General features: G+C 47.4%; 6 protein-coding genes across 12 annotated transcripts; 3 read left to right on the top strand and 3 right to left on the bottom strand.

Annotated features, from left to right (window-relative positions):
* The first annotated feature begins 17,182 nt into the window (after positions 1-17,182).
* Positions 17,183-30,016, top strand: THEMIS2 (thymocyte selection associated family member 2). 3 transcript variants are annotated; one of them, XM_012931653.2, is made up of 7 exons: positions 17,183-17,311; positions 19,912-20,052; positions 24,232-24,642; positions 27,314-27,468; positions 27,856-28,359; positions 28,851-29,004; positions 29,228-30,016. In XM_012931653.2, exons 1-7 carry the CDS (start codon positions 17,218-17,220, stop codon positions 29,281-29,283), a joined length of 1,515 nt encoding a protein of 504 aa, XP_012787107.1. In that variant the 5' UTR covers positions 17,183-17,217; the 3' UTR covers positions 29,284-30,016. The 3 variants fall into 3 exon arrangements, with proteins under 3 accessions (XP_012787107.1, XP_012787108.1, XP_004603560.1); XM_012931654.2 differs by lacking the exon at positions 27,314-27,468 and having other exon boundaries at positions 24,232-24,551; positions 27,811-28,359; XM_004603503.2 differs by having other exon boundaries at positions 27,314-28,359.
* A 4,845-nt stretch (positions 30,017-34,861) lies between these two features.
* Positions 34,862-46,272, bottom strand: RPA2 (replication protein A2). The gene is made up of 9 exons (XM_004603504.2): positions 45,997-46,272; positions 45,663-45,766; positions 42,712-42,813; positions 42,283-42,396; positions 41,060-41,134; positions 40,128-40,244; positions 38,464-38,580; positions 37,747-37,841; positions 34,862-35,532 (listed from the first exon to the last, which is right to left on the bottom strand). The coding sequence occupies exons 1-9, from the start codon at positions 46,004-46,006 to the stop codon at positions 35,448-35,450; spliced, it is 819 nt and encodes a 272-aa protein (XP_004603561.1). The 5' UTR covers positions 46,007-46,272; the 3' UTR covers positions 34,862-35,447.
* Positions 46,273-62,109: 15,837 nt separating this feature from the next.
* SMPDL3B (sphingomyelin phosphodiesterase acid like 3B) lies at positions 62,110-80,827 on the top strand. The gene is made up of 8 exons (XM_004603716.2): positions 62,110-62,260; positions 71,425-71,638; positions 73,871-73,968; positions 75,163-75,306; positions 77,091-77,257; positions 78,478-78,658; positions 78,741-78,874; positions 80,465-80,827. Exons 1-8 carry the CDS (start codon positions 62,200-62,202, stop codon positions 80,825-80,827), a joined length of 1,362 nt encoding a protein of 453 aa, XP_004603773.2. The 5' UTR covers positions 62,110-62,199.
* A 588-nt stretch (positions 80,828-81,415) lies between these two features.
* On the top strand, positions 81,416-89,881 carry XKR8 (XK related 8). Its single transcript, XM_004603717.2, has 3 exons — positions 81,416-81,756; positions 84,815-85,011; positions 87,056-89,881. Exons 1-3 carry the CDS (start codon positions 81,464-81,466, stop codon positions 87,763-87,765), a joined length of 1,200 nt encoding a protein of 399 aa, XP_004603774.2. The 5' UTR covers positions 81,416-81,463; the 3' UTR covers positions 87,766-89,881.
* A 1,127-nt stretch (positions 89,882-91,008) lies between these two features.
* Positions 91,009-185,177, bottom strand: EYA3 (EYA transcriptional coactivator and phosphatase 3). Of its 4 annotated transcripts, XM_055138395.1 has the most exons (20): positions 185,042-185,059; positions 182,482-182,536; positions 164,444-164,480; positions 163,592-163,692; positions 153,984-154,027; positions 150,078-150,157; positions 142,461-142,527; positions 137,838-137,974; positions 128,621-128,758; positions 118,901-118,986; positions 114,642-114,825; positions 110,680-110,819; positions 109,447-109,530; positions 107,021-107,110; positions 104,687-104,745; positions 101,884-102,044; positions 98,398-98,512; positions 97,229-97,350; positions 95,849-95,949; positions 91,009-94,506 (listed from the first exon to the last, which is right to left on the bottom strand). In XM_055138395.1, exons 4-20 carry the CDS (start codon positions 163,622-163,624, stop codon positions 94,426-94,428), a joined length of 1,722 nt encoding a protein of 573 aa, XP_054994370.1. In that variant the 5' UTR covers positions 163,625-163,692; positions 164,444-164,480; positions 182,482-182,536; positions 185,042-185,059; the 3' UTR covers positions 91,009-94,425. The 4 variants fall into 4 exon arrangements, with proteins under 4 accessions (XP_054994370.1, XP_054994369.1, XP_004603562.2 ...); XM_055138394.1 differs by lacking the exon at positions 182,482-182,536 and having other exon boundaries at positions 185,042-185,159; XM_004603505.2 differs by lacking the exons at positions 164,444-164,480; positions 182,482-182,536 and having other exon boundaries at positions 185,042-185,177.
* Positions 185,178-240,890: 55,713 nt separating this feature from the next.
* PTAFR (platelet activating factor receptor) lies at positions 240,891-271,751 on the bottom strand. 2 transcript variants are annotated; one of them, XM_055140343.1, is made up of 2 exons: positions 271,739-271,751; positions 240,891-241,967 (listed from the first exon to the last, which is right to left on the bottom strand). In XM_055140343.1, exon 2 carries the CDS (start codon positions 241,959-241,961, stop codon positions 240,891-240,893), a length of 1,071 nt encoding a protein of 356 aa, XP_054996318.1. In that variant the 5' UTR covers positions 241,962-241,967; positions 271,739-271,751. The 2 variants fall into 2 exon arrangements, with proteins under 2 accessions (XP_054996318.1, XP_004603565.2); XM_004603508.2 differs by lacking the exon at positions 271,739-271,751 and adding an exon at positions 270,985-271,235.
* Between the last annotated feature and the right edge of the window lie 15,209 nt (positions 271,752-286,960).

Genomic DNA, 286,960 nt, shown 5'->3' with positions numbered 1-286,960 from the left:
AACCATGAAGAGACTTCTGATTTGGAAGCAGATTGGTTGGTTTCTTCCCTGGGCGTGTGGTGAAGTGAGAATCTTCCTTGTATGTAATCACTGCTCTTGCATTGAAGACCATCTGCTTATGGGATAGCAAGGTTGTTCCAAAAGCAGAAAATGTGACTGCAGAGACCAGCTTTCCAGGCCACGCAGCCAGGGCTGTGTCCTGGCTTCTCCCCATGGGTCTCTGTTGGGTCAGCTGCTGCTGAAACTTGGGATCTTGGATACTCATCAAACATGCTTCCAACACGCTTCCTTGATGTTTGCACTGCAGACAATGAACAGCCTCTCTTTCCATCCTTGTGGTGAATTCATTCTTGCCACTGGATCAGCTGACAAGGATTGTCTTTGGGAGCAAAGAAAGCAGAAACTATGCAGCTTTTAGGAGAAATGAAGTCATGAAATTTGCTTATAAGTGGATGGACCTGGAGAGTATAGTGCTAAGTGAAATGAGTCAGAAAGAGAGGGATAGACACAGAAGGACTGCACTCATTTGTGGAATATAAAATAACATAATATGAGACTGACACCCAAGGACAGTAGACACAAGGGCCAGGAATATTGCTCCATAGTTGGAAGCCTGTCTCATGAGCTAGGGAAGAAGGCAGCGGGAATAGAGAAAGGATCACTAAGACAATGATGGTTGGAGAAATCGTTCGGGATGAGAGATGTGTGCTGAAAGTAGATAAAAGACCAAATGTGATAACCTCTCAGTATTTGTATTGCAAACCAAAATGCCCAAAAGTAGAGAGTATGGGGGAAATTGTCTGCCATGGAGGCAGGGGAAGGGTAGGAAATGGGAGAGGGGACATTGGTGGTGGAGAATGTGCACTGGTGGAGGGATGGGTGTTTGATCATTTATGACTGATATTCAAACATGGGGCTGGAGCAATAGCACAGCGGGTAGGGCGCTTGCCTTGCACGCAGCCGACCCGGGTTTGATTCCTCCGCCCCTCTCGGAGAGCCCAGCAAGCTACAGAGAGTATCCAGCCCTTACGGCAGAGCCTGGCAAGCTCCCCGTGGCATATTCGATATGCCAAAACCAGTAACAAGTCTCACAATGGAGACGTTACTGGTGCCTGCTTGAGCAAATTGATGAGCAACGGGAGGACAGTGACAGTGACAGTGACTAAAACATGAAAACTTATAACTGTATCGCATGGTGATTCAATTAAAAAATAATAATAATTGGGGGCTGGAGCAATAGCACAGCGGGTAGGGCATTTGCCTTGCACATGGTCGACCCGGGTTCGATTCCCAGCATCCCATATGGTCCCCTGAGCACCGCCAGGAGTAATTCCTGAGTGCAGAGCCAGGAGTAACCCCTATGCTTCACCGGGTGTGACCCAAAAAGAAAAAAAGTAATTAAAAAATAATAATTAAAAAAAAAGGAAAGGCAAGCAGAAACTGAAGCTGTGTCCCTAAGAACCGCATCAGGAAGCACTAGCCCAGGCCCAGGGCTGCCTTGCCATGGGCTATTCTGAGTTCAGTGGTCTGACCGCGGTAGAATGTCTGGGATTTTAGTGAAACTGAAGAGGAAACATCCCTCAATGGAAAAAAAAAAAAAATCCAAAGAAGCAGAGGCAGGGCCCCACAGTTCTTGCTCATTTATTCCTGTTTCACAATTCTTCACACCAACTTCTGCAGACACACACTGACCTATGTGGGCCACTCTCAGCTTCTTCTGTCATGCCAGCCCTGCCATGTCTCCCTTCCGATAGTTTTGCTTGCTAGTATATGTTTTGAGCTATTTTCATATTATTTCTTTACTCTCTGTAAAAATTTTGGGGGTTTGGTTCTTTAATTTTTAGGCCACACCTGGAGTGCTCAGGGCTTACTCCTGGCTCTGGGGTCAGACATCACTCTTGACAGGCTCAGGGTACCATATGGCATGCCAGGGATTGAACCCAGGGTAGCTGTGTGCTAACACAGCAAATGTCTTACCCACTTTACTATCACTCCGGCTCCTGGTTTGTGTTTTTCTCCATTTTGGGGGGGGAGGGGAGGCAGAGAGCATTCTGAGCCAAACCTGGAAGTGGTCAGGGATCACTTCTGGTGGGACTCAGGGCACTGGGGACTGAGTCCAGGCTGACTGCATGCAAGGAACGCAGTTTATCCTCTGTACTATCGTCTCAGCTTTGCTTTTTATTTAAAAAAACAAAAACAAAAAACTTGAGATTGTCAAGTTGTAAAGATGTATTGGCACCCACCACAAAGGGTGTCAGGGGTTGAAACCTGGATTGGCTGCAGGCAAGTCCAGTACCCTGACTGCTGTACTATCACTCCAGTCCAGATACATGTTTTCACATGACCGTCTTTCCACAGGTAAACTTTCTTAAGAAGTGAATCTTGCCTGAGATAGTACAGAGGGGCAAGGCGCTTGCTGAGCTGGGTTTGATCCTCAGCACCAAGTATGATCCCCTGAGAACAGGGCCAGGAAGAGTCCCTGAGTACCAGGGGAGTGGTACAAATGTCCCTGCAACAGCAGGCACAGAAGAAGGAAAAGGAGAAAAACAAGGAAGAGGAGGAGGAGGGAGTGGAGGAGGAGGATATTGAGTTGGAGAGAAAGCACATTGGGTAGGGCGCTTGCTTTGCATGCAGCTGATCTAGGTTTGAACTCTGGCATCTCATATGGTCCTGCAAGCCTTCCAGGAGCGATCCCTGAGCATCACAGGGTGTGGTCCAAAATCAAACAAACAATAAAACAAAGAAGAAATAGGAGGAAGAGGAGGAGGAGGAGGGGGAGGAGAAGGAGGGGGAGGGGAGGAGGAGGAGGAGAAGCAACTTGTATTTGTTCTTTAAATTATTCATTTATTTTTTTTGTGTGTTTATTTTATTGTAAGGTTTTTCTTTTCTTTTTTTTTTGGCTTATTTTTGCTTTTTGGATCACACCCGGCGATGCACAGGGGTTACTCCTGGCTCATGCACTCAGGAATCACTCCTGGCGGTGCTCAGGGAACCATATGGGATGCTGGGAATTGAACCCGGGTTGGCCACATGCAAAGCTAATGCCCTCCCCGCTGTGCTATCGCTCCAGCCAGCCCCTCTTTAAATTCATTTAGCACTGTTCACCAACTTGCTTGAGCAGACACCAGTAATGTCTCCATTGTGAGACTTGTTGTTACTGTTTTTGCCATATCGAATATGCCACAGGTAGCTTGCCAGGCTCTGCTGTGCGGGCGGGATACTCTCGGTAGCTTGCCGGGCTCTCTGAGAGGGACAGAGGAATCGAACCCAGGTCGGCTGCATGCAAGGCAAACGTCCTACCCGCTGTGCTATCACTCCAGCCCCTCACTCAATATAGAGATGGTATTATAAGTGGTCAAGAGTGATATTGGCCTGGAGCGATAAATTCACTTAATCCTGAATAAATAAAAGTTGCTTTTTTTCATAGAAGTTAATTCTTGACCACTTATGATACCATCTCTGTACCGAGTGAGAACTTCCACCAGAAGTCATTTGTATTCCATGACAACTGTGTAACTGCTTATAATGAAATAAACTGCTTTTCTACACACAAAAAAGAAGAAGTTGCATTTCCTGGCTGTGGTGCTCACGCAAACTTTCAGTTGTGATGTTCGTCAGCATTGAAACCCTTTCAAATTCCACAAATAGGCCTTCGATGACTTTTGGTTTTCTTTCTTTCTTCTTTTATGGGGGGAGGGTGATTGGGAGCCCCACAATACTTGGGCCCTATTCCTGTCTCTGTGCTCAGAGATCACTTTTTTTTTTTCATTTTGGGTCACATCCAGCGATGCACAGGGGTGACTCCTGTCTCATACACTCAGGAATTACTCTTGACAGTGTTCGGGGGACCATATGGGATGCTGGGAATCAAACCCAGGTCAGCCGTGTGTTAGGCAAACGCCCTACCCGCTGCTATCGCTGCAGCCCCAGAGATCACTCTTGTGGTGCTTAGGGAACCATATGTAGTGCCAGGCATCAACCTGGGGCTAGCCACAAGCAAGGCAAGAGCGGTTCTGGTACTATCTCTCCAGCCCTAAAAGTAGGGTTTTTAAAAAACTTTGAAAATATAAAACCAGAGCTCTTTAGAGGAGGTGGAGAGGTAGTACAGTGGGTAGGATGTTTGCCTTGCATGCAGTCAATCTGGGTTCAATCTGGCATCTGATATGGTTTCCTGAGTACACCCAGGAGTGATTCCTGAGTACAAAGCCAGGAGTAACCCCTGAGCACTTCCAGGTGTAGCCACCCTCACCCCATGCCCCCCCCTAAAAAGAGCAGAACTTTTTAAAAATGAAGAATGCTTAGGACCAGAGAGATGGAGCAACAGGTTAAGGCTCTTACCTTGCACACAGTCGACCCAGGTTTGATTCCTAGCACCATATATGGTCCCCCTAAGCCTGCCAGGAGTGATCCCTGCATTCAGAGGCAGGAGTAAGCGCTGAGCGCTGCTGGGTGTGGCCCAAAATCCAAAAAACAAAACCCTTGTGTATGTGTGAGCATCACTGTGAGTTCTTGCAAGCACCACAACTGGAATGCGCGGCAGAGCATGTCCCCCGGGAGCACCATGTCTAGACAGTATTTTGCTGTTGTTATTGTTCTCTTGGCTATGCTCAGGGGAGCGTATGTGGTGCCGGGGATCAAACCCCAGTCAGCCATCTGCAGGCAAATGCATTCGCCCTGTGCTCTCTCCAGCCTCCGCACTATTGGAGTGAAGTAAGCCCGTGCTGCTGGGCAACGAGCTGCCAGGATTTTCATCTTGTGAAACTAAATTTAGTCTCCACAGAACAACTTCTGTTTCCTCCTCCTCTTTCGTCACCCTGGCACTCCACTTTACTCTGTCTCTGTTTTGACCATTTAGATACGTCCCTAAGTGTATCTAAAAGTATTTGTCTTTTTTTTTGCTTTTTGGGTCACACCCAGCGATGCATAGGGGTCACTCCTGTCTCATGCGCTCAGGAATTACCCCTGGCAGTGCTCAGGGGACCATATGGGATGCTGGGATTCGAACCCGGGTCAGCCGTGTGCAAGGCAAATGCCCTACCCGCTGTGCTATTACTCCAGCCCCAAAGTATTTGTCTTTTTGTGATAGGATTTTTGCTTGTTTGTTTTGGGGCCATGGTCAATGGGACTGAGGGCTTATTCCTGACTGTGCTCAGGGTAGTGCTCTCCGACTGTGCTCTCGGGAGTGCTCCAAGGGACCATATACCATGCTGGGGATCAAACTAGGTTCGGTTTGGCTGCATGCAAAAAAAGCACCTTCCTCCCTCTACTATCTCTTGGGCAGGATTAGTTCCTGGAGTATGATTCCTCTGGTTTCACCAAGAAGTGCTCCGATGTCCTCCCTTTTAAAAAATTTATTTATTTGTTTGTTTTGGGAGCCACACCTGGCGATGTTCAGGGGTTACTCCTGGCTCTGCACTCAGAAATTCTTTCTGGCAGTGCTCAGAGGCCCATATGGCATACCAGGGATTGAACCTGGATTGGCCGTGCGCAAAGCAAGCACCCTGTCCGCTGTACTCTGGCTCTGGCGCGCTGTCCTCCCTTGTAAAGGCTGAATAATCATCATCTTCTGTACAAATACAGACTGGGTTCTGTACATGTGTCCCCCAGACAGAGGCTGTTCCTGCCTCTAGCTACTGTGCACGGGTGTGTGCATCCCAGAGATGGTCTGGATTGGGTGGTAAGTGCTACTTTTAATATTTTTTACAGTGATATTGAAGTTTAATGCTCTTGTTTAAAATTACTCACTTCTACCATCAAGGTGCTGAAATCCCTCCCCCACTGTCCTTATGTCACTTCTGGGACTGGCCCATTTCTCCCCATGCCCTGTTACCCCTTTCCTTGGTAACCTCAGTTTTGCTGTCAGAGTCCAAGAGTCTGTTTCACTTGCCATCGTCCATTCCCTTTCCGTTGCACATATGTGTGTTTATTTATTTGTGAAATTTATTCTGGGACCACACCCAGCAATGTTCGGGGCTTATTCCTGGCTCTGTGCTCAAGAATCACCCCTGGAGGGGCTCAAGGGACCATCAGGGGTGCCTGGGACGGAGCCTGAATTTGCTGTGTGCAAGATAAGACCCCTACTCGCCATTGGCTGACCTGCAGCACTGTGACTGTTGGTAGCATTGTGGCTCCAGCCTGACCCCTGCTCCCACTTCCTTCCCTGTGGTCGCCGCCACTATGCAGCCTCAGACAGCAGCCTCTGGCCCAGCGGCTGCTTAGCTCCTCTCGCTCCCTGGTTGGATGGAGCTTCTGGACCTGAACCCACTTCCCCAGGAGCCCAAGTCAGCAGTTTCACTTTTGAGGTTTAGTTGGCCTCCCATTTGCAAGCTTAATGGCTGCTGGTTGCAACTGTCGCCCAAATACATCCTGTCCGTGCAGGAGACTCAGGGAACCCCCAAACCCAAACCATCACCCAGGAACCTTCCAGGAACTCTGTGATTGGCTTGGGGGAGCTTCTGGGATAACCCTGGGCCTCCCCAAATGCTTTTTTCATCCTCTTCCTGCCACAGCCCACCTTAGCCCCTCCTTCTCTCTGCCCTTGACCCCTCGTGCCCCTGCCCTGACTCCTTCTTATCTGTGTCCCTGGGCCTCCCCAAATGCTTTTTCATCCTCTTCCTGCCACAGCCCACCTTAGCCCCTCCTTCTCTCTGCCCTTGACCCCTCGTGCCCCTGCCCTGACTCCTTCTTATCTGTGTCCCTGGGCCTCCCCAAATGCTTTTTTCATCCTCTTCCTGCCACAGCCCACCTTAGCCCCTCCTTCTCTCTGCCCTTGACCCCTCGTGCCCCTGCCCTGACTCCTTCTTATCTGTGTCCCCACAGAGAGATTATTGGGTTCCTCCAGCCTCTCAGAGTAAGTCTGTGGGGGATGGGGGTGGCTGGAGCCTCCTTTTCGTACACACCCACACCCCGGCCAGGCTGTACCTTTGCACCAGGCGCCCTCTTGTCTGGGGCGGCAAGGATGGGGCAGGGTCCTCCCCAGTAGTTCTCACAGGGCCCAGGGCCACTCCCAGATGATTCCTTGTTATAGCGTGTGGCATTTGGTCAGTGGTGCCTGGGGGGACCCTGTGGTGTTGGGGTTCCAACTATCATCCCAGCATATGTAAGGTAAGCACCTCTGCCCCCCCCATACACACAGAGGTACAATAATGCAGGAGAAGGTGCTTCCTCCCAGGAAGGACCCCAGCACTGCCTAGGCTGGCACCATCTTTATAACTGGCAGGTGGGGGCACCTAGGAACAGCAGCAGCTGAGTCCCTTTGCCCATGAGGCCCCAGCACTGGAGCTCTTTTGTCTTGTCCTCTGAGGCTATACACTTGGTTCAACAGGAAAGGGTCTTCCTCTGGTGGGGGACCCCAACGTGCAGAGTGGCCAAACTGCCATGGGGCCCCTACTCCTCACTCTTGATGTTGCCTGAATATATGGGACCACAGGCCACAGCACAGCCCCTGCAGCTGGGAGACCCACTCCTGGGAGGCCTGGATCACCAGCAGATTCAGAAAGCCAGGCTGACTGGAGGTAAGCACCCATCCCAGGCTGCCCACTCCACCCCCGGGCCCCACCAAGAAGTCACACTTCCCTGTCTGAACCCCAGCAGCTGCAGGGGAGTCCCATGCCCAGCTCCAGCCTGGGGAAGTAGAAGAGGCAACAGTTAGCACAAATCTGGCTCGGAATTCCAGTTCCTACCTCTGTGCCTTATGAAACAACCAGAGGGCCCTCCCCACTCACCCTGGCTCCCCAACATACAGTTGGGTAGAGGCAGAGTCCGGGGCTCTGGAGGCCTCATCCAGGGAAGTTGGGGGTGACACAGGGCCACTCACACGTGCCCGATGCTGTATGCCAGTAACTCTCCCTGAGCTCCCATTGCCAGAGGCTCAGAGAGGTTAAAGGACTGGTTGAAGGTCTCACAAGCTTACTCCCAACACATTCCTTGGAGGTTACTCCCAGGGGACTAGGGACCATGCAGTGTTAGTGATTAACCTGCATGGCTCCAGTCTTTTGAGCCATTTCTCTGGTCCCTAAGCCTGTCTTTAGAACCCAAGAAATAGTGCAGGGGTAAAACATTCACTTTGCATGTGGCCAACCCTGGTTCAATCACTGGCACCAAAGATGGTTCCCCCAAATCCCTCCAGGATCGAACCCTGAGCACAAAGCCAGGAGTAACCCCTGAGTACTGCCAGGTGTGTCTCATAAAAAAGGATCCTGTTTTTAATTTCTTCTTCACCCTCCACTGAAATTCTAAGCAAAATTGGACCAAACAATTAAACTTAATGTGAATTTAATTGTTAGTTAAGTTGACAGAATAGACTAAAACTCATGGAACAGAGATGAATTGTCATTTCCCCTATCTGTGGGGAAGCCCAGGAGATCAGGGTACAAATCTAAGTCTCTTCAGGCTGGGACCATAGGTCGAATGGTAAAACACACCCCCAGTCAGTGTAAGGCCCTGAGATCAGTCCCAGGACCACAGGACACCCCCACCCCCACCCCACACCCAAGCACAGCCAGGGGTGGCTGCTAGAAAAAAAAATAACTGAGGCCGGAGTGATAGTACTGTGGGTTGCATGCAGCTGACATGGGTTTGATCCCTGAATTAGCTCCCCTGAATAATTTTTTGAGCACCAAGAGTAATTTTTGAGCACAGAGCCAGGAGTCAGTCCTAAGTGCTGCTGGGTATTGCCCAAACAACAACAACAACAACAAAAAGAAACAAAGGGAAAAAGGAAGGAAGAAAGAAAGAAAGAGAGAGAGAGAGAAAGAAAGAAACAAAGAAAGAAGAAAGAAAAAGAAACAAAGAAACAAAGAAAGAAAGAAAGAAAGAAAGAAAAAAAGAAAGAAAGAAAGAAAGAAAAAAAGAAAGAAAGAAAGAAAGAAAGAAAGAAAGAAAGAAAGAGAGAAAGAGAAAAAGAATGAAAGAAAGAGGGAGAAAGAAAGAAAAAAAGAAAGAAAGAAGGAAAGAGGGCCGGAGTGATAGCACAGCAGGTGGGGCGTTTGCCTTACACGCGGCCGACCCAGGTTCGATTCCCAGCATCCCATATGGTCCCCCGAGCACTGCCAGGAGTGATTCCTGAGTGCAGAGCCAGGAGTAACCCCTGTGCATTGCTGGGTGTGACCCAAAAAGCAAAAAAAAAAAAAAAAAAAAAAAAAGGAAGGAAGGAAGGAAGAAAAGAAAGAGAAAGAGAGAACAGAAAAGGACGTGAAAATTAGCACTACCAATTTCCTGTCCTCATCTAGAAAGTGGAAGCAATAATGCGTATTGGAGCTGCCTGGGAAGGCCTGGCCTGAGGGGCTGTGACAGGGACTGTCACGGAAGTGCCTCACACTTGCCATGTTTCACTCTGTCCCTCTCCTGCTGAACCAGCCTTTTCCTGGGCACGGGGCCCATGGCCGAGCTGCGTGCTGCTCCACTGCTCTGGTTTTGGCTCTTGCTCCTTGTTCCACAGAGACAAGGAACTCAGCTTTCCCCAGGAAGGGAATGTGCCTGCAAAGCAAGCAAATTATTATTATTATTATTTTATTTATTTATTTATTTTTGCTTTTTGGGTCACACCTGACTATGCACAGGGGTTACTCCTGGCTCTGCACTCAGGAATTACTCCTGGCAGTGCTCAGGGGACCATATGGGATGCTGGGATTTGAACCCGGGTCGGCCGCATGCAAGGCAAACGCCCTACCCGCTGTGCTATCACTCCAGCCCCTATTATTATTATTATTTTAAACCATACCTGGCAGGGGCTGGAGCGATAGCACAGCGGGTAGGGCGTTTGCCTTGCACGCGGCCGACCCGGGTTCTAATCCCAGCACCCCATATGGTCCCCTGAGCACCGCCAGGGGTAATTCCTGAGTGAAGAGCCAGGAGTAACCCCTGTGCATCGCCGGGTGTGACCCAAAAACAAAAAACAAAAAAAAAAAAAAAAAATAAACCATACCTGGCAGTACTCAGGGCTTACTCCCGGCTCTGTGTTCAGGTTTGAGGGACCATATGTGTTGCTGGGGATTGAACCTGGGTCAGCTGCGTGCAAGGCAAGAACCCCACCCTCTGTGCTGTTGCTCTGGCCCAGGCCCGTCTTTAGCCCAGAGTTCTCCTGGCAGCTCTCAGACTCTGTCCAGAGGAAGAATTCCCAGTCCCACCTGCAGTCAGTCATTTATGCTGGTTTATTTGGCACCTGCGTGTGGTATGGGGGTGGAGGGGTACACAGGGAACAAAGCAGCCTGAGTACCCCAATTTTATCTCTGTCCGTCCGCCCCCCACCCCGGAAGTCAACAGTCTGGGGAAGGACAAGAAGCAGAAAGTTACAGTTTAGCAGTTAAGCAGACAGTTACAAACCAGCAAAGGGTGAAAGTGGGAGGGCTGTCAGGGGTCACGGCTGTGCAGGCCTCTTCTACCCTCTGGGACCTCAGGAAATGCCCAGTGAAAGGCGGGGATTTGAAATGTTCAGGGGAAAGTCTCCACCCAGGAGCCTCCCTGGTGTCTTTGAAGGTGTAAGCAGGGAAAGGAAGGGCAGCCAGAGAGAGCAAGCAGGCAGGGGCACTTTCCAAAGCCAGAGAGAGGGGAGAAGGCAGGGCAAAACGGGAGCCAGCCACCCAGAGGCACTGCTCACAGACCAGGGACCAAGAGCCAACTGGAGGAAGTGGCAGCTGAGACAATCAGAATAACAAAACTGATGTTGCAGGGGCAGGGTGGGTACAAGTGGTAGGGTGTTTTTGCCTTGCATGCAGCCAACTGGGGTTCAAACCCCAGCATCCCATAGGGTTCCCCGGAGCACAGCCAGGAGTGATTCCTGTGTGCAGAGCCAGGAGTAACCCCTGAGCCTTGCAGGGTGTGAACTTAAAAGCCAAAAAATTAAAAGTCCCAAACTGATGTTGGAGTAGAGATCAGTGAGGCTACAGGAGTCTATTTTGATAAAAAGCAGCAACTGAATAAACTCATGGGCGAGGAGATGCATCTTTTTGGGGAATTATTATTTTAAATTGAAATCACTGTGAGATATACAGTTACAAAGTTGTTTGTGATTGGGTTTCAGTCATACAATGTCCCAAACACCTATTCCTTCATCACATTTGCTGCCACAAATGTCCCCGGTTTCCTGCCTCCCTCACAGCCTGCCTCCAAGGAAGACACTTTTCTATTCTCATCTCTTTCATTTCCTTTTTAGGCACCGTGGTTTGCAATACTGTTACTGAAAGGGTATCACGCATAGTCACATTATGTCAAGAGACATCATTTTCCACAATCACTGTTATGGTTTGCAATACTGTTACTGAAAGGGTATCACACATAGTCACATTATGTCAAGAGACATATGTCATTTTCCACAATCACGGTCATCCGGGGCCCCTCCTCTGTCCTAACTGCGCTTCCCCTCCCCCTCTGTGCATGCTTCCAACCATGGATCAGTCCTCCTGGCCCTTGTTTCTATGTCTTTGGGTATTATTCACATACTCAGATATAGCTTTCTGAGAGACTGGAGTGATAGCACAGCGGGTAGGGCGTTTGCCTTGCACGCAGCCGACCCAGGTTTGATTCCTCTGTCCCTCTCGGAGAGCCAGGCAAGCTACCAAGAGTATCCCGCCCACACAGCAGAACCTGGCAAGCACCCTGTGGCATATTCGATATACCAAAAACAGTAACAAGTCTCACAATGGAGATGTTACTGGAGCCCGCTTGAGCAAATCGATGAACTACGGGACAACAGTGCGACAGTGCGATTTTTTTTTTTTTGTATGATTCCCTTTGTGGGAAATGGGCTTAGTTCCCCTAGATGGTTCTTTCCAAAGCTTGGAGCATAGAGAGGGGAAGAGCAGCTTTCTGGCTAGAAACCACCAAAGAATCAAGGTTCCCATCACAGGGAGAAGTGGGGTCGAGGTGGCCCTGTCAAATGTCTCCTGAGGGGATGTGAGAGGGTCACCTTATCTGGTTTTTCACTTCCCTGAAACTGTTACCTCCACCCAAGGACAGTGCAAACAAGGGCTGGGAGGAGTGGTCCATGGTTGTAGATCTGCCTCAAGTGGTGGGGGAGAAGGCAATTGGGGTAGAGAAGGGGCCACTATAACAAAGCTAGTTTGAAATGATCACTCTGGATAAGAGTCGAGTGCTGAAAATAGGTAAAGGAACGAACATGATGACCTCTCGGTATCTGTATTGCAAACCAAGACGCCTAAGAGACAGGCTGGGGGAGTGGCGGGAGGGAAACTGGGGATGCTGGTGGAGGGGTGGGTGTGGGAACATTTGTACGCTCTGGAGCAATTGTGACACTGATCATAATTGGAAATGTCAAAACACATACATCAGCTTCCAGTATCCTGGCTTCAGCTCCCTAACTTCCAGGACTGGCTCTGACATCAGGTTTGTGGCCTGACCTCTAGGCTGTCCCTCTCCTGGTCTTCCGGAACTCCTGTCTCTCCTCCCAGAGCCTCCTTGAAATGAGCAGTCCTGTGAACTCACCTGAAGACTTCCTTTGGGTTTACCTGTTTTCCCACTAAGGGGCTTATTCTATTCTAAAGTCCCATCTGGCACGAGAGCAAAACTATAGCAGGAAGTGTGCCTGCCTTGCATGGAAACAACCGAAGTTCTATCCTCAGCATCCCAAACGGTCCTCAAGCACCGCCAGGAGTAATTCCTGAGCACAGAGCCAGAAGTAACCCCTGAGCATTGCTGTTTGTGGCAAAATAACTAACTAAATAACTGAAGTCCCACCCAGCCTCATATCCAGTCATTCAATCTCCTGTCTGTGAGTGCCCCAGACTTTCTCTATCTCTCCTGGACTTGCACAGGCTTGAGGTTTTCTTGTCAGCTTTTGTTCCTCTATTTCACAATAAGAGATAGAGATGAGGAAACTGAGATGGGGTACAGGGAAATGCCTTTCCCAACAGCAGCAGGGTGATGACCCCAGTCTAGTTGCAGCGTGGCTCCACCCCACCCCCAGTCCCACTTGTTTCTGATGTTTTCTATCTCACTAGAATGAGGTAATGATTTTTTTTTTTTTTTGCTTTTTGGGTCACACCCGGCGATGCACAGGGGTTACCCCTGGCTTTGCACTCAGGAATTACCCCTGGCCGTGCTCAGGGGACCCTATGGGATGCTGGGAATCGAACCCGGGTCGGCTGCGTGCAAGGCAAACGCCCTACCCGCTGTGCTATTGCTCCAGCCCTCTTTCTTTTCTTTTCTTTTCTTTCTTACTTTCTCTCTCCTTCCCTCCCTCTCTTTCTTTTTCTTTCTTTCTTTCTTTCTTTCTTTCTTTCTTTCTTTCTTTCTTTCTTTCTTTCTTTCTTTCTTTCTTTCTTTCTTTCTTTCTTTCTTTCTTTCTTTCTCTTTCTTTCTTTCTTCTTCTTTCTTTCTTTCTTTCTTTCTTTCTTTCTTTCTTTCTTTCTTTCTTTCTTTCTTTCTTTCTTTCTTTCTTTCTTTCTTTCTTTCTTTCTTTCTCTCTCTCTCTCTCTTTTCTTTCTTTCTTTCTTTCTTTCTTTCTTTCTTTCTTTCTTTCTTTCTTTCTTTCTTTCTTTCTTTCTTTCTTTCTTTTTTTCTTCCTTTCTTTCTTTTCTTTCTCTCTCTCCTTTCCTCCCTCCCTCCCTCCTTCCCTCCCTCCCTTCCTCCCTCCCTCCCTCCTTTCTTTCTTTCTTTCTTTCTTTCTTTCTTTCTTTCTTTCTTTCTTTCTTTCTTTCTTTCTTTCTTTCTTTCTTCCTTTCTTTCTTTCTCTTTCTTTCTTTCTTTCTTTCTTTCTTTCTTTCTTTCTTTCTTTCTTTCTTTCTTTCTTTCTTTCTCTCTCTCTCTCTTTCTTTCTTCCTTTCTTTCTTTCTTCCTTCCTTTCTTTTCTTTCTCTCTCTCCTTTCCTCCCTCCCTCCTCCCCTCCCTCCCTCCTTTCTTTCTTTCCTTTCTTTCTTTCTTTCTTTCTTTCTTTCTTTCTTTCTTTCTTTCTTTCTTTCTTTCTTTCTTTCTTTCTTTCTTTCTTTCTTTCTTTCTTTCTTTCTTTCTTTCTTTCTTTCTGTTGAATCACCATGAGATGCACAGTTACAAAACCATTTACAGTCTGTTTTCAGTGGCAGTGCTTTAAGGAAGGGAAGCTGCTGTCCATCCTTGCAGGAGGAATTGCTTTATTCTAAGCAGAACAGTATAAATTAAAAAGATAAGTATTGACTGTGATCCTGAGGTCTCCTAACCCATTTTGGCACCAGAGCGGATGCTTGAGCCATGCATTTTGACTGTGAACTGAGCTACAACCTTGTGCAGCCCGGGGAGGGATTTTTTTCCCTCTCCACCCCATTTTTCTGAGCGAAAATGGCGGCAGCGGCAGCAGCCACGCGGTGAGAGCCACCCTCTAAGACCTCTCCACCAGGAGGTAGGACTTTCTTTAGTGACGTAGCCTGTAGGTGGTCCTGGGAGGGGGGGTGTTCCCGGCGCGCCTTCCACCCAGAGATGAACCGAGAGCCGCGGCACGAGAAGCAGAGCCTCCCCGCCTATTGACTGTGATCCTGAGGTCTCCTAACCCATTTTGGCACCAGAGCGGATTCTTGCAGCCATCCATTTTGACTGTGAACTGAGCTATCGCGGCCGCGCGGACTCAAAGTCTTCACTCTTAGCAATGAAGAGAAATTATTAGATGATGCCTATTCGGCAGGCCTGATTGTTGGGGAAAATTTCCAATCAATAATAGTGAGTTCTGTATGGAAATATGAAATGTACTCAATATATATAGAGAATAATGGGAATATCATTAGCTACTTAGATGGGGGGTGGGGTGGGAGGGGGGGTGTATTGGGGTTCTTGGTGGTGGAACGGGTGCACTGGTGAAGGGATGGTGGTTTAATCAGTATTTGACTGTGACTTAAACCTGAAAGCTTTGTATTTTTTTCTTGTTTTCACGGTGGTTCAATAAAATATTTCTTTAAAAAAAAAAAAAGATAAGTATTGGGGGCCAGAGAGATGGTCAGGGTGACTGCTGTGCATGCAGCTGATCCACGTTCAATGGTCAACACCCCAGAGGGTCTCCCAAGCCTCACCACAAGTGATCCCTGAGCACAGAGCCAGGAGCAAATCTGAGTACTGCTGGCTGTGGCCCTAAAATCCAAAAGAAAAAATAAAAAAGAAAAGAAAGAGAGAGAGAGAATCATCTGGAAATAATTGCAATATAACTTAATCTGTATAATAAAAGTTATGTTGATTTCTTAGTTCTAACAGGTGAAAAGAGTGATTAAGGTGATTTGAAACTATCTGAGGGATATCTGGGGAAATTCCTTTTAAAAAATATTTTTATTTTGGGTCACAGTGGCAGTGCTCAGGGTTTACTCCTACTTCTGCCCTCAGGGATCACTTCTGTCTGGGTTCAGGCTACCATATGTGGTTCTGAGATCAAATCTGGGTTAGCTGTGTGCAAGGCTAGCACCTGACTTGCTATACTATCTATCTAGCTCCATAAACTCTTCTGGCTTTTAACCATCCAACGCAGGGGATCAAACAAGGGCTTCCTGTTTTGCAAAGCATGTGCTCATCCCGTTGAGTACTCTGTCCAGCCCAAAACTCTACTAATTTCATTTTGTTTTGTTTTGGGATGCCACAGCGACAGTGCTTAGGGTTTACTACTGGCTCTGTGCTCAGGGCAGGGGCTCAGGGGACCACAAGGGGTGCCAGAGATGAACCTGGGTTGGCTGCATACAAGGCAAGTGCCCTTCCAACTATACTATTGCTCAACCACACTACTAAGTATTTTTGCAGCTTACAATTGCAGTTGTTGGCTGGAGAGATAGTATAGGAGTTAGGCATTTGCTTTGCATTCAGTTGGCTCAGGTTTGATCCCCAGCACCTTGTATGGTCCCCTGAACACCACCAGGAGTGACCCCTGAGCACAGAGTCCAGATTTAGCCCTAAGTGCTAGCTATCAAAATAAAAGCTAGAAAGAAAAACAGCAAAAAGTGGGGTCTTTTCATTTGTTAAAGACCTTTAATCAGTGTTTATTCCTCCTATATTAAAGTTTCATTACTTGTAATTAGAAGATTTATTATGGACTGGAGCGATAGCACAGCAGGTAGGGCGTTTGCCTTGCACGCGGCCGACCCAGTTCGATTCTTCTGTCCCTCCTGGAGCCCGGCAAGCTACCAAGAGTATCCTGCCCACACAGCAGAGCCTGGCAAGTTCCCTGTGGGGTATTTGATATGCCAAAAAACAGTAACAAGGGGCTGGAGCAATAGTACAGTGGGTAGGGCGTTTGCCCTGAACTCGACTGACCTGGGTTCGATTCCCAGCATCCCATATAGTCCCCTGAGCACCGTCAGGAGTGATTTCTGAGTGCATGAGCCAGGAATAACCCCTGTGCATCTCCGGGTGTGACCCAACACCCCCCCCCCAAAAAAAAAAGCAGTAACAAGTCTCACAATGGAGACGTTACTGGTGCTCACTCGAGCAAATCGATGAGCAATGGGATGACAGTGCTACAGAAGATTTATATACCAAAATAAAATGAAACAAACATTTTACATAATACCTACATCCTGTATTTAATCCTCACAAGGTAAGACTCTTACCCCTGTTACAGGTCAGGAAACCAAAATTTTAAAAATCAGGGATTTGCCTAAAGTTATGAAGAAACAAGAGGAGCGGAGGCCTCCCCCTGAGCCCTGACTCCTGAGACTTGGAAACGGAGCCGCTCCAGCCACGGGGGCCGGGCCTTGCTCATATGCAGGATTCTCTTGTGCTCAAGCGAGACTTTTTAATTAAAATTGTCCGCTGGGCACCGCCCCCTGGAAGGCGTTGAGAAGAGGCCATGGAGCAACCGGAATGGGGTGCAGGACCCCTGAACCTCTTCTGCAGGCCCCAAGCACAAGGTGTGTCTCTCCCAGGAACCCTAGAACTTCAAGAACTGTATGGCGTGTGGGGAGAGAAATGCTCTGGTCCATCACATTGCTCATCCTATCCTCTGCACCCGGCTCATCACAGACTACTGAGGACATGGGGTCGGTGGGCACCCTCAGACAGCGCGTGGGTCCGGGTTTCTGGCATGGGACGGGCAGGACCGCCGAGCAGGGTGGGCGTGTCCTTTGGGTGGGGTGGGTAATGGGGCGGGGCGGGCGGGGCCTTGGGCGGGGCGGGCGGGGTCTGGAGGGTGGGCGGGGCCCCGGGGAGGGGCGGGCGGGGTCTTGGGGGAGGCGGGCGGGGCCGCGGGGCTCGGCGGGGCGCGCGTGCGGGGGCGCGAGGCAGTCTCAGGGCGCCCCGCGAGCCGCGCGGACCCCAGCCATGGAGCCCACGTCGCTGCAGGACTTCGTGAGCACCCTGGACCCCGCCTCCCTCCCACGCGTGTTGCGGGTCTGCTCCGGGGTTTACTTCCAGAGTGAGTGACTTTTGTGACTTTTGCTTTTGGTGGAACGGGGCTCTGTGTGTGTGCTTGCGTGTGCGTGTGCGTGTGCGTGCGTGTGTGTGTGTGTGTGTGTGTGTGTGTGTGTGTGTGTGTGTGTGTGTGTTAGGGCGGGGGCTAGGGACGGGTCGTATGGTTGATTGCCCCCAAGGTGGTTTGTAGAGCGTGGGTAGAACTGAGCTCGCCGGGGTGGAAGGTGGGGTGAAAGCCTGAGTGCATTGACGGAACCGCTCTGAGGCGGGTAATGGTACGCGAGAAGCCCGCGATGGTTTGATTCTTTAGTTTTTGAAAGTAAGGTGCTGGGGTGGGAGGGATGCAAGGCTGTGCTCTGCCACTTGAGCCACATCTCTGCCCCCTGTTTTTTGAGGGCGGATTGGGGAGGTTCCCAAGCCCTTCTCATGGGCTTTGGGGGTTACCTGCCTGCACACGTAGGGCCTAAGGCATACTGAGGCTACACCCCTGTGATGCTCAGGAGCCACAGAGGGGTCATGGGGCCACAACGGGGTGTAAAGGCTGTGAAGGTCGGCGATCATGTAGTGAGCTCAACCCTGCCCTGAGACGCCCACCTCGTCCCTGCCTCCCACCATCTCCCTTTGCTCTTAGGACTGGGCAGGGATACTTGGTTTTGTTTTGATTTGCATTTTTGGGTCATTTTTGCATTTTTGATTTGCATTTTGGCAGTGCTCAGGGGTTACTCCTGGCTCTGCACTCAGTAACTACTCCAGGAGGTGCTCAGGGGACTGTATTGGGATGCCTGGGATGGAACCTGGGTCATCCCTGTTGCAAGGCAAACGCCCTCTCCTGGCTGGACTATTGCTGTAGCCAGGAGGACTAGGCAGTTGACCTAATCGGCTTTATGGTTGTTTTATTAAGTAGTTTTACTAAATAGCTCTCCCTCCAAGAAGCCTTCCCAGCTCCTTGCTCCATATAACTAGTCACTCGTGTGCACCCGGCTTCAGCCACCCTAGTTCCAGGCCATGGGAAGACAGGAGGGGCTCAGTCTGCAGCCGAGAGTGGGTGGGAAGGCCAGCCGGGCTGCTCAGCGCAGGAGGTGGAGGTAGGGATGAGAGAAACTCAGAGGACTGGACCCAGCCTTGGCATGTTGGGAGCCTGGTTACCTCCCCAGCACCCTGTGGTCCCTGAGCACTACTGGAAATGACCCCTGAGAACCTCTGATGTGCACCCCTTTTGAAGTCAGAGATGAAGAGATGAAGAGAGATAGAGGTGTGGAGGGCTACCCCTACCCCCTCCCCCTGACATCCTCTTGCTCTGTCACAAGTGTTTAGTTCACTGGGGTCCAGTGGGGGTCCTGGGCCACCCCAGGGTGGGTCTGGCAGGGATCTGGGTTCAAATCCTGACTCTAGATCAGGAGGCTTCCTGCGGGCACCTGGGGGCACTCTCCTCCAGCTCGCCTTAGGTGCTCCCTGCCCAGCTCTGCTCCCTCCTCGCCAGTGTGCCAGATGGGGGAGTGCGGGAAGCCACCCGCACTCGGAGGCTGGGCTGGGCTGCAGGCTTGGGGCTCCAGCACACTTCCTGCAGATGCTGAGTCCCGAGCTCCTGGACTGAGTTGCCTCAGATGGTCTGGTCACCTTGGGCCACCCCCTCAGCCTCATGAGCATGGGTGTTCCAGTTCAGGAGAGGGAATGCTCTGGGTCCAAGACACAGTGGGGGCGAGGGCGGAGGGGTGCGTTTGCACTCACAGCTGCCCCCCCTCTTCCCGAGCCAGGCTACACATAGAATGAGCTGAGTGTGGTCCTGCCTGCACTCTCCTGGGGGTCAGGGATGGAATTGTTTTGATTGGGGGCCACTCCCAGCAGTGCTCAGGGCTTACTCCTGGCTCTGGACTCAGGGTTCACTCCTGATGGGCTCAGGGGACCGTATGGAGTGCTGGGATTGAACCTGGGTCTGCTGTGTGCAAGGCAAGCGCTGCAGGAAATGAGGTTTGGTTTGGTTTTTTGACCAGTTTCTCAGAGCTATTGTGCAGGGCCCTGCTGCAGCTGCCCTGGGTGGGTGCGGTGCCACATGACCTCCCCCACACACCTGCACTTTCTGATCCCCCCTCAGCAGGATGGGGGGCCTGGGTCCTGGCCCGCCCTGTGAGAGAGAGCTTCACTGGCACCCTCTGTATTCCAGATAAGCTGTAGGTGTGTTACACCAGAGCAGCAGTGGGGCTGTGTGTACCCCAGATGCTGCCCATGGGGTCTCCTCTGAAGAAGTGTGTGTGTGTGTGTGTGTGTGTGCGCGCGGGGGGGGGATGCCCTGTGACCTGGGAGGGCATTACTGCCCCTCTCCAGGCCAGCATCCTAGAGGTGTGGGGACACATGGATCTCTTCTTGTTCTGCCTTGAGCATGGCCACAGTCTCGCTCAGGTGGTGGGTCCTGCCCTGTGGGCTCAGAAGCCTACGGGGAACTCTCTTGGAAGGAAGCGCAGCGGGGGTTTAGGCTGCCTGGGGCCTGCTGAGTCCACGCTCGGGGCAGGCAGCAGAGTGGCAGCCTATGCAAAGATGTGGCAGGGCAGAGCTTGCTGGGGGACAGAGCCCTGGCAGAACAGGGAGACTGAGTGTGTGTCTCTGCAGGCTCCATCTATGAGATCTCTGGGAACGAGTGCTGCCTGTCCACAGGGGACCTGATCAAGGTCATCAAGGTTCACCTGGAGAAAGTGATCTGTCAGAACCCCGAGACTGGCCAGACCATGGAACTCGCCCTCAACTTCCAGGGTAAGGCCTCCAGCCCTGACTCGTAAGAACCCTCGCCTCTTCTGGGGCCCTGCTGGCCTGCCCACCCCAGCAGCAGTACGCACCCCAACACTTTGGGGAGTGCACACACAGCCCTTGTGTCCGTCACACAGCCAGATGTCCTGGGCCTGCGAGCTGCGCCCTCCCCCGATCTGCCTCTGAGCACCTCCTCCTGTGCTGCGTCTCCATTCACTGCCCGTGTGCTCATTCACCTGTCGCCTGCTGACCCCAGCTGTGCACTAGGCCCTGTGTTGCTTGGGGTGGAGCTGTGGGGTGCAGCTGGTTGAGGGGCAGCTCTTTCACTGGATGACGGACGCAGAGGGTGTCAGTACAGCAGGCACATGATTAGATGGGGCCTGAGCAGCCGGCGTCAAGGACAGAGCAGGCAGGGTAGGAGGTGGCCCTGAGTGGAGAGAGTAGCAGATGCAGAGCTGGGGGCTCCAGAAATCCCCTATGGCTCAGTGATTGCAGGAGGCATGCAGCACGGTGGGCCATGGGCCTTGATGCTGAGGCTAGCAGCCCTGGGTGGGTATCCCAGCTCTGCCAGCTGCCAGCTATGGCCTTGGGCCCTGTGTCTGCTCTGTGCCTTGATCTCCTCTATCAAGAAGACTCGGGGTTCATGTGGGGGATCAGGGACTTGCTAGACTGGAAACCCTGGTGTGAGCAGGTGTAGCCGAGAACCTCTCTTGCTTGGGACTGACTGGTCTCCTGGATGGCACGTGAGAGCTTGGTTCCAGGGAGGGCCGTGGCACGTGGCATGTGGCCACTTTGTTTTGACGCTATTAAGGGGGCCAGTGGGATTTTAAGTATGTAAGTGGTGTGTTATATTATTTCTTTTTTATTATTTATTTGTTTTGGTTCCCACCTGGCAATGCTCAGAGGTTTTTCCCAGCTCTGTACTCAAGGACCCTGGTGGTACTCAGGGGACCATATCGTGTTCCAGGGATAGAACCTGAGTGAGTTGTATGCAAGGCAAGGGACCTACCTGCTATACTGTTCTCTGGCTCCATGTTCACCCTTCTTGAGGCTCACTCTTGGATTTCGGTGCTCTGTGGGTCACTGTGGTATCGATGGGTGGGGTCACTATGTGGGTCACTATAGCACTATGTGGGGTCACTATAGCACTATGTGGGGTCACTTTGGTGCTCTGTAGTGTCACTGTGGTGGTGCATGGGCTCATTCTGGTGCTCTTTGGGGTCACTCTGGTGCTCTCTGGTGTCACTCTGGTGTTCTGTGAAGTCAATCTGATGCTTCAGGGGGTCACTCTGTGTGGTCACTCTGGTGCTCATGGGGTCACTGTGGTGCTCATGGGGTCACTGTGGTGCTCTGTGGGGTCATTCTGGTGTTCTGTTGGGGTCACTGTAGTGTGCCATGGGGTCACTGTGGTGCTCAACCAGTGCTCACAGGGCTCTTCCTGGTCATGGCTTGTCACACATCTTTTGTAGTTGGGGTACCCTCTGGGGCTGCACCCCATTGTTGTGATACTTAGACACACCTGTGGTGTAGCATCAGTGCAACAGACAGCCGTGCTGCCTGAATATAGTTGGCTGAGGTGGGCCCCAGGAATGAGCTCATGAAGGAGCCAGAGCTTCTAGAACTTTCTCTACTTGCATCTCTTACTCACCCAAGGAAATTTTATGTGACACTGGGCATATAGGTAGATATAATAGTTATAGCGATACATTTACTAATAATAAACCACAAAAACCTTTATTTTAAAGCAAATTGTAAAGTTTTTTTTTCAACTCCTACATATATACAATCACACCCTCCACATTTGTACTTTTGTTGTTGTGGGGACCCACATGGCAGTGCTGGGGGCCCGGTAGAACCCCAGAGATGTTTATTGCAGGGGGGTAGTCTTTTTCTTTTAAAACACTTTTTTTTTGTTTTTTATTTTTGTTTTTTTTGTTTGTTTGTTTTTTGCTTTTTGGGTCACACCCAGCAATGCACAGGAGTTACTCCTGGCTCTGCACTCAGGAATTACTCCTGGCGGTGCTCAGGGGACCATATGGGATGCTGGGAATTGAACCCAGGTCGGCCACGTGCAAGGCAAACACCTTACCTGCTGTGCTATTGCTCCAGCCCCTGTTTTTTATTTTTGGATCACACCTGGTGATGTTTAGGTGTTACTCTTGGCACTGAACTCAGGTATCACTCCCGGTGGTGCTCAGGGGATGTATGGGATGCTGGGGATTCAAACCCAAGTCAGCCACATGCAAGGCAAGCACCCTCCCTGCTGTTCTATCTCTCTGACCCTCTTTTACAACAATAATTTTTGTTTTTGTTTTTTTGTTTTTGGGTCAGACCCGGCAATGCACAGGAGTTACTCTGGCTCATGCACTCAGGAATTACTCCTGGCAGTGCTCAGGGGACCATATGTGATGCTGGGAATCGAACCCGGGTTGGCTGCGTGCAAGGCAAATGCCCTACCCGCTGTGCTATTGTTCCAGCCCCTTGCAACAATTTTTAATGTATAGAAGATTTGCTGGAACTCTGATGTAGCTGATAATCTGCATTCACCACTGCCCACCGTCTCTGGTACATTCATCTAAGAATCTGTCACTACCCCATGACCAGGAATACATGAGGTGTCTTCTGAGATTATACGAGAGTGAACCTAGACATTCTCACATTCTTCTGCTGTGTCTCCTAAAAAGCTGTGGTCAAGCAAAGTCGGCAGTGGCACAGTGCTGCTGTGTGGCCCACTGTCTGCACGTCTGTGGGAGCAGTGTCCCTCAGCCCGAGTCCTCTCCAGCTCACTCAGCACCTCCAGCCGCAGCCTCAGTTCCAGGTCCATTTAGTTCTGCGCCATTTCTTTGTCTCAGCATTCACCTTTTTACCATGCAGGGCTTTGGGGCACATTTTAATTGATGTATTTACTGTTTGGAGCGATAGCACAGCAGGTAGGGCATTTGTGTTGCATGCGGCCGACCTGGGTTTGATTCCCCCATCTCTCTCAGAGAGCCTGAGAATATCCCACCTGCACGGCAGAGCCTGGCAAGCTCCCCATGGTGTATTCGAGATGCCAAAAACAGTAACAACAAGTCTCACAATGGAGATGTTACTGTTGCCCGCTCGAGCAAATCGATGAACAACAGGACAACAGTGCTACAGTGCTACTGTTTTGATCTCCCCTTGGCTAAGGTGTTTGCAGTTACAGGGCTTGCACATGTGAGTGCATCTCCCCTGGGGGTCCTGGACTTTCTTGGTCATGCGGTTCACACAAACTTAATAGTGACGGCTCAATCTGCACTCAGTGTGGCTTAGGGGTCCCAAATGCAGTGCCACCTGGATCCCACTCAGCATGGGACTGTGCCAGGGATGAAAGGTGTGGCCTCAGCGCTGACATTTTTTGTTTGTTTCTGGGCCACTCCCCAGAGCCAGCTTCCTCCTGGGATCACTCCTGGAGGGGCTCTGGGGATAATATGGGATGCCAGGGATCAAACCCAGGTTGGCCACATGCAAGACAAGTGCCCTCCCTCCTGTACTATTAACTCCAACCTCATGAATTAATTTTGCTCTTATTTGTGTGTGTGTGAGGGGGTGATGAGGGTTGGGGATCAAACTCAGGGCCTTGCACCTGTTAGGCACATGTGTGTGCATGTTTGAACAGTCCAAATAGCATTTTCTTAGAGGGGCATTGGTTCTGGCTCACGTGAGGGTTTCTTGATTCCATTTGTGTTCCATGTTTGGGGCAGGAAAGCTCCAGAAGTGAAGTCATGTTGGATTGAGCTGGTGTGGGCCAGCCCCATGAGGAGAAGGACAGAGGGGGCAGGGGACGGAGGTGGGCGAGCACTGAGGGCCGGCGTGTAGAGTTGGGCAGGGAGGTCATTGGGCCTGTCACCCCCGGGGGTTCAGCTTGGGGCTGGCTCGGAGGATGAGACATGGGGGAATCTGGAGGCAGAACTACGTGGCAGTGGGGTGTACCGGGGGTACAGGAGGGGAGGATGTGGGAACCTGGGGGGTCTAGGAGCCTGCTGGTGACTCTCCGTCCTGCTCTCTATCCAGCGACTATCCCTCTGTGGCCCTGCCCATCTGAGAGTCCCATCTGCACCACTCCCTGTCATTGAGGCACCCCCATGCACCTGTCCTGGAATTCTGGGGGTCCTGTGTAACTGCCTGGGCCGCCTTAGTTACCCTTTGCTGTTACACCCACAGGCCCCTTCATCGCCCTCGCTGGTCCCCAGAGCTACAGAAGCCTGGAGGAGTTGGTCACGGCGGCCACTCAGAACTCCAAGAAGCTGCCCGTGTATTTCATGTCGAGCTGCAGCATCAAAGTGAAGGCTGGGACGGTGCCTGCGGGCCAGGTGCTCATGCTGGAGGCAGTGGACACAAGCTCCACAGCCCGCTACGCGCGCTGCGTGCAGGTTATGGGGACAGAGCAGGAGGTGCTGTACCTGCCCCTGCCCCAGAGGGGGCCTTTCTGGGAGTGCATGCCCGGGACCCCGCAGACCTTGCTCCAAGCCCTGCAGGGCTCGGTGTCCAGAGACCGTCTCTTCAGCTGCCCCCGTCTCCCCTGGAACCCGCTGGTCCTGCTGCCCCAGTTCGAGGTGCAGGCGATCATGCACAGTGAGTGACACGGGGCCCTGTGAGCTGTGCTGTGGAAAGCCTCCCCACACGCTTCTGCCGAGGGCTGCAGGCAGCTTAACCCATACACCCGTTGGTGTGTCTGCTTCCCAAAGAGTGGGAGTTGGATAGGGGAAAACCGAATGAACTCCCACACTTCTTGTTCATTTGTTCTTGGGCCACACCCAGCGGTGCTTGGGGTTTACTCCTGGCTCTGCACTCACTCCTGGCGGGCTTGGGCGACCATAGAGTGTGCCAGGGATTTGAGCCTGGGTTGGCTGAGTGCAAGGCAAGTGCCTTACCCGATGGACCATTGCTCCAGCCTCAGCAGGAAGTAGTGGTGTGTGTGTGTGTGTGTGTGTGTGTGTGTGTGTGTGTGTGTTTGTATGTGTGTGTGTTTGTATGTGTGTGTTTAATCACCCTGAGCTCCCAGATGCAATGATGCAAGTGTCCCACCCGTGGACTCAGCCTACCCACGGCCCCACTTTGCTGCCTTGACTCCTGAGTCTCTTTCTGGTGCTTGCATGGCCTGGAGGAGATTTTTCTCACTTTCTGGGAGCTTTCCAGGCTCCCGAGTTGCAGTCACCCTTAGCAGGGACCCCTAGACTCTTGTGGGGGAATGGCAGGGAGAGAGCAGGCTGGGGAGCCAGGGATCTCTGCACAGGGGCTGTGGGGGCCATCTATAAAGTGTTCTGAAGTAAAATCAGGGTAGTGCCATGAACCCCCATTTGCCCCCACCTTTCAGCTTCACCCCCCAGGAGCCCAGGTTTCAGTCCCTTGCATCACCAGGAACTGACCCTCCCCCAGTACCTTTGGGTGTGGCCCCCCAAAAAACTCCAAAGAAGGTTACCTGAGCCAGTCATCACCACTCCCCTGAACCTCAGTGTGCTCATCTGCAAAGTGGGGTGAGCAGCCCCTGCTGCGGCTTCTATGTGTGCTGACAGGAGTACCGTGGCGGCTGTTTCCCTCCCTGACAGATTCCGTCCCCTGGGACCCCTCAGCCCTCAGAGAGGGAGAGAGCAAGCCCGGCCCACTTCGTGCTTTCTCAGTCTCCCTTTATCTGTGTAAATCTAGAAAGGGTTTGAAAGGCAGCTTGTAGAATCACGTTCCAAATCCAATTAAACTTGAAGAGCCCAGGAGCTCGGAGTGATAGGACAGTGGGTAGGGCGCTTGCCCTGCACGTGGCCCACCTGGGTTCAATCCCTGGTAACCCATGTGGTCCTTAAGGAGTGCTCCCTGAGTGCAGAGCCGGAGTAAGCCTTGAGCACCGCCAGGTACAATGCCCAAATCCCGTGCCCCCCCATAAAAAAAAAAAATCCCAAAGTTTAAGCACTCAACTGGTAGAGCACATATGTAACTAGTGTGTGCAGGGCTCTGGCACATCTCTGCCACATACCCCAACCCCAGCACCACATAGAGCCAGAGAGAGAGAGAGAAAGAGGGAGAGAGAGAGAGAGGGAGGGGGGAGAGGGAAGGAGGGAGGGAGAGAGGGAGGGAGGGAGGGAGAGGGAGAGAGGTAGAGGGAGAGAGGGAGGGAGGGTGACAACGTGTTCTGGAGCCCATGTTTCCCAGCACCCAGGGGTCCCCCAGCACCACTGGGAATAGCCCCCAAATAAAACTAATAATAATAACAGGGTCAAGAGCAGAGAGATAGTACAGAGGGTAAATGTGGTACAACGTGGTTTTTTTTTTTAGGTTTTTAGGTGTTGGTTGGCTGACACCCAGTGGTGCTCACTCATGGCTCTTGCTCAGAATTTACTCCTGGCAACCTCAGGGGACCATAGGGGATATCATGGATCAAACTAAGGTCTGCTACGTGCAAGGCAGCACCCTCCTGCTGTACTGTCTCTCTGGCTCCAAACACGATTATTTTTGGAAAGTCTCCTGAGGGTGCTCAAGAGGCCGAGACCTTCCTGCCATTCTTGGCCATCTGGTTGGTGGTTCAGTCTTAGGCCTGAGAACGTGGTGCTAGGAGGGCCCTGACGCGTGGGCAATAGCTGGGTGCTCTGAGGTGCCTAGGGGCCTCTAAAGGCTGCATTAGCAATGCTTGGGCCTCCCTGTGTGGGACAGTTGCCTACAAGACATGTACCTGAGTCCTTTGGCTCTCCAGCCCTTGATTGTTATTTTTAAGTTTTCCCTCCCTTTAAAGGCACACTGAACCAGTCACTCATGGCAAGATGTAATGATTCTGATTCAAAATAATCCAGCGAGGGGGGCCGGAGCGATAGCACAGCAGGTAGGGCGTTCGCCTTGCACACGGCCGACCCGGGTTCGATCCCCAGCATCCCATATGGTCCCCCAAGCACCACCAGGAGTAATTCCTGAGTGCAAAAGCCAGGAGTAACCCCTGAGCATTGCTGGGTATGACCCAAAAAGCAAATAATAATAATAATAATAATAATAATCCAGCGATGGGGACTAGAGAGATGGTGGTGAAAAGAAAAGAAAAGGGCCATAAGCTGACTGCCGACACTTGGTGATCAGGACACGGGGTTCACTCTACTGTTCTGCTCTCATAAGTGCTAACAAGTTTCCATGGGAACTTGGGGGAAAGGTTGAAGGAGAAGCTTGGGCATGGGGAAGTGCTGGCAGAAGGAGCCCGTAGGCAGGTTCCTCTGCTGAGGATGGTGGGGACCCCCCACCCAGTGCCCCTGAACTAACCTTCCCTCCACAGTGCGCAGGACTGTGGTCAGGATCCCCTCCACCCTGGAGATCGACGTGGAAGATGTCACAAGTTCCTCCCAGCACGTCCACTTCATCAAACCTCTAATGCTGAGCGAGGTCCTGGCCCAGGGAGGCCCCTTCCCCCTGCCCGTGGAGATCCTGGAGGTTCCTCAGGGGCCCCCCATCTTCCTCAGTCCCTGGCTGAGCTCCTTGCAGAAAGGCCAGCGGCTCTGCATCTACGGACCGGCCTCACCCCCATGGCGGGTCCTGGCCTCCACCAAGGGCCGGAAGCTGCCCCGACACTTCCTGCTGTCTGGGGCCTACCGGGGCAAGCTGCGGCGGCGGCCCCGTGAGTTCCCCACCGTCTATGACATCCTGGGTGCCATCCAGCCAGGCCAGCCGCTCCGGGTGGTGGCCATGAAGGACTATGAGGACGAGAGCTTGGAGAACCCCGAGTTCCCGTCCCTGTCTATGGGCGACAGGCTGGAGGTGTTGGAGTCCGGTGAGGCCTATGGGGCTCAGGACGGGGCCACGGATGTTTTGGTGTGCCAGCGACTGAGTGAGCAGGCGGAGGAGGAAGAGGAGGAAGAGCACGAGCAGGTCCTGCTACCGCTCTACTTCCCAGGGCCTTTCGTGGAGGAGATGAATGACAGCCGGCGCTACAGCCTGGCCGAGCTCACTGCCCAGTTCCCACTGCCCAGTGAAGTCAAGGTTGTGGCCAAGGATGCCGGCCACCCTGCTGACCCTCTGCTCTCCTTCCTGGGCCTGCGGCTGGAGGAGAAGATCATGGAGCCCTTCCTGGTGGTCAGCCTGGACGCTGAGCCTGGGGTGTGTTTTGAGATCCCTCCCAGGTGGCTGGACCTGACCGTGGTGGTGGCCGAGGAACAGCCCGCCCCGCCAGCAAGGCCTGTGCCGGTGGCCTCCGTAGAGGAACTGACCGAGGCCTTCTATTACCACCTGCGGAAGCTGCCCACTCACCAGAGTCACGCCCCTCCACCCCGGCCGCCCAAGCGGGGCCTGAGCCAGAAGAGCCAGAGCAAGGGGACCGACGAGAAGGTATTGAAGTGCAGGGGCCTGCCCACTCCCGAGCGCCAGTCTCTGCCTCTGTCCTTTTCCACCTTCACTGTTCCGGCTCCCTGAAAGGCCTCCCAGATCCTTCCCTGGCTGCAGAGGGGCCCCATTTCCTGAATGTGCTGTGGTTTCCCCTACCTGGGGGCCACCTCAAGTGCCCCACCCTGTAAGACTGTAGGTCTTACAGTCCAGCTCTAAGCCCAACTGGAAGGATCTCGCCTTCCCCTCCCCAACACTCACACCCATCACAGTCACACTCCAGCCCCTGGGAAACTCCTGAAGCTCCCTGCCAAAGCTGATGGCACTTTAGCCAAGACCCCTGGGGCCCCATCTGTGCTGCAGCCAGGGTGTGGTGTCCTGGGAGGCTTCCCCTGAAAAGGAAGTGGAGAGGGGGTGGAGTAGAGGCGGAAGTGACCAATCCCGGGAGGAAAGTATGTTTCGGGAGCCTGCTGACTTCTGCTGCTTTTCCCACTTAGTCTCAAGACATCCAATCCCAGCCACTTGCTCTGCTGCCCAAACCCAAGATGGACACCTGGCCCAAGGCCACCAAGGATAGATCCGACCTGTACAATCAGATTCCCGGCTCCAAGAAGGGCCTCAAGCCCACTAAACCCAAGATCTTGGACCCAGGTGAGTCCCTGCCGGCCCTCCCCATCCACCAGCTGACCTGCCTCTGTGGGGGGGCCTCACGGGGGGGGGGGGGCTCAGTTAGATGAACAGGGTGATAAGAGTGGACAGTAAGGGGTCCCACTGTCCCTGGCCCCAGGGTATTTGTCTGGCCAGGACGGCCGTGGCTTCCAGAGTAGCTCAGCTCAGAGACAACCCCCACCCCCTTGCCTTGGCTTTTTGGCAGACGCAGATGAACATGATTATGAAGAGATCACCGAGCAATTTCAGAAAACCCTCTAGGGGCCGGAGGAACCATGCTTCTTGCCCGCCGGACTCCAGGACACCAGCTCACTCTCACAAGCCTGGAGCAGTCCTAGATAAAGCCTCCGGGACACCAGACTGGTTTTGTGAGGACTGGGGTGAACTGGGGCCAGCTCCCCACAGGATCCACTTCCTGCCGCAGACAGCTGCTTGTGCGGCCCCAGCACCTCAGACCTGGCTCCCTGAGCTTTGCGTGTGGGTAGTCAGAGGGGAAGACGGGCTCCCTCGAACACCAGCATCCCCTCCAAAGGGTCCCGAGAGAACTCAGCCCTCCACAGCTCCTCCAGGAGAAGGGACTCCATCCTGAGCTCAGCCAGCTGAGAACTGTTCTTGTTTGCCTCTCTTGCCCTCTTTCCCTTCTAATCTTGCCCTCCCAGGCTCTGAGATTAGAACTGTCTCCTTGCTCCCTGCCAGCCCTCGGCCCCGAGAGCCATAGCGACACTCAGATTTCACTCAGAAATGATAGAATAGACACGACAGTTGAGCTCCTGGGGGAAGATGTCGTGTCACCAAGTCCTGTCTGTGCCAGACCCTCTGTCCACCCCCGTCATGAAACGCCCTACTCTGAGGTGACAGAGCCTCCTGCTAAAGCTCAGGAGACAAGCAGGAGAGGACAGGCGCTTAGCAGCACTGTGAGAGGCTCCCAGCTCACCTTCTGCTCAAGCTTCTGTTTCTTTTCATGTCCTTGAAGCCAAATTAACTACCTCACATGTTTAAGGATCAAGTGAGACCATCTTTGTAAAGCACTTAACACAGTGCCCAGCACATAATAAACATTTTAGGTTTTTTTTTGTGTGTGTCTTTTTTCTTTTTGGGTCACACTCGGCGATGCACAGGGGTTCCTCCTGGCTCTGCACTCAGGAATTACTCCTGGCGGTGCTCAGGGGACCATATGAGATGCTGGGAATCGAACCCAGGTCGGCTGTGTGCAAGGCAAATGCCCTACCTGCTGTGCTATTGCTCCAGCCCCATGTATACAAAGCTTTGTGCTTGTGTGCATGCTTTGTAGATGACTTCGAGCTGTCTCCTCTGGCCCCAGAACTGCTGTCTGAAGTCTGAAGTCAAATGGAGTCCTGTTGGTGCCAAGCCAGGGCATGATGATGAGGCTCTGGATGCTGCCCTGCAAGCAGGAAGCAGAACCGAGGCCCCATTTTGAGTTAAGTGGACAAGCTAAAACTTGTGTCTAGATTATCTGGGAAAGTATAGCATGTTTCATATGCCTGCCTGGTCATACATTATCTTGATATACAAAGCAGCAGTTTCCCTCTCTCACACATCCTTAATCTGGATTGACCTTCTAGTATCAGTATGAGGCTTCTCTGTATTTTGTGTAACGGACCACAAGAACGTGGGGGACGTGATCTGTAGAGCCTACGTGTCCAGCTCCATATCTTCCTCTGACATTTTATTTATTTTTATTATTATTATTTTTTTGCTTTTTGGGTCACACCCAACAATGCTCAGAGCTTACTCCTGGCTCTGCACTCAGGAGTTATTCCTGTTGGTGCTTGGGGGACCACACGGGATGCTGGGAATCAAACCCTGGTCAGACCGAGTGCAAGGCAAACGCCCTAGCTGCTGTGCTATCACTCCAGCCCCATTCCTCTGACGTTTTAATCAATACAACATAGCTTTGGCTATATCAATCATATAGCCAAATATCATCAATATATAGTCATATAGTCATATATTATCAATATCCTGATGTTCTTTTGACGAATGCTTATCCTTTAACTGTTTGTACTCTCATTAGTGATTCTCTGTGATGAAGTCATTAGGATGTAACTGATAAAAAAAAAAATAGAATAAAAGGATGCCTCTGGCAGTTGCTCTTGGTCATGAGCCAGATCGATGCCTTGACCCTCCATGCTCTCTACACTCCTTTCACGTGTCTTATCTCTGCGCCTTGGACTGACTGACTGATATCACTTCATGCAACAGAGTCCAATGAAACAGACCACACAGCAGGCTAGGGATTAGTTCAGGGCTCGCTCTTGGCTTTGTGCTTGGGCCCTGGTGGGTCTTGGGGGCCATATGTGGTGGTGCCCAGAATTGACTGGCATCAGCAGCATGAGGGGCGAGGATCTCAACCTCTGTTCTATCTCTCTGGCCGTTTTAAAGTTGTTTTTTTTTTATATATAAAAATAAAATCATAGAATATTTGTTGTTTTGGTTCTAGTTTATTTTATTTAGCATGTTTTCAATATTTATTCATGTTGCGGCATGAGGCATGTGACTTTCTAGACATGTAGATCTTAGTTGGCTGCGTCTCTGTGCCACACTGTGTACCATTCTGTTGAAAGGACTTGGACTGATTGTCTCTTGCATCTACTGTGAATCGCCTCATGAAACCTGCTGGACTCAGACGGGTGGGCCAATAAGCAAAACAGTACAAAGACTTCTCAAAAATTGAAAACTATGGAACAGAGAGACAGATCAATGGGCTGAGAGTATGCTTTTTGCATGTAGGAAGCCTGGGTTCAATCAATAGCACCCATATGGTCCTCCAAGCACTTCCAGAAACACTCGGACACAGAATTACTAACACATCCCTTCATACATACTAATATAATAATAGGTAACTGCTAAATAAATGCATTTAAACTGGGGGTGCCTGCTCAAAAATGTTTTGAATTTTTCTCAACTGCCCTGAAAAAGAAAAGCCTCATTAATGCACAGCCAGTTTCACGTGTGTGAGGGGGAGGGATTGATACCACACTTGATCATGCTGGGGAGTGAACCTGGGCTTCCTCCAGCCCACTGGGCTCCCATCTAATATTGGGTCTTTTTATTGGCCAGGGGTTAAACCCAGGGCCTCACACATAAGACGCAAGTGCTTTATTGCTGAGCTAGCAGGTATATAACCAATGATTCTAAATGGTCTTTCTCTAGTTAATAAAATTTACCTATTCCCAAAGACACTTCTTTCCATCTGCATAACTAGAGATTTTCCAGAAGTGGGGTGGAGTAGGGGTTGAGAAAGTCCTGGAAACTTGCTCTTATTATCTCATTGTATCAAGAAAACACTTTAGGGGCTGGAGCACAGCGGGTAGGGCGTTTGCTTTGCACGCGGTCGACCCGGGTTCGATTCCCAGCATCCCATATGGTCCCCTGCGCACCGCCAGGGATAATTCCTGAGTGCAGAGCCAGGAGTAACCCCTGTGTAGAGCCAGGTGTGACCCAAAAAGCAAAAAAACAAAAAAAATACAAAAAAAACCCAAAAACACTTTAACCCTGACATCCCAGAGGACCATAAGTATCGCACATGTAAACATCTCCCACCCCAATAGTTCAAAAGCCTAGAGGTTGCAGTTTCATTGAGTGGTGACTCGGTAGGAACTCAAACCACCTAACCCCCTGTAAATGCCAGAGGGCAGAAAATTCAGTGCTACCGACCTGTGCTACTGGGAACGCAAAACCACCAAGTTCTGAGACACCAGTTTCTTGTTTGTTCCCCTACCCTCTGACTTTACCTTTAATTTTTGAGGCGCCAAGGACCAGCCCCTTTGTTTTGCTTTATATTCCTGACTTATGGACTCACACAGTATTTGACGGTTTTCTCTCCCCTCTGTTGTTGCTGGGGTTGTGCACATGTGCACACATACAAACCTGGCTGCTTGGGTACTGCTTGTTTGTTGGTGGGGGGTCCATTATTCTTGTAGTTGTGTGCCTGCATACACTGGCTGTATTGCTCACCAGGGGTCACACTCTTTGCTGAGATGCTCCTATGTCCCTTGCTATAGTATGGCATAGCTCAGACAGCACAGCTGTTGGACTCTGCATGTGACATTATTGGGCAGTGAAACCATGACCTTATGATTGCAAGGCAGGTGGACTTTATACCACTGTATATCCCTTAAGTCCAGAAGTAGGTTTGTTGAGGTGATGGTGTAGCCTCCCAAACAGTGCTCAGGAGTCCTAGGGATCTCTCCAGGCCATTCTTAGCTCACTGGGACAGTGACAGTTTGTGTGTGGGGGGTGATGGGGGTCTAAGGATGTAGCATTGCTCCAGCCCTGGAATACCAGGGATTATTCGGGCCATCCCAGCTGTGTTTGGGGGCTTCTAGGGTCACACCCATGTTGTTTGAGGGATCATACCGGGGATGATATGGGGCCTTGGACTGGGGCCAGCCACTTTTTTGTTTTGTTTTTTGAAGTAAATAGATTTTATTTAGAGGTTTCTGAGGGAAGGAGGAAGAGATAAGTGGGAGAGAGAATAGTGAAAATAACGCGCTCAAGAGAGAATGCGGGCTTCTCCAAGGGTGGAGGAAGCCCCTACACATAACCGAGCTTTAGACACAAAAGTATGAAAGCATGAAAGTACACATCTCCAGAGGGGAGATGTGGGCGACACATGTGCTCGGCCACGTGGGCACAAGCAGCACATGGGCTCAGGCAGCCTATGTGCTGGGGCCAGCCACTTGTGAGGCATGTCCTTTAACTGCTGTACTAGCTCCGGCCGCAGTCCAGAATTCACTTTTCTTTGCCAAGTTTTATCTTATTCAAAATCAAAGATAAAGTGATTCCCCCAGAACCAAAATACTCCTATCTACTTAAGGGCACTAGGCTGACTCCTAGAAAGAGAAGTCTACCACATATAATAGTATCCTATCATGCATTCTAGATTTAACTAATTAAAAAAAAATTTTTTTTAAGCCATAGTCTTTTAGGAAACAACCAAGAATGGGTGTACTTGCAAGTAAACATCCTGCTTGACTCACTCTTAAACATCTGCAAAGCTCCCCACAGGAACTAACCAATAATAGCCAGGTTGTTGTTCACTGTCAGATACCAGAAGGGTGAAGCTTTTCCACACAGCTGCTACAACTCATTTAGAAACAGTTTAAAGCAGTCCCAGAGTTTTTATTTGCATGTCACACCTCATTATCAGAATTTTTTTTTTTCTTTTTAGATCAGACCCGGGCAATGCACAGGAATTAGTCCTGGTGGTGCTCAGGGGACCATATGGGATGCTGGGAATCAAACCCGGGTTGGCTGCGTGCAAGGCAAACGCCCTACCCAATGTGCTACCGCTCCAGCCTCCATCAGAAAATTTTTATTCAAGAGGTAGCTTAGTTTCTTTATTTTGAGCACACCCAGTAATACTCAAACTACTCCAGTATGCTAGGAATCAAACCTGGGTCAGCTAAGTGCAAGACAACACCCTACCCACAGTACTATCACTCCAGCCCTAATTTATTTCTCAACCTGACAAAAATTGCCACCAAAGCTTAAGCTGAGAAGAGCTGGCAAAAAAACTATCAGTATTTTGAGCTCAGGGAACAGCATGGGGCCTGAGAGGGCAGGAGAGGTAGACGGGTTAATACACCTGCCTTGCACATAGCCAACCCAGGTTTAATCCCATGGCTGTCTATGGGCCTTCAAATGCTGCCAGGAGAGAACCCTCGAGCAGTGCTGGATGTGGCACACTGACCCCAGCCAAGAAAAAAGAAAATTAAAAAGCTAGAGTCAAAAATTCAAACCCAAGTCAAGATGCAGATAATGTAGGTAGGTGACAAATAATACCAGTTAAAAAGTAAAGAACACGTCCATGAGATACTGTCATTCAACTACTTTATTAAACACCGGATGGTCTGATTTCATGCAAGAGTTGATTCTTTCTCTTCACTGCCCACCAGGACCCCTTCAGATCCTGTTTATGGAAACACATGTCAGCAAACCTAACATAAGGGTGGAAAGTACCATCTCCAAGAACCACAGAACCCAAATGGGGAACAACTGCCAGAGCTTACTGGGGTTCACAGCAAGCCCCAGTCCTGCTCATCTGTTCCAGCAGGAAACGGGAATAAGACTCCTGAGAATCATTTCAGTTCCAATGCCCAGTTCCAATGTCTCTGAGGAGCAGCTTTCCAATTCCACGTGTCCTGTTGCAAGCAGCTAATCAGTAACTTCGTTAAGGAAGTCTGCCCCGGTTTCATCCCTGTTAGTTGCCTATCTCCCTTTGAACTTCAAAAAACAGAAGAGCAGGAATTGTCAAAAGGGACCTCAATTGTCAACTGGCACCTTTCATAGGTCACACCTACTTCCTAGAAGTAAACTGGCCAAACATAGCATAGCTGGAAACAAAAGGTTGTGAAAATATGTCCAGCCAGAAAATATCTCAGGCGCCCCATTAGATTCAGTTAATCTGCATCCGTGGATTTAAAATGATCGTCATCCACAGTGGAATAGATGTGTCCCTCGTTGCTTAGAAAATCCACTGCTTGCCTGGAAAGAAAGAAAAAGGCTCATTTTCACACCAATACAGAAAGGAGCCCAAGTATTCTGGGTGTAGGCAAATATGTAAGTTTCCCCGAGCTCCCCCTTCAGTTTTCTGTTAGGGTCACACCCAGTGGTGCTCAGGGGTTACTCTCACCCCAGAGCCTGGGAAACCATGCTGTACTGCCGATCGAAACTTGGGCTCCTTCATGCAAAGCATGTGCTCAGTCTGCCGCAACATCTCTTTGTGCCAGCCCCCTTTCAATCTTAGTTAAGAATTTCAATTTTTGGCACAGAAAGATCCTGCATGGAGAAGTGCCAGTATAACTGTGAACACAGGTGACCCACAGAATGACAATTAGGGACCGTCCTAAGACCCTTCTCTCCAATTACCTAAGAAACAGAAAGTAGCACCAAATCCAAATATCCGCCTAAGCAAAGCAAAACAAGGATCTAAAGCTGAGATTTTTGCTTGCACATGAAATCTAGCATATGAGACTGGGGAAATAGCAGAGTGGCAAGATGCATGTCTTGCACGCGGCAACCTGGGTTCAATTTCTAGCCTTAAGCCCTAATCACCACTGGGTATAGTTGCAAAAACAAAACCAAAACCAAAACCAAACAAACAAAATCTTCTAGTATAGGAAATGATTTTATAAAATTTCCCTGCACCAACTCTCCAGCTTCTCTGAAGTTGCATAAAGGAAAGGTCTTCTCAGAAATGGTCTGACACCCTCACATGATTCACAGCCGTTGGGCTGAGTGTGAGTAACATAGTTAATAAGAGTACTGAGTTCCATAGAACCTACTATGTGAGTAATTCTGTACCTTAGGAACTGAAAAGTATTATGATTATTCTGTACGACAGCAAATGGAGTTTGACCCGAGCATTCCTTTTTCTATCTAAATCTACATTATTTATTCTCTCTCTCTCTCTCTCTCTTTCTTTCTCTCTCTCTCTCTCTCTCTCTCTCTCTCTTTCTTTCATTTATTTATACCCGGTGATGCACAGGGGTTACTCCTGGCTCATGCACTCAGGAATTACCCCTGGCGCTGCTCAGGGGACCATATGGGATGCTGGGAATCGAACTCAGGTCAGCCGCGTGCAAGGCAAACGCCCTACCCGATGTGCTATCACTCCAGCCCCTAAAGCAAACAATTTATAACAAAAACTATCCAAAGCACCACAACAGAACAACTGATTACTTCCCAGACTAGGAAGCTCCTTATCTAGTAGGTTCTAAGGAAGGAGATTAGCACTGGCTAAGGGTAAGGGTAAAAGCAGCACATGTACTTCCCGCCCATAGGGGGCGCCATGCGCATGGAGTATACACTCTAAGACCAGCAAGCTGGAGACCTTTCCTCTAGATTAAAACCCTACAAGAGTTATCAGGTCATGTTCTGTTCAAAATTTTCCCAGAGGGCTGGAGAGATAGTATAGGGAGTCATGCATATGACAGACCCAGAATGGTTCCCTGAGTTACCTCTGAGCATAAGCCAGGAATAAGTCCTAAGCACTGCCAGGTATGGTCCCAAACCAAAACACAAAAAACAAAAGATCACTCCACATTTACACCAGGACCCTATGTCAACACTCTTATTATTCCTGATTAACACTTCTTAACTAATAAATTAAAGGGGGAAAAATTTCCCCAGACATAATGGGACTTAGTGTCTGTAGAGTGAACAAATAATTACAGAATGGGTTAGGACCATCTTTGCCAGTCCTTTCAGTATTTTTGTTTTCTTTCCTTTTTTGGCTTTTTGGGTCACATCCAGTGATGCTCAGGGATTATTCCTGGCTCTGCACTCAGATGTTACTCCTGACAGTGCCTGGGGGCCATATGGGATTCCAGGGATCCAACCCAGGCTGGCAGCATGCAAGGCAAACACCCTACCCACCTATTGCTCCAGTCCCATTTTTGTTGTTTTGTTCTGTGTCCCTAATAGGCCTCAGGGCACATGGGGCTACTCCTGGCTATACTCAGCCAATCTGGACGGCTGTTCAATGCTCGGGTGCCATGGTGCTAGGGATGCAAGGCACGCCCCGACTTCTGAACTACCTCCCCGCTTTCCTTTCTGTAACTTTCCAAATCAAACAACTTCATTTCTGTCAACAGGCTATAGTCAATAGTCTGTGTTTAGAACTACTCCTTACCAGGAAATCCGGTGTAGTGAAATGAGTATGACTGAGAGCCCTGTCTTATGAAGATGAATACTCACTTGACTGCGCTTACACTCATGTGTTGGAGCTGGCTTTTCAGATCCTGAAAGTTCAGGCCTTCAGGTCTTGGGCAAGCCTTAATCAAATTGAGCACCTGAGATGCAAAGCAGAAAGATTTTTTTTTTTTCCCCCAGCAGATTTATTATATGCACGTAGGTTCCTGTATTAAGGTATGTTTTGTTTGCTAAACAGGACAAGTTTCCTCTTCATGAAAGCCAGATTACATGAGCTATCTCACACCTTGTTTCACATGAAGATTACCTATCAACTGAAAATGATAATTCAACAAAAATTTCTACCAAATGCAGAGAGGTTTTTTTTTCTTTTTAATTAGTGAATCACCGTGAGGGTACAGTTACAGATTTATACACTTTTGTGCTTATGCTTCCCTCATACAAAGTTCGGGAACCCATCCCTTCACCAGTGCCCATTTTCCACCACCAGTAACCCCAGCATCTCTCCCACCCTCCCCAGTCCCATCTCCCCCCACCCCACCCTGCCACTGTGGCAGGGCATTCCCTTCTGTTCTCTCTCTCTAATTAGCTGTTGTGGTTAAATGCAGAGAGATTTTTAACAGCTACTCTCCCCCACAGAAACCTGAGTTTCTCTGTAATAAATAAATAAGCCGGGCTCTTAGTGTAAGAAGCATTAAGGAAGTAACAAAATGTAAGATTGTCTGTGTCTTGCATTTCTGTAGACATGCAAGCAGAATTTACCTGGTTTTGGATAGCAGTGAGGCCATTTATTGGCATGAAGTTATTTCCACCGAAGTTCCCGGCATCACTCATTCCTGTCATTCCTGGATAGCCTATAGGTGCTCTCCCTCCTGAGGGCTAAATTCAGAAATATGTTCACATTAAAAATTTCACCATTTCAGAGGCTGGAGAGATAATACAGCAGGTAGAACCCCAGTGCTTGCCTTGCAAAGAGCCAACCCAGGTTTCAATCCCCGGGACCCCAAACGGTCCTCCTAGAACCCTCTAGGAGTGATCCCTGAGCACAGAGGGAGGAGTAAGCCTTGAGCATGGGCAGGTGTGGCCCAACCCCCCCCCACCTCCCCCGGAATAAAAAAAGGGATTAAATTTGAAAGCAGTTTATCCACTTCTTTCATGGGGGGTAGGGCTTTTTGGGTCACACCCAGTGAACGCTCATGGGTTACTCTTGGCTCTGCACTCAGGAATCACTTCTGGGGGCACTCGGGGAACCATGTGCAAGATAAACACACCCTACCCACTGTACCACTGCTCCGTCCCCACTTTATCCACTTGTTAATGCTGTATCACAAGGTTATAGAACAATGATTAGTATGTTATGAGGCTCAGAAAATGGTTCTGAAATGTAGGAATAAGTTTCTCTTTGCTTCCCGATTACTCAAGTGTTCCTACAGAACAGGGTATGATACCGTCCTTAATGACCCGTGAGTTCTCTAGTCTCTCCTACTGTAACCAATTCTCCCTTTCGTTATCAAAACCATCAGGATTTTAGTACTAGATTCAACAAAACCTTTCCATGGGCCTATACGAACTTTCCAAACGGAATTCATACAATCAAAATAGTCTTGAAAACTTTTAACATAAAGCAAAAGACACACACACAAAACATCCAGTGTATAAGCAGTACTAAGGGGGCTGGGGCCACTCCTGGTGACAATGGCCAAGCAGGCTGGGTGACTCAATGATCAGGTTCAAGGATACAGAGCCGCTATGGCTCTGCCGAACTGAGGGCCTCCCGGGCTACCCCAGAAGTACTTGGAAGCCATGTCAGGGGCCAGAGTCTGAACGTGGGTCTTGGTGCATGGAAAGTTTGTGCCCCTAAACGCTAAGCTATCTCCATAGGCCAACAGTGCATAATGTTTCCTCATTACCCAACAGGCTGGCAATTAAAGCAGCAGCATGCTGTTCGACTTGGGGATTCTCTCTGCATAGGTCTGGAGCCAAAAGCTCATCGTATCATGGTGGTTCTACATTGGTAGGTTGTCTAAGGACTCAGCCATCCATGTCAATGGGGCCAGAAGCACTCATAGGTCTGAGGAACCTGAAAGATGCTTATCTCCTAGCTCTACCTTTCAAAATGCCAGTGTTAACACTATTGTAAACAAGTTGCCTGAACTATTGTGACAAACAAAAGAATATGCGAAATAGACAAGGAAGGGCCCAGAAAGACAGTTCAAAGAGCTAGAGTTCTTGTTTTGCATGCAGGTATCCCATGTTCAATCCCAGGCATCATATGGTCCCCAAAGCATGGAATCGGAAGCCCCCGAGCACTGCCGGATGTGAGCCAAAAATGAAATCAAACAAAATGTCAAGGAAACCAAAGCCAGAGCTCAGAAACTGCCTGCGATCTTCCAAGAAAGAGTCACAGACTAGACAAAGTTGCTCACCTGGCTGTGAGCCTTGTTCAGAATCATGTGCGCATTGACCACTTCCAGAATATGTGTGGTGAATTCATTCATATCCTCCAGGGGAATGACCTTAAAGGCGACAAGGCTTTTTTTGTTCTAGTAAAGAGAAAAATGCAAATGAAAGATTAGCGCATTCAAGTCAACTACAAGTGAAAACACTCGGCTCTCCTTGGTTTATGAGTTGCCAAAGCAAGCACTAGAGGTCTTTTTCTGGTTACAGTATTTTGCCAGTTGGAATAGATGTGTTATACTCAATTAACATCAGCACAACCAGCATCACTGAGGGGTAAATCCATTCTCCTCTGCGGCCACTCTCTGTATGGGTATCCTTAGGTCCACTGCCACATCCCAAATATGCGCGTCAGGTTAGGTAGCACACTTAAGTGTGTGAGCATGTCTGTGAGTGCACCCCAGGCAGAAGGGGGTCCTATCCAGGGCTGCCGCCCACCGTGCCCAGAGCTTCAGGGAGAGGCGCTAGTGAGCTTGCCCCCAACACAGAACAGAAAAAGTGGGCTGGGGGCTCTCTCCACCTTTAATGAAGCCTGTATTCTCTCTAGAGCCAATTACTCTTTCCCTCCCTCCCTCTGCTTACTCAAAATTTCCAAATAAAACCTGTTTTTACTTGGAAAAAAAAAAAAAGACTGGAAAATGTAAATATGAATGACTGTGTACTACTAGGGTTACTTCTGACCTTTATTCAGAAATCCAGTGCTCTTCTGGTGACCGGACATAAGCCATAGACACTTAGCTTTATGCCAATCAGCCTACGGTACAACTGGCTTCATTACATATCATTTAGTTTCAAGTTACAGTTCTGAGGACAAAAATGTTAAGTGCTATCTAAACTCAGGCACAAACCCAAAACTTGATTCATGCAAATAAATACTGGCATTTTAATTCCTAGGCTTTACCTGGAATGCTCTCAGATGACCGGCCACTTTCACGTATGTTTCTGGAGGAACCACAGTGTTTTCCCCACTAGGGTCCTAACAGATACAAGATAAACTGATTAAAATTTTAGTAGTTTTAGTGTCTTAAAATTTCTGAAAATTCTGAATCATGTACAGAAAAACAAAAGTTAAAGAGAGAACTAAAGGAACCTAACACAGCACTAACTCGTCTGAGTCTGCCCAACTTTTCTGTATTTACTTTCTCTCAAACGGGGGCCTTGGAGCTGGAGCGATAGTACAGCGGGTAGAGCGTTTGCCTTGCACTCGGCCAACCCAGGTTCTATTCCCAGCATCCCATATGGTTCCCTGAGCACTGCCAGGGGAATTCCTGAGTGCAGAGCCAGGAGTAACCCCTGTGCATCGCTGGGTGTGACCCAAAAAGCAAAAACAAAACAAAACAAAACAAAACACCAAACAGGGGCCTCCCTGAGGTGTGCTGGGGAACCCGAGGCCTTTTCCAGGGATATTTGACATAGAGGTCTGGTGAAGATTTTGGTGCTCAGTCTCAATTGAGCCAAATGCACTGCTATCCCAGTGGCACTGCTGCTTGTGATCCCCAGGCCCACAGCTAAGCGTGCAAACTGAGAGCACAATGAGGTATGTGACCCAAGTGAGCACCAAGGCACGAAAGCACCGCCAAGTGCATGCACCCAAGTCACCACCACCAAGGGGAAATGACCTAAAGCAAGTAAAACTTGAAAAATAAAATAGGGGTGGGGGTGCAGAGACAGTATAGCAGGTAGGGCACCTGCCCTGCACACAGCTGTTTTCAGTTCCATCCTTAGCACCCTATATAGTACCCCAGCATCGCCAGGTATGATCCCCAAGCACAGAACCAGGAGCAAGTACTGAGCATAGCTGGTATGGTGTATCTCCCCGCCCCACCCTCCCCAATAAATAAAGACAGGAGGCTGGGACATAGCTCCATAGGCTGGAACATGTATTTCATATGTAGGAGCCTTGCGTTTGATTCCCAGTACCACATGGACCTTTGAGCTAAAAGTGACCCCTGGGACCTTAGGGTATGCCCCCTCCAAACAAAAATGTTTTAAACTTTTATGAGAACAAATGTACTAACCTTTATGGGATTGAGTGCATTTATATTAGTTTGTACCTTTGATCTTATTTATCCAAAATGCCATGTAATCCCAACCCGATTAAAAAAAACAAACACCGCTTCTTACGTCTGTGTCAACCCACTGGCGAACATCCATGGGTGCAGCTGTCATGTCATCTATTTTGTACACGATGTTGGTTGGAGCTTTCTCTGCATGTCTGATTATCCCCACAACACAAACCTATGTAAAATGAAAAAGTTTGGTCTTGGGAACCAAAGCCACACTCCTGTATTAAATGTTGTTCATTTTATTTCATTTTTTCCTAAGATGAAATTACAGTTTAATAAATGCATGAGGATGGAGCAATAATACAATGGGTAGGGTGTTTGCCTTGCACATGGCTGACCGGGATTTGATCCCCAGCATCCCACACGGTCCTGCAAGCACCGCCAGGAGTGATTCCTGACTTCAGGGTCAAGAATAACCCCTGAGCATCGCCAAAACCAAAAAATAAATAATAACAATAACAACAACAATAATAATAATGCACGATACCTGTGAAATCTCAACATGGCCGATTTTGAATGCGTCATCAATTGCAGAGGCAGAGAGGAGCTGAGAGATAGTACAGGGTACAATGTGGTGTGCTCGGGATCTCTGTAAAGAAAGTTGGCATAAACCCAACCATGAAAACAGCAGCTATCATGCATTTAACACACACTATGGCAAGCACTTCATAATGAGTATCGAGAGGCCAGGGAGATGACTCAAAGGGGTGCAGCATATGCTCTACATGTGGGAGCTCCAGGTTTGACCCCAGGTTTCCACTACGTGGTCCCCCAAGCAAGGAGCTGAGAACAGCCCCAAGCACTACCAAGCATGCCCCTGTCCACACAGAAGTTGAAATATGATCCTGTGAATGGTCAAGGTCATAAAGTTAAGAAATGCAACACTTTAGGGTATGGACAGATAACTGAACAGGGCCTCTGAGATGCAAAGCTCGCCTGGCACATGGGAGGACCAGGGTCAGGAACCAGCATGACAGTCTTCTAGGCCCACTGGCAGCACCCCCCTAATTTTTTTTTTTTTTTAAAGTAAGGAGAGTGAAGGGAGCAGAATATGGGTTAAGCCACTTGCCTAGTAAGATCCCGAGTCCAGGTGTGGCACAAACCTTCCCCTCCCTGCCAAAACAGAGGCAAGTCCAGCCTTAGTATAATGGCAAGCTGGAGCTGGCTATACCTCACCAAAGAGATGACATTTTTTTCTTTTTGAGGGGGGTGGGAGAGGAAGGTGGTTTTTGCTGCATCTTGAAGTGCTCAGGGTTTACTCCTGGCTTTGAGTTCAGGGATCAATCCTGGTGGTGCTAGTGAGATAATACGGGGTGCCAGGGACTGAACTCAAAGTCAGCCACATGCAGGGCAAGAGTCCTATCCTCTGCTGGCCCCAAATTGACATAATTATTTAAAAAGGGCTGGAGAAATGGCGAGTAGAGACAGAGCTTTATAGTTGTTCTATTTCATGGTAAAATAATATTGAGTTAAGTATAGCTGCCTCTAGGACATGTGTTCTAATCATTAGAAATTCTGAGGGGCTAAAGCGATAGCATAGTGGGTAGGGCGTTTGCTTTGCATGCAGCTGACCTGGGTTCAATTCCCAGCATCCCATATGGTACCCTGAGCACCGCCAGGAGTAACTCCCGAGTGTAAAGCCAGGAGTAACCCCTGTGCATCGCCAGGTGTCACCCAAAAAGAAAAAAAAAATTTTGAGGAAAATGGGTAAATGCTTAGTCCCACTGGATGGCTTCTGATCTTGATACCCTGTAGAATGAAATGTGCTGAACGGGATCTCAGAATTTATTGGCAATTTCAAGAAGAGGGAACATTTAGGTTGGATCCCGAAGCATGAAAAAATGACAGTTTATAAAAATTAAAAAGTAGGGGCTGGTGAGATAGTACAGCACTTGCCTTGCATATGATTGAGCCAGGTTAATTCCATCGCCCCACCTATGGTCATCTGAGCCCTTCAAGGAGTGATCCCTGAGCTCAGAGCCAGGAGTAAGCCCTGGAGCGCTGCTGGGTATATAAAAAAAATTAAAAAATAATAATAAAAAGTGGCTACGGAGCCAGTGAGTAGAAGTAAGAAGACTGTTTTCACAACTGACTGTGGCTTGATGCTAGCTAGGCACTGCATATGGTCATCCAAATGCTGTCAGGAGTGATCACTAAGCAGAGCCAGGAGTAGTTTCTGAGAATAGGTTGTGGCTCCCAATCGCCCCCATTCTCCGAAACCTTCATCAAAACCCTGAATGACAGGCTTGAGGCTCTTCCTGTTCCTGGAGCGAGCAGATATCATTGGGCTACACTAGCACTCGACAGGGACAAATGGAGATGTTACTGGCACCCGCTCGAGCAAATCGAAGATCAACGGGATGACAAGTGATACAAGTGAATCTTTAAAAAACAAGTGGCTGGGCTGGAGCGATAGCACAGCGGGTAGGGCGTTTGCCTTGCATGCGGCCGACCCGGGTTCTAATCCCAGCATCCCATATGGTCCCCTGAGCACTGCCAGGGATAATTCCTGAGTGAAGAGCCAGGAGTAACCCCTGTGCATCGCCAGGTGTGACCCAAAAACAAAAAACAAACAAACAAAACAAAACAAAACAAAAAAAAAAAAAACAAGTGGCTGTGGGCTGGAGACAACACAGGTTCATTTCTGGAACAGGAGCAGGCTCTGAGCATTGAGCCAAGAAAAATACCTGAGCACCACCAGATGTGGCCCAAATCCCCCATCCCTACCCTAAAATAAGCAGCTAAAGAGGAGGGGCTGGAGCAACAGTACAGTGAATAAGGCACCTGCCCTGCATGCAACATGATCAAATGAAAAAGTCCAGAGGCCATAGGATTCACACTGCTCTGCTAAACTAACACTACCCACCAAAAAAGCAGAAAAGGATCGCAAAAACTGAATTGTGGCTTCTAGGCTCAGGTTCTTCTATTTAATCTACAGAACTCTGGGGCAGCCATTTTATACATGGCACTGTCTCACCTCAACCTTGCAGTATGGTTTGTAATTCTGCATCTCCTATAGCAGGTGCAAACCAAGACTGCCAAGAAAGCTAAGCAATTGCTGCAAAAGTTCTCTGGCAAGTAGTGGCAGAGCCATGATGGGGCAAAGACCCCCGTGCCCCACTGAGACCATCATCTCCTGCATTATAGGCTTTACTGCACTTCATTTAAAATAGACTTCGAGTACATAAAGAACGCAAACTCGATTTTTCACCAAGTTTGTTTTTTTCCCATAAAGCTGATTCATTAGCTAGACCAAATTCATTAGCTAGGCAAAATTCAAACTGAAGGCAAAAGACAACAGAGGATGCAAAATTAAGGGCGAATTCCTCTAAACAACTGATGAGCGGATCGCACATCATCAATTGATTTGAATTCCTATCGCGGCTGCAATGAGAGTGGCGAGCCTGGCGGGAGGGGGCAGGCTACAAGACCACCTACCGATTTCTTCTCGGGCTGGGTGGACGTCGGCGATCCGAAGCCCCCAGTGGACTGTGTGAAGCCGCCGCCTCCCCCGTAGGAGCTGCCGTAGCTTTCAAACCCACCTGGTTTCAAGCAAGCACCGTGTTAGGACCCGCGGGGGCGCCCACGGCCATTCCGCGGCCAGGACCGCCCCAGGGTCCCCCTGCTCCTCACCGCCACCTCGCCCAGCCCCAGACGCCCCCGACCCCCCGACCCTGCCTCCCGCCCTCCCCTGCCCCCACCGCCACGCCGACCCCCGCCCTCCCACTAGCTCTCCCCGGCGAGTCTCCTTCTCCGTCCCGCCCGTCATTACTGTTCCACATCTCCGTCACGACTCCCCGGTGAAAAACGTTCGGAAGGTGCCGGTCCGGTGGGTTCGCCCAGTACCTCCAAGCCCGGTTGCCGCCGCCGCGGTCGGGACTTTTCGCGGGCGCCACAAACTACTTCCCGCGAAAGACGGAGCCAATCGGCGCCAAGAACGTTTCTCTCTCAGCCAATCAGTGCGCGTAAACACGACGCCCTTCCCGTCCCCGTCGTCCCTAAAGCACGGGAAAACGTGGGCTCAGCCACCAATGGAAACGGAGGTCTCTGCGGCCATATTTACGAGGGTCAAAACACACCGTGGGAAGGGAACCGGAAGCCGCGGGGAGCCGAGGGGGGGGCGGGTTCTCGCCAAAACAACCAATCAAAACTATATTTCCATTTCTAAGTGCGTGCCGCCCCGCCCCGTAGCGCGCTGCGTACGCCACTTCCTTTGGCGTGTTCCTGTTCCCGCCAAATTCTCGCCAATCCACCAAAGCTGCTTTTTTCCCGCTAAACCAAGGCGCGGGGCTTCGCGGTAAAGAGCAGTCGAATTAAAGAGCGTGGACCGAGCCGGAAAAGTAGTACAGGGGGTTAGGCGCCGGCCTTGCAAGCTGCCGACCCCAGTTGACCCCTGACACCGTCCGTGTATGTTCCCCCGCGCTTCGGGAGTTAAGCCCTGAGCTCAGCAGGGTGTGGCCCCAAGCCAAAACAGCAACAGAGAGTATGGACCCAGTACAATTTCGTTAAAAGCTAATGCCCGGAAGTTTGGATTTTTACGTGAAAATGGTCTGATTTTGAGCAAATTAAAATATTTTAAAACACTAGACTATATTATAAAAACAAAAATCCAACCATCTGTTGGCCGTAAGACTTTTTTGTGTCACCTTTTGCAGTGTGAATTCTTTAAACTTGGAGCACAGGTGGGAATAGTCCCGAGCACTACAGGGTATGCACCCCAGCTCAGTCCCTTTTTGTTGTTTTGTTTTGTTCTTGGGCTGCACCAGGAGATGCCCGGGTAGTTCCTGGCCTTGCATTCAAGAATCACTCCCGGCAGTGCTTCGGAGACCACCAGATGGCATGCCAAGACTTAAAGCCAGGTCTCCCCTATCCACTCTTTCCAGCCTATAAACTCCGTTTTAAAAAACCAGAGGCACTAAGATGAAAATCGATTAAATTATTAAGTCTTCTTCATGGTGGCTGGACATAGTATATAACAAATGGTGTATGAGATATGTAATAAAATATTTAAAAATAAAACTGGGTGGGGGGGCAGGGAGATAGCTTAAGAGCTAGTGCTCATAGGCTAGTGTTCAGTCCCTTACTGCCAGGGGCCTCCCCTACCAGGAGAACCCATTTGCTGTGTACCACCTGGTGTGGCTCCCAAACCAAAGTTGGTAAGAAAGTACTGTTAAGCCCAGGACTATGGGTTCGCAAGCATCGAGGTGGACAGAGACACGAATACGATAATACAAAAGGAGAAGGAGTTTTATTCCAGTTAACTGGGGTCAACTATCTTGCCCACAGAGTGGTCTCTGCATAGTGACCCCGACCTTTAAGTGCAAGCAGGTTATGTATGATTTGATTACATAAGCAATATGTGCCTTATTGGTTCAGAAAAATCTTACTTAGGTTACTAAACAAAGATTTTGGCAAGTGTTTAGGGTAACAGTGGTCAGGCAATAGTTTAGCAGTAGTTTTCAGTAAAGTTTATGGTTACATAAGCTACTAGTTCCTTAGGTTAACAAAAGATAATTTTGGAGGCATTTTAACTGAGGCATAGTGATTGATTGAGCCCATTTATTGGGTCCAGGAACTTTCCAGGTGGGTTCAGGTTGGCTAGTTATGCATTGTTTCATTGCTGGGAAACCGAAGCTATTTCAGTTCCCGGCCTACTTGATTTTACTAATTTCTGTCGCCTGTCAATAGTATTGTAATGGCATCAGTTTCACCCTTACAATACTATTTTCATTACTATAAGACGTGATTTATTTAGGCTAATTTCCTTCCTTCCTTCTTTCTTTTTTTTCCTTTTTGTTTTTTGGGCCACACTCAGTGATGCTCATGGCTCACTCCTGGCTCTGTACTCAGGGATCACTCTTGTGTTTGTTTTTTTTTTCTTTTTGGGTCACACCCAATGCGGTAGGAAATTCCTGAGTGACTCCTGGCTCTGCACTCAGGAATTACTCCTGGTGGTGCTCAGGGGACCATATGGGATGCTGGAAATCTAACCCTGGTTGGCCACGTGCAAGACAAACACCCTACCCACTGTCCTATCACTCCAGCCCCAGGGATCACTCTTGATGGGCTGGAGAAACCATTTCGTGTTCTGGGGGGTCAAACCCTGGTCAACCATGTGCAAGGAAGGCAAGTACCCTGCCAGCTGTACTATCACTCTGGCCCCTAAGTAGCCTCTTGTCAACTAGTAATAAATTCAGTTGGAAAGAATATACACCTAAGGATATATATCAAGTTTAAAATGTTAATTTAGAGTTAAATAAGATTTTCCCACATCTATTTGAGTGTTTAATAATGATAAATTGAGCAGAGTGCACAGTCAAAAGGAAGATATTTACTATTTACTCAAAGTGCGGTAGGAAATTCATCACAAAGTGTAGCTGTGACAAGTTAATCTTCCTGTGATTCTAGAAATCAGACCCAGAGTTCATACAAGGACTTTGCCACTGAGCTACACCCCCAGCCTATATGCTCTTTAATGGTTTTAGGGCCTGGGAGAGGAGGCAAAGAACTGGAATGCATTTTTTGTGCAGGAGATCCACTTTCAATCCCCAGAATTCAGGTGGTTTTCCCAGAGCACTGCTAGGAGTGACCTCTGTCAGATATGGCCCTAAACCCCCCAAATAAAATAAACTAAGACTTTTTTTTCTTTTTGGGTCATACCTGGCAATGCACAGGGGTTACTCCTGCCTCATGCACTCAGGAATTACTTCTGGAGGTGCTCGGGGGACCATATGGGATGTTGGGAATCGGACCCTGGTGAGCCACGTACAAGGCAAACGTCCTACCCGCTGTGCTATCGCTCCAGCCCCTAAATTAAGAATTTTGAAGGCCTATTTTTTTATATGGACTGGAGCGATAGCACAGCGGGTGGGACATTTGCCTTGCTTGCAACCGACCCAGGTTCGATTCCTTCATCCCTCTTGGAGAGCCCGGCAAGCTACCGAGAGTATCCCACCCGCACAGCAGACCCTGGCAAGCTACCTGAGGTGTATTTGATATGCCAAAAACAGTAACAACAAGTCTCACAATGAAGACGTTACTTGGCGCCTGCTCGAGCAAATCGATAAACAACGGGACGAACGGGATGAACAATTGTACCCGGCGATGCACACGGGTTACTCCTGGCTCTGCACTCAGGAATTACCCCTGGCAATGCTCAGGGTTCCATATGGGAAGCTGGGAATGGAACCCGGGTCAGCTTCGTGCAAGGCAAACGCCCTACCCGCTGTGCTATTGCTCCAGCCCCCTGCTTTAGGTTTTTTGCAACCTGCGGAGTAGGATTTGCTTGGGGCAGATTATATTACCTATTGTTCTGTTCGATACATGGAGGGGTGTGAGTTTCAAGGAAAAGGCTTGGGCACGAAGGACTCTATTATTTGGTGGCCGAGAACCATTCTCCTGGCTGGCCCATGGCAATGGACATACAAAGGACCAGGGGACAAACCAGGGAAACAGAGAAACAGGGACCCAGGCTGGTTGGTAGACAGTTTATTTCTCTTCTCCTCAGCATACTTGGATCTCTCCCTTTACTGCACAGTTGTAGTCATAGTTTTGGTCATAGTCCCAGTCATCTAGTCCCCTCATCCTCGTCCCAATCATAGTCCTTATCTAGTCCTTGTCTAATTCCCTCTTACCCCTTATAGCATAGTTATATAGAAATCATAAAGTGTGGGAGTACACATGGGTGGAATTGAACATTGTCATAACAACAGATGTAAAGTCACTCCTCAAGGGAAGTACTAGGAGATTAACTCATGGACAAAAATCTCATCTGAGGGTTCAGCACTTTAGATTACTAGGAGATTCGCTCAAGGACAGGATTCCATCTAGGGTGTATTGCTTTCTTCTTTCCTCAGCTAATAATCCGTTTAGACAATCAGAGTAAATTTATTTCTTATAATATTTCTAGTCATTTTGTATGAACTCAGTAAGGAATATATTAAGCTTAAAGATTGGCTCTTCCTGGGGACATCTCGCCATATATCCCAGACTATACTCCTCAAGCCAGGTCACTCTTTCTTTTTTTTTTTTTTTTTTTTTTGCTTTTTGGGGTCACACCTGGCGATGCACAGGGGTTACTCCTGGCTCATGCACTGAGGAATCACTTGGCGTGCTCAGGGGACCATATGGGATGCTGGGAATCGAACCCGGGTCAACCACGTGCAAGGCAAACGCCCTACCCGTTGTGCTATTGCTCCAGCCCCAAGGTCACTCTTTCTTAACCCTAGCAGGGTACTTATTCAGTTACTTCTTTTTGGGTCATGACAAAGTTTTTTCATGACCATGCTCCTATTATACTTACAATGCTTAGCTTGTCCCCCTCCAATGCCAGGGGAGCTTGCCCTGGGTCCATCCAGTCCCCTCGTCAGGACCCTCCTTTGGGGGGTGTTAGGAAGTAAAGGCAACTGAGGCTTAAGTCAGGTAAATATGATGGATGCCCAGGAGTAAATATTATTTGGAGGTAATTAACTCCCATCTTACAAAAGCAAAGCATCAACTGTCTTCCTGTGTCTATAGAAAAAGAACATTGCTAAACCATGCAAGTGACATAAAGGAAAGAGAAAAGCAATATAGGATTATTAGAGCTTGACGGAATTGGGTGTGCCTCAGGGGCACTGTTGTGGGAGTATCTCAATAAACCTAAGCTCCCTCAAGAGGAGGAAGGAAAACCCAATATTATCCAACAGGTGAGGACTGTTAGAATTTCAAAAACTTCTAACAGTCTGCATTATTTTACTCTGTTCACTGGGCTACCTGAAGGTTTCACTTCCTACAAGGGGGATGTTTGAAGATTTCACTTCTGCAAGGATTTGGTCTGGAGTGAGCAGGATTCAGGTAGTTGGCCTGTTACTCAGTCCTTGTCTATTTGGGTTTGCGAGCTGTCAGACTCATCAGCCCTTCTTGTTCCCCTTTTGTTGTTACAGTGGCTAGAACTCAAACACTTGGCTGTGGCACTCACACACATTTGGTTGCCGTGAATTAGAGATCACATGTCTTCTTGTGGCACTGGGGATCCCATGGTGCTATCTGGATTGTTCTTGGCACACAAGGCATGGCTGGATATTGAAATCCTGGTCTTATGCCTACAAGGCAGGTTCTCTGTCACTAAGAAATCCCCAGGCTCCTCATCAGCCCTTCTTGTTCTGCCCACACTTCCCATTGTCTGGGATGATTTGACTTTTCACAGATCACTTTTCTCAGGTGGGAACTGTAGGGTAACATTGGTTTGTCCTTTCTGCCTTGCTACAGGGAGCTTAGGTTTATTGGTTTACTCCCATCAAAGTGCTCCCACTCCTCTGTGTTTATTTGTAACTACTTTCTTTGTGCTCTGTTAACTTGTAAATATTGCTTTTCTCTTCTCCTTAACTCCTTTGCGTAGTTAGTTCAGAGCAATATCCTTTTTGTGTAGACACAGGAAAACAGTTAATGCTATGCTTTTGTAACTCAGGAGTTAATTGACTTCAAATGAGATAGTTCAGTCCTGGGCATTTGCTCTCTTGACTTAAGCCTCAGTTGCCCTTACTTCCTAGCACCCCAAAGGCAGGGTCCCGATGAGGGACTGGATGGACCCAGGGCAAACTGTGAGCTATGTGCTACTCTGGTATCTAAATGGGCCTGGCCAAAAGTACCATAATGCTTAACTATAAGTTGAGAGTGGTAAGTTAAGGGCTGCAGCGATAGCACAGCAGGTAGGCCATTTGCCTTGCACATGGCCAACCTGGGTTCGATTACTCCGTCCCTCTCGGAGAGCCCGGCAAGCTACCGGGAATATCTCACCCGCACAGCAGAGCCTGGAAAGCTCCTCGTGGTGCATTCAATATGCCAAAAACAGTAACAACAAGTCTCACAATGGAGACGTTACTGGTGCCCGCTTGAGCAAGTCGATGAGCAATGGGATGACAGTGATACAGTGATACAGTGATAATTTAAGAGCATGGTCATGGAAAAATTCTGTCATGATCCAAGAGATAACAGGGGCCGGAGCGATAGCACAGCGGGTAGGGCGTTTGCCTTGCACGCAGCCGACCCGGGTTCGATCCCCAGCATCCCATATGGTCCCCCAAGCACTGCCAGGAGCAATTCCTGAGTGCAAAGCCAGGAGTAACCCCTGAGCATCGCTGGGTGTGACCCAAAAAGCAAAAAAAAAAAAAAAAAGATAACAACTAGATTCAGACCCTGGCCTGAGCACTGTAGTCTGAGTCTGTGGCCAGATGTCCCTAGGAGAGTCACCCTACAAGCTCAATGTATCTCTTACTGTGTCTATGCCAAAAGGACAGAACTCTGAATTAACTATTCAAAGGACTTTAGGAGAAGAGAAAAGCAATATTTCCAAGTTAACAGAGCACAAAGAAAGAAGTTACAAATAAATGCAGAGGAATGGGAGCACTGTGATGGGAGTAAACCAATAAACCTAAGCTCCCTGCAGCAAGGCAGAAAGGACAAACCAATATTATTCTACAACAACAACAGAATCAGATATCTAAATAGGGCCCAATGGATAGGAGAGATGGCACAGGGGTTAGGTGATTTTGCCTTCCAGGCAGCCAATGCTAGTCAGTCACTGACACCACCACAATGTCCCAGAGTACTGGAAGTAGTCCCTGAGCATCACCGGGAGTGACCCAACACCTTCCCCCCCCCCCCGCCCCGAACACAATAAGTCCTGAGAAATAGCTCATCAGGCCAGAGCATTTTCATACTGGAGGCCTGGGTTTGGCCTTTAGCGCCTCACGGTCCCCTGAGTACCACCAGAGTAGCACTCAAGCAATGCCAGGAATGGTTCAGCTTCCCCCCTCCTCCCAAATCAACCAGACACCTAAACAAAAGAAGCAGAGAACCCTGTGTTTGTTTTATTTTGTTTTTTGGCGACACTCAACTGTGCTCAGGTATTCCTTCTGGCTCTGTTCAGGGATCACTCCTGGGCTGCTTTGGGGAGATGCAGGGGATGGACCTGGGTTGGTGCAAGGTAAGCACTGCAACCCTTATTCTATCCATTCATCCCTAGAAGCTGTGTGTTAGTATTTCTTATTAAAATTTAAGAATCAACGTGCCTGGGGGCTGGAGCAATAGTACAACAGGTAAGGTGTTTGCCTTGCCGCTGTCAATTTGGGTTCAATCCCCAGCATCCTATATGGTCCCCAGAGCTCTACCAGGAGTGATCCTTGAGTGTGGAGCCAGGAGTAAAGCTTGAGCATTGCCAGGTGTGGTCCAGAAACCAAAATAAATAAATAAACAGTAAAAATTAACATGCATTGTAGCCGCACTCATGTATTTCAATCACTTCCTTATTTGGAACTTTTATATTGTCTTCATGAACATGACCTTTTATAGCTTTAACTTGTTGCAATAACATGATAACAATAAAATAATAAAATAATTAAAAAATCATTACCTTGTGATAACTAACATTTGTTTCATTTTTGTTTGTTTGCTTTTGGGGTCACACCAGTGATGCTCAGGGGATACCTGTAGTTCCATGCTCCGGGGTTGCTCCTACCAGTGTTTGAGACACTGTGAAGTGCCCCGGGTGAAACCAGGATATCTGTATGCCAAGCATACATTCAGCTTGTTGAGCTACCTACCCAATCCCAGCTGTCACATCCTGACTAGTGAGAGGCTAGCCCTTTTGTCTTAGCATGGATTTTTTTTTTTTTTTTGCTTTTTGGGTCACATACAACGATGCACAGAGGTTACTCCTGGCTCATGCACTCAGGAATTACTCCTGGTGGTGCTGGGGTACCATATGGGATGCTGGGACTCAAACCCAGGTGGGCCACATGCAAGGCAAATGCCCTACCCGCAGTGCTATCGCTCAAGCCCCAGCATGGCTAATTTTTTTTCTTTTTGGGTCACACCCGGCGATGCACAGGGGTTACTCCTGGCTCTGCACTCAGGAATTACCCCTGGCGGTGCTCAGGGGACCATATGGGATGCTGGGAATCGAACCCGGGTTGGCCGCGTACAAGGCAAACGCCCTACCCACTGTGCTATCGCTCCAGCCCCCAGCATGGATAATTTTTCAACATCTGCACCTGTATGTTATTTCAGCACTGTTCACAATAGCCAGAATCTGGAAACAACCTGAGTGCCTGAGAACAGACAACTGGTTAATGAAGCTTCATACATCTACACAATGGAGTACTATGCAACTGTTAGGAAAGATGAAATCATGAAATTTGCTTATAAGTGGATGGTCATAGAGAGTATTATGCTAAGTGAAATGAGTCAGAAAGAGAGGGACAGACATAGAATGACTGTACTCATTTGTGGGATATAAAATAACATGAGACTGACACCCAAGGACGGTAGACACAAGGGCCAGGAATATTGCTCCGTGGTTGGAAGCCTGTCTTGTGGAGCATGGTGACAGGTATTAGAGCAGATAAGACTCGACCTTGCAAAGCATCCTAGAAGCGAAGCCTCGCAAGAGGGAGTATCTGGGCAAAGTTGGCAAGAACAGGCTGCCAGCCAGCACCAGATGTTCGGCCTTGAGCCTCACTCACCGTCCTAATCACATGAGCACTGGACACAGAAACTGTCACCTATGCTTAGCAAGTCATCCTGACTGCAGCATCTAACCGTGATTGGGATTGAACCAGGGCAAAGCAGAGTTGGAGAGGTGATACGCCAATAATGTTGAACTTTATGTGATTGGATTTTCTTGTAAGCCAAGACCTCTATAAGATATGTGTGTATCTGGCAATGAAGTGAACAACCATCAGCTGCTCCTGGAGGGTGTTTATCTGCACACCCATCATCCTTCATCCCATGTCTGCGTGGATCTGGTGCACAACATGTCCAGGCACCATTGGAGGGAAAATTGTTCCCCAACACTGTCTTATGAGCTGGGGGAGAAGGCAGCTGGAATAGAGAAGGGATCAATCACCAAGTCAATGATGGTTGGAGAGATCGTTTGGGATGGGAGATGTGCTAAAAGTAGATAAAGGACCGAATGTGATAGCCTCTCAGTATCTATATTGTAAATTAGATAGAGAGAGTATGGGGGAAATTGTTTGCCATAGAGGCAGAGGGAGGGCTGAGATGAGAGAGGGATACTGGGGATACTGGTGGTGGAAAATGTGCACTGGTGGAGGAATGGGTGTTCTATCATTGTATGACTGAAACTCAACATGAAAGCTTTGCAACTGTATCCCAAGGTGATTAAAACTAACTAAATAAATAAATAAATAAATAAATTTTAAAACACCTTCAGGGGCCGAGGAGATAGGACAGTGGATAGGGCACTTATCTTATATGCAGCCGACCTGGATTCAATCCTTAGTACTGTATATGGTCCCCTAAGCCTTGCCAAGAGTGATGCCTGAGCACAGAACCAGAGTAATCGCTGAGCACTGCTGGATGTGATCCCCAAACCATGTGCACACACACAGAAATACACACATACACACATACTAAACCACACACACAAGTACATATACAACCTTCAGGGTCTCTGGCACCAGGAGAATGTTCCAGTGCCATCCAGTGTAATATCATGTTTCTGTTTCCAAGATGTGGTCTCAGCACTCCTCCCCTTCGTGGAAATCATTATTCACATGAGCCTCATGAGATTTGTCAGAGGACAGTTGCTCTGAGACCCTCTTAGTAGCCACTCAGGAAGGAAAATATTTACTGACGTTAGCAATGTATATTTATTTTTCCAGTGTTACACAGCATGTTGCTGCACCTTATGTTTGTTACACTGAAGAATAGTTCTGTTGTCCTTGTTATAGAGCAAAGGTCATTAGCCTGGCAAAGACATCGGATGTGGGTGCAAAGGACAGGAACAAAAGATCTTGCTTTTGGGGCTGGAGCGATAGCACAGCGGGTAGGGTGTTTGCCTTGCACACGGCCGACCTGAGTTCGATTCCCAGCATCCCATATGGTCCCCTGAGCACCGCCAGGAGTAATTTCTGAGTGCAGAGCCAGGAATAATCCCTGTGCATCGCTGGGTATGACCTAAAAAGGAAAAAAAAAAAAAGGTCTTGGTTTAATCACTTAATCTTTTTTTTTTTCTTTTTGGGTCACACCAGTGGTGCACAAGGCTTACTCCTAGCTCTGCACTCAGGAATTACTCCTGGCAGTGCTCAGGGGACCATATAGGATGCTGAGATTAGAACCTGGGTCGGCCGTGTGCAAGGCAAACGCCCTACCCGCTGCGCTATCACTCCAGCCCCAAATCGCTTAATCTTAAAACAACCAAATGTTCATTGTCGTGACTCACTATCATCATCCCATTTTACAGATGAGGGAAACCTATCTACATCTCAGAGGAACACATAAGGAGGAATAAGGCTGTTGACCACACAAGATTAAATACCAATATGAGGACCCAAGGAGGTAGTACAGTGGACAGGGTCTTGCCTTGCACGCGTCTGACTTGGTTTCAATCCCCAGCACCCATATGGTACCCCAAGCCCATCTAGGAGTGGTCCCTGAGCACAGAACCAGGAGTAATCCCTGAGCATCACTGGGGTGTGGCTCACAAAAAAAAAAAAAAAACACCAACCACTAATACTGGAGGTTGGCAAAAGGCAAAGTCAGTTTTCAGCTGAAGTTTGCCCGGGACTTTCCCACTTTTAAAACTCAAAGTCTCGGGGCTGGAGTGATAGCATAGTGGGTGGGGCATTGCCGTGCACGATTCCCAGCATTCCATATGGTGCCCCGAGCACCGCCAGGAATAATTCCTGAGTGCATGAGCCAGGAGTAACCCCTGTGCATTGCCGGGTGTGACCCAAAAAGCAAAAAAACAAAACAAAACAAAACTCAAAGTCTTGGGGCCAAAGTGAATGTACAGAGGGTAGGATGTTTGCCTTGCACACGACTGACCCAGGTTCAATTCCCGGCACCCCATATGGTTCCCCGAGCACCACCTGGAGTAATTCCTGAGTGTAAAGCCAGGAGTAATTCCTGAACATCGCTGGGTGTGACCTCCTCTCCCCAAAAAAACACCAATAAACAAATAAAACTGAAAGTGTGAAGCAGAGGAAGGACCAGCACAAAAGTGGTCGGCAGCCAACCTAGACAGGGAAGGAATCAGAGAGCTTTGCCTCTTATAAAAAAACATTCCAGGGGCTGGAGTGATAGCCCAGAGGGTAGGGCGTTTGCCTTGCATGCCGCTGACCTGGGTTCGATTCCCAGCATCCCATATGGTCCCCTGAGCACTGCCAGGAGTAATTCCTGAGTGCAGAGCCAGGAGTAACCCCTGTGCATTGCCAGGTGTGATCCAAAAAGAAAAAAAAAAATCCAGGGGCCAGAGAGCGAGTACAGGGGTCAAGGCAGTAGCTTTGCACCCGCTGAACCTGGTGTGAATCCCCAGCAACACATGATTCCCAGGGCACCACATGATACCCTGAGCAAGGCCAGGAATAGCTTCTGAGCGATGCTGGGTATGGTCCAACCCCACACCTCCTCAATAAAGAGCAAATCCTGGAAAGAGAAAGAAAAATATTTTTATGCACATGCTACAAAGCTTAGCAACTACAAATTCTTAACATTGACTGAAATAGCCACCTATACTTTAATAAGGAACAGTGACTTTTGTACTCTGTCCCTTACCAACATCAGTCACCTTCCCTTTCCATTTTTTCGTTAGTTCTCTTTGATCAGGTTTTTCTCTTTTTTCTCTCAGTATGCAGGATCAAACCCAGAGAGTCACACACAAAGGGAAGTGTTCTAGTGCTGGGCCCAGCCCCTGGATCAAGTTCTTCTTGCAAACCCTCGCAAGCTTGGAAAACCCGGGATGCTTCTGCCAACAGAGTTAATGGTTACAAGTGCTGGGCACCAAAGGGCGAGGCGATAAATCCTAAGATCAGTTAGAACCAGATGAAAGGGTAAAGGAAGAAAGGGACTGATTGAAAACCCCAACCTCATCAAATGCTCATTGTAATGCATTCACATAATACAAGCACAGCAGTCCTTTCATGACAGTTTACAGTTGCCACCTCAACTCCCAAAACAGTGACGTGGTCCAAATCCAGGTGGTGCTTCCAACCTGCAAAAACCTGCATCCTGGGCTAGGGCTACCAGCGTAAGCCCTGAGTGGGCTTGTCTTACAATGCTGGGAGCCACTCAGGGTGTCCTCCGAGATGGTTCGTCATCCATCAGAGGAGTAATCTGGCTGGGGCTCTGCCTGCCCAAGCCCAGCCGGCCTGCTTGTAACTTTTTAGTGGGATGCTCTTGTGACAGGCCATTTTGGGCCAGCCTGAGGTCACAGAGCTGCTGGAGACCCCAAAGATAGTTCTGGGGTCAGGACACCTACCTGCCTTCGATCCTGGTACTGCATGGCCCCCTAAGTACTGCCTAGGTAAGTCCTAGGGGCACCCAGCACCTGTTGGGGTGGAGGAAATTTTCACTGCCAGGCCCTAGCACTGAGTTGCTCTGCCTGGTTGGCTGAGTTTCACCGAGAGTGACCCCAGAACCCTATGCATGACTTGGAAGCTCCCCCCACCCACCCTGACCGCAAACAAAAGTGATGGATTTTCTGGACATTATTGTCTAAGGGCAAGAAGGAGAAAGGTAGCATTGTACTTAAGACTAAATGTGAACAATGTGGATTTTCCCTACCTCACCTCTTCTAGTAAACCCAGCAGACACACTAAGCAGGTCAGGCTGACCCAGGAAGTCACTAATCTTTAGGGGATAAGGTCCTGATAGGCTGAGGGGATTGTAATTCTCCCTGAGTCACAGCACTATCTGGATTGAAGGTTAGTCCTGGCTCTGCACTCAGGAATTTCTCCTGGCAGTTCTGGGGGACCATATGGGATGCTGGGAATCAAACCCAGGTCGGCTGCATGCAAGGCAAACGCCCTACCCGCTGTGCTATCGCTCCAGCTCCGAAGGTGTCCTTCCGATTCACTCACAGGCCCAGAAGTGCATCCCTGGTGGGTTAGTGGTAGCGATGGGGGCCTTCCAGGGACATTGACTAAAAAGCTGAGACCCTGTAAGATATCTCAGCATCTAGCCGTGGCTGAGAGGATTCTGTCAGCCCAAGATGGAAGGGGGCCACCCATGCCCCTTATTCCTGTTTCTAGCCTAGTTGCTGTGTCCCAGCTCAGCCTTCCGGCAGCCTCCTGCCCTAAACTCCCTCCCTGCTCTCCCTCCCACCAGTCCCCTGGGTTACCGTGAGTGTATTTCCATGTGCCCCAGATCCTTCTGGGGTTCTGAACCAGGCCACAGGCTCAGAAGCAAGGAGAATCTTACTGCCTTCTTTTGTTTGTTTTGTTTGGGGGAGACTCACTTGGCAGTGCTCGGGGCCTGTATCTGCTGCTGGGGTTGGGTTCACTACAGGACTGGGGATCAAACCAGGGGCTCTCACAAGCAGAGCTTGCTAGTTGGCCCTTAAGCTAACTTCTCAGCTGTCAGTGCTTGATTTCTCTTAAATCAACATCTGAGAACCCATTTCCCACTGGATGGGCAGAAAATTCCAAAAATTGGTGGCTATTTACTGTTTTCCTCTTCTTTGGAGTGGCCCAGAACACTGTACAGGTTGTTTGTGTGTGTATGTGTGTGTGTGCAAGAACGCATGCCCAGGCCTCATAATGCAAGGGAAGTGCTGCCTTGATCATTTTGGGGTGGGTGTTCGGTTTTTTATGCCACACCCAGTGAGGCTCAAGGATTGCTCCTACCTCTGTACTCTGGAATCACTCGGTGGCCCTTGGGGGACCATATGGAATGCCAGGGAGCAAACCTGGGTTGGCTGCATGCAAGGCAAATGCTCTCTTTCCTGTACCTGCTCCAGACCCTGCATGGGTCTTGCGTTGCTTGTAGGTCCTGCTGATATACTCCCGGGTATTCATGGTCAGGGGCTGTGGGTCTGTCTGCTCTGCCCCAGGAGAGGCAGGCTAGGAACCCTGTTGGTTTATTGGGCTCTGTCCCTCCGCTGCGGGGAGTGGATAAGCTCCCCCAGGGCAGAAACTGCATTCTAGGTGCTAGTAACTACCCTATATTTCATGAATGTCTCTGACCTCTGGAGATGCCTGGACACCTTTGAACCCAGCACACTGTCCGCTGTGCTGGCTGGACTAATCCGATCTTTAATAGGTGTTTTCCCCCTCTCCTTCCTCCTTCCTTCTCCATCTCCCTCTCGGAGGTCAGAGGGCAAAGCTTGCACCAGGTGGCAGTCTGTAGATGCTTTACCCCGACACAGTCTCCTCCAAGGGAAATGAGCTTTTGCTTCCTGCCTGGAACAGGGAGTAAAAAAACATCACCATGTGGATCAGAGAGATGGCACAATGGGTAGGACACTTGCCTTGCACGTGGCAAGTTGGGTTTGATCCCCAGCACCAGATATGATCCCCTAAGCTCTGCAGGAGTGATCCCTGAACAGAGCCAGGGATAGTCCCTGAGCACCACTGAGGGTACCTCCCCTCAAAAGCCAAATAAATACATTGGGTCTGGGAATGTGGTCCAGCAGGAGTACAGAAAAAAAATTAAGAATCAGGAGAGGGGGGGAAATTCAGTGTGGTTGTGGGTGGGAGCAAACGGAACTCACTGTCCACAGAGGGAGGGTGGTTTCTGGGGATTCACTGTAAAGGGGAGACTGAAAGGGAGGAACCAAAACTTCTAGGTTTTTTTTTTTTGGTCACACCCAGCGATGCACAAGGGTCACTCCTGGTTCTGCACTCAGGAATCACCCCTGGCAGTGCTCAGGGGACCATATGGGATGCTGGGACTCAAACCCGGGTCGGCCGCGTGCAAGGCAAATGCCCTACCCACTGTGCTATCACTCCAGCCCCAAAACTTCTAGTTTTTTAGAAGTTTATTTTTTGAACTTTCCCAAAGGGTGGGAAAGCCGGTCACAGATTGCAAGCAGGAATGATGGGCTGGGGTCCGAAAGGGAGATGCTAAAGATGACTGGTAATTTGCTTCGGGTCTTCCTGCCACAGCCACTTGTTCTCGCTGCTGTTACAATGCTGCACTTGCGTGAATTTACCAGGCACCAGGACTCGGATGGACTCTGGTGGGCAACACAAGTTTTGTAGGAGGTTACAAAAGTGCTCAGGACACCAGGATGAGGCTTTTTCTAAGAAAAGGCCAGTGCTCCTGCCTAGCAGGACAGCCCTCGGGCTGGTGCCAATGAAGACTCCTCCAAGTTCTATTGTTTGGTCTCGTGGGTTTTTTTTTTTTTTTTTTGGGTCACAGCCAGCGATGCTCAGGGGTTACTCCTGGCTTTGCACTCAGGAATTACTCCTGGTGGTGCTTGGGGGACCATATGGGATGCCGGGGATTGAACCCGGGTTGGCTGCGTGCAAGGCAAACACCCTACCCGCTGTGCTATCACTCCGGCCCCTGGTCTCGTGGTTTTTTTAATGGCAACCCCAGAGCACCATCACTGTGCTCTCTGCTGCTGTTCATGTCTGGCAGGAAGAGATCATCACCTCCCCCTCGTTTCCCTCTCCTGGCTGGCAGCACTCCTTCCTTTTCCTCCCTGTGGGGGGTGGGAGTGGGTGGTCCACCAGCGGGGAGTGGGCAGGAGCAGCTTGATCTCCTCTGGACCCCGGGATCGTGGTTCTCCTGCACAAGTGTTTGGCTCTTCTGGTCTTCCTGTGTGGCCAGGCTGCCTCATCTCTGACCAGCAGGTCAGTAAGTGCCGTGGTGGGCAAGGGCCAACTTCTCATCCAGGCTGGCTGGGCCTGGGGCATCTCCAGGGCACGGCAGTGGAGGCAGGAGGGCTCTGGGCCAATGGGCGGGTATGTTCCTGGATGCAGCTGCTGGCTGGCAGGACTCTGAGGAACTGGCTGGACAAGTCCTGCTTTCAGTTTCACAGTTCAAAGACCTGAGCACATAGGTCTGGTGTCTATCCCTGAGCACAGCCAGCTCCCACCTGCTGGACAGAGGAGGAAGCGCCAAGGGAGCCACATGCATGCAGAGACTGGTGAAAAGTGGGAACCAACAACGTGCTCAGCTCCGACTCAGAGGACACTGGTGGCACCGCCCGTGGGGAAGCCTGGACTCCTGCAGGGGAGCCCCGAGGATGAGTCTGCGCAGGTTGATGCTTCTCCTGGCCCACCTGGGGGCTGTGGCGGCTGAACCAGGTAGGCGCTGAAGAGCCTGCGCTGCCTCTGTGTGGGGCTGCAGTACGGGCTCACAGCTGCTCACAGGAAACTGCAAGTGTGGTGCCAGGCAGGGAGTATGCACTCAGACACACAGACACACAGACACACTGATAGTCACACACAGCAAGCACTTATACAGCCACACACAGTCACACACAGACAGCCACACACAGACAGTCACACACAGCAGGCACATATACAGTCACACACATACATAGTCACACACAGTCACACGCAGACACAGTCACACACAGCACACATACAGTCACACATAGACACATAGTCACACACAGACACATGGACACACATACAGTCACAGACACAGTCACACACAGACACACATAGACAGACAGACATATCCACAGACACAGACACACACATATACACACAGAAACAGACACATCTACATCCACACACTCACATACATCTACACACATCCACAAATCATCATTACACATATCCACACACACATGCATTCCACGTTGTCACACACATCCACATTCTCACACACACATTTACACACATGCATCCACACACATACACTCACACTCATGCTCACACTAAGGAAAAGAGCCAACATTCGCTCCCTGGGTTCTGTTGGATATCTGGTCTCCTTCTAAGCCCCTTTTACAGAATGTTGGAATGAAATTAATCGGAAGTTTATAGTTCCTGAAAAGTAGCTTTAGTACCTTTATACCCATTTCCTCAATAAGGAAATGGAGGCTCAGAGGGGACACAACACTTGCTCAAGGCCACAGCAACGAAACAGCAGGAGCGTCTGTACTCAGCTGCCTCTCCAGGGGTCCTGGATTTTAGGGATACTTTCTTTCCTCTTCCTCCGAATTTACTGGAAATTCTATAATTTTAGTTCTTTATTTACACAGTTTTTGTTTAGTTTTGAGGCCACACCTGGCAGTGCTCTGGGGTCACTCCCAGCTCCATGCTCAGCATGTGCTCCTGGCCGTGTTCTGGGACCATGCAGTGCCACGGATCAAACCTGGGGCTCTCACAGGCAAAACACGCACCCCAGTCCTTTGAGCTGTCTTCTGGGCCAATCTATCATTTTTGAAGCAAAATTAAATTGAAAAATATTTTCAAAGCATCTGTATTTTTTCCGAATCGAGTTCCTCCAGACCAGAACTTTGAGACACCCAGTTAAATCACAGTCCCCCTGGCGGCCCAGAGCTGCGGTGTCCCCGCCCAGACTCTGCCTCCCGTTGGCTCCGCCCATCCAGACCTTGAGCCCCAGGGCAGGCGCCTCCTAGAACTGTTGAGAAATTGCTGAGAATCTTTTCCCGGCCAGGAAAGCACTTCCCTCGGAATGGAGTCTCTCCCCGAGGCTGCGGCAGAGGCAATTCTTGTGGTGGACACCAGGGGTCGGCAAATGCTGCTTTTAACCAACAGGGCTTAGGTGGTGTTTTGTTTTTTTTTGTTTTTTGAATCACCGTGAGATAGTTACAAAGCTTTCATGATTGAGTTTCAGTCTTACAAAGATCGAGCACCCATCCCTCCACCAGTGCACATTTCCCACCATCAATGTCCCCAGTATCCCTCCCGCCATCCCCACCCCACCCGCTGCCTCTATGGCAGGCACTTTCCTTCTTACTCTTTCCTTTTGAGCACTATGGTTTGCAATACAGATATTGAAAGGCCATCATGTTTGGTCCTTTGTCTATTTTCGGCACACATATCCCTTCCTGAGCGATCCCTCCAGCCATCACTGACTTAGTGATCCCTTCTCTATCCCAACAGCCTTCTCTCCCAGCACTTGAGACAGGGCCTCTTTTTTTGGGGGGTGGGAGGGATCACACCCGGCGATGCACAGGGGTAAGTTACTCCTGGCTTTGCACTCAGGAATTATTCCTGGTGGTGCTTGGGGAAGCCATATGGGATGCTGGGAATCGAACCTGGGTTGGCCGCGTGTGAGGCAAACGCCCTACCCTCTGTGCTATCGCTCTAGCCGAGACAGGGCCTCTTTTTGGAGAAGAAACAAGTGAAGGAAGTTTTTGCTTTGGGACAAAAACAAAGGACAGAAGAGGGACTGAGATGATTTTGTGGCTTGGGTTCTAGAGAATAAAAGACAGGGGCTGGAGCGATAGCACAGCTGTTGGGCGTCCGCCTTTCACGCGGCCGACCCAAGTTCGACTCCTCTGCCCCTCTCGGATAGCCTGGCAAGCTACCGAGAGTATCTAGCCTTCTCGGTAGAGCCTGGCAAGCTACCCGTGCGTATTGGATATGCCAAAAACAGTAACAATAAGTCTCTCAATGAGAGACGTTACTGGTGCCTGCTCAAACAAATTGATGAGGGGCCGGAGCGATAGCACAGCGGGTAGGGCGTTTGCCTTGCACGCGGCCGACCCGGGTTCGATCCCCGGCATCCCATATGGTCCCCCAAGCATTGCCAGGAGCAATTCTTGAGTGCAAAGCCAGGAGTAACCCCTGAGCATCGCTGGGTGTGACCCAAAAAGCAAAAACAAAAACAAAAACAAAAACAAATCAATGAGCAACTGGATGACAGTGACAGGGCACTTGCTGAGTTCAAACTCCAGCATCCCATTTGGTTCCCCAGGCACCGCCAGGAGTGAGACCCGAGTGTGGGCCAGAAGTAACCCCTGAACACATCCACATGTGGCCCCAAATAAACAAACATACAAATAAAATCCCTCCATCTTTCAAACTGGGCCTTGGAGTTTATCAAGGCCTGGGGGAATAAGGTAGCAGAGGCAGAGAAGGGTAGTGGGCTGGAAGAAGGGGCCCAGACCCCTCACAGCTTCCTGCAGCCCCTGGGCACTGGGCTAAGTTCTTTGTGAAACTTTAGCTGATACTACCTCTCAGTGTTCAGGACAACACATCTATTGCTTGGATTTGTCCCTCATTTATGAGTGACCCCTAGTCTAACCCTAAATAAACCTTTGTAAAAACTTTTATTTCCATCGGGTGCATACCTGGCTGTGTTCAGGAGATATTCCCAGCATTAGGGTTATTCCTGGCAGTGCTTAGGGGACAAGGAGGTGCCAGGATCCAGGCCTCTGGCATGTAAAACATGTGCTTGGCTTGTTGAGCTATCTCTGGCTCTAGAAATGATCTCTTCCCTTCTCTTTCCTTCTTTGAATTTTTGGGCCACATCCAGCAGTGCTCAGGTGCTTGGTATGTGTGTGGGGGTCACTCCTGGTGGTGCTCAGGAGACCACATATGGAGCTGGAGATTGAAGGGGGCGAGTGGCTTAACCCCTCTGAGATCTCTCCAAGTCCTAGAAGCATATCTTAACATCAGGGAAAAGGCAGAAGCGAAGATTGAGCAAAAGATCTTAAAATTCTGTGGAGACCAAGATAGAATTTCCAGTGCTCAACTCACATTTTTTCCCCTTTTTTTCTTTGGTTTATGCTGGGGATTGAAGCCAGGTCTTCTATGTGCAAGGGTTACACTTTACTATTGAGTTACTCAGATTATTTGAATTCTCACAGTAACCCTAGGTGAGAGGGGTGCCATTATCTCCGTTTTATATACAAGAGAACTGAATCAGGAAATAAATTTCCTGTGATAACATAGCTAGTGGGTAGTAGGGCTGGAATTCCAGCCTTGCTCTTCTAACTCACTGTACCTGATTTCAAATGTAATCATATTCTTAGTAATTAACAAGCAATAATGGCAGTTGGCAGTTAGGATTGGTGTAAGTTCTTTTTTTTTGGGGGGGGGTGTCTCACCCGGCAGCTCAGAGGTTACTCTTGGCTCTGCACTCAGGAATTACTCCTGGCGGTGCTCGAGGGACCATATAGCATGCCAGGGGTTGGACCTGGGTTGACCGCATGTAAGGCAAGTGTCCTACCTGCTGTACTATGACTCCGGCCCCAGTATAATTTCTTTTATTTTTTTAATTGTAAGTCTTTGCTTTAAGGCTGGAATGATAGCACACAGTGGGTAGGGCATTTGCCTTGTACTCAGCCGACCCGGGTTCTATCCACGGAATCCCATATGGTCCCCAGAGTACCACCAGAAGTAACTCCTGAGTGCAGAGCCAGGAGGAACCCTTGAGTATCACTGGGTGTAACCCAAAAAAAACAAAAAAAAGAAAAAAAGTGTTCTTTCTTTGTTTTTTTTTTTTTGGTCCTACGTGGCAATGCTTAGGGGTTGGTCCTGGCCTGCACTCAGGAATTACTCCTGGTGGTGCTGGGGAAACAAATGGGATGCTGGGAATCAAACCCAGGTTGTCTGCGTTCGAGATAAATGCCCTGCCAACTGTACCATCTCTCCGGTCCCCGATTGATATCGCTTCTTATAAAACTCATGAATCTTTGAGTAATTTTGAGTAAAACTCATGAATCCTTTCTTTTTTTTTTCTTTCTTTTTGGATCACACCCGGTGATGCACAGGGGTTACTCCTGGCTCATGCCCTCAGGAATTACCCCTGGTGGTGCTCAGGGGACCGTATGGGATGCTGGGAATCGAACCCGGGTCGGCCGTGTGCAAGCCAAACGCCCTACCCGCTGTGCTATTGCTCCAGCCCCTCATGAATCCTTTCTTACCGTGGGAGATTCCAGCAGTATGGGTGTTTACAGCCTCTTCACTGTAACTTGAGGTCCCCAGGTGAGACATTGCCACAGTCAAGTGTGAGAAGCTCTGGTCGTCAGAGCCAAGAGCTGGACTGACAAGGCAAGTGCAGCAGCTGAGCACAGGCACTGCCATGCTGGAGGCGGGTTCTGATCCACAGCACCGCATGGACCATTGAGCACTGCTGGGAGTAGCCCCTGAGCACCTCCAGGTGTGACCTCAAAACTGTATCATTGTATCACTGTCATCTTGTTGCTCATTGATTTGTTCTAGCAGGCACCAGTAACGTCTCCATTGTGAGACTTGTTGTTACTGGTTTTGGCATATTGAATATGCCACGGGTAGCTTGCCAGGCTCTGCTGCGTGGGCGAGATACTCTCGGTAGCTTGCTGGGCTCTCCGAGAGGGGTGGAGGAATCGAACCTGGGTCGGCCGCATGCAAGGTGAATGTCCAACCCGCTGCACTATCGCTTCAGCACCTATGGCCCCATTCTTTTATAGGTAATGTGTGTATTATAAAAACCACTTTCTGGGGACTGGAGCGATAGCACAGAGGGTAGGGTGTTTGCCTTGCACGCGACCAACCTTTTTCGATTCCCAGCACTCCATATGGTCCCCTGAGCACCGCCAGGGGTAATTCCTGAGTGCAGAGCCAGGAGTAACCCCTGTGCATCACTGGGTGTGACCAAAAAAGCAAAAATATAAAAAATATATAAAATAAAAACCACTTTCTGTGGGCCTTGAGTTCACATTGTTATGTGTTTTTTTTTTGTTTTTTTTTTTTTGCGGGAGGGGGTTGGGGAGTGGCTGCGGGGCTCACACCTAGCTGTGCTCAAGATAGTTCCTATGGGAGAATCCTCAGAGGAACTTAAAATTGGGGGCAACAGCTAGTGACCACCTAGGCAGAGAGAAGAGAGAAAAGGTAACCAGGGAAGGCTTCTCTGAGGAGGTGACCTTCGGGCCAAGGTCTGAATGGAGAAAGCAGCCATGTGATATCCTGGGAAAACTGTGCAGGAAACCCCTGGAAGAAGGCTGAGCCTTCTCAGAGAGTCAGGAGCAGGGGTTGGCCAAGGGGAAGATTAGGTCATTGGGAGAAGACTGGAGTCCACGGGAATGGAGCCCTCACTGGGCCTGGGGCTCTCTGTGCAGCCTGTCCACTCTGAACCACTTTTGGAATCTCGCCGAGGACGATGCACACACAAATCCACACACACAGATGCACACATGCACACACAATACACATGCATGCAAATACACATACGTGAATATGCAGACATGCATACACACACGGGCACATACAGACATGCACATGCATGCATGAAAACACATATACACACATGCATGAACACATATGAAAGCACACAACTGCACACACACATACACACCTCTCTGGGCAGTGCCAGGGGGTTGGAAGGTGTTTCAGTTTCACATGCTGACCCTGTGGAGGATGTAGGAGACACATCAACAACTGACACTTGGCCTCGTGGTCTGAGGAGAGTTTCTGAAATGGAGAGATGTTGGTTGTATACATGGAGAAATGTTTATTGATGTCAGAGGGGCAGAACTGGATGTTTGTGGTTGAGGAGGAGCCTGCTTGAGGCCAGCACATGGCGCCTGTGCCCTTGGAGAGCACAGGGGCCACACCAGGAAGGACAGAGGCTGCCAGGCCTGCCCCACTCACTGTGTCATTTGGCAAAGTCACTCACCCACCCAGTTACTGGATGACATGAGCTACCCTGCTTCTCCCTCTGTTCAGAGGTTTTGTCTCTGTAGGAGTAATTTTCTCCCTCTCTCCCTGCTTTTCTCCCTCCCCCCTCCCTTCTTCCCTCCCTCCCTCCCTCCCTCCCCCTCTCCTTCCCTCCCTCCCTCCTTCCCTCCCTTCTTTCCTTCTTTTTTATTTTTTATTCAACTTATTTATTTATTTTGACCATTTGGAATGCTGGGGATCAAACCTGGGTTGCCTGTGTGCGAGGCAAACACCCTACCCACTGTACTATTGTTGTAGGAGTAACTTCAAACGTACTAATAATCATAGTACATTTCCCAATTTCCTGCTGAAAATCAGTAATGAAAAACTTTTTTTTTTTGCTTTTTTGGGTCACACCCAGCAATGCATAGGGGTTACTCTTGGCTCTGCACTCAGGAATTACTCCTGGTGGTGCTCAGGGGACCATATGGGATGCTGGGAATCAAACCCGGGTCGGCCGCGTGCAAGGCAAACGCCCTACCCGCTGTGCTATCGCTCCAGCCCCAGTAATGGAAAACTTTTAAAAAGAGAGAAAGAGGTGAAGGAGATAGTACAGTGAGTGGACACTTGCCTTGCCTGGTTTGACCCAGTACCATATATGGCCCCCTAGGCACTGCCACGAGCGATCCCTCAGCACTGCCAGGTATGGCCACGCAAAAAAACGTTTTTAAGAGAGAGAGACAAACAGACTTTCCTTTCATTATAAACAGAGTCTCAGTATGAGTAAGAAGTAGAAATGCAGGCACCCACTGTTCACTCTTCTGAAGTGAAAGGCTCTGGTTTAACCTCCTTAGGAGTCTCACCTGCCAGGGAGAGAATCAGAAGCCATCAGGCTCCCCACAATCTCAGGCATGCAAGCCTCTGAACCTCACTTTCCTTCTCTGTAAAGTGGGGATAATGAGTAATACTCCAGGGCTGTGGTGAGGAAGAGGTAGGTACAATGCCCCAGGGTGGGGGCTGGAGCAATAGCACAGCAGGTAGGGCATTTGCCTTGCATGCGGCCGACCCGGGTTCGATTCCCAGCATCCCATATGGTCCCCTGAGCACTGCCAGGAGTAATTCCTGAGTGCAAAGCCAGGAGGTAACCCCTGTGCATCACCGGGTGTGACCCAAATAGCAAAAAAAACCCAAAAAAACAAAAACAAAAACAAAACCACAATGCCCCAGGGAGATGAGTGCTTGATTAAATCAGTTATTTGCACCTTAGCATGAACAAGTTTCAGATCCTTTCCTGGGACCAGATTATTTATTATTTTCTTATTTATTGGGGGGTGGGGTTGGACCACACCTGGGGACCATAGGTGTTATGGGAGATTCTAACAGGGTAGCCATTGATGTGGCTACCCACAGGGCAGGACTTTGCCTCCTGTACTCTCTCCAGTGCCTTGAGGCCAGATTTCAGACACAGAGAGTTAGAAACCCACTTGGGAGTCCAAGTCCAGGAGTTTGAACTATACTGTGCCTCTGGGCCTGTCCCAGAGCTGTCTGGGCGGCTCAATGGCTCCCCAGCTTGCTACCCCAGAAGCCAAGCGACCCCATGCCTGATTTCCTGAGCTGGGACTGGGGGTGAAGCAGGAAACACAGGAGGAAGTGACAGCAGCCGTGGAGGATGAGGAAATCCCAGCCTCTGGCCTGCCCTAGCCAGGAACACGGGATTTAGGGCACAGGCTGAACCTGTCGGCTTCCTTCAGTGACCGATGTGGAAACTAAAGCCCTGCCTTGTGCCGTGGGTCCCCGAGCCTGTTTCTCTGGGGTTCCCCCTCTGGATCTCACCACAAGATTGCTTCTGGCATTTCAGCCTCCCTTGCTTTGGAGCTGTGTATAGACTTGGGTAAGCCACGTTGGCAGGCAGGAGCGCTCCCTAACCCTGCCCGGGATCACCGGCACCCGGAATTGGGCCTCCTTGGAGAGGAGAGGAGAGTTCGTCCCTTCTCTGGCCCGCGCTCGCAGTTCCACCTCCACTCACAAAGCCCGGGGTCCTGCCGGCACGAATTAGCAAGTTCTGACAACTCACTCAGCCCGGCAGCCTTCTCCTCCCTGCTCTGGCCTTTGTGTTTTCCTGGACATGGTGAGATGGCTCCAGTTCCAGCTCCACAGAATTCCGGGAAGGAAAGCCCCAGAGAACAAAGAGCTGCTTTTGGAAACCTCAATTCTGGCCATTTCCCAACTTTGTTTATTTATTTTTATTTATTTTAATTTTGGGTTTAGTTTTTGAAGGGTGGCCACACCCAGCTGTGCTCAGGGTTTGCCCGTAGCCTTGCACTCAGAAATTACTCCTGGGGGGACTCAGGGGACGATCTGAGATGCCCAGGATCAAGCCCAAATCAGCCTTGGGCAAGGCAAGTGCCCTATTCGCTGTACTATCACTCCGGCTTCCCAGCCTTTGCTTTAAACAAAAGCAGGGCTGGGGCGTGGGGAGAGAGCACTCGGGCTACAGCACATACCTAACAGTGGGGGGCCTGAGTTTGATCCCTGGCATTGTAGTGGGGGGAGGGCAAGAACAGCTGGCTGTCGCCCTAGGTCCCCAGCACCACAAGGCCTGAGTGCTGTACCTCCTGGCCCATACCTCCAGGTGGAGAGGCCCCAGACCCTACAAAAACAAAGGAAAGCAAGCATCTTCTTAGAGCTCCCGGAGGATTCTTGGGGTCACCAGCCTGCTCACCCATGCCGTTGCCAGGGACACCTGTGGTGTGTCCCCATCATAGGTGTGGGGCAGAGCTGTGGTCATTCTTTGCTCAGTGCTCTTCTGGACAAAGCCAGAGCAGAGCCCCTGCGCAACCTCCCTCCCCGCAGACCGGGGTCCCCAGCCCACCTCCTGGCACTGAGGGAGGGTCTCGCTTCCCCTGCAGGGAAGTTCTGGCACATCTCTGACCTGCACCTGGACCCCAACTACACGCTGTCTGAAGACCCCCTCCAGGTGTGCCCGTCAGCCGGCAACCAGCCCGTGCCCAGCGCGGGCCCCTGGGGCGACTACCTCTGCGACGCCCCCTGGAGGCTCCTCAACTCCTCCATCCACGCCATTAAGGAGATCGAGCCGCAGCCTGACTTCATCCTCTGGACTGGGTGAGCCTCGGGGTGAGCCTGCTGGGGGCCCCCCGCGGCCCTGCACCCTCCCCACACTGTCTCCTGGGGGTCACCCCGGCTTTTGTTTCTGCGATTTGTTTGTTTGTGGCCAGGGCTCAAACAGGCAGTGCTCAGGGCTTACTCCTGGCTCTGTGCTCAGGGGTCACCCCTGATGGGGCTGAGAGGACCATCTACGTTACCAGGGATGGAACCAGGGTCAGGTGCCTGCAAGGCAAGCGCCTTACCCCTGAGAGGACTCTCCCAAAGCTCCTGTGGGCTTCGACAACTTTCCCAGAGGACCTGGGCCCCACCCATCCAGAGTCTGTGCCCTGGTCTCCAGGCCTCTCGGTGGCAGCCGCTGTCACTGAGGCGGGGCATGGCATGTGTGGGCAAGCTGGACTCGAACCTTGGCGTTTACACTGCAGCTGCTCCACTGGGGCTTGGGGGTGCCAGGTCCAAGGCCCTTGGGCAGGGAGCTGCCGAGAGGTTAGGAATTACGAGGATTAAAGCACCCGGCCTCAGGCCACATGGCCTGGTCAGCGGCTGCTGTTCCGTGTGGAGAGAGCCCGAGGGCTGGTCCACTCAGCCACTGTGAGACTCCGCTACTGTTTCTCACCCATGGGTGCCCCAAGGGCCCAGCTCTCTTCAGCCCTGTCATCCTTGTCATTCTGGGTCTCCCTCCTTCCCTCCCTCCCCCTGGAGAGACCCTGAGGAGCCCCGATGATGGGGCCCTGGGCTTGCCTCTGAGGAGTTCACAGTTTTGTGGAAGAAGCTGATGAACCCCCTGGCCAGAGCGTCCAGTGAGGAGAGGGGCATTTGGGGGTGGGGGCCTGACTCCCCGCAGAGCCGGGGAGGGAGGCAGGCACCGCCCTGCACTTTGTGCCCTCTCCTCCGACCTCAGACCTCAGTGGGTCTCAGCTGTCACTTGGTGTGACAGGGACGTGGGTGGCACTCGGGGGGGCAGGGCATGGCTGACAGTTAAGAGATGTGATGGCATCTGGAGGGTGTCCCCCAGCTTAGGGATATTCAAAGAAGAGGCGCTTAGGGCAGGACCCCGGACTCCTGCTCTGGGGGTTGGTGTGGGGTGGTCTTGTACAGGGAGGCCAGGAGGGGCCTTGGGGAAACTGGGCTGCTCTGAAAAGTCCCTACTCTGGGACTGGCTTGGGAGCTGTAGGGTCCTTTGGCAGAAACACTATTTAGTTTGTCTTTAATGGGGGGCCTCCTGGGGGGCTCAGGGGCTCTTTCCAGCTCTGTGCTTGGAGGCCAGTCCTGGGGTGCTCGGAGAACCATGCGGTGCTGAGGGGTGAACCCAGGCCTCCTGCCTGCAAAGCGTGACCTCAGCCCCAGGTTCTCTGGGACCCCACAGTATGGCATTGGGCAGGACCTCACAGACCCTTTGTAATCCTGCAGCTCCTAAGACGTTTAATTTCTGAGGGGGAGTAGAAACTGGATGTGTTTTCTCAGCTAGACCTTCCGACACAGAAGAGAGAAAAAGGACTTTGTTCAGTTGTCTGCAGGTTCCTGACCCCCACCCCAGGACAGGGCACTGGAACTCCCAGCTTCCCTCTGGCAAGAGTAAATATCGTCATAACAAGCCAGCAGTCACTAGTTTACATTTGATTCTATTCATTAACCAGCTTCTCTGCTTTCTACCCAGTGATACTCAGGGTCTACTCCCAGAGGTGCTTACGGACGCATGGGGTGTTAGGGTTCACACCTGGGCCTCCTGTAGGCAAAGCATGAACTCAGCCCATGGAGCTCTCTTGGGCCCCTAACTACATTTTTTTTTTTTTTTGCTTTTTTGGTCACACCCAGCGATGCTCAGGGGTTACTCCTGACTTTGCACTCAGGAATTACTCCTGGCGGTGCTTGGGGGACCATATGGGATGCTGGGGATCGAACCCGGGTTGGCCGCGTGCAAGGCAAACGCCCTACCCGCTGTGCTATCGCTCCGGCCCCCTAACTACATTTTAAATATATCCTTTCCTCACTTTATTAAAGCCTCAAACACATTCTGTGAGCAGGTGCCATTATGGTTTGCATTTTACTGAAGGCTCGGAGAGGTTCAGCCACCAGCCCAGGTATGCAGAGCGGGCCCACGGCAGAGCCTGGGTTTGGCACTGTCAGGAGTGACCACTAGCTGCAGCCGGCCTGCTCCCCACCAGTGGCCAATGGAGGCCCGTTCCCCACCCCTTGGTCTGGGTCGCTGGAGCTGACTGGTGCTGTTTGCAGAGATGACACGCCTCACGTGCCCAACGAGCAGCTGGGGGAGGAGGCCGTGCTGGCCATCGTGGAGCGCCTGACCAACCTCATCAGAGAAGTGTTTCCAGGTAAGAGCCTGCCATCGGTGGCCCCTGAGCCCCTAGGGGTCCCACTGGGCTGTGCTGCACAGTAGGACCACACCACAGCGTCAAGATCCAGATGAGCCACTTTCCTCCCTGGACCCCAGCCAGGTCCCTCCTGTCATCATTCCTGCCCTCCACACCTCAGCAGCGTGTCCCTCACTGACTCGCCTGTCCCTGTCCTGTCTGGCCCTGAGTTGCCACCCACTGCTCTCACTGCATCGCTCCTGGCTCTCACTTCATCTCCCCGCTCTCACCCTACCCCCCCTGCTCTCACCCCATCCCCCCTGCTCTCACCCCATCCCCCCTGCGCTCTCACTCTCCCATTACTCTCACCTACCCATTACTCTCACCCCATCACCCCGCTCTCACCCATGCCCCCTGCTCTCCCCACCCCCCTCAGCTCACTGCATCCCCCACTGCTCTCACCCATCCCCTCTGCTCTCACTCCATCCCTCACTGCTCTCAAAAGATTCCAAGAGGCTGCAGGTTGTCAAGGTGCTAACTCCTGGTGATGCTTAGGTCTCAGGAACTGGGGTAGTGGTGACCGTAATGCAAAGAGGATGGTGGCAGCCTGGGGCATGCCAGGGCACAGGGTCTCTGGCTGCAGTCAGTGGCCCTTGGAAAGGTTTTTCAGCAGCTGGAGCAGACACTAGGTCCTGGGGAATGAATCAGGCTCCCAGGGGCCTACCCCAAGTCCCCCCAGCCCACCTCCTCTTAAGATCTTGGTCATGGCCAGGTACGGAATCACACAATAAGAGCAATAACTGGACTGTGAGAATAAACTCCTCAGGTCTCCGGGTGGGCAGATCCTGTGCCCATGGCAAGATGGCGCTGGGACTGACCAAGAGCACTGGATTCTGTGTGGCTGACAACCGATCTCAGCGTGATTTAGATGATTTAATGCTAGTGGTCTCCTTCTTACCTGATGTTTCCTTTCTGACCGGAAAACTTTCTGCTGAGAATGGGGTAAGGACTGGGGTCAGCGAGCTTACCAAACTTCCTTCTTCCGCTGGAGGAACATTCTGCCAGATTCTATCAACTGCGGTTCTCCGCGTATCTCTGTATCTCTTTATTTGTATTATCGCTCTTCCCTCTTAGCTTCGACAGGTCATGACCTCCTGAAAATAATGAACTCCACCCAGACTTTTATAGATGCGTAGTTTCTCCTTTTCCTCCTAGGTATGAAAGTCTTCGCTGCTCTGGGAAATCATGATTTTCATCCCAAAAACCAGTTCCCAGCAGAAAGCAACAATATCTACAATCGGGTAGCAGAACTGTGGAGGCCCTGGCTTCAGAACAAATCTGTCGCTCTCTTCAAAGAAGGTACCGACTCTGTTTGCTTCTATGCACAGCACATCTGTGTGCCAAGGTCTGGTCTACTGTCATCCCCACAACATTCTCAGGAACAATACTGATTCCACCTCGTTCTGTAGATGAGGACACGGAGGCTTGAGGCTAAGGCCACCCATCCTGGCAGAGTTTGGCGCAGGCTCTGGAAAGGATTCCCATGACTATGCTTTTAAACCATAAGGTCCTAATGAGATCACAAGTGAACATGTAAGGGGCTGGAGCAATAGAACAGCAGGTTTGCCTTGCACACGGCTGACCCAGGTTCGATTCCCAGAGGCTCGATTCCCAGCATCCCATATGGTCCCCTGAGCACCACCAGGAGTAATTCCTGAGTGCAGAGCCAGGAGTAACCCTTGTACATCGCTGCATGTGATCCAAAATGCAAAAGAAAACCCCAAAAAAACCAAAAACAAAACAAACAACTCCCCCCAAAAAAAACAACCCCGCCAAAAAACCCCCAAAAAAACAAAAAAACAAAACCAAACCAAGTGAACATTTAAAAATGTGCCCCTTTTCCTTTTCTAATTAATCTATTTTGGTTTTTTGGGCCATACACAGTGATACTCAGAAGTAACTCCTGGCTCTGCACTCAGGAATTACTTCTTCTGGTGCTTGGGGACCATATGGGATGCCGGGGATCGAATCTAGGTTGGCTGAATGCAAAGCAAATTACTATAGCTCCAGACCCTTTATTTATTTATGTATGTATGTATGTATGTATGTATGTATGTATGTATGTATGTAGCACCAGTGATCAAATCCAGGGCCTCATGCAAGTCAAGCATGTGCTGTTTGCCACGACATCCCTGACTCCTGGGAATATTTATTGAGCATTTACTAGGAGCCAGGAACTGCCTTCCACATAATACTGCTCTTGAAATGTCATAGAAAGTATCAGTGCCCTCAGTTCAAGCAAGGCCATCAACCACACCTCACACCTCTGTTGACACTGGGGGCCAGAGTTCTTTGTTATCAGGGATCTTTCATGCATTCTATACTTAAGCAGCATTTGACCTCCACCCACTCCAGGCCAGTAACACCTCAGTTGCAGTGGCCAAAATATGTCTTTGGGGGCTGGAGCAATAGCACAGCGGGTAGGGTGTTTGCCTTGCACGTGGCCAACCTGGGTTGATGTTTGCCTTGCATGCGGCCAACCTGGGTTCAATTCCCAGCATCCTATATGGTTCCCTGAGCACCACCAGGGGTGATTCTGAGTGCAGAGCCAGGAAGAACCCCTGTGCATCGTCAGGTGTGACCCAAAAAAGCAAAGATATATATATATATATATATATATATATATATATATATATATATATATATCTTGGACATTGTCAGAAATTCACTGGGAGGCAAATCACAGTGAGAAGCACCAGTCTGGAGACAGAGACATCCTAACCCACTTTTCCTTTTCATGCTGCTGGGGTCCAAACAGAAGCCTGCAATCTGCAGAGATCAGGGCAGACAGCTGAGTGGGAAGAGGTAGATAGTGGATCTGAAGGGGTAAACATACCTGGTTATTCCCATTATACAGGTGAGAAAACTTGAGGCATCGAGAGGTTAAATAACTTTCCTTCAGTGCACAAATCCTAAGTGATAGAGCTGAGACTTGAACCCAGACAGCCTGATCCCAGAGGCTTTGATCATGCTCATGAAGCCCCTCCTGGGGGAGAGACCGGGAAGAGGGTGGGAGAACGAAGCGAAGTGGGGGGGCTGGAGGCAGGAGAGCCCTCTGATTCGGCCTGGCTATGATGTCCCAGGTGCCTTCTATTCGGAGAAGCTGCCAGGCAGCGCTGGGCGAATCGTGGTCCTCAACACCAACCTGTACTACAGCAGCAACACCCAGACAGAAGGCATGACTGACCCTGGCCGCCAGTTCCAGTGGCTGGAAGCTGTGTTGACCAATGCGTCCCAAGCTGGGGAGATGGTAAGAGCTCCTGTCTCTGCCTGTTTTGTCGGGGGTCACCTGCTGAACACTCACTCTGCAGCCAGCACACTGCTAAGCGCTTCCTAAGGATATCTCATTTAACTCTCAGAACTCCACCAGTGAAGGGCTCAAAGGACTGAGACATGCCTGACATGCAAGAGGCTCCAGGTTTGATCTCCAGCATGGCTTAGTACTTCAAGCACTGCCGCCTTGGGGTACTTAGTACTCAGTACCTACCAAGCACAGGGCCCTGGTGGCCCTGGCACTGCGGGGCATGAGCAGCACTGTGTCACCAGCTCTAAGCACCAAACCATCAGGCCCAGCATTGCTCAGCCAAGTATTAAATAATTTAAACCTGGGCCATAGCAATGATACAGTGGGCAAGGTGCTTACCTTGCATGCAGCTGACTGAGGTTTGATCCCTAGCATCCCATATGGTCCTCCAAGCACCACCAGTATTTCTTGAGTGTAAAGCCAGGAGTAACCCCTGAGCATCTCCAGGAGTGACCCAAAAAAGCTTAAAAAAAAGTTTAAACCCTTTGGATCTGGAGTGACAGTACAGTGGGCCGGGCTCTTGGCCTCGCATGTGGCCAACCTGGGCTCAATCCCCAGAATTCCATAGAGTCCCCTGAGCACTGCCATGAGTAATTCCTCAGTCCTGAGCACAGAGCTAGGAATAACCCCTGAGCATCGCTGGATGTGGCCCCAAAAAAAACAAAAACAAACCAAGAAAAGTTTCAACCCTTCACCAATTAGATGCTATTCTTGATGAGACAAACGAAGATGAGTGGGTGGCAGAAGTGTTCTCCAGAGTCGATGGGGCGAGCTGGGAGACGGCTCCAAGGGCTGGGTGCATGCTTCCTTGGAATGTGGGTGCAACTCCCCCAAGCTTGGCAGGCAGTGACTCCTGAGTACCATGGAGTGTAGCCCCCGAATCCTTCTCCTCAAATAAAACAAGAGTATAATTAAATGTTCAAGAATTACTACACTCAGGAAATACTCCTGGTGGTGCTTGGGGAACCATATGGATGCTGGGGATCGACCACGTGTCTGTGGGTCTCAGGAGGATGCCAGGAATGGCCTGCAAGAGGAGGGAAATAGGACTTTGGGGAGCACAGACATTTACATCCATCTGTTTGCTTCGGGGAGAGGGGCAGGTGAGGGATGGCAATGAGGGGCTGAGGAATCTCCAAGCCCCTCCTAAACACCTCTCCTTGTAGGTATATATCATCGGGCACGTGCCCCCAGGCTTCTTCGAGAAGACCCGGGACAAAGCGTGGTTCCGGGAGAGCTTCAACGAGGAGTACCTGAAGGTGGTCCGCAAGCATCACCGTGTCATCGCTGGCCAGTTCTTTGGACACCACCACACGGATAGCTTTCGAATGTTCTATGATGACGCAGGTACTCAGCGGGCTGGAGGGCTTTGGCTGGTCCCCCTCCTTTCTGCCGGCCTTCCTCAGTCCTGCTGTCTTTCTCCTGGAAGGTGCCCCCATAAGCGTCATGTTCCTTGCACCCGGGGTCTCCCCGTGGAAAACCACATTACCTGGCGTCGTCAACGGAGCCAACAATCCCGGCATCCGGCTGTTTGAATATGACCGAGCCACACTGAGCCTGAAGGTAGGAAGTTGGGATAGAGGGTGGGTGCCAGGGAGCCGCTTTCTCCCTTCCCTCCCCACCTCTGCGCCGCTCCCCCCCCCCCCCCCGCCCTCTCCAGACCTGACCTGCTATAAACCAGGAGCCTCAGAAGGTCAAGCAAGCTTCTGGGGCACAGCTGCCAAGCCCTGGGGCCAGCTATAAATCCTGCCAAGTCAGGCCAACTTTTCTTGTTTTATTTTTGTGCTCAGGGCTGACTTCGGGTGGGCTTGGGTGGGCAACCCGATGAAGTGCTGGGAATAAAAGTTGGGTGGGCCGCCTGCAAGGCAAGTGCCCCCCCACCTCCCACTGTACTATCGCTCTGGGCCTGAGGTCAATTCTTTTTTTTTTTTTTTTTGCTTTTTGGGTCACACCTGGCGATGCACAGGGGTTACTCCTGGCTCTGCACTCAGGAATTACCCCTGGCCGTGCTCAGGGGACCATATGGGATGCTGGAATTTGAACCCGGGTCGGCCGCGTGCAAGGCAAACGCCCTACCCGCCGTGCTATCTCTCCAGCCCCCTGAGGTCAATTCTTAACCACCAGGGATGTGGCTTTCGGCAGAATGCCTGCAATGCCTGCTCAGGTCCCCAGGTCTAATCCCCGGCACTGCAGTGGTTCCAGAGCATTATGCTGGAATGAAACTCCCTTGACCCACCACCTGTCCCCCCAATCTCCCTCTGCCTTGGATCACAGCTTCCTCCCTGCTCCCGCTGCCTGCAGTAGTGCCCTGCTCCACCTCACCTGCTGCATGTTGCAGAAGGGACCAGGGCTTGTCAACTCTCCTGTGCTAGGACCTCTAAGGGCGCCTTCAGTGTGTCTCCAGCCCACCCCCTAGCTTTCTGACCTCGCCACGCCTCACTGCTTCCTCTGTAAAGGGGGATTACACCTCACAAAATCTGGGGCAGGATTAGATGGAGAAAAAGAAAAGGTGCCCAGCGCAATGTTGTTATCTGGCAGGGTCGTTCCAGTGACCTCACCTCTAGGGACCTACCTACAGCTCCATATGTTTACCTGAAACATGTTGATGGACAGCAAATCCTTCCTCGATGTGAGCCCCAAAGGGGTAGTAGGGTTCTGGAGTGCAACCTCAGGGCCCAGCTGTCATAATTCAGACACTCCATATCTGCCCTCGTTTTTTATTTTTATTTTTTGGGTCACACCCAGCGATGCACAGGAGTTACTCCTGGCTCATGCACTCAGGAACTATCCCTAGCGGTGCTCGGGAAACCATATGGGATGCTGGGACTTGAACCCGGGTCGGCCACGTGCAAGGCAAATGCCCTACCAGCTGTGCTATCGCTCCAGCCCCTGCCCTCGTTTTTAATCCATTCATTCTGTAAACGTTTACGGGGCCTCTTCTGTTACTTGGAAGCTTGCTGGGCCTGAAAATACAACCCCACCTCGGCGCACCTTGTAGGACGCTGGGTCAAATGCAGACCTCAGTCTCCTCACTTGTGAGGTGGGACTTAGAAGCACAGTTACCTCATGATGCACCTGTACAGAATCCGGGGGCACATACAGGGTGCAGTGCTGCAGGTGGCAGCTCACGGCGGGCCTCTCGCCCTTCTCCAGGATATAGCGACCTACTACGCGAACCTGAGCCAGGCGAACGCGCAAGGGGCGCCGCACTGGAAACTCGAGTACCGGCTGACGGAAGCCTACGGGGTGCCCGACGCAGGCGCCCGCTCCATGCAGCAGGCGCTGCAGCGAATCGCCAGCGACCAGCACGTGCTGCAGCGCTACTACGTGTACAACTCGGTCAGCTACGACGTGCGGGCGTGCGGGGAGGCGTGTCGCACGGAGCACGTGTGCGCGCTGCGCGAGGTGTCCTTCGGCGCGTACGCGGCCTGCCTGCGCGACTCCGCGCCCTCGCCCCTGCTGGCCGCGCCCCTGCTGGTCGCGCTGCTGGGGCTGCGCGCGCTGCTGGCGCCCTGACCGCCCCGCGCCCCGCCCCGGCGGCCTGGCCCACCGGGAAACGGAGCCCCAGGACGTTTCTTTCCGGTTGGGAAACTGGACTTGCACCCTCAAACCGCTGTAAACCCGCCTCACTCCTTTTAATATGGAAACCAGGTTTATTGGTACTTCGTGCATTGATTGAACGTCCTCCTCTCCTCCACTGCGCCCGTCGGGGGTTAAATGAGTCAGGACATGCAGGTCCTTGCTGGACCTGTGCTCGGGGGTCCTCCCGGCACCTGCCCTGGCTCGGCACGGTTCTGCCGTCGGGGGTCGTGGGACGTCGTGTTCTTGTTTCGCACCTAAGCGCTCGCCTGGCGCTTCCAGGCGCCTCAAATGCCAATTCGAAGCCCACGAGGCCCAGGTCGGTCGGTCGGTTTCCCACGCTCCGGTTCCTCGCCTCCAGGTGGGGGAAGAAGTCTGGGCGGGCGTCGGGGGCGGAGCCTGCAGAGGGGCCGCAGAGGGGCTCCCGGAGCCGCCACGGGGGCCGCCGGCCGCGCTCCTCCCCGGACGGGGCGGGACGGGGAAGTCCGGCCCCCGGACCCGCCCGCCCGCTTCCTGCCGCGGAGACCCCGGCCCGGAGGCGGGTTCCAGTGCCCGGGGAGAGGCGGGCGGGCCATGCCCTGCCCTCCCCGCGCCCCGCTCCTCTGGGACCTGATCCTGGGCGGCCTGGGCACCGCCGCCTTCCTGGTGGACCTGGGCGCGGACCTGTGGGCCGCCAGCCGGTATGTGCTCAGCGGCAGCTACGTGTGCGCCGCGCTGGTGCTGGCGCTCGCGGGCCTGGCGTCGGGGACGCTGCAGCTCTTCAGCTGGGTGTGGCTGCGCGCCGACCCCGCCGGCCTGCACGTGTGGCGGCCCCCGCGCGCCGGCCTGGCGCTGCTGCACCTGCTGCAGCTCGGGTACCTGTACAGGTGAGCGCCCGTCCGCGGGAGGAGGGGGCGGGCACCCCGGGAGCAAAGCGCCCCAGCGGACGCCTCCCCCTGCTGGGGAGTCCCAGCCCCGCGGGGAGAGGGAACGCCAGGCCCCTCTACCCCAGCCCTCCTAGCTCGCCTCCCCCCCGCCCCCCCTCCTGGCCCAGAGATGGGGACGCGTCAGGACAGAGCCTTTCTGGGACTCAGTCCCGGCTTTACCTTTTTTTTTTTTTTCTTGCCACACCTGGCTGTGCTTCCGGCTACTCCAGGCTCTGCATTCTGATCACTTCTGGCAGGGCTTGGAGGACCCAGTGGGGTGGCCAGGGTCGAACCCAGGTCGATCACGTGCAAGGCAAGCACCCTACCCACTGTATGGTCTCTCGTGCTCCACTTTTCCACCTCTTTTCCACCTCTCTCTCTCGGGCCTCCCTCTGTGCCTCAGTTTCCTGCATGAAAAGGAGCGGTGCGAGTGGCTGCGGGTAGTTCTGAGGTCGGGAGTGCTGGTCTCATGCCTCAGGCCCTGGGTTTAGTCCCCAGAGCCCAGCGGATCTAAGCACCGTGTTGTTGGGCAGAGCAAAAGACCGGGTGTGATGGGGGACTGAGAGTTGGCTGAGGGCCCCCAGCTCCAGCACTGCTGCGGAGACAACCCCTCCCCCCAAACCAAGGAAGGAGGTCATTGCGGAGGAGAGGTGCAGCGAGGCATTGAGGGGGCGGGGATAAGCTCCTGGCCCCATTCGGCACGTGGTGGCCTGGGGTTTAAGGGGAAACTGTCCCTTCACAGGGGCCAGGCCTTGGGCAAGTGGCCTGACCCCTCCAAGGGTCAGTTTCTTCATTGTTCCGGGGCATGGCCAGCGGCCTGCTTCAGTTGGAAGAAGAGTAAGTTGAGACTAAGACTGGCCCGTTTCCCTGGTGCTGGGTGAGCGCAGAACAGGCTTTATAGTGCCCGGGGCCCAGAGGGTGTCAGCAGCACAACTCCAGAAGAACTTAATCCCTCCATGCCCAGTGCCTCACCTCTTTCCCACTGTGTTGGCCCCACTCCCGTCTCCACACCCACAGACTGAGCACCCGGGCACAGATGGGACAGGCCTTGCCCCAGAAAACCCCAGAGGCGCGTGGGAAGATGGTGGAATCAAGGTCCGGAATCAGCTGTGCCGAAATCTGATGTGCTGTGGGCTGGCCAGGGGTCACTCCTGGCTCTGCACTCAGGAATTACCCCTGGCGGTGCTCAGGGGACCATATGGGATGCTGGGAATAAAAACCCGGGTCAGCCTCGTGCAAGGCAAATACCCTACCCGCTGTGCTATCGCTCCAGCCCCCGCAATGCATTCTTGCTTGAATTCGTCTGTATATTCTCTTTAGATCTCGTCCTGGGAGAGGAGACGAGGCCCAGGTCTCACCACCCATCATGCACCTCTTCGTGCAGAAGTCAGACAGATGTGCTTGTTTTAGGGAGCAGGGCGTTCCGGGGCCGGGGTTGGGGCCCAGTGTAGCCCACTTGTCTCTCTTGTCTTGCATGCGGAGGCCCTGGGTTCCATCCATGGTACTTCAAAGAAGAAAAGAAAATGGAGGGGCCGGAGAGATAGTCCAGTGGGTAGGGTAAGGAGCATAGCCAGGAGTTAGCCCTGAGCATCACCAGGTGTGGCCCCAAAACAAAAACAAAAAAAAAAAAAAAGAAAAGAAAATGGAGGGCGGGGGTTGTGTGCGGGGTGTTGGCTCAAAGGCCTGGAGTGCAGGCTCTGGGCCTCACCCACAGCACTGTGTGGTTCCCCCAACCCGGAGCGTAGAGCTGGGAGTAGTCCCTGAGCACCACCAAGCCTGGCCCAATGATCAAAGAGGACAAAAAGAAAGTGGGGTCTGTTCCTGCCTGTCCCTATTTGAGGGGGAGCCAGAACAGAGGCTTTTTGGGGTGCCTCTGTTTCCTTACCTAGGCCGGTGGGATGGTGATGTCAGCATCTACAGCATGATCTGTGGGAGTGGCTCTCCCCAGCTGCTCCCCAAGATGTGTTTCTAGGGGACACCTTGGTACCTGCTGTATCAATCCTGCCTCATGCCATGTCCCTGGGCCTGTCCCTGCCATCTCGGGGCTCAGGGTCCCCACACCCTGGCCAGGCTCTGGCCCTTGCTCCCTGGACTCTTGCAGCAGCCTCTGAACTGGCTTCCTGTTCCTGCTCCCTGCAGCCTCCTTCCTCTCACAGTGGGGACCCCGTTTCCAGCTTAACATCTGACAACTCGGTGACTTCCTTACAGGATCACAAGGAACATCCACAAGCTCAAATTTGAAAGTTGCCCCTTGGGCACTTTCAGACAGCTTTGAAGTCAAAGTCTGATTTCCAGACCAGAGAAAGAACACAGGGGCTAAGGCACTTGCCTTGCACACAGCCTAATTCAGCCCTCCTGCACCATGTATGTTCCTTTCAGTACAGAGCTAGGAATAGCCTCTGAGTACTGCTGGGTGTGGCCCAAGCATGTGCGTGCACACTCGAGCACACACACAATACATGCACGCTGGGTGTGGCCCAAACACACACACACACACCTAAACACACACCCAAACACACACACACACACACAGATTTCATGGCTTATTAGCCCTTTGGGCCTCTTCCTCCTTCTGTAAAAAGGGGGTCATGAGGAATAAATGGGACAAGGTTTGTGATGAATTTAGGATAGTTCTGGCCTGTAGGAGCAATGGTTGTTGCAGTTTTTTTTTGTTAGCTCCTGGGTTACATCCAGTGTGCTCAGGGTTTATTCCCCGCTTGGTGTTTGGGAATCACTCCTGGCTGTATTCAGGGGACCAGGAGGCATTGCTGGGATGAGCCAGGCCTTCTGCATGCAGGGCAGCCACTGTGGCCTGTTCATCTCTCCCTGGCCCTGGGAGTTCCTGGTCATTGTAGTTTGACCCATTTTACAGAGAAACAGATATGCAAGCTCCCATAGCTTGCCCCCGGCCCGGCAGTGTGTAAGGATGAGCTTGGGTTGGAGCCTGTCTGTGCCCGATGATTGGGAGGGGGCAGGGCTGCCACTGGCCCTAACCAGCCCCTCGGGCATCTGTACACAGGTGCCTGCAAGGACTGCGGCAGGGCTTCCTGGTGTGGCGGCAGGAGGTGCCCTCAGAGTTTGACTTGGCCTACGCGGACTTCCTGGCGCTGGACATCAGCATGCTGCGGCTCTTTGAGACGTTCCTGGAGACAACGCCGCAGCTCACGCTGGTGCTGGCCATCATGCTGAGGAGTGGCCGTGCCGAGAACTTCCAGTGTGAGTGCGGGGCCAGTGACCAGCTCCTTTTTTGCTGGGAAGGGATTCCCTCCAACGTCCAGAGTCTTTTCTTTCTCTAGAAGAGTGACTTTTGGGACTAGAACACCCTTTCACTAGGCAGGTCTGGGTTCAAGTTCAAATTCTTGCGGAGCCGGAGAGGTCAGCTGGCCGAGCACAGGCTTTGTAAGCAGGAGGCCTGGCTCCATCTCTGCCACTGTGTGGGCCTCAAGCAGCCCCAGAGCATCGTGGCGTGTGGCCCCAAAGTGAAACAAAAATCGAATTCTCTAGCCATCATTTGGACAAAGGGCGTAACTGCTCTTGGGTGTCAGTTGTCTGTAAAATGGACAAAATAACGACCCTCAGAGAAGAGCTCAGAGGATTCAGTGAGGTAACAAGTCTAGTGCCTGGAGCACAGTATGTCTTAATTGAAATTTTTTCTATTTTGAGGCTAATGTGAAATGTGCAGGGTCCCTGGCACATACTAGGCTATAGTAACAACTCATGCTTCATGCGCTATACCTGTCATACCTCTTCATATTCTTCACACCCGAGTGGTAGTACAGGGGGAAGGTGCTTGCCTAGAACAAGGCTGACCTGGGTTTGAGCCATATGGCTCCCTGAGCCCCACCAGGAGTGATACCTGAGCACAGAACCAAGAGTCAGCCCTGAGCACTGCTGGGTGAGGCAAAAAAAGACAAAAAAACCAAAACGGCCTCCAAACCAGGGCTACAGTCACAAAAATGTTTTTGTCTTTTGCCTGTTTGCGGGCACTGGGGGTGGTGGACAGGGGCTAAGTGGAGGGTCTCTGTGTGTGGGGGGGAGGGGTGCACACGCGTGCGTGTGTATGAGATAGATTCCAGCCTGAGAATGCGTCCCTCCTGGTTCAATTAGTGGGAAGTGTGCCTGGGAAGTGGCATTCTAGAATATTCAGTGCTGCCTCCATCCCTCCCTGAAAGCTCCAGTGCTGTTAGTCCGGGGCAGGCAGCCCGGGCTTGGGGATAGGGGAAGGTTCCCCTCATACACTTGAGGTCTGGCATGGGGATGGGGTAAGAGTGGCGGACATTCCCGCTGTACAGTGGGGAGGGCAGCTACGGCCATAGCCTGTTATTAGCCCATGGGGATTTCCTGTTTTCCTTTCTTTTTCTTTTTTTTTTTTTTTGCTTTTTGGGTCACACCCAGCGCTGCTCAGGGGTTACTCCCGGCTTTGCACTCAGGAATTACTCCTGGCAGTGCTTGGGGGACCATATGGGATGCCGGGGATCGAACCCGGGTCAGCAGCGTGCAAGGTAAACGCCCTACCCGCTGTGCTATCGCTCCGGCCCCCCTGTTTTCCTTTCTGAGACTGAAGGGGAACAGGGGGTCAGAGAGATAGTACAGTAAGTAGTTGCTTTGCATGCAGCTGACTGGGTTTGATTTCCGGCATTGCATATGCCCCCCACTAAGCTGCTAGGAAATGATCCCTGAGCACAGCTAGTATAGCTCCTGCTGGGGGGGGAGGGGAGAGGGGAGAAGGCAGGGCAGAACTGGGTATGCTGATTTTCAGACCCAAGAAAGGCTCAAGTCTCCCAGAAAGCTGGGGATGGGGGGCAGTTACAATGCTCTAGACAATGCTGAGGGCCCCGCATGGGGCGCAGACAAGGAAGGTCCATGTCAGAGCCCCTGCTCCCAGGACACTGGCCGCCGGCAGCCTCTAAGCCGGAAGTGCTGGAGAGATTATCTGAACCCCAGCTCCCTTCCTGGTCCTGTGAACTCCTTGTCTCCAGCTATTGTTTTCCCTTCCACAAATCTGGGGTTTCAGGTCATGTGTTTTTAGTACTTTTAAGTCACACCCAGTGGTGCTCCGGGGCTGCTCTCAGTGTTTGGGGGCCTACATATGCTGCGGGGGTCAAACCAGGTTTGTGGTATACAAGGCAGGTGCCTTAACCCCTGCACCATCTCTCCAGCCCCCAAATAGGGTTTCCAGTGCCCACTTTGGGGAACCCAGGACCTCTGGGAAGCTCCTGGCGCGCTGACCCCCAGGCTTACCGTCTCCTCCTGCCTGTAGGGTTTGGCATCTGCTCGTCCTTCGTGGGCATCTCATGGGCGCTGCTGGACTACCACCGCGCCTTGCGCACCTGCCTGCCTTCTAAGCCCCGCCTGGGACCGGCCGCCTCTGTGATCTACTTCCTGTGGAACCTGCTGCTGCTGTGGCCCCGAGTCCTGGCTGTGGCCCTCTTTGCGGCTCTCTTCCCCTGCTACGTGGCCCTGCACTTCCTGGGCCTGTGGCTGGTGCTGCTCGGCTGGGTCTGGCTGCAGGGCACGGCCTTCATGCCCGATCCCCGCTCCGAGTGGCTGTACCGGGCCACAGTGGCCACCATCCTCTACTTCTCCTGGTTCAACGTGGCGGACGGCCGCACGCGAGGCCGGGCCACCATCCATGGGGCATTCCTGCTGGGCGACAGCGTACTCCTGGTGCTCACCTGGGGGTCCCAGAGGACCTGGCTGCCCAGTGAGACGCCCCTACAGACGGTGCTGCCGGTGGGCGCGGGCTGCTTCCTGCTGGGCCAGGCCCTGCGGCTGGTCTACTACCGCTGGCTGCATCCCAGCCTCCACTGGGAGGCCGACCAAGTGGACGGGAGCCTGTGGTCCCGCTCCCTCGAGCCGCAGCCGCTGCCTCAGAACCAGCGCATGGCCCAGCTGGCTCAGAGCTTCTTCCCCAAGGTCAGGGGGCAGGCTGCCTTCTTGGAGAGCAGAGAGGACAGTGGGGTGCTTTGAGGCAGGGTGAGCTCCTGCCAGGAAGCACAGGACACAGCTCAGACCTGCAGGAGAGATGAGCTGATTGAATGCTGCTAGCAGTGCTGGAGGCCAGCCCTGAGGGTGCCCGCTAACGGCCCTTCAGGCTCGGAGGCCCGAAGGGCTGCAGTGAGGCTGGAGACTGGAGGAAGAGCCTTTCTCACGCCACCGCATGGCTGGGGTAAAGCACCTCAGGGTTCGGGTTCTCGGCTCCCTGGGATCAGCGACTTGGTGGTAGAGCATTTGCCTCGTGTATGTGAGGCCCTGGGTTCCATCCCTTGTACCGCAAAGTACATAACAACCTAGGGGAGGTGCCCGCACACCCTTGTGCTCCTGTCCTGGGCTTAGAATGTCCCAGGAATCCAGGATGTGCTCTGGGATTCTTTGTCCCCTGCCTCCGTCTTGTCATGTAGCTTACTGAGAGGACATCTGCTAGGACAGGACCATCATGCAGTGGCCACTTGGCTGCCTCTGGGGCCTTTGCTCGCTGCTTCTGGCTGCTGCCTGCCAGCTCCAGAACCTCAGGGACTGACTCAGCCCGGCCCCCGCTCAGGGATGCAGCCAAGGCCCTGATGAACTTGGGTGGCGGGCCAGGACCCAGGCTGCTGTTTCCTGTGCTTGAGGCTGTGCTTTCTACCTCAGTCCAGGTGAGAGGAAGTGGATCTGTGCCTGTGTGTCTCCGCCAAGTGTTTTTGTTTAACAGTATTACTAGGTTATTATTAAAACCCCATGAAGCTCTCCCATTGAGTTAATTTTATTATTGGAGGGGGCACACCTGCAGTGTGGGGCAGTGACTATTTCCTTTGTGTGGGGAGGTTGGGACACACCAAGTGGTGCAAAGCATGCACTCGGCTCGGTGAGATTGCTCTCTGGCCTGATGTGAAGGAATCTATTGCCTTTTTTTTTTTTTACGAGGCTTTTTATGTTTCTTGCACTTAGCTTTTTATAGGAGGCCACTCAGTGTTCCTTGAAGAGCTGGTTTATGGTCAGCAAAGGCCAACAGCTGTTTGAGGATATTTTCATCACTCCCTTAAAACTGAGGTATAGCCTTGCAGGTTAGACAATTCTTATTTGGGGGTTCTTTTCATCTAGTGTTTTTATTTACTTTTTTTTTTTTGGGGATGACATCCAGTGATGCTCAGGGCCTTACCTCAGGAGTTACTCCTGGCTCTGCACCCAGGAATTCCTTGTGGTACTTGGGGGGGGCCATATAGGATGCTGGGGATTAATCAGATCCAGGTCAGCCAGAGGCAAAGCAAATGCCCTATCAGCTGTACTTTTTAAAATTAAAAAAAAATTGTTTTCTTTATGGGTCACACCCAGTGATGCTCGGGGGTTATTCCTGGCTTTGCAATCAGGAATTACTCCTGGCGGTGCTTGAGGGACCATATGGGATGCCAGGGATCGAACCCGGGTCAGCCGCATGCAAGGCAAATGCCCTACCCGCTGTACTATTGCTCTGGCCCCTTTAGTATTTTAAATATATCATTCTAGTCTTTTTTTGTTGTTTTAGGGCCACATCTGGTGGTGCTCAGAGATCACTCCTGGTGGGCTTGGGAGACCATATAGGGTACTGGGGATCAAACCTAGGTTAGCTGCTTGCAGAGCAGATGCCTTACCACTGTACTACCTCTTGGCCCTTCATTCTCTTCCTGCTTACAGACTTTTGGGAAATTTGACTCCCTTTGGCTACATCCAGTGGTGCTCAGAAGTAACTCCTGGTGGTACTTAGCGGACCTTATATGGTGCTGGGGATCAAACCTGGGTCGGCCACACACAAAGCAAGTGCCCTGCTCACTGTCCTATCACTCCAGCCCAGTTCTATCGTTTTTGGGCCACACAGCAGTGCTCAGAGCTTACTCCTGGCTCTGTGCTCTGGGATCACTCCTGGTGGGGTTTGGGGGACTATATGGAGTGCTGGGGATTGAACATGGGTCAGCTGTGTGTCTTATCTGCCGTACTAGCTCCCTGCCCCTCCCCCCAAAGGGTTTTGGGTTTGGGGCCTTATCCACAGGTGCTTGGTGTGGGGGACTGTGTGGTGCTGGGGATCAAACCTGGGCTCCTACAGGCCAAGCATGAGTACCAGCCCTATAAGGAAACACAGGTGAAAAACCACATAAATGGGGGCGGGGGGCAATAGCATGAAACTAGGAGCCCAATTGGTATGGTGGGTGGGTGCGGAGCGGGGGAGATTGGAAGGGGACCATGGTTGGGAAAAGGTAAAAAACAAATTCTTCTGGGGAAACAAATATTTAGATTGACTTGGCTAAGCACTCATCAATGCTCTCTAGAAGAAACAGTGAAATCATGGCAATATGTAATTGCATTTGTGCCACAGCCATCCCACAGCATGGGGTTTGCCCCTCGAGGTGTTGAGGGGACCAGGTAGCATCCAGAGCTCATGCAAAATGTGCTCCAGCCCCTTCAGTCTCTCTTTAGCCCTATTTGCTTTGTTTCTGCGCTACAAAGTTCAAATAAGAATTTAAAAATGAGTGACATTATTTACAAATAGAAACTTTCTTCAAAGATTCTCATCAAGGGCAAGAGATAGAGTACATGGGTTAAGGCACTTGCCTTATTGAATGGGTAACACTGGTTTGATCCCTGGCACCGCTTATGGTCCCCTGAGTACTTCCAGGGGGTGACCCTTGAGCAGAGATCCAGGAATAGCCCTTAAGTACTGGCGTGAAGGCAAAGCTATGTCTTTTGGTCTTAATATGTTTGGTACCTGGAAGCTCAGGCCCAAATTGAATATCTAGGAATACCGAGGAAAGGATGAACTATTCTCCTGGCCACTGAGGCAGTTAATCCAAATCTGAAGACAAATGAGAAAAGTTAGTTAATATAACATGAAATCAAGTCAAACAAAGTTTGATACCAGTTTGTTAGTTTTATTGCTTTTGCACTATAAGTTCAGCACAGCAAGGTATTGATGTTAATTTCAGCACATTTGACAGCAAATGAACTCTTAATTCCAGTTCTAAGCTTTAAAAAGCATGATTTTAGAAACAAAATACGTTCCCTTGCAAATTATTTAAAAATATCACTTTCCCAAGTACATTTACTTATACCAAATGGTCGGTTCATTTTTGCCTTTTTTGGTGAAATGAATGGCTCAGTATTGGAAGGGGTGTCTTTCAAATGAGTGCTAGAAACCCAACCTGGAAACCTGCTCAGCGGGGCCCTTGGGTTGGTCCTATCCAGAAAAGACGCAGGAGCAAACTGTATAGAAAATAAAAACTTTATTTTTCAAGTTTATAAGATAGTTCCCATTACATATAACATTATGGTCAAGGACTCTACAGCCATGAATGCCCGCAGTCACATAAATAGATCCAGTCCTACCAATGCCTTCCTGCTACACTGGAGACGCCTGGAGTCCGGGGTTCGTGTTAGGAGCGGATGTTGCCGTAGGAACTCGCTTCTCAGTGCCCAGGAGCGCTCGAAGGAGCCTTGCATGTCAGAACTTCCTAACTCGGGGAAGAAGGGACAAAAGGCCTGCTGATGAGGAACAGGAGAGAGCTAGGTTTTTTCATGATTAAAAAAAGGATCTCAGATGGGGCTGGAGCAATAGCACAGCGGGTAGGGTGTTTGCCTTGTATGTGGCCAACCCGGGTTTGATTCCCAGCATCCCATACGGTCCCCTGAGCACCGCCAGGAGTAACCCCTGTGCATTGCCGGGTGTGACCCAAAAGCAAAAAAAAAAAAAAAGAATCAGAATGCAGATTTGGCTTCCACGGTAAGAAACCAGGGGAGTGCGAACTTTTAGATGAACGGGGAAACTGGTGTGAGAAACAGAAGCCAGTGGAAGGAGACCCTCACTACCCTCTGCAGGGACCCGGAGAGGCTGCCCTCCCGCCCTCCCCATCTGCTGCTAGTGCTCTCCCAGAAGGAGAATGGGGCTCAGCAGCACTGACACCTGCTCTAGGCAGTAGCATCTAGAAATTCCATGTGCGGTGGCTGGAGTTGGCCAATCTGATTCTACTTGGAGTTCTAAAGCTGCATTTGTATCAGCGGTGAATGAGCTGCAGCCTAAACGCTTCAGGACACTAGTGCTTTTGCCCCCAACTTGCCAAGCAGGAAATGGGAATGTCCCAAACCCAGTCAAAGGCCCAATAGGCACCTAAGCAGGCGCCTGGTCTCCTGGACACCCCCGGTGGCCCAGCCATGCTGGACAGGGTGATGCTAAGGCACAGTCAGTTTTACATTCTTAAGTCAAGCCACCTCTTAAGCCTGGGGCACACCCAACAGTGCCACGCCCTGCAGAGTGAGGGCGCAGCCTAGGGACCCTGCAGGGAATGGCTCTCCACGGGGCAAGAGGGAAGGCTTCCCCCTCGGCAAAGGACCCGCAACAGTTCCCAAGAGCGCTGGCACAGGTGAGCGAAGAGCACTGTGTTCCTGGTTCAGGTGCATCTCGGCAGTGGGCGTCAGGGCAGCTCTGGCTCCAGCCGGCCCCTCCCTGTGGTAGGTGGCACGACCAGAAGGGCTGAGACTGCCCCGTGCGGAGCGTTCTCACCTCATGACTCACTCCACGTTCCTTTGAAAGGCCCGCACTGGGCAGGAGGATGCGGTCATCGAAGGAGGAGTCCCGGCTCCTGTGCTAAGAATAAAACGCTTTTCCCGGAGGGTGGGCAGGGGGAACTATTTGCATGATGGGGGCGCCAATCCACACCCCGCCAGCCTGAAGCCTAGCACCAAACCCACAGGCTGCCTGAGTCCAGGGCAAGAAACAGCTAGCCTGCAGGGCCGGAAGGGCCCTCCTAGCCTTCTAGAAGGTAGAGCCGTCCTTGGGCAGTCTGCTGAGCACTGCTCAGGGAAGCCTGGCCCCAGCCTCTGCAAACAAGGCCAAGGAGGCAGCTAATGAGTCCTGACTCGAGGCCTCCAGAACCTGGTCCAGTCAGAGCAGCCCTGGGTGGAAGCAATGTGGACACCTGGCTGACCCCAGGACTGGACTGATCCTTCTGCTGCCCCATCTCTGGAAACGGAGATGCAGAATTGCTAGAAACAAGCCACTGGGGGTGGGGGTGGGAGTGGGGGGCCAAGGATGCCTCCTCTGGGCACTCACTTTGGTCCCGCGGCCTCTGTGCAGCTCTGGGATGTTTCCTGGCTGGGCAATGCCCTGTTGGCAGGAACGGGTGGGGCAGCCACAAACAGTTGGGGTGGGGGCTGGGTCTGGTACCAAGCACTGAGATGGGGCTGAGATGTTCCTGCATTTGGCCTAAAATGACACTTTCAGGCATCGAGTAGGGAGTCCAGCCCCCTCCTTTAAACCAGGAAAGTCTTTCTGCCTTCTGCTTTTCCACTCAAGAACGAGGGCAGGGAGAGAGCCCGATGGGTTCGTGCACACACTTTGTACACTGGACACCTGGGCATTGCACGGTCCCCGAGCACCGCAGGGAGCAGCCCCTGAGCACTGCTGGGTGTGTCCCAAAAACCAAAACCAACCCAGAATAACATGAGAGCAATCTGCTCTTGCTTCAGGCAGACTGGGCTGAGTCAATGTTCAGAATACCTTTTCCGAGACTTCATGGACCCCCATGGAAGTCGAATGCACTGGTAGTTTTGACTAAACTGCTATGAGTCTGGTATTAGACATGATTTAACTTCTTGGGTCTAAGGTCCAGGACGGGCTTGCATTGCATGGGGGAGGATGTGTGTGGCAGAGGCGGCGAAACGGGCAAGTGGGGGGGAGTATTGATGCCACAGAAGGGATGAGAAGGCTGTGGGGTGAGTGCCTGCTGGGAAAAGGTGCTTCTCGGAAGGAGGGAAAAATAACATCTTCCTGTCTCAAGAGCCAAAGAAGCCTTGGTCCCTTTGCAGCTTGCAGTGCGCCTCCAACAGTCTGTGAAGAAAAGAGCCCAGAGAAGGAGCCCCTTGGGCTGTGCCATTTGTTTAAGGGGAAAAAGGGGTTCGAAAGGGGACTAAGGCTTTCAGGACGGGAAATATCAAAGTGTAAAGTGAACCGGTGTCCAGTGCCCCACAGTGCAGTGACCCAGGAGATGGAGGAACAGGAAACCGTCCCAGAGGTGCCGCTGTCAGAGGTATTTCAGATGTTTCAGTGACCGTTTCTCCAGGGAACTTTACACACCACCTTCTTGCCAAGGAAAAGAAAGGGAGGGAAACCTGCCTCAGAGACCAGACCCTTACCTATAAAAGTAACACATACATTCACTGAGAATATGTCCTAGAGCTAAGGAGATTCTACAGACTGCAAGAGACGTCCTGCTGCGTGGACCCTTTCCCCGCAGTCACGAGCAGGTCTCAGTGTGGCCCCGGACTAAGAGAAGCATCTCTGTTCCCAACAATGTCCTTTGCTTTTTCGTCATTGTTTTTTTTAAAGTATAATACAAAACAAACAAACAAACAAAACCCCCCCAAGAATTAAAAGCACGGTGGCTGTGGGGAATCTGTTCCCTCCATCCAGCCGTCTCCTGCTCAGAGGAGGGTGAACGCAGGGCTACAGCTTCCTCCGCAAAAAGAAGCTTCATCCCTTGCAGCTGTTGGTTCTGATTGTGTTCTCGCCGGCATTCCGTGGAGAAAGGGGAAAGGGGGTAGGGGGGGGGGGGAGAGTTCCCAGGCGGTTCCGGTCTCTAGCCCCTTCGGGAGAGAGAAGCTCATGGGGAAGGTTCTTCATTCCAGTTCTTAGAGAAAGTCAAGCTCCAAAGCCTGGTGCAGGGATACGAGGTCGCCGTGGTTTGTGATCCTCCAGAAAGGCATGTTGTGCTGGGGGAGAGGGGGACAGTGGGTTAACGCCATTTGGGTGCTTCTGTTTTCCCACAGGCCTTCCTCCACACTTGGCTGTTACTCCTGCCCACCACCTACTGCTGTCCAAAAGGTCAGGGAAACTGCACACAGATGGACTCTGTACATGTCATGACACTTTATGAGGATTTTAAAGCAGGTTTCAGGAGCTGCATTACACTTTCTTGTAGGCGGTCAATTTCATCTATACATTTCAGAGCTACCTCATAACTGAGATGTACGTGCAGAGCTGGGGAAGAATCACTGTACTGTGTGGTGAATGTTATATCCAGAATACTATGCGATGCTCTGAAAGCCACATTTCATCCTGTATTTTGGTTTGTGGGGTGGAGGCTACTGCTGACTGTGCTTGGTGGGGTCAACTCCTAGTAGGATTCAGGGCACCACGCGGTGCAGGGGATCAACCTGGCCTCCTGCAGGCAAGGCACACACTCAGTGACCCAAAACCACTTTCAAAGGAACACTCTAAAAAATGCCAAATGTTACAACCATGAAGTTTGATGGTGACCAGCTCTGTTGATTGTCTTGTTCTCCCTGGTTTCGAGTTACCTGAAATATGTAAGTCCTAGAACATAGCTTGTTTGCTTTGGAGCTAAGTCCTCACAGTGCGGGTGGTTGAACTCAACTTTGTGCGTGCAAAACAAGGACTTCTGCATGCTCTCAGCCTGTCGACCCATCTCCCTGCCCAGAATGTTTTTGTTTGTTTGTTTCTGGGTCATACCCGGTGGTCCTCAGGACTATATGCATTGCCAAGATCAAATCAGCCACAAGCAAGACTGATCCCCTGAGCACTGACTGGAAAGTTTTTGAGCAGTAGGAGGAAGATGAGGAGAGGACTTAATACCTTGTAGAGGAAATGCCATTTTGGGGAAAAGTAACCCTCTCTTCTTTTTCTTCTCCCCTTGCCCCCCATGTATGGGACTGAAGCTAGGGCTTCAAATTAAGAGTCACTGAGCTGTATCTCTAGTCCTGTCCCCTTTTCTTTATGGGGACAAAGCCCAGGCCTTCATATATGCAAAGGAAGTACTCTACCCTTGGCTGCTTCACCCTTTTTTTTTTTTTACACCTTGGCCTTTGGAGCTTTCTTTTGTACCACTTTCCTAATTGCTTGATGCTCTCCCATATAAAATACTCCTTTTTTTAATTGGGGGGGGAGCCCAGTGGTACTCAGGGCTTATTCCCGGTGCAGCTGGGGGACCATACGTGGTGTGAGGTTTGAACCATGGTTGCCTATGTGCAAGGCAAGTGCTCTACCTGCTGTACTATCGCTTGGGCCCCAAGATACTCTTCTTTACCATGTTACCTGTTTGGCTGCAATTTCTTCATCTCGCCCATCTCCAATCACTACATACGTGACTTTCTTTCCAAACCGGGAAACAATTCTCTCAAAGCAGCTCTCCTTACCTAATGAGGGGGAAAAAAAAATTCCCTATTAGGATAGTTCTCCCTATCTTATTTTCAAAACCAAAGGAAAGGGTTTTGCTGACTTCATCCTTCTGTAAATCTAAAGAAAATTAGTGACAGCCCATGTACTTTGCTTGGTGAGAAATAGGGTCAGTAGCTAAAGATTCAGCACTTTAAAGCTCTAAGGCCCGTAAGCACTCTTTGGGAATCCCAAAGCTACCTGTGCCAAAACAAAATGCTTTTTAAATTTGTTTCTGGTCCATACTTGGCAGGGCTTGGGGCTTACTCCCAGTTTAGTGACGGGGTTTATGGCCAGGGTTCCTGCATGCAAAGCTGCCTTTGAGCTCTCTTCATCCCTTAGATTCTTTTTTCTTGTGGGGGCCACACCCAGCAATGCTCAGGGGTTACTCCTAGTCCTATCCTCAGAGATCGCTTCTGTTGGGGCTCAGAGGATCATATGTGGGACTAGGGATTAAACCCAGATCAGCTGCATGCAAGGCAAATGTGCTACCTGTTGTATGTCTCTACCCCTCTACTTTATAGCTTACAAAGTTGCCTTCAAGTTACTTTACATTTTATTAAAATAATGCAGTGTACTGTTCCTTATTTTACATATAAAATAGGACCCAAAAGACCAATAACTGACCCAGATCGCAAACAAGTTATAGCTAGATTTTGGGATCTTGAATCCAGGCTAGGCTTTTATCGCCATGATAAAATGAAAAAATTTTTTAGGGGATGCTCTTTTTTTTCAGAGGGAGGGTCACATCCAGTGATATTCAGGGCTTATTCCTGGCTTTGCTCAGGGATCACTCGACGACCCAGGTTCAATTCCCAGCATCCCATATGGTCTCCAAGCACCACCAGGGGTAATTCCTGAGTGCAGAGCCAGGAGTAACCCCTATGCATCACCAGGTGTGACCCAAAAAGCAAAACAAACAAACAAAAAAACCAAACACATAATAAATTTCAAGACCAGGATTTGTATTTTGTTTATGTAATTTTCTGTCTATGAAACCCTGATCCAGCTATGTTAACTATGAAGCTGGAACTGCCTTATTGATGATAAACATGTATATATAAATGTTATTAACCTTAGATATTATAATTGCTAAGCATTATTTATAATTTAAAGTGCTATTTTATATCTAATAGTATATGTAAATGTTATTTTATCTAATACATTGGATCTAACAGAGGGTCTGGTAAATGATAAATGTGCTGTAAGTAGGAAGTATTGATAGAAGGCCAGAGAGAAGAGATAGCATGGAAACCATACCAATTTTGGTAGCACTATAGATGTTTTCAATAGGAAATATTTCCCCTAGTCCGTATAGGAGAACCTTGGCCAGGGCTGGAACCAACTGAGTGGTAGTAATCAGAACATTCACACAATTCTTTCTAGAAGGGGGAAAGAAAAGAAAAGGTAAAGACCAACCTGGGAGAAAAAATTAAGTAGGTTAACTCTTTAACAGATATTAAAAAATACCCTCCAAGGACCTGGCTATGGTATTCACCCAGGGGCAGTGCTGCCGCTGCTCTGATCACCTCAGGCTTATTTTAAAGACAGAGACCCTGCGGGTACAGGGACTTGATTCTGGCCTCAGCGTCCCTTATAACCATTTTAGCTCACTGTACCTTGGAGCAAACACTACCAACCCATGCCACTGATATCACTTAGAGAAAATGGAGGTTTTCTGCTACAGTGCTATATATATATATACACATATACATATATATATACACATATGTATATATATATTTACAGTGCTATTTTATCTATATAAAATTTAGTCCATATTTCAGATACAATTTATTTATTTATTTATTTAGTATTTAGGCCACTACCAGCATTGCTCAGGGCTTACTCTGGGCTCTGTGCTCAGAAGACCCGAAGGTGTCAGTTTTACTGTTTAACAGGTCAAGGATCAGGAAGTTCAGATCCTGATGGAGGCAGCAGTCGGGTTATTGGTGTAACTACGACTGCATTTATTTCCTGGGCTAAGTTTTAAGCTGCAATTTGTTTAATCTACTTAGGGCACCCTTTTCTTTTTCTTTGGGCTATCCCTGGCAGTGCTTGGGGGTTACTGCTAGCTGTGTGCAGGGAACCCAGGTACAAGGGATGGAACCGGAACATCCCGCCTACTCTGCAATATCCTGGGTACATTTCTCTGAGAAGTTCTACACTTAGGACATTTGTGGTCTGTCTCCTATACATAGTCTTTGATGTTACTGATCTGTATTTTGGGCTGGAGGATATTATGGGTCACCAAATTTTAATTTTATGCATAAACAATCTTCTAAAACTTTTAGTTGTGACTTTTCTGTTAATCTTCCCCTGCCCTGAAAACACCCTTTATCATTTAAACGCCTTTCACCCCTATTATTACATTAGCGTATGCAGATCCTGCACGGAGGTCGAGAGTCCTAACCGAGTCATTTCCGTACCTGGACTGGATGAGAAGTAAGGACTTTAATGCGGTTCCTAACCAGGAATCGGTCAGAACTTCGATTTCTGCCCTTAGCCTTTGCAGAGCCTCCTTTCTCTGTGGACTAAGAAGACCTTCGGGAATAAAAGCAGATTCATTCATCAGTTCACAATACACTCTTGTTGATATGGAAGAAACAATTTCTAAGTTCAATTTTGAAACAGTGTGAGTCTTTGAAATATTATACTGAGCTAATCTGTTTCTCTTCTGGGTAAAACCAAGAGCAGCATTGTTCTACTTGAAACGGTTCCCCCTCCCCTCCCCTTCTTCCGTGTCTGCAGTGGTGCTGGGGTTCATGACAGCACAGCCCGGGGCCTGCGCTCCAAGATGCCGGGGAATGAACACGGGCCACACACGTACAGGGGAGATGATTCGACTTTCTTCGTCAGAATATTTTGCTAGGGTGTCACAACCTTAACTAAATCCGATTAAATAATGTGACTAGATTCAAGCTTGAGCCCTTTGGGGGAGTGAGGGTGAGGGTTGTGGTGTTCGGGGGTAGCTACTCTTGGCTCCGTGTTTTAGGGTCGTTCCTGGCAGTGCTGGGGGAGCAGGTCAAACTGGGACTCTCATGCCAAGCGCACGCACTGGCCCTCTGAGCTGCCTCTCTGGCCTTCACGTCTTTCCCTGACTGGTAACAATCTACAGAGGGGCCGGCACCCCTGTGAGTAGTCCTGTCTTAGAACCTGACATCGAGAACTGAAGGGGCCAAAACTGAGCAGTAGAGGTGGAAGTTCTCAGCCTTTCTTTCTTCTTTCCCGTACTGGTAATTGTGAAATCCTGGGTTCCATCCCTGGAGCCCCACCCCTATAGCCCCTCCACCAGATGAAAAGTATTCAAGTATTCTTCCAATCTTTCTGGAAAACAAAAGCCCACGGAGGGCAGGAGGCCTGCCTGGGGCCACACAGCCATTGGTGGCTCTTCCCTGGGGGGTCTCCTCATTCCCAAAGACGGTGCTGTGCTGCTACCCCCACTTAGAAGACATCAACCCAATTATTGCTCTTATAACGGCAAAGAATGCTAAGGGAAGTTCATGAAAAATGCAATTTCCTCCCAGAGGGTTTCAATTAACCATATTTTAAAAGTTAAAATGTTACTGTACTGATGACAATTCCACTTGCTAAGAAGACCAAAGCAGAAACAAGCAAATGGGGCCACATCAAACTAAGGAAGTTTCTGGGGGGGGTGAAGGTGGAGGGGGGAATAAGGCCTGAAGTAAAAATAAACTTAATTCGTTTGGTTTGGGGGCCACATCCGGCTGTGTTTAGGGCTTAATCCTGGCAGGGCTCAGGGGACCATATAGGGTGCTGACGATAACCTGGGTTAGCTGCGTACAGGACAAGTGGCCTGCCCACTATACCTTCTCCTGCTCCTACAGATACTCTTCTGAAAGGGAGAAAGTATTCACACATCTAAAACGGAACAAAGGGGCGAATAGCTAAGATATATAAAGCGCTCACAAAGCTCAATGACAGTAAGGAACCCCCATCGAAAATGGGGAGGGAGTGCCAGGAGGGGCAAAAAACAAAACAGGGAGAGAAGCTGAACAAATCCTTTCTCAAGACAAAAGATGCCCGATAGGCATATAAAAAATTGCTCACCATCAATGTACCATGAAAATTTGCATCTTCATGCAAATCAAAATGAGAATGAGGTATCTCACTCCAGTAAGAATAGTCTGTGTCAACAAACCTGCACACTGTGCAGGCGAGAACAAGGTGAAAAAGAAATTAATCACTATTGGTAGGACTGTGGTTTGCTTCAGCTTCTCTGAAAAACGATCTGGAGACTTCTCAAAAAAGGTAAGAATGGGATGGAGGGGCCGGAGCGATAGCACAGCGGGTAGGGCGTTTGCCTTGCACGCGGCCGACCCAGGTTCGATCCCCGGCATCCCATATGGTCCCCCAAGTACTGCCAGGAGCAATTCCTGAGTGCAAAGCCAGGAGTAACCCCTGAGCATCGCTGGGTGTGACCCAAAAAGAAAAAAAAAAAAAGAATGGGATGTAGAGATAGCACAGCGAGTGAGGCAGTTGCCTTGCATGCAGCTGGCTTGGATTCAATCCCCAGCATTCTATGTGGTCCCCCATGTCCACCAGAAGTGATCCCTAAGTATAGTCGGGAGTAAAGCTCTGAATACCACTGGGTGTGGCCCTCCTCCCAAAAATTATAAACAGAATTTCCTTATGACCCAGCATTCTACTCCTTGGCACCAATCCTGAGAACACTAAAACATTTGCTTGCAGGGACAAATGCACACTTGGTTCGCTGCAGAATTATTTACAGTAAGTAGGCAGGATCTGGAAACAATCCGAGTGCGCAACAACTGATGAGTGGATAATGAAACTGGTACATACGCAATGTGGAGTATTACTCAACTTTGAGAAAATATAAAATCTTGCAGTTAGCTGCTACTTGGATGAAATTGGTGGGTGTCCACCCTTGGCGCCATCTTGCCACATTTAACAGAGAAGCGGCCAGGCATTCTGGTGAGCAACGCGGCCCGGAAAATGCTCCGGACCCGAATTGGGGCCAGCAACACCGGGGAGCCGGACGGAGGAGGTGCAGCCAGCACACCTTCTCCAGATGGAGCCCTGGCGACACTAAGCAGCAACTAACAGGGCTCTGGGATTCGGGACTGGGACACATCTGAGCCGCGCGGCCGCGTTAGCAGCTGCACGACCTTTTCTAAAACCTGAAAACATACAGCCTTTTAATGGAAAACTAATTATCAAATGCTTCCTTTGTAGTAGGGCTCTTTCTTGGGGGGAAACTCCAACAACAATAGTGAGTTTTATGGAATGTAATCAAGGTAAAGAGAAAATGAAGTGAAATTCATCAGTTATACAGTTGGGGTGGGGGGCGGGGGGTATACTGGGGATTTTGGTGGTGGAATATGGGCACTGGTGAAGGGATGGTGTTTGAATATGGTATAACGGAGACATAAACCTGAGAACTTTGTAACTTTCCACATGGTGATAAAATAAAAAAAATTAAAAAAAAAAGAAATCGGTGGGTGTCATGCTAAGTGTCATGTCCATGTGCAACGTGGATAAAACTGACGTGAGTCAGAAGGAAAAAGACAAATACTGTAGGACTGAGCTCTTATGTGGTCTACAAAGAGAGCATGCAAGGGGGTAGGCGATCCTCAGTGGAAGAAACCCCGATACTGCCTGTGGAACTGTGAACTGCAGAAGCACAGCGGGTGGGAGAAGAGCCCTGAGGACAGTAGGGACACTCCGGTGATGGGCTGGGGTGGCAGTACCATTTACACTCACACAAAACTATCTGCCTACGGAACAACAATGCTGACACTGCTGCAAACTACAACAGCTCAATAACAAAGAACTAATTACAAGAAAGTTATCATGTCACAGCCTCAGGAGCAACTGCCAGGGCTGCCGAAGGAATTCCTGGAAAACAGAACACGGCTGCACGCGCCACTCACCACCCACGTTGCTTTTATGCTTATCGTAGATTTCTCGAACTTTTCGGTAGCGGAAAGCCAGTTTCCTCATCCAGTCCACACCTCCCTGGACGCCTACAGAGGAGCCATGGCTGCCGCTGCCTCCTGAGCCACTGAAGCCGTCGGTTGAGAAACTGTAGTTGCTGCAACAAGAGTGAAGAATGGGATGAAAACGTCAGGCCACGTGGCAGATGACAGTCACCTGGGACTCAGCCCCACTCCCGGCACCTGACACCAGGGTTAATGGCTCCGAGACTCTCCTCTCTCACTCTCTTGTCAGAGACTATCTCTAGAGTCTTTACTCTCACCTTTACTACATTCCTCCTCCAAAAAAAAAAGGGGGGGGGGAGGGAGAAAGAAGCACTTGGAACCATTCTAACCAGCATTTCCTGAAGGAGGTTCCGGAGACAATTATCTATGTGTCACAGAGCATTCTACAGTGGAAAAAAAATAACGTGTATGAACTTTCTGTGTCTGGACAATAATACACATGATAACTGCACCTATGCAAAAATAGAGCAAATATGTGAAAAAATAATGGATTCAACTCAAAACATGAATAATAGCAAGGTAACTGGAATGTTCCTCGGAGATCCGTTTTCTTAGGTTCAGGGTCACCAAGAAAGCAATAAATTCCATCCTATTCCTCTCCGATGACTGGCTCTTTGGTCAGATACCGTTGGAGGATACCCTTGGATGTGGTGGATGTGGTGCCTTAGAGACTAGGTTTCTCCAGCCTCCTTGTGAACTTGCCCTGAAAGAAGTCACCAAGCACCTCAGGACACTCAGGCACAAGTAGTGAGGCTCGGGGCTCCTGCCTCTCACACGTGATGTTTGGGAGTGTCAATCAACCCTTCGGATGATCACTTGTGTGGGGCAAGACTGTTTTCGAGGTTATAGACTCAAAGCCACCCTAGCTAAGCCACTCAAGTTCCTGACCTATAGGAACTTAGAATGTTAAATATTTGAGATTAGAAATATTTACTGTTTTAAGCTAAATTTGGGGGATTTGTTATACAAAAATTAATAACTATGTAACGGCTATGTAGGCTACAAGGAATCAATACTTCCTAAGTCAAGATGTCACTTAAAAATGACTTCCCAGGGGCTGGAGCAGTAGCACAGCGGGTAGGGCGTTTGCCTTGCACACGGCCGACTCAGGTTCGATCCCCAGCATCCCATATGGTCCCCTGAGCACCGCCAGGAGTAATTCCTGAGTGCAGAGCCTGGAGTAACCCCTGTGCATCGCCAGGTGTGACCCAAAAAGCAAAAAAAAAAAAAAAAAAAAAAAAAAAAAAAGACTGCCTGTCGTGCTCAGAGCAGACTACAGACTGAACACATTGGCCACCCAAGACCTCCATTACTAACCACAACGCCTAAAGGGAGGGAGGAAACAGAGGGGAATGCCCTGCCAAAGAGGCAGGGTGGGGAGGGGGGGTGGGGGAGATGGGGTGGGAGTGGGTGGGAGGGATGATGGGTCACTGGTGGAGGGATAGATACTCAAGCTGTATATGACTGAAACACAAGCATGAGAATATGCAAACCTGAAAAAAAAAATGACTGGAGCGATAGCACAGCGGATAGGGCATTTTCCTTGCATGTGGCCGATCCGGGTTCGATTCCCAGCATCCCTTATTGTCCCCCAGCACCACCAGGAGTAATTCCTGAATGCATGAGCCAGGAGTAACCCCTGTGCATCGCCAGGGGTGACCCAAAAAGCAAAAAAAGCAAAAAAAGACTAAATACTGCCCAAATAGTGGGGATGGAAGATGCATGCTGAAAGTAGACCAAGGACCAAACATGATGGCCTCTCAGTACCTGTATTGCAAACCATAATGCCCCAAAGTAGAGAGTGAGTAAGAAGGAAGGTACGGGTGGGATGGGGTGGGGGTGGCGGGAGGGACACTGGGAACATTGGTGGTGGAAAATGTGCACTGGTGGAGGGATGGGTGCTCGATCACTGTATGACTGAAATTCAATCATGAAAGTTTGTAATTGTATCTCCTGGTGATTCAATTGAAAAAAAAAAAAAAGACTGCCCAAGGGCCAGGGATATAAATCAGGGGTTTTGCCCCGTAGGCAAGAGGCCCTCAATCCCCAGCACTGCCAAAACAAAATAAACTGGTTCATTGTGGGGGACAGCAGCCAGGGCATTTACCTTGCACAGAGCCAACCCAGGCTGAATTGCTGGCACCCCATATTGTCTCCCAAGACCTGGCAAGAATGAATCCTGATCACAGAGCCAGGAGTAAGCCTCGAGCACTGAATGTATGGCCCAAAACAAAACAAAAAATGCTTCCAGAATTAGAAAGAACCTAGTTCAGTCAAAAGTTAAAACAGATGGGGCTGGAGCAATAGCACAGTGGGTAGGGCGTTTCCCTTGCACGCGGCCGACCCAGGTTCGATTCCCAGCATCCTATATGGTCCCCTGAGCACTGCCAGGAGTAATTCCTGAGTGCAGAGCCAGGAGTAACCCCTGTGCATCGCCGGGTGTGACCCAAAAAAAAAAAAAAAGTTAAAACAGTTTGTAAAGTCTGAAGTTGCTTTTTTGGTGCCACACCTGGTGCTTGGGGTTGCTTCTGGCGGGGGCAGCATGTACTCTAGCACGCTGAGCTATCTCCCTGGTCTTCTCAGACTGCATTTCCTCGTTAACTATGTTTGACCCTTGTCTCTCCTCTTTAACAGACTATCTGCTCTCTTAGGGCTTAGTAATCGGAACTGAATGAGTGTCTTGCACATAACAGGTGCATGGATGTTTAAGCCATCATTTTTTTTTTTTAATCACCTCAAGTCTTGGCCATTGTCATCAGAAGCCACATCTTCCACATGTACCTGGTCACACTCCTGTTGAAAGAGAAAACCACACATGGTTTCAGTTCAGGGAGCTGAGTGCTATCGACCACGACCAACCAGAAGTACTGCGGGAACCGCGGGCTGACGGAACACTGTGGGCTTGTTCACGTGTGGAGGGGCGCGCTCAGCCCTTGTCCTCCAGATGTTTTAGAGGAGCTCAGTCTCACCCCACCATATTCGGGAAAGTTCCCTTAGCCAGCCTGGTCCTCACTTACGCTCCATCTCAACAGTTCACTCTTCCGACAGCTCATGGTTACTCTGAACTCACAGATAACGTCCTGGTGTCTTCGTCCTACGCTAGAACGTAAGTCCCGGTACACTGTAGGCCTCTACGGTGAGGAGCCCTATCCGACACACCCCCGTTGGATCCCCGTAGTCTAGTCTGCTGCGGTATGTATCCAAGACATTTTTGCAGACGAAAGGGGCTGCTAAGAGCGCAGTGCCAAAACTGAGAGTGGCTGGGACAGAAACTTAAAAATCAGAAGTCTTTCTTCTGGAAGAGATCTTGGTCAGTTTTCTGGGGTCCTAAATGTCCAAGAGCATACGGTAAGCAGACAGTAGAAAGGGAAGACTGAGGCTGGGGCCAGCACATTCAAACCCAAGAACCTTTCACCAAGCCACGCTATTATGAAAATCCACCCGGTGCCTGGCTTGAGAGTCACTTGTGTGGCAGGACTAAGGCACTGCTGTGATGTCCAGCAGAATCCTCTGGGGAAGCTTTAAAAAAAAAAAATTCTATTCTTGGGTCTATTCTATCCCAGAACTCATTGATTCAGTTTGCCTGAGAGTGAAGTCCCAGAATTTTCATTTTTAACAAGGTGACCAGGTGATTCTTAGGCCCCCTGACATTGAGAACCACTAACCTGGGGGCGGGGAGGGGGGACAGGAACACATTCAGGTCAAATTCTTCACAGAACTTTCAGTCCTGAGTGAGGACTCTATCTAGAAAATCATTACAAATATAGTTTGGCAACAAGACTGGCACAGATTAGGTTTCCATAAAGGTTTGCTGAATAAAAAACTATGAGGTTATAACTTAGCAACCTGGTAACTGGAGGGAACATGAAAACACAGAGACAAAAGGATGGGAGTTTAGAGTCCTAAAATTTAACCTGCTGGAGAATGATCTGCCGAGTAGAACTAGGTGGTACTTAAAAGAAATAGGATTATTTTGTGTTTAGGTCATTGCTATCTTTAAAATTTCCCTACAAAATAGAAACTAAGCAGATTGCATAATTCAAAACTGAAAAAATCAGCATGTGACAAGTGTGTCGACACCTATCCACATGTCACAGAAATGCTTTCCACTCCTGAGTTACAACAACCATTAGTGGTTTCTTATATAGGCAAACTTTTCCCCTAAACTTGGACCTTCTTTCTGTCCTGTGTTCTTTCCACTACACCATGTTCATTTCAAAGGTGAAGTCAGATGTCAAATAAAAATTATTTCACCAAGAAGCTCTGTCTTTTCTCTTTTCCTTATACCCAACTATAAAATAATTTTGGACATCAAAGTTAATGGGCTGGAGCAATAGCACAGCGGTAGGGCCTTGCACTCAGCCGACCTGGGTTTGATTCCTCCGCCCCTCTCGGAGAACCCGGCAAGCTACCGAGAGTATTTCGCCCGTACGGCAGAGCCTGGCAAGCTACCTGTGGCATATTCGATATGCCAAAAACAGTAACAAGTCTCACGATGGAGACGTTATTGGTGCCTGCTCGAGCAAATCGATGAGTAACGGGATGACAGTGACAGTGATCAAAGATCATGGAAGATGAACAGCAGCATGTATAAATACAGTAAGTGAGTGCAACTATTTACAGATCTGATGTCAAAAGACTTTTTTTGTGGTGAATCAAGAGTTTTTTTCTAATTAAGAAATTTTTCTTCTTTTGGTTTTGGGGCCATACCCAGCAATGCTCAGGAGTTACTCCTGGCTCTACACTCAGTAAATGCCTTACCCATTGTTCAACTGCTCTGACTCCCAACAAGATAGATTTTTACTGAATAGAATTTTCTTAGGAAGATGTGAAAGAAGAGAGAGAAAGGAAATATGTGTTTATCAGAGAAGATGGGCTTCTCCAAAGTGAAAAAAAAAGCAAGCCAGCAAAGATACGTGATCAAGGGAGAGCATGGGCCTGAGGGTGACCTCTCGCTACCGAGCCTGCCCAAGCCCGTGTCCTCTGAGTACAGTAAGCACGGGCAACAATACATAGCTCCTGCGCGAAAATGGTTCAATGAGGCATAGAGACATTTTTAAATGCTTACCTCCAAGTCATTGAAAAATAGATGTGTATCAGCCACTTCAAAAATCATTTCTTCCATTGTTAAACCTGAGCCAATCACTACAGTTGGATCCTGGAACACAGCAAGAGGAGAATCTTGCGTCACATCGATGCATGCACTTTCATTACACATGCTGGGCTCTACCCACATTCACCTGATATGTATGTATCTTCGTAGTATCTAATTCTTGCATATGACCCAGGGTCTATACATGCAGGGCCGTGCTCTGCCACTGAGCTACATTTCCAGGGCGAATTCTGATCTTTAAAATTTCAGAATTATTTAGGGCCAATGAATGGCAACCCAACACAGGCCCATACTAGTGTTTCTTCAGTTACAGGAATCTGGAATTGTGCAACACTCATACATCCCTATTACTTTCTAGAACACACACACACACACACACACACACACACACACACACACACCTCAAAAAAAATCTCAACAACACACACCACCCCAAAACCAATCTCAACAGAGCTGAGCCCTCTGCGGCTTTCCTCACCATGCCCAGGGTGTCTTGGGGCCGCCCCCAGCATATATGCAGACGGTTTAATCTAAGACCGGTAATGTGGTGATACCCAGGGGTGCAAATACTCTGACAGTGCCCAGGGACCATCAGGACCGCAGCCTGTGGTGCTCCAGAGCCCATGTGGGGTAAGGGATCCAAACTGAGGCTCCATGCCTGACAGGGATGCACTCCAGCCTCTGAGCTCTCTCCTTAGCTCATCTTTTTGCAGAGGTTGCCAAGGGGTCATGTGTTTCTGAGGATCCAACTAAGGGTCTGTGCATGTATGTCACACATTCCAATCCTGACCTACTGTCTGGCCCAGCTTTTCTCTCTTATTTTTATGTATCTGGCACATAACCAGCTAAATAAGACACTTTGGGTTATTAAAATGACTTACTGCAGGAGGCCAGAATGATAGTACAGTAGGTAAGGCTCTTGCCTTGCACACAGCTGACCCAGGCTGGATCTCCTGTATGTACCTCTTAGGGTCCCCTGAGTCCACCAGGAGTGTTTGTTCCCTGTGTTCCCTGAGCTGTTCCCTGAGCTTATTCACAGCCAAGAGTAAGACATGAGTACTGCCTGGTCTGACACCAAAAGGAAACAAAACAAAGACTTAAGGGAGAGGGACAGAACTCAAGAGAAAAAAATCCTGCACATGCAAAGCCCTGGGTTTGATCTCTGGTTCACATGGCCCCTAAGTACTGCAGAGGATGGCCCCATTCAACAACAACAAAAATGGGAGTTAAAGGATTGGAAAAAAAAAGCAGGGGCTAGAGCACTGCGGGTAGGGCATTTGCCTTGCACACAGCTGACCTGGGTTCGATTCCCAGCATCCCATATGGCCCCCCGAGCACCATCAGGAGTAATTCCTGAGTTTATGAGCTAGGAGTAACCCCTTTACATCATTGGGTGTGACTCAAAAAGCAAAATAAATAAATAAATAAATAAATAAATAAATAAATAAAATGATTTGAAAAATCAGCATTTGAATATGTATGTCTGAGATTCTACTCTGCTTTAAGTCTCATTCCTATACTTACTCTTTACACAACACCATTCTTGAACAAATTCAACTGCTGTCTTTAAAAACAAAAACTGGCACACCTGGTGATGTTCAGAGGTTACTCCTGGCTCTGCACTCAGGAATCACTCCTGGCAGTGCTCTCATAAGGGAGGCAGGGGATCAAACCCGGGCCGGCTGCATGCAAGGGAAGCACTCTACCCACTGTACTACTTCTCGGGTCCCAGCTGTATCTAAAAACTTACAAATTTTCTTCGCCCCTCCCCATTTTCAGTGTCGCTGACTGTGGGGCTGTACACAAGCCTTGCTGAGCTGCCTGTGCCTGCCGCAACCACACTTCCTGGCCATGGCACTTCCATTCCTGCAGTGCGCGCTCGGGTTGCTCCCCCTTGTGGTGCACGCACACACCTGGTTGCTGTGCAGCCAGAAATCCCCTGCTCCAGCAGGCTCAAACAGCTGCGCTGCTGGACTATGCTCGGTGCACGTGGCAACACCAGAGATTCGTACTAACGATCATATGCGGATACAGGTACGGCAGGCATTCTAACCCACCGGGCGATTCCTCTAAGATCACTGAAACTTGCAGCACTGGTTCTACATCTAGTCTCTGCCCTCACACGGCTTGCTGAGCGCAAGCAACCAAGTCAAGTTTATAGAACAAGTGGAAAATCAGGTCTTGGCTATCGCTGACTGGTAGAGCGGTTTGGCCCAGGGCTCGACGTCTGGCACTACAGAATGAAAACAGAAACAAAAACCAAAGGAAAGTGAAAAAAATCAACAGGGTCAGATGGAGAGGGCAGAGAAAGTGATTTTGGTTCTTTGCCCAGAGAATCAGGAGAGGGTCATTCATAACCAAGGAAGAAAGACTCAAGTTACCTTTCCGTACTTCTGGGCATAGGATCCAGTAAGAAGGGAGTGGAAGATGATGATGGTTTCATCCAAGTCCCACAGAAATACCCGCTGAGGGAGGAAAATGAAAAAGAATGAAGGAACAGCCTTTTCGAGCACAATGGAATGAATCAAGAAATCAGTAGTAAGGAAAACTGGAAAACATATAAATATGTGAAAATTATTTTTTGTACGTGTAAGTGGAACCAGGGATCAAACCCAGGGCCTCAGGCATGAAAAGCAAGTCTCACCACTGAGTTATAGCTTCCCACATGTGTGAAAATTAGACAAAGTGCTCTTGGGAATCACATCCCTGGCGCTCTTGTCTCTGAATCGAGCTTCTAGCTCTTTGGGGGAGGGTGGGATGGGTGACACCTGGTGGTGCCAGGTGATTAGAACCAGGGTTGGCCAAGACACAAGGCAACCAACAGCCTGGTCCTCTGTACTACCTCCCTAGCCCACTTCCCCCCTGCATAATAAATAATCACATTAAGGAAAAATTAAAACAGACAAAAGGATGAAAAATTCTACCACTCTTCCCATTTGAGTAACTTTCTAGTCTTTTCATTGTGAAGCCAATGGGGAGATGGCTGGTGCCTGGTGTGTCTGAAACCCTGAGTTCGACCCTTGGCATCACATACAAGCCACCAGGTAGTTTTTGAGCACTGCTGGGGTGAGCCTCAGGAAAAAAGAACTAAAGAAGATAAATGTCTGACTGTGATAAATCCCACCAGAGCCTAATCACACAGTAAGAGTGTGGATCTCAGTAATAAATCATTCGAGCTGCTTCTTTTCACAAAACTTTGTCCTACAGCAAAGTTTTTTACTGAAAATTTTAAAACAGATTTAGTATCACAAGCTCTTCAACACCCTCAACTCTGCGGACACAACGGTCTGTTCTTCATGTTCTCCTGTGAAATAAAGGACCCATGGTCCTGAAAAGGTTATCTGGCCACTTAAATTCAGTTTTTCCAATACTTTAGGTGAAAACTAAGTGAAAGCAAGGTGGTGAATGACAGGCATAGAAAACCAAAACTTTCTGTATTTCTCTTCACACTTGGTCAGTTGTTACCCTTGCCCGGAGTTGAAGGGCATATATACTCTAGAACCATATTATCTTTTTATGTTTCAAACACATGTTTGAGAAATTTAAGAAAGTGAAGGAAAAAAAAAATCAAAACCCCAAACAGGTAGAAAAGTCAGCCGAGTTTCTTCCCATACTTCCAGTTCACTGTCCTGGGCAGAGCTGGCATCAGCTTTCCTCTTGCCCCGGTTCTTGCCAGTCATATTTTTCCTGGACTGGTCGTCAGCATCTTTACTTGGTGTGCCCTGAGACAAGGACGGGCTTGCAGCAGGGTCTCCTGGAAAGCAAAAGTGAGATGCATCATCTGGCTACAAGAAACAGGGCAACTGGTGTACAAAAGTAGAACACATTTGTTTGGGTCTAACATACATGCTTGTAATCTCTTACACAAGAGCTTAAACGGCTCCAGGGTGAAATACAACAATCTTCACACATTTTCTTCTTATGGTGGTGGGACGGTGCACAGTGGTGGGATTGGTGACTGAGTATTATCTGTAATAAACTACTGTGAACAACTTTATAAAAATAAAATTGAAAAAAAAAAAAGGAACAGGGCAGGAAGAAAGTCATTAAGTTCTCTGCCATGAGACACACTACAAGAATAAACGCTGGAGAACCAAATTCTCCTTTCTTTGGTGGGTGCGGGGGGAGTTTGGGCCTGGTGGAGCTCAGGGCTTCCTCCTGGCGGGGGTTCAGGGGAGCATTTGGGGCATCAGGGACTAAACCTGGGTCAGATGCATGCAAGGAAAGCATCTCAACCTTGGTATAATCTCTTCAGCCCACTGGAGAACAATATTCTACCCAAGCAATTTTGAAAGTAGGCACATGTGCTCAGCATCAATATAGCTCTTAATATCACAAAGTGATCTTACATACTAGCCTCCCATGAAAAACACAATTACAAAGTTTTGTCAAAAAATTGAATGTGAATCTGAATCAAGCTTTTTTTTTTTTTTGCTTTTTGGGTCACACACACCCGGCAATGCACAGGGGTCATTCCTGGCTCATGCACTCAGGAATTACCCCTGGTGGTGCTCAGGGGACCATATGGGATGCTGGGATTCGAACCCGGGTTGGCCGCGTGCAAGGCAAACGCCCTCCCCGCTGTGCTATCTCTCCAGCCCTGAATCAAGCTTTTAAATCAGTAATTCTTTTTTTTTTTGCTATTTTTGGGTCACACCTGGCACAGGGGTTACTCCTGGCTCTGCACTGAGGAATTACTCCTGGTGGTGCTCAGGAGACCATATGGGAATTGAAGTCGGGTTGGTCGTGTGCAAGGCAAACACCCTACCCGCTGTGCTCTACCCACTGTACTCTAGCCCGTAAATCAGTAATTCTTAAGTTGGCACAATTGACATTAGGGTCAGAGTTTTGCTGTAAGGGAACGTCCCGAGCAGTTGTGGGATAATTAGTAGCCTCTCCTTTCTAGCTACCAGTAGATATCCCCCACCCCTATATAACAGCTGAACAGGTTTACTGCCAAATGCCCCTGTGTATATGTGTGGGGGTGGGGGGGTGGGCGTGAGGGAAGGAGGCAGAGAGGGCAGCAAAAGACCTTTAGTTGAAAACCACTGCTGTAGGACTCACAAATAAACCCAGGAGAGGAATAGAGCATCATGCTGCAGAGATGCCACCGGAACCCAAAGTCACCAGCCAGTTAAAAATTTCGTTCTGGTTGTATCACCCAATTATTTAAAATCTTAGAATTCCCAGAGTGTGCAGCCATAACATTTCATACTCTATACAAAGACTTAGGGGCTTTAGAGCGATACAACAATCTTCACATACTTTCCTTTAAGGAACTTTTGGGGGTCCTCTTTAGCAGATTATTCATAACAAGCAAGTAGCACTGTAGCACTGTCATCCCATTGTTCATCAATTTGCTCGAGCGGGCACCAGTAGCGTCTCCATTGTGAGACTTGCTGTTACTGTTTTTGGCATATCAAATACTCCATGGGTAGCTTGCCAGGCTCTGCCGGGCTCTCCGAGAGGGAAGAAAAAATCGAATCTGGGTTGGCCGCGTGCAAGGCAAACGCCCTACCCACTGTGCTATCGCTCCAGTCCAGTTATTAGTTATCCAGTTATTAGTTTATTATTTATTATTTTATTATTAGTTTATCCAGTCCAGTTACTTAGTTTATTATTATAAACTAATAACAAGCAATACAAAATAAATTATGTTATGCTCTGGGGGTAGGCTGAAATATGCTTTGGGAATTGGGGTGGAATAATTTGAGATATGGTGGTGGGAGGGTATAATGGTGGTGGGAATACTGAAGGTAACCGATTATTATGAACAACTTTATAAAAAAAAATTTAAAAAACCCTGCTGCTTTAGATTTAGATTTACCAATTTATGATAAAACACAGAAGGCTATATAACATATCCCCCATAAGGGTATAATGGGGGGGGCAGATATATAGTATAGCAGGTAAGGCATGCAGCCAACCCAGATTTAATCTTGACCTAATATATGAACGAAGTGATCCCTGAGCACAGAGTCAGGAGTAAGTCCTGAGCAACACCAGGTGTGGCCCCAAAACCAAAAATAATTTAATAAGGTGTGGGGGAGTGGTATTATAACAGGCAAAATTCAGACTGGGAAATGGTCTGGAATTAAAAGAAAAAAGTTTAATAATTTATAAGGAAATGAAAGAAATAATGGGGGCCAGGGAGATAGTACATGAGTTGGGTGTTTGCCCTGAATGTTACTGACCCTGATGTGATCCCTGGTACCACAGGGCCATCCAGCAGGCTGGGCATAACTCTGGAAGCACCAGCAGGGTGGCTCAGGTGGTTCCTAACAATGCAAGGGTCCCACACGAAGCCTAGTTGGCTAAGAACTGCTGGGAATGGCCCCAGGGCCCTCTGAGCATCATCCCCATCCCCACAGCCCCCTCAATGAGTACTTAAGGTGAAAAGAGACAACACAGGCATCCACCGTTTATAATACAGGGATCTGGTGTCCTAACTGGCGCCAGCTCCAGCCGATGTTGCTATGACCAACGGTTGTAAGCCCACCCACCTGGCTGTGATCAGGGAAGCCAAAAATCGATTGCAAAGAGCCAGAGAGATAGTATAGTGATAAGGCACTTGCCTTGCATGCAGCCAATCCAGGTATAATCTGCACCAGGAGTGATACTGAATACCTCAAAACAAACACGAAAACACATACACACACATGCACGAAATGTATTTTATAGTAAGGGACTATGGCTGAATTTATTTTACTTAAAAAAAATTTTAATTCCCCACCAGGAGTGATCCTGAAGACCTAAGAGAACACACACAAGACTCCAACACACACACCCTGAAAATTAAATTTCTAGTATTTTATATTAAGGAATTATGGCTGAATTATTTACTTCTCCCCCACACCCCCAGCCATGATTTTAAAATTCAATTTCTGGGCCACACCAGGCAATGCTCAGGGGCATTTCTGGCTTTCACCTGGCGGGGCCCTGGGGGCCATAAGGGATGCCAGGGAGTGAAGCCATGTTGGTTGCATGTAAGGTAGTACAGCCCACCATCTCTCCTGCTTATGGCTAAATGTTTTTAAGTACATATATTTTAGAGACAGGATGCCTGGAATTTGAAGAGAGGGTAAAATAGAGCCAGGGGTTTTATTTTTGGCCATCCCAGCAGTGTTCTGGGGCAAAGTTTGAACTCTACCAGCCTGAGCCATCTGCCACACAATCAGATGAAAGCCAGGTATAGCAAGAGCACCAATGTGTTAACCATTGAAGATGGAAATGGCAGATACACAGGGGATCATTGGACTATTCTGAGAATCTCTGTGCTTGAAGTTTTACATTCCTGCCCTCAGAGTCTGGAAGACCCAGGACTGAAAGAACAGCACTGTGGCCCTCAGCAAGAGGCCAAGTCACACACAGACACGACCCGCTCATTCTTGGAACTCTTCTGTGCCAGGACCAGGCGCATCCTTCATCCCGCCAACAGCCCATTACAGACCAGCTCCGAGTTTAGACCCGACCCAAGGGGACAAGCTGAGAGCATGGGCAGAAGAGTGACAGGCCCTGGCATGATCGGCTTCACCGTCACCTGCTGGAGGAAGAGCCCCGAGAGCGAGGAGCTTACCGGAGGGGAGTCTCTGTGCAGCAGGTGCGGGGACCAGGACGCTGGCCTTCTCGGGCTGGTACGCGGCTGCTGCCAGCGTGCTGCTCTCGGCATCGCTGCTCGTCTGGCCTGCGACTCCGAAGCTGGAGCTCGGGTAGCAGGGCTGGTACTGACTCTGACCAAGGATGGTGTAGGTGGGGTAGTCCTACGGGCCAAAGGGAATAAACAGGGGGAGGGAAACAGCACGCTTAGAGCAGCATGCTGATCTCAACACGAGAAGATCTCATTTCCTCTTATTTATACTTATTTTCCTAAAGCATCAATTTCATTTTTCATGAATCTATTAGCCTTCTACTTACGCCAATGATTTTCAAACACACTCCACGGAAACCTAGGTGTCAAGAGGAGATACTGTAGGGGCTGTCTTTGGGAAGAGGAGATGGCTGAAAAAGAAAGTAGACTCTGTACTCTATTTACATGTCTCCTTTCTATAATACTGCTCATAAAAAAAGGTTATGCACTTTTCTACAGACATTTTCGCAGTTTTTTTTGGGGGGAGGGGGGCCACAACAGGCAGTGCCTGGGGAACACAGGGATGGGGCTCAGAGGTCGGCTGCTTGCCTTACATGTGTGAGACCCTAAGTTAAATCCCTAGCACTGCAAAGCAAAACATGGGTTCCAGCCCGCTAAGCTATCTCCCTGGAACCAGGGCGTAATTTTTTTTTTCTCCCTAGTTTTTGGGACACACCCAGCAATGCTCAGGGTTTACTCCTGAATCTTCACTCAGGTATCACTACTAGCGGTGCCTGGGGGACGAGCTGGGATGCCAGGATAGAACCCTGGTCAGTTGTGTGCAAGGCAAGAGTCCTACCTGCTCTACTATCGCTCCTGGACCTGTGAGGAATTGTTGTTGTTTTTTTTTTTTTGGAATTGTTTTTTTTTTAAAGGATTCTACTCTTTAGGAAGTTTACAAATTACCCAGAGAGACAGAATTGCTGGTATGGGACTTGCTTTGCAGGTGACCAATCTGGGTTTGATCCCTGACACAGTATAAGATCCCTGAGCACAGTCGGTTGTAGCACCCCAAACAAACAAAAACCCAAACAAAACCATGAAAATAAACAAAAACATCAAATTACTGTAAGAGATGGTGGTCCTTCGTAGGACAGATGAGCTTAAACTAAACAAGCAAAAATCCTTGGGCAGGGGACGTAACTCTACAGGAGACCAGATGTACGAAGCTGTGTTTGATCTCTGGCACCCCCCTCACCCCAGAAAAATAGAAAAAGAAAAGGAAAAGCCTAACAAATCCTACATTAGTTTCCCAGTTTAGACATTCTTTATTCATTGGTTTCCAAGCTACGCCTGGAGGTACTCAGGGCTACTTCTGGCTCTGTGCTCAGGGGATGAAACCTGGGTTGCTGTGTGCAAGTTAAGTACCCTGCCTGCTGTACAACCTCGCCGGCCCCAGATGTTCTCTTTTTAAAGCAAAATAAATAAAAACAAAACCACAAAAAATATTCTTTAAAAAGTTGCCTTAAAACATTTGGAAGAAACCTTTTGATAGTTATATGGCTATTGATAAGTTCAAGACATAACTGCACAATTTAAAACGGTGCAGTTGAACTATATGTTAATTGCACCTTAAAAAGCTCTAAAATAAATAAAATCAAACCAGGTATGAGGCACAGCTCAAATACGGAAGTTTAAAGAACCACACTAGGGGGACCGGTGCGATAGTACAGCAGGTAGGGTGTTTGCCTTGCATGCGGTCGACCCAGGTTCGCTCCATGGCATCCCATGTGGTCCCCTGAGTACTGCCAGGAGTGATTCCTGAGTGCAGAGCCAAGGAGTAATCTGTGAGCATCACCAGGTGTGGCCCAAAAACAAACAAACAAACAAACAAACACACACCTGCACTAGGGGCCTGGAATGAAGCTGTGCTGTAGAGCACACAGCTTACAGGCATGAGACCTTGGGCTCAATCCATGGCATCACCAAACAAAAACACTCCCCTCAACCCCCTTGCCTCCTTTCCTCAGCTTCCCAGTATGTTGGTGGGCCTATGTTTACAGTCTGCTTTCTAGCATGAGCTCGGACCTTGATCCCCAGTTCTGAAAGACAAACCTCTGTTGGTACTGGTGGTGACAGCTAAGTAGGAGAAACTAATAGATTCAAATCAATTACTTGTAGTCTGTTGAACATTCATAATATGTGTATGTTATGTTACCTATGCTGGAAAAAAAGGAAGAGTGAAGAAAAGAATAAGTCAAACCAGTTAAAGTCAAGGTAGCTAAAAAGCTATCAGGAGAGAAGACAAAAAAAAGTTCCAACATATTGGCAATAAATTATGTCAAAGAATGGAATACAGAAGACAACTTGTTATCACTGCAGATGTGTACTAGGTATAGTCCTTCAATAAATAAATAAATAAATAAATAAATAAATAAATAAATAACCCAAACAATAAAACCCCCAAACAACAACAAAACAAATCACAAACTGTGGTAATTCAGGATTAAAGGAGAAAATAACTCCAGAAGATGGCCAGTGACAGTAAAAATGGACAAGGTAGTAAGAGTTCCAAAAATGGCTGCACCAGGCCGGAGGTTTTTGGGTTTTGGGGTGTTTTTGTTTTTGGGCCACAGCTCAGGGCTTACTCCTGGCTCTGTACAGGGATCTATCCTGACGGGCTCAGGGAATCAGATGGAGTGCAGGGGATTGGACCCAGGGGGCTACATGCAAGGCAAGTGCTTCACCCACAGTACTGTCTCTCCGGCCCCAGGATTAAAGACTTGCTCCCCACCCCACCCTGATTCTAGGCCTATATAGGTTCACTGAAAGTTGTCACTGTCAAGAATTGAGAAGTAAGTGGGAGGGTGATTTTGGTTTTGAAGGACAAGGAGAGAGAAGAAAGGGTGGAGGGGCTGGTATTAGGGGACTAGCAGGACATTAAAGAAAAAATATCCATCAGATAACAAGAAGCCTTTACGTATGGTGAGGTTAGGACTAGAATCTTCATTTTAAAAGTAACAAATGAGTATTTTGAGAGTGGTTAAAAAGTTCTGAGGAATAAACAGAAAGCTGGAAAGGTAATGAAAGGGAGAGACGGAGAGTACTCTGAAGACACACTGGTCCACAGCAGGAACTCAACAAATTATTTGTGAACTCAAAGAATGAAAGGTGTCAGAACAATCAAACATAAAATACAGTCAAAAATAGTAAAATAATTGTAGCCAGAAAGAAAAAAAAACTCCGCAGGAACACTGGTTGATACTGCTGCAGAGAGGTGCTAGTAAGCAGAAGCTTAAAGCTCTAAAGATATCACTAGGGAACCAAGAATAGAGAGTTAATAGAACAGCAACCAAGAGACTGGAGCGACAGGTTAATACAGGGGTAAAGTGCTTGCCCTGCATGCACCTGACTTGGGGTTGATCCCTGGCACCTCGTATGGTCCCCTGAATCCTGCTGGAAGTGACCCCTGGGTGCAGAGCCAGGAGTAAGCCCTGAATATTGCCTGGTGTGGTCGAAAAAAATCAAAACAGAACAACAACAACAAAAAGAATAGTGATCAAGGACAGAGCACAAAGGTATGAGTGGCTAATAAAAAGTAGAAGTATCGGGGCTGGAGCAATAGTACAGCAGGTAGGGCATTTGCCTTGCACGTGGCTGACCCAGGTTCGATCCCCAGCATCCCATATTGTCCCCTGAGCACCACCAGAGCTAATTCCTGAGTGCAGAGCCAGGAGTAATCCTTTAGCATTGCCAGGTGGACCCCCCCCCCCAAAAAAAAGCAAAAAAAAAAATAGTAGAAGTATCTGTTAATTTCACAAGTATTTATCCATTTGTTTAATTATTTTTTGCAGTGCCAAGGACCGAATCCGGGCTGCACATATGCAAGGCCAAGTATCTATCGCCGGCCCCACAAATATGTGCCTTTAATATGTATGTCAGGCATTTTTCTGAGGGTATATAAGCCAACAAAATAGAAAAATAAGTCTCTTCCCCCATGGATTTTACTTCCCAGGGGGCACAGGGAGAAGCAGGCACACGTTATAAATAAAGGAGCAGTCAGAACCATAGAATTCAGAGGCTTAGCGGAGGGGCGAGGGGAAGTGGAGGACAGCTGAGAAACCACCTATTCCCGAGGCCACTCGGGACGACAGCTGCCCACAGTCCACACTGGCTATTTCACAGATATTTCTAAGCACAGAAAGAAGGGGGGAAGAGCAAACTAGAAGAACCACACCAAGTAGGAGGAACAAAAAGAATTACCGTACCTGGTTTGAGATGCTAGAAACGGCTGCTGCTGGGACATTGGCAACTGTGGATGAAGTGGCTATCAGGCTGGCATTGGTGCTTGAAGCTAGAGGATCGAGAGTATGAAACGGTATTAAAGATATCATACAAAAGCCAAGAAGAATTTGAAAATGTATTGTGTTTTAAGTAAATAGATCTACAAAGAGATAAAGAATGCTGGCAAAGAAACAAATAGTGGTTTTTGCTCTTTTGCATACCATACCTTAATTTAGATTAATTAGAAATTAAAGTTGCTGTGTTTTGTTTTGTTTTGTTTTGTTTTTTCAACTGTTGGGCCACAGCTTGTGATGCTCAGGGGTTACTTCTGGCTCTACACTCAGGAACCATTCCTGGTGGTGCTCGGGTAACCATATGGATGCTGGGGATCGAACCTGGGTCAACTGTGTGTAAGGCAAACGCCCAACCTGCTGTACTATCTCATCGACCAGTAAATTAAAATTACTCTTTTTCTATTTCAATTCTTCCTATAATCCCCCCAGAATGTACAATGCACTAATTCAAACTATTAATAGCCACAAAACCAGAAGTTAGGGCCAGAGAGAATACAGCTGGTAAGGTGCTTGCCTTGCATTTGGCAAATCTGGGTTCAATTCCTGGCACCACATATAGACCCCTGAGCACTGCCAGGAGTGATCCTTGAGCAGAGGTAAGAATAAGCCCTGAACACCACTGGATATGAAACAAAAGCAAAAGAAATAGAAAACTATCAGGAGCTAAGCCAATCTATTGCAGTCCATCTTCTCCAGCAGCTGAAAAATGAGTCCTCTACAATGTGACTTACTGTCAATAGAAGTAATAGCAACTCTGGTAAATCTACTTGAAAACTGCTGTGGAATTTACTGTCACTCATCCCATGCTATGAATTTTAACATAGCATGTTAAAACATAACATAACAGCAACTCTGGTAAATCTACTTGAAAACTGCTGTGGTATTTACTGTCACTCGTCCCATGCTAAGCATAACAGAATTGCTTTGAAAAAGAGGGCTGGACCTCCAAATCCTAATATACTTGAAGTTGCTTCTTAGGCTGTAATCAATAAATGGATTGCTAATGTCGATTAATAAACACTTTGATCTGGCATGCAATTATTTTAACCAAAGAGCCTGAAAAAGCCCTCAAAATATTCAATGAATCATTCTGTCGGAAAGAAAAATACCCGCTTTTTGGTTTTTTGGGCCCCACCAGTGGTGCTCAAGGATTACTCCTGGCTCTGCATTCATCGATCACTCCTGGCAGTGCTCAGGGGGCCATATGGGATGTCAGGTATTGAACCCTGGTAGCTGCATGCTAGGCAGGCACCCATCCACCGTACAATCTCTGTCCCTGAAAACTACTCTAGTTTAGGGGAGTGGGTAAGCTGGACCACATCAGTAAACCTCGAGGGCTCATCTTGGATCTGTGCTCAGGAGACCATATGTGGCATCAAAGTTTGAACCAGGGCCAGTGGGATATGAGGCAAGCATCTTTACCCTGTATTCTTTGCAGCCCCGGAAAAGCATTTTTTTAATTGCTATGTAGGCTATCTATCTTGGGACAAGAAATTAGGGGTGTTTGCCAGGAGTAATTCCTGAATGCATGAGCCAGGAGTAACCCCGTGCATCGCTGGTTGTGACCCAAAAAAGCAAAAAGCAAATAAATAAGTAAATAAATAAATTAGGGGTGTTTTTCCTTGCCTCCTACTACAGACTTAAACGGTCTAAACTGAGTATTGCCAGGGTTCTTCTACCCAACTGGACAGTGGCGTCAAATATGGGTCTTGAATTCTTCCTGTCTCATCACTGAGACATGGTTTCCCCTACACACAGGAAGGCCGGCCATCACAGTGCTCTGTCTATCTGATTAACAACAAAAACCCTTACTGAGCAAAAATCTACATTAAGAGTAGAGCACTTGGACCGGAGTGACAGAACAGCAGGTAGGGCATTTGCTTTGCATGTGCCCGGCCTGGGTTCAATCTTCGGCATCCCATATGGTCCCCTGAGCACTGCCAGGAGTAGTTCCAGAGTGCAGAGCCAGAAGTAATCCCTGAATATCAGTAGGTGTGGCCCCCAAACAAAACAAAACAGAGCAGGGAATATAAGGAGCTGGAGAGATTATTCAGGGGTTAAAGCCCTTGTTTCCAAGCAGTCAACCCCAGATCTCTGGCACTGCAAGGATTAACCTGAGCACAGAATGAGGAGTAACCTTGAGCACTGTCAATCTGTCACACAACCCCTATTCCACCAATAAGAATAGGGCAGGTGAACAAATACAGCAGAAATCAGGGCTGTATTGGTCCAAGCCAAAATAATTTTTCTTTCCCCACGGGTACTCCGCTTAGCAGGAAGTCTAGGAGGGATTAGGCTAAATCAGAGACAAGGACCAGCTATGCAGCAACCCCAACACTCCGAGGAAGAATCCAAGACAGAAAATAAAATGATCGGTGCAGGTACGAGGCTAGTGGGAAGGAAGGTGACAACAGAGTTCTTCCAGCACTTGGTCCCTGTTCATTCCCCAAGACAGACCTTTGATCAGAGGCTTGACTTCCTGACCACCCAGAGCACTCAGCAGTGCTCAGGGGCAGTGCTGGGGTCAGCAGGTGCAAGGCAAACACCTTACGCTCTGGACCATCTCTCCAGCCCCAACAGTTATTTTTTCCTCTTTCTTTCCCGTTTCACCCAGGGGAAATACAGGAGTCCCAGGACTTCATTTCTAAGACCCAGCAACTAAGTAAGATATCATCTATAACCCCACAGGTGGTATTTTCTCCCCATCAACACTCCGCTGTCTGGACTGTGGCTTACGGTTTTCCTTTTCCTATGGGGAAGGACTACGCCCACTCAGGGCACAGTCCAGGCTGGTGGAGCACGTGCTCCGCAGGGACGCCCAGCACGGCACGATCCCCCAGTGCTAGAAAAGCAACCCTCAGGCACCAAGCCAGGGGTGCCCACTGGGTGTGGCCCTGAACTGAACCAAAACCTGACCAAAATAGAAAACTCCTCTTGTGCTACAAGACTCTAGAAGTATGTTTTTAAAAAACCACCCTTGTAAGAAAAATTTTAAGTAGATCCCTGCGTGTGGGAGAGAGAGAGAGAGAAAGAGAGAGAGACAGAGAGAGAGAGAGACAGAGACAGAGAGACAGAGAGAGTCCACACCCAGCAACAGAGCTACTCCCAGCACAGTGCCAGGATCAAAGCTGTGACTCCCACCACCCAGATTCCCGACTGTATTAAACTGTATATTATGCCTTGAGGAACTGCAATAAAACGGCCTAAACACAGATGACAAGCAGAAAAGAAAATCAAGTATTTAACCTCAAGTTCATCTCTCCCAGCAGAGCCAAATCTCAAATTTTTTCTGGTCCTGGTACTAATATATCCATCTCTCCTCCTACAGAGTTTTGATTCTGCTCTACCTTCTTAATAACTTACAAATGCCTGGAGGTGTAACTCGCTCATATCTGTATCTTTACACACAGGGAAAAGGTAATCGGACAAGTTTTACAAATATAAGGTAGTTGCAACTATTTTTAGACCATTTACTGAAGAGGGCTGAAGATGAAAAGGTAAAAACTTTTTTAAAAACGGTCCATGTGCTCTTACTATCTTTGCTATGTGGTTTAATGATTTGGTTTGTTGTTAATACTGATTTTCTTTTTTTATCAAATGCATGAATCTCAAATTTCTCAGAAATGGTAGCTTCTATTATAGGAAATGTTGGCCTGTTGACCTAGAAAATTTATAAGGTTCAGTAACTTTTCTTCCTCCAACTTAAACAATTTCTAACATGTATCATTCATTCATCAGCAAACCACAGGGTCTCCTGTGTATTCAGAACTGTTCCAGTCCAAGAGACAATGAATGAACAAGAAAAACACTGCCTTCCAGAAGTTAAAAGTGAGAGAAGTTAGACAAGAAACAATATTAATTTGGATTCCTGTAGACATCATTGAATCCAACCTGAACTCCTTTTTTTTTTTTTTTGGGTGCTCAGGGTTTACTCCCAGTGGTACTCAGGGGTTATTTCAGATTCTGCACTCAGGAATTACTCCCGGCGGTGCTGAGGGGACCATATGGGATGCTGGGGATCGAACTCAGGTCAGCTGTGTGCAAGGCAAACACTTACCTGCTGTCTATCACTTTAGCCCCTAAACTCACCTTTCTGCTTGGCTCCTTGAACTTCTAAATTCACCTTTCACTCAGTTTTACAACAAGCCTTAACCCACTCATAGCTCTGACTAAAAAGCTAGGTACCTCTTAAAAAGTATTATTCACCCATCGGTCAGACAGAAAGAGAGTAGAAGGTAAAGTGCTTACCTTGTGTATGGCTGACCCTAATGCCTGGCACCACATACAGCCCCTGGGCACTGCCCAGGGTCAGGGTCACTCCTGATCACAGAGCCAGGAACAGGCCCTAGCACTGCCGGTATGCCCTGCCAATCCCCTCACCCCCCAAGTATTGCTCATCCTGCAATAATAGGTATCAACAATAAGAAATTCAACAGCAGAGCTAGAAATCCAAAGCGACAGCAACGTATGCAACAGACAGTACAAGAGAATCAAATACAATTCAATGGCCACTTCAACTGTTACATATCTAAGTTATCAGCTCTTCACACGCCCATGACAGGGCTGTTTGGGGACATTCTTCACTCCTGACAATGAAGCCACGCAACCACTGAACAGAAAAAGCTTCTGACTACCACGGCATAAGAGGTCCAGCTGATACAGCCAAAGCACAGCGAGAACTTTAATCAGGAGGTCGGTGAGAGAATGGCCTCTTTGCTGGATCATTCTCCCCGACCCGTCCCTATCCCTCTCATACCACCCGCACAACTGTCCTGGCAGACCTGCTTCTCCAGAGACCCTCAGCGCTCTATTGAAAGGAGGCCCTTCAGGCCTGGGGATGGAGCTCAGTGGCAGAGCTTTTTGCATATCTGAGGTTTTGCATCCTGATTCCCAGCACTGCAAAAACCAAAGCAAACCAAACAGAAAACTAACTCCCAATCAGTAATCTCTCCTTCCAGAGCACCTTTCAAATGTCTTTACTTACTTCTTTGTTTCTCCCTGGCTACTGCGGACTCTTGCTATTTATTATTCATCATCTCCAATATCTACCAAAGCACCTGCATGCACCAAGTGATGCTCAGTAAATACCTGTGAGATCTGTGCACAACAGGTCCTACATGCATTTGGTGTTGAAGGAAGAAATCATTATTTCCTGCTAGATCAGGAATTAAATAGAATATGAAAGAGTGTATGTGTGGGGAAGCTCTAAATTTTCAGCATGTGACCAATATCACTGACAAAAATTCATCTAATTTCTGGTCACTTCAGATGCAGCAGAAATTGAACATTTTAGTTGGAACTGTTGCCTATTTGGTCATTTATTTGTTCAATGTTTCAAATCCAACACTCAGTGCCCACTGTGGAAAAGGACTATTCAGTGAACATAAAAATCCTTCCCTCAAGGAGCTTAGTAAACTAAGTCAAAGGCTTGTGAGCAGGACTTTTCACATGGGAATAGAAATTCATAATCAGCCAGGGGTTTGACCCCCAGCATGGCAAGACCTAAAACCAAACAGAAAACTAACTCCCAATGTGAGAGTTAATTAGACATAGGGGCACATCAGCAAAAATTCAGGTTTAATTTAATACTGCTAGAAATTGTTTGGCAGAGATATTTGTAGACATGTGTGGTTATATAAGTCAGAAAGCATACATGTATCTCTGCTATGGCAGTTGAGTGAAACCCAGAAAAGTGGCCAAGAACAGGTCTTAGGGTCGGTAAAGCCAAAGTTGAGTCTGCAGGCCAGCACGACAGTATGGCAGATAGGACACTTGCTGTGTAGTTGGGTTTGATCCACGGCACCACATAAAGTCCCCTGAGCTCTGCCAAGAATAACCCCTGAGCACCACTGGGTGTGGCCTCCAAACAAAACCAAAACTGAAAGAAAAACGTTGCATCTGAAGCATCTGGGAAGTGTTGGGAAAAAATCAGATAGCACCACATTGATGGAGGCGTGTCAACAAGCAAGGAGCAAATGGCTCACAAAGGCCAGGCTGGACACCAAGTAAAGGCAGCAGTTCCGAATGATAATCCAAAGCACAACACGAGTCCATAAGCCTGTTCTTAATCAACTAACAAGTGGCAGAAAAGGAAAATCTCCTGTGCTGAAGGTTCCAGGGAAGCTCTGTAATTACGGCACCCGAGGGGAGTGCACAGCTCCTCAGGTGTGGGCTGCGGGCAGGGACTCTTACCCATGCAATGTGGCATGGAAAGGGCGGTGGGGATTACTGACAGCGGAGAAACCTCACCAGCGCATCAAGTTATCATGGCCAGTCTCACCTAAGCCATTAAATCACACTGAGTGACAGATGTGACATGATAGAAGACGCACTTTTCTTCTTTAATCTTCTTCCTAAAAATCCACAGTCCCCAATCTAATCCCAATCAAGGGGCATCTTATAACATACTTGGACCGAAACTCCTCAAAACTGCCCAGGTCAACAAAGTCAGGTCTGAGAAACTGCACTCAAGAGGAATCTCCATGGTCCAAGAGCTAGTACAGCAGGAAGGCGCTTGCCCTGCACGTGGCCCACCCGCGGTCAGTCTCTTGCGCCACATATAGTCCCCTTATGCCTGCCAGGAGTGATCCCTGAGCACAACAGGGTGCAGTACCATCTCCACCAAATAATAAAACTAAGGAGAGGTGACAATTAAGTGTACCTGGTCCGTCTGGACTGGGATCCAGAAACAGAAAAAGGACACCAAGAAAAACAAGAAAGGCAAAATTATCCTTTCTGATTCAGAAAAGGGGGAGGCTGGGAAAAGAAAGATAAAATAAGGGGCCAGGATATTACAGCTCAATGGCAGAATGAATGCTTTTGCATATATAAAGTTCCTGGGGTTGGTCCCTGGCACCAAGTTCCTTTGACAAAAAAAAAAAAAAAAAAAAGAAAGAAAAAGAAAAGAAAAGGTGGGGCTGGAGTGATAGTACAGCGGGTAGGGCGTTTGCCTTGCACGAGGCCAACCCGGGTTCGATCCCCAGCATCCCATATGGTCCCCTGAGCACCACCAGGAGTAATTCTTCAGTGCTAAAGCCAGGAATAACCCCTTTGCATTGCCAGGTGTGACCCAAAAAGGAAAAAAAAAAAAAAAAAGAAAGAAAGAAAAAAAAAAAAAGAAAAGGTGGGGATGGGGGCTGTAGACAACAAGAAAAGACTGTTGATGAAGTAGAAGTTATTTTTGGGGCCGGAGTGATAGTACAGCGGGTAGGGTGTTTGCCTTGTATGTGGCTGCCCTGGGTTCAATCCCCAGCATTCCATATGGTCCCTGCCCCCACCCAGCACTGCCAGGAGTAATTCCTGAGAGCAGAGCCAGGAGTAATCCCTGAGCATTTTCGGGTGTGACCCAAACAAGCCAAAAAAGAAGCAGTTTTCAAACATTAAATATATAATTTTAAAATAAAAAATCAAAATAATTTACATTTTTCTGGAGGGGGCTGGGGATGTAGAAGAGTTATGGAGCACCTGTTTTATAAGTGTGAGACTCTAGGTTTCATACCTGGCAACCCCACCTCCCCCCCCCCCCCCCACACACACACACTTGAACCACAGCTATTTAAGGGAACAGCTAGAAGGCTGGAGACATGTCTGGCACGTGCAAGGCCTTGAGTTTGACTCCCAGAACCACAGAGCTCCACAAGCAATGCCAGGGCAGCCTGGGTGGACCCCAGAACCCACTGAACCATCAGGCCCACACTATAATACTGATTACAGTCCAAGGACTCCCCGAGCCCCCAGCACTGTTGGGAGGCAACCCCCGCCCCCACCCTAACTTATAACCAAAATTAGTATCTTAGGAACGTCAGGCAAGTTTTCACTGTCCAGCCCTCCTCCTACCCTGTCCGCCACCCACCCCCGCTTATAAAGAATTAAATTTAAAAAGCTGTGAGAGATCAGGAAAAGAGGATGACAGTGAGAAGCCATGTACAGTGACAAAATCCACTGGTTCTGAAAGACAGGGAATCATTCTATAGGCCTTTGAGTTTCTCTGTCATCCTTCCTAATAACCTTGTCATAGTACTGATGATTTATTTATTTATTTATTTATTTATAATTTATTTATTTTTAATTAGAGAATCACCGTGAGGGTACAGTTACAGATTTATACACTTTTGTGCTTATACTTCCCTCATACAAAGTTCGGGAACCCATCCCTTCACCAGTGCCCATTCTCCACCACCCGTAAACCCGGCGTCCCTCCCACCCTCCCCACTCCCATCTCCCCCCCACTCCACCCTGCCACTGTGGCAGGGCATTCCCTTCTGTTCTCTCTCTCTAATTAGCTGTTGTGGTTTGCAATAAAGGTGTTGAGTGGCCGCTGTGCTCAGTCTCTAGCCCTCATTCAGCCCGCAACTCCCTTCCCCCACATGGCCTTCAACTACAATGTAGTTGGTGATCGCTTCTCTGAGTTGCCCTTTCCCCGGAACGTGAGGCCAGCCGCGAAGCCATGGGGTCAACCTCCTGGTACTTATTTCTACGGTTCTTGGGTATTAGTCTCCCACTCTGATATTCTATATACCATAGATGAGTGCAGTCTTTCTATGTCTGTCTCTCTCTTTCTGACTCATTTCACTCAGCATGAAACTTTTCATGCCCATCCACTTAACTACAAAATTCTTGACTTCCTTTTTTCTAACAGCTGCATAGTATTCCATTGTATAGATGTACCAAAGTTTCCTCAACCAGTCATCCGTTTTGGGGCATTCGGGTTTTTTCCAGATTCTGGCTATTGTAAACAGTGCTGCGATGAACATACATGTGCAGATGTTGTTTCGATTGTACTTTTTTGATTCTCTGGGATATATTCCCAGCAGTGGTATTGCTGGGTCAAATGGGAGCTCAACCTCTAGTTTTCTGAGAATCGTCCATACTGTTTTCCAAAAGGGCTGAACTAGCCGGCATTAGTACTGATGATTTAAAGAACGGAGGAAAACGAAAACAGATGCTTGGACTTTAAGATTTAACACTATGCACTGCACCTGAAATTAAAAGCAATGTTAATCTTTTTAAAAATAATTCTTTTATTACAGTTTGGGTAGCATAGATACAGTGTTAATGTTTGTGGTACTGATGCACACAGTTAATTGTACCCCCACTCTACCCAGTATTCAAGACCCTGTCACCTCAAGTCCATCTTTTCATCCCCTCTCCACACCCTTTAAGACGGAACTTTTTGGGCAGGAAATATATTCTCACAAAGGTGCAAGAGGGGATGGAGCAGGACAGTACCACAGTACAAAAGCAGCACATGTCACATCCCCCTCTACTGGGCCTCCACATAGAAACTTCAGTGAAGCCTGAACTCATGGGAGTCTTCTGCTCATTCAGATAAAAGGTGCCATCAAGCGCAGACTAGCACAAAATCAGAGACGTTTTATGAACACCAACATGCAAAAAGGGAAGGTTGCAATCCTATTAAGCAATTCACACTCTTTTGCTAAGCTACTGATGAACCACACGCGAGTAGGCTCCAGTTTGCCTCACACAGAAAGCATGCACAGAGGCAAGTATCACCCCCTTCTCGTTTAGACGACAGAGCACCTGTATAACCAGTAAGCTGGAGATACAGGCAGACTGGAAACAAGAAACAGTAAATAAAATGGTAAAACACACACAACCATGCCTATTTACCTTGAATGGGGTAAGAATAATGTGCTGGGCTTGGCTGGCTTGTGGTTAGCCCTGTAGTGCAGGTAAGAACACTGTGTTGACTTGGAGATGGAGTCTGAATTAAACCACTTTCAGGTTTCATACCTGGCCACAATGCACCTGAATCAGATAAATTGGACCAATTACAAACAATACACTGGGACTGAGGAGCATGGTTATGCTTTCAAACATCAGCCAGTAGGTTTAAAATCTAAATCTTAATAAGAATAAATATAGAATAAACTAGATATTATAGATATATTATAATTATAAATATATAATTAATTTATAATTTCAAATAATATAATAAATGAAAGTAAATTTGCTTGTTAAGAGAAAAGTATTGATTCTCCCGTTCATTATAGACCACAAGCAAATACAATGTCAAAGAATTGGAGTGTGGGACTAGAGAAACAAAAATCTTGTTAACTTTCCCTCCCCCAAACATGTATATATTTCAGTGGTTGGGGGAAACTGATGAGGGCTGGGGAAAAAAAGCTGCTGAAACGCCACTGGAGTATTCGTCATAAAAGAAGGCCTGATGCGCATGCGCAAGGACAAATTCCCTATACTCTGGACTGGAGCAGGAGCTGACATTCCAGGAAGTTTAACTTCACTTACCATTAAAAATAAGCACAGAATGTTTCTAAAATGTATTACATCTCTGCCTTCTTAAGCTAGTTATTTTGTTACCTTTGTTACTTCTGATTAGGAAAGATCTGCTCACTTTTATAAATTAAAAACATCAAAGAAACATATATAACAGAAAAATATTCATACATAGTCCTAACATCCAAAAGGGAAGGCTGAGGGGTGGGGCTTGGAGGCACAGCTGGTAGCACTCAGGTATGGCCCCCAAACCATAATTAACTACTATTAATAATTAACCCCTGTTAATAGTTTGCAGAAGAGTCTCGATACCTTAAATGTAAGATATCTTTTGTTTGTCTATTTGTTTTTGAGCCACACCTGGCAGTGCTCAGAGGGTTACTCCTGGCTCAGCACTCAGGGATCACTCCCACTGGGGCCTAGAGGACCAGATGGGGTGACAGGGATCAAATTTGGGCCAGTTGTATACAAGGCAAATGCCCTATCTTCTGTAGTATCGCTCTGGTTTGGCCCCAAACGTAATCTCTGTTAAATAAAATGTTCCACATTGTTCATAATTTATTTTTCCACATAACCTCTAAGAGTTATTGCTCACTGTCAGAACATACAAATCGATCTCATACTATAATAAAAGCTATTCCACTTTTCTTTTTATCACAATACTCTAAGTGACAATCTTTATAAAATATATATATATCTTTTCCTACCACCTTCTTAGCAGGGAGGAACTAGTGAACACAGCTTTAACTTGTCTCAGAATTATTGTTACAAAATCAATATTGTGCTATATTTATATTTGCTGTATACAAGGTACATAGAGGTATTATCCAGAACCTACTCTGGTGTATGAAGAAAACTGCTTTGCATTAAAAAGAATTAAATTAAATTATAATCATAATTCTTTGACTTCTGGGTCTTACATTGTATATTTTTGTCTATGTTTTGTTTTGTTATTTGGGTCACATCTAGTGATGCTCAGGAGTTACTTCTGGCTCTGCACTCAGGAATTACTCCTGGCAGTGCTTGGGGGACCATATGGGATGCTGGGAATTGAACCCAGGTTAGCCGCATGCAAGGCAAACGCCCTACCTGCTATACTATCTCTCCAGCCCCGATGCCGAGGATCGAACCCGGGTCGGCCATGTGCAAGGCAAATGTCCTCCCCAATGTACTATTGCTCTGGCTCTGTCTGTTCTGTGTAATTGGTATCTTAACAATCTTTTATCTCTATCCCCCTATTAATTTGCAGTAAACTAGAAAATTATAAAACTTTATTTCCACATAGGAGTCAAAACATATCCATTGTGAGTGAAGTTCTTTTTTTTATTAATTTCAGTTATGCAAGTTTATTTTTTAGAAATACTAAGTCAGGGGACCAGAGATAATACAGGGGATACAGGTGCTTGCCTTGCACCTGGCTGACCTGGGCTCTATCCCCAGCACCCCATATGGTCCCCGGAGCACATCCAGGATTGATTTCTTTTTTCTTAAAATTATTTAAATTTATTTATTTTTTAATTAGTGAGTCACAGTGAGGGTACATTACAGATTCACACATTTTCGTGCTTGTTTTTCCCTCATGCAGTGTTTGAGAGCCCATCCCTCCACCAGTGTCTATTCTCCACCACCAATGAACCGAGTATCCCTCCCCCCCCCCACCCCGCCTCTGTGGCGGGGCATTCCAATTTGATATCTCTCTCTCCTTTTGGGTGTTGTGGTTTGCAATAGGGGTACTGAGTGGTCATCCTGTTCAGTCTCTAGTCTACTTTCAGCACGCCATCTCCCTTCCCACGCAGGATCTCCAGGAGTGATTTCTGAGTGCAGATTGAGGAGCAACTTGTTCCTGAGCATTGCCAGGTATGGCCCCCCAAACTCCCCCCACCCCCGCCAAAAGAAGAGCATTAGCTGACAAGACTGTCCGGCTTCACTGAGTACATGCTGTTTACATTCCAAATGTAAAGCGCCTATAAATTCTACCCTTAGATGATTTAAAAAAAAAAAAAATCCGCGTCATAAAGGTCTGAGACCAGTAGGGGAATAGCTACTTTTGAATGTCTCTCAGGAACATGAGGCCATCCAATCAGTAATGCTTCGGAGACAATGTGGACGCTGCTCTAGCATCACTGGAAGTAACACTGTCTCTCAGCACCGCTCCCCCTGCGCCTTCCCAGAATGCATGTAACAGGGAGCAGGAACAAAGCTCGGCTATAGGCACCACTCCCCGCGGTGAAGGAAGAACTCAAACCCATTTCCCAACTCCTAGCTCACCACTCTCTCACCAAAGTGTCTCTGGCACATGCAGGCACCATGGGCCTGCCACCGAGGGTGGGGAGCTGCAGTGGGCGCTCTCCTCCTGCGCCCCACATGTGTACACCTGGATTCTTTCACAAACTCTCTCCAGGCTGCTCAGCACAGGTATGTCCACTCGATAGTCACCAACTCCTGTGAAGAGTTTAGCTTATGGCAATTCCTAGCACAGTAGTTAGTGAGTCTTAAGAGAAGACTGCCAAGGAACTGAAGTCCACGCCAGATGCTAGGGGGAAAAGACATGGCAGACTATCTTATTTGGTTGATTCAATGGCTCCCTGGCATGAGCTATTATAAATATGAAATCATCTGAGTACCTTCCCTAGTTTTAAGAGAAGCATTATATATTGAATAAAAACATTAAAATACAGAAATGGCAAAGGGAAACATGAGTCTCACAGCACAGCACAGAAGGCTAGGCGGTTCTTCTGCGAGTGACTGGACCACCTGCTCCTGAACCCCATGGACCTGGGTCCTTATTTTTGATGGTTCTGGGGTAACACACCAAATCTGCAGTGTTTCTGCTGTTAACATTCATATTTTTTTTCCTTCCAAGTGTGTGTGTGTCCATGTGTGTATGTGTTTCACCACAAACAGACTAGGATTTAACCTAGGACTTCACACCTGCAAGCTGTATAAGTGGCCCTGCACATATCTTAAGGTACTCAGTATACTTTATTTTGTGCTTTCAGTGTAACATCCAACATTTTATCCAGTGGCCACGCCCAGTGATGCTGGGGGTAGTGAAGCACACGCTGGGCTCAACTCAGAATCTAAGTCCCACGTGTTTTACCCACCTCATATTCCCTTCACCATACACTGCTGTTTTTCAATTTTTAACATATTATTTTCTCATGATGTCACAGTCTTAATGAGGCCAGGGATGAAGCGCAGTGCTGGAGCACTTGCCTTGTATATGTGAAGCTCTGGGTCCCATTCCTGATGCAGGAGAGTAAAAAAATAATCCCCTCATCCCCGAAAAAGTCCAGAACTGGAGTGAGAGCTTCAAATCGCTGAAGTTTAACCCCTAATCCTCTTTCTGCCCGTCCCACTATATTTCTACAAGCTCTGAAGAGAAGATGACGACCACATCCCTGGAGGTGACCTGGGTCACCTCAGGCGTGGCCCTGGAGACCCTGAGCACTGCCAGGTGGCCCAGGGAATGCCGGCACTGCAGGGCCAGCAGCAGCTCCTCGTGCTCACACGGAGCCCAGGCCAACAGAACTGGCCAAAGGGCACTGCAAGGGGCCCCGGAGGCAACTTAGCTGTGCTTGGAAGCCCGAGCCCCCCCACCCCCAATACCCTAAGATTATGACAACTATTTCTTTACTTTTACAGATTACTTGTGATAATGGTAATTCCTAGATTTCCTCTAGTCTTTTCTCTTCAGGAGGAAGCTTTTAATTTCAAACTCAACTGTGAGGTAATCTTTTTTTCACACAGACCAAAACTTACAAGTACTTCTGAATTTAAACAGACCTGGGTTAAATTTTAATTCCAGGCAATGACTAACTATGATCTTGGGTAATCCATTTAATTGTTCTAAGCCTGAGTCCCCTCACCTATAAGAAGGGATCACCTACCCCTTCTTAGGAGCATTCTGATAATTAAACAAGATGATAAAGTATGACATACTCATTCTTAGTCCAGTGCTTGACATAGGAAGCACTCAGCAGACAATTAGTATTATTACAGTAAGAGAACCAGAGAGAGAATTCAAAGGGATGGGTTGCTTGCTTTGTACGTGGGATACCCAGGATCAATCTCCAGCAAATCAGCGTTCCCTGAGTACCACCAGGAACAACTCCCAAGCACTGTGTTGTGAAGAGGCCCTGCACAGCACTAGGTATGGTCCCCAAACAACAACAACATAAAATACATGTCACAGCAAGATTTTCTAGGGACCGAAGAGATAGCACAGAAATTGAGGAGTTTGCCTTGCATGTGGCCGACGTAGGTTCTATCCCTGGCAACCCATATGGTCCCCCCAAAACCTCCAGGTATGATTCCTGAGCACAGATCCAAGAGTAACCCCCATATATTGCCAGATATGGCCCCAAAACAAAAAACAGAAACAACCGAAAAGAGATTTTCTAAAGCCTCATGTGCATGAAAATAAAATAGCAGTGGGCTCAATGATAAGAGTACATGTTTCACATGTATTAAGTCTTAGGTAGGGTCCCAACAATGCAAAACAAACTAAAATAGACTCGGCTAACCTAGTGTCGACCAGTATTAATATGAAGCATTCAAAGTGTACAGGGGTCAGAGAGATAGTACAGCCGCTAAGAAACTTGCGCTGTAGACAGCTGACCCAGGTTCAATCTCTAGCACCAATATGGTCTCCCAAGTATGCCAGGAGTGTGGCAAAAACAAAAATCAAAACAAGTGTACAAAACAAAAGGGGCTGGGGAAATAGACCAAAGGAGTGCAACGCTTGCCTTGCATATTGGAGTCTGAGTCCTTGGCTGTAACAGCCCTGGTTGTCCCAGGTACCACTGGGCCCAGCAACCATCAGGTCTGCTCAGTCTGACCAAGGGGTACCATAAAATAGACCCCCAGGACCCTGGATAATGTTGGGAAGACTCTCCCCTCAAATATGCCAAAATCTTTACTACCAAAAAATCAGATGTTTTATTGTGTTTAAGTGATCACCTTGAAGAAAAAAGAACCTCCTGAAATACCCAAAAATTCTTTAAATATTAAAGCATAAAAGAAGCCCAAAGATGGTTCAGTGACTTAAAGCACTTGCAGAGCAAGCACTAAGCTGAAAGTTCAACCCCCAGTGATTCTGACAGCCACACTATCTGGTGACCCCAGGTGAGGAAAACAAATGACCAGTAACAATACAAAGTGGGGCCAGAGAGATAGCTGAATGCTCCAGTCCGTGCACCCCAGGCTGGAGTCCTTGGCTCAACCCTTCATAACACCTGGCTCTGAGAACAAGCCATGAGTGACCCCTAAGCACAGAGCCAACAATAACACGAGAATTTCTGAGTGCAAACATAAACATAAGCAAAGTATCACAATTTAACCTTTTTATTTTTTTTTGGGGGGGGGTTTGGGTCACACCCAGCGATGCACAGGGGTTACTCCTGGCTCATGCACTCAGGAATTACTCCTGGCAGTGCTCGGGGGACCATATGGGATGCTGGGAATCAAACCGGGTCGGCCGCATGCAAGGCAAACGCCCTACCCGCTGTGCTATTGCTCCAGCCCCCATTAACCTTTTTATTTTTTTTTAATTTTATTTTTGGGGGTCACACCCAGTGGCGCTCACAGCTTACTTCTAGCTCTGGGCTTAGGGATCACTCCTGGCAGTGCTTAGGGGACTATATGGACTGCCAGGAATCAAAGTTGGTCAGCCACGTGCGAGGCAAGTGCCCTGCCTGCCGTATGCTCTGGCCTCACAAATACCCTTTTATAATTCTCTTTGTAATTAGTGACAGAGTACCTGTCTTGAAAGTGTGAGGTCCTGAGTTTGATTCCCCCAAACCACTCACACCCAAAAAAGGGAACAATATCTTCTTTCTAAGTTCTGAGAATATTTTTTTATCAATTACTTCGACCTAAATCTCTACAGACTAATATATTTTACAGTCCAATTAAGCCGATAATTAAATGATAATTAAATATTGACAACTATTAATTAAACTAAACTTTATCAAAACCATTCATAGAAGAGTTCACAAAATAAGGCTCTCATTTGCAAACAGTAAACAAGAAAAGATTAATAAAAGAGCCTATTATTACTAACACTATATTTCTTTACAATGAATAGTTATTTACAATGTAAATATTCTCATTCAAAATTTTAAGAGCCCTCAGATCATAGCAATAGTACAGTGGGTAGAGGTCTTGCCTTGCAAATGGCCAACCTGAGTTCAATCTCCAGCACTCTCTCTATAGTCCCTCTGAGGACTACCAGGAGTAATTTCTGAGTGCAGACCAGGAGTAATCTTTGAGTATCACCAGGTGTGGCGCCCTTCCTCCCACAAAAATAAATAAATAAATAAATAAATAAAAATTTAAACCATCTTTTTCATAGATTTTTCCTTTTTTAAAGAACAAGGGAAATGCAGTCATCATGAAGTATAATAGTTAGGACCTACATGGACATGGCTATTTCATAGAATATGTTCAGAGATAGTTTAATGTTAAAACAGGGCTGGGGCTAGGGATGAGGCCTGAGATAAAGAGCGCAGGCCTTGAGAGGTCCGAGTCTGGATCCCTGGCAGCACCAAGGGGGGCTCTGGTGCCCTGAGCACCACTCTCAGTTCCAGAGGCTAACGAGCAGAAACAGTCACTTTGTAGTTTCTAGTCAATTCTCAGTCAGATGCTAAAAAACTGCCTTTAAGTACACAAATACACAGAACAAAAACCTGCCACCTTCCAATCTGCAGAGCGCTGTGCTTCCGAGAGGACTGTGCGCGTTAGCTGGTTAGGTACAGGCTGACCTGACACTGACAGCCTGAAGGCATGGGGTATGCGCTGGGAAATGAAGCATTTCTATTTCTCATCAAAGTTAACAATCCCTACCATTAAAAATATCCCCCATTTTTTGCTTCTACCAGAAGACATAGGACACCAATAAGCCTCAAGGTCAGAAAGCTGTCACAATATAAGGACTAGCCAAAAGGATCAAAAGGAGAAGTAAAAGACAAAAGCAAGCAACACTAATACATCCGGAACTTGGTAATCTCTAAGGAGATCTTATTTCTGACTCCCAGCTTATTTCATAAAGGCTATAGAAATAATTTAATTAATTACTGCACATTTTATTTTGTTTTGAGACAATACCTGGCAGTGCTCAGTTACTCTCAGCTCTACACTCAGGGGACCAGACAGGGGCATCAGGTCTGGGTACGTGCAAGGCAAGTGCCCCACCTGCAGGACTCTCTAGCCCGATAAACTATAACTCCTTGATCTATTTAGCTGTAGTTGGGCATTTTGGGTTGTTCCCACACCAAGCGTTGCTATGCACATAGCCTTTTGAATGAATATTCCAGTGTTTGGGGCAAGAGGCCAGGAAGTGACACCACTGGATCATACAGGAGTTCCTTCCCAAACGCTTCTCATGGAGGCTGAAGCAGACAACATTCCCACCAACAGTGAGTGAAGATTTCTTTCTTGCCTCAATCCCTCAGACAGAGGCAGTTTCCAGACTTTCTGGCATATTGTATAGGCTTATTTTATTCTGGGGGATTTGTTTTTTTGTTTTTCGGAGGTTTTTTTTGCACTGTCAGGAACCAAACCCAGGTCTCCTTCGTGCAATGCATACACCTTACCACTGAGTCACATTCCTGACCCTCTATCACATACTTGAACATTTTGCTTATTTACTTGCTTATTTTGGTTTTGAGCCATAGCCAGTAACACACAGGAACCACTCCCAGGTTGGTGTCTGTGCCATCGTGTGATGCTATGGATCAAACTCGGGCCCTCTGTATACGAAGCATGAACTCAGTGCATTTCCCAAGTCCTGCTCCTGCACATTTGAAATAAAGTACTCTCACAATTTTCTGATGACAGTTCTAGGAAAGCAGGAATGAAGCTAATGTCTATCAAACATATACTCAGAAAAATCAGTGCAGATATCAAATGCTCAAAGAAACTCTAACTTTATAGTTCTGTTACAGTTCTATTTACAGTTCATACCTAAACCACCTAAACCAAAAATCTTGATGCATATAAGGCTATAAAAAAAAAAGTAGGTTTTTCTCCCATTCACTGATAACTCTTTGGCTCAGCAAAATGAAATTTAATCAAATAAGTGGGACGGGAAGGAGGAAGGAGAGAGAGATTAAAGAGAGACAGAAAAAAACTATAAGGCAAACACTACTAGGAAATTTAGATATTCTGGTTTTACCAAGAAATTAGCCACCTTAAAATTTATTCATCAGGATTACTTAACAATGGTATCATTTGTGTAAAGTAAGCCAAATCAATAATAATTCCTCAAAGAGTTTCCCCAAATGCTTAAAGATTCTAAACTTTACATTCAAGTTTTAGTACACCTTATAACTAAAATTTGGTAGACAGACAAATGAGCACCAAAGAACTATGATTTTATATTACATGCGTCCAATATACTGTCGGAAAGTTGCATATCCACTTGAATAGCAGTAACTAGTGGTTGTTCTGCAAACCCAACAAAACCAAACCAAAAAAACCCCACCATTCCCCAGCTTTTAAACTGCGTTTGCTTTTGGGGGAAGGGGATAGAAGTTTCTGGGAAATGAAATCAACCTTAAAAAAATTTGCTTACAACAGGATGCCTTACCGAAAGGAGGTAGTCCATACGTTTGGGATGCCTGAGGGTAGACAGCGTAGGGCTGAGACTGCTGCAATGTCTGGTACTGAGTCTGTCCAGGATACCCAGTTTCCGAAGCAGGAACCGAGAGGATATGTGCGTAAGGTCTAGAAAAGTCCGAGAAAACCAAAATTTTTATGTATGACTGAGTTATTATTTAGTAATGAAAAATAAAGGTGTTACCTTTATTGCAAACCACAACACCTAATCAGAGAGAGAGAACAAAAGGGAATACCCTGCCATAGTGGCAGTGTGGGGTGGGGGGGAGACGGGACTGGGGAGGGTGGGAGGGATGCTGGGTTTACTGGTGGTAGAGAATGGGCACTGGTGAAGGGATGGGCTCTCGAAATCTATATGGGGGAAACATGAGCACAAAAATGTATAAATCTGGAACTGTACCCTCACGCTGACTCACTAATTAAAAATAAAGTATAAAAAAAAAGAAAAATAAAGGTGTTAGCAACAGCCAAGAAAACTAAACTTTTAAAATTCTACTGTCTACCTAACACTTTCACAGGAAGCTGGATAGTTTCAGACGTTCTCCTCCCCAGATCCAATTATCACCCCACAAGGGCTGCGCTGTGTAACATGCCCAGCCGTTTGTGAGGCAGCAGGATGGCTGTGTCGGGCTGATGCTCTAGACCAGTGCTCAGCTCTCTTCCAAACAGGGCTCCTTCCCTGCTCAATTTCCTTCTTAAGGCTGCTGTCCTAGCTGGCTCCTTGTCTTGTGTCATGACTTCCTATTTATGAGACTTTTGCCTGCGGCCCCCTTGACATACGCTTGACATAACACCCGGCTCCACCCCCAGTTGAGAAAAGCCCTATACCAATATATATAATAAAACCTTAAAATAACCCAAACTGGACAGAAACGAATTGGCAAATAGCTGTCACTTTCTAACCAGTCTTCTGGATCAAACTCAGGTTCTCAGAAGAAAAAAAATGGGATCTGGAAAGGAGAATAAGGCTGGTGGAGAAAAGGCAAACAGCATAGAAAGTAGGGCAGGATAGGAGTCAATAGCCCAAGATTAGGCCTATGAAACAGCAGTTGGGTCATTAATAAAACCTGGGACGCTCCAATAGTATTCAGAAACTCCCCACTAATACTTCTGCCAGGGCAAACTGCACCTAGTTGGTACCAGCCACAACAAATTCAGCTAAGGGTTAAAATTCTGCAATGAAACTTCTTGAAATTTAGTTAGTACCATATAAGTAATAACAACAAGATACGGGAAGTGAGGGTGTTTCATAAGGGGAAGATTTTTTAGCTTTCAGAAACAAGAAAATTAAGGAAGGCTATAGACAAGTGGTATGTGAACTGAGCAGATAAAACGGGTTTCAGAGGCTCTCCACCGAGATGCGACCCGGGTGGTCACACGTTTGTGCGGTCGCTCTGATGCTGATCGACCACGATCCGGAGGCCAGCTAGACTACTTTTGGTACCAGCAGCTGCTCCCAGAAATGTCTCTAGACTGTGAACTAAGCCATTAGCCCCATGCTGCCCCAGGAAGGGAAATGATGCAATTTCTAACATAAATCTCCCTGGACTTAGTTACTAAAGTACTAAAATACAGAAATCCCAAACTATCACAGCTGTGCGACTTCATATCTCTTCAGTCTCAGTAATGGAAAACTAATTATAAAATGCTTCCTTGTTAGCAGGGCTGATTTTTTGGGGTAAACTCCAACAATAGTGAGTTTTGTGTTGAAATATGGAATGTAATCAAGCTAAAGAGAAAGTGAAGTGAAATTTATCAGCTATGCAGGGGGCGGTGGGGGGTGGGGGATGGGAAGTATACTGGGGTTTTTGGTGGTGGAATATGTACACTGGTGAAGGGATGGTTGTTCGAGCACTGTATAACTGAGACATAAGCCTGAAAGCTTTGTAACTTTCCACATGGTGATTCAATAAAATTAATTTAAAAAAATTAGTTTCAGAAACAGGGGAGAAAGAATATATTAAAGAAAAATTCTAACAAGGTACCACAATGAAAGCAAGCAGAAAAGCATACCTACTGAGGTAAGTATCTAAGGGGAAGAAAACAGTGGGAAATACACAGAGTAACAAAGTCTGTGAATACCATGCTAAAAGAAAGAATCCAGAAAATCTGAATCAACTGGAAGTTACTGAAACTGCTGAGCACAGAATGACAAAAAAGAGAATGTTCTTTAAATATTAATTTGGCATCACTTTGAAAGATGAATCAGAAAGATGGAGCACTGAAAATGGAGGTACAGTTAAAAAAATTATAATGCAATGGCTAAGGTAAGTGGTAAGGAAGTCTGAATTAAGATGGAAAGCATACCTAATAAAGTATCTTGAATGTAGCAGATATGCAAATACTTTTCTAACAACGAAGTGAATCTAGAATATGTGTTATTTTTACTTCTTGGTATAACCTATGAGATGAAATTAGAAATGTTTTATCTCCTTAGAGCCATATTAGAGACAGGGAAAATAGCTCAGGTTACAGTTATTACTTACATCATGTAAGAATGATTTAAAATTTTAGTGACCTCAACTGGCTTTCTCTTTGTACATATAATGATTACAATACCCCTTTTCATATGGTCTATAACTCAAGGAGTATTTTTATCTTTCATAAAAATTTCTGAGGATAGATTCATTCATCGATTGATGAAAACCAATGACTAAAATTGGTCCAACAGCTGTGATAGAGAAGGGATCACTAAGTCAACAATGGTTGGAGGGATTGCTCGGGATGGGAGATGTGTGCTTAAAGTAGACAAAGGATCAAACATGATGGCCTCTTAGTATCTGTATTGCAAACCATCATGCCCAAAGCAGAGAGAGTAAGAATGAAAATGTCTGCCATAGAGGCAGGGGGTGGATTGGGGTGGGGTGGGGGTGGGGGGTGGCGATGGTGGGAGGGATACCAGGGACACTGGTGGTGGAAAATGTACATGGGTGGAAGGAGGGGCGTTCAATCATAGTATGACTAAACTCAATCATGAAAGCTTTAAATCGATTTGCTGGAGCGGGCACCAGTAACGTCTCCATTGTGAGACTTCTTGTTACCATTTTTGGCAAACTGAATACACCACAGGTAGCTTACCAGGTTCTGCCATGCTGGCAGGATACTCTCAGTAGCTTGCTGGGCTTTCCGAGAGGGACGGAGGAATCGAACCCGGGTTGGGTGTGTGTAAGGCAAACACCCTACCCCCTGTGCTATCACTCCAGTAATACTAGATTAAAATTTGGTGAATTCATGAACTTTTTTTTTTTGCTTTTTGGGTCACACCCAGCGATGCTCAGGGGTTACTCCTAGCTCTGCACTCAGGAATTACTCCTGGCGGTGCTTGGCGGACCATATGGGATGCCGGGGATCGAACCTGGGTCGGCTGTGTGCAAGGCAAACGCCCTACCCGCTGTGCTATCGCTCTGGCCCCGTATGAACTTTTTAATTACTTTAATTTTTATTTTTTAAAATGCTGAAGTGAGAAACTTTTTATTAAAACTTATTTAGAAAGATTCGAGGGGAAAGAAAGGAGAAGTACATGTATAAGGAAGAACACAGGCTTCTCCAGAGTGGAAATAAGCAAAGAAACACAGATAAGCAAGTGAGACACATGTTCAAGGAAGCTCGAGCCTGATTCATTTCAAGATGAACAAATAAGCACTGAGCAGGTACCAGTAATGTCTCCATACTGTTTTTGGCATATCGAATATGCCACGGACAGCATGCCAGGCTCTGCCATGCGGGCGAGATACTCTTGGCAGCTTGCAGGGCTCTCCGAGAGGGACGGAGGAATCGAACCCGGGTCTGCCATGTGCAAGGCAAACGCCCTACCTGCTGTGCTATCACTCCAGCCTGAACAAAATAAGCAAGGAAAGGAAAAAGTTGCACTTTCTTTTTATGACTGTTAGCTGTTAATAATTTTTTTACATATCCTGCTTAATAAAGCACATAAGAACATATCATATTTTAAAGCACACCAATTTAAACTGTGCAGATATAAATCTACTCTTTACCAATGCACAACTGGTAATTTGATATTCACAATGTCTGTATCTACATATCTTGGAGATGACTAACGTGGTGGGTTAACCTTCACCAGAAAGAGCAGCCAGGAAAGAAATAAAATGGTACACCTTGGTAACTGTATAACTTTAAATCTAATTAAACTCTAAGGATTTCTCTAAGACTAGGAAATGAAAGTAGACAAGGTGGAGAGTTGCAGACTGAAGCTGACTTCAGATGTTTTTATTTTCATGTTTTTATGTTTTATCTGTCAAAATAGATGAAAAATCAGTGATTGCTTTGATCACTAATATTTTGCATCTTTAGTGCCTATTCATTTACCATTAGCTTGTGGATAAAAATAATCCACTACAGACAAATATCTACTTTCTAAAGGATGTTATATTGGTTTTATATTTAAAGAAAATTTTTTTAAAATTAGAGAATGGAGGGAGAGAGAGCGAGCGAGCAAGAGAGAGAGAGCATGAACACAAAGGGGAGAAAATAAGTTAAACACAACTGAACTTAATAAATTTAACTTCAAGTTAAAATTATCAATCAATCTAGAGGAAAAGTTAAATGCATAGATTTTAAAAAATATTCAACTTACTTTGCAGTATACATTTGTGAGGTATAATCATTGGATGAGCGAGGGATGTAATCGGCACATGTCATAACTGAAAGATATCACCAAGTACAAGTTAGAACACTCCAAAAATGAAATTAGAAAATTTCATTTTCCACTATACAGTCTCTCAAACTAACAAAATATGGCTTGCATTTTGTAGTAGGTAGCATGAAGTTGCTAATATCTCACTCTTCTAATACTGAGTTTAGAGAGAATAAAAATAACTAGAGTGTAGTATGGAAAGGAGCTAAAGGTCAGTACTAACTGGTCTCTACCTTCCCCGTCATCGATCTAAAACAATGTTACTTCATCCTAAACTCTCAGCTCATAGACAAACTTGAAAAATCAAGATGCCTGGAACCAGACAGAGTTAGTACAGCAGGTTGGGTACCTGGTTTGCACTCAGCTGACCAGGGTTTGACCCCTGGCATCCCATATGGTCCCCAAAGCACCCCCAGGAGTGATCTTGGAGAGCAGAGCCAGAAGTGAGCCCTGAGCACCAACAGATGTGCCCCCCAATCCCAAAAAGAAGATGCTTATACAAGAAACAAAATTATACTTCTTGAGCTTATTCAAGCTTATTCAAGCTCTGGGAACTTACTTAAAAAGTCATCAGAATTATTTGTAGGAAGACATATTTGGGGGAAATATTCAATTTTATTAGAACACTTGCTCTGCCAATGCATAATAAGCAGCAGAAAAGTGTTTCTATCCTATTTTTTCAGCATTGGTAGTAGAGTTGTGAGTCTAGCAAAGCAGAGACAGATCTAAGGAACTGTCCAGAAACTCTGATGAATCATCACACAGAGATTTCTCCCAGCTAGTGTCTTCTTTACCCCCATGTCTTTCTTCATCTAGAAATGCGACCGTGAAGGCAGTTATTTTATCTGGCATAAACTCAAATTTGAGGGATGGAAGAGGACATTGGCAGAGGGAAGTTGACACTTGTGAAGACACTGGTGGTGAAAATTGTGTATCTCTGGGGCTGGAGCAATAGCACAGCAGGTAGGGCGTTTACGCCTTGCACGCGGCCGACCCAGGTTCGAATCCCAGCATCCCATATGGTCCCCCGAGCACCGCCAGGAGTAATTCCTGAGTGCATGAGCCAGGAGTAACCCCTGTGCAAAACCAAAAAAAAAAAAGAAAAAGAAAATTGTATATCTGAAAATCATAAATAACTTTGTTCATCATGATGCCTTAATAAATTGGTTTGGTTTTTTTTTTTTGGCTTTTTGGGTCACACCCGGCAATATACAGGGGTTACTTCTGGCTCTTCACTCAGGAATTACTCCTGGTGGTGCTCGGGGGACCATATGGGATGCTGGGATTCGAACCCGGGTCAGCTGTGTGCAAGGCAAACACCCTATCCGCTGTGCTATCGCTCCAGCCCCGCCTTAATAAAAAAATTTTAAAATAAATTTAAGCTTGATAGATAGCCTACTCAAAAGGGGCTATTTCCGTCCATGTGGCAGATAAGCTTTATCACCAGAGCGCATACCAGATCCCTGAATTGCTCAAGAACTTCTTTTAAAATTGTAAAGTAAGTTACTGCACTGGAAGTGGGAACTAAGGGTGAAGCAGTGAAATTTAGGTCTAACAGGGTTCCCCATCTGACTAGAAAGAAAAATCTAGGCCAGTAGCAGATGAGAGTTTAACTCACTCACAGGAGTAAGACAAATCGGTATTTGTGAGTTTACCACACATGGTCTTGTCCAATCTTCTAGATCTTAAAGAATAATTACTACACAATTCTTTAATAAAAAGAAAATACTAAACAGCTGGTAGGCAGACCACAGTAATTCATATTTTGATAAAAATGAAGAATGGCTCCATCAATTCTTAATCTCCACTAAAGTTTTTAAGCATCTATAAAACAGAATATAAGATAAATTCATTTGAATTCTGCAGCATAGTTCCTTCTCTGCTGAAAAGCACATTAAAAAACCCAAACCTACCCCCCAATTTTGGTTGAATGCTAGTAAATATTGACAAAAACATTCAGGAAGATTAAGGCCAATTTTGACCTTCTTAGTGAGTCTTAATCTCTGCAGTACTTGGGAATCAAGAAAGAGTTGTAGGGGCTGGAGCAATAGCACAGCGGGTAGGGCGTTTGCCTTGCAGGCGGCCGACCCGGGTTCGATTCCCAGCATCCCATATGGTCCCCCAGCACAGCCAGGAGTAATTCCTGAGTGTAGAGCCAGGAGTAAGCCCTGTGCATTGCTGGGTGTGACCCGAAAAGAAAAAAAAAACAAAAAAAAAAAGAAAGAGTTGTAGAATCAAGGCCTAAAAGAGAATGCAGTGAGAAATGAGACAAAAATCTTCAAATGTATTTTGAAAGTAAAACTAAGAACATTCTGACTGATCTATATGCAAGGAATGAGGAACACATGGGAACAGAGTACGATTTATAGTTTATAGTTTAGCAACTGCATGAATGGCAATACCACTTCCTAAAAATGGGGAAATTTGAGAAAAGAGCAGGCTTGAGAGAGAGAGAGAGAGAGAGGGAGAATCTACCAAAGACACACTGTGGGGAGGGAAACTGGGGACACTGGTGGTGGGAAATGTACAATGGTGGAAGAATGGGTGATGAAATGTATGACTGAAACCAATCACAAACAGCTCTCTAACTCTGGGTCTCAATGATTCAACTAAAAAAAAAAAGAAAAGAAATGGCAATGGTGGGCTGGAGCGATAGCACAGCGGGTAGGAGTTTGCCTTGCACACGGCCGACCCGGGTTCGATTCCCAGCATCCCATATGGTCCCCGGACCACCACCAGGAGTGATTCCTGAGTGCAAAGCCAGGAGTGACTCCTGTGCATTGCCGACTCAAAATGCCAAAAAAAAAGGCAATGAAATACAAAACTAGAAGAAATGGATACTAATTGTAAAACCTTATAACATACAAACTTATTCATGTATGGGGTGGTTACTCATACATATGGGTTGCACAATAAATAAAGAACATTTCCCATTAAAAAAAAGTTAATCACACTTTAAATGACACTTTAAGTATGATATGATCTCCTTTTAGTTCCCTCTCCACAACGCCTTGGTGCTGGGGATAAATCCAGAGCCTCATGTATGCAAGGCAAGTGCTGAGCTACATCCCCTACCCAGAACCTTTTAGAAATACAAGGGGAGGGGCTGGAGAGATAGCACAGCGGGTAGGGCGTTTGCCTTGCACGCGGCCGACCCGGGTTCAAATCCCAGCATCCCATATGGTCCCCTGAGCACGGCCAGGGGTAATTCCTGAGTGCAGAGCCAGGAGTAACCCCTGTGCATCGCCGGGTGTGACCCAAAAAGCAAAAAAAAAAAAAAAAAAAAAAAACAAGGGGAGGTGTCAAGTAGATAATTACATACACTAAAGAAATCAAGGAAGAAGTCAGAATGGAAACATAAATTTGAAATTCATAAACAATGTACTCCAGGTCAATAATGGATGCAAGGATGCAGGAAGAGAAAAATGGTAAATCAGAAATAATTCCTGAGATTCAGTAGCTTTCATTAGCCCACAGAGTAAGGAGAAAGGAAAGAGAAAAAGCGGCGAGAAGCAGCCTATGAAGAGATAAAAAGATCCATTAGAACCGATGTTTTCAGTAACTGATGACCTTGAAAGAAAGCAATTTCATGGGATGTGTGGGGGGGAAAAAAGGTCAAATCTGAAAAGGGAGAAGACTGAATGAGAGGTGAGAAAGCAAGGAAGTGCACTGCTTTCAAGAGGCCCCACGGGTCAAGGATAAAGAGCTCTATAGTTAGTGGGGAGATCTGAAGCCAACGGAGGGCTTTTGTTTAGGTTTGAACATAGCAGATACTGAGTCATGTCCCTTTAATGCCAGGAAGGATTAAGAAGAGAAAAACATGGTATTAGGATAACTACAGCACCAGTGTCCATAAGGAGGGAGAAGAGAGCAGAATAAAAGGCCTTCCCCATGACAAGACAATTACCATTTCCATTCTGCAAGTCTGAAGCAAAAAAACATGGGTAAATACAGGTAGTTTTGCAGATGTGGTGGTAGTGGTATGATAAAGGAGTTTGCTGACTGAGAGCTTCTATGGGAGAAGAGTCATCGGTTAGGAATGAGGAACAGGAGGGCCAGAGAGCGCCGAAACAGCCGAGTGCGTGCTCTGCACGCTGGAGGCCTGGGTCTGCTCAGCACAGCATGGTCCCCCTCTCACCAGCAGCAGCAACCCTAAGCACAGAGCCAGGAGTAGCCTCAAGCACTGGTCCGGGTGTGGCTCCCAACAAATAAACAAAAGGAATGAGGAACAAGGACAGAAACTTAATTCAAAGCAGCAGAGATAGCAGGTGCAAGTACCTGGGTTCAATTCCTGGTACTACACAGTCCCCTGAGCACTGCTGGGTGCGGACCTGGTGACCCAGGAGCACCACTGGGAGTGGTCTCCACAATAATTAAAGAAGAAAGGTGGGAGAGACAGTACAGCTGGGGCCCTTGCCTTGCATGTGGCTAACCCAGATACCATCTCCAGCATCCCATATGGTCCCCTGAGCACCTCCATGACTGAATCAATCAGGAGCAGAGCCAGGAGTAAGCCCAGGTCACGACAGTTTGGCCCAAAACCTTAATAACAAACAGCCTGAAGGGCAGCAAGTGAGCACAGTGCTTGGGGTGAGAAAGGTGTAAATGTAGGGGCCTGGAGGATGGCTCGGTGACTGAAAGCAGCATTCTTACACGGCTTCAAGAGATTTCCAGCTGCACTGTTACCAGGGATGTGAGCATCTGCAGGAAAGGACTCAGACCCCGCGAGCACAGCTTAAAGATGTATGATCACTGGCAAGTGCATGCAGAGCTCCACGGCGAACCTCGGCGAGTCCCACAGTCAGACGCCTGTCAGCACAACTAAAGAGAGAGCCCAGCAGGTGTCTGTCCAAACCCCAATCATGGCAATAGTCCTGATAACAACCAAGGGACAAGAAGGGGGCAAGGGGATGTGAGAAATGGAGTAAAATTTTATTTTTTATTTTATTTTATTTTTTTTTTGTTTTTTGGGTCACACCCCGCGATGTACCCCTGGCTCTCACTCAGGAGTTACTCCTGGCGGTGCTCGAGGGACCATATGGGATGCCAAGGATCAAATCTGGGTCAGCCACCTGCAAGGCAAATGCCTTACCCATTATACTATCACTCCAGTCCCAGGAGCAGTATTCTAAAAGAACATGAAATACTGAAAGGCAAAAATGCATTAGTGAAATAGAGGTCTTCCCACTTGGATGCCCACTTGCAGCCCTGTGATTATGCCTGAACTGTAAATGGTGAGCTAGGTATATAATTTTATTCAATATATAGTCTTAATGAGAAGGGGAAGTTAAACTAAGAATGAGAGAGAGGACAAAGGCAATTATGGAAGGTATTCCTATGGGAGTAATTCAAATAAAGGATCTTGGAGCTGGAGCGATAGCACAAGGGTTAGACACTTGCCTTGTATGCGACTGAGCCCGGTTTGATTCCAGAATCCCATATAGGCCCTGAGCCCTGCATGAAGTAATTCCTGAGTGTAGAGTCAGGAGTAAACCCTGAGCATTACCGGGTGTGGCACAAAGAACAAACAAACAAACAAAGGATCTTAGAATCTATGTTGAGTAATAAAGGAAGGAAAGACAATGTTTGATATGTCATGTACAGGATGCTAGAATAGCTAGGAAGAGTTTTAGATGGAGAGGAAAATAAGACCTAGTTTTTAAAAAGAAAAATTACTAAGAGTTCAGTGAGAAGTAAAAGGAAAGGAAGGGGCCAGAAAAACAATACAGCTTGCCTTGCATCCATCTGACCAGCTTTTGATCTCCAGCACCACAAATGGTCCCGAGTACTTCCAGGAGTAATTCTGAGCACAGAGCCAGGAATAAGCCCTAAGCCTAGCTGGGAATGGCCCCCAAAACCAAAAGGAAAAAAAGGGGGGCGGTGCAGACATAAAAAGAGTAAGACATCTGAAGGAAATAAGGAAACAGAAATGATTCAGATGGAACAAGAAGATTCAACTTACTTCCTGGCCCTGAACTTTTTCTTGAGAAATAAGATGTTTCAAAACTAGAACACTTTTCACTGATTAGAGAGCTCTGAGCTTTTTCCCACAGTACGAACAATTTCCCACATGCATCAGAATTGCCGAGCTAATTGTTTGGCAGTGCAGATTGCCATCAACATCAGATCTAATTGAACATATCTCTAAAGATGAGGTCGGAATTCTGCATTTTAAACAAGCACCCAGGTTATTCCTGAGTTCACTGATTTTTGAGAACCACTGAAATATGTCTTTGGAAAAAAAATACATACAATGCAAGTCAAAACTTTTTTAAAAAAAGTTATACTTTTAGGACCAGAGAGACTGTACAAAGGGTAGGGCGCTTGCCATGCATACAGCCAACCAGGGTTCAGTTGCCGGCACCACATATTATCCCCACCAGGAGTGATACCCGAGCAGAGAGCCAGGAATAAGCCCTGAACACCACCTGGTGTGGCCCCCAAACCAACATATAGCTAAATTAATGTCACACCTTTAAAATGCATGGTAAGTACATAAGGCTAGGCAAGGATCATTTTGAAAACAATATTAAAAAAGCAAGATTTCCTTTCCTTCAAGAACAAATATTCCCCAAATAAGTCCTTCCTTCCTTTGAGAACAAATATTCCTGAAGAACAAATATTCCCGAAGAACAAATAATCCTGAAGTAAGGATTATTTCTTACTTTTCTTCCTTTCCTCAATAGAATTATTTTTTGTTTTTGGGCGACAACCAGCAGTACTCAGGGGCTGCTTGGTGTTTGGGACCCTCTGGTAGAAAAGTTTAAATCTAGGCCCTTCCACATGTAAAAGATACATTCTAATCCTTTGGAGTTATTCCCTCACCTTATTTATTTTTAACAGGTGCCAAATCCAGCAGTGGAACCATGTAGTGCTGTGTCTCAGGCCCTCCCATACGTGCACGAAGTGATTGTGCTAGAGTGCCTGTACCTCCACTAAGTAACAATCGAGAATTTTTTTTCTTTTTGGGTCACACCTGGCAATGCACAGGGGTTACTCCTGGCTCATGCACTCAGGAATTACTGCTGGCGGTGCTCGGGGGACCATATGGGATGCTGGGAATCAAACTCAGTTGGACGCATGCAAGGCAAACGCCCTACCCGCTATGCTATCGCTCCAGCTCCTCGATACGTTTTTGTCTAAGAATATAAACCTTCTATAGGAGAGTAAGAGGTAGTTAAATGAAGGAACCATCCAACTGAGATCCATTTCTTCCCTCAGTTATCAATATGAGACTCAGAGGACTGTTTTTCCTTTGGACTATACTGATAAGATACAATAATCTGGTTAATAAAAAGATGAAAAATATTGACTGATGAGCAGTCAGAGGTTGACCTACAAACTTTTCTGATTTTGAGCAAAGCACTATAGTCATGACCTTTTAGAACAACCGGCCTCAAATCTCAATTCTCTCCCCGCCCTCCCTCTTACATACACAGAAAAGAACATCTTTTTTGGATATTCTGGGACAACAACACACTTCTGTCCTTTAAGTTAGTGAACTTGAATAACAAAAGAATAATATCACCTGTTACCTGGAAAAAGATTGCTACTTACTTTCCTCTGACATGGTCAGGTTTGAAGCAAGGCTTGAAGCTTCAGGTTTCTGATCACTGACTTCTGGATTGTTTACTTGACTGGCAGAAACAAAATGAAGATATTAGCTCCTCACTGATGAAGTGCATTAATAAAAGTGACAAAGTCAAACTCATTTCATCTAGCGCTATGCAAGTAAGTGGCAAAGCAACACTTTTTTATTTTTTTAATGTAGGAGCACTGTTATTTATTCAGCCATTGAATTACCTGACTGAATTGGGCATGAACTTCACATTATTCTTTTTGGGTAATTTTTAAAAATTGGATATCCGTGAGACAGACCACTACAAAGCTGTTCACAATTAGGTTTCAGTCATACAATGATCCAGCACCACCATCCCTCCACAAGTGTACATTTCCCACCACCAATGTCCCCCGTTTCCCTACACCCCATCCCCCGCCCCCAGCTTCCCTCTACGGGAGGCACTTTCCTTCTTGCTCTCTCTCTCTCCTTTTCCTTTTGTGCATTATGGTAAAGCAACACTTCTTTTTTTTTTTTTTTTTTAAGCAACACTGTTTAATGTTTGTATAAACTAAAAAACATTCCATAATTGTATAATCTAAGATGTCTTTTTTTTTTACAGATTAAGCCTTGTTTATTAATATTTTCTTTTTTTTAATTTATTTTTTTTTAATTAATTTATTTTTAATTAGAGAATCACCGTGAGGGTACAGTTACAGATTTATACACTTTTGTGCTTATAATTCCCTCATACAAAGTTTGGAACCCATCCCTTCACCAGTGCCCATTCTCCACCACCCGTAAACCCAGCGTCCCTCCCACCCTCCCCAATCCCATCTCCCCCCCACCCCACCCTGCCACTGTGGCAAGGCATTCCCTTCTGTTCTCTCTCTCTAATTAGCTGTTGTGGTTTGCAATAAAGGTGTTGAGTGGCCGCTGTGCTCAGTCTCTAGCCCTCATTCAGCCCGCAACTCCCTTCCCCCACATGGCCTTCGACTACAATGTAGTTGGTGATCGCTTCTCTGAGTTGACCTTTCCCCGGAACGTGAGGCCAGCCTCCAAGCCATGGAGTCAACCTCCTGGTACTTATTTCTACAGTTCTTGGGTGATAGTCTCCCACTCTGTTATTCTATATACCATAGATGAGTGCAATCTTTCTATGTCTGTCTCTCTCTTTCTGACTCATTTCACTCAGCATGAAACTTTTCATGCCCATCCACTTGACTACAAAATTCTTGACCTCCTTTTTTCTAACAGCTGCATAGTATTCCATTGTATAGATGTACCAAAGTTTCCTCAACCAGTCATCCGTTCTGGGGCATTCGGGTTTTTTCCAGATTCTGGCTATTGTAAACAGTGCTGCGATGAACATACATGTGCAGATGTTGTTTCGATTGTACTTTTTTGCCTCTCTGGGATATATTCCCAGCAGCGGTATTGCTGGGTCAAATGGGAATTCAATATCTAATTTTTTGAGAGTCGTCCAAATTGTTTTCCAGAAGGGCTGAACCAGTCGGCATTCCCACCAGCAGTGAAGAAGGGTCCCTTTCTCCCCACATCCTCTCCAACAGCGGTTGCTTTTGTTCTTTTGGATGTATGCTAGTCTCTGTGGTGTGAGGTGGTATCTCATGGTTGTTTTGATCTGCATCTCTCTGATGATTAGTGATAAAGCAACACTTCTTGATAACGTCTTTTTCAGTTCTCAGCAGCTACCTCAGGGCACACCTCGGATCCCAAAGTCCCACCAATGTTTAGACTGCTCAGAAATCCCAGGTAAGTCAGAGGCAAGTCAGATCTCACCCCATGTGGTAAAAGAAAAACTCCACAAGACTTAATACTGTTCTGTTCCTTTGCCTCCCCAAAGTACACACCGAAAAACAGAGAGAAGCTGATTCCAAGGTGATAGTTCTCGAACACTGTGGAAGTTTTTCAAAATTATACATACTTTGGGGATTCAAAAAGAGATTCTGAAACTTAAATGATCTATTTCATTAGTTTCCTCCTCAAATAATTTTTCTGGGGGTGTGGGTCATGCCAGGTGGTGTTTGGGGGACCGTATGTGGTGCCGAACATCTGAACCCGGGTTGCAGCCTCATGCACTCTGCCTCCCCATACATTTTTTTTAAACTTGCTATTTGTACCTAAAACTGAATATAATTTTTTAATGTATAAGGAGAATTCAGAAAAATTGTGAAAGATAAATCATGTAAAATGGAAGAACAAATTGCTCTGTTTGGTTCCGGTGTTGTTGAAGGTTATGCCAGTTGTGCTCAGGGGGCCATGTGGTGCCAGGGTTCAAACCCAGCCCTCCTGCAAAGCATGTTCTCGAATCTGAGTCATTTCTTAACCTCATGTTAGGTCTTTTAATGGTGGGAAGAGTTTCACTTAAATTTTGAAACAGTTTCTTCATTGTTTTTATGTTCCTCCTACCCTAGTTTCCATCCTCTAGTTGTCCCCTCCACTAACTTTTAAAAAAAGTTCTGGAGATGGATGGTGGTGATGGCTGCACAACCATGTGAGTGATCGTAATGTTACTAAATTATCCACTTAGAAAAATGGCTGAGGGGCCAGGGAGATGGCACAAAGGGCTAGAGCCGATGCTATGCAATTGTGAAGCCAAGAGCTTTCTCTCCTGCACCTCACGGCCCCCAGTGGCAGGTATGGCCTAGGCACCATCATCAAACACTGCCCGATACACTTGGTAATTAGTACCAAATGCCTTGGCTCTCCCTTATTTTTGCTTACTTTTCCTATTCAGTATGCTACACATCTGATTAAAGAATATGAATTCTGAAAAGACAGCACAGGGGTTAAGGCGCTTGCCATGCACACAGTAGATTCAAGTTCAATCCCTGGCCCTGGTCCCCCAGCAGTGCCTGTGATCACCTCTAAGCACAGAGCCAGGAGTAAGCCCTGAAGTACAACTGAGTGTGAGACAAAACCCAAAAACCGAGGGGTGGGGGGGGAAGGATCTCTACACCATCTCCTCTATATACCACAGCGTAAAATAAATGAGTTTGACGCGGCTGCTATTGTGGCCACACGACCTCCTATCTCTTCATTCTCAGCAATGGAAAACAAATTATCAAATGCTTCCTTTCCAGCAGGTCCGACTTTGTGTGGGGGGGGTGGGCTCCAAATAATAATAGTGAGTTTTTTGTTGAAATACTGAATGTAATCAAAGTAAAGAGAAAGTAAAGTGAAATTTATCAGCTACACAGGCGGGGTAAGGGGCTAGGGGGTGTGGGGGTGGTTTACTGTGGTTCTTGGTGGTGGAATATGTGCACTGGTGAAGGGATGGGTGTTCGAGCACTGTGTAACTGAGACTTACGCCTGAAAGCTTTGTAACTTTCCACATGGTGATTAAAAAAAAATGAGTGATACATCTGTTAAATACATCTACATCATCATCATCATCATCATCATCATCAAACCCAGCACTCTCAGGTTTTGAGGGTAAACTGTAGCACTGTCTTCCTGTTGTTCATCAATTTGCTCGAGCGGGCAATGTAATGTCTCCATTGTGAGACTTGTTACTGTTTTTGGCTGAAGAAAATTTCCATTTTAAACCAAAAAAATTTAGAAACGTTGGGGCTAGAGTAATAGCACAGTGGGTAGGGCGTTTGCCTTGCATGCAGCCAAGCCGGATTCGATTCCCAGCATCCCATATGGTCCCCTGAGCACCGCAAGGGGTGATTCCTGAGTGTATAGCCAGGAGTAATCCCAGGGTGTGACCCAAAAAGAAAAACAAAAAAAAGATTTAGAAATGTTGAGCCAGGGAGATAGCGCAAGAGATGGACCCCAAATTCTCTGTTGGGAGTCGTCCACCCAAGTCATGCCGATGCACTAACCAACGTGACAGAAACGATGAATCAATAATTAATAAGAAATTCAATTTAACACACCTTAAAGTTTGCTCTCCTGAGTCCTGCATCTTGGCTTTTTTCACCTGCAAAAAAAAAAAAATAAATAAAATACACAAAAAACATCAATGCAATGATTGGTTAATTAAACCTCTAATCACTTATGTAGACATGTACCCCCTTCGTTCTTATGTGGAGTTTTTTCTATTCAATGAAACTGTACTTTTCAGATTCAAAGCAAAATATTTACCAGAATTTTTACTCTAGGGAGAATACTAACCAGAATAAACTATCCAAACATGGACAAAAACTAGTTTTAAACAGTGATTAGGGCAATTTGGATAAGACATTTAAAAATTACTTTATTTATTATTATTATTTAGAGCATTATAAAGCCACTCATGACTGAATTTCAGTCATACAGTATTCCAACACCCGCCCCTCCTCTAGTATACATTTCCCAGCACCAGTATTCCCAGTTCACTCCCATCGCCCCCCCACCCCCACACCTGCCTCTTTGGCAGGCGCTTTTCTTCTCTCTCTCTCTCTTCTCTCCTTTCTCTCTCTCTCTGCTCTCTCACTCTCTTTTCCCCTCCTCTCCCCGAGACTTACTTATTCAAATAAGTGCTTTTGTACTGAAATTCCTTACACGTTGATTTTTATTTTGCATTCTTTTTTTTTTTTTTTTGGATCACACCTGGCAATGCACAGGGGTTATTCCTGGCTCTGCACTCAGGAATTACCCCGGCGGTGCTCAGGGGACCATATGGGATGCTGGGAATCGAACCTGGGTCGGCCGCGTGCAAGGCAAATGCCTACCCACTGTGCTATCACTCCAGCCCCTTTATTTTGCATTCTTTACAGACCTCCAAAGTAGCGCTGGGAGTGACCATGTGAAGATGGTACTATTTGCATAGGTAAGATAATAATTTCCCAACAGTGGAATTTAGAAAGAATTTAGGCTTGGTTTAGCCTCTCTGGATGAAAGCAATGAAAGCAATGTATTCACGCTTTCATCCTGGAACTGGATAGCTGCATCACCAACTCTGCTGACCATCTCTATACAATTATTCATACTAAGAATACAATTATTCATACTAAGAATACAGAGTCTGGAGTGATACTGCAGCAGGTAAGGCATTTGCCTTGCATGTGGCAAACCTGAATATGATCCTCGGCACCCCGTATGATCCCCTGAGGAGTGATTCTGAGCACAGCACCAGAAGCAAATCCTGAGTATTGCCAGGTGTAGCCCCAAACAAACAAGCAAACAAAAACAAAACACAGAATACAACAATGAAAAATCTAATGTACGGTCTTAATTCTATTAGAACCTCAAAGCAACAAACTTAGTTAGTGGACTTCTCCCCAAATAAGCTCCTAAAGCAAAAATTGGAAGTACTCCATAAAGGCCTTAAAGAATTAAAACTTTCTCTTTGTATTACATTATTAAAAAAATGCATACTCCTTATAAGAGTATGTATTCATTAATAGAAATGGAATAACCAAAATTATTTCTACCAGTTCAGGGGAGGAGAATGAGTTAACAGCTGCTTTTTCACCTTTCATGATCTACTCTTCACCTTGATTTGGGTAATTATGTTCATCTGAAAATCCTCTAAGTGCAGGTAAAATGACTCAAAGGATCCTGAAGAGCTCACTGGTTAGTACATGTTCAAACAATACCATACAGAAACAGACTGAGGCCAAGGAGATGGAATAGTTTAACTCCAGTTAAAAACCCAGGTTTTAACCCCAGTACCTCGCACTCCTGGGAGTACCACCATGGCAGTCCTGAAATAAAGGGTGGAGGGTGGCCCCTAAGCAATGCCAGTTATACCCCCCAAAATTAAATAAAAAACAAAACAAAAAACAGACAAAAAAAAAAAAAAACCAGAAATGAAGTGAATAAAAAATAGTGCAGCTACTTTGAATAATAGTCTAGCAGTTTCTCAAAGATAAAGGTTACCTTATAATTCAACAATTCTATTCCCAGCTAAGTAACCAAGATAAATTGAAAGCTCTGTCTCCACAGAAAAAAGTATACATTAATGTTTAAATTGTCACATAATAACCAAAAACATCTATGGATGATGATAAAATGTTAATGATGAAGCACTGCAGCACTGTTATCCAGTTGTTCATAGATTTGCTCAGCGGGCACCAGAAACGTCTCCATTGTAAGGCTTGTTGTTACTATTTTTGGCGTATTTGTTACTATTTTTGGCATATCAATTAACCACGGGTAGCTTGCCAGGCTCTGCTGTGCAGGCGGGATACTCTCGGTAGCTTGCCAGGCTCTTTGAGAGGAATGGAAGAATCGAACCCGGGTCGGCTCTGAAAGCAAACGCCCTACCTGCTGTGCTATCGCTCCAGTACAATGATGAAAATAATTATGAATAAAACAAACCCATACAATATTATTTAGCAATGAAAGATAATGAAGTGTTGATATGTACCAGAGCATGGATTAATCTTAAAAATACTATGCTAAGTAAATAAAGCTTGTGACCACCTATTGTGTGAGTTCATTTATATGAAATCCCCACAAACAGGTAAAGTTTTAGACAGAAGGCAGATTAGCAGCTCCCTAGGGCTGGGAGGGAAAAGGAAATTCGGGCATGGCTACTGAATGGACTCTACTGCTGGTTACAAAACTGAAATAAAAGCCCACTGAAAATTACTCTTATAAATTAATTTAAAATGAATTACATCTCAAAAATAATTCATTTAATTGTAATTGTAATTTTTACTGGGATGTTCTCACTAAAATCAACACAAAAACGAAAGAATTACCCACTGTGAAGGGAGGGGGACAGTGGTGGTGGGATTGGGGTTGGAATATTGTATGACTAAAACAACTCTTATGAACAACTTTGTAAATCACATTATCTTAATTTAAAATTTTTTTTTAAAGTGAGAATTACTGGTAATTCACAAATTAAGACTTCTATTTGTGCCTCTGATAAGTAAAACAATCATTTGAGGGTCAGGGATGTGGCTCAGTGATAAAAAGAATGCCTTAGAATGACGCTAATGTGGTCAATCCCCAGCACCGTAAAATAAAATCATGCTTTCAACACAACAGAGCAAATGAACAAAAGTAACCCAGCATATGAATTCAGAAAATCCAGGTTCAAAGCTCATTTTTGAGAGTTAATTCAATGCACATGTTAATTTTTCTGCTGGTTTCCTCAAGAAAGATACAACTATCTACTACTTAAGGCTTCTTCCTGTGAAGCTAAAATTTAAAGAACTGTTTACAAAAGACAAAGTCTATACAATTGTTGAATTTTAGGGTTACCACCCAAAACAAGAAGAGAAAGGGTATGGGTTTGGAAAGCAGCCTAAGATTTCTTTATACTTCTCTTGCTCTCATTTTTTCATAGAGTAACACTGGTTCAGCACTCAAATTCGTAAACGTTAGGTCTACAGGACAGAACTTCTGGGCCTTGGGGCTGGAGCCATAGCATGGTGAGTAGGGTGCTTGCCTTGCTCGAGGGTGACCCGGGTTCGGTCTCCGACATCCTAAGCCAAATTCCACCCAGTGGTACAAGGGGAACACTGGGGCACCAGGCTCCAGAATGTGCTCTAACCCACTGAGCCACCATCCCAGTCCCAAATACAGTTTCTAGTTGTACTGTGTTAGTTGGGAAGGCCACTCCTGGCAGTGATAAGGCCTAGAGTCTCTCATATTAAGGCACATGTTCTACCACTTAAGCCACATCCCTGGGCTTTATTAATGTTTTTAAGAATTTTTTTAAGCTTCACTCCTTTTCTAGAGGAGTGTTTTTATCTAGGGCAGTGTTTCTTTCTTTTTTTTTTTTATTTTATTCTTTAATTAGCGAATCACCATGAGGGTACAGATACAGATTCACACATTTTTGAGCTTGTTTTTCCCTCATACAATGTTCACAAACATCCCTCCACCAGTGCCCATTCTGCACCACCAATAAACCCAGTACCCTCCCACCCCCCAATCCCATCTCCCCCCACCCCACCCTGCCTCTGTGGCAGGGTATTCCCTTTTGATCTCTCTATCTTAGGGCAGTGTTACTTAATGGGAGACCTAATGACTCCACTGTGGCCCCATGTATCAAGGGGGCCAGAGGTAAAAATCACATACACTTTTGATTGTAAGCACGTACCATCTCTCTTGTCTATACTAAGCCAGCCAGCCAATCTGCCTGCCTGTTCCCCTTCCTCCCTCCCTCCTTCCTCCCTTTCTTCCTTCCTTGTTTCTGGTTCATACCCAGAGGTACTCAGACAGGCCTTATTCCCAACTCCGTGCAGAGCTCACTCCTGGCTATGCTAGGAAGATCATGCAGGGATTGAACTTCGGTCTCTTACATACACAGCATGGTCTCAATCATGACTGTTTTCTTTAAAAACAGTCATGATTGAGTTTTGCACTCAAACGCCTCTGTCCCACCCCACACTGCATACAGTTCCCCAAGCACAGCCTGGGGTCAGTCTTGAGCAGAACCAGAAACACTGCCAGGTGTGGCCCCAAAACCAAAATAAATAGGGTTTAAGTAGAAAGGCACACATACATACATTGTAAATATTTGTATAAAAATAAAATACCAAAGGCCTTATTCTGAACCACCACCTCCTAGAAATAATTAGTATTGGGCTTGGTGCATACTTTTTGAAAACATTTTCCTGTGAGTATGTCCTTAAAACTCAGGTTCACTTATGGGAATAAGACTTGGTGGTAGAGCAGTCTTGCACGTGGGAGGCCCTGGGTTTGATCACTGGCACCGCAAAATAAAACAAAACAAAAAGCTTGAGTTTGGAGAATACTCCTAACCATTATACATGAGTTTTAAGTGTTTTCTATTTGCTGAGAAAGAATTTGCTTATTTCTCAGTACCCCAAATCAAGTCTAGTTAGTGGCTCCTGTCAGTCTTCGAGAGCTTCAGTTTGGGCAGTTGGAGGCACTTCACAGTGGCTGAAAAAGATGAAGACCCAGGGTGAAAGACTGAGTGGTCATAAGTAAGTGCTGGCCGCAGAGAGAACCATCTCACTGCAGAAGGTTTAGGAGTGACCGGCAATAGGGGGAAGCAAAAGACAGAACTGGAGGGGAGGATTTAGGTTCTATTGGGAACGATCTAATCATATCTTAAAATAGAGCAAAAACTAGAGAAAACCAAGAGGGGGATAACCTGACAGAAAAGTGAGATGACGGGATTAGGACAACCACAATAATGATGCCATCAGCAATATCCATCTATATCTACAGACAAACAGCATGGTTTAAAATCTTGGCTTGACTGAAACCCAATCATGAACAATGTTGAAACTGTATCTTGTGATTTGGTTTAAAAAAAAAAAAGTGGAAATCTTGGCTTGAGAGGCCAGAGCCCCACAACAGATAGGGTGCTGCCTTGAACGTGGATGACCAAGGGTTTATTTATTTTTTTTTTGCTTTTTTGGGGGATCACACCCAGAGATGCACAGGGGTTACTCCTGGCAGTGCTCGGGGGATCATATAGGATGCTGGGAATCAAACCCGGGTCAGCCGAATGCAAGGCAAACGCCCTACCCGCTGTGCTATGCTCCAGCCCCATGACCAAGGTTTAATCCTAGGCACCATATATGGTGCCCTGAGCACCACCAGCAATGATCCCTGAGCACGGAATCAGGAGTAAGTCCTGAGCACTGATTGCTGGATGTGATCCCCCCAAAATAACAACAGTAATGAAAATGAAGGCTTTATTACCAATTCGAAATAGAAACCATCTTTCCACTCAAAATCAGACCTCTACTATAGCCTATACAGACCTCTATAATAATATAATATATATATATATTATTATAGCCACTTTTTCCTCCTCAAAATCTGATATTTCTTCTTCTTTTTTTCTTTTGCTGTTCCAATGCTAGTTGAAGTGGGGTGTTAGGGTCTCCATGTTGCTAGGGAGACCAGACTTTTCACCCAGAGTTGGGGGGTGCAGGGGGAGCATGCAATACTGGTGATTGAAACCAGGGCCTCACTCCTACACAAGGCACATACTCTACCACTTGAGTCACGTCACACATCCCCCAGTCTTACCTTTCTGTAGGGAGTCATACCTGGCAGTGCTCAGGAGAGACCATGTTTGTGCCAGAGATCAAGGCTGGAACTCTTACATGCAAAGCACAGGTTCTAGCCATCTGAGCCATCTCTCTGCTCCTTACTTTTTTTTTTTTTTTAATTTTATTTATTTTTAATTAGAGAATCACCGTGAGGGTACAGTTACAGATTTATACACTTTTGTGCTTATACTTCCCTCATACAAAGTTCGGGAACCCATCCCTTCACCAGTGCCCATTCTCCACCACCCGTAAACCCAGCGTCCCTCCCACCCTCCCCAATCCCATCTCCCCCCCACCCCACCCTGCCACTGTGGCAAGGCATTCCCTTCTGTTCTCTCTCTAATTAGCTGTTGTGGTTTACAATAAAGGTGTTCAGTGGCCGCTGTGCTCAGTCTCTAGCCCTCATTCAGCCCGCAACTCCCTTCCCCCACATGGCCTTCGACTACAATGTAGTTGGTGATCGCTTCTCTGAGTTGACCTTTCCCCGGAACGTGAGGCCAGCCTCCAAGCCATGGAGTCAACCTCCTGGTACTTATTTCTACAGTTCTTGGGTGATAGTCTCCCACTCTGTTATTCTATATACCATAGATGAGTGCAATCTTTCTATGTCTGTCTCTCTCTTTCTGACTCATTTCACTCAGCATGAAACTTTTCATGCCCATCCACTTGACTACAAAATTCTTGACCTCCTTTTTTCTAACAGCTGCATAGTATTCCATTGTATAGATGTACCAAAGTTTCCTCAACCAGTCATCCGTTCTGGGGCATTCGGGTTTTTTCCAGATTCTGGCTATTGTAAACAGTGCTGCGATGAACATACATGTTCTGCTCCTTACTTTTAATAGCTATTATGTTCTATGCTTTCTTAGATTCTCTATTTGTTAACTTGGCATTCATCACAGGGCGAAACCAAGGGTCTATTTTTCATAGCCCCTGTGATCTAAAGCAGTGGTTTAGCCTGGGACTTATGGTCTCCCGTGGGCCCCCAGGATATTCCAGAGAGAACACAGGTGAAAATCATGCAAATAGGGGGATCACGAGACTAGGGACAGCTATTAGGACCTGGGGGTCACTGGAAGGAAACAAGGTTTCTTGGCCTTTTCTCAGCCATGGGAAAAAGCTGTCGTCAAGAGCACTTGGAATAACCTGCTCTAACGCTTACACAACTAGTCAGCACTTCTCCTACTCTAAATCCATCCAGGGTCAGACAGTGGCACCCAGTGACAATTCCCTGGAACTCTTCAAACTCAGAATCCTAAATTTTCGCCCTGGCCTGACTCGAAGAAACTCCACTGAAAGCCGTGTGGCCGGCCATGCTCTCCTCTCCCTCCTTTCTGCTTCCGTGATGTCCCACACCTCTCCAATCTAAGGAAACTAGGTGACTTCTTTCAGCTGGAGTGCATGTCTGGGTGCGCAGAGGCCCCAAGGGCAAGTATGGCACTCGTGGTCCCTGAACCCCCTGGGAATGCAGCCCTCGGCGGTCCCCAGCACATTAGGTTTGCACAGCACAGCACTGAATGCTACTACTGAGCCAAAACAGAAGGCGGGGACTGGAGAGAGAGCAGTGGGGACGGTGCTCGCCTTACATGCAGCCGACCTGTGTCTGATCCCCAGCATTTCATACGGTCCCCCAAACCTGTCAGGAGTGATTCCTGAGTGTAGAGCCAAGAGTAATAACCCCTGAGCACTGCCTGGTACACTACCCCTCCTCACCTCCCCCCTCCCTCCCGAAAAAAAAAAAAACTAAACTAAACAGAATGTTAAGAAAATGAAGCAGAACAGAAAAGACAAAATCCCTAGCAGGTTACCAACACAACTTACATGACCTTATGAACTAACAAAACTAATTTTATAATAGTATGTCAATACTTCAGTCTTTGGAAACTATGGCTGCATTTTTTTTTCTGCCACACATGGTGGTGCTCAGGGGTTACTCCTGGCTCTGTCTCAGGAGTAATCACTCCTGGTGGGCTCAGGGGACCATATGGGGTGCCAGGAATTGAAACTGGTTGGTCGTGTGCAAGGCAAGCGCCCTATCTGTTGTACTGTAACTCCAGCCCTGACTCCAGCCCTGGATTAAGAAAATCCAGTAACAATTTTTCTTGGCATATTTAGTCTCTTTACTTCATTATTTATTTTTACAACTAGGTATGTTACTGAGGATAAATTTAAAACTGAAATCACAATTACAAAGTTATTCATGACTGAGTTTCTGACATACAGTATTCCAGTATCAATCCTTTTACCAATGTTCCCGAGTTTCTCTCCCGGCCTCCAGCCTGCCTTAATGGCACGCATTGTATACCTGCTCTCAGCCCTCTGCTCCCTTCCACAGTGACCACATTCCTCCACCGATGTACCAGTGTCACATTATAGCCTCCCCTGGACTATTCCCTGACCCCACTCTCCACCCCAGTGGCAGGCTTCCTCCTAGAAACCAGTTCATATGCTCTTTTTCCTACTGCTTTTGGGCATTTGTTATTCTCCTACTATGTTTCTATCCCACATAGGTGAGAGATCGCTGTTTCTGTCTCTCTCCCTCTTACTGACTTCACTCAGCCTGACACTGTACAGATAAGGATCTTTTATGGAGCGGGGGTTCCCACACCTGGTGATGCGCAGGGGTTACTCCTGGCTTTACACTTAGGAATTAGTTCTGGCAATACTTGGGGGACCACATGGGATGCCGGAGATCCTACCTGTGGCAGCTTCATGCAAGGCAAGCACTCCACTTTCTGCACCACTGCTGCAGCACAAAGGGTCATTTCGAACCCGACCATTTCCCTCATTTTAAAAGTCCTACCAGAGATATATGGTAAGACTTTAAAAACCAGAGGTTTTTAAAAGGTTTCAAAAGGTTGCTTTATCAGTTGTTTGTACCTTTTTAGTTTAATATTTATCTTAAGTGAGAGGGCTTAAAACAGAATAATCACCAAGTATGCATTTCTCAATATAAAGAAAATATTAAAACTATATTAGAGAAAATTACTTTTTTAGAAGTTAACTACACTTGTTTTAGGTGCATCGTTTCAGGTGTGTATCATCAAAAATCAGCATCTATGTGATGATGTCATGGTTTTAAGAGAATCCAATGCTCATATTTCTCTTAATTTTTTTCTTTTATTTTTATTTATTTATTTATTGCTTTTTGGGTCACACCTGGCAATGCACAGGGGTTACTCCTGGCTCATGCACTCAGGAATTACTCCTGGCGGTGCTCAGGGGACCATATGAGATGCTGGGATTCGAACCCGGTCAGCCGCATGCAAGGCAAACGCCCTACCCGCTGTGCTATCGCTCCAGCCCCATTCTTTAGATTTTTTTTTTTAAGTAACATTTATAATAAGTATTTCCTAATGCTAAATTTTCTAAGCAAACTCCTTGGTTTAATATTTAAGTCAGAAAATATTATTCAGCAACAAAAACACTCTGCTTTCCTAGAGGAAAAACACTAGAATATTTTTATATTTATTTCTAATTTGGAAGCTACAGTATAACTGAGTAATGTTTAAAGCCTCATAAGATTATTTTTTTGCAATCAATTCTAAATTGTTAAAAGAAACACTTACTGGTTGCTCCGGTAAATCTTGCTCGTCTTCCATGAGGACCAATACTTCTTTATTATGCTTATGTGAAGAGATTGCAAGCCTCTCTCAGCAGTCTTCACAATCTGTTTATGAAAGAGTGGGGAGTCAAAGCTTTATATATTCTTACAGCATTATCATTGAGGCCATCAGAGAGTAAATTTTTCAATATTTTGCTACCCCCGTGCTTTCTACGTGAATTCTAATCTCAAAATCTCAAATTTGCTCTGGCTAATCAGAATTGACATGCTGCACCAAGTCAAAACTGGTGTATACAATGACTTTTATTAATACCATGCAAAAACTAGCCCATAGAAGCACTGCTTAAAACAAGGTCACTGTAGTACCTAACGCTTTAAACATTTTACAGTGGTAGCCATGTGTAGATAGTAAATAACTGAAACCATTTTTCTCCTAGGAGTAGTCGTCACACTAAAAAAATGACAAAAAATAGTCTAGCAAGTGATGAAGCAAGTCTACCCTGCTTTAAGGTGAAACATCTACATAACTTAATATAGGCACACAGAATAATTTTAAATAGGACAAACTGGAATATTACCTAAATATGTCTCTCTCTCTCTCTCTCTCTCTCTCTCTCTCTCTCTCTCTCTCTCTCACACACACACACACACACACACATACACACACACATATATATATGTAATAATTGAAAGGAAAACTAAGCTCTTCTGAGCTATTAATGACAATGAAAAAGTGAAACTTTGAATTTTAGAATTAAGAAAAATTATTCACATAAAGCTAAGACCCAATTTTATTCTGAAATTACAAGTTCAATTAAATTTACTGCCATATCAATTATTTAAGCAAAATGTTTACCTTCTCAGACCCTGCTCTTCCTGTCCAGATTTTCAAACTAAAAGAGAAAAAAAGAAAAAATAGGACTCTTAAGTCCCCAGTTACTAGTAAGAACATCTTACTATGCATGCCCTCCCTTTGGCAAGAAAGACATTAGAAAACTAAATTTATTATAAGTACAAAAAACTGTTTCCATGTAAGAAAGTGAAACTAGCCCTTTGTGTACTGAATGTCTGCTTATGTTTTTAATTAAGGTCACACCTATTTTCACTTATCTACCAATCACTGTAACCAACTTTAAGCTGTAAAGCAAGATCAGAATTTTATTTCTTAATGAAAACAGATGAAATATTTCAGTTGTGCCAGTGTTACCAGCAATCTACTTCTTTTGCTTTATTTTACCTCAGTTCAATATAACAAACTTGGTTTTTAGAGCCACTGGCAAAGAAAGCACATGTAAGGGATACAATTAGGGCAAAACTGCCCAACTCCAATACAGCTTAAACTCCTTGCCTTCATCTAGACTGATGAAAAAAAAAAGTTTAAAGGTCAGAGGACTTAATGCACTCACGTGTAGCTCATAAACAGAGCCTCAAAAGCTAAACTCTCATCCTACATGACGTAGATAACGAGTGTGCAGAATTACAGAGGGTGGTTTGAGGGCTCACAGGCGTCGTCTTCTCTGCACTTGTTTTGTTCTACTCAGAAGAGCCAAGTCAATGTGACGTGAAACCGATTCACGGCCATGAAAGATGAAACATTTTTAATTTTTAACAGTAGTGCTTTAGGGGCCTCGGGGCCACACCTGGAGCAACCTGCCAAATGGGTCAGACAGCTCGTGCTGGGGCCAGAGATGCAGTGCTACTTGGTCTGGTGGTGCTGGGTCCCTGGGGTGGGGGGACAGAGGAGGGGGGACATGAAGACCTAAGATATAACTCCAGTCCTTTGCCATGCAAAGCGCGTACCCCTGGCCACCCTAATAGAGGTGGCATAGTTATCCTAGAGAAAAGATGATTAGCCTCGGAGAATGAAAGTTTTGCTTGGAAACAGCAACATTCCAGGTTATAGCCAAACAGAGTAGAGTATCAGAGACTCAAGGCTAGTGGTGACTGTCAAACAGTGTATTGTAGTTACTCTTGCCTTGCACATGGCAGACCCAGTTAGATCCCCGTACCATATAACGTCTCCCAGCCCCGCCAGGAGTGATTCCTGAGCACATAGCCAGGAGAGGGCCTCGAGTTCTGCTGGGTATGAATTTAAAAAAAAAAAGAAAAAGAAAAAAAGTTAAAAAGAGGAGAAGGAATAGTAGGAAAAGCCACAAAGAATGAAAGAAAGAGGGGCTGGAGCGATAGCACAGCGGGTAGGGCGTTTGCCTTGCACTCGGCCGACCCGGGTTCGATTCCCAGCATCCCATATGGTCCCCTGAGCACCGCCAGGGGTGATTCCTGAGTGCAGAGCCAGGAGTAACCCCTGTGCATTGCTGGGTGTGACCCAAAAAGAAAAAAAAAAGAAAAAAAGAAAGATTAATCCTATTTCCCAAACATATATACACAGCTGTTCTGTAAAAAGTTGGGTACCCATCTTAATTCTCAGACCCTGTGAATGTTACCTTATTTGAAAAAATGTAATCATGGTGCAGACACTACCCCGGGTGGGTCACACCCGGCACTGGACTGTTTGACTAATAGAATGGTCATATAACTATAAAGTTAGCATTCTCCAATTTTACTCTAGAACAAATCTTAAAAAGAAGAAATTCCAAGGTTACAAGGTTACAACGTAACAGAGCAATCCTAGTTGTTTTATGGATCTACACCTGGCCGCTCACCTACAAGATGGTCTGATTTCTTCATCAAGACCCTGAATGAACGCCACTGGGCTACACTAGCACGTGACAGGGAGGAATGGAGACATTACTGCCGCCTGTTCAAGCAAATCAATGAGCAACAGGATGATAAGTGAAGTGATTTCTAACTATATCAGTTTTTAAAAGCACATAATCACTATTATCTACTTGGTTTTTGCACTTTGTTTTGTCTTGGTTTAGTTTTTGGATCACATTCACTGGTGCTGAGGGGTAACTCCTGGTTCTGCACTCAAGAATTACTCCTGGCAGCATTTGGAAATGATATGGGATGCCAGGAATCTAACCCAGGTTGGTCATGCACAAGGCAAGCACCTTATCTGCTGTAGTACTGCTCTGGCCCCATGGGCTTTTTTTGTTTTTGTTTTTTAGGAAAAATGTACTGCTAGAGTTAAACCTAAAAAATATGTTGTCCTTTTCCAATTAAACTTACTTATCTAACAATCTTAGGCAAACTATTAAGATTAAATTTTTTTTTCTGTTTTGTGCTAAATTTTGTAGTTCTCTTGTTTTTTGTTTTTGGCTTTTTGGGTCACTGTTAGTGTCACTGTCATCCCGTTGCTCATCGATTTGTTCGAGCAGGCACCAGTAACATCTCTCATTGAGAGACTTATTATTACTGTTTTTTGGCATATCCAATACACACGGGTAGCTTGCCGGGCTCTGCCGCTCGGGCTCCATACTCTCGGTAACTTGCCGGGCTCTCTGAGAGGGGCGGAGGAATCGAACTCGGGTTTGCTGCATGAAAGGCGAACGCCCAACCGCTGTGCTATTGCTACGGCCATACCAGCCTTTTTGGGTCACACCTGGCAATGCTCAGGGGTTACTCCTGGCTCTGCACTCAGGAATTACTCCTGGCAGTGTTCAGGGGACTAATGGGATACTAGGGATCAAACCCAGGTTGGCCACGTACAAGGCAAATGCCAGCAGCACTATTGCTCTAGCCCCAATACTTAGGAATTTTTATCATTACACATCTTCAGAAACTTGGCGAAGGATCTTTTTCACTGTATGCTTTTTCTTTTTTTCGAGTTCCTTTCTGTATGTCAATACTGGGGATGGAATCCACAGGCCTCATGCCTGCAAAACATGCACTCCAGCCCAGCCCACTGAGCGAGCTCTGTGGCCCAGGCTGGCAGTTTTATAAAACTAAACATATACCTTGTATGTATGTGTATATACAGCAATCTCACTCTGAAGCATCTAAGTGAAACAAAAATTCATGTTCACAGAAAATCCTGTAAATGAACATGTATTCAGATGTATAAAGACTAGAAAGGACTCAACTGTCATTCACAGGGAATGAACAAACTGCTGACCAAGCATCCATCCATGCAGCAGAACACTACATCTACGCCCTATGCCATGTAAACATTGTGGCACCCATCCAAAATTTCCCAGTCACAGAGTGGTTACATGATTTGGGCCCTGCACTGCTGGGGGTGTGACAAGGTAGCACCTGCCACTGTACAGGTGAAGCATGCGTCTGCCCAATGCCAGTTACTGAGTCAGTTCGCCAGTTTGCCAAACAATGACAAAAATTTTCATTTCACCACACTTCTCCATTTTGTTTTCTAATATTATGTTGAAGTATTTCATAAAACAAGCTATTTCTCTTGTAGAATTTGAAACCTTACAAAACAGAAACAAAGAAGTCAAACAGCAGAACCTTCTACCCTTCTTCAGGAAGAGGCAGGGACAATTATTTAGCAGAAAAGCAGTGATGCTATCGAAAGCATACCAAGGACTAGTTTAGAAGAAATTAAGAAGAAATCCCTTGATACTTTTAAGTGTGCACTATGGATCAAAAAGAGAAAAAAACTTTATTAGAAATTAGAATAAAAAGTATAAAAAGCTCAGAAGCAGTGAATTATTTGTAAAGTTCCAGTGTTCCATCAAATGACACTAGGAAACCTTCCAAGCTCACTCGCCATTTGCATTAGAAACAGAGATTTTACAAGTGCACTAATCAGTAACTGGAATTTTTTCAAAGGTCTGGGGGCAATGCTCAGGGTTCACTGCTGGCAGCGCTGTGGTGCAAGGTATCAAACCAGGGTCAGCCCTGTGAAAGGCAAGTAACCTCTGTACCACCTCTCTGGCTCTTCTGATGAGTATTTAAGCTTAGAACGAGGCAAATACATATTACCAGAGTGTGTGGCCCCTGCTATGAGCATGAAAGGACGTCACTCAGGAGCAGTGGTGAAATAAGAAAGTTTTGTGCACTTTGTGCACCCAGAAGTTCTGTCCAGCACTGTCTGATTTAACGTGAGCACTGGGCTACAAAGAAGCCTCTACACTGATCTAAACTCTGTGGTAAGTGATTTTCATTAATGAAAATCAGAGTTCTGCTATGAACACCAACCAGGCTGTTCACAACACTGAGAGCACTGACTTGCACCAGCATCCCCTCCCTGCAGAAGTGAGATGGTTGTCAACACGAAAGGTTCCTGCAGACCTTTTCAAGCTGAAAGGAAAAGTAAAGGGAAAAGTAAAGCTGAGAAAGAAAGTAAAGAACTACTCATGGAGGTGCCCGGGGGTCTATATGGGATGCCAGGGACCAAGCTCGGGTGGGCTGCGTGCAAGGCAAATGCCCTCCCTGCTGAACTTTTGTTCAGACTGCCCCACCCAGTTGTCTTCTGATGCCACTCTGGTACCTAGACTTAAATAGTCACTGTCTCAAATCTCGGTATCACCCAAAAAGGAATATCCATCAAACTGTTAATCTATCAAACTGTTGGTTGTTCAACTTCCTAATTATGTGAAAACTTTTCCAGCCAAGTCACTGTCACTGTCATCCCGTTGCTCATCGATTTGCTCGAGCGGGCACCAGTAATGTCTCCATGTGAGACTTGTTACAGTTTTTGGCATATCGAATATGCCACGGGTAGCTTGCCAGGCTTGCTGTGCGGGCGGGATACTCTCGGTACTTGTCGGGCTCTCTGAGAGGAGCAGAGGAATCAAACCCGGGTCAGCCGTGTGCAAGGCAAACACCCTTCCAGCCAAGTCAGTAATAAAAACCTGAGAAATCCATTGAGTGTTAGAGCTGTGCTTTATCTCTCAGAAACAACTCTCCAGCCAGTACACCAAATTTCCTAACCTCTAAACAGTAGCAGATAGGGCTGGAGTGAACAGCAGGTAAGGAATTTGCCATATATGTGGCTGACCCTGGTTCTATCCCCAGCATCCCATATGGTACCCTGAGCACCGCCAGGAGTAATTTCTGAGTGCAGAGCCAGGAGTAAGCTCTGAGCATTGTCGGATGTAACCCCCAAAACAAAATACACAGTAGATATCACACTTAGCTTAAAATTGTCATTTATACCATTGGAGCTAATAAATCAAATACTATTTAGTTTTTCTGTCTTAGCCCTCTGTGAAATATTTCACCTATTTTCCACGGTGTGCAGGTGTAAAAGGGTTGAATGCTGATTCAGATGACAGTCATCTGAATTTTTTTAAATACTTAAAATTTTTACAAATAACCACCTTCAAACAAACACTCTTTTCCTATCTGAACTTGAGAAAGATCTCACTGCTAAGCTATTAAGAAGAGATCTATGCAATATGCAATATTCAGAAGCAATTACAACTAAAATAGAAGCTGATCTTCACTGAACAAAAGACAGGAGAACAGAGGGAAACAAAACAAAGGGGAAAATTATAGCCAAGAAGAGAGGAAGGGAGGGAGAGTGATTGGGAGCTTGAAAGAATGCAAAAACTAAAAAGTTGCATAAAATTTAACTACATGTGTCATGATAGATTTTAACAGCAAGCAGAGGGCCTACAGGAATAGTAGCAAAGTGGGTACAAAAACTTGTTAAGCATGCTTGCCTCTTAGTAAGGTATCAGAAAAAGACATCAGAATTCAGAATCTAAGCATTTGGGTCTAATAACCTAACAGCTTATAGGTTTCTTCTAACTATAGGTATGTTTTAAATGTGTATGCAAACTCATTTTTAAATCTTTCAATAAGTACAAACAGGACTATGTGGTGCCACGCAAAGCTCCCACAAGCGAACATGTACTTTATCCCTCTGAGCCATCTCTGCAGACTATATTTTTTTAATTAAGGTAAAATAGACATAGAAATATATTAGTTTGGGTATACAACATAGTTGTATTTGCTTTAATTTGTGGCATATTAGACACATGTTATCATTTTGTAGTAAATAAAATCTTTCTACATTTTGCTTTCCCAGTCCCAACTTATGATTTCACTCATCCTTTCTTCTACAACTTTAACTGCTTTATTATTTATATTTGCATATATGCTTAAAGAGGCAATTGCATAGTGAAGAAGAGAACAGACACTGAAATCTTCTGACAGGAACTATTGTTTAACACAATCTATAACAGAGAACAGCAATTAAAGACTTCATCTCACTAGATCAGGAAGACTAGAAGCTTATGACATGTGAAGAGCTTATGACAGTAACTCCGACAGCTGGTTACGGGCCAAGTAGTACTATTTAGATCTAGCGAATACTGCTTAAATCTTGTCTTTTCCCCAATAATTGGGAATGTTAATTCATAATAAACTAAAATTCCCATTTCTGTGTGATTTCTAGGTTCTGTTCCGTTTCATCAGTCAATCCAATGTGCTCTTGGAAACCACTGTAAACCATAGCAATATCATGACATACTACAGAGGTTTTATTTGGTAATTTCATATGTTTAATGCTTGGAAAGGCTGGTCTTTCTTCTTCATTCTCATTTTTCTGAAGATTTTAGCTCTCTAAATGAACTCCGGAGTAGTGTTTTTAAGTGTTTGGGGGCCACATGTGCTGATGCTCAGAGAACTATGTGGTGCCCAGGACTGAGCTAGGACTGGCAGCAAACCTGGCACGCATCTTACCCCCTGTACTACCTCTGTGCACTAGATCCCCATGATTTATCTCATAAGTGGAAGTTACCTTTTAAGCAGCTTTACCCACCTCACCCACTCCCTATATCCCTGCCTCCCACAACTTGAAATAAGTTTCGAGTTTGATTTTTCTTTTCTTTGTTCCAGTTTATAGGCCACACTTGGGAGAGTACGAAGTGCCCAGGCCCAAATTCAGGGTTTCCATACGCAAAGCACGTGCTCCGGTCCTTTGAGCCATCTCCCCAGACCAGGTTCTGTTTTTCTCTTCTTTTTCTTAGTGCTGGGAATCTAATCCCGGGCTCTGTATATGCAGAGCATGTGTTCTGCAACTGAGCCTCAACCCGAGTTCCATGTTCAATATTTTAAATCTATATATGTGAGTTTATAAAATATTTCTGACTTAATTCACTTAGCATCATCGAAGTCCATCTTTGGTGTGACAGATGAAGATAATGTTCTTTCATAACAAAAATAATTTTATTGCATTTGACTATATGATCACATATGCATTCTATATTACACTTCTGGCATTAAACTCATATATGCATTCTATATTAAACTTCTGAAGGAACTTCATGCCATCTTCTATAGTGGCTGCACCAAGTCACATCCCCACTAACCACACATGGGTTTCCTTTCCTCCAGTCTCTCGCCAACACTAATTTCTTGTCTTGACCACAGTAGGTGTGAAGGGCTATTTCACTGTGATATGATTTGCATTTCCCTGATGACTAGCAGTGGAAAGAACTTTTTCATTAGCCATCCGTTCAGATCTATTCAGATACCTTCTCCATTTTTTATTTTTTTTGGTTTTGGGGCCACATCTGGTGGTGCTCAGGGCTTACTCTTGGCTCTGTGCTCAGGGACCACTCCTGGTGCTGCTTGGGGGACCATACAGTGTGCCAGGTATAGAACTTGGGTGGGCTTGCTTGGGCCCCTTTGTCCATTTCTTAATTGAACTACTTTTCTCTGTTGCTAATATGTTCTGTATAAGTTCTGAGCCTGGGGAGAGCTCAGAGGTAGAAAGTCTGCCTTGCTGGCAGTTTCTCTTTTTTTCTCATTATTTTTTTATTAAGACACTGTGATTTTAAAAGCTGTTCACAAGCTTTTTAAATCACATTTTTGTAGACTTGTTTCAGACATTCAATGTTGTAACACATCCCACCACTAGTGTCCCCAGGGTCTCTGCCATCCCCATCCTGGCCCCTGGGCAGGCATACAACAAATTTATTTCATATTGCTTGCTCCAATAGAACTTAAATGGCAAAAGAAATTATCAAAAGATAAATCAACAAAGTTCATCTGTCATGATTAACTGCTATGATTTTAACCTATATATATATAAGAAAATTCAGATAATTTAATACAATATAGTATACTGCCTATTTTCAGTTACATAAGTAAATTTTCAACTCTGGCCTCTAATACATATTGCATTAAATTTTATTTTGTACTTGGACCTTATTGCAATAATTATCACATCTTTCCTAATGAGGCTTTTTCTTTCGCCCCTTTGGCAGGCATATAACAAATTTATTTGATATTACTTGGTCCAAAAAACTTGAAAGAATGGCAAACTTATTTCTTCGAAAGCAAATAAGTCAACTTGTGATGATTGCTATATGTTTTAACCTTTCATAATTTCATAGAGAATAAACAGGCACCATTAGTAAGGTCATACTTAATGCCACATGAAGGGAAGTTTCTTCTGTCCTTTAAAGGAGCTCTTTTAAGGCTTCTTGCAAAACTGGTTTCAAGGCTATGAATTTCCTAAACTGTTGCCTGTCCATGAAACTCTGAATAGTTCCTTCAGATCTGAACGATAATCTAGCTGGACAGAGTACTCGTGGTGAGGTATTCAGTTCATTGAGTTTGGAGAGTATATCCTTTCATTTCCTTCTGGCATATAGAGTCTCATTTGATAGATCTGCTTTTCTTTGTATCTCATGTGCTTTTCTTTGTACGTAAGTTCCTTTTTTTGATCTTGCTGCTTTCAATATTCTGTCTCTGCCTTTAGATTTTGCTATTTTGAGTGTAATGTGTCTTGCAGTTTTTCTAACTGGGTCTATTTTCAAAACTGGGACCCTTCAGGCCTCTTGATTCTAGGTGCCTGTATTCCTCAACTCTGGGAAGTTCTTAACGATTTCTTTAACTATTATTTCTTCACATTTGCCTTCCAGTTCTTTAGGGACGCCAATGATTCTTGTGTTGTTCCTCTTGAACTCATCCCAGATTTCTCAAGCATATCATCTGCAGCACTGCCAACATGCCCAGAGCAATCCTAGAGGCACTGCCGATGTGAACCCTGGCACCACAACATAAGTGTGCAAGCAAGAAGCACAGTTCAAAAGGTGTGTGACCCCTACCTAGGGAGCACTGCAAGTATGTGAGCAGCACCGCCAAGCATGTGGATGCACTGCAACCAAATAGTGTGTGGGCTCCATAACCAGGTACACAAGCCCCTGAGAGCAACATGACCACTCAATCACACATTTATGTGATAACAGTCATCATCACAACAAAGGAGAGGAGCCAGGAACTTGGAGTGATAGCACAGCGGGTAGGGTGTTTGCCTTGCAAGCGGCAGACCTCGGTTCAATTCCCAGCATCCCATATGGTCCCCTAAGCACCACCAGGGGTAATTCCTGAGTGCAGAGCCAGGAGTAACCCCTGTGCATCGCCGGGTGTGACCCAAAAAGAAAAAAAAAAGAGTTTATTTTCTCCCACTGAGTACTTTATTGTTATATTTTATTTGTTGCTTTCATATTTCACAAAGCTTGATAATCTCTTTGAGAAGGAAGCACTAGCATTTCGCAGGTATCTGAATAATAAAAAAAGAGCTGTAAGATGTAGAGGGCTTTCAAAAGAAAACAAGTACTAAGAAACTGAAACAGTAACTAACATCTTTTTTTTTTTTTTTTTTTTTTTTTTTTTTTGCTTTTTGGGTCACACCCGGCGATGCACAGGGGTTACTCCTGGCTCATGCACTCAGGAATCACCCCTGGCGGTGCTCAGGGGACCATATGGGATGCTGGGATTCGAACCCGGGTCGGCCGCGTGCAAGGCAAACGCCCTACCCGCTGTGCTATCACTCCAGCCCAGTAACTAACATCTTGACATATCTGAGAAAGAGCAAAAAGGTCTGTGTCAACAAGTGAATGAGCCTATGCTATGAAGCCTGAGAAGCAAAAGTCACAGCACACAACCTTGCAGCAATTGGCCAGGAGTTTGAGAAAGCAAGAAATCTACAGGATTTGGTTTATATACACAGAGACATTTAAGAATAAGAAAGTATATGTTTCCCCAGGCAGGTTATTCAAAGAAATTCTTTAGGCTTTGCTGGGGAATAAGCATCAGGTGCTCAAAACAGAGTAAGGAGCAGAAAACTGATGAATGCCCCAGGTACCCTTCTATTCTTTATATTTATCCATAGGAAGACTAATAGTTTTTTTTCTTTCTTTTTCTTGGGGGGGAGGGTTGTCTTTTTGGGTCACGCCCTGCAATGCTCAGGGCTTACACCTGGCTCTGCACTCAGGAATTACTCCTGACTGTGCTCAGGGGACCACATGGGATGCCGGAATCAAACTCACATTGGGCCACATACAAGGCAAATGCCCTACATGCTGTACCATTGCTCCAGCCCCAATTTCTGAGACTTCTAAGCATTGTGAGTCCTTCATCTAGTTTCTTCATTGATCCAATCTTGCTGTTTCCTTTAAAAAATTCAATGAAGTCTCAGAGGCTGATGAAAACCCTTTATAGTAACAAGGGTTACTATTTTTTTTAAACTTAAAAACAAAGAACAACGACAACAAGACCCCTAAAGCATACCACAACTATGTTTACTGCAGCAGATATACTATTTATATATTTACTATAGCCAAGATCTGGAAACAGCCAAAATGCCTCATGCCTGGTGAATGACTTGCACAATGGACTACTATTCAGCTGTAAGGAGAGATGACATCTTGCCTTTTGCTAGAACATGAATGGAGCCAGAGAGAAGCATGCTGAGTGAAGAAAGTCTGAAGGAGAAAAAACAAATGTTAAATTATCTCACGTATAAATGATATACAGAGAAACAAACCAAGGGAACAGACAACATCAAACAAAATGAAACCCTTTGCCTCTGACCACAGAACAGGTTATGGTTGAGGGAGTGCACTGAAATGGTCCAAATCAACTGTGGTCGAGAATATTGGTACTTTGGTGATGAGTTTGGTGTGGTTATACCTCAAAAACATACAAACATTTGCACTCATGTAAACCACTACCTCAATAAAAAGTAAATTTAAAAAAAAATCTAACACCCCAGAATCCTCTGTACTCAAGAGGTCTGCTAAAGTAGGCACAAGTATAGTACTCCCACAATCAACTGGTCTCCCTGAAGCAACCCTATGAAGATCTGAACTCTGTATCATTTAAGCCTCAACACAAATCATATTTCTGTAGTCAAAAAGCTTGCCATTAACTACATGCATCTTCCTCGCCAAACTCTCTACAGGTAAGCAAAAGCCACCATCACCATGACAGTCCCTTCTTCCCTAAATAAGTAGCTCAGCTGCTTGTGGTAACACTGAACTCTTCTGACTTCTTTATTTTAGAGGCTTGACTGATTAACATAGCAAGGTGCTGTCAGCTGTACTAATACAAATAACAGTCTACACGCAACAGAATACTATCAGAACTAACCCTAGAGCCAGGACGGTGGGCAGGATGCTTGCCTTGCATGCTGAAGACAAGGCTTGCTCCCGGGCACCCTAGACAGTTCCTAGGGCCCACGAGGAGTGATTCCCCCAGTGCAGAGCCACAAGTAAGCCCTGAGCTTAAACCTGTGTGGCCCCGAAACAAAAATGCTCAGTAAAAACAAAGGTTGTGTGACTTCCTGTCACATCAAAAGGGAAGAAAGGAGGGAAATAAACAAAAAGTTGAACCAACTAAAATTGCCCAAGTCATGGTACCAATAGCCAGAATTCACAGGCCAAGTAAATGAGACAATATATACTAAGATGGAAATTTTTCTTTCTGTTATCTCATTCTGCTCCCAGGCCTCCCCAGTGAATATGTAAATGCTTTCAACAGCACCTGGCACATAGTATATGCTCATTAAGTGTTAAAGAGTAGTATTGGTGAAACAAGTAGTTACGAGTATGCATGCTGACCTTTCTCACACTAATGCTTTAATATGCCAGAAAAAATGGAAACCTCTATCATAGGAAGTGAATCAGAGTAAGGAATAAATGCAGCCCACTGTAACAAACCCCAAGTCCCCAAGTCCCAAAGATTCTTAAATTGTATTATTTTCACCAGATTATCACACTATCAAACAGAGGCAAACTGTTTTAACCCTCAGTTCTCATTTTGTTTTTTCTTTCTCCCCTTCTCTCTTGATTTAAAAGACTGCAAAAGACCCAGAAGTAGACTAAAGCAGCTTTATAACCTTTTGAGAAGTTGCCAAGAGCAGAAACACAGTTGTTAAAAAGCAACTTAGTCCATCTAAACTAGCAGAGGTTTCTAATAAGAGAAGAAATGCCTGATATGACAAACATTTTCAACCTCATGATTCTGATTATTGCAGTTTTTACAACTAAGTGCTTAAACAGCAAAGAAAAATGAGGACCATACCCAGGGCAATAGGTCTCCCTCTCAGTGTTTTGCATGGTTATTTCGTTAAAAAAAAAAAAAGTAACCGAATTGACATACACATCAGAGGAAAAAAAAATAGCAAGCCCCACACTCTAAAAGCATTCCAATTTCAATTCCAAAAACGACAGCCTTGAAAAAGTACAGTAGTTCTAGAATTCTTAAACAGTACATATAGGTATTATGTGGGCTATTATACAGTTTGATAAAAGTTTTTTATTTTTATTGTCTGTGTTTGGGGGCCACATTCAGTGGTGCTCAAGACTTATTCCTGGCTTTGTGCTCATGGATCACTCATGGAGCTCAGGGGACCATATGGGATGAGTTTTGAGCTGTAGACAGTAAATGCCCTATACACTGTACTATAGCACAAGTCCCTGAAACAGTTTCTTCTGAATGAAATATTACAAAATGAAATTTAATGTTGCAATTAAAGTATTAAAGACACAGTTTCACTAAACTAGTTTCAATTTTAAATATTCACATTTTAATATATGTGCTAAAATGCACCTTAGATTGGACCCATAGCAAAAAAGGTTGGAAAAATCACTTTACTAGAAAAGGGAAAACTGGCCCGTCAAAGAAGGAGTAAAAAGAAGGAGTCAAAGAAGCATTTCATATTACATATAACATTCAGAATTTTGGTGGTTTTGTAAATTACAGTATTTTAAAAGCAAGCCTCTGAAAACAAGAAATGGAGGTGGAGTGGGCACTCGGTTAATAACAGTGTACCCACACTGTTCCAAATAAACATTCACAGAATGTGCGGCACCAACACTAAGGAAAAATCTACTAAAGGAGGCAGAATTAAGATACAGCAATGATTTCTCAGTTCCCTAGCTTTTGAGGGCCGCACTAATACAAGAGAGGGGAGATTTTCAGCTAAAGTTGCTGTCTTTGGTCTCAAGATCATATTTGTCAATGTTACCTAATCTCTGGCACATAACTTAGCCAAGTAAGACATAGTAAAAAAGCAAAAGCAGCTTGAAAACTTCAGTGGAATAATAACAACTGATTATGAGTACATTTTCCTTGAGGAAGGAGGTTTCCCAGGAAGTGCCCACTCAAGGAGTCCAGGGACCACTTTGGCGACTAGGACAGATGGTTCAACATTAGAGCAGAAAAGGAGGTGCTCAGACCAGGTGTGGTGCCCCCAGGCCCACATCCAACATGCTCAAGGGCCATGTGGGGTTCAAGCATGACCCCAGAACCTGAATGTCCCCAACCACTGCCAGTATTTCCTTAATACTGGCACTTTTCTTATAAGAAGGGTTACATACTACTATTTATCCTATTTTTTTTAATTCTAACATAGTAAAAGGAAAAAAATTATACATACCTAGTAAGGATTATGCCTATGAGTAACAAGTAGAGATATTATTATTAATAATAGCAATCTAACAGGAAAAAATTGACATCATTGTCCTGAACTAAAATTTCCCTCTTACTTTGAAAAATGAAGGAACAACAGGTGAATCTGACCTAAATCTTTTTCATCTACTACAGAAGCTAAAGAACAAATTTAGGGCCAGAGAGATGGTACAGTGGGCATGCGCTTGCCTTGCACATTGGTGACCCAGGTTCGATCCCTGGTATCCATATGATTCCCCCAAGCCCCACCAGAGTGATCCCTGAGTGCAGAGCCAGGATCAAGCCCTGAGCACCACCTGGTGTGGCCCCCAAAACAATAAATAAATAGATAAACAAAGTTTAGCTCTACCTTAGATCTATTCCTTCTAATTTATTCCAACTGTAACAGTGCAACAAACCACCAATTTTCCTAGATCATCATAGCAAAGCTTACACTTTCAGTTCTATAACAATGCTTTTTCCCCTGAGGAGGGGAAAAAAACAAAGACAAAAACTACTACAAAAAACTGGGGGTGGAGAGACAGTGCAAAAGGTGGGTGTTTGTCAACAACTTGTGCTGCTAGTCCCTGCAACCTACATGGTCCTCAAGGTCACCGGAAGTGATTCCTGCGCGCAGATCCAGAAATAACCTTTAAGCAAAGCCAGGTGTATCCCCAAAACAAAAATAAACACAAATAAAAATGAAGTACTTGTTCTCTACCGTCTGGAGAATTCCATGTTCTCTCTGGAACACACTCCTTTCTCTCTTTTTACTCTCTCTCTCTCTCTCTCTCTCTCTGTCTTCTTCCCACTCTCCTTCCTGTTTCCTAAAATTATTTTACTTCATACACATGCACTATAGCACTGTCATCCCCACTGTTCATCGATTTGCTCAAGCGGGCACCAGTAACGTCTCCATTATAAGACTTATTACTGTTTTTGGCATATCAAATACGCCACGGTAGCTTGCCAGGCTCTGCCACGCAGGCAGGATACTCTTGGTAGCTTGCCGGGCTCTCTGAGAGGAACGGAGGAACCGAACCCGGGTCGGCTGCGTGCAAGGCAAACACCCTAACCACTGTGCTATCACTCCAGCTTCACTTCTTCACACACATAAGAAAAATTATGTATTTAACACCATGTCTGAATAGAGGAGTTCAAATAAAAGAACTAAAAGAAGTATGCCTAACCATACATGCTTCTTACCAGGAAGTTTTCTTCTACTAACCAAATTCCATGATTCCTGAATGTTCTCAAAACTCAAAAATAACCTCCCAGCATATGAGTCCAAGACTCTTATTAACCTTCTCAACAAATACAGGATCTTTTCCCCTAAAGACACAGTTAATTCTTAAATTTGGGAGTAAAAGTACGAAAGAATAGAAAGGTAATTCTAAATTACATTTATCTAAAAAGGAAGTGGTCTGTGAACATTCCTTTTTCTTTTCTAAGGCAAAAATAAAAATGAATTCAAATACAGTCTCGAATAGAAGAAAATACTTAATTCTATATAAGTTTTCAGATTTGGAAGAGCAGAGTTAAGTCAGAAATTTGTTTCACGCGGCCCGGACAATGCTCCGGACCCGAATTGGGGCCAGCAACACCGGGGGCCGGAAGGAGGAGGTGCCGCCAGCACACCTTCTCCAGATGGAGCCCTGGCGACACTGAGCAGCAACTAACACGGCTCCAGGATTCAGGACTGGGACACATTAGCGGCCGCGCGACCTTTTCTAAAACCTGAAAACATACAATCTTTTAATGGAAAACTAATTATCAAATGCCTCCTTATTAGGGTTATCTTGTTTGGGGATATAACTCCCACAACAATAGTGAGTTTTGTGTTGAAATATGGAACATAATCAAGGTGAAGAGAAAATAAAGTGAAACTCATCAGTTATACAGTTGGGGTGGAGGGCGGGGGGTATACCCGGGAGTTTGGTGGTGGAATATGGGCACTGGTGAAGGGATGGTGTTTGAATACGGTATAACTGAGACATAAACCTGAGAACTCTGTAACTTTCCACCTGGTGATAAAATTTTTAAAAAAATAAAAATTAAAAAAAAAAGAAATTTCTGTTTCAGTTTCCTGTTTTATATTTCAAACCTGTACTATTTATATTGGGGACATTAAGATTTCAGAGTTTTACACTATTACATAAATTTATTTAATTCTTAGTAGATCAAAGAAGGGAAAAGCATTCTTCAAGGAGCAAGACATTTTAGCAACTAGAATGCTTCTTATTGAACATACTGCCTTTTCTACAAATAGCTGAAAAGTAATTTCTAAAATATTTTCTTTTAAGAGGGAAGAATGTAATCCTCTTTTGATTTCTAATACATGGTTTTTGCATCTACAATGCATAAAGTACTATGAAGGCTTTGCCTTGCCTTAAGTCAGCATTTAGAAAAAACAAAAGGCAGGTAAAATCCCCCCTCTAAAGTTCCCAACTAAAAACAGCATTCTTTTGTGCTTCAGAAAAATTGGGGCTTGGGGAGGCTGGAGCAATAGTACAACATGTAGGGCATCTGCCTTGCACACACAGCCCACCTGGGTTTGGTTCTTGGCACCCTTTATAGTCCCCCTGAGCCCACCAGGAGTGATTCCTGAGTGCAGAGCCAGAAGCCCTAATCATCACTGGCAGATGTGCCCGAGTACCACCACCCCAGCAAAAAAAAGATAAAGTGTGCGTGTGTTTGGATGGGGTGGACGGGGTGGACGGTGGGGGGGGGGGGGGGTAGAGGGGAGGCATGGGTCAGTGCCAAAGATCAAACCCAGGGCTCAAGATGAAAGCTTTGAGCGATCTCCCTGGACCCAGCAAAGCTATTTTAACCTTAATTCATGAAGGTAAAAAAAATCATTAAACATGTGGAACTCTATACAAACCCAAGAGTTAGACTAAAAGTTCAAATTAAGCTCTCTTGCCAACTAAAGAACTAGTACCATGTGTAATCTGGGCAATCTATTTCATTTCTGTGCCTTGATTTTCCTCTTTGATAAAACAGCACAAGTACTTCACAGTGATCTAAGGATTAAAGGGTTAAAATATGTAAAGCACTTAGAATAGTTCTTGGCATGAGTGTTATATGTAAAGATTTTTTGTTTTGTTTTCAGTGTTACAGATTTTTACAGTTCAGCTGTGAAAATTTCAAAGTAAACTTATTTAACCGTACCTAAAAAAAACATAATTTTACATTTAACTGTAATGCAGATTAAAACAAGAATCTAAATGAAGTGATACCACTGAGTATTTTGAAAACAGTAATCAAGGGGCGGAGCCATGGAACAGCAGCATGTAGGATGGTCGTTTAACCTGCACCATCACAAACATCGTGGGTTCAATCCCTGGCACCACCTACAGTCCCGGAGCACTGCCAGTAGTGATTCCTGAGCACAGAGTCAGGAGTGTAAACCCTGAGCACAGCCAGTTGTGGCCCCAAAACCACAATAACAAAGTAAAAGAAAATCAACAGTGACCCTAAGCTTTAAAATCAGACCCAGGATGGAGCAATAGTACAGCAAGTAAGGCACTTGTGCACACCACTGACCCGGGTACGATCCCTGGCATCCCATGTGGTTCCCAAGCACCACCAGGAGGGATTCCTAAGTGCAGAGCCAGGAGTAACCACTGAGCACTATCAGATGGTGGCCCACAAACCAAATTAAAACAGAAATTTGGAGCTAGAGAACTAGTACAGCAGGTAACACACTTGCGTTACTTGTGGGACCCAGGTTCAATCCCCAGTATTCCATATGGTCCCCTGAGCACTGTCAGGAGTGATTCCGAGTACAGAGCCAGGTGTAGACCCAAAGCATCACCAGGTAGCATCACCAGGTCTGGCCCTTCCCCAACAAAAAATAAAAATAAAATAAAATCAGACCCAAAGCTTTAAAAACACAAACATTAAGCTGTCACTAGTGATTGATCTGATTGACAATTAGTCTTTAGTGATTCATTTGTTTGATAAGGAGTTAAGAAAGGTACAGGCTTTTCAGAAATTAGAAAATCCAACAACAATACAAAGACCAAGAACAACAGAATTGCTCCAGGGAGAGCATAGAACACTCATGTCATGTAAAGGCTTTTATGCACAATTTGTAGTATAGACTACAGTAGTCTCCTAAGATTTAATAACTCCTACTTCTACTCAAGTATTCTAGGTTCCTCCTGCAAAGACATAAAGATTTCAACTTTATATTTAATTATCTGTGTTATAGATTTCTTACCCTAGAGCTTTCATTCCTATATTTTAATTGACAGAACCACTAATACTACATTGTGTTCTCCAGACTACAGCTGTAGGGACTTAAACACAAGTCTCTTAGTGTATGTAACTTACTTGTAAAACGTAACCTCGAAAACTTCATCACCGATTCTGAAAGTTCTGATTTTACCTGTGAATCAAAGGTGTGCATTTGAATTCCATGGTTCCCTCCATCTGTAAGCTATAGACAAGCATTTAGCTTTAGACTTAGAGATGGCCAAGCACTGTAGCACTGTCATCTGGATTTGCTCTGTGTTCATCGATTTGCTCGAGCGGGCATCAGTAACGTCTCCACTGTGAGACTTGTTACTGTTTTTGCCATATCAAATATGCCACAGGGAGCTTGCCAGGCTCTGCTGTGCAGGTGGGATACTCTCGGTAGCTTGCCGGGCTCTTCAAGAGGGACAGAGGAATCAAACCCAGGTCAGCCGCGTGCAAGGCAAACACCCTACCCGCTGTGCTATCGCTCCAGCCCAATTTACAATATTAACGATAAATAAAAAAGGGGGCTGGGATGCTGAAGAGATAGCTCCAAGAAAGAGAAAAAAATTCAGCACAAATACAAATCTATCTGTGAAGCACCCATGGCCATAGAGAGAAAAGTTGACAAATCTGGGTGGAAGCAAACATCTAGAGAGCCAGCCCATATTTATTTATTTATTTATTTATTTATTTATTTATTTTGGTCACACCCGGCGATGCACAGGGGTTACTCCTGGCTCATGCACTCAGGAATTACTCATGGCGGTGCTCGGGGTACCATATGGGATGTTGGGAATCGAACCCGGGGCGGCCGCGTGCAAGGCAAACGCCCTATCCGCTGTGCTATCGCTCCAGCCCACAGCCCATATTTATCTGGATTTGTTTTCTTAAGAATGGGAAATGATGAAGCCAGATTGAACACAAGGCCACTTTCCAATGTAACTGCTGGTAAGGAACATTCAAAGGGTCTTCCCTCTGCCTTAGATAAGCCCTGAAAGCCAACCAGAAGGGCCCTCTGTGGCCTCTCAGACTAATATGGCCAAGTCCCAAGGTCCTGAGCTAAAAATAGCTGTTGAGCACAGCCCAATTTTGGAATAAGCCAGGGTCTCTGCCATGTCATACAGACTCACATATGTATGTGTCATATAAAGAGGGAGACTTTTCTGTAACAGACTTTTCTATTACAGCAAAAGAGAAGCAATGCTAAAAGCTGTATTTATTTTTTCACTGAGTGGTAAACTTTAGAGCGCAATTAGACCGCAATTTACACGATTACAGAAATATTACTACTTCAACCACACACAAAAACATTTACAAACGCTCGGCATTCAAGGTAAACACTAAGAAAACAAAAATTCCCCAACCCTTAACACCTGTTTTAGAGATGACTAAAAGACACCAGAGAAACTTACCAGAAAATTAAAGCCACAAATAAAGAGGGGAAATGGTTTTTGAAGACAACGTTAAAAAGAAACAAAAGTACTTCAAATGTGCAGCTCGTAAACAGGAAGAAAACTAGCAAGTGCATGCCTACAGTAAAAATGAATAAACAGTGGATAAGAGGCAGTGATAAAGTTCAACCTGAAAAAAGGTACTTTGAAATGACTACAAAGAATGCTTGAGCAGAAAATGTTTCAGTAACACAAACAATCTGGACATCAGGCTTCTAAATCTGGGACTCATGATCATCCAGGGGGAGAAAAAAAAAAAAACCTGTCCTGGCACAGCAACTCTCCTAAAGATAAAGCCCATGCAGGAACCCGCCCAAACATCCGCATTCTGGCCTCAGCGGGCCACAATGCATTCTCCCGGGACCAAGAACACAAAAATGACAGCTCTTCTTCAGGCCCTGCCAATGACCAGGCTCACAAGAGCCCGAGCTCCAGCACTTACTGGCACGTGCCCGCCACCTGTTAGCCTGCTCCTCCCGAAGCCCCCACAAGTGCCCCAGTGCCACGCTTCTGTGCTTCTCCAGCTACGGAGGCTGCCCCAGTCCAATCTCTCCCCGGGCTCAAAGGCAAAACTTCTCCCGGGCCAGGGACACGGGCCCAGGACAGGTCTGCAGCAAAGCCCCGCTCCAGCTCAGAAAAGGCGGGAGAGCAGCAAGCAGGGCGCATATGTCACCGACGAGTCCCGGGAGGGAAGCAGGGGGGGGGTCAAAGGCAAGTTGGAGGACAAGGTCCTGGGCTCCTAAAAGGAGGGTCCGTTTTGCCACGGGAGGGGGGTCATGCATGAGGAACGGTCCACCAACGAGGAGCCGGAACGTTCTGCGGGACACTGTGGAGCTGGGGATGAGCGGCGCTAACAGCGTGGGTAGGGTGGGGGGCTGCCGAGGGCGGGGGACAGACCCGAGCGGCAGTGCCTGCGGGAAGCGCTGAAGCGAAGGAAAAGCAAACGGGACCGAGGAGGGATGCATGAGGCTGGGGGCGATCAGCGGGGCTGGGGATGCACGGGCACGGGCCAGGTTAAAGTGAGTTGGAAGAGGCAAGGCCAGCTCGCGGAGAAGAGCTGAAACTAAGCGGAGCACTGCAGGGACAAGGGACAGGCAGAGCGAGCCCCCCCTCCAGGGGCCGGCGCAGAACTCTTGGCCCGCATCTTTACAGGCTGTCCTCGACCGGCCGCACTCACACCCTTGTCGGAGCTGGAGACTCACCCAGACGCTGCAGAGGCCTCACAGCAGGACATGGGGACCGGTCCAAACCCACCGTAGAACCAAGCGGGTGGAGGAAACCGCGGCGTTAGCGTGACCCGGATGAGCATCCTTTGGAACCGGAAGTCAACGACCAGGGTCACCTCACAATCCACACCTAGTTTCGCTAGAAGCCTCTGGGCGCATGCGTCAGGCCTCACAGGGGCGGGGGAGTCCGTAGACCCCGCCCACGAGCAGCCCGGGTAAGCCCCGCCCCAAGAGACGCTTAGCTCAGCCTTTCCCGCGTGCTTTTTGTTGAGAGTGTTTGGTGGTGCTCTTGTTAAAAATGCACTTTGGTACCACTAAGGTACTAGCAGCTCTGGTTAAAAAAAAGAAAACCTTAACTCATTTTTCATGAATGTCTCCGGATGCATTTCGTAGATTTAGATAAACTGGAAGAATAGGCGGACTTTTTCTTATAATATATCCCCAGTATTAGCTTATAGTTAATACTGTATTAAGCTTCTCGTTCTTTCAGATTTTTCTCTCATAATTTTATAACGAAACATTTCAAGTATATGGATATTTTAAAACAACTACTCAGTTATGGATAAGGAGCAGGGCTAAATTCAGGTTTGTGCGATCCTTATTGAATTTGGGGTCCTCCTTTAGAAAATCCAAAATTACAAATACAATATTAGGTTTTAAAAAGAATAATTAGAATGAGAAAAGTCACAAATCAGAGGGTTTTTAAAATTTCACAAATAAAGTTACACACAACTTCTTACTTGATAAACCTCCAGATACTTTTTTCCTACAAATATTCCAGAGATTCTTTGACCCCCTCTTCCTTTGACAGTGATTTGCTGTGTGATTTCATATTAAGATCTTTGATTCTTTCTCTCACATATTTATCTCAGATCTTACTCAAGCAAGTTCTGCAAAATCTGCCTTCTAAAGCTATTCAGAATCTGAACACATTGCATTTATTAACAAAGTTGCCTTTTTATATTATATCTTTCCACAATCTATTAAGATAAAGCAGAGGACTCCTCTTAAAACCTTAATTAAACTGGATGGATCCTTAGACTTTAGTATTCACTTGCAACATAGCCCAGTAAACATCTCCAAACAAGATTATATCCTCTAAGCATAGACATGGCCTCACAAAATTTGCAAGCAAGTAATAAAAAATCCTCATGACTGTATTTATCCAAATGACTTTACCCAGGTGAAAGAATTGTTTTAGAAGTCAGCATTTAAGAGTTAAATCCAGATTTGGTTTCCAAATGATTTGCAAGTGCTAGGCACCAAATCCAAAAAAGATCAGCACCTAAGAACTTAAAATCAAGCCAAAACCAAGAAAACCCTAGAGAGAAGATTCAAAGTCAAGAAGACAAGGGGTGTCATACCAGCAGCACTTCTCTCCAATTACATATCCTCATCAAGACACATATGAAGAACCCTTATACTGGGATTAATTTCAGTAAGAAACCTGTGAAAGAATTTAGGGGACCAGGGGTAGCAAGCAAAATTTGGTTTCAAAATTGAAACTCTAGATTCCACATACAAAGTTTTAAAAAAGGAATCTAATGAGGACTTAAAACAGAGACCAGCACCAAGATCTCTGATATAAAAGAATTCAAGGTATAAAAAGACACAAAATAGTATCCATCTCACTAACCCATATCATTATTTCTCTGGAACTTTGTTTTGTTTTGTTTTTGTTTTTTTGCTTTTTTGGGATCACACCCAGAGATGCACAGGAGTTACTCCTGGCTCATGCACTCAGGAATCACTCCTGGCAGTGCTCAGGGGACCATATGGGATGCTGGGAATTGAACCCGGTTCGGCCACATCCAAGGCAAACGCCCTACCTGCTGTGCTATTGCTCCAGCCCCAGAGAGATCATCTTTTAATTTTAATTTTATTTTCTCACAACGGAGAAAATCTCACAATGGGGAAGTTACTAGTGCCCGCTCAAGTAAACTGATGAACAACGGGACGACAGTGCTACAGTGCAGTGCTAATTTTATTTTAATAATAATGTTCACAATAATTTATTACATTCAATATTCCTACACAAATCCCACCACCAAAGCACCTTCCCACCACCACCCAAGCCTGCCCCCAAAACAGGTTCTAAAAATTTATTTTGTACGGATTATTATTAATAATGAGTTAAAAATGATCTCAAAAAGTTCAGAGAGAGATCTTAACAGGCTGGAGCTCATGCTTTGCATGAACCAGGCCCAGGTCCAATTCCTGGTGTACATAGTTCCCATAGGTGCTCTGGGAACAACCCCTGAGCACAGAGCCAGGAGTAGCTCCTAAGTAACAGTAGCCCCCAAGCACCACCACCAAACCAAACAAGATAAATTTGGTGTCAGTGATGTTATCCTAAACTGCAAGTCTCTCTCATCTTCCTCAGAATATACCTTATAAACATACTTAAGCCTTCTACAGAAGTCAAACCCTCTGGAAATTGTGAACAAGAATTCAGGAAGATAAGCCCTATTAATGCAGACTGGCTCCAGAAAGCTCAATGAAAATAAATTTTTGGGGGGGCTCACACCCAGCGTTGCACAGGGGTTACTCCTGGCTCATGCACTCAGGAATTACTCCTGGCGGTGCTCGGGGGACCATATGGGGATGCTGGGAATCGAACCCAGGTCGGTCATGTGCAAGGAGAACGCCCTACCCGCTGTGCTATCACTCCAGCCCCGAAAATAAAATTATTATCATTCTTTTTTTCATAGTAATGTAATGACTGTTTAGGCAAAAGTCAATGATGGATGTCCAATATAATTTTATAATAAAATATAAATAAAAGGCTGTAAAACTAGAGAAATAGTATGGAGGTGAAGACACTTGGACCAACCCGGGATCAAATTCCTGGCACCACATATGATCCTGAGTACCTTGAGTACTGGTGGAAGTGGCCCCAAAACCAAACAAACCAACCAAACAAATTCTGTAATCAGCTCATGTCCCTTCTCCCTGCATTCCTGTTTCAAAGTATCACTGTGTCACTGTATCACTGTCATCCTGTTTCTCATGGATTTGCTCGAGCACAGTAACGTTTCCATTGTGAGACTTGTTACAAGCTCCTGTCTCAAAATAAAAACTAAAATCTTTCCACTGAGTTGCCTAGGTTTGATACCCCTTGGTAGAATTTACCCACTTACTGCTTTCTCCAAGTCCCTCTCCTCAAGGCTCCTGGGCCTATTTTTCCAAACAGCACTTAGATTCTGGAACTTCGTGTTTGCTAGCACCTCTACTTGAAATCTTTTTCCCCAGGTAACTGTATCATTCATCCTGAGACCTCTTTTACACTTTGGTTCAAATGCCAAATTCTGAGTGAGATCTTTTCTGACACCTTTTTAAAAATGAGGGCTCTCCTGCACTTCGTAGCCCAGTTCCTTACTCATTTTTCTCTAATAATATTTGTGCTGTCTAACAATTTGGCCAATGTCTCTCCCCCATACAAGAAGGTATGAATGCTTATATGACATTTTTATATTCACACCAGAATAGAGCCTGGTGTGTCATAGGAGTCAATGTTTGATAAAAGGATAAACTGATCCTTTGCTTTTTTTTTTTCTTATCTGGAACCATGGACTGGAGCGATAGCACAGCAGGTAGGGCTTCTACCTTGCACACAGCCGACCTAGGTTCAATTCCTCCGTCCCTCTCGGAGAGCCCGGCAAGCTACCAAGAGTATCCCACCCGCATGGTAGAGCCTGGCAAGCTACCCTTGGTGTATTCGATATGCCAAAAAACAGTAACAACAAGTCTCACAATGAAGATGTTACTGGTGCCCGCTTGAACAAATAGATGAACAACGGAACGACAGTGCTACAGTGCTATCTGGAACCATATAAGTAGAGCCTCAAATACCATGAGAGGGAGCATGTAAGGTATATGGCGTGCCCATAAAAGGTAGGCCTATGGCATGTGTATATATATATATATATATATATATGTGTGTGTGTGTGTGTATATATATATGTGTGTGTGTGTATATATATATGTGTGTGTGTGTGTGTGTGTGTGTGTGTGTATACTCTTGCCCCCATGCCTGGCTGACTTCACTGGGGGCCCCTCAGAGGGGGTGGGTTGAGTTTCCCTCCCTGCCCCGAGCAGAGCCCCCACAACCGAAGACCTTCAGAACCCAGCCACAGCCATGCTCAAGGCCCCTCTCACCATGTTCCGATGAGCCTCACACATGAAGGAACCAGCAGAGGAACCCAGGTGTGTGGGACCCAGGTCTGAGCTCTCCAAGCCTGCTCGGACCAGGACTGGGCCTCTTCTGCCCAGATCCCCCATTTTCCAATAGCTAGGCAGTCACACCCAGAAAATGCCCTGGCCCGTGTAATCCCATCAACGGCCAACATCCAAAGACTATAAAACCAAGCTCCCGGAAGTTTATAGTTTATAGCCTAGTTCTCCCTGTCAGAGAACCTGGGAAGCTACCGAGAGTTTCCTACCCACATGGGAGAGCCTGGCAAGTTCCCCATGGCGTATTCATATGCCAAAACCAGTAACAATGATGGATCTCATTCCCCTGACCCTGAAAGAGCCTCCAATGTGGCACTGTTGGGAAGGACGAGTAAAGGGAGGCTGCCAAAATCTCAGGGCTAGGACGAATGGAGACGTTACTGAGACAGCTTGAGAAATTCAACGATCAATGGGATGATAATGATGATGATGATATATATATATATATATACACACACACACATATATATATCACTGTATCACTGTCATCCTGTTGCTCATATATGTGTGTATATATACATATATATATATACACACATCATTCAAAAATAGCTATAAAAAAGCACAAGATTCCTCCCCAGACTCCTATAGCAACATAAAATCCTCCATTGTTTTCACAGCTCTTATTTTATTTTATTCTTAATAAAATTTAGGGGGCAGAAGCAACAGTACAGCGGGGTAGGATTCCAAACATTCAAATTGCTAAATCAATAAAATCTAAGATTCTTTTTTTCCCTTTTTTTTATCTTTAAAAATCTAAGATTCTTTTTCTGTCCAGAAGACCCTACTTAATCTGCCCTTTCTAATTCTCAGACCTCATTCCCAGCTCCTTTACCCTTTATTCACAAATTTTAGTCTTCCTATTCTTATTTCTACCTAAAAAAAAAAAATCAGACATTCTTGTCTCAGGACCCAAGCATATAATATCCCCCTCTCTCCAATACTTCTCTCCAGATCTGCTAATGAATGAATCCTTTTGCTCTTCTCCACTAAAGTTTATTTTCAAAGGCTTCCTACAGATCTTCTAAGGCCTCCTATCTTCCAATATCTTCTCTTTAGTTCCCTGTCACTGTCTCAAAAGACTGTGTTACCGTCTCAAAGAATAAGCTCGTGGGAGTCTTTATCTCCCTTGTGCACTACTGAATACTCAATATTAGAAAACAATTATTGGCATTTAATAGAAGATCAATAAACAAAAAGTCCTAATATTTATTTAAAAGCACCACTGTACACTGTAAATACATAAGAGCTCACATACACCCACATGCACACACAAAATACACACAGCATAGAACCCAGGATTGTATGGGAAACTTTGAGTCTACTGTTGAACTGCCTCCCCAGCTGATATACAGATCTTGAAATTTCAGTTTTCCTAAGCCCACTTTGGAAACAGACGGGCATCACTTCCATCCTAGTCCATTGGTCCCAAACGTCACAGAGCTCAAGTAGACCGGGCGGCCACACAGATCACGCCCCATCATCAGAGAAACCTAAAACCACTATTATCTGCCTGATACTCACCGAAAGAGTGACTGAGGAAGTAAGTATCTCTTTTGAAATGTATCTACGAATTTATTCAGAAACTGCTTTGCAATATTCTCAGCTCTGGGGACTTTAGAGTTTACAGTGTCCAGGGTCCAGTCAACCCAGATTCAAAAATGTGCGGTGAGTGAGCCTTCCTCTAGTGCAGAAAGTTAAGGGCCTGTCTCCCAAGGCTGGGAAACGACATGACGTAAACGCTGGAGCTCTGGGTCACACTGCATGCTCCCCTTAGCACTGCCCAGCCTGGCCTGAAAAACAAACAAGTGAAAAGCAACACAAACAGACAACTGAAAAAGATGTTTCTCAGGCTTCATGTCAGTTAAGGCCCTGGGTAAAAACTACATGTTGTTCATTAGATGCAATTTGCAAAATAGAAATGAAATAAAGACAATAAAGTTATTGTAATTTGGCTCTTATTACTGGCTAACGTGATTATCATTGGGGACAGATTTTTCTCTGCAATATAGTTTTTAAGACTTCAGCTTCAAAAAATAGATTATAAAATAATAAAACAAGACTTAAAGCAGTTGCCTTGCATGCTGCCAACCAAGTTTGAATCCCTGGCACTGCCAGGAGTAAACACAAGAGTCAGTAAACATACATAAAATTGAATGCAAAAATAAGTCTTCAGCTCTGAGAGTTTTATAAATGCAGCTGTTTTATAATGCAGCACTGGGCACATCCCTGAACCCCAGACCTACCTTTTGACCCCTGAATCTTTATTGCAAAGGTATGTTTTCAAAATCATTTTAAAATAACATCACATGAGGCTGACACCCAAGGACAGTAGATACAAGGGCCAGGGGATTGCCCCATCGCTGGAAGATGCTTCATGAGTGGAGGGGAGAAGGTAGATGGAATAGAGAAGGGGTCACTAAGAAAATGATAGCTGGAGGAACCAGTTGGGATGGGAGATGCATGCCGAATGTAGATAATGGACCAAACATAATGACCTCTCAGTGTCTGTGTTGCAAGCTATAATGCCCAAAAGTAGTACTCCCCACTCTGTACATCCCACCCCCCATAAGCTCAGCTCTGTAGACCAACTCTTCAGTTCTGTTGCTTTTGAACATTTGTTGCTCCCTTCCTATGTTTCTTCTTTTTTTTTTTTTTACTTTTTGGGTCACACCTGGCAATGCACTGGGGTCACTCCTGGCTCATGCACTCAGGAATTACTCCTGGCGGTGCTCAGGGGACCATATGGGATGCTGGGACTCAAACCCAGGTCGGCCATGTGCAAGGCAAACGCCCTACCTGCTGTGCTATCACTCCAGCCCCCTTTCCTATGTTTCTTGATATCCTATATTTGGTCCTCTCCAGAGTTCAATGGTTTTCTATGAATTTAATTACCTGAAATAAATTGTTTTTTTACTTAAAACCCCTTGAGTGATTTTTGTTTCCTTCTCTGAAATCTGTCTGCTGAAGTCTGATATTCGAATCTTAAGCTTGGAAACTCCCAGTTCTAGTCCACCATGTCTTCTTTCGAGAGAGATGGCACACATTGACCTGGTGATTCTTTTTATAATTCCCAACAAGGACATATGAGCCTCTGATATTCTTGCCTTTGACTCCTCCCAGAGAGCCTGAAGGCCCAGAGGACCCTGCTCTATTCAAAGGCGGCTGTGATCAGGCCCCTGGCAGAGAGAATGTCCAGAGAGTACAGTAACCCAGAGTAACCCAGTAGATCCCAGAACAAGTCCCAGGAGTGATATGGGAAGCTTGGGAAATGCAAATGACATAAGAAAGGGTCCTAGGATACAATCTCAATGTCCGCAGAGATTCCTGGGTCACTCCTCTGCTCCAAGCAGTGAGTTCCCAGCTATAACATGATTCAGGGAGCTTTGTAAATAATAAACTCATTACTGGTCTTTCTGTTTTCATTTAGGGTTTCTGTTTTTGCAGTACTCAGCATCGAACTCCTGCAAGTGAGGTTGGTGCTCAGAACCTGTTCTTTGTCCTTTGGGGTGGGTTTGACTACACCTAGCGATGCTCAGGAGTTACTCATGGCTCTGCACTCAACACCTGGTGGTGCAGGGGAACCATGTGAAATGCCAGGGAGGAACCCAGGTCGGTAAGGTGCGAAGCAAGCACCTTACCCGCTGTACTATCACTCAAACCCCCTCTTTGACTTTTTAACTCATTCTCTCAAAAGTATGCTATTGTTTTCCAGAGATTATCTGAAGACACTATTAGGCAGATGATTCATAGAATATGTGCATATTCCTTTTTTAAAATTGAGTCATCATGAGATACACAGTTACAAAGTTGTTCATGATGGGGTTTCAGTCATATTCCATTTTTAAATTTTATTTTATTTTTTGCTTTTTTGGGTCACACCTGGCGATGCTCAGGGGTTACTCCTGGCTTTGCACTCAGGAATTACTCCTGGCGGTCCTTGGAGGACCATATGGGATGCTGGGTGCAAGGCAAACACTCTACCTGCTATGTTATTGCTCCAGCCCCCATATCCCATTTTTTAAAATAAATGATTTTAGTGGGGGAGTTAAGTTACTCTCTGTAAGTTAACTGGTTGTAGGTAAAGGGAAGAAGTGTGAGGAGTACACTGGTAGAGAAGCAGGAGGCCAACAAATTTCCAGAATTCAGGCTTTCCGAATTTTGCCATAGCTTCTTTCTCATGGAACACTTTCCAGTGCAAGTATTCTTCCCTTCCCTTCCCCCACCCTAGCTCATGCACTCAGGAATTACTCCTGGTGTTGCTCAGGGAACCATATGGGATGCTGGGAATCGAACCTGGGTTGGCCGCATGCAAGGCCAATACCCTACCCACTGTGCTATGGCTCCAGCCCCCTCCAGTGCAAGTATTCTTGAAAACAAATGAACTAAGGTTCCTTCAGCTCTCGCGTGCCATCCGCCATTTTATAAGGACCATTAAGGAAGTATGAACTTGGTGGCGTGGGAAGGAAAAAATAAAAAAAGAGGGATGAACTTGTAACAGCGGGATGCTCAGGCAATATCATGCAGGCGCGCTCTCCACTGAGATTTGACCCGGGTGGCCACACGTTTGTGCAGCCGCTCTTTTGCTGATCGACCATGATCTGGAGGCCAGCTAGACTACTTTTGGTACCAGCAGCTGCTTGCAGCAATGTCTCTAGACTGTGAATGCTGCCCCAGGAAGGGAAATGATGCAATCTCTAACATAAATCTCCCTCGACTTAGTTACTAAAATACTAAAATCCAGAACTTTCAAACCGCACAGCCGCTATTGCGGCCGCGAGACTTCATATATCTTCATTCTCAGCAATGGAAAACTAATTATCAAGTGCTTCCTTGTCAGCAGGGCTGTTTTTTGGGGGGAAACTCCAACAACAATAGTGAGTTTTGTGTTGAAATATGGAATGTAATCAAGGTAAAGAGAAAGTGAAGTGAAATTTATCAGTTATGTAGGGGGTGGTGGGGGGTTAGGGGGGTGGGAGGTATATTGGGGTTTTGGGTGGTGGAATATGTGCACTGGTGAAGGGACAGGTGTTTGAGCATTGTATAACTGAGACTTAAGTCTGAAAGCTTTGTAACTTCACATGGTGATTCAATAAAATAAATTTTAAAAAAAGATTCCTTTAGCTGTCATTGAGAATCTTTAGATTACCTTTAAGCCAAGACAACCAGTAAAAAATATTGCTATTGTATTCTTCTATTTAAAAGGTTTCTCGGTTTTGAGGGGATGGAAAGATAGTACAGTAGGTAAGATGCTTGCTCTGCCTGCGACTGATCCAGGTTCAATACCCAGCATGGCGTATAGTTCCCTGAGTACCACCAGGAGTGATATTTGAGCACAAATCCAGGAGGACTACTAGGTGTGGCGCCAAAACAAAAACAATAACAACAAAAAGATTTCACAGTATTATGGGACCAGGTGAGAATACAGAATTACTAAGGTGCTTGCCTAGCATGCACCTGATCTGAGTTCGATTTCCCAGCATTACTTGGGTGGCCCACGTTATCCTGGCATCAAAGGGCCAACATCATGGCATCCACGGACCTTTGCATTGAACCAGCAGCCCAGTTGGCCAAGAACTGCCAGTGGGGCCCCCTGTGCTCCCTTGGAGCTCCGCTTGGAAGCCCCTCAACTAATAACAAAGTTAATTTCATTTGTTTTCTATTTTAATTTTTTTTTTATGGAGGTGCATAGCCATCAGTGCTCAGTGCTTATTCCTTATTCCTCCCCACCCCATTTCAGAGAGACCACAGTGTAGAGAAATAAACGAGGGGCCACGAGATAGCTCAATGGACTGAACATCTGCTTTGCACATGTGCTTAGGATTCACGTTTCTCTGGGAATATTATGCAGTGTCAGAAATTGAACCGGGTCAGCTGCACTCAAGGCAAGTGTCTTGTACTGTCTCTCTGGGTCCCAGTTTTAATTTCTGAAAGAGCCAATAGTAGCTTCATTTAATTAAAAACTTACTGGGGTCCTCAATAATTTGATGTGCTAAGGGATCCTAAGACGAAGACATTTGAAAACCACTGCTTCCAACCGTTTCATATACTCATCCTTGTAATGTCTATAGTTCCCACGGTGACAATTTATGCCAACTTCCCATTCCTGGTCAGATCCCTGCCGTGGCCCGCACTCTTCTTTCAGGATGCCTTTCTATTTTGATTAAAACACTTGAGACAGTATCTTCTTACACAGAGATTCAACAGCAGCTGTCCTGGCTCAGCCTTGGGATTTCATGTAACTGCCACTGTCCCCATGGGCACACCCAACCCTCAGACCCACTCCTGGTGCTGTCTGATCAGTCTTTCTGGCTGCTCTCACCTGGGCTACCAGCTTTGTGCCCTGCCTTCACCCTATTTAGCAGTGACCTGACCCACTTTGACCTTCTGTTCCTATCCTTGGCTCCTCTCCTATACAAGTAGCCCCCCTCCCCAATTATGGGGTCACTTGCCAGCTGCCTGCAATGAAGCTAAGTCACTGCCTTCCCTTATCCCCCCTGACAGTTCCCACACTTGAGCCAGTTCAAGCTGAAGAAGTCCCTGAAATCACTGGAAGTTTGTTGCCAACCACATAATGGATTAATATTTGCTTCTGAGCATGACTGTAACTTTCCCCCAAGAATGCTGCTATCTGTGTATCTGTACTCTGTAATTTGATTTTAAATGACGTGAACTGTGGACAATGGATATTTCCTGCTGACTGGATTCATAGGCGTACGCCCCAGTGAGCCTTCCAAGGCTCTCCAGGCCTCCCAGAATTTGGTCTAGCATCTGGCTCTGGCTCTGCCTCTGAGAGCAACAACCAGCCTTACCCACAGCCTTCACATCCTCCTGCCGTAAGGTCTGGATCTGTCTCTCCCCACAAGGCCCGTTCTCCAGCTCTTTAATCATTTTGCCTGCTGGGTTTGAAGCCTCTCAGAGTTTTCCCTGAGGAGGTGGTGCCCAGAATGGGTGCGTTTTCTAACCAGAGAGCCTGGCTCCCAACCAAATGGCATCTGTGCAAGTCCACTTAAGAGTTCACCTCATTTCTGGGGACAACCTCTCCAGCTCTTCCTCATCCTCCCCACTCCATTTCAGAGAGATCATAGTGCAGAGAAATAAATGAGGGGCTAAGAGAGAGCTTAATGAGCATCTGCTTTGCACATAGGAGTTCAAATCCTGGCACTGCCCGGAGTGACCCTCAAGTACAGAGCTGTGATTAACACATGAGCACTGCTGAGTATGTGCTCAATTAAGCACACACACACATACACACACACACACACACACACACACACACACACACACTTTCAGACTATCATCCTCTTAAAATATACTCAGGAGATCCCGGGGCCATTCCTGGCAATTCTTGGTCAATCAAGCTGAAAAGTTGGATGCGGTAGCCTAAAAGACCCAGTGGTGCTTGGGTCTTGCAGTGCAAGGGAACACAATACCAAGGCCACTCCAGAGGTGCCCAGGGGCCACCAGAACCACACCTAACTGTTCTCAAGGGCCTCCAGAGCTATCTGTCCCCTGTGATGCTTGGGAAGGGGGGGGTCCACACTGCGCTGGGACTGAGTCAGGGTTGGGCACATCCAACACATAGTCCTCAATCCATGCACCATCTCTCACCAGTCATCACCCCCAAACCAAAAATAGTTTCTAATAATAAAAATTATTTGAGGAGGGGCTGGAGCCATAGTACAGCAGGTAGGGCGTTTGCCCTGCATACGGCCAATTGGGTTAAGTTCCCAGCATCCCATATGATCCCCCAGACACTGCCAGGAGTAATTCCTGAGTGCAGAGCCAGGAGTAACCCCTGAGCATCTCCAGGTGTAACACAAAAAGAAAGAGAAAATAATTTGAGGACTGGAGAACTAACACAAGAGTGGATTAGGCTCTTTGCCTTACATGCTGATGACCCTGATTGCATCTCTGGCGCATAAGGTCCCCTGAGCACACCAGGAGTGACCCCTGAGCACAGTCAAGAGTAACCCAAACACCCAAAACAAAACAAAATCATTTGCTTCAGAGTTATAAGTAAGCAATAACTGGAATTATAAAAAAACAAAACAATACCCCAGTATTATGGAAAAATCTTTTTGTCTTTTTATGTAAAAGATAGTCTATTTTTAGAAAGATAGTCTATTTATTTAGATATATCTTAAATATTATGGTAACTCTTATGTAAAATCCCACTAACCTTCTTTCTTATCTTTGTGAACAGATGAGAATGGATTATTCAGTGCTTGGCATTTTCTAGAGCACTTGGATTAATGGCTTCTTAACTCTCCAGATAAAGATGATAAAGATCAGGATGTTAGGATTCAGTGTAATTTTCCCCCTACTTTTCTAAACATGGGAAATCATCACAGCCTAGCTTTTATATTCCTGTTCTTTCTGTTTGTTTGCTTTTGGTTTGGAGGCCATACCTGGCAGTGTTCAGGGCTTATTCTTGGCTCCGTGCTCAGGGATCACTTCTGGCAGGGCTCAGGGGGACATATGTGGTGCCAGGGGTTGAACCCAGGTCGGCTATGTGCAAGCCAAGTGCCCTACTCGCTGTGTCTCCCCAGCCTCTGTATCTCTGTCCTTTTCCTTGTTTGGGAACTGCTCAAGGAGTGTTCAGGGCCCTGGAGTCACTCCACGTGATACTCACCCAACTCTATCAATACCTCAGTCAGGTGATGTGGCACAGCTCAGGTCTAGCTGCGCTGGGGGTGACCAGGGCCACAATCAGCAGTGCTGGGGATACCACCTATTACCAAGGACCAAACGTAGGGCCTTCATTGCTGTGCTAATTCCCTGTTCTGTCTTCTTATTTTAATCAATTATGTAGGTATGTGTCTGGTATAATTCTGAGCATTTTACATACCTGTTTGTGCGGAGGCAGATACACCTGTCACATCATGAAGTGAGGGCATCTTCTGCTCCTCCCCATCCTCTTCTTCCTTTCCTCCTCCTCTTCCACTTACTCAAATCTCCACATTATGGGGCCAGAGTGATAGTACAGTGGGTAGAGTGTTTGCCTTGCATGCACCGACCTGCGTTCATCCCTGGCATCCCATAGGGTCCCCCGAGCATCCCTGAGAGTAATTCCTGAGTGTAGAGTCATGAGTAACCCCTGAGCATCACAGGATGTAACCCAAAAAGAAAAAAAAATCAAATCTCCACTTTCCAAGTGACAACATTTGAGGCACTAATAATTAATTGACCAGGCCCAGGGTCACACAGCTCTCTGTAAGAAAGCCAGGTTTCAAGAATTTAAGGGAAAGAATCTTTTTATAACCTTTTTTTCTCTCCCCGCTTCCTTTTGCTGTCATTGTTGATGCTATAATGACTGGGGCCGGGTGTATGCACATGCTTGGTGGTACTGCTTGCTGAGGGTAAGAAAATGGCATTTGTGGGTTTTTAGTGGCAAAGCTTGAGTGGGGATATGCAATCATGGCACCAGGGGTTCCAAAGAACAGAGTTGCCATGTCTGTTCATGAGGGTGGCACCTGGGACTGAGCTCAAGATGTGCTTGCAAGGCTCTTCTGTCACCGAGCCACTCTAGTGCTTGTTTTGTTGGCCGCACTCCACGGTGCTGAAAGCTGCTCTTGGCTCACTGTTCAGGTGCTCCTCTCCTCCAGGCTCAGGGAGCCAAGCAATGCCAGGAATTGAAACCCAGGCTTCCAGGATCCAACGCTGGTGCCCCGGCCCTTGGGCCATATTCCCAGTCCTAACCCTTGCTCTTAATCTATACATTCTCAATAAATTACAAAAAAAAAAAAAAGTAAAGCAGTCAGAGAGATGACTAAAATGGCTGTGAGAACAGGAGCAATAGTATAGTGGGTAAGGTGCTTGCTTTGCATGCAGCCCACCCTGGTTCAATCTCACACATCCTATGTGATCCCAGAGCCCTCCTGGAGTGGTTCTTGAGTGCAGAGGCAAGAGTGGCCTCTGAGTCCCACCAGGTGTGGTCCCAAAACAAACAAAGTTCTGAAAACATAATTTGCAGGAAACTTTGGTTTGGCACTGAAGGGTTCCTGAGCACTTGGGGAGCAACCCCTGAGCACAGAACTGGGAGTAGTTCCTGAGCATTGCGAGTTATAGGCCTCCTTCCCCACCCAAAACCAGAAAACTTGACAGAAGCTTAAGTAGTCAGGGAATGGCCTCATTAAGAAAAAGAACAAGGGGCTGAAGCGATAGTACAGCGAGTAGGACGTTTGCCTTGCACACGGCTGACCCGGGTTCGATTTCCAGCATCCCATATGGCCCTCTGAGCCCCACCAGGAGTAATTCCTGAGTGCAAAGCCAGGAATAACCCCTGTGCATCACCACGTGTGACCCAAAAAGCAAAAATAAAAACAAACAAACAAAAATCAACCCACAAGGCAGCTGGGAGACAGCTCAAGAGTTCAAGGCCCTGAATTTGACCCCAGCACCATATGCCACTGTCCGCACTAGCAACACAGGGAATGGCCAACTTAAAAAAAAAATTTAAAAATTGCGGGCTGGAGTGATAGTACAGCGGGTAGGGCATTTGCCTTGCATGCAGCCGACCCAGGTTCGATTCCTAGAATCCCATATGGTCCCCTGAGCACTGCTAGGAGTAATTCCTGAGTGCAAAGCCAGGAATAAGCCGTGTGCATTGCCGGGTGTGACCCAAAAAGCAAAAGAAAAATATTTTTAAGCACAGTGGGGCTGGGGAGATAGTACTGGGGTAAGATGCTTACCTTACGTAGGGCCAATCCAAGTTTGTATATAATTCCCTGAGCAACTCTAGGAGTGATCCCACAGCACAGAGCCAGAAATAAGCCCTGCGCACAGCTGTGTGTACCCCCAAAATCACAACAAACAAACAACCTCCCCCCCTTCCAAAAAAGAAACAACGAAACAAGACTGAAAACAGCACTCATTCATCAGCTCCTGGATTCTGCGACCAGCATCCAGACACAGCAGGGCTGGGCCAGTCACCTGAAGACTCCACGCAGAGTTCTGCTCCCATGATCACATGGTTGTTGGCAGGACCCAGCAGCTCCCGCTGGGCTGAGGGCTCCATTCCTCAAGAGCCGCTGGCAGGGAAGTCTTTGATCCCCTGCCATCTGGGCCTCTCCCCAAGCAAGTGTGGCAGCTGACTCCATCGGACCACCAAATGAGAGGGCAGAAGAATGCTGGCAAGGTGGAGGTCACTGTCCCTGGGAACCTGACCGCCAAAGTGACCTCCCAGCAATTCTGTCATGCTCCATTCACTAGCAGCAACTTCTTGGGTCCAGCCTATAGTGACAGTAGGAAGCCACACCAGGGCACAGCCACAGAGAACCGCGGGAACTCAGAGCTGCCACCTACAGTTGGGTGACTCTTGTCCTTGCTCCATGCCTTGCCTGACTCTGCCATTTCATTAGAAACTCCCTGAAGACAGGAAACAACATTTATCACCTCTCAGTGTCCTTTAGTGTCCAACATAGACCTTCTGGGCTTGTTAAGTGAAAGAAAGCTGAATAAATGAGTGATCTGTAAGGCATGGTAGCAGAAATGGAACCAAAGACGAGTATATGATTTTACTTAAGAGACTGTATTGTTTGTTATTGTTTCATCGATCATTTTCTCTCTAAAATATTAAGAAGCTAATCAAGAATGCAATCATAGGGGCTGGGAGATGGCAAAGGCCTCAAGTTCATGCTTTGGTGATGCAACTCTTGGTGTAATTCCTAGCACGGCATGGTGCCCTGAGCACTGCCAGGCATAGCCTGTCCACCAAAAACAATGCAAGTACAAGACTATGTTCAGGGGCCAGAGAGACAACATAAAGGCAAGGCTGTTGTCTAGCATGGGGTGGCAGCCGCAAGCCTTGTTTGAATCTGAGCAACATATGTACCATCTCCCGAGCACTGACAGGTGTGGCCCCTGGGTATAGGCAGGTGTGCCCCCACCCAAAATACAGAGACATGCATGAGTATTTTCAGAAGTTTACAAGTTAATTGCAAAAGTGTTCTACAGAGCTGTCTACGAAAGCAGCCCCCTCCTTCAAAAACAAAAACAACAGACATGCACTGAATGTTCACTGACAAAGCATTGACAAAATGTTTTTTGTTTTTGTGTTGATTGGTGATCCACACCCAGCAGTGCTCAGAGGCTACTCCTGTCTCAGTGCTCAGGGGTCACTCCCGATGGTTCCATGGATCATATGGGGCTTGATCACTTGCAAATGACATGATCCCTGTACTATCTCTTGGTCCCTGCTTACATGCATTATGCTGCATTTGTCTGGTGGATATTCTTCATTAAAATAAGAAATGTGGGACCTGAGAGAGAGTACAATGAGTGGGGTGTGGCTGACCCAGGTTTAATCCCAACCCACTATATGGTCCTGAGGCCCATCAGGAGAGATTCCCAAGTATAGAGCCAGGAGTAAGCCCTGAGCACAGCCTGGTGTGACCCAAAAGCAAAACTGAGACAGAGAAAGAAAAACACCTGCCACAGAGGCAGGTGGTAGGTGAGTGAGGTGCAGGAGGGAAACAGGTGATGGGAAACATTGGTGGTGGAAAATGTACACTGGTGAAGGGAGGGGTGTTGGAATATTATATGGCTGAAACTCAATGATAAAGAGTCCAATACTAAAAAAATAAAAATAAAAAAATAAAGAACCCAATACTGTGATTCAACTTTTTTTGGGGGGTCACACCCGGCGATGCTCAGGGATTACTCCTGGATCACACATTCAGGAATTACTCCCGGCAGTGCTCGGGGGACCATATGGGATGCTGGGAATTGAACCCAGGTAGGCCACGTGCAAGGTAAATGCCCTCCCCGCTGTGCTATCACTCCAGCCCCTGCTATTTAATTTTTTTTAAAGTAGCTTTGTTTCAAAGATAGATTAAAAAAATACTCTTACCATATTGTATATTATTCTAATATTTTCAGTAGCATACATTTTGTGGGAGCTCCCAAGCAGTATACATGGGGCTGAGTATTCAAGCAATACTTAGTCAGCAAGGCTGAGGGCTCAGCGCTAGGCCCCGAGTGCACGGTGCTACTCAGGTCCTGTGGTGCCAGGAACCAAGAGGGCTACCCTGGTGTGCTGGGAGCTTGGGGGGGCCTCCAGGTCAGACCCAGATATGCTCGGCGGCCTCTGGGCTATGCCCAGTAGTGCTCTGGAGGCCATGGGGTTCGGGCCATCAAAGCTGGGTTGAAGCCACAGTACAGTGGCTAAGCCACTTGCCTTACACACAGACAACCCAGGCTCAACCCCCAGTACTGCATATGGTGCTCTGAGCACCACCAGTGCCAAGCCAGGAGTAAGTTTTGAGCACCACTGGTGTGATCCACTCTCCCACCCCAAAATAAAGAGCTAAACATGGCTTCTTAGTAAAATATTTTTAAGAAATATAACCGAAAATTTGGGGTCTCCTTACTTATATTCCCTAATAAATATACACCAAAAAAGAGACTGCCTTATGCCAACATTTGGGAGGGCTTTTTGGGGGCAGAGGCAGAGGGAATTAGGGCCATACCCACCTCAGGGAATCTCTCGTCTCTGTGTTCAGGAGTGGCCCCTGGTGCTTTACAGGAGATAATCTATGGTGTCAGGGATTCAAATGTGTTGGTGAGATGCAAGGCAAGCCCCTAGTCCCCATACTCTCTCCAGCCCCACTGCAAATGGTTGTTAAAAGAATTGAAAACTAAAAAACTAGAAAAAATATGGAACTGAGTTTAATCCTTGAAGTGCAAAAAACAAATTTTTTTTTCTTTTTTTGTTTATTTGTTTGGGGCCATGCCTGCTGGAGTGCTCAGGACTTACTCCTGACTCGATGCTCAGGGATAACTCCTGGCAGGCTCAAGGAACCATATGTGGTTAGAGGGATTAAATCTGTATCAGGGTGGCTGGAGCAATAGCACAGCGGGTAGGGCGTTTGCCTTGCACAAGGCCAACCAGGGTACGAATCCCAGTCCCCCAAGCACTGCCAGGAGTAATTCCTGAGTGCAGAGCCAGGAGTAAAACCTGTGCATCGCTGGGTGTGACCCAAAAAGAAAAAAAAAATCTGTGTCAGACACATGTAAGGCAAGCACCTTGTCCACTGTATTATCTCTCCAGCTCCCTCCCCCCAAAAGACATTTTTTTTATAAGAAAAGAGAGGAGTCACATAAATGCAAGAAAAGAAGACGTTTTTATAAAAAGGTCTTGGAAGATGCAAAGATTTGTGTTCATGGGCAAGGCAGCTAAACTGAGTGACAAGCAGGACCTCAGAGCAGCTCAGAGAGAACCCTGCTGCTTTAGTCTGAAATGGAGTTAAGAGGGGCTGGAGCGATAGCACAGCGGGTAGGGCGTTTGCCTTGCACGCGGCCGACCTGGGTTCGAATCCCAGCATCCCATATGGTCCCCTGAGCACTGCCAGGGGTAATTCCTGAGTGTAGAACCAGGAGTAACCCCTGTGCATCGCCGGGTGTGACCCAAAAAGAAAAAAAAAAAAGAAATGGAGTTAAGATGCTTAGAACTGAAGCTAGATTCAAAGACCAGATGAAACTGAATAACACAGCAGGTAAGGCACTTGGTTTGCTCGTGACCAACCTGGGGTTCAATTCCCAGTGCTCCTGAGCACTGCCAGATGTGATTCTTGAGTGCAGAGACAGGAGTAATCCCTGATCACTGCCAGGTGTGGCCCAAAACCAAAATAAATAAATGAATAAAATACTATAGCTGTGTTGCATAGAAAAATTTGTGTAAAAAGTTATAATTAATGAGAGGGCCATTCATCAGAATCTTTAAGTTGCAAGTAACAGAATGCAACTTTGAGTCATTCAAATAAAACAAAACCAAAATAGAATTAGAAGAACACTGATGAGATCAAAGAATCTAAGAAAGAAAGATCTCAACAACCAATCCACAGGAAACATAGAATCAGATAAGCTCATCTATTTCCACCACCTTCGGAGCTTCTGATTCAGTAGGTGTGGGGTTCAGGAATTTCTATTTCTATTATGTTGTCAGGTGATGCCCACCCAGGGTCCTCTTCTTTAGAGAAGGCAAATCCAAAGACTTATCTCCAACTTCCGTTCCTGAGTATCTCTGCTCAGATTCCTGAGGAATCCACCTGATTCCTTATTCTTGATTTTCTCAGGACTCTGCTGAGTCCCGAGAAAAATCAAGCTGACCTGGGGTTGAGTTATTCTTTTTTTGTTTGTTTGTTTTGGGGTCACACTCAGTGATGTTCAAAGGTTACTTCTGGCTCTGTACTCAGAGATCACTACTGGTGGTGCTTGGGAGACTATCTGGGATGCTGGAGGTCAAACCTGGGTGGACAGTGTGCAAGGCAAATGCCCTACCTGCTGTGCTATCACTCCAGCCCCGAGGGTTGAGTCATTCTTGTGGTTAGAGATAAAGTCCTGTGATTGGCAGTTTTGTGAATATTGCATGAGGTTGGAGGTGGGAAGGAAGTTCCCCAAGAAGCAATGCTGAGCACACAAAAGTAGATGTCCTCAAAGTGGCAATTAGCCAAGCTGAAGGTTCAGTTCTCTCCACTCAGAGCAAATAGCACTATCTCTCTGCACAGAAAGTTCCAGAAGAGCGATTTTTAGAAAGTTGTTTTGGGACCACACCCAGCAGTGTTCAGGGCTTACTCCTGGTTCTCTGCTCCAGGGCCACTCCTGGCAGGGCTTGAGGGACTGTAGGTGGTTCCAGGGATAGAACCAGGACCCACCATGCTCAAGCAAGGAAAGCATCTTATTCCTGTATGATCTTCTAGCCAGAAGAGCAATTCTTTAAAGGGTGTAGAGGTGTGAGATGTGGTGGATTCCTGTGGACTATTGTTTCTGGTCAAACCTCTTTCTCTGTTCTTCACCAGTAGAGGACACTCTTGCTTCCTGAAGAAGCAGTTTCTTCCATAACTAACTGCCTGGGGCCTGCAGAAGCCCTAGAAGATGGACCCATTTTGACCTGTCATCCCACTGTCTTGGAGAACATAGCATCCTGCATGAGAGATTGTTCCTCAGCCAGAGAGCTAAAACATCCCACTTATGCATTATACATTTATGTGCACAATAAATTTTCTCTCAGGAAAAACCTGAGAAAAACAAATCTAAGTAACCAAGCCTCTTAATTCTGTAAGTCAGGACTGCTAGCAATTTTGCTTAATATGAGGTCCACCTGGACTTACAAACCAACAACTGATATGCTTTGTCAGCATAGATGGTGTAAAGGTCTGAGGGATAGGACAGTGGAGAAGGCAATATTTTTGCACGCAGCTGACCCATGTTTATTCTCCAGTACCGCATAAGGTCCCTTTCGCCCCGCCAGGAGTGATCACTGAGTGCAGAGCCGGAAGTAAGCCTGTTGTGGCCCCAAAACTAAACAAACACAAACAAAAAGCAATAAAACAATCAGTGGTGTTAAAAGCATCCTGTACTAGGGTTCGAAGGTGCAGCTCAGTTGTAGAGCCAAAGTGTGCAAGCACTGCAAGCAGGTGTGTGATGCAACCCCAGGACATCATAACAGCAGCAAAGAGAAGGATGGGGCAATGTTAATATTTATCCTTCAGTCAGTGGTATGTCATTGTACAGATGCACGAGATGCATGACATTTTATCAGGGGCTGGAGCCGTAGTACAGGGGTTAGGCCCTTGCTTGAACCACGTAGTTTCCCTCCCGTTGCTGGCAGCAGTGTCGCAGCACAGAGCCTGGGGCAGCTCCCCAGCACTGTCAGGTATAGGCCAAATATCCCCCTTCCCCCAAATTTGACAAAAAACCAACAGCCTTTACTGATAAAAGAAAAATACTCAAAAACAGTTGTTTTTCTCATTCAGATTAGAGACATTTACTCAATAAAGCACAATTAACAGAACATTTAATAGTGAAAGATGGGAGAAATAGTACAACCAGGTTCCGTGCCCAGCATCATGTATGGTCCCCCAAGCACCCTTAGGAGTAACCCCTGAGCACAATGCCAGGAGTAAGACCTGACCATAGCCAAATGGGGCCCAAAATAAAAAGAAAAGAAAAGATATAGTGATGGCGGGATAGTACAATGGGTAGGGTGCTTGCCTTGCACACAGAGACCCAGTGTGGCCCACGGAAGATAGTCTAGCAGGTAAGTACTTGCCTTGTAGGTGATCATTTGATGAGGTTCAATCCCCAGCACCACATATGGTCTCCCAAGCCCTCCCAAGAGTATCCCTGGCACATCTGAGTGCTTCCCTTGTCAAAAAAACCACCAAAACCACCAACAAAAATCTCAAGTGTTCTCAATAGTAAAGAACCAAATATTTGCCACTAGATCACTTGTTGGGATTAGAGATTGGGGAGCTGGAGGAATCATCCAAGTGGGTCTTGCTCCTAACTGATTTGGTTCAATCTCCAGTATCACATATGGTCCCCTGAACCCTGCCAGGAGTGATCACAAGCACAGATGGATGGGTCCCATCCCACCTCCCCAAAAAATGTTTAGTGACTGAGAAGGGGAAAATAGGAAGTTAAGGCTAAGGGTTATGGGCTTTCCTTTTGGGATGATAAAAATGTTCTAAAATCAGATAATAACAATGGTTGTACTTGTGCTAAAAACCACTGAATATAGACTTTTAAATAATGGGTTCTTCACAACACCTACATAGAGAGAGAGAAAAAAGGGAAATACCCTGCCACAGTGGCAGGGTGGGGTGGGGGGAGATGGGATGGGGGAGGGTAGGAGGGATGCTGGGTTTACCGGTGGTGGGGAATGGGCACTGGTGAAGGGATGGGTTCTCGAACTTTGTATGAGGGAAACATGAGCACAAAAATGTATAAATCTGTAACTGTACCCTCACGGTGATTCACTAATTAAAAATTTTAAAAAATGGGTTATGTTGCATGTTAATTTATAACTCAAATAAAACTATCATTTAGAATATATACATATATATTTAATATGACAAAAACAGTAACAAGTCTCACAATGGAGACGTTACTGGTGCCTGTTCGAGCAAATTGATGAGCAACAGGATGACAGTGATACAGTGATATATATACATATATATGTATTTATACCCAGTGATATTGATGGTTACTCACAACTCAGTATTGGGGGATTGCCCTGGTGGTGTTCAGGGGACCAGATAGTACTGAGGACCAAACCCGGGCCTCCCCATGCAGAGTGTACACTGCAGCACATTGAGCTAGTGCTCCAGCCCCTTCAAGTTAGTCTTTCTACACAGGGACACTGACGCTTCCGTGTAGTTAGTAGAAAGGAAATCTTAGGGCCGGACAGATAGTACAGCAGGTGAGGTGCTTTCCTTGCCGGCTGTGGAGCCAGATTTGATTCCCAGCATCCCATATGATCCCCTGGCCCCTGCCAGGAGTAATCCCAGAGCTCAGATGGTTGTGGCTCCCAACACACATACACATACATACATACATACATACATACATACACACACACACACACACAAGAAGGGGGGGAATCTTGTAATTAAAGATGCTCTTTTAGTTCAGAAGGATGATTATTTGTTACAATACTATCTTTAGCTTCCTAAAACCTGGAGACATTCTACGCCTTTTATTTTGTTAAAGGAAACCCCTTCCCCTTCCCCACCCCCACCCATTCCGTTCATTTTCCAGTCAATTTGGTTGTTTATATTATTATTATTATTATTATTATTATTACTATTATTATAATTATTTGCTTTTTGGGTCACACCTGGCAATGCACAGGGGTTACTCCTGGCTCTGCACTCAGGAATTACTCCTGGCGGTGCTCAGGAGATCATATGGGATGCTGGGAATCGAACCCAGGTCGGCTGCATGAAAGGCAAACGCCCTACCCGTTGTGCTATCGCTCCAGCCCCTGGTTGTTTATTTTGAAGTGTAGTGGAAATTACCACCAAAAGCCAGCAAAAAAAAAAAAATATATATATATATATATATACATATATATCAGGCAGCACTCCTCCACAAGTGGGAAACCTTCTTTAATTATGCTAGTGGACCATGTTGAGCTACTGCTCCAAATAAATAAATAAATAAATAACTGAGCCCAGAACAAGGGCAAGAGCCTCCTTTTATATAATGTTTATTGGGGGTTTCAGGCATTTGCAAGCAGCTGGCAGGGGCATACAGAAGCAGAAATTCCGAAGCATGTTATTTTGAAAAGCTTACTCTCCCAGGTCACCAAGGTCACAAAGAGAGACTTGGCCCATCTCGAGGACATCCTGAATGCATTCCATGGTTATGTCAAGTCACCCAGCCTCAGTTGTCCCTTGGCAGTTCCTGCTATTCAGTGTGAGTCGACTGTAAGCAAGTCTATTTGAAATGGGCAGGGGTCTCTTTTCCTCATCAATACCCCCTTTTGATGTCTTTGCTCCTTAAGGACCCAAGGCACCAACACTCTAAGGCATCCCCTGAAGGTCAGAATGGGGTCAGCTGGAACTTGATGACCTCCAGTACTGATAACTATACTGAGCAGACAGGGATAAAAAACATCGTCACCATAATTACAGACAAGGGTCCCAGCAAAGGGGCCATGCCTGAGACAAAATTCCATCAAGTATTTTCTTCCTTTGAATTTATCTTCATGGGTCTGAGTGTGGACTCTGTGCTGGCCTAGGGGGTCTCATATGGCCCTGGTCTTGTTGGCGTCCAAACAATATTCCTTTATAGTTAACAAACATAACTCTTCTTCTGTTACTGTCAAGAGACTTAATTCTCTCCTGTACTGCAAAACTGGGCTGGAGCGATAGCACAGCGGTTGGGCTTTCGCCTTTCACGCAGCCAACCCGTGTTCGATTCCTCCGCCCCTCTCGGAGAGCCCGGCAAGCTACTGAGAGTATGGAGCCCGCACGGCAGAGCCCGGCAAGCTACCCATGGCGTATTGGATATGCCAAAAACAGTAACAATAAGTCTCTCAGTGAGAGACATTACTGGTGCCCGCTCGAACAAATCGATGAGCAACAGTATGACAGTGACAGTGACTGCAAAACTAGTAGAGCTCAGGAATCTGCCTGACCCTACAAGCCCCTCGCTGAGATCCTGGTCAACCTGGATGAAACGTTCTTGGTACTGAGTCTCTAACAGGACAACTTCTGCATGCCCCAGGGCACTTTGCTAGTTGCTCCCCATTTTCTAGGATGGGGCAGCCACAGGTGCCCAACTCATTGGGAGAGATCATTAAGCAGAAGTGGGGGATGCATTCTGCAGAACCACAGTGACGTTAGGAAACAGCTAGACCACACACAGCTTCTGGCTCAGGAAGGAAAGGTGTCTTGGGAGCAAGCAAAGAAGGAACCACTGGGGACTGACTGTCTTAACTCCGGGAGTTGGTAAATTACTGTCAGATCCTTTTACACAAGTTACCCAAAACCATCCTTTTACACAAGTTGAACCCTGAGCATTGCTGGGTGTGGTCCCAAAACAAAAAAAAAAAAAACCAAGAAAGTTGAATTCAAAAGTTATAGCTTGGGGCTGGAGTGTTAGTACAGTGGGGAAGGCATTTACCTTACACTTGCCTGACCCAGGCTCGATCCCCAGCATCCCATGTGGACCCTCCATGCATAGCCAAGAGTAATTCCCAGTGTAGAGCCAGAAGTAAGCCTTGAACATCGCTGGATATGACCCAAAATGCCAAAAAACAAAACAAAGTTATGGCTTTACGTTTCTGACAAGAATTTTCTTCAATATTTTATTTTGCAGTTGTATGTGTTTAGGAGCTGGAGCGATAGCACAGTGGGTAGGGCATTTGCCTTGCATGCTACTGACCCAGGTTCTATTCCTCCGCCCCTCTCGGAGAGCCCGGCAAGCTACCGAGAGTATCTAGCCCGCACGGCAGAGCCTGGCAAGCTACCCGTGTGTATTGGATATGCCAAAAACAGTAACAACAAGTCTTACTGGTGCCCGCTTGAGCAAATTGATGAGCAATGGGATGACAGTGATGACAGTGATACAGTGATACCCCAAACCACGTTAGAACCCATGTTGCAGGAGAAATAAATGATATAAATATACAGCAATATCACTAGGGCCCTTCTAGTGACTGACCAATCAAGGAGGGGGAGCTAGCAGTCTGGCAGCAAGAGAAAGGATTAGCACCCCTTCTGCTACCAAGAAGAGCACAGTGGTGAAGAGTCACTGGGCTTCTTGGGTCTCTGGTCTTCCACCAGGACCAGCTTCCCATAGGCGGTCAGAGCAAGGTTACTGGTGATGCGGACTCAAAAAGGTTTTCAAGGCTCTTTCCTAATGGTCAGTAAGAAGGTACTGACTGATCAGGACTGGCTTTCCACTCTTTATAGGTCTAGGCAGATGCGCGGGTTTCAACAGGAAGATGAATTCAAGCAGAGGTATCTGCGAGCAGCCTTCATGGGTGTTTCCCCAGCCAGGTTTTAGTTCCTCCACTTCCAAATCGGCAAAGGGGCCTGGCCTCCGCTGAGCTCAGGATGACTGGGAGGGCCCCCTACCACCAACTCCAAGGCTACCACATATCCAGCCGGCCTGCACCCTCATGGACCAGGCTGCTACCCTCAGGAAACCAAGTTTCACAGGGATAATCCACAGGGATAATCCTTTAAATCAAGCCTACTAGAATACACAGTTCAATCATTTCTGTAGATCTTGGATCTAATTTCTAAGGAAAGGCAATTTACAGAAACAGTTTTCTCTCCACCTTTACTGTGATCGGTAAATAATCACAGTAACAGATTAATTTTACTTCTGGTAAATATTGCCAGTCATTTTGCAGAAATGCAGAAATATACATATTCTTTTTGTCTGTAACTTTAGTGTGAGCTTAAATGGCCCGTCTGGGCTCAGGACTAAAAGACTAGAGCAGGGTTAAGTTTTCCTGGGAACATCTTATCATACTCCCCAAACTACAGGCCTTGGGTTAGTTTGTTTTAGCTTTTCCTCGCCCCATAGAAGCTCCTGGTAATTGCTTTATTCTTCCTCTGGGCCAGAATCTGTCCCTCAGAGGGCGGGAGAGCTAGGACAGCGAGTAGGGTTTGCCTTACATGCAGCTGGCTTATCTTATGTGTGGTCGACCTGGATTTATCTCCAGCACCCCATAGAGACCCCTGAGCCCTGCCAGGAGTGATCCCTGAATGCAGAGCCAGGAGGAAGCTCTGGAGCATTGCTGGGTGTGGCCCAGAAACAAAGAACCTGTCCCTCAGTGCTCTTGATTAACTACAAATGTATTCCTTGGGTTTTTAGGCCATCCCATGTTGAAGCCAGAATAGCAAGGACCGGCCATGGGTCTGCCAGGTACTTGGTGGGGATTCATGTTTTAGGTGGTTAGGAATGAAGACCAACCTCAGGGCAATTGAAGTTTAATATGACAGATGCCTAGGACTTAATCTTGATCCACCTGCATGCTGATATTTTGGAATTAATGAACTTAATTAATGAGTTAATGTGGGAGTTAATTAAATAAATGAAAGCATTTATTAAAAAGCCATAGCATTGTCTGTCTTTCTATGTCTATGCAAACAAGACAGACATTGCCATAAAACAAAAACATACAAAAGGCATAAAGGTGAGAGGAAAGCAAACTCCAGTTGTTTATCTTTCCTTATTCAGAAAACACGTATATTCTTTGTATTCTCTTCACACATTTTTTTCTCCTCCCTCCTCACATTTTCATTAGCAAATTACATCATGATACAGTCTTCACATGACTTCAGGTAACAGTTTAAAGAAGAAGTCTCCTGAATCTCTTGTTGTTTGTTTGTTTGTTTGTTTGTTTTGGAACCACACCCAGCAATCACTGTATCACTGTATCACTGGCATCTCCTTGCTCATCGATTTGCTCGAGGGCACCAGTAACGTCTCCAATCGTCCATGTCGCATTCAGGGTCAGGGGAATGAGGCCCATTATTGTTACTGGTTTTGGCATATCAAATACGCCACAGGTAGCTTGCCAGGCTCTGCCGTGCGAGATTCTGCATTGCTTTCTTCCGGAAGCTTTGTTTTACAGTCTCTGGATCTTGGCCATTGATAAAATTACATGGCCCCAGGGGGCAACTTGTGGGTGTGAGTGCCAAGCTACTGGAAAACGAGGGATCTGGGTGGAGGAGACCCAGTCCCGATTCGAGCAGGCTTGGAGATCTCAGCTATGGGTCCGCATACCTGGGTTCCTCTGTCGGTTCCTTCATGCGTGAGGCTCGAGCGAGTGTGTGGAGAGTGGCCTTGAGCATGGCTGTGGCTGGGTTCTGGAGGTTTTTGGCTGATGGGACTCTGCTTGGGGCGGGAGGGAAACTCAACCCGCCCCCTCCGAGGGGGCCCTGGTGAAGACAGCCTGGTGCAGGGGCAGGAGGTTCTGCCAGCAATGCTCAGGAGTTATTCCCAGTTCTGCTTTCAGAAGTCATTCCTGGTGGGCCCAGGGGACCATTTGAGATGTTGGGGATTGAACCCAGGTTTACCGCATATAAGACCAGTGCCCTACTTGCTGTATTATCACTCCAGCCCCACCTTCTCAACTTATTAAGTTCCTTCAGCTTTATTCCATTTTTCAAAAAATTATTTTCTTTTCCACCTTTTATTAAAAACTCTAATTTTTCTCTTTCTTATCCAAAAAACATAATAATTCTTCGTTTTCTCCTCACACATTTTCATTCACATACATTTTATGTTGTTCTTCACCCACTCCTTCATTCCCAATGAACTCTAAAAGTAAAGGAGAAATTTCTGCTATTTGTAATTTTTTTTTGGGAGGGCAGAGGCTCGGGCCACACCTAGCAGTGCTCAGGGCTTACTCCTGGCTCTACATTCAGGGATCACTCCTGGTGGAGCTCAGGGCACCGTATGAGATGCCAGGGACCAACCTAGGTCAGCTGTGTGCAAGCAAATGCCCTACCCACTATACTATTGCTCCGGCCCCTGCAGTTTGCATTTTTAAAATGACTTAAACCTCAAAAAAATTTCTTCACCATCTCTAATACACTGCACTGTAGCACTGTCATTCCATTGTTCATCGGATTTGCTTGACCGGGCACCAGTAATGTCTGCATTGTGAGACTTGTTGTTACTGTTTTTGGCATATTGAATATGCCACAGGTAGCTTGCCAGGCTCAGCCGTGCGGGGGCGGGGGGATACTCTCGGTAGCTTGCCGGGCTCTCCGAGAGGGATGGAGGAATCGAACCCATGAAAGGCAAATGCCCTACCCGCTGTGCTATGGCTCCAGCCACAGCTCAGGTAATCTTATACATAGTTTAAGTCTGTATCTTTAAAGCAACCTTTGAAAATACACAATCAAGATAAAAGGGACAAAGTTTTAGATTGTCAATGTTTACCTTAGTTTTTTTTTTTTTTTTTGCTTTTTGGGTCACACCCAGCGATGCTCAGGGGTTACTCCTGGCTTTGCGGATCGAACCCGGGTCGGCCGCGTGCAAGGCAAACGCCCTACCCACTGTGCTATCGCTCCGGCCCCGTTTACCTTAGTTTGAAGGACAAATATTCCTCCTAGTTTTCTGAGTTTTTTTCATATAATAAACAGCAGAAATTACATTGATGGAGGGTTGAGTGTTGACACATAGTAAGACTGAAATGCAATCATGAACAATTTCGTAATGTTCTATCTCAAGGTGATTCAACTAACAAATAAAATAAATAAACCCAGTAGTTTATTAAACTACTTTGCCCCTTGCTGCTCTTCTGATCACAACTACTGGCTGGGTCGGGAGGTGTGTGTGTGTGGGGGGGGCAGTGCTAGACCTACATGTATAGAGGATCTGGCGTTTGCCTTGTATGTGGCTGACCGTACGTAGTTCAATCCCTGGCATCCCATATGGTCCCCTGAGCCCTACCAGGAGTAATTCTGAGGACAGACCCAGGAGTAAGCCTGAGTACTGCTGGATATGACCCAAAAGTCCAACGAACAAAACAAATCACTTGCTGTCTTATCTTCGACTCTTCGACTACCAGAGATCTAGTCACCATGTCTGTATATCAAGATAAACCCCTACATTGGTAAGATTCTTTGGATTACAAATGTTAGACATCTGGGGTGAGAGAGAGTTTAGGCCTTGGTCACAGCCAGGTCAGGCCCCCCAAACCAAAACAAAATATCATAAATCCAACCTAGACCATCTTAAGAATAACAGGAGTCCAGGGGGCTTCGGGCCTGTCCGTGTTTCTTTTGGTTGCACTCCTGGTCAGGCAGCAGACAGTGGCTGGCAGGCCGTTTCTGCACCCCATGTTTGTCAGGAAATGTGGAAGGAGGACAAGGGTGGGTGGGAGAACCATCTTCCTGCTAGTGTCCATGGGGCACATTTCATGAAAGCATTCTTTTGTTTGTTTCTTTGTTTGTTTGGGGGCCAGACTCAGTTGTGCTCAGGAATCACTCCTGGTTCCGTGCTCAGGGACTGAACTAGAGTTAGCTGTGTGCAAGGCAAGCATCTACCTGCTGTACTACCACACTGGCCCTCACGAAGGTATTCTGAGGACTGTCCCTGGACCAATCACTGGGGATAAGGAATATAGACTCTGGGCTTGGCCAGTCTTAGATTTTCTGCCTATCCCTGGAACTTGGGGATCAGAATCATACAGAATGAGCTGAATTCCTGAAGGAATTCCACAGGGAAAAACAACTGAGGAACAAAAATGGGTATCAGACACCAGGATTCCAGTCCCGGTTTGGTGTAATAGGCATCTTCCAGGAAATTAGAAGGGAACAGAAGGGAAAAATGGAAATTTTGGAAGGCTTTCTATATTTCTGCCCAAGCTTGTGGAGCTAGAACATGGCTGAGCCTGAATTTAAATTCAGGATTTGCACAGGGAAACTGAGCAAAGGCAGCGTGCCCAAGACAGACTGGGATGGAGAGACCCAGTAGACAGCATGCCAGAGCACTTAGCCCAGACTGCAAGTCTGAATCAGGAAAGACTATCTGGGAGAAGAGACATTTGGACAGAGGCTTAAAGGACTTAAAGGCTTAAAAGGTGTTTGTCAAAGGAGTGAAGGAGAGAGGCAAGAGTCCATGTGGGGGGTCAGAGAGCTGGCTCAACTGTTTTTTGCACATGGGAATCTCAAGTGGGAATTCCCATAACCATGGGGTTCCCCAAGCACTACCAGGAATGACCCCCAAGTGCCAAAAAGGGAACAGATGTTGAGCACTGCTAGGTGTGGTTAGAAGAAAAGACAAAGGAAGAGAAGAGAAGAGCAGGAAGGAAAGGGGAAGCGAGGGGAGTGAAGGGGAAGGGAGTGGAATGGAGAGGTGGGGAGGGGAGGGGAGAGAAGAGGTGCGAGGGGAGGAGAGGAGAGGAGGGGAGAGGAGAGGAGAGGAGAGGAGAGGAGAGGAGAGGAGAGGAGAGGAGAGGAGAGGAGAGGAGAGGAGAGGAGAGGAGAGGAGAGGAGAGGAGAGGAGAGGAGAGGAGAGGAGAGGAGAGGAGAGGAGAGGAGAGGAGAGGAGAGGAAAGGAGAGTGGAGGAGAGGGGAGGGGAGGAGAGGGGAAGCAGCTAGGCAGGAAGGCAGAGAAAGTCAGAGGTCAGCCCCAGTCTCCAAATGGTCAGGGACATCCCAGTGTGGCCTCTCCTGCCTCCTCTCAGCTGGTCCCAGGCCATTGCGCCACAGTAGCTCATCATCTGTACCCATGTGGGGTTTTCCAGAAATGCTGGGACAGTGACCTGGGTTCTTCCAGCTACTCTCTTGGTCAATCAGTTACTCATTTCCCCTTTGGGGGATGAAGTTACCTTACCCTAAAACTCTAGTGGAAAAATTGACATATCTGGAAATAAACTAGAAACCATTGAATATACATGTTTAAAAGGTGAATTGCATAGTAAGTGAAATCTAACTCAAACTGAATTTTGTGGGGGCTGTGTGGCGTTGGGCCACACCTGACAGTGTTTGGTGGATACTCCTGACTCTGTGCTCCAGGTCACTCCCTGTGGTGCTTAGGGGACTATGTGGTTCTAGTGATTGAACCAGGACATGCTACATGCAAGGCAAGCACCTTAACATGTATAAAATCTCCCCAGCTCTGGGGATGGAGCGATAGCACAGCGGGTGGGGTGTTTGCCTTGCACGCGGCCGACTCGGGTTCAATTCCCAGCATCCGATATGGTCCCCTGAGCACAGCCAGGAGTAACCCCTGTGCATTGCCAGGTGTGACCCAAAAAGAAAAAAATCTCTCCAGTCCTAATAAAACTATTTTTTTAATATAGGGGACCCAGGGGATACCTTGTGGTTTAGTGCACCTACCTTAGAAGCAGAAGTTCACAAATGCTATCCCCTGGTGCTGCCCACATGTGCAGAGCTAGAGAGCTCTGCTGTGTGCCCGGCAGCTGTGTCTCCGTGATCCCTACACCACAAATAATTTCTGGCTGCACCAAAGCCAGATAGGTGCAAGCATTGCAATAGTAAAGGCATGCAGCCCCGAGTGAGCACTGCAAGGAAAGAGATGCATTTGGCAGTGGCCACATTGATTGAATAAATGAATGAATGAATGAGTGAGTACCATGGCCAGGATGTGCAAGTCCTGATAAGCACATGTGAGAGCTGAGAGCTACAAGGTGACTCCTACTGGATGTGGTGAGCACACAACCGAGAGAGAGAGAGAGAGAGAGAGAGAGAGAGAGAGAGAGAGAGAGTGCCCCTTCCCTCCCCAGTCACTGCCCATCTCTCTGTGCCTCTCCTTCCTCCTTGGACAGATAGGGCAACAGTCCCTTCTTCACACACGCTGGGAAGTCGTGTGATATCCCTTTCATCTTCCGGATTCTGAGGATCTTCTTGACAAGGAGAAGCTGCCCTCCAGCCCCCCACCTTGTACGAGATTCTAGGACTAGGGGTTCACCACACCAGTAAACCAATGGTAATAACCAATCTTTGAGTGTTCTGGGAAGGGACAGCTTTCTAGGTCATAGCTGCCACTGAATGCCATGTGGTTAGGGACACTGAGAACGCAGAGTACAGAACGACAAGAAACCCTGCAGAGGAAGGAAAGATGTCCGTCAGCAGTTGTTTTCAGTAGATGTTTGTTCAGAGCCCCCCGCTGCCCCCAGAAGAACAGCAGAGAACAACAGGGACAAATTCCACACTGCGGCCTGGCAGGGAGTCCGTGAAAGGTGTTTCGGAGAAAAACCTTATTCCCCTACACTCAGGAGGGAACTTTGGCTTCTGCATGAAGGACGGGGGTGGCAGGCAGGGGCCAAGTTGGAGGTGTGGAGAGCAGAGGGGGAGTGGGAGCAACCCAGCGGGTTCTGGGTCCTCCCGAGACCTGAGCACTTTCTGCCCTGACCCCAGTTCACCCTGGACCCCCCATCCCACCCTCAATGTCCTTCTCACTTCTATAGTCAGTGAGGAGGACTCCGTTCTTGGTGAACAGCTGTTTGACCCTGAAGGCTGGTTAGTCATCACCATAGAGGACACGCTGGTGTCACTCTCCCTGCCAAAGCTGTGTTTCCGCTGCTGAGGAAGCAGGAGCGAGCAGCAGTCCGGGGAACCCTTCTTTCCACGAAACTTCCAAAGGCAGCAAAGACTCACTTTATTATTGGGGGAAACGCTGCTGATGAGCCATACACCACACCCAGTTGTGCCTACACCATGAGAGAGGGAACAGATGCTAACACTTGTTGCTAAATGTTCATCAGGTCCTGTAATAAGCCTGTCTCGAGTAGCTCACTGAAGCCCTAAGGCTCAGTCCAGCATGCTTTTCCGATGGACTCAGGGGGTGGGGGGGGGGCCAGGGAGCTGCTCCAGGCTGGAAAAGACCAGCAAGACCAGTGTCCTTCCCTGTTCAGGAGTGACAGGAGGGATAGGAAAGAAGGTGTGGTTCAGAGGGGCCTCACTGTATAGAGGACCCAGCACAGGAACTGGGATACTACAGGAATCTGCCACCTTAAAGGCAGAGTCCCACAGGACATGTTGGACCCGGCTTCAACTCTAATCCTGTGGCTCACACACCAACAGGATACGCTTGCCCATGGCAAAGGGCAGCGGTCATTGGCACCAGCCACTGTGGGCAAAACTACCTGTAGTTGATACTAGAATCAAATCTTCTGGCTCTAACTTGACTCCAAAAATAATTTAACAACAACGAAAGTCAACAACATCAAAACTCAAGCTGGCGGGGTGGTGGGGGCAGCTAATGGTAGAGTGTATGCCTTGCATGCTTAAGACCCGGGGTTGATCCCCAGCACAAACAGAAACACCTCTTCCTCCTCCTCCTCCTCCTCCTCCTCCTCCTTGTCATCGTCCTTGTCCTCGTGGTCATCGTGGTCATCGTGGTCGTCGTGGTCGTCGTCGTCGTCGTCGTCGTCGTCGTCGTCGTCCTCCTCCTCCTCCTCCTCCTCCTCCTCCTCCTCCTCCTCCTCCTCCTCCTCCTCCTCCTCCTTGTCATCGTCCTTGTCCTCGTGGTCATCGTGGTCATCGTGGTCGTCGTCGTCGTGGTCGTCGTCGTCGTCGTCGTCGTCGTCGTCGTCGTCGTCCTCCTCCTCCTCCTCCTCCTCCTCCTCTTCTTCTTCTTCTTCTTCTTCTTCTACTTCTTCTTCCTCCTCCTCCTCCTCCTCCTCCTCCTTCTCCTCCTCTTCTTCTTCATCCTCCTCTTCATCCTCCTCCTCCTTCTCCTTGAGATATAACAGCTGCCCTCCCTGACCTTACACCTTGACAGCAGCTACACATTTCCAGCTGCTGAATTCAAGGGGCAAAATGGTAAAAAGCACTGCCGGACCACGTGCCCAGGGAACCACTTCCCTCTGCAGGCAACTCTCTTCAACTGCATCTCAGCTCCTGGGAACTCACGGAACTCTGTCTTCCATTCTCTGTCTGAGGCTGTGGAACTGGTTGAGAACTTTGACTTGGTCTCACTCCTGGCCACATCAGGGGGACCACCCTGCCCGGTCAGGGGATTAGGACCAGTTTCTTGGGCAGCCATCGCTTCTTTGCAAGTCAGAGAAACCACTCACACTAGGAAAGGGGAGAAATACATTGAGAAGACAGGAGGTATCACAGAACCCATGGCACTCATTACAGCCATGTAAAAGGAAGTAGAAACACAGTCCCGCACGCCCTCTGCCTCTACTGAGACACCAGTGTGTGCTTATCACAACCCACAGTCAGTGTAGAAATTCACTACTACTTCCTATGTAGTAATTACAAAGAAAGAGAACTAGTTGTACCCTTTGGCACCTCCTGACTGGCTCAAAGCTGGGTGAAGGTAGTCTGCATGAGGAAAGGGGGGAGGGTTGGAGGAGGAAGGGGTGTATTGGGAGAGGGCTGTTGACTGGACTGTTGTTGCCGCCATTCTCCCACCTCAGAACGGGAAGCGAGAAAGAAGTTGAGGGCTTTCGAGGCCAGCCAGGTGGCGCCTTCTGTGACAGGGCACCTCTCCACAGGTGGCAGTGATGCCGCCTCCCTAGGAAGAGAGGAGATGGATCACCAACTACTTTGGCCACTTCCCGAAAACACTCCATGAACCGGACTCCACTCTATGTTCTTCACGTGTACTCACTGAGCCCTCTCAAGGACCCTGGATGGTGTGAGTTGCATACTACAGCCTCATGTTTTCACCCACAAAAGGCAACACTTTCTCACATCGGTAAGTGTGTTCCTGCCTCGAAGTTCTAATGGCTGTGCAGACACCTCTACACAGCCGTGAGGCCCAAACTTGAGCACAAGTTCTCTGGGACAAGGTTCCCTTTCTTTATAGCCCAAACCTGCTCCACACAGCCTTGGGTCCAGTTTTTACAAAGGGCATCCATCTGGGTACTTTGACGGTCAGCTTCCTGGCTGCCCCCCACCTCTCCAACCTTCGTCTCTGCATTAATATTTGTTGGTGGTCTATAGAGATGGTACAGGGGTTAAGGCACTTGCCTTACACAGCCCTCCCCAGTTTGAGCCCTGACACTGATTATGGTCTCTTGAGCACCACCAGGAGTGACCCCTAAGCACAGAGACAAGAGTAATCTGAGCACTGCTGGGTGTGGACCCCCTACCCCAAAATCATTGAACACTTAATGTCTTCCAGAACTGGAGTTTTAACAGTGAATAACAGTTGATGTCCGTGCCTTGTTGGACTTTAGCTCTAGTAAAAGGAGACAGACATGTAAAAATGCCAGAGAAGAAAGCAATGATGGATTCAATGTGGATAAAACAAGGGCTACTAAAGTGGAGAAAGAGAAATTTCTTTTTCTTTCTTTTTTCCCTTTCTCTTTTTGAATCTTTTTAATTTTTAGTTTGGGCCACACCGGTATATGTATTTTTTTCTTTTCGGGTCACATCGGGCAATGCACAGGGGTCACTACTGGCTCTGCACTAAGAAGTTACTCCTGGCAGGGCTGGGGGACCGTATGGGATGATGGGAATCAAACCCGGGTTGGCTGCATGCAAGGCAAATGCCCTACCCGCTGTTCTATCGCTCCAGCCCCACATCCAGTATTTCTTGGTGGTTGCTTCCATGATGCTTAGGGGACCATGAGCTGCTGGGGATAGGGTTTGAGGTGCTCACATGCATCTTCCCAGCCTGAAAACAGTAATTCTTGAAAAGTATAAAACCATAACCTAGAAGTCTAAGCCTCCCGAGGCTCTTTGGGTAGAACCTAAAGAGGCTGAATCTCAAGATTCCTCCCAATATCACTAGAGCCAAAATTGGGGGGTGGTGAATTGATGGCTTTGGTCCACTATGGTTCCAAGTCCTCTCCCAGGAATTCTTAATTCTTGGCATGCAGGGGTTTCTAGAATAAACAAGCAGGACATGGAGAATCACGGTGTTGGTTATTCTGTGCTTATGCCTCGCCCCTTCTCCCGCAGCATGTTTTACTGGCCCAAACCTTACAGGTCTTCAAAGGGCCCAAGCAGGAAAGGTCCAAAGAAAGGACCTTCAGCTATGACTACATCCCAAACCCTACCTTTAATTTTACAGATGGAGAAATCAATGCTCACGAGCTTCAATAAACTTCTTTACATTATTTCTTGGAATTGGGAAGTTATAATAAAATGTATATTAAAAGGGACATAAAACTTGATCCAAAGTTCTGCCCAACATTTACTTGGAATTGTTTAATTATCATCACTTCAGAGAACTTGCACATTGCAAATCTACTTGTGTCAATGCTGCGGGAACCAAATAAAATATATAGAAATGAGTACCTCAGAAAAGAGAAGTGACAGCAGTTGACAGGAAGAACAACATCCTCAATTTTCAAGATATTTACAAAGTTTGAATTTTTTTTTCTTCCTAAGTTCCCTCTTCAAAGAAAGCATCCCTCCCCAGTTCTGAACAACTTTTACTTATTGGCATGCTCTGTTCACCTTTGCTGTTAAAGGAACAACAGCAACAACAAAAAATATATGAGCACCTCATATATTAATATATGATATATATGAGGTGCTCATATAATATATAATATATGAGCACCTCATATATTAATGAAAGTTAAAATAGTTAGGGGGTGAAGTGATAGAACAGCAGGTAGGGTGTTTGCCTTGCACATGGACAATCGAGGTTCAATCCCTGGCACCCTATATGGTCCTCCGAGCCCGCCAGGAGGACCTGAGCACAGAGCCAGGGCAAGCCCTGAGTGTGACCCACAACTCCCCGCCCCCCAAAAAAAGTTTCAGATAATTAAAATGGCCACTGCTAGCAGAGGAGATGAAACTGGTATGTACACTATTTGCTAGTGACATTACAACTGGCACAGCCTGCTAGAAAATAACTTGGCAAAGTATTTTAGGAGGCATTCATCCCTCAACTAGAACATGATCCAAGGCAGAAATAATAGAGTGGCACAAACTTGGAAACAGCAGAGGAGCCAAGGTGGCAGGTCCCAGGCTGTAGCTTCCACACGGGCTGATTTCATTTAATCCTTAAAACAGCAGAGGGTGGTATCAGCTCTTTCCCTGTGTCCTACCAAAAGTGGAAACTGAGTTTACTGGAAATGCTGCCATTTGCCCATAGTCCAGCAGAGTGAAAGCTGGCGTTGAAACACAAGCAAATGCCTTCAGGTTCAGCTACAACTACCCCGCACCACGGCCTTAGACTCACACTCGTGTCAAACCTGCTCCCACACCGTTTCCTGCTCCAGTCAGCTCCCAGCATGCTGATGGTATCTTGATCTGATAACAGGCTTCTGAAAGGCTGCAGGTCAAGGGTGGCTGAGATGGCTAGGTGGGGAGGGCTGGGGGGGCTGGGAGGGGCGCAGGGATCATGACCTAGAACTCCTTCTCCTAGGGTGGTGTATGTGCCATGGCTGAGTGTGGACGGCCATTTCTCACACTCTAGGGCTTGTCATTCCATTCATTCCTCCCGAGCTGGGGGTAGGGGGGCATACATCTCAGATGTGGACCTGAGACTTGGGTCAAGTGAGGAGTTGATAACGGCTCCAGAAAACCACGCCCGGAGTATCTTGATGCTAGAGTTGCTTCCCCAGGCTGCCCCTGGACAAAGGTCCCACACAGCAATCCTGTAGTTAGGGAACGTGAGGTTGGGAAGGTGGAGGATGTTGGGTGGGTAGGTCCAGGGACACTGATCCAGTGCCAGGACCTTTCCCTCGACAGAGAGTTGGGTGGTGGTGGCTTTGACATCTGGGGAGGGTGGGGAACTCAGTGAAGCCTTGGCACATGCTAAACTGGTGCTCCCAAGAAGGAAAGAGGCAAAGTCTAAAGCTGAATTTATGGGTAACTGGAGTACTAGGTGGGGAAACTGAGGCAGGAGTCTTGTCAAGAAATTGCTCAGCACCACGTATGGACGGGTCCTCGGGACCATGTTCTGCTTCACTGCCTTTCTGCTCCCCAAAGGAGAGTCTGGGACGGGGGCCACATCCTTCTGCCGACCTTGCACTGAGGCTTCTGGTAGGAGTGCGAGACTTTTCTCCCTCACTACGCAGTTAGGCCTTCCGTCTGGAGGCGCTATGCACCTAGTTGCACAGCTGGGGTGTCCAAACAGTGACTTCGACAAAACAGTGGGACCTTGAAACCAGGGACCCAGGAAAATAGCAAGTCCTCATGCATTTGAATTGGTGATTGGACATTTGCAGGGAGAGAGTTCCTGCCCTGCAAGAAAGGGCTTGAATGAGACCTGGGATCGGGGGGAGCTGAGTGAGTAAACAGCTGGGGTGGGGGGTGCTGCTGGCTCACTTGCCAGAGAAAGAGAGAGACGAATGGGGGCAGAGAGAGTCAGGGGGGAGAGAGAGAGAAAGAGAGAGGGAGGGAAGAAGAGAGGGGAGGAGAGAGAGAATGAGGGAGGGAAGGAGAGAAAGAGAGAGAGGGAGGGAGGGAGAGAGAGAGAGAGCACGCAGCAGCAGCAGCTGTGAGCAACTAGAGAGAGAAGAGAAGAGACAGGGGCAGACCCATCAGCGCTGCAAGGTCACAGGGCTTGACTGATGCCCGCTCAGAGATGAGTAGATGCAGCAGACAGAACGTGTTCTAGAACTTCCCGCTGCACTTCCCCACACCTTCTGCCCTGACAGGGAGTTGCCTAGGCGGGGGTGGGGAACCCCTTGGCCCATGGGCCATATGAAGCCAGTGAGATCACGTGATCTGGGCAAAGATGGGAGACACACAGATGCTTCTCATCTGCTACCATGGTCTGTCTGCCTGCACTGTAGTCCATGAATGAAGTTATAAATATCCCAATGCCCATTGGCAGGCAACGCATCCCCTACTCCTGGCCCTTGGGTCTGGGTGACTCAGAGTAGAGGGACTGAGAAAGTCAGCTGAGGGGGAGCAAACCTCCTGAATCGAGGAGCCCTGCCCTCATCTCCAGCCCTCTCACCCCTGCCCTCTGAGTCAGCATCACCCCTTTCTCCCTTCTGGGGTGGTCCCCAAGAGGAACAGGAAAGGAGACAAATGACATTCTCTGCCCACCCACTCAGGGTGCTGGGGTCTGAGTCATTTCCCCCAAATGAGGAACTATGGCGTCCACGGGGAGCCGGGATCCTCCTGGGGGCACCTCCAGAGCCATGATTCACCCCTCTGGGCGCATCCGTGGGGCGTGTGCTTGTCAGAACAGTTCAGACGCACCTCGGACAGGGGCCCACAAGCTGTGGACAAGGCCGCACCCACAGCTCTGCCTCCCACATTGCCCCAGCTGGGCCAAGACAGGTGAGAACGGCTGGAATCTGAGGGAGGCGAGTCGACAGCGGTGAAGGGAGCAAGAACACCAGGACCTGCAGGGAGCTGAGAGCTGGATGCTGAATGTTCTCCCCCAGTCTAAGAACCCCGGGGTCCCAACTTCCTCCATTTCAGACTGAAGAAGTATTCATCCAGCTCTCTGAAATCAGTGATTCAGTGAAATTAACTTTTCCTTTCTAAGGGGTGGAGTGAGTTAGAGAATTAATCTTAAAGGTCAAAGGGTGTGCGACCAGACAGTACCAGGCTAAGGCGCTTGTCCTGCCTGTGATTCACCCAGGTTCAATCCTCACTTGGGCCACCAAGTATGACTGGGAACAACCGAGAAGCACAGAGGTGGGAATAGCCTCTGAGCACTGCTGGGAGTGGCCCAATAAACTAACCGCCCTCCCCCTCCAAACCCAAATACAAAACTGCAAAAACCAACAACATGTAATACTTAGCCCCATGTGTTGAAAACCATTCTATGCATTTCACCTCTTTCCTATGGCAACCCCATGAAGTAAGGTTTAGGATCCTTCCCATTTTACAGAGGAGACTCAGAGCACAGAGAAGTTTAAGTGACTCAGCCAGGATCACATTGCTAGTGATAAAGTCAGAATCTGAACCGGGCAGTCTGGAAGTCCCACCCTAATGGCAACCATCTTGTTGTCTGAGCAGTGACTGGGTCTAAGAAGGAATCTGAAATTAGAGCTTCATTCCCATCTCCTCCTGCAGAACAACTCTCTGGTAGAAAATATCCACTGGAGTTCCTATAGCCTCCATTTAAGAGGCCCAATAGATGAGGCTGAAATTCCAGCTTCCCAGAGAAGACACTATCACAAGCCCATTTTGGGCCAGAGTCCTACTGCTGGTTGAATCATTTGAGATAGGGTTAGGGAGCGGAACCGAGCCATATTATACCAGAAGCTCTATCTCATTAACCTGTGAAGATCTGAGGGGGAAAGATTAGAAATGTGAGGAGATTGTAGGAAGAGGTCACCCTACAAGGTTTACGTGTCGGAAACTGAGGCCCGGAAAGATTGGGTAATGTTGCAGCCCAGAGTCAATGATGAAACCTAAATTCTTGGTTTTCTTCTTCTCTGCTACTTTAACCAGCCCTTTACTCAAACCTTAGCGCCAAAGGCTCAGGTTCTACCTCAAGTCAGTTTGTCTTCAAATCTAAAACTTCTGTAGTCTACTGTCTTCTCACAAAAGGGTGGGGGGAACACGCCACCTTCATCATATACATGAAGTAAGTTTGTAAGGTCATTTTCATTCAACTCCTATCTGTTAAATGCTGACTATATATCAGGCATGGTCCTAGGCCATGGCTTCTGTAATAAAGAAAACAGACAAAAATGCCTGCTCTCCAAGGAAGTTGTAGGGAGACAGACAAACACCAGATGTTCTCCCCATCTGTTGTGGCAAATGGAAGAGTAAGACAAGGACATGGAGTTATGAAATGACGGCAAACCCTTGGCCTTGGATTATATAAATGAAAATGCCGAGAGATGAGAAATGGGCGAAGGTGGGAAGAATGTGAGGTGGACTGGCAGTAACACAAGGGCCGTGGATGTTTTGGTGGTTTAGAGGTCACAATGGACTTGAAGACCACATGATTGGGAGCATGTGACCCAAACCTTTATAAGGCTTTTGTTTATTTTTAAAGAGTTGGCAACGGAGGCAAGGTGGGGTGAGAGGGAACCTGAGCTGATGGGTGGATGGATCTGACATTGGCAGTGGGTTTTGGAGAGGGAACGTTGAATGTCCCAAACTTTATTATTTAAGCGTGATGAGGCTCACTCTTCACTCTTCACACCCGTGTTCTCCCCCAAACACGAATCTTGTTATTTGTCTCGATGTTTCTTTGCTTGCCTATTTCCTCTCTGGACTGTGTTCTCGCTCTCCAACGTGTACTTCTTCCTATCTCTCCCTTCACATCTTTCTAAATAAGTTTCAATAAGACTTACCTTGCAAGGGATGGGTGTTCACTCATATGAGTGAACCCCAATCATCAACAACTTTGTAACTGTGTAGCTCACAGTGATTCAATTTAAAATTTTTCAAAAGAGAAATAATGGAAATAACAAATCTACTATTGTTCCAAGAGGCAGAATGTTTTCATTATCTGTTTTTAAAAATCAACAGCTTTATCAAGATGAACTTCTTACAATATTTGCTCCTTTATACAAATGGAAAAATAAATAAAACACTACCTTGCTTAACCCTAAAAAAAAATGCTTTGTGACTCACAGTGTCTAAATTTTAAAAATTCCTGTTCTCCTGGAGTTGTCTTCCAGTGGTCCCATAGAATGAGCACAGGGACCTCCAGAAGGAACAATCCTTTGTTGGGAAACTGGGAGTGTGGGACATGGACATGGAGAGAACTGGCACTTTGGAGTATGTCTTGGGCACTAGATCCTTGTGTGTTTGTGTGTGTGTGTGTGTGTGTGTGTGTGCGTTTCCAGTTTTGGGCCACACCTGGTGATGCTCAGGGCTTACTCCTAGCTCTATACTCAGGAATTACTATTTACTGAGCTCAGGGGATCATACTGTGCTGAGGACCTAATCCGGGTCGGCTACAGGCAAGGCAATTGCCCTACCTGCTGTGCTATGTCTCCAGCCCCAAGCAGTAGCTTCTTTTAGTGCACATTATTTCATCTGTAGAAAGCAAAAATGGCTCTGACTCTACTTCTCCCCACAGCCCCACCCTTCACCATTAAATTGTGTGGACTTGCTCGGAGGGTGGCCTTAGTCATGTGATAACATGTGTGAGGCAATCAAGGGCTTCTACAGCACTTGTGTAATAGGATTCCCCACACCCCTGCCCCTTGCCATTACCCATGAGAACATGCCTGAACTAGCCTACTACAGGAGCAGGGCTAGAGGTCCTGGTCTTCCCAGCCATGGCCAGACGAGACCAGCCAACAGCAAACTAACCTCCAGACGTGTGAATAAGTCGAACCACAGTCAGCAGAGTGGCCTAACTTACTGATGTATGAACTTCTTATTGCTCATGTGTAGTGCTTCTGAAATTATTTGCTACATAGTATTATTGTGGCAATAAACAATTCCTATATCTCCAATGTATGAATTTCCTTTGTGACCTTGATGGAAAAGTAACTCCAGAGTGTATAACGACAGATTAAGTGAGAGTGGAGTTAACGCCCACTGCTTGCCTTGCGGCCTTGGAACAGCCCCTGTGCCCTGATCCAAACCTCAGCATGTACATTCGTGTCCCGCTGATGCTTTCTCCGTGTTCCCTGTTGTTATCGTCATACAAAAACCAAGGGCTGCATACACTTGATTGTGGAGCTTGCTAGCAGTCACACACTGCAGTTGTGCAGTTGTGGTGCTCACACACATTTTGTTGTGGTGCACTAGAGTATCCTTTTTGTTGGTGTGACACCACAAATCCCAAATGGCAATGCCACCAGGATTACACTGGGTATGTTGGGCAGTACCAGGGATCAAAGTGGAGGTCTCATTTCTGCAAAGAAGGCACTCTACCACTGAGCCAAGTCCCAGGCTCTGCAGTCATGGTTTTGTTGTTTGACTTTTGGGTTTGTTGTTATTGTCATTTGTTTGTGGGGGGAGTCCACACCCAGCAGTACTCAGCGTCTATTTTTACCTCTGTGCCCAGTAGTGCTCCTGGTGATGCCCAACAGACTATATGTTGTCCTGGGGATTTGAATCAGGGTCATGGCCCTTGCTTAGTAGGCATTTAGGTAACACGGTCTACACTCAGAAAAGTCTAGGCTGCAGATTTGGCAACTATGCCAATTGACAAGTTGGCAATTATGTCCTAGTCTCATTAAGTTGGCAATTATTCCAATTGACAAATTGGTAATTATATCCTGGTCTCATTCTCTCTTGGGGAGAGAATATAAAATTAAGTTGAAATTTGATTTCTCTCTGTCATTCTTTGTCTCTGTCTTTACTCTCTCTCTCATGCACACACACACACACACATGCACACACACATGCTTTTGAGCCATATCTGAAATAGTTGGGGCCTAACCCAGGGTTCCTGCATGTAATACTGTGTTAGCTTGTGTTATAAAAAAATAGAGGGGCAAGAAGTAAAGCTGGTAAAAGATGGTTATTTTGCCTTTGCCATCCAGCATCTGTTCTGTGGGAAGCAGAACAGAAACCAAACACACACACACACACACACACACACACACTGTTCATGTTCTAATCCCTGTACTCTACGTTGCCTTACATGGTAAAAGGAACTTTATAGGTATGACTGTGTATTGTGAAATGAGGGGCAGGAATTTGCCTCAGTGGCAGAGCATATACCTCACATGGACGAAGCCCGGTCTCAGGTCCCAGCACAGAATAAAAAAGATTCTTGAAATGGAACAATTATTTTCGCTTATCCAAGTAGTGTCAATGAAATCACAAGAGTCTTTAGAAGAGAGAAGGATAAGAGTCAGAGTCAGGGAAGAAAAGTAACAATAGAATCAAAGATTGTAATCACGTGACCATGGACCAGCGTGTGGCTCGTCTCTAGAAGGTGGGAGAGTGAGGGAACGCCTCTCCCCTACAGTTACCAGCACTTTGATTTTAGCCTCCTAAAGCGCATTTCAGATTTCTGACTCCAGAACTTAAAAAAAAAAAAATAGTGCTGTTCTTAAGCCAGAGTGTGTGTGCAAGTGTGCATGCATGTGTGTGTATGCATGTGTGTACCTGTGTGTGCGCGTGTGTGTGTGTGCATGTGTGTACGTGTTTGCACACATGTTTGTGCATATGTGCACATGTGTGTGAGTGTGTGCATGTGTATGTGCATGTGTGCGTGTGCATGTGCACGTGTGTGTTTGTGCGTGTATGCACATGTATGCATGTGTGCATGTGCATGTGTGTGCATACGTGCTTGTGTGTGCATGTGTGCACTTCTGTGGCAGGGTGCATGGGTGTGCTTGTGTGTGTGTGTGCACGCACCATATTCTGTTATAGCAGCAATAGGAAACCGAAGCTTGTCTCTTCTTCTCATCAAGAACATTCAAGTTTTACTCTGGGAAATTCAGTGCTGTCTAAGGCTGTGTACTCCATTGAAGGTGATTCTACACCGGACTCGGGGGTGGTGTAAGCGAGCCAAGTCAGTCTCAGTCTCTCTATTCCACTTCCCAGCCACAAGATTCACCAGGATTGGACTCAGAAGCTCGCTAAGTCAGTCAAAGCAAACCTCAGAACTGACGTTTCGGACTGGGCCCTCAGAGCAATCACAACCTTCTAGCAACCATGGCAGAGATCTGGAGACTGGGAAGGGAGTCAGCACAGCTGAGATGGACTGGAAAAAAGAGTAAAAGCATCCTAACATAGAACTAGTTTTCAGCCACTGCACATAGGAATGACCGCCATAAACACTTTTCTTTTCTCTCTTTCTCTCTTTCTCTCTTTCTCTCTCTTTCTCTCTTTCTCTATCTTTCTGTCTTTATCTCTCTCTTTCTTTCTTTCTTTCTTTCATTCTTTCTTTCTTTCTTTCTTTCTTTCTTTCTTTCTTTCTTTCTTTCTTTCTTTCTTTCTTTCTTTCTTTCTTTCTTCCTTCCTTCCTTCCTTCCTTCCTTCCTTCCTTCTTTCTTTCTTTCTTTCTTTCTTTCTTTCTTTCTTTCTTTCTTTCTTTCTTTCTTTCTTTCTTTCTTTCTTTCTTTCTTTTTTGGCATTTTGGGCCACACCTGGCAGTGTTCAGGGGTTACCATTGGCTCTGCACTCAGGATTTACTCCTGATGGTGCTCATCCACATAGGATGCTGAGGATTAAACCCAGGTGGCCACGTGCAAGGAAAATGCCCTATCTGTTGTACTATCTATCAGTCTAGCCCCAGAAACTTTTGTTTTGATGAGTAAATGCTGACCCTAAGTCCACTGGGAGTAGGGGGGATCCCCCACTGCCTCCCAACCACCCTGTGCAAGGATCCTTGGATTCCCCCTACACCCTGTTAACCAGTAACTAGACTTACACAAGACAATGACCCCTCCGACTTTGGTTCTGATGGGTCAGTAACTGTATGATGCCAGGGTTCAATAATGTGGATGTTATTCCCATCCTAAGACTAATAGATGACCCCCCCCCTTTTGGGTCTGACTGGATCCAAACATTTACTGCTGATCACTATTGAATTCTTTATGAGTATGCATTTTTTCCTTTAGTTCATGGCATTGTACATCAAGATTTCTATCACTTGGTAACCAAAAGAGAAACCACTAGGAAAATGTGATGCTACTGTGACCAGAGGGTGAGCGGGTTTGAAGAAGGGAGTGGTGCCTGGTATGGAGAGTCAACAAAGAAGTACCACGTAAAAGTGAAACCCGCAGGACTAAGGCTCCCCTCCCCTCCTATCTTCCTCAGCTCCGTCCAGCAATGTCATTAGGGATAGTTATTCACATAAAACTAAAAACTCCAAATGGCAGGAGAGACAAGAGCGAGATTTTCATAGGAAGATGAAAAGTCCTAGAGATAGATGATGATGATGTTCGTGCTACAGTGTTCATATGAATGTCACTGAACTGTGTACACTTAAATATGATTAGAATGAGAGAGGCAGAGTGATAGGACTGTGGGTAGGGTGTTTGCCTTGCACGCAGCCAACCTAGCTTTGATCCCTAGCACCCCCGTATGGTCCCCAAACACTGCCAGGGGTGATTTCTGAATGAGAGATAGGAGTAAGTCCTAAGCACCATTGAGTGTACCCCTCCTCCCAAAAAAACCCAAAATGATTAAAGTGATACATCTTTACATTTCTCAAAAAATGTTTTAAAGTGGGTAGAATGGATATAAAGACACCACTAAATAATACCCCTACTTTTCAGCCCCTGACAGCACCCTTCTCTTTGACTCTACATATTTGACTAGCCCAGGCACCCCAGCTCAGAGGTGTCATACAGTATCTGTCCTTCCGTACTCGACTTTCTTCCTTTAGAATATTCTCAACCCACGAGGATCAATGTTGTTGAGCATCTGTCAGAATATTCTTTCTTTTTAAGGGTGAATAATGCTTTGTTGTATATCTAGTATTTGTTTATTCATTCATTCCTCAATAGACACTTGAGCCACTTCTATCTTTGGCTACCATAAATATTGCTGCTATAAAATTTGGTGTACAAGTGTCTGTTCCGGGTCAGAGCAATCGTACGGGGGTAGGGAGCTTGCCTTGCATGTAGCCAACTTGAGTTCAATCCCTGATATCTCATATGGTTTCCTGAGCCCCACCAGGAGTGATCCCTGAGTGCAGAGCCAGGAGTAAGTCCTGAGTACAGCTGGGTGTAACACCCTCCCATACATACACACACACACAAAAAAAAACCCCAAATATTTGTTCAAGTAAAGCACCTAGAAGATAACAGGCAAAATATTTCATGACATTAGTGTTAGAGATGTTTTGACAGACTCAACTCTAACAGTAAGGGAAGTAAAAGTAAAGATAAACAATTGGGATTATATTCACTTGAAAAATTTTCGTAAGGGCTGGAGCACAGCGGGTAGGGCATTTGCCTTGCACGAGGCCAACCCAGGTTTTATTTCCAGCATCCCATATGGTCCCCCAAGCACTGCCAGGAGTAATTCCTGAGCGCATGAGCCAGGAGTAACCTCTGTGCATCGCTGGGTGTGACCCAAAAAGCAAAAAAAAAAAAAAAAGGAAGAAAGGAAGGAAGGAAGGAAGGAAGGAAGGAAGGAAGGAAGGAAGGAAGAAAGAAAGAAAGAAAGAAAGAAAGAAAGAAAGAAAGAAAGAAAGAAAGAAAGAAAGAAAGAAAGAAAGAAAGAAAGAAAGAAAGAAAGAAAGAAAGAAAGAAAGAAAGAAGTTTTTGCAGAGCAAAAGAAAATACAAACAGAACAAAATGACAACCTGATGAATGGGAGAAGATATTTACACATTATATATCTGGTCAGAGATTAGTATCCAATACATATAAAGAACTCTTGGGGCTGAAGTGATAGCACAGCAGGGTAGGGCGTTTGCCTTGCACACGGCTGACCCAGGTTTAATTCATCCCATATGGTTCCCTGAGCACCTCCAAGAGTAATTCCTGAGTGCAGAGCCAGGAGTAACCACCCAGCATCACTGTATGTGACCCAAAAAAGACCAAAAAAGAGAAAAACCCGAAAACCAACCCAACCTCTAAAATTAAAACAACAACCACAACCCAATAAAAAATACGACAAAATATATGAATTGACGCTTCTCCAGAGGGGACACACACAAGACTTACAGTAATATAAAAATTGTTTGTCAGAATGTAGTGGTAATACAACACCTAGAATACTTGCCTTGCACACGGCCCACCCAGGCTCAATCCCCAGCACCCCATGTGGTCCCCCAAGTCCTGCCAGAAATTATCCCTGAGTACAGAGGCAGGAATAAGCCCTGAGCACTGCCAAATGTGCCCCCCAAACATATATATGTATATATACATGCAAACCAGAATGTTCTTCAATTTGTGATTAAATAAGGAAGATGTGACACATTCATACAATGAAATAAAATCTTCTCAGCTTTGAAAAAAAAGAAAATTTGACATTTTCAACAAACTGGAAGAAACTTAAGAGAATTAAGTGAAAAAAAGAAGTTTAGAGAAAAACAAACATGTATTGGTCTAGGGTATAGGGTTATAGATTTGATGAACAGACAGAACTAACGATCTGCTCCAAGGGTTGAGCACATGCTTTGGATGCGGGTATCCTCGTTTTATCCCCAGCACCACACGGTCCCCAAGCATCATGGGATGTGGCCCCCAAATAAAACAACAAAGAAAAGTGGATGTTGAGGGCTGAAGTGGTAGAACAGTGGCCAAATGCTTGGGCATTTGCTTTGGATGTGGCAGGCCTGGGTTTGATCCCTGGCATCTCATATGGTCTCCTGAGCACTGCCAGGAGACCTGAGTGCAGAGTCAGTAGTGACCCCTGAGCATTGCTGGTGTGACCCAAAAAAAAAAGTGGAGGTTGATAATAAAACTAAAGTGATCTGAAGAGAACAGGGTAGAAACAGGAGATAAAAATAAGGAAGAGGTATATATTCAGAGAGGGGAGCCACACCTGTGGTTCTCAGGGCTTACTCCTCTTGCTTTACTCCTCTTGCAGTGCTCAGGGATTACTTCTAGCAGTGCTTGGGGTACCGTGTGCAGTGCCAGGAACTGAACTGAGGTGGGCTGCATACAAGACAAGCTAGTGCTTTGCCCCCTGTATTCTCTTTCCAGCCTGGAAAACGGACTTTTAAAAAAACAAAACAAAAATTGTAGAAACCATTTGTTCGATCTCCTGTTCTAAAGGTCCAGAGATGCAGCGCTGTGGCAGAGCGTCTCCCACGGGACAACTGGGTGTAAGTCCGTGAGCTTGACTTCCATCACTGCTCCACATCACCCAGTGCCACCCCAGCCAGCAGCACTGCTGTTGGGATCTCGGCACCACAAGTGTGTGTGATTTGCACAGCACAACCAAGAGCACATTATGGTGCCAATGAAAACAACAACAATAACAAAGGGAAGGGAAGGGGAACATGTATGTGTGTGTTCAAGTTCCTACTTTCAATTCCATTGAGCAAATACTCAGAAAGAGAATTGCTGCATCATATGGCAATTCTATTTTTCAGTTTCTGAGGAACTTCCCAGTGTTTTCCACAAAGTGAGCCACTTACTTCCCACCAGCAATGCCCTAGGTCCCAGTTTCTCACAGCCTGGCCCTCTCATTGTTCTCTGTTTCTATCATATTGAGGATTTTACTTGCAATTCCACCATGACTAGAGATGCTGAGAATATTCTCACATCCTGGTTGGCCGTTGGTATATCTTCAGAGAAAGGTCTATTAAAATATTTTGCTTGTTTTTATTTATTTATTTATTTATTTGAGGTGAGGGGACCATACCCAGCAGTGCTCAGGACTGAATTCTGACTCAATGCTCAGGGATCACTTCAGGGGACCATATGTGATGCCAGGAATCAAACCCAGTTCGGCTGCATGCAGGGCAAATGCCTTACCCGCTGTACTAATGTTTTGAACCCCTTTGACACCATTTTTAAATTGATATTGTGTCTCCTCTTCCTCTACCTCCTCCTCCTTCTACAAAATTATTGTGATTAGGAAGCATGGGAGGGAACAGAGAGAAAGAGAGAGAGTCTCAGGGCTGGTAAGTAAGCAACTTCAGACTCCCTTTTCTAAAATCCCAATTTCCTTCCAAGACCCAGATTCTCCTACGCCATGCATGCATCAATGCTGAAAACATCAAATCTGTAGGGAAAAGACCCAGGAAAGAAAGCAAAAGGAATGTCAGACTAGTCACACGCTTCCTCTCTTGTATCGTTTCACTCTTATGGTGTCACAATCAGATCATTGTGAAAGGGGCCGGGGTGAGAGACACCACCGTCGGGCCACCAGACAACTGTCAGGCTCTTCTGAGCTGCCTAAGATCCTCAAAACTTAATATAATGCTGCAGAGTTTTCAATTTTGAAGTCCCCAGCATCACGTGCGTGTCCAGGGAGAGGGCAGAGGCAGAGCACATTCTTGGCAAGCATAAGACTGCGGCAACCAAGAGGTGTATCCGGTTCATGCCCGTGACGGTCCTGCTTCTTTTTTTGCTTGTTTGTTTTTTGGTTACACCTGGCAATGCACAGGGGTTACTCCTGGCTCTGCACTCAGGAATTACTCCTAGCCATGCTCAGGGGACCATATTGGATGCTGGGAATCGAACCTGGGTCGGCCGCGTGCAAGGCAAATGCCCTACCCGCTGTGCTATTGCTCCAGCCACCAGTCCTGCTTCTTGGAGTCCCGGTGCAGCCACCAAGTATGCAGCTGAGTCTTCAGCCCACTGCAACCAAGAGACATCAACCCCCAAAGGCCCTGTGAGTCCCTAGGGAATGCTGGGAGGATTGCTCACTGTCCCTAAGAAAGAGCAGAAGGCCACTGAAGCCTAAGGCCCGGGTCTGGATAAAGGGAGCTGACAGCATGGAGGCCCAGACAGGCTTAGTACAGGCCTCACAGGCCCCAGCACCATTAACACATACAAAAAAAATGAACTGGATGGTGAACTTCAGCATGGATTAGTATAAACATGAGACACAGATGAGACCTGCAGACAAAGTACAAAGTACTTTACCTCAAGTGAGAAGGCACCACACACGGCTACAGATCCAGGCGGGGTCTTCACTGGATGGAAGAGAACTGCAGCAGAGGAGGAGGCCTGGGGACAGTCAGGGCAGACCATGACGTACACTCAGATGAAAAAATGCTCATGTGAGGTTAAGAAAAGGCCCTCCAGTGGGGCCAGGGGTGTGGCTTAGCAGCTGAACCTATGGGAGACCCTGGGTCTAATCCCCACAACCAGGGAAGGGAAAAGACCAAACACCCCACTTCTACCCAGTATGTGACATTGAAGAAGTCACTTCAACTCTGCATGTCCACTGGCAGGTGGGCTGGCCCACGGGGTGAGTAGGAGGGAGGGAAACTCTGTCCACATATTAGAGGAAACAGGGTTTGTATGACAGAAGTGTCCCATGTGTTGGGCTGGAGAGCTGGTACTGCAAGGAGAGCGCTTGCCTTGCATGTGGCCAGTCCAGGTTCCACTCCCAGCATCACACATGGTTCCCCAAACTCTGTCAAGAGTGATCCCTAAGCACAGTGCCAGGAGTAAGCCCTGAGCACCACTGAATGTGCCCCTCCCTGGCCTCTCAAAAAATAGCAACCATTGGGGCTGGAGCAATAGCACAGCAGGTAGGGTGTTTGCCTTGCACGTGGCCGACCCGAGTTCGATTCCCAGCATCCCATATGGTCCCCTGAGCACCGCCAGGAGTAATTCCTGAGTGCAGAGCCAGGAGTAACCCCTGTGCATCGCCAGATGTGACCCAAAAAGAAAAAAAAATAGCAACCAAGTACCCTCTATGCACCCAAACAGGTGTTTTTTGGTTTTGTTTGGAGGAGAGAATTGAGGCCAAACCCTGCAGTGCTCAGGCTAGGCTCTTGCTGGCTCTCTGTCAGGAGTGACCCCTGGCAGTGTTGGAGAAGCACGTGCAGTGCCAGGGATAAAACCAGAGTTAGTGAGGTACAAGGCAAACACCTTCTCCCCTGTTCTAACTGACCCTTTTTGCAGAAGTCCAGTATTTTAGGTTTTACAATATCTGTTTGGATCCAGAGATCTTAAGCACAGATTTAAGACAGATGAGTAAAACCAGGCAGCCACAGGCCCATTCCAGTCAACTGTCACCTCCACTTATCACTTCTGACTCATCTCCACAAGGTGAGAGGCCAGGATTTTCAAGAGCCAACATTTCTCAGCTGAGATCATGGGCAGCTCCCTGAGCCGAGGGTGAAGGGTGGTGGGGAAAAGCAGGCGGAATCCTTCTTGACATGCAAGCTGCCTTAGAACTCCCACTGTTCCATGTTTCATCGAGTGAACTGCAGCCCAGCTCTTGCCACAATCCTGCCAGCACGGCGAGAAAAAAAGAGACACAGGGAAGCAACCAGACCCAGGTCACAGCAGTACCGCTGCTGCAGAAATCCTCACGGGGAACCAGCAAGGGTCCAGGCAGCACACTGCAGGGTTGGGACGACTCAGGTTTATTATGCCTGCAGACCCGGCAGAGCTCGTCATCAAAACACTGAGCCCAGGACAAAGTTGGGTATTTGATGGGGAGAAGGAGCATTTGCAGGCAGCTGGTGGGAGTACGGAAGGAGAAATTCTCCTGCATGCCCTTTGCAAAACATGTTCAAAACCGTCGTGAGGACATCCTGAATGCAGCCTCTGGTCCCATCACGTTGCCCAGACAGACTCAGTTGCCCCTTGGCAGCCCCTACTCCTCTGGTGTTAGCCTGTTTGAAATGGGTGGGCAAGGGTCCGTTTTCCTCATCACCATGCTGTGTCGTTGCTGCAGGTGCTCAGCTCTGCTGCTGCCTAAAGGAATTCAAGGAAGGCTGCCTGATGGAGATATTCTGGCCTGGGTGACCAGAAGAGAAAGCATCTGACTCACAACCAGGCAGAGAGGCTGCGTTGAGGATCAACAGGGCTACAGACCAGAACACTCCTCACATCTCTGAGGTTCTCTGGGTTTCCTGGCTCTGCACTCGGTGAGATCCCAATCTGTGTTGGGGAAAACATCTCAGCAGAAGCAAGGAGACAAACCAACTTGCCATCTCTGAAATGGCTCTTCACTGAGCTCTTGATGAAGGCAGGCCCTGTACATGTCATACCCAGCCCAGCAGATCCCTAGATTGTGTTGAGGAGGTCACTTTCTGCAGGATATCAAGAGGCCCGGGGGTAGCTCAGTGTCTCTGCACGTCTGCTATGGAAGCATAAGAACTTGGGTTCAGTCTCTGGTGCTACCACACTCAATCCTGCCACTCTGTGGCATGCCTGGTGCTGAGGCAGCTGTGATCCCAAGTACTTCCAGCAATTTCTTGCAGTACTGCATCCCGAGCACTGTGTGAGCACCACAACTAAGGGTGTGCAGTTCCCAATGAGCGTCATGACTGAGAACAAATGTGCAGTTTCACAGCTAAGAAGAATGACCCCAGGCGAGCCCGTGTGTGAGCACTTCTGTGACCTCCTAGCAGCATCGAGACCAGAATTTGCAAGAGCACAACCCAGGAGGGCAACACCAGCCAGCACCCCATGGAGGCGAGTGAGACCCTATGTGCAGACAGAGCAACCCTGGAGAGCACAGCTGAGTATGGGAGCACCACAGCCAGGTCATCAAACAGAGAAGGGAAGGGGGAGATAACAAGGCACCAAGAATGTTTTTGATAGTGATGATCACCACCCCCCTTCCCTTGTGGTTGCCCCTGTGGCGATGCCTGAGGGTGGCACCCACTCAGCTGCAGAGCCTGCCCACTGCCTGTGGTGCTGGCACACAGTCCTTGTGCAGTGCAGATTAAATTTCCACCTTGGACTGGTGCTCTACCACTGAGCTGAGCTACTGATAGGCCCCTTAATAGTTCCTTTTTTGTTTGGCTGGTGGGCTGTGGGGTTGTCTTTGTTTTGGTTTGGTTTTTAGAAGGAGGGGACAGGAGTCACACCCCAGCAATGCTCAGGGCTTGTACTCAGGGATTGCATTCCCGGCTCTGATCCCGGCAGGGATCACTCTTGGCGGGGGGACCATGTGGGATGTCAGGAACCAAACTATGGTCAGTGGCATGCAAGGCAAGTGCCGACCTGGCTGTACTGTCACTTCAGCCCAACAGTAATGTTTTATATGTACCTTCGGTGGGTGGGAGGACAATCCTTCTCATGCCCAATTTTATTACAAACCGTCTGTGAGAACAGCTTTAGGTTTTAAAGAGGGACTCAATTGTTGGGAGGTAAAAACATTTATTAAGTAAATCACAAAGGGTGAAATGATATTACAAAACATGAGGGCGGTATGTAAAGACCTGACTCTCAAGCAACTCTGTGCTTTGGCATATAAACATTCATCTCATTCAGTTTTTTCGGTTGCGAGTGATGAGGACCTACTCTCCCAGCCAATGAAACAATCGCAGAGAATCGTACAGAATCCCAGAAGGAAAGCAGAGAGACGTGGCACTTCGAGAAGAATCTGTCGTGGGGGAGCAGAGCCTGCAGACCCGCCGGCCCCGTCACCCTCTTTGCAGGCTCAGCTCTGCACGCGATCCAAGCCATTTCCCTGCCATTTCCTGCGGTGCCCCCTTGCCCCGATCCACACACAGACACGCATGCAGACTGGGAACAGCTCGTCAGTGTCCTTGTCAGGAGACCCGCACAGCCTGGAATCTTCCTCAGAGAGGAACCCAGAGGCCAGAGCCAGGGGTTCGTCGCTCATCCATTCAGCACCAGTCAAGGATTGGGTGAGGTTTTTTTGTTGACGTTTTTCATTTTTGTTGGGGGTGGGCACACCCAGTGGTGTTTGGGGGTGGAGGTAGGGGTCAGCCCTGGCAATGTTGGGAGACCACATAGTGCCAAGCATCAAACCTGGGCCTCCAACATGCCAAGTATGTGCTCCAGCCCATTGAACTAGGCCCCAAGGACTAGGGCAATTCTCAGAAGGAGAATCTGAGCCGAGCAGTCCCCCTTCCCCAGGGCTCTGCCCGGACACGCATGGCTCACAGTTCGCCTACAAGACAGTAGACCCGTCTTGCAGTCCCCTGGTTAAAAGCGGCCAAGCACAGGGGCTGGAGTGATAGCACAGTGGGTAGGGCATTTGCCTTGCACGCAGCCAACCCAGGTTCGATTCCCAGCATCCCATATGGTCCCCTGAGCACTGCCAGGAGTAATTCCTGAGCGCAGAGCCAGGAGTAATCCCTGTGCATCACCGGGTGTGACCCAAAAAGTTAAAAAAAAAAAAAAAAAGCGGCCAAGCACAGACTTGAAGACTTGAACTCTGTGAGAGCAGAGCCTGAGTAGAACCCGCTGTTCAGCCGGCACTGCGGCCAAATACAGCTCGCGTGTTCTGCCACCAAACCCCACTCCTGAGGAAACAGTTCTTGAAGTCAGCCCTGACTTCAAGAAACAAAGATCCCAGCTTCATGCAGACACTGGCTGGAAGGGAGAGAGTTTTCTCAGAAGGTCAGTTTGCTGGAAGCCAAGCAAGACCCTTCCCGGCCCCGGGCTCCCAGGCGGCCAGCTTCACACCAGCTGCTCAGGAAGGAGGCTCAGCGGAAGCGAGAGGCCGACAGACCCACACGTACCAGGCCTGCTGTCCTGGGATTGCCCCTGATCCTGCCTCCTCCTAGAAGCTAAATGAGGTTATGTGTGTCCCCCCTTCAAAGCCAAGCAAGAGAGACCTGATGATTCCTGGCACTGTGGATGCCCTCAGGTCCCCCCCCCCCCAAACATGTCTCAGCTTGAGTACCCATTTCTGTGGAGGCCTCGAGGGGCCCTTCACGGCCCATACTTGGCTCTGTGCAGCCTCTGCCCCTCACAGCAGGTGGTTGTCTCCGGCTCCGTGGGTGAGACAGACAGATGGATGCAGTCAGCACGTCGCTCCTACTCCACCAGGGCTGAGATGAGATCTGCGTCAGGAGACACAGCTGCCTCAGGAAACAGGCTGGGGGCCTGCACCCGGTCCTCTCTGCTCACCGTCCCAGAGAGGTTGTTGGGAAAAAATGCCACCATGAAAAAAGGTGCTACCAGGTCACTGCCAAGTGTCACAGAAACCTTTTGACTGTGGGTGAAAAGAAGGTGACACTATCCCAACTCAAGAGTCTGCCACATGGAGACTGCCAAACAGCCAGGGCTAAGTCCTCACCCTATTGCCACCTCCACTTTTTTCACTTCGGAGTGGAGGCACAGAGCTTTAGGCCATGGTTGTAGGGTTGTGGGCTGACAGGGCAGCCAGATGGCTCTGAGTCTGCTCCCCAAAGCTCTGCCCCTGCCCTGACATTCCTCCTAGAGTTCACAGTTCACAGCAGGATGAGGTGCCAACCAAGGGAACCAAGGCATGTGCCCAAAGGTGGCGGAAGGACCTTATTCAAGTTCTGGATTTTCCCATAAGTCTGATTCTTCCATCAAGTTCTGGATTTTCCCATCAGTCTGATTCTTCCATTATCTCCACTTTGGGGAGGAAGCCTCCAGACCTGATGGTTCATAGTGCTCAGGGAGATTCCCAAGCCCTGGAAAATGTGCCTTCCACCTCCCCCCAGGTCCATCCATATCTATATCCATGCTGGAGAAGCTTCTGGGCCTGGCCCCAAACACTCAGGACTAATCTTGGAGGCAATTGGCAGGGACCTGTTTGAGCGGCATGACCACTTCGGTCCCCGTCTCCGAGGTGGCCCGGGAGCATTTCCGGCTGCTGCTGCGTAGGCTGTAGAACTTCTCAGAGAGGTGCTTGCGGAATTTCTTGGTGAGGAAACAGTAGATGATGGGGTCTAAGACACAGTTGGTGCTCAGGAGGCAGAGGGTGATTTGATGGGCGTCATTGATGGCCTGGTGAAACTGGATGTTCCGGTAGCCCAGCTCCGCCAGGGTCCAGGGTAACTGCACCACATGGTGGGGCACAAAGCAAATGCTGAACACGGCCAAGACAGTGCACACCATCCACAGCGCCCGGCGCTTGACTTCCGCGTTGCTCTGCAGCTGGGCCGGCTGCGTGAGCAGCTTCCGGATGATGACTAGGTTGCAGAAGAAGATGAGGAGGAAGACAAGGAAGAAACTGCACACGAGGAAGATGTGGATGATGAGGACTGGAACGCTGCCCTCCTCATAATGCTCAAAGCAGCGGGTGACGTTGCCTGAACCCGACTTGTTGGGCACGACATTGGTGGAGTCGTCAAAGAAGAAGTAGGAGGCGGCAGACACAATGGCCATCCAAATGACCAGGGACAAATAGATGCCCCGCTTGCGTGTGGTGGCCTGAGCTGTCTTGATGGGCTGTGTCACAGCCTGGAAACGGTTGTAAGTGATGACACCCAAAAAGGCCACCGAGCAGTAGGTGTTGATGAAGAAGAAGCAACCAGTAAGGTTGCACAGGAATTTGGGGAGAATCCAGTTGCCCTGGTTGTAGTAGTAGACAATCCACAGGGGCAGAGTGATCAGGAAGAGCAGGTCCGCCATGGTGAGGTTCACCATGAAGATCTTTATCTCGCTGAGTTTCTTGGAAGGGTACAGGCGGGCAAAAACCCACAGCACATAGCTGTTGGCGATGACCCCCAGCACGAAGATGATGCTGTAGAAGATGGGGAAGAGGGTGTACCTGAACTCAGAATCCACACGGTGGGAGTCATTTGACCCCATTGCTCTGGACTGACTGGGGCAGCTGGTCATAGGGTTCATCTGTGCCTGAAAGATCACACAAGAATATGGGTTATTGAAGAACCAACAAGGAATTAGCTTCATTCATAAACTTCAAAACTATGATTTTCCACATTCATTTTATTAACATTGCCAGGGATTGACCCCAGACTTTCACACATGCAAGACAAGTGCTGTGCTAAAGAGTTGGTTATATATATATATATTGGCTTATATACTTTTAGGGACACACCCAGAATGTGCAGGCCTGACAGCCCTTTGTTTTGTTATTTTGTTTGCTTGCTTGTTTTTTGGGCCACACCCAGCAGTACTCAGGGCTTACTCCTGACTCTACATTCAGGGATCATTCCTGGCAGTGCTCAGGGGATCATATAGGGTCCCAGGGATCGAACCATGTGCAAGGCAAATGCCCTCTCCTTGACTTATTTGACTTAAAATTTTAGACAGTCTTTGGAAATACGGCTCAGCAGTAGAGCACCTTCCTCGCATGTGGGGGTCCTGGGCTCAATCCCCAGAGCCATTTTTTTTAAAAGTCTCAATCATTTTCTGGTGATAATGATATTAAATTTATATGATAATTTTTTTTCTTTTTGGGTCACACCTGGTGATGCACAGGGGTTACTCCTGGCTCTACACTCAGGAATTACTCTTGGCGGTGCTCAGGGGACCAAATGGAATGCTGGGAATCAAACCTGGGTTGACCACATGCAAGGCAAACGCCCTACCCACTGTGCTATCACTCCAGCCCCATATGATAAATTTTTAACTGTCTGGAAAATTTAAATAATTTTCTGATGATGAAATTTGAAAATAAAATAATTTCTAGCTTTTTTTATTCTGGAGAAATCTGTATTCTCTCTTGAGCATATATCTCTTTCTCTTCCTTCACACAAGTAAAATTTTTTCAGTAAAACTTCTTTGCTTCACTTAAAAAAATAATTCTGGGGGCTGGAGCAACAGCACAGCGGGTAAGGCATTTGCCTTGCATGAGCCGACCGGGGTTCTAATCCCAGCATCCCATATGGTCCTCTGAGCACTGCCAGGAGTAATTCCTGAGTGCAGAGCCAGGAATAACCCCTGTGCATCACTGGGTGTGACCCAAAAAAAAATTCTGTTCTCATTTTTAAAAATCTGAAAAATAGGGGCTGGAGTGATAGCACAGCGGGTAGGGCATTTGCCTTGCATGCAGCCAACCCGGGTTCGATTCCCAGCATCCCATATGGTCCTCTGAGCACCGCCAGGAGTAATTCCTGAGTGCAGACCCAGGAGTTAACCCCTGTGCATCGCCGGGTGTGACCCAAAAAAGAAAAAAGAAAAAAACAAAATATTGTGTCTGATTTTTTTTTTTAATAGAAAGATTTATCGGAAAATAAAAGGAAAAAGAAAAGAAACTGCTAGTGGAGTAAATGTGGTCTGATTGTACTGACAGGGAAAACTATCCTGGTTAATTTTGTTAAATAAAAGAGCTGATTTGTCCCAATTATATATGTGTATAGAACTAGAAAATGATCTAGAAGATATCCGTGACTCAAACAGTTGGCAGAAGTATTCTCTGAGGACATGAGGTGGACTTGATGGAAAGTTTATTTACTTTATATTTTTGTTTGAACTTTTTAGGAGCATTTATTACTTTGTCAATTGTGTCTGTGTGTGTGTGTGTGTGTGTGTGACTGTGTCTGTGTGTGTTTCTTGGAGTTCAAACCCACTGAGTGCTACCAATGAGTCACCACCAGTCCTAGTCATTTCCTTTTTTAAACATTTTTAGGGACTGGAGGCTGGAACAATAGTGCAATGAGTAAAGCATTTGCCTTGCACCCAGCTGACTGGGGTTCTATCCCTGGCATCCCATATGGTCTCCCAAGCACAGCCAGGAGTCATTCCTGAGTACAGAGACAGGAGTAACCCTTGAGTGTCACCGGGTATGACCCAAAATTAAAAAAAAAAAAATTAGGGGCTGAAGAGATGATACACGGGTTAAGGCACTTGCTTTGCATGCCACTGACCTAGGTTTAATTCTTGACACCACATATGGCCTCCCAGACCTCTCTCGAATGACCCCTGAGCACAGAGTCAGGAGTAATTCCTGAGCACAGCCAGATGTGGCCCCAAAACAAAAACAAACAGTTGTATTTTGGGGGAAGAGCAGTGAGATGGTATAGGAGGTAAGGAGTTTGCTTTGCATGTGGCCTAACACTCCCTCCCTGCCACAAAAAAAAGAAACCAAGCATTTAAAATATAATATTAAAAGGAAAGTTGCCACTAAAAAATTCCAGTAGACAATAACTTAATGAAATCATCAGTATTAACATCATCAAGGCCAGAGAGATGGCTTGATGGGCTGAGCATACGCTTTGCATGTAGAAGTGCTAGGTATGGTCGCTGTTCATGGTCCCCTAAGCACTCTGCCGGGTGTAACCCAAACCTCGCCCCTGGAAAAAATGAATATCATCATTAATAATACATAATTTGTCCAGAGATATAGTACAGTGGTTAAGGTGCTTGCTTGCCTTGGTGACTCAATTTTATCCCCAGCACCACATACGGTCCCTCAAACATCATCAAGAATGATCGCTAAACACAGAGCCAGGAGTAAGTCCTGAACTGGGTGTGGCCCCAGAACTAGAATTTTATAAAAAGACATAGTATCTGCAAGTACTCCTGATATGATGTCGTGAGAAAAACATAATATCATTTCTGCAGGGATTTTAAGTCCATAATTTACCTAATCTATAACAGAAGCAGCAGAAGGGGAAGAGACAGTGAGGGGCTCAAGGGGTGTGAATTGAGGTCAAAGGCTCAGCATCCATCATAGTGCAGTAGAAGCAAGAAAGACAATGAGCACCAGAGATAATACAGTGGGTAGGGCGCTTACCTTGCATGTGGCTGACCCACATTTGACCCTCATCACCCCTGAACCCTATTAGGAGTGATCCCTGAGCACAACAGGATGTGGCCCCAAAAACCTGAATTTTAAAAAAAGACATAGTAACTACACAAATTCCTGATATGATGTAGTAAAAAGAACAAAATAACATTTTTATATATTTTTGCCAAAACCATACAATCTCAATTATAAAAAAATAACCAGAATAAATTGGGAGACATTCTACACAATGGTGACTTCATATTGATCCAAAGTAGCCAACACATGAAAGACAAGAGAAGACTGAGGAACTGGGATAGATTCTCTCTAATGACAACAGATTCTCACAGGAGACTCAGGGGACACTTGAAAACTAAATACAAGGAGGGTAAATGGACTGTATCCTAGAATAGAAAAATGATGGTTCATGGGAGAATAAGCAAAACCTAATTAAATAAGATCTATGCTATTATTTATTAATGTATTATATATTTTTAACATTCTTTCCTGTTCTTTGTCATTTTATTATGATTTTGTAAGTTGTTTACTTTAGGAAAGGTTGGATGAAGAGCATCTATCAACATTTTGTACTTGTATGTGTGTGTGTGTGTGTGTGTGTGTGTGTGTATGTTGGTGCCAGGGATGAGTCTAGGGTCTTCATATTTGCAAAGCATGTGTTCTACTTGGTATAGCTTTTTTTTAAGAACTAAAATGATTTCAAGGCAAAAAAAAATGAGGTCAAAGAGATAGTACAGGAGGTAAGGCCATAGCCTCATATGTGACTGACCCTAATTCAGTTCTTGGAACCACAAATGGTCTTCTGAACACCACTAAGAGTGACCTCTGGGCCAGGAGTAAGCCCTAAGCATCTGTGTGTGTCTCCCCCGTCAAAAAAAATTAAAGACAAAATTTAAGCATATTAAAATTACAGGCTGGGAATCTAGCCACCAAAAACCAAAAAAAGATTTTTTTTTTTTTTTGCTTTTTGGGTCACACCCAGTAGGGGTCACTCCTGGCTCTGCACTCAGGAGTTACCCCTGATGGTGCTCAGGGGACCATATGGGATGCTGGGAATTGAACCCCTGTCAGCCGTGTGCAAGGCAAACGCCCTACCTGCTGTGCTATCGCTCCAGCCCCCAAAAGAAGATTAAAACTAGCTAAAATCCAATTATCCAATGGCTGGCCCATTTTTTAAGTCCCTCCCCACCATCCATCTCCATCAGAGCAACAGGCTCCCTTCCTTCTTGTCCCTCCCACTATACTGCTATCCAATAAATCCAGAAGTTCTCTAAGATGCTATGGGCTCTACCCACAGAAGCAGCTGGAGGGGAAGAGACAGTGAGAGGTCAGATGGCATGAAGGGAGGCACTAGATGATGATTCATCATCTAGTGAAAAGCACTAGATGATGAATCATCATCTGGTGAAAAGCACAAAATTGGGAGTGAGAGCAAAAAATAAAATGAGGGTAAAAGAGCTTGTAGAGTCAGTGGGATGTTTGCCTTGCACATGATCAATCTGGGTTTGATATCTGGCAACCCATATGATTCCCCTAAGCCCCACCAAGAGTGATCCCTGAATACCGGGCCAGGAGTAAGTCCTAAACATAGTTGGGTGGGGACTGGAGCGATAGTACAGTGGATAGGGTGTTTGCCTTGCATGGTCAACCCAGGTTAGATTCCCAGCATCTCATATGGTCCCCTGAGCACCACAAAGAGTAATTCCTAAGTGCAGAGCCAGGAATAACCCCTGTGTATTGCCGGGTGTGACCCAAAAGACAAAAACTAAAAAATAAAAATAAATTTTAAAAAATAAACACAGTTAGGGAATGGCCCAAAAAACAAAGAAAGGAAAAAGAAAGACAATGAACACTTGGGATCACTTCTTCTAGAGCCAGTCAGTCTGCAAGAGGCTTTCACACGCACTACCTCATTTGAATCCTACAAAAAAACCCTTGGAGACCAAAAGCATAATCCCCATATTATGTGACAGAAAAATGAGCCTAGGGTGCCTAGTGACCTGTCTGTGTCCTCACGGCTGTTATAGATTGGAGCCAGGATCTCAAACCCAGCTCTGTCATTGTTCAGTCAGCTGTTGTCCACGTACTGTGGAACAGCACGGAAGTGAGGTGCACTGTGAAACAGGGGACACCCAGGGCAAACATGACCAACAGGAACTGATGGCTTCATGCAGGAGACAGATAAAGCACAGTTGCTCTCTAACAAAAATGGGAGCTGAGGGTCGGAGAGTTGGTACAGCAGATTAGATTGCCTTGCATGTTGGAGCTTTGGTGGTGTTTTTTGTGGTTGTTTTTTTATTTTTAAGTTTTTGGGTCACACTCAGCTGTGCTCAGGGCTTACTCCTGGCTCCACACTCAAGAATTACTCCTGGTGGGATTTGGGGCACCATATGAGATAACAAGAATCAAACCCAGGTCAGCCACGTGCAAGGCAAGCTCCCCACCCCCTGTACTATCTCTCTAGGCCTCCTTACATGCGGTAATCTTGGTTCCATCCCCAGCATCATATATGGTCCTCCAGCACAGACAGGAGGGATCCCTGAGCACAGAGTAGGAATCAGACCTCAGTTCAGTCGGATATGGCCCAAACACCCCACCCCCTGCACAAAAAAGAAAGAAAAGAAAAGAAATAAAATGGTGAGCTGATATGAACAGTGATTAAGAAAAGTCTATTTTTAAATGAGGTGACATTTCAGTTAAGTCTAGAAAAAGGAACAGAAGGAAAGTTCCAGACAGACGGGTCATCTCAGATCTAAGACTGAGGCAGGAAGGGGGTTAAGTAGGTTTCAGGAACTGAAAATAGTGTCACTTGATGACCATTCCCTTACTTCCAACTTCCACCACCCCTCATTTGATGTCAACTTCCCACCAGCCCCAGCCAACATGGACTTCCCGGGCCCCAAAGACGGCACCACCAGCAGGAACGCTGCTCTGCGTGTAGGTCTCCCAGTCTGCCCATCACCCCGTCCGCCATGCACAAAGCTTCAAGGAGGCTGCACTCTGCTGCCTGTGGCCACAGAACCAAACAGACTTCTCAGGCACAGTCTCGAGCCTGCCACACCTTTCCTGCCTCTGCCTTCAGGCACGGCCAGGGCCTGGCTTGAGCACTTCCCCCTGGCCAACTCCAACCAGCACTTCATATTGGAACTAAAGTCCACTGCTTTGGAGAAAGCTTCTGAAGTCTCCAGGTCAGGGAACATCTCAAAACTCCCTGGATTTCTTTTTTTATTTGGCGATGTCTGGGGGGCTGGGGGAAGTGGCGCAGGGGAGGGGGGTGCCGGGGACTTGGTGTTGGGCCAAACCCAGTGATGCTCAGGGTTTATCCCAGGCTTTGCACTCAGGAATCACTCCTGGCAGTGTTCAGGAGACCCCATGGGAAGTCAGGATCGAATCCGGGTGGGCTGCATTCAAGGCAAGTGCCTTACCCCTGTACTATCACTCCTACCCCAAAGTACCCTGGATTTCTTTGTAAATCTTAGTGGAGTTGTAATCAGTAGCCCTTTGTATGATTTGCTTAATCCTGTGCATTGATTATGAGCACCAAAATGACAGGGTCTTGCTTTCTATTCAATGCTGTTCCCAGCACTGAGTGCAGGAAGAGGCACTAGGAAGGAAGTCTGGTAATTACACCCATCCCTCAGGGAGCCCAGAGCATCGGAAACACTTGAAATCTAAAGATAGATGCAAGAGAGTTTAAAGAAATAAATGACTTTAAGTGGAAGTTTGTGCTTTGTTTTGTTTCATGTGGCAGTGGTTTATCTAATTTAAATCAAATTAATGTAAGTTTCAGTACTCCACTAAATCATTGCTATTCCTTTCAAAACAAAGCCCTTGCCCTCGAGTCACACAGTGAATGACATAACCTTATGCAGCTTCCCATCAGGAAAAGTAGCAACTTCTACTGGCAGCCAACTTTTCCACTCCTAAAGGTGAAGATGGCCCCAAGTCTCTAGGATTTGGGGGCGCCAGAGAGATAGTACAGTGGTAAGGCATTTGCCATGCACCCGAGAAGTTGGCCGGGGTTTGATCCTCAACATAGTAGATGTTCCCCCCTGCACCATTAAAAATAATCCCTGAGGGACTGGAGTGATAGCACAGCGGGTAGGGCATTTCCCTTGCACTCGGCTGACCCAGGTTCGATTCCCAGCATCCCCTATGGTCCCCTGAGCACCACCAGGGGTAATTCCTGAGTACAGAGCCAGGAATGACCCCTGTGCATCATCTGGTGTGACCCAAACAAACAAACAAACAAACAAACAAACAAAAAGTGATCCCTGAGCACAGAGCCATGCATAAGCCCTAAGCACTGCTGGGTGCAGCCCAAAACCAAAACAAATTAAATGACTAATGGGGGGACCAGTGAGAGATATATATGTGTGTGTAGCACTGTAGCACTGTCATTCCATTGCTCATCAATTTGCTCAAGCAGGCACTAGTAATGTCTCCATTGTGAAACTTGTTGTTACTGTTTTTGGCATATCAAATACGCCACAGGTAGCTTGCCAGGCTCTGCCTTGTGGGCAAAATACTGTAGATAGCTTGCCGGGCTCTCCGAGAGGGGCGGAGGAATCGAACCCAGGTCGGCCGAGTACAAGGTGAGCACCCTACGCTCTGCGCTATTGCTCCAGCCCCATGTGTGTATAAATGTATAATATATATTATAAATATATACCCCTTCCTTTTTAAGTACAAATCTGTATGAAAGCAAATATTTTCATTTATTCCAACCAAAACAAATTAAAACAATATATTGCAGAAACAGATTTGAAAAATCCAGCTGCCTTCTATTAAGCCCAACATTAAAGAGATTTGTAAAAAAAATGTAAATCAATGCCACTCTTCTCTCCCCGTGTTTTGCAAATAATCTTTTCCACTAAAAATAGATTATTTATGCTAACATGGAGTTAATATTTATTTATTTAAAAGCAACAATTTTAGCGCGTCTTAGTTTTGCTTCTGAATACAGTAAACATTGATAGATGGAATCCATCTTTTGTAAACCAAAACTCCCTGGGGTCTCCAACAATAGTTTGAAAGGAAAGAGAAAGATCCTGAGACACAAGGATTTGAAAATTAGTGCTACACCATCTTAGCATCTACTCCCTACACCCCACTCCTCCGGGAGCAGATGAGCTGGAGTCGGGGAGACAGCCTGGCGGTAAGGCCGATGAAACTTGGTAGAGCGAACCTGCAGGCAGGGGGCTATGGGGACCGGGGCCACCATCCCACATGCCGAGTGTGACATAGACATTTGTGAACCTGGTGCACGATCAAGTGAGAAGCACACTGTGGCTCGGTGCACACAAGCACCACAGCCATGGCGTGGCCCCGTCATTGCAACAAGCAAGGGAAGGGTGGGACAGAGAGGGGGACTATCGCGAGATGGACGCAGTCTGTCGGGTGGGCGGGACACACACCTCAAGGGTGTGAAGTCCTGGATCCAACCCCTCCGATAGTAAATGCTCACGGGGACAACCTTGTGGATTTTTTTCCCCTTTTGTTGGACCTTTTGTCTTGGGGGGCTCTGTTCTTGGGACCTAAGGGAGGCAGCCCCCAGCCGGACAGTACTTAGTATTCACTATGGGACTTTGAGGAAGTTACAACCCTACCTACCCGCCTGAAAGGAAGTCCCCATAAAGAAAGTTCCTTCCTCCTTTGGACAATAGGGTGGGGGGACACTCTCTTCAGCCAGGGATTATGCCAGTACATTCTGGGCTGTGTCCCCATGCCATGCCTGTCTAGGCCAGTACAGAAAGTTTCCCACAGGAAGGCTCAGATCCAGGAAATTCTTACCTGAGTGCAAAACTTTAGCAGCTACCCTGAACTGCAGTAATAGAGGTAAAAAAAAAAAAACTTTTAATGCAATTTGTGTGTGTGTGTGTGTGTGTGTGTGTGTGTGTGTGAGAGAGAGAGAGAGAGAGAGAGAGAGAGAATACTCCTGGGGGATCAAACCCAGGGCCTGACATAAGTAAGGTTTATGCTTTGCTACTGAGCTACAGCTACAGCTGTAACTTTTTTTTTTTTTTTTTTTTTTTTTTTTTTTGCTTTGTGGGTCACACCTGTCGATGCACAGGGGTTACTCCTGGCTCTGCACTCAGGAATTATTCCTGGCAATGCTCAGGGGACCATATGGGATGCTGGGAATTGAACCCGGGTTGGCCGCGTGCAAGGCAAACGCCCTACCCGCTGTGCTATCGCTCCAGCCCCTACAGCTGTAGCTTTTTGAAAAATTAGAATCACTCTTACTGGTTTTTTTTTTGGGGGTGGGGAGGACTGGGAGTAACCCCTCAGCTGTGTTCAGGGGTTACTCCTGGCTCTGCAGTTAGAAATCACTCCTGGAAGGCTCAGGGGATCATATAGGATGCTGGGAATTGAACTCAGGTCAGCCACTTGCAAGGCAAGTGCTTCACCCATTCATCACTCTGACCCCCTCTTACTGATTCTTCCTTTCACCGAAATCCCTAAAATGGTTCAGCCAGGCAGTGCTTCACCCATTCATCACTCTGACCCCCCTCTTACTGATTCTTCCTTTCACCGAAATCCCTAAAATGGTTCAGCCAGGCATCCTGTCTTCATTTAAAATTGTAGTGTTTTCATCCTGGGAATGCAAGGATGGTTTAACATACTCAAGTCAATCAACATAATGCACCATATCAATAAAAGAAAAATACATATGATCTTATCAGTAGATGCAGAGAAAGCATTTGACAAGATCCAGTATCCATTAATGATTTAAAAATATATACTCTCAACAAAATGAGAATTGAGGGTATTTTCCTCAACATAGCCAAAGCCATTTACCACAAGCCCACAATAAACATACTTAATGGGGAAAAACTAAAAGCCTTCCATTGATCAGGTACAAGACAAGATTGCCCACTCTCATCACTTATATTCAATGCAGTACTGAAATTATTTGCCATAGTAATTAGACAAGAAAAAGTTATTAAGGGCATCCAGATAGGAAAAGAAGACATCCTGAAAGAAAAGAGGGAGAGAGAGATTTTAAAATTCCATTCATAAATCTGCCTCAGAAAATCAAGTACTTTGGAGTCAGATTAAATAGATGAAAGAGCTATACAAAGAAAACTGTAAAACACTATTTTAAGAAATAAAAGAGGAGATAGATAGAGAGAGAGAGAGAGAGAGAGAGAGAGAGAGAGAGGAAAAAGAGAAGTGTCTGTCATAGAGGCAGGCTGAGGGTAGGGGGCAGAAGGGAAATTAGGGATACTAGTGATGGGAAATGTACACTGTTGAAGGGATGGTGTTGGAACATTATGTGACTGTAACCCAATCATGAACAACTCTGTAACTGTGTATCTCACTGTAATTCAATGAGAGAAAGAAAGAAAGAAAGAAAGAAAGAAAGAAAGAAAGAAAGAAAGAAAGAAAGAAAGAAAGAAAGAAAGAGAGAGAGAGAGAGAGAGAGAGAGAAAGAAAGAAAGAAAGAAAGAAAGAAAGAAAGAAAGAAAGAAAGAAAGAAAGAAAGAAAGAAAGAAAGAAAGAAAGAAAGAAAGAAAGAAAGAAAGAAAGAAAACCAGGGAAATGGAAGCACATCCCCTGTTCATGGATTAGGAGGATTAATACCATCAAAATGGCAATACTCCTCAAAGCATTACACAGATTCAATGCAATCCCTAACCCATGACATTTTTCAAAAAAAGTAGATCATACATTCCTGAAATTCATATGAACAATACTTCCTCCCTTGCAAAATAGTGAAAGCAAACCTCAGGAAAAAGATGATGGAAGGCATCACTCTCCCCCAACTTCAAACTGTACTATAAAGCAGTAGTAATTAAAACAGTATGGTACTGCAGACCCTCAAATCAATGAATAGAGTTAAATATTCTGAGGCAGACCCTCAATATATGACCAGTTGATCTTTGATAAAGGAGCAAAAAATATGAAATGTAGCAAGGAAAACCTCTTCAACACGTGGTGCTGGGAAAACTGGTCGGCTACCTGCAATAAAAATGAACTCAGCCCTCCTTCTAATGCTAGCACAGAAGCCAAATCAAAATGGATTAAAGACCTTGATATAAGACCTGAATCCATAAGATACATAGAGGAAAATGTAGGCAGAAGCCTCCATGACATGAAGCTAAAAGGCATCTTCAAGGATAAAACTCCACTGACTAAACAAGTGAAAACAAAGATTAAAGATATAGGGGCTACATTAAACCAAGAAGCTTCTGCTCCTCGAAGGAATGGTGATCGGGATACAAAGACAGCCCATAGACTGGGAGAAACTACCCAACACTCATCTGATAAAGGGTTAATATCAAAGATATTAAAGTCGCTGGTAAAACTACAAGAAAAAACATCCCGCCTGATCAAAAAATGGGGAGAAGAGATGAACAGTAACTTCCTCAAAATATAAATACAAATGGCCAAAAGGCATATGAAAAATGCTCATCATTAATCATCAGGGAGATGCAAATCCAAACAATAATGAGATAGCTTCTCATACCACAGAGCCTGGCCCACATCGAAAAGAACAAGAACAACCAGTACTGTTGCAAATGCAGGGAGAAAGGGACTCTCACTCACTGCTGGTGGGAATGCTGACTGGTCCAGCCTTTCTGAAAACTATATGGACATTCCTAAAAAATCTAGAAACTAAGCTTCCATTTGAACCTGTAACTCCACTTCTTAGAATATACCCTGGAGACCCAAAAACAAAATGAAGAAAAGACATTTGCACCCTTTGCTCCTTGCAGCACTGCCACAATAGCTAAAACCTGGAAACAACCCCAGTGTCCAAGAAGAGATGACAGGATAAGGAAACTACGGTGCATATACACAATAAATTATTACTCCGACATCAGGAAAAAAAAAGTTATGCAATTTGCTGCTACATAGAGGGATCTGGAAAGTATGATGCTGAGTGAAATCAGAGGGAGAAAGACCAGGATATAAAGAAACAAAGTTGTGAAATAAGGAATACCCAAAGACATGAGAACTGGTTTTCAGTAGGAAGTAGGTGAGAAGGGGGGTGGGGGGGGCGGGCTGGGGCGGGAGCCGCCTGTGGTGGAAGGAAGCGTTCAACAGGAGGAGGAGGGGAGAAGTGACTGGTGGTAAAGTGTTAAGCATGAAATCCTACCAGCAATAATACTTTAAACCACTGTGCAAAAATGTACGCGTCTATATACGCATACATATACATATGTGTGCCCCTTGTAGAAGCTGACTGGTGGATGGGAGGTGGGGGAGGGGGTGGGGTACACTGGTGGAAGGAAGTGAGCACTTTGGAAGGGATTGGTGTTGAAATATTGTATGTCTGAAGCCCAGTCGTGAATAACTTGGTGATTCCCATTTTCTAAATAGAACAATAAAATTTTGTTTGTTCATCACAGACCGGTTTGTTTGTTTGTTTGTTTGTTTTTGCATTGCATCTCATAAATCCACTCTTACATTATCATAGATTTTTGAAAACTGCAACTTTAGGCAAAGGACAATGCATAACAAAAGCAGATCTTCTAAGATTTCGTTCTACATCTCTCTGTCTGTCACCACTGTCATCCCATTGCTCATCGATTTGCTTGAGAGGGCACCAGTAACGTCTCCATTTTGAGACTTGTTACTGTTTCAGCAGATTTTTTTTTCCTCATCAACATAGGAAACAAAATGATGTTATCTGAGGACTTATTGTAAGTAATTTCTTTGGTTCTCCCCATGACCTCATTTTATTTCCTTTATGTGGGACTTTCCTGGAATTATCCTGTTTATTTTATGAGTTTATTACCTATTTTTTAAAACTCCAGTGTCAATGTCTTAGTTCTATTTTCAGAGTCCAAGGTGATGACAGAGTCCAAGGTGACAGTGATGTTTTCGCTCATCACTGTCAATGTCACTGTCCATTCCCTTGAATAGTTTCTTTCCCTCTTGTTAGTTTGTCTTAGGGCCACATCTGGTGGTTCTCAAGACCTGGTTCTGCGCCCAGAAATTACTCCTGGTGGGCTCAGGGGACCATATGGGATGTCAGGGATTGGACCTGGGTTGGCCACATTCAAGGCAAGCGCTCCACCCGCTGTACTATTGCTCTGGTCCCTAATCGTTAGATACCAGATATGAGCGACATTATCCAGCTTTGGTGCACCTCTCTCTGATTTATTTCACTTACCGTGACACTGTCTAGTTATCCAAACTGGAGCCAAAGGTAGAACTTCATCTCCTCTCATAACTGAGTAATATTCCATGGCATATCTACAGACCACAGTGGAACTGATTTTATTCCCCACAAGCCTTCTCTCCTTGGTGGGGCACTCACAGGCTAAGCCCATTTGTCTGGTCACACATTCATACACTTTCATTAGATCAATGCTCACAGCTTTAGGCCTGCACAGAGCTCAGAGTCCTCTGAGAACAGACCCAGTCTCTGGCCCTGAGTGCCTCGCACAGCATGAAAGATTCAGCAATGGTAAGTGGTAAGTTCTCTGAAGTAGAAGGCACCAAAGGTCAGAGTAATTCTGCAGTGCTGGCTGGCACCCAGGCCTGAGGTCAGCAGCAGCTTCCTCGGGTGCTGAGGGAGGAGGAATCGCAGGCAGGAAGGCTGGGTGGGCGGCTCGTGTGCCTCATCCTGAGACACTCTGCGTGATGGAGCCTTCCGGGATGAGGGAGGTGAGAAGAAACGGGATCAGTCAAGTCAGGAAGGGCCTTAGAGATGAGGGTAGGGACTAAGGGTGACTGAGAGGAGCCTGGAGCCTCCACTCTGGGCTAGAGGTGACTTTGGGGAAGACAGCTCAGACAGCTGCGCAGGCAGACAGGGGAGGGGGACAGACAGACCACTGTGATGACCTGGGGACCCCCAGGAGGCTGGGACCAAAGAAAAGAGGGAAGAGCATGCGACCCTGTGGTTTTTATAGGAGACTAAATGAACAGGAATTGGTGATGGGTGGGAGAGAGAAAGGAGTCGGACCGTCGGAGCCAGGGCACTGAGGCTGAGACGGAAGGGGAGCTGAGTAGGGATGGGGAGGAGGAACTCAGCTGGGTTGGAGCACGCGGGAGTGCCTGTGAAATGCCAGGGAAGCTGAGATCAGACCCTGAAAAGCCTGACATTAAAAGAAGAGGAAGGGCCGGGGAGACAGTACTGGTGGGCAGGGTCTAAAGGCAGAGAGGCCTGGAGTGATAGTACAAGAGTGTAGGGCATTTGCCTTGTCCTTGGCGAACCAGGTTCAATCCCCAGCATCTCATAGAGTACCCCAAGCACTGCTAGGAGTAATTTCTGAATGCAGAGCCAGAAGCAACCCCTGAGCATTGCTGAGTGTGGCCCAAAAAGCAAATATAAATAAATAAATAAATAAATGCAGGATGTCAGAAGAGAAAGCTAGTAAAATAAGAACAGTGTGAGTGTATAAAATTAAAAAATATTTTTTAAAAAAGACAATCTATTGTTGACTCCCGGGATCATCTTCAATTCACAATTTTTACATTAAAGTTGGAAAAGCAGCAAATCCTTCAAACAATCCAACCATGATATTCTGGGAATATATTTTTTTAATTCTAAAAATCACTATATCACTGTGTCACTGTCATCCCGTTGCTCATCGATTTGCTCAAGCGGGCACCAATAATGTCTCCATTGTGAGACTTGTTGTTACTGTTTTTGGCATATCAAATACACCACGGGTAGTTTGCCAGGCTCTGCCGTGGGGGCAGGATACTCTCGGTAGCTTGCTGGGCTCTCCGAGGGGGGCGGAGGAATCAAAACTGGGTCAGCTGCATGCAAGGCAAATGTCCTACCTGCTGTGCTAAAAATTGGATGCAAGGCAAGTCCCCTTACCCCCATTCCATCTCTCCAGTCTTGGGCTGCTTTCTAAACTCAGGTCTTATCTCACCTGGGGCCAGAGAGATAGTACAGTGGGTAAGGTTCTTGTCTTGCACGCAGCTAACCTAAGTTCAATCCCTGGCACACTTAATGGTTCCCTGAACCCCTCTAAGGAGTGATCCCTGAACATAGAGCCAGGAGTAAGCCCTGAGCACCGCTGGGTATGGCTACAAAATGAAAATGAATAAAATTAAAATACATAAAAGATAATGGCATTCCTTTGCCTCCCTCCATCAAAGAAAGAGAGGAACCAGAGAAATAGCACAGTGGTTACATACCTTGCAGGCATTTGGTAACAGATTTAAATCCCTAGAGTCCCATACACGCCAGGTACAATCCTGGCAGCTCCCCTGTTTGAGTCGGGCAGCTCTACTATCTGTGATCCCTGCACCTCATGCCATTTCCAGCCCACCACAGCCAGATGTGTGCAAACAGCACAAAAAGGAATGTGATGCCCCCAACCCCCTCCCTGGCACAAACACCAAAACTAAAGCACCACAGCCAAGAAGTGCATCCCCTGGCAAGCACATGTTTGAACACCACAGAGATCCCTTGTGAACATCACGTCTTCATTTATGTGCCTCAACCAAGAGTGAAAGCACCTTAACTAAAGGAGTGCAAAGCTCAGGGAGCACTGTGGCTGAGTGTGCAAGCACCACTAACAATGTGTGAGCTCCATAGTTAGGCACATGCACGCACGTGTGTATGTGCGTGTGTGTGTGTATGTGCGTTCACACACCACCCCCAGTCATCACCACAACATCAATAACAGAGAGAAACAGGAGATAGGCAGGAACTAATAAACTAATTACTGGTCATTTATTTGTTAATGATTAGTTAACAATAATTAGTTAATTATGAGTTAATTGTTGTTAATTAATTAAGTGTTCATGGCTTACTCCTGGCTCTGTGTTCAGAGATCACTTCTGGCTGGGGCTCAAGGAACCATCTGTGGTGCCAGAAATCAAATCTGAGTCAGCAGCATGCAAGGCAATTGCCCTACCTGCTCTATTATCTTTCTGGCCCTTCACTGTCACTGTCACTGTCATCCCATTGTTCATCCATTTGCTCGAGCAAGCACCAGTAACATCTCCATTGTAAGACTTGTTACTATTTTTAGAATATAGAATACACCACGGGTAGCTTGTCAGGCTCTGCCGTGCGGGCGGGATACTCTCGGTAGCTTGCCAGGCTCTCCGAGAGGAACGAAGAATCAAACCCGGGTTGGCCATGTGCAAGGCAAACGCCCTACACTCTGTACTATTGCTCCAGTTCCTCTGACCCTTAACTTTTTTTTTTTTAAGATAGAAATATGGGTCATCATCAGGCCAGAGAGATAGTGCAAGGGGTAGGGCACTTGCTTTACACAAGTACCAACCAGGTTCAATCCCCAGCACCCCATATGGTCTCCCAAGCAATGCCTAGAGTGATTTCAGAACACAGAGCCAGGAGTAACCTCCCAGTATTGCTGGATATGGCCTAAAAACAAATAAGCGAACAAAAAACAAAAATATGGGTCACTAGCAGCTCTCCTGAAACCATCCAAGAAAATTCAGCAGGGTTCTTGCACCAGCCACATCTCTGCCAACTGATGTGGTCTGCTCTGGAAATGTGGCCTCAGTGTGTGCCACCAGCATCTCCATCAGTGCTGGAAAGGACTCGGGTTCTATTTAGTTGACCTCCGTGAACTTCCTCAAATGGATTATCAAGACACTTGTCAGCGGAAAACATGCAGTTCTTTGTACATTGAAGTTTTTCAACACTTAGGGTCATGGTCCCCTGCACTTCTGGGTTCAAGTCCTGCACTATCAGGTCTGCACTTTCAGCCCAAGTATCACCTGGGGAGGTCCTTTCTAGAAAGATAGATAGACGATAGACAGACAGATGGCTAGACAGCTTGGCAGAGAGAGAGGGACAGGTAGGTAGGAAGAGAGAGAAATGGCTTGATAGGTAGACAGGAAGGTAGATAGATAGAATAATAGATAGGTAAACCAATAAGCGAACTCCGCGCCAGGCTGTTTTCATTCAGGGAGCCCCAGAGGGGGGCAGGTGAGAACCCTCCCCGCCGCAAGGGACTCAGCCCCAGCAGCCGACCTCCACTATGCAACCGCCACCAGGCTCTAGGCCACTTTCCAGACGCTGAGCTGAGCCTCACGCATGAATAAGGTCCCACAGAACCCAGATAATGCGATAATGCGGAGCTTTGTGACCTTGGACTCTGGACTTAACTGAACCCAAAGGCAGAGATCCTCTGCCTGCTATCCTCCAATCTCCAGTGACCCAGGGATCACACCCATAATCCACACCTTGCCACATCCTGCCTCCTCTTTGACCACCCTCCAGATCTCAACGGATGCTCCTCCCAAACAGGATTATAAAATGAGGCCCCCATAGCCATGCCACCAGACTCAGCACCAGGCTGTTTTCATTCAGGGCGCCTCAGATGGGACAGGTGAGAACCCTCCCCGCCCCATGGGACCCAGCCCTGGCAGCCGACCTCCACTACCCAACCACTGCCAGGCTCCAGGCCGCTTTCTGGAACCACAAAGTGGCCGCGCGACACATTATAAGACCTTTTCTACCCATTTTCCACAATTACCACACCATATTTGATGGAGTTCAGACAGTAGGCAACAAATCATAGAGTTATATATACACATATACATATACACACACACACACACACTTCTCGGAGAGCCCAGCAAGCTACCAAGAGTATCCCACCCGCAGGGGCAGAGCCTGGCAAGCTACCCGTGGCATATTCAATATGCCAAAAAACAGTAACGATAGGTCTCATTCCCCTGACCTTGAAAGAGCCTCCAATCATTGGGAAAGACAAGTAAGGAGAGGCTGCTAAAATCTCAGGGCTGGGAGGAATAGAGTCACTACTGGTGCCCGCTTGAGCAAATCAACAAACAACAGGACGACAGTGATACAGTGAAATAGATAAGCTGATAAGTAGGTAAGCTGATACAATGATAGGGGAGGAAGGAAGTAGATTTATAGAGAAGGAGATACTTAAAATCGTAGCTGGCTGGCTGGCTGGCTGGCTGGCTGGTTGGTTGGCTTGATGGATGGATGGATTGATGGATGGATGGATAAGATGGACAGATAAGAAAATAGACAAGATGAGAGAGAGAGAGAGAGAGAGAGAGAGAGAGAAAGAGAGAGAGAGAGAGAGAGAGAGAGAGAGAGAATGTGCTGCATTCTAATCTCCATCCCACAGGTCAGCTTCCCAGGAACCCACCTGCGGCAATGTGTGTTTGGGTCTCTCTCCCCAGAGGTTCAGAAGCCCCCGTAGGAGGCGCCACAGAGCTGGGCGCCAGCACACTGCAACCCCTGCCCTAGTAGAGCCTTCAGGCTGGCTTAGCCGAGAATCGATGGGAGCTGGCCCCTGGCCCCCTGGAGTGCTTGGAAGACAACCCCCAGCCTGGCACAACATTTTCTGTTTGTTTGGGGGCCATACCTATGGGTGCTCAAGGACGCTTGAGGATCAAGGGATGTTTCGCATGTGCAAGGCCTGTTGAGCTATCTCTACCGCACCCCCCACAAATTTTTTTTTTTTTTTTTTTTGCTTTTTGGGTCACACCTGGCAATGCACAGGGGTTACTCCTGGCTCTGAACTCAGGAATTACTCCTGGCGGTGCTCAGGGGACTATATGGGATGCTGGGATTCGAACCCGGGTCGGCCGCGTGCAAGGCAAACACCCTACCCACTGTGCTATCACTCCAGCCCCTCCACAAATTTTTTTTATTAAAAATTTGTTTAAGGGCCAGAGAAGTAATACAGCAAATAATGCTCTTTTTTTGCCTTGCACATGGGCAGATCTGGGTTTGATTCCGGCATGCCATATGGTTGGGCCCTGGGGCACCTCCAGGAGTGAGTCCTGAGTACAGAGCCAGGAGTAATCCCTAAGCATTGACCCCAAAACAAAACAAAATAAAATAATGGTTTAATTTAATTTTTTGGTCGGTTTTTTTGTTTGTTTGTTTGTTTGTTTGTTTGTTTTTAACTTTTTGGATCACACCCAGTGATTCTTAGGAATTACTCCTGGCAGTGCTTGAGGGCTCATATGGAATGCCAGGGATTGAACCCAGCTCAGCCACATGCAAGGCAAATGCCCTACCCGCTGTACTATTGCTCCAGCCCCTAGTTCTTTTTTTTTTTTAATCAATTTTAAAAAGTGATCAGGAAGGCTTCTCAGAGGAGGTGACATATGAATGAAACCAGAGGCAGTTTGGCAGGAAGCCTATAAAACTGACGCTTCAAACTCCTAGGTCTTCTATCTAATTTATGTGCTTGTAATTTGGTATCTTTCTTCAAAGATGGCCTTCAAGATCACATAAATATCAGAGTCAATCAAGACCTGTAACCTGCACCGGCTGAAATCTGAAAAAGTGAGAACTAATATGTCAGGATAAATCTAGGAGATTCTTCCAGGCAAAGGGCACTGGGTACAAAGGAGCAGCAGCAGGCGTGAGTGTGTGATGTTCTAAGACAGAATGTTTTTGTTATGTTCAAGGAACAAAAGGTCAGCGCAACCCTAGGGGGAAAAGAAACAGGGCGGGTAAGATGAGGTTAGATGGGAGGCTGCCAAGTCGCTCCTAAGTCAAGAGTTTGATACACAGATGCATTTAGTTATCAATTTTTTTTCAGTACTCAAGATCATATTTGATATGCCAAAAACAGTAACAAGTCTCACAATGGAGACATTACTGGTGCCCGCTCCAGCATATCGATGAACAGCAGGGTGACAGTGCTACAGTGTTACTCAAGATCAAATCCAGGGTCTCACATGCAAGATCTCTACCTGTGAGTTACATCCTGGACACACACCATCCCTACCCCCTTTTTTAGAGCCACACCGGCTGTGCTCGGCCGTGCTCAGGCCAAGCAAGTGCTCCCGGGACTTGCAATGCAGAGGTGCCTGTTCTCAGCCCCTTGAGTGATCTCCCTGGTCCCCAGTTTGTTAATTTCTCTCTTTTTCTTCCCTTTGGGTGTTTGGGCCACACCCAGCAGTGCTCAGGGCTTGCTCCTGGCTCTGTGCTCAGTGACCACTCCTGGAAGTGGGTGGGGACCCTTTGGGGATCAAATGCGGGTCCGACACATACAAGGTCAGAAGGTCAGCGCCTTTCTCACTGGATTCTCTCTTCATGCCCTGATTTCTTCATTTCTTGTAGGAACCAGAGCCACCAGTACTCAGGAGGCCAGGTCACATCAGGGGTGCAACTCAGGGCCTTGCACAAACCAGGCATGTGCTCTACCACATGAGCTGCCTCCAGACTCAGGAGTTTGCATTTAACTCTGAGCCCCAGGGAGCTATGGAGTCTGTCAAACAGGTAAACCACAGGCTCATCTCATCCTGCTTCTGGGCAAAGGACAGACAATGGGTGACAAGGGCAGAAGCAGAGACTGTCTCAGAAGCAAGCTAGGGTGGCAGCCTGCACCAGAGTTTGACATTTTCAGTCTCTTCATCGCATCACCCAGCCTAAACTTGGCCAAAACAGGAGCTTGGTAAACACTGTGGAGTGAAAATATACCTAGCAGCAGCAAGGATGGCCCCTCGGGGAGATTTGCAAGAGGGTTGACCCAGAATGATGGCAGAGGCCTGATCTACACAGAGATAGGAGAGTGCCTGGGGCTGCCTGCTCCCCAGAGCAACTTCCACACCCGGCAGAGAGAGACAGCCTCTGTGCTCGCACTGTAGTCCCAGAAGCTAATGAGAAATGCAGCATCTGGGGACTGGGATGTAACTCAGTTACGGAGTGATTGCCTTGCATGTGTGAAGCCTGGGTTCAGAACCTAGCAGAGAAAAAAAGAAAAAGAGGAAGGAGAAGAACCAGAACCAGAGAGATAATACAGCGCGAAGGGTCTTGGCCTTGCATGTGGCTGATCCGGGTTCAATCCCCCGCATCCTGTGTGGTACCCTGAGCACTGCCATGCCAGGAGTGATTCCTGAGTACAGAGCCAAGAGTAAGTTCTGAGCTCTGCCAGGGTTCAATAAACTGCTGGGTTCAATATCCTGGGGTTAAGGTGTGCTGGTGTAATCTATGAACATGACAATGTGAAGGAAGCCATAGAGGCTTCTCAAGAACCCAGAATCTGGGGCTGGAGTGATAGTGCAGTGGGTAGGGCATTTGCCTTGCATGCAGCCGACCCGGGTTTGATCCCCAGCATCCCATATAGTCCCCTGAGCACCGCCAGGAGTAATTCCATAGTGCAGAGCCAGGAGTAACCCCTGTTCATTGCCAGGTGTGACTCAAAAAGAAAAAAAAAAGAATCTTTTGTTTGTTTTTTGTTTGTTTGGGCGGCCACACCCTGTAGTCTTTTAAAATTTATTTGAGCTGCAAATTTAGTGCATTAAATTTACCTTAAATAAATATCTATTATAATTTTTTTTAAAAAAAAAAAGAAAGAAATTGGCTCAGTCTCTCTAAGGGAGGTGTATTGGACTGGGGAGAGCAGAAAGATCTGGGTTCACATCTGGATCTGCCCTTCTGCTGTGTGACCTTGAGCAGGTCACTTCAGCTCTCTGAGCCACAGTCCTACCATCTGCAAACACTGACATTCCTGACTGTGTCTCCAGAGACATGTGCCGGGTGCTGGACCCAGACAAGACCCCTAGGATGAGGCTGCTCTCTCACTGTGACCAGCCACCCTCATGGAGCCAGAAGAGGAGACGAAAGTCACCCTGAACTCCAGGCATTTTCCTGCCAGCTCCAGGCAGAGCCTGAAGCTCATGCCCACAAAGCTTTTAAGAGTGCAGGAGGGCAGGGAGCTTTTGGAGGCGGAAAGAGGAGACTCAGACTTCACATGTGGGCAAGGTTCCCTGACAGCTCCAGGCAGGCAGCAGGCCTAGGCCCAGCACTGGGGGGCGGCGGGGGAGGGAGGGAGGCCTGGGCAGGGGGAGCATAAATATTCGAGGTGACAAGAAGAATCCTGTCGACTGGGTCCCCCTCCCTCTGCCTGCATGCCGTCCTCCCTGGAGATAATATGACAGCACTGGGGATCCTGGAGTAGGGGTCCCACCCTGAGCGGGACAGTCAGAGCCGAGGGACCCCCACACCCACAGGGGTGAGGCGGAGAAGGAAGTAGGTAGTTGCTGCTTTCCGGTGGACACAGCGGGCTAGGAAGTTGAGTTTACCACGCAGACCGACTTCTAACATCGATGGAATCTCCTGGGGTCAAGAATACAGACGTCTAAATATTTATAAACTGTAAGTCAGACACATCCAAGTTCATGCATACCCCGCGCCCGGGCAGCTCCTTGCAGCTCTGCCAGACGGGGAGGGGGGGGGTGTTTTTGCTCAGAGCAGGGGCTGGGAGTCTCCGAGGGAGTGCACCCACCCAGACTCTGCACTCCTGGCTCTGTGCGAGGGCCTGTCTGGAGGGGAGCCAGAGCCCGTCCAGCTCAGCGCAGGCCCCTGAGCATCACTTCCTTGTCTAACGTACAGACAGGGCTGGGGAGACTCTTCAACAGCCTGAGCAGATGCAGAGGGCCGGATTCCATCCCCAGCCCCACCGAGAGTGACTCTGAGCACAGAGCAGGAGCCCCTGAGCACTGCTGGGTGTGGCCCCAAGGCCAAAGCACAGACCAGATTTATGGTTGGGGGCTAGGAGACAGCGCAGGGATACAGCACGTGCCTAGTACCACAAACCCAATACCTGAGCACTGCACTCTCAAGCATCACTGGGAACCTCGGGACCCTTGAGCGCCACTGTGGGTGTCTCCTATTTAAACATACCGCTCTCAGGGCCAGAGCAATAGTATAGCAGGGAGGGCATTTGCCTTGCATGTGGCAGACCTGGATTCGATCCCCAGCATCCCATATGGTTTCCTGAGCACCACCAGGAGTAACTCCTGAGTGTAAAGCCAGGAGTAATCCCTGAATACCTCCAGGTAGGGTCCAAAAGCAAAATTAAAAAAACAAAAATACTGGTCTGAGAGGGTAAATTTATCCCAGTAAAAAAAAGTGAAATATTTAGGAGTTAGAGATAGTACCACTGGTAGGGCACTTGCTTTGCATGCAACTGGCCTGGGTTTGATCCCTAGCATCCCGTATGATCCGCTGAACCCCATTAGGAGTAATTCCCGAGCTCAAGGCCAAGAGTAAGTCCTGAGCACTGCCAGGTGTGCCCCCCTCAAAAACTAAAATAAAAATGAAATGTTTAATGAAAGGGAGGCTATTGAAAAATACGGTTTCTATTTTTAACTTGAAATCACATGGCTCACCTTTATTTGTCAACTGGTGAACCTTAGATAAAATTGTGTCCCCTCTCTGGATCCCTAGATGAAACTGCATCTACCTCGGAGCTCTGTGAGCACTCCATGAGACAAGGAGACAGACAGGGTTCAAAGCAGAAACTCCAGAGACAGACAAACCCGGGCTCAAGTCCTGCCTCTGGGGGCTGGAGCGTTAGCACAGCGGGTAGGGTTTTTGCCTTGCATGCAACCGACCTGAGTTCGATTCCCAGCATCCCATATGGTCCCCTGAGCACCGCCAGGGGTAATTCCTGAGTGCAGAGCCAGGAGTGACCCCTGTGCATCGCCAGGTGTGACCCAAAAAGAAAAAAAAATTAAAATCCTGCCTCTGATGTTTCCCAACTTCCAGGCCACACGTAAGCATGCGGCTTCGTGCCTCAGGTCCTTTCCCAGAGACAGAGCTGGTAGCATTGCAAGCACATTCCTCCCCAGAGCAATGTAAAGAATCGAGGAACTTTTCTGTCAGGTGCGCACAATTCAAGGTCTCCACAATCAGCAAAACTCAGCTGGCAACCTGCTTGCCACTGATTTCTGCCAAGACAATTATCACTTCCCCGAAGCTCTGGTTTAATTGTCGGAGGAAAAGATAACATTATATGCTTCATCAGGTTATTTAAGGATGAAGTGGAAAGTGCTTTTTGTTCTTTGTAGGTGGTTAAAAAGAAAAGCTTCCCCCCCCCCCCCCCGCCCGCCCCGTGTAATTATTGTGAGCACTTTGCTTTGTGGTCACTGCAATATCTGATGGGGAAGGTGTGGGACGGGAAGAATAACAATAGTCCATGTGTCCCTGGCATCGATTCAGAGCAGTGTGCAGAATGTAATGCTCTTTTGTAAGAAACATACTGTGATTTTCAAAATAAATTGATTAAGAAACACCTTTATGATTTTTAAAATAAATTTAGTGGATTGGAAAAAAAAACTGTATCACTGTCATCCCGTTGTTCGTCGATTTACTCGAGTGGGCACCAGTAACGTCTCTATTACACTAAGCCCTGAGATATTAGTAGCCTCTCCTTACTCGTCTTTCCCAACAATTGAAGGCTCTTTCAGGGTCAAGGGAATGAGACCTATTGTTACTGTTTTTGGTATATCAAATACGCCACGGGTAGCTTGCCAGGCTCTGCCATGTGGGCGGGATACTCTCAGTAGCTTGCCTAGCTCTCTGAGAGGTATGTATATATCTGTTACTGTATTTTTTATATAAATATGCCACAGGGAGCTTGCCAGGCTCTACCAAGTGGGCAATAGACTCTTGGTAGCTTGTCAGGTTCTTCAAGAGGGAGAACTAGGCTATTAGATGTCTGGCGGCCTCAAAGCGACAAATGCTGCAAGCTTCCGGGAGTTTGGTCTTATTGTCTCTGGATGTTGGCCATTGATGGGATTACACGGCTGCCAGGGGCAGTCTCTGGGTGTGACTGCCTAGCTACTGGAAAATGGGGGATGGGATAGAAGAGGCCCAGTCCCGATCCGAGCAGCCTTGGAGATCTCAGCACCGGGTCCCACAAAAACAAAACAACCCAGAAGTAGAAAAAGCCTGGTCCATTGCAAGAGCCCAGTGAAGGCCATGTACATGGATCACGGGTTCTCCTGCAGAGGCAAGGCTCTGGGTTTCAGCCCCATCACCACATGTCTCGGGAGCACCGGGTGACCCCTGAGCACCAGAGGGAAGGACCCCCATGGCAACAGCAGCAGCAGCACCTACAGAGTTCAATGAATGTTCGCTGCTCTTAGTCTTCTCTACCCCAGAAAGAGTTAGAGGGGCCGCCTCTGCTTCCCATAACACAGCACTCACTACATCACCGCACTGTAAGAGTAGTGGGTTAGATACTCGCTGGGTGCCATCACGTCACAGGCACCGCCTCCCACGCAGCAGACATGCAGGCAACACTTAGTAAATAGTCATTCTCTCTCTCTCTCTCTCTCTCTCTCTCTCTCTCTCTCTCTCTCTCTCTCTCTCTAGGTCTCTCTCACACGTCATATTGTCCTTCAGTCTTCACTTTCAAATTTTGGGGCTAGAGAGATGGTACAGCAAGTAGAGCACTTGACTTGCATGCAGCCAACCCAGGTTCAATCCCTGGCACCCCATATGGTCCCCCAAGTCCACCAGGGGTGATCCCTAAACTCAGACCCAGGAGTAAGCCCTGAGCATGGACAAAAACAAACGCCTCTCTCAGCCACTCTCGAACCTTACATTCCCTAAGGCCTAAAAAAAAAAACCTCCATAATCATTTGATCGTTTGCCTCCTACGAGTCCCAGAATTTTCATCGAGAAAGTGGAAGAATATCTACACTCGTCACAAAATTGCCCTGAAGTGAAGGGCAGATGAACCTCTCAAGTGATGGCAGATCCAGGGCGCTCGACCCATGTACTCTGGCCTCGGTGCTGGCCGGTCCCCACTGCTCCCCATCTAACGCGCCCCTGGAGTGTGGTTTTTGCCACTTGTTCAAGAAAGGATTCAAAGGGGTGTATTTGGGGAGGCGGGTATGCCGGCCTAGAATTCTACCTGGGGCTCCCTAGTCTCCATACAAAGATCTGCAGGGACTGAGGACGTTGATCACTGACTGTTCCTCCTCTGGAGCAGGGCAGGGCCAGGGAGGAGCCGCTCGGGGAGAAGCCACACTGGCCTCCTTCACAGCCTCCTTATCCTTCTCCCTGGCCATGCCACCCTGACCCCTGGTGCAGGCAGGCTGTGAAGCTGGGGGTCCCTGGGCCTGGCCTGGGTCTCTCCTTTTGGTTCCTTGGTGGTGTTGGTCTGGGACCCCCCTCCCCCAGGTGCCTCTTAGAAGTCAGGCAGGACAGAGAAGAGAAAACGGGAGGAACTCCCCTGGACGCCCCAGAACAGGGCTCACGACTATAGTGCCAGGAGTCCTGCTCAGCCCAAGGGCAAATACTGGGTACAGAGCAGAGCCCGCCACATACACCCAAGTCTGCAGCTTGCTGACCTGGGGTCTCCTTTTCTTTTTTAAATCTCCTTTTCTTCAATTGTTAACTGGTGAAAAAGAAACCTTCCTCATTTTTGTTTTGGTGCCACGTCAGGGATAATTCCTGGCTCTGCACTCAGGCTCTGCACTCCTGGCAGTGCTCAGGGGACCCTATGGGATTCCAGGGACTGAACCTTGGTTGGCTCCGTGCAAGGCAAACACCCTACCCAGTGTCCTATCGCTCCAGCCCCAAGAGGAAGGTTTTCTGGGCTGGAGCTATAGTACAATGGGTAGGGCACTTCTCTTGCATGCTGCCAAGGCAGGCTTAATCCCCAATACCACAGATACCCAAAGCACTGGGCATCACCATGAGTGATCCCTGAATACAGAGCCAGGATCTGCAGGAAGGAAGGAAGGAAGGAAGGAAGGAAGGAAGGAAGGAAGGAAGGAAGGAAGGAAGGAAGGAAGGAAGGAAGGAAGGAAGGAAGGAAGGAAGGGAGGGAGGGAGGGAGGGAGGGAGGGAGGGAGGGAGGGAGGGAGGGAGGGAGGGAGGGAGGAAGGGAGGGAGGGAGGGAGGGAGGGAGGAAAGGAGGAAGGGAAAGAGGGAGAAAGGAGGGAGGGAGCATATCTTTTTTGGAACAGCAGCATGGATGGCATAAGAGAAGCCGGTATCAGGGGAAGATCTGGGATCTGGTCTCAGCTGTGTTCCCCTTTCTTGAATATTTTCCCAATTTGGAGTCTCTGGATCTTTATCTTCAAAAATAGGGCACACCCACACCCCCCTTACCTCAATCCATTACTGTGAAAAGGAAGTAGAAAAGTTAGGAGTGACAGAACTTTGGTAAATAGCAGTGAGCTTTGCAAACTGAAATGGACTTGACACACTGTTTTGGCATTTTTGTCTCCTGGCAGCCAGTTCAGCCTAACCTCAAACCTGGGCCCTGCGGCGCTCCTCCAGCAGAAGAGGTAGAAGGGGGTTCTGAGTAGGGGTCTTCTCTCCACCTATTATTCCCCCCCGCCCTCTGTTTCTCTATCTCTGTCTCTGTCTGTCTCTCTCTCATTCTCTGTCTCTGTCTCTCTCTTTTTTTGTGTCTCTCTCTCTCTCTCTCTCTCTCTCTCGCTCTCTCTCTCTCTCTCTCTCTCACACACACACACACACACACACACACACACACACATACACACTGTGGTTCTTGGAATCATTTTGACTTAAGACACAAGAAAAGGACTAGGAGGTGACTCAAAGGACCAGGCACATGGTTTCCATGTGGGAACCCCAGATTCAGTTCCTGACATCGCATAGTCTCTCAAGCACTGCTTTGAGCAACCCCAAGCAATGTGCCAGGACTACCCCTCCCACACACACCCCCCAAATACCCCAAACCAAAACCAACAAGACACACAAGGGAAAGAAGGCCTCCCACTGTCAGCGGCATCAGGCCCACCTGCAGGTTGGAGCTTCCTGGACAGAAACTGATACAGCCAGAGCCACACCCACTCCCCGGCGCACACCCAAACCCACTGGCGCACAGTGCTCAGACGCGTCTCACTCAGGAGCGCACACTCTGGCCTGAAGGCCTGCTTTCTCACTACTGCCGCGCCCAAGCCTTCCTGGGACAGATGGGGAAAGTGAGAGTCAGAGAAGAGAAAGTGTTTGCCCACGGTGACAGCAGGGCAAGGGGGCAGAGCTGAGTACTGAGGCGAGACCCTCTTACACTCCAATATCCCCCAAGCACAACACGCCACCTTTTCATTCATCTGCTGGGTCCTGCTTTGAGAGGATACTCCAGGAGCTATAGCCGGGTTCGAACCCCAGCACCACCTCAAGCCCTGCCAAGAGTGATCCCTGAGCACAGAGCCAGGAGGAAGCCCAGAGCACAGGCAGGTGTGGCCCCAAAACTAAACCAACAACAACAAACTAATAAGATGATGCTTCACACCGAGTTGTGCTAAGAGTAAGGCTTAAACAATGGACACCACAAATTCCTGGACTCGATGGAGCCAGAGAAACTATTCTTGCAGGTAGGGCACTTGCCTAGCATGCAGCCAGCCCAGGTTCAATCTCTGACACCACATATGGTCAACTGCATACCACCGGGAGTGACCTACGAGTGCAGGGCCAGGAGTGCTGCTGGGTGTGGTCACCCCCAAAAGCAAAAACACAAAAATCAAGTGAGAGAACTCTACAGGCTGAGCACAGGCTTTGCATACAGGGGGCTGGGTTCCATCCCACGCACAGCAAAATCCCAAAACATCACCAGGACTGACCCTCAATACAGAGTTGGGAGGAGTCCCCAAGTACCACTGGGTCTAACTCCCCAAGCATTTTAATTAATTAAAAAAAAATTCTCAGGGCTGGAGCAAGAGTACAGCGGGTAGAGCATTTGCCTTGCACACATCTGACCCGGATTCGATTCCCAGCATCCCATATGGTCCCCTGAGCACCGCCAGGGGTATTTCCTGAGTGCAGAGCCAGGAGTAACCTCTGTGCACCGCCGTGTATGACCCAAAAACAAAAACAAACAAAAACTTCTCTTCCTGGGACAGGTGTTGAAATGTTGTATGACTGAAACCCAATCATGAACAACCATGTAATTATGTATCTCACCATAATTCTATTTAAAAAAAAGGTGTTGGGGCTGGAGCAATAGTACAGCGGGTAGGGCGTTTGCCTTGTACGCGGCCGACTCGGGTTCAATTCCCAGCATCCCATATGGTCCCCTGAGCACCGCCAGGGGTAATTCCTGAGTGCAGAGCCAGGAGTAACCTCTGTGCATAGCCGGGTGTGACCCAAACAGCAAAAAATTAAAAAAAAAAATTAAAAAATTAAAAATTTTAAAAAGGTGTTGCTTTTTTTTAAATTCCTGGGTATGGAGCAATAGTAAAGCAGGTAACGCATTTGCCTTGCACACAGCCAACCTGGGTTCAATCCCCAGCATCCCATAGGGTCTGCCAAGCCCACCAGGAATCATCCCTGTGTACTGCTAGGTGTGGTCAAAAACAAATAAAATTCTCTTTCTGGCATTTACAGTAAAAATTACAGTGTCAGAATTGGAAACACCTGGTCTGAGTTCCTGCAGCATCTTCCGAGTCACCAAACGCTTTCCCACCCGGCCTCTTTACAGAGCCTCTGCGGAGCAAACCCACCTCGAGCCAGACCTTGGTACCAACCTCCCCGGAGAACCAAGCAGTGGGTGATCAGTCCCCAGCCCGGCCGCAGCTGTGACTTTCTGGAGGTCCTGCCGGGGAGCTGCCGTGCCCTCGGTGGAAGCTCAAGAAACCGCAGGAGGCTGGCAGCACACTCTGAACACGTCTCCTCGCCCTTGAACACACATCCCGCTTGCTTGTCTGCTTGCTTGCTTGTTTCTTTGCTGCCGGTTTCCACTCTGGAGAAGCTATGTTCTCTAACGCTCTCTCTCTCTCTCTCTCTCTCTCTCTCTCTCTCTCTCTCTCTCTCTCGCTCACTCGCTCTCTCTCTCTCTCTCTCTCTCTCGCTCACTCGCTCTCTCTCTCTCTCTCGCTCACTCGCTCTCTCTCTCTCTCGCTCTCACTCTCGCTCTCTCTCCTGTCATTCTAAATAAGTTTCAAAAAACCTATCTTTTTCACAAAAAAGAGACTGAAGGGGTGGCAGATTCCTAGGTAGCCCCCTGGGTCCCCTTGGGAGCATCCTCCTCTTGTCACCTTCCCCTCCTCCCAGTCACCCTGACACTATCTTCACCCCAGCCAGCCAAAGAGCAGAGCCGGAGCCCCCAAGAAGGCAGTTGGAGGAAATCTTCCCGTGTGTGGAGGGGTGCTCGCTAGCGGGGGCAGCCAAGGGCCAGGACCCCGGTCCGCTGAGGATCTTCCACCTGCCTCCCCCTGCCCTGCCAAGGCTGAGACCCCCATGCTCCCTCACACTTACCTGCACCCAAGCAGCCGAGCTCCACCGCCGGAGTGAGCGTGTGAGGGCAGCCCTGACCTCAGCTGTCTGGAAATTGCAGAAGTGAGGAAAGAGGGAGATGCTGCCAAGTCACCCCCGGGAGGAAACACCGTGACCCTCCACTGCATATGCAGCAGCATCCGCTGAGTTGGGCCACCCTGGGCTCACACTGGGGCGGGGGTGGGGGGCGGTTCTTACAGGGCAAGGGGGCAAAGAGCAGGGTGGGGTGTGGGCACAGCTACTATGCCATGAAGAGGGGTGAGAGGAAAAGGAGAAAGCAAGAACTCTCTGTGTGTGTATAAGAGAGAGAGAGAGAGAGAGAGAGAGAGAGAGAGAGAGAGAGAGTTAAAAGAGAAAAGATGAGACACTGAGAGTGAGTGTGGGGGGTGGGGAAAAATGAGGAGACCAAGAGAGTTTAAAGACAAAAGATGAGGAAGTGTGTGTGTGTGTGTGTGTGTGTGTGTGTGTGTGTGTATACAGAGAGAGAGAGAGAGAGAAATGAGGAGAGAGAAGTACAAATAATAAAGGAGTTAAAAAAGATGAGACAGTGAGTATGTATGAGTGTGTGTGTGTGTGTGTGTGTGTGTGTGTGTGTGCGCGCGCGTACTGGTGGGTGAGGAAACATGAAAGAAAGGGAAAGAAAGAAGACAGGGGAGCCGGCTGGGCTCTTGGAAGGCTGAGAAGGGAGGAGCCCATGCTAAGAAGGGAGCTACGTAGCCCACACTGAGCATCCCTGGTGACAAAGAAGTGCCAAGGCCAGGAGGCCGGGAGACAAGGGGAGAGTGAGGGTGGATGGCTGCAAAGGGAGTGAACTCAGGCGTGCTCGGGTGGGGAAGTCACTTGGACGGAAGTTCTGTGCTGACACACGCGACAGCCATGTGAACCAGAGCTCCCTGCCTCTGTCTCCGTCCACCACACATCTGTTCCACCAGTAAGCATTGACTGGGCATCCCTGGGCACCAGGCACAGTGCTGGACGCGGTCCCTGTCGGGCCAGGCTGAAATCTAACCACCCTCCTGGCACAGGCACCGACTCCAGCAAATGGGGAGTTCCAGTCAAGGCTCGCCCAGGGGGTCAGACTCGTCTCCTTCTGCTGGCTGGGCCCACCACCAGAACCAAACCCGGATCTCAAGAGTCAGACCACCTTTAACCCGTGTCTCCACGGTGAGAACCAAAGCGCCCCCCACCCCTGCCCCCCATCACCATGGGTGCCCCCCTGTGCTCCTGCCCTTTAGGTCACTCAGCACACAATCCCAGGAGACCCATCACAGCTCTGCCTTTCACTCACATGCACCAACACTTGGGCGCCCAGATCTCTCCCAGTCTCACCTCACATACACACACACACACACACACACACTCACACACACACACACTGACACACACAGACACACACTGACACATACCCCCCACATACTCACACACACTCACACACTCACACACGCTCACACACTCACATACACCACACACACACTCACACACTCACACACTGACACACACAGACACACACTGACACATACCCCCACACACACTCACACACGCTCACACACTCACATACACCACACACATACACACACACACACTGCTCCAATCCCAGGACATGGCCCAGACCTGTCAGGGGCTTCCATTGTTCAGTTGTTGTTTGGTTGGCTTGGGGGCCACCCAGTGGTTCTCAGAGACGACTCCCGAGACATTGCTCAGGGGTCACTCCTGGCAGCATGCAGGGGACCACCGGTGCTGGGTTGATTTCCACACGCAGAGCATGTACACTGGCCCCTGGAGCTATCCCACAATGCCTGTGAGGGACTTTCAAGCTCTCCAGTTCCCTTAATGGCCTTTTGAAGTTTGAACCTCTGAGACACAATAAAATGTTCTGTGCTTTTCATATCTGACCTTACAAACTCCACCTGAACACGGGGCTCTACTCCCCCACTTGAATCCTCCTTCCCACAATGGCTTCGCTTCCCCCAGTGTCTTCTAGCCACTCCAGTCCAGGAGGGACATCGGGCCTGGAGGGACTGTTAGGATTAGCCAGTCCCCATTGGGCAGATTCTCTGGGACATCTGGGACAGCTGAAGGATGCCCAGCTCCATTTTTCTTCAGTCCCTCACATATGTTCATGGAGCATCTGCACCTCAGGGACTTTTTTTGTTTGCTTATTTGTTTGTTTGGCCACACCTAGAAGTACTTAGGTCTGTGCTTAGGGATCACTCCTGGTGGGGCTCAGGAGGACCATTGGAGGTGTTGTGGATCAAACCCAAGTTGGTCGTGTGCAAGTCAACTGCCCTGCCCGATGTATTATCTCTCCAGCCCCTTCAGGACCTTTTTCTTTTCTTTTTTTTTAAGATTAGCGATAAGCAGGATAGGAGAGGAGAGACTATTATCAACAAGTCACAGATGATAAAACTGAGATTGACTTCCAACCACTCACATCCATCTCCATCCTTAGCAAAAGATGCCACTTCTATTTAAAATTGTATCTAAATATAAATCTCACTAAGCCTTAGCTTGAACCAAAGGTTTGTAGGGAACATAGGGAAGGAAGGATCATATTAAAGAATCTTTCAAGGAAGCAATCAACCAATAAAATCCAGGATGTGAGATAAGAAGCTTCTATGATGCAATCAATCCATTTCATCAATATATCAACCACACGAAAGAAAGAAAAAAAAAAAGAGGTCACTGTTCTAGATTAAAGAGACTTAAGAGATCTCAAACTCAAATGCAGGCTGGAGAGATAGAACAGGAGGTAAAATGTTTGCCTTACACACAGCTGACCCAGATTGATCCCTGACACAGCATACGGTCCCCTAGTCCCACCAGGAGTAATTGATCCGTAAGCAGAGGGCCAGCGGGAGGCACTGTGCACCATAGGTCTGGCAAAAAAAAAAAAGAAAAAACCCCAAATCAAGCACAGCCTGAGGCTCTTGCTTGGAGCCCGGCTGGGTCACAGCCAGCGTATGGAGAAAGAGTCTGGTGCAGGGAAAGCTGGGTCCCAACCGAAAGAGCCAGATCTGGCCACTCAGGAAGCCGTGCACACTCCAGGACTGCCCGCAGCTTCACACCCCGAGATCCCAGGAGAGGGGGCACTGTCTGAGCCCTGAGACAGCGGCTTGAAGAGAACTGCCCACCCTCCCGCCCGCTGGGAGCTCAAAGTGGGAGAAAGTGGCCATTGAGACACACTGACTATCCTGGCAGGGAGGAAGCCAGGAGCTAAATTCCCAAAGCTCCCTTCTTCCCTGAAGCCCTCAACTTCTTTCTTATTGAGAGGGGAAGAATTAGCCCCCCTTTCTGGTGCTCAAGGCCTATTCCTGGCTCAGTGCTCAGGAGTAAGCCCTGGTGGTTCTCGGGGAATCACATCTCACGCTGGGGATTTGAACTTGGCCGGCTGCCTGCAAGGCAATCACCTTAGCAGTTGTACTGTCTTTTGGGTCCTACGGGCTTCTTTCTTTTTGCCGGCGGGGGCGGGGGGCAGGGGGTTGGGTGGTGGGGAGGGAGGGAGATACTTCCTAACTAGTAGTACTCCTGGTTTTCTCCTGGCTCTGTGCTCAGGGTCACTCCTGGCAGTGTCGGGGGACCATATGTAGTGGTGGGGATCAAACCGGAGTCAGCTGTGTACAAGGCAAGTTCCTGAGCCCCTGGGCCTTCTCCCCAGTTCCCTGCTGACTTCTTACCAGTGTCTCCCTGAGTAACCAGAAGCAAGGGTCATGGGTCCATGCAGCTCAGCGTCCGGGGGCACCGGGTGGACAGGAAGGCAGTAGATCTAGAGGGGGAAACAGAAGGTACCAAGGCAAGCATAGTTGAGAAATTCTGGACAAGATTTTAGGGAATTCTAAAAAATTATTAATTTTACTGGTGACGGTGGTGGTTCGGTTATACTTTGAAATGTACATATATACAGGCCCAAGAGAGAGAGAGAACAGGAGGAAAGTGCTTTCAGGCACATGCAAGTTCAAATCCCCAGACCACTCCCCTGAGCACTGCCAGGCATCCCTCCTGAGCACACAGATGGGAGTAACTGCAGGGGTGGTCCCAAAGCAAACCACAACAAAAATGTGTTTGGACATCAACTCATTTAGGAATAAAATGACCTAGATTTTCTTTAAAATATGATTGCAAACCAAATAATAAAGTATAAGTGCAAAGTAAGAGAAAAGCAAGGAGAAAGAGAAAAGGGGAGAGAGGGAGGGAAGGAGAAGAGAGCCAGCTGGCAAGAAGGGTGTGGCAAGATACAGAATGGAGGAATGAACCCTGCGGTAGGCTGGATCAAGGTCCTCAAATCCCAGGTCCGAGGCTCTGGAACCTGTAAATATTACCTTATATGGCCATGACTTCGCACGAGGATCAAATAAATGCTCTTGAGACGGGGGGATTTTCCTACATTGTCCAAGGCTGCCTTATGCAATTCCAAGTATCTGTCACAGCTAATGGGCGGGGCTTCTGTCTAGTGGGTGGGGCCTGCTACATGCTCGACAATACACAGAACAACAAAAACGCATCTGTCTCAAAGTGCGGATCTGACTGAGGCTCAGAAATGCTGGACTCTAGGACCACTGATATGGCTCAAAGGGATGAGCCGTATACACATGCATACACATGCCAGGCAAGGCCTGCATTCTCTCTCTGGCACCGCAAGGCCCCCTTGCACTGCTGGAATCAAACATTTATTGGGTCCTACATTCTTAAAAAATAGTGTGGCAGGGCCGGAGTGATATTACAATGGGTAGGGTGTTTGCCTTACACTCGACCGACCTGGGTTTTATCCCCAGCATCCCATATGGTCCCCCAAGCACCGCCAGGAGTAATTCCGGAGTGCAGAGCCAGGAATAACCCGTCAGCATTGCTGGGTATGACCCAAAAAGCAAATCAATCAATAAATAAAAATTTTAAAAATGGTGTGGCGAGTGTGGGCTGGGAATCTGAATTCCATCCATCTATATTGCTAAGAGTTCATCTAAAATATCTTGTGGAGGTGTTATCATCAGGAAAACAGAACTGTTTACCTTACATTTGGGTCAATAAGATATTTTACTGGTCCCTTCACCAAATAAGTTTATCATCAAGTTTAAAGTGTGCAAATTTTGGGCTGGAGCAATAGCACAGCGGGTATTGCACGCGGCCAACCCGGGTTCGATTCCCAGCATCCCATATGGTCCCCTGAGTACTGCCAGGGGTGATTCCTGAGTGCAAAGCCAGGAGTAACCCCTGAGCATCGCTGGGTGTGACCCAAAAAGAAAAAAAATTATATCTTCTGAAAAATCGGGGCTGGAGCTATAGCCCAGCGGGTAGGGTGTTTGCCTTGCACGCAGCCAACCCAGGTTTGATTCCTCCATCCCTCTCAGAGAGCCCGGCAAGCTACCAAGAGTATCCCCCCTGCACAGCAGAGCCTGGCAAGCTACCCGTGGTGTATTCGATATGCCAAAAACAGTAACAAGTCTCACAATGGAGACATTACTGGTGCCCACTCAAGCAAATTGATGAGCAACAGGATGACAGTGATACAGTGATACAGTGATCTTCTGATGATTCAGTGATCAGTGATCTTCTGATAAATTAGGTTTTCTTTTCATTGTTTGCTCATTCACTTTTTTTTTCTGTAGATTTTGTATTGAGGAATCTTGTTACTGGATCCCATGATCAGGAACACTACCCAGACTATTGTAGAGCTTCTTTCTAACATTTCTAGAAGGAGTGAAGGAGGTTAGAAAGAGGAAGTAATTCTCAAGGTGATGTAGCTGCTAGAGGGCAGAACTGGAATTAGGACCCAGGTGCCCAAAATCCTCCCTGAGTCCTGCACCTCTGTTCCAGATGCCTTGTGAGCTCTGTCCTGCTCTCTTACACTGTCTGTATAGGATGGGGCAGTTTTGTGGCGTCTTCTCTTTAAGTAAAGGATAATGTACGGGACTGAGCAATAGCACAGCAGGTAGGGCATTTGCCTTGCACATGGTCAACCTGGGCTCGATTCCCTTCATCCCCTATCGTCCCCTGAGCACTGCCAGGGGTAATTCCTGAGTGCATGAACCAGGAGTAACCCCTGTGCATTGCCAGGTATGATCCAAAAATAAAAAAAGAAAAAAAAGATAATTTGGGTTGGAGCAATAGTACAGCAGGTTGGGCATTTGCCTTGCACACAGCTGACCTGGGTTCAATCCCCGGCATCCCATATGATCCCCTGACACCATCAGGAGTAATTCCTGAGTGCAGAGCCACGAGTAACCCCTAAGCATCATGGGGTGTGACTCAAAAATCCTAAATAAATAAATAAATAATTTTTTTTTCTTTTTGGGTCACACCTGGCGATGCACAGGGGTTACTCCTGGCTCTGCACTCAGGAATTATTCCTGGTGGTGCTCAGGGGACCATATGGGATGCTGGGATTCGAACCTGGGTCGGCCGCGTGCAAGGCAAACGCCTTACCTGCTGTGCTATTGCTCCAGCCCCAAGAAATATTTTTTTAAAAAAAATAAAGGATAATGTGGAAGGAAGAGCACCACGGGGAAAGAGCATGGATTTTAGAGTCAAAAGGACTTGCACTCACAACTTGACTGCCACTAACTTTCTGTATAGATTTTAAAACACCAATTTACCTGTACAAGTCTCAGTTTCTTCATCTGCAAGTGGGGTACAGGAGTACCTCACTTTGTTATTAAGAATATGAGTACCCACCCCTCAAAATTATGAAGCTTGAAAAGGAAAAGCAAGATTTGCCTTTGAACAAACAATATGATATTTTGATTGTTGTCTTTGCAGGGCGTTTGCCTTGCATGCAGCCAACCTGGGTTTGATTCCTCCATCCCTCTCAGAGAGCCCGGCAAGCTACCGAGAGTATCCCACCCGCATGGCAGAGCCTGGCAAGCTACCCGTGGCATATTTGATATGCCAAAAACAGTAACAAGTCTCACAGTGGAGACATTACTGGTGCCCTCTGGAGCAAAATCGATAAACAATGGGATGACAGTGCTACAGTGCTACAGTCTTTGGGGCCACAACCAGTCATGTTCAGGGGCTAATCCTGGCTTTCTGCTCAGGAGTGACCCCTGGCTGCTTGGGGGCTCACCTGGGGTGCAAGGATTTGAACCACAAGTTTCAACCACAGGTCAGGTAAGCACCTTACCTTCTGTACTATCTCTCCAACCCACCAGATAGTATGACTTTTTTACACCGAAAAATTAAAGCAAGCAAGTAAAAAAGTTATTGGAACCAACAAAAGACTTCAACAATATTTCTAGATATAAAATCAACAGGGAAAAATCAATAAGAAAGCAATGAAAAGAAAATGTTATTTTTCAGAAGATACAATTTATAACAGCAAAAAAGTCCCATTATGGCAAATAGTTTTTATCAGATGTGCAGGATCTTGTGGAGGAAATTACAAAATCATTGAAAACATAATTAAACAGATACAATAGATGTGACATTTTGTACACATGATTGTCAAAAATATCATAAACAAGTAAATTCTTCCCAATGTAACCTATAAATTTAATGCCAGTACAATAAAAATGCCAATAAGGGGCTGGAGTGATAGCATAGCGGGTAGGGCATTTGCCTTGCACGAGGCTGACCCGGGTTCGATTCCCAGCATCCCATATGGTCCCCCGAGCACCACCAGGAGTAATTCCTGAGTGCATGAGCCAGGAGTAACCCCTGTGCATCGCCGGGTGTGACCCCTCCAAAAAAAATAAAAATAAAAATGCCAATAAGGGGCTGGAGAGATAGCACAGCGGGTAGGGCGTTTGCCTTGCACGCGGCCGACCCGGGTTCAAATCCCAGCATCCCATATGGTCCCCTGAGCATGGCCAGGGGTAATTCCTGAGTGCAGAGCCAGGAGTAACCCCTGTGCATTGCCAGGTGTGACCCAAAAATAGCAAAAAAAAAAAAATGCCAATAAATGTTGTGCTGCACTGTAGCACTGTCATCCCATTGTTCATCGATTTGCTCGAGTGGGCACCAGTAACATCTTCATTGTGAGACTTGTTGTTACTGTTTTTGGCATATCGAATACACCACGGGTAGCTTGCCAGGCTCTTCCGTGAGGGCGGGATACTCTCGGTAGCTTGCCAGGCTCTCTGAGAGGGATGGAAGAATTGAACCCGAGTCGGCAAGGCAAATGCCCTATCGACTGTGCTATCACTCCAGTCCCCAATAAATGTTAGACTGCAAAAATCTTTTCATAGCATTTATGTCTATAAAATCACCACAATGTACACTGTATTTATTTATTTATTTATTTTGGTTGTTGGGCCACACCCGGCAGTGCTCAGGACTTATTGCTGGCTCTGCGCTCCTGCCAGGGCTCAGAGGACTATACGTATAGTGCCAGAGATCAAGCCTGGGTTGGCTGTATGCAAGGCAAGCACCTTACCTGCTGTAGTACCTCCCCAACTCTGCTACAATATACACTTAAAATATTTTACAATTTTAGACTGTAGACCAAATATGATGGCCATTTAATACCTCTACTGCAAACCACAACACCCAAAAGCAGAGAGAGAGCAAAAGGGAATGCCCTGCCACAGAGGCGGGGTGGGGTGGGGGTGGTGGGAGGGATTCTGGGATCATCAGTGGTGGAGAATGGGCACTGGTGGAGGGATGGGCACTCGACCATTGTATGACTGAAACGCAAGCCCAAAAGTTTGTAAGTCTGTAACTGTACCTCACGGTGATTCACTAATAAATTTTTTTTAATTTCCTTTTTTTTGGTCAATGATATACTTACTAATAAGACTCAGGAAAATCACATATATAAAATACTTGAAAAAATACAGGAGCCAAAAAGTTATTTGGGGGTTAGGGCACCTCTTGCATGTACTTGAACTAGGCTTGATCCCTGGCCCCACACGGCCCTCAAGGGCACCACAGCCCCAGAGCCGCCCCATACTGGCCCCTGCACTGAACAGGTGGCTGAGAGCCCTAATTAGACCCCCAGCCTCCTGAGTACCCCTGGGATACCCACACCACCTAGCAAAACAAAGGAGGGAAAAAAGATCTCTAGTAACACAATGATTGCAGAACAAGGACAGGAAGCTGTCTTTTTACTACGTTCTTTCATATCCATTGGGCTTTTGTTACTTTCTCCCTTTGTAAAATATAAGGGGCCAGAGAGACAGTACAGTGAGTAGGGCACTTGCCTTGCACATGACTGACCCTGGTGAGGTCCCCGATACTCCACAAAGTTCCCTGAGCTGAACCCTGGGCACAGAGACAGGAGTAAGGGCTGAGGACTGCCAGGTGTGGCCCATTGTGCAAGCTTCTTAATCTCTCTGAGCCTATATCAAAACTTAGCTTTTAAATGAAAATAGGGAGCAAGAGAGATGGTTCAAAGGCCTAGAGCACATGCTTTGCGCGTGGAAACTCTGGGTCCAATCCCCAGCTTTGGGTTCCCACAGAAGGACCCTCAAGTTCTGAGCCCGGAATAGCTACCCAGCACTGCTGGGTGCAGTTCCCAGACCAAAATAATGTAGGTTAAGTGAGGTCACAGAATCTAGTTCCAAAAAGGACTGCAGGGCCCTGGGATGACTCAGAAGCAAAGCAGCTGGTGTGAGGTTGTCAGTTCAATCCCCCACCCCCGTCCCACATGCCCAGTTCCCGCCCCCAGGCCGACTTAAGTGTTCCTGTCTCACAATGGGGTGTGCAATCCGCAGCACATGACTGAAAGTGTGTGGGACCTTGCGGAGCACCACAACCACCTCTGAGCTCCCTCATCGTCACAACAACCATAAAAAGGAAGGGAACCATTTCCATTCCAGTATTCAAGAGCTAGGTGAGATGGTGACTGGAGCGATAGCACAGCAGGTAGGGCGTTTGCCTTGCATGCGGCCAACCTGGGTTCGATTCTTCCGTCCCTCTCGGAGAGCCTAGCAAGCTACCGAGAGTATCCTGCCCCCATGGCAGAGCCTGGCAGGCTACCCGTGGCGTATTCGATATGTCAAAAACAATCACAAGTCTCACAATGGAGACGTTACTGGTGCCCACTCGAGCAAATCGATGAACAACGGGACGACAGTGCGACAGTGCTACAGGTAAGATGGTGCCCGCCAAAGCTCGGAATGTGCTGTCTGATTACAGCCACACGTGATAAATGCCAGCCAGCTTTTACTCTTAGTTGTTTGTGCTGAATCCTGGGGGCACAAGAGCAGCAGAGAAACCTTTCCTCGGTCTGAGAGGACAGAGATCAAGGCACTTGCCTTGCACATGGCAGACCTTGGTTCAATCCCTGGCACCACAAATGGTCCCTTGAATCCCTCCAAGAGTGCTCCAAGTGCAGAGCCAGGAGTGAGCCCTGAGCATTGCCAGATATGGCCCAACCCTCCCCCCCCCAGATAAAACCCCATGTCATGCTCCATGATGTGGCAGGATTCCTGACTCTGCTCCTGGCTGCCTCCCATAGCACAAGCAGGCCCTGGAAGGACATGGGGGTGTTTCTGGGCTGAAAGGAGTGTGTGTGTGTGTGTGTGTGTGTGTGTGTGTGTGTGTGCATTTCTGTGTTTGTCTATATGTCTGTGTACATCAATGTCTATGTGTGTCTATGTTTCCAAGTCTATGTGTCTCTGTGTGTCCATGTATGTGTGTCTATGTCTCTGTGTATCTGTGTGTGCCTAAGTTTTTGTGTTTGTCCATGTGTGTAGTCTGTCTCTGTGTGCCCATAGGTGTGTCTGAGTCTGAGTGTGTCTCTGCGTGTCTATGCATGTGTCTGATTCTCTGTATGTTTCTGTGTGTGTCTCTGTGTGTCTGAGTTTTTGTATTTGTCTATGTGTGTCCATGTGTGCCTGTGTGTGTCTAAGTCTGTGTATGTGTCTGTACCTCTGTGTCTGAGTCTGTGTGTGTGTGTCTGCCTATCTCTGTGGGAATGCAGGGTCTAGCATGTCTGGGCCTGCTCAGGTCTCGTGTCTGTCACTGCCATTGCCCATGCTGTGCGTCTGTCCAGATGCTGCCTCCTCTGTGGGGCTAGCATGCACCTCCCGTGCAGGGACACTGCATCCCTGTCACAGTTGACACTGTGTCCAAAGATGGCCCTGGGCTGTTCCCAGGGACAGAGAGAGCTGAGGCTGTGGCTCCTCTGTGAAGGTGAGACGGGTTCCATGGGAGCTGGCACAGGAATGCTCTGTTGGTCACCTGTATGCCCTGGAATGCGGGGGGATGGGGTGGGGGAGATGTATCTGTGTCAGTGAGAGAGGAAAAGGGGTGCTGCTGGGGTGGGAGCCAGAACCCCACTCTATTCTACAGCCCCCTCCAGCCGCAGGGATTCTGTGGCACAGCCCCGCCTGACCCTCTCATCCCAGCCACCAGCCTCTTACCTGAGAAACAGCAGGGATGGGGTCCAGGCGGTCGCGGGAGGCTAAGAGGGTGATGGAGGGACATGTTTCCTGGGAGGCTTCTCAGGAGCTCAGGAAGCAGGGAAGGAGCATGCGGAAGGCAGGCCCAGCCCAAGGTGTGACTCACTTCACACAGCAGTCCCTGTTCAGACTTTTGGGGAGGCCTGCCCGCTGGCTAGATGCGGAGGGCAGGGCAGAAGGCCAGGAAGCAGGTCTGGGAGGAGCCCAGGTATCTGGGAACACCTCCTCCAGCAAGGCACCCAGCCAATGCCTGCCCAGGCCCATTGGATGTAGAGGCCCCCAGGAAGGGCCGGGGCCAGCCTGGCAGAGGAGGAAGTGGTGCTCTAGAATGTCGGGGGAGATGGACACTTACCAAGAAAAGGGCCCCGACCCAGGCAGGTTCCCATCCTCTCCTCAGAGTCCAGCTTCAAGGCTGCAGCCCCAACTCCAGTGAGCCCCAGATGGACAGAAAAGACCTCAAGTTGCTTCCAGAGACACATTCAAGGGAGCTCTGCTGACAGGCGCAAGGACAAAGGCCAGCCCTCTAGAAACACCCAATCTTTGTTTGGGGGGGCTCTCTTGAGGGACCCCACACCTAGGGACTTCCTCCTGGAGTGTCAAGGCTTCCTCCTGGCTCTGTGCTCTGGGATCACTCCTGGTGCCCAGAGGACCCTATAGGGTGCTGGGAACAGAACCCATTTCAGCCGCATGCAAGACAAATGCCCTACCCATTGGACTATATTGCTCCGGGTCCACGGAACACCCAATCTTCTGTTTGTTCATTTTTTTGAGGCCATACCTGGTGATGCTCAGGGGTTACTCCTGAGTAACCCCTGAGCATCACCAGGCAGTGCTCAAGGTACCCTGTGGGATATCGGGGATGCAAACTGTGTTGACCTCGTGCAAGCTGGCACCCTCCCTGCTGTACCACTGCTCTAGCCCCAGAACACCCAGTCTTGTAGAGAAACGTCTGCCTTCAGAAGTCATCACTGTCTTGAGGGAGAGGCAGCTTCTTCCTGCAGAACCTCCCCCACCTGAGGAGGGAGACTAATTCCTGCTCTGGGGAGCCTCTGTCTGAGCAGGCCACACATTCCGTAGAGAGCAACTTGCAGTCACGTCCCTCATCAGAACCCCAGCGGGCTCAGAGTGGGCCGTGGAGCTCAGCAAGGAGAGCCAAAATAGGGGTCTTTGCTCAGAGTCCAGGAGACCCCGTCTCTGAGGGAAGTGGTTCTGGGAGCAACGGGCGAGGCAGGCTCCAGAGGACGCAGGACAGGAAAGAGCCTTCCTTTACCTCGGGGCTTTCTAACAGTGCTTGCTGCTCCCGTCCTGGTCAGAGCCGCCCCACTGAGCCTACTCAGGTTCCTTAACCTCCTCATCCTCAGAGAAAAACACCTGAGAAGCAGCAGCTGAGGCTCTGAGGAACTTCAGGAGTGCAGCTGTCCGACACAAAACACAGGCCACCGCCCCCATGTACAAGGCTTGTTTTCCCTTTCAGTGGCTCCCCCCTACTGGCTGTTGCTGATGTTACAAGGATGAGGGTTGCAGCTTTGGTGCTCACACACAGGCCCAGCAGAGGTTGCACTCCAAGCTGAGGCCCCAAGTTTTCGGCTGTGCTCAATGCTCCCCGTCCTGGTCAGAGCCACCTCACTGAGTCCACACAGTGAGATCATGGACCTCACTAGGACTCTGCAGTGCTCACCCACGTATAGGCCACAGATCACGCTTCCTGGCACATAGAGCTTTTTTTAGTCAGTGATTGTGAGGGGGTTGCACCCCTTTGTGGTGCTTCCATGTATCTTACTGCATGGATTTTGCTTGTGGCACTGGAGACTGCAGACATGAAAACTGGCAGGCTCAAAGAGCAGTCAGGACGGTGCTCTGCACACATGGGTCACAGGTAGTCTAGGCTCAGGACCACACACACACAGGGCAGGTACTCACCCCTTGTGTGAGTCCTCTGGGTCGACAAGCTTTGCTCTTTTTATAACTGGAATAAAGGGGGGTAGGTGGAGTGGGGTAGTTTTAACCTCATTTTACTGAAGGTAAAGCTAAAGCCTATAGATAAGAAATAACTTGCCGTGGGCTGGAGCGATAGCACAGTGGGTAGGGCGTTTGTTTGCCTTGCACGCGCCCGACCCAGGTTCGATCCCCAGCATCCCATATGGTCCTCTGCGCACCGCCAGGAGTAATTCCTGAGTGCAGAGCCAGGAGTAACCCCTGTGCATCACGAGGTGTGACCCAAAAAAGCAAAAAAAATAATAATAATAACTTGCCAAAATTATAGTCAGCAAGTGAACGAACAAACAGCCAGGGACATGATTCAGCCCCTTGGGTGCTCATCCCAGAGTCGAGGCAGACATACCGCACTCCCCAGTTCCAAGGGTGAGAGTGGGTACGCTCCAGCCGGGAGGCTGATGCACTGATGGTGTGCATCTGGAGTAGGGGGTGGGGACAGAAGGCCAAGAAAGCAGAAAAGAACAAATCCCTGAGCTCCCACCTTGGGCGGGCCAGGCTCCCCAGCAGCCCCCAGGCACTGACTCTCACCCACGGAAGCTGCCAATCAGACATGGGGCCTGGCCAAGGGTGCAAGGCCAAGGGGGCGGGGATCTGGAGTGACTGAACAGCAAAGGGTTATGACTGATGCTTTTAACTGATGCTTCAATTGAGGTGATCACACCCTGTTTTCAACACAATTTTCTGGGCCCAGGAGATAAAACTCACAAGCTTAGCACACAAAAGTTCTGCGTTTGACCAGCGCCTTCCCCAGTGCCACACGATGTCCCAGTCCCCACCAAAAATGGCCAGAGTTGAAAGAAAGATATACTCCCTCTTTAGACACAAGAAAGCAGAGGCTCAGGCCTGACTCCACATGCCAGGGTTGGACCCAGCCCAGCCTGGCTCCTGCTCCTTCACCGCTACCCTCAGTTGGCCCCCAGGTGGCAGCAGGCGTGTGCTGCAGCAGCTCAGTAACCCAGTAAATCACCTCGAAAGGGAAACGGCTCATCCGGTCTTTCATCTGCTCTGGGCACTGGCCCCAAGAGGCCTGAATGCATTCGTGAACTGGGGCTGGAGGAGCTCCACCGACACCCCGGCCCCGGAGGCAGCCAGACGCGGTCCACTCCCGTCCTGCACACCCCCAGCCCTCCACCTGGCCCTGGAAAGATGCTCTCGGCACATTGGTACAAGCCATCGACTGCCCGTGTTCCATTTAGAATTTTTATGGCTGAAATTCACCAGAAAGGAAAGGAAATGGGCAGGCATTGGTCCACTTGGAAAACAGGATGTTGTGTGAATTTTCGGGAAGATTTTATGAACTCCCAGGTCTCCCCTCACCCCACTAGTATGTTTGAGACAGGACAAAAGCCACTCTGTTCCATACAGAGTGATGCTCCCGCCTCTGGGGTCTGTCCCTTCCAACAGCACATAAGTCTGACTCACCTGTGCGTTCTTAGTCATTCCCAGGCCATCCCCCTTCTTCCTTTCCCATCAACAGAACTCTTACAGAAAAAGGCAGGTCCCCTTGGGTAAGAGCCATAGTATAGTGGGAAAGGAGGGGGGGCGAAGGGAGGGAACCAATCCCTAGCTCCTAAGGGCAAGCCCATGCTTCTTGTCATCCTCCCAGCCATGAGTCAGAAGTGGTCAGGGAAGCCGTTTTCTAATACCATCTCTTGGGGAACACTTTATCTCCTAAGTGATTTCTGCTTGGTAACTCTGGCGGGTTGCGGGCCTGATCTTCCAGACGATGAGACTACAGACAGCTGAGGACAAAGCCATCCTCTGAGGGCAGAGGGGAGACACGATGCACTGACTTTTGCTCCTTGTTCCTTGCAGCAAACAGGTTCCTAACATACCAATCTCTGGGATCCCCCTTTAAGAAGACCACCTCCAG

This window comes from Sorex araneus, chromosome 5, assembly GCF_027595985.1.
Source record: "Sorex araneus isolate mSorAra2 chromosome 5, mSorAra2.pri, whole genome shotgun sequence".
Lineage (NCBI taxonomy): Eukaryota > Metazoa > Chordata > Mammalia > Eulipotyphla > Soricidae > Sorex > Sorex araneus.
This window is presented reverse-complemented; position numbering and strand designations above follow the sequence as displayed.

What these genes read in the sequence shown, in the direction of transcription:
- THEMIS2 (XM_004603503.2), top strand. Translation starts at nt 17,218, where the DNA reads ATGGAGCCCACGTCGCTGCAGGACTTCGTGAGCACCCTGGACCCCGCC. An exon ending in ACTCGCCCTCAACTTCCAGG is followed by an intron (nt 20,053 to 24,231) that starts GTAAGGCCTCCA and finishes TTACACCCACAG; the next exon opens with GCCCCTTCATCGCCCTCGCT. An exon ending in GCAAGGGGACCGACGAGAAG is followed by an intron (nt 28,360 to 28,850) that starts GTATTGAAGTGC and finishes TTTCCCACTTAG; the next exon opens with TCTCAAGACATCCAATCCCA.
- SMPDL3B (XM_004603716.2), top strand. Translation starts at nt 62,200, where the DNA reads ATGAGTCTGCGCAGGTTGATGCTTCTCCTGGCCCACCTGGGGGCTGTG. An exon ending in TGTCGCTCTCTTCAAAGAAG is followed by an intron (nt 75,307 to 77,090) that starts GTACCGACTCTG and finishes ATGATGTCCCAG; the next exon opens with GTGCCTTCTATTCGGAGAAG. An exon ending in GAGCCACACTGAGCCTGAAG is followed by an intron (nt 78,875 to 80,464) that starts GTAGGAAGTTGG and finishes GCCCTTCTCCAG; the next exon opens with GATATAGCGACCTACTACGC.
- RPA2 (XM_004603504.2), bottom strand. An exon ending in GCCAGTGGGTTGACACAGAC is followed by an intron (nt 41,135 to 42,282) that starts GTAAGAAGCGGT and finishes TGTATCTGTTAG; the next exon opens with GACCCTAGTGGGGAAAACAC. An exon ending in GTCATCTGAGAGCATTCCAG is followed by an intron (nt 40,245 to 41,059) that starts GTAAAGCCTAGG and finishes TCTCTTTACTAG; the next exon opens with AACAAAAAAAGCCTTGTCGC.
- XKR8 (XM_004603717.2), top strand. Translation starts at nt 81,464, where the DNA reads ATGCCCTGCCCTCCCCGCGCCCCGCTCCTCTGGGACCTGATCCTGGGC. An exon ending in CAGCTCGGGTACCTGTACAG is followed by an intron (nt 81,757 to 84,814) that starts GTGAGCGCCCGT and finishes ATCTGTACACAG; the next exon opens with GTGCCTGCAAGGACTGCGGC. An exon ending in CCGTGCCGAGAACTTCCAGT is followed by an intron (nt 85,012 to 87,055) that starts GTGAGTGCGGGG and finishes TCCTGCCTGTAG; the next exon opens with GGTTTGGCATCTGCTCGTCC.
- PTAFR (XM_055140343.1), bottom strand. Translation starts at nt 241,961, where the DNA reads ATGAACCCTATGACCAGCTGCCCCAGTCAGTCCAGAGCAATGGGGTCA.
- EYA3 (XM_004603505.2), bottom strand. Translation starts at nt 163,624, where the DNA reads ATGGAAGACGAGCAAGATTTACCGGAGCAACCA. An exon ending in GTATGGACTACCTCCTTTCG is followed by an intron (nt 128,759 to 137,837) that starts GTAAGGCATCCT and finishes TATCTGATTCAG; the next exon opens with GTGCATTGTGGCCAGGTATG. An exon ending in GCATAAAAGCAACGTGGGTG is followed by an intron (nt 98,513 to 101,883) that starts GTGAGTGGCGCG and finishes TTATTCCCGAAG; the next exon opens with GTCTTCTTAGTCCACAGAGA.